The 244,514-nt window shown below is 42.8% G+C and overlaps 1 protein-coding gene and 1 non-coding gene across 17 annotated transcripts; one reads left to right on the top strand and one right to left on the bottom strand.

The window, feature by feature from the left end:
• Window positions 1-10,931: 10,931 nt before the first annotated feature.
• TRNAA-AGC (transfer RNA alanine (anticodon AGC)) lies at window positions 10,932-11,004 on the bottom strand. The gene has a single exon. It is a non-coding gene; the product is annotated as a tRNA-Ala (tRNA).
• A 539-nt stretch (window positions 11,005-11,543) lies between these two features.
• On the top strand, window positions 11,544-150,068 carry PPP6R3 (protein phosphatase 6 regulatory subunit 3). Of its 16 annotated transcripts, none has more exons than XM_073347066.1 (26): window positions 11,545-11,690; window positions 47,396-47,556; window positions 54,358-54,485; window positions 56,770-57,002; window positions 58,707-58,893; window positions 62,190-62,327; window positions 77,062-77,127; window positions 77,614-77,726; window positions 80,021-80,134; window positions 82,321-82,450; window positions 91,167-91,319; window positions 97,431-97,580; window positions 98,343-98,407; window positions 107,868-107,983; window positions 109,285-109,370; window positions 115,015-115,101; window positions 125,164-125,210; window positions 127,692-127,746; window positions 129,863-129,993; window positions 131,249-131,367; window positions 133,064-133,217; window positions 135,576-135,682; window positions 136,605-136,755; window positions 141,881-141,898; window positions 142,206-142,328; window positions 148,577-150,068. In XM_073347066.1, exons 3-26 carry the CDS (start codon window positions 54,474-54,476, stop codon window positions 148,626-148,628), a joined length of 2,607 nt encoding a protein of 868 aa, XP_073203167.1. In that variant the 5' UTR covers window positions 11,545-11,690; window positions 47,396-47,556; window positions 54,358-54,473; the 3' UTR covers window positions 148,629-150,068. The 16 variants fall into 16 exon arrangements, with proteins under 16 accessions (XP_073203172.1, XP_073203169.1, XP_073203174.1 ...); XM_073347064.1 differs by having other exon boundaries at window positions 125,131-125,210; XM_073347058.1 differs by having other exon boundaries at window positions 125,113-125,210.
• Window positions 150,069-244,514: the final 94,446 nt, after the last annotated feature.

Here is a 244,514-nt window from a genome sequence, read left to right as displayed (position 1 = left end):
TGCTACACAATGCAATGTGCCACAGGCTCTAGCACCTAGTTCGGCCTAACGCAAAAAAGCCAGGATTTCAGGACTGTGCAGACTACAGAAGAATGTTAAGTGGGTTTTATTTAAAGACATGTCTAGCTTTCTCATTATTGTAATATCTGAGCAAAAAAATTAAAATCAATGCAGTGCTCTGGTTCTATAATCTGTTTGGATGTGCTGTCTTTAGTATGTAATGTTTCCTTATTAAAGTATGATTAGGTGACCAGAGGTCTTTGGTCATCTGGTGTTGATAAATAACATATCTAAGTTTTGCTTTGTTAATAATTTGTCTAGGTTTCTAGAAAGTCACTAATTACCATGATATCTGATGATTTTTACTCTAATGGACAGTGTCTTGAATGGGCAGTGAAATTTTAACACTGTTTAACTTGGAGTCCAGTTTTCCATTCTCCAAGAACAAAAGCGTGTTTATCTCTACAGATAATTACACTTAGTATAATGTACCTAAAAAAAGAAGTTACCACTAACATTGTTTAGAAGGGATTTGCTGGGGATGCCTAATGATATTTTATGACTGAACGAACGAACACTTTTAGCTGGGAAATATGTTTGAGACCTGCTAGACTTTTCCTTTATTTTTTTTTTAATTGCTTTATTGGGATAAGGGCCAAATACTGTACCTGGTTTACACACTAATAAGGGACAAGCAAGCCTCAACATGCCACATGAACTGGCCATACGCTGCGTGAATCATCCTGAATGAGGACTAGCCCACAAAAAAAGGGGATTGTTACATCTTTTGCTCGTTACATGAAAATGACAAGAAGAAACTGCCACAGGGCCACACCTGGGTCCCAGATCATCATGTTTACTAAATATACACAAGTAAGGCCAGGTTAGATATATACAGTGTAACTCTGATTGGTGTCTGGTGGCTTCTAAAACAAAAGAACATGGTAAGTGCCACTAGAGGGTTCACAAGCTATTTAAAGGCATGGTAATAGGACCAACACCTATTCCACGCTTGTGAGCTGCTGTGGCAGGGGAATAACCCCTGTAAGTAAGACATACTCAAAGACTGAAATGAGGTGTCATAAAATACCCAGGGCTGGCCCATGTCAGCTGATTTGGACTCAGAGGCTCGGGCTGCGAGGCTATAAAATAGCAGCATATATGTCCAGGCTCAGACATCCAAGTTCGGATGTCTACGCTGCAATCTTGTAGCCACGCAGTGCGAACCTGAGTTAGCTGACGTGGGCCAGTCGTGGGTGTTTTGTTGCAGGGTAGACATACCCTTTTGTTATCTCAGTCCCATACCTCCAGCCCTAAGGCTTGTGAAGATGTAGCAGACCTCCCCTGGATAGTTCTGGATGCTGGTCCATTATGGTTCTCCTCAGACTGGCAAGGTGATCGGATGTTTTTGGCTCTCCAGCCAATTCAAAGCCTTCTCCTTCTCGGCAGGGAAAAAAAAAATAAAAATACAAGCATCCAAACAAACGGGCCTTCTGCAACTAAGTTCTTCAGCCCTCAATGTAGAGGTTTTTGTTCTCCCCAGTGCTGACCATAGTCCCCATTATAGGGTTCAATAGTCTTTTGGCCTCCTCAGGTTATCTGACCTTTTTTCTTCAGTGCAGAATCCACTGCACTACCTCTTCATGTGGCATCACAGGCTCCCCATAGGTGTGGCCTCTACTACAAGTATCAGCCCCAAGATCTGGAGTCATGGGGCAGTATTCTACCCTGAGCTCAAGATGGCCCTGCTCCAACTTTTTCCCAGGGGCACCGCCCACAACACCCGTGTCTGGTTAGGCCCTTTTTCTGTTAAGGCCACCTCCAACCTCCCTAAGACCTTTCCCTGGCTCCCTTTACACAGCAAACCCAACGTAGATTCTACCCAAATCCTGGCATCCTTGTCATTCAAGAGCCATTTAACACACTGCTCCTCTCTCCAGCTCTGCTATTCCACACTATATACTGTTATACCTCACTTCTCAAGCAGGCCTTGGTCCTTCCCAGCCACTTGCTCTCTGAAGGCCTGACCTTAAAGAAGCTGTTACCTTGTAACAATAGCACTAGCCAAGTCTTTTCTGTAAAAAGGCATTTTGTTAGCTGAAGGTAACAGGAAGATGGTGCTGGAGGGTTTACCACTGCCGTTGGGTTGGGGGTGCAGCTGTTCTGCTTTTGACTGTCTTAACTTACTTATTTCCCTTTCAACAGCAATCTCTTCCTACTGTAAAGCAGGTGCAGAATGGACCTCAAAGCTTATGGAGGGAGAAGACCTGCACCAGTAAGAAGGAGAACTTCAGCTCCCTCTTCAGCCTACTTCCCCCATCCACTAGAACTCCTCTTTTATTACTTCTCTGATACTGCCTGAAGCTCCAAGCTTAGCAAATCAGTTTTTTTCTCCTTGCACCACTCAGTATAATAAAACCCAACTGCTAGTCCTCCTGGACCATCAGCAGATTCCAGCCCCTCATTTGTCAAAACCTTCAGAGGAGGAGTAAATTCTGAATCACCTTTTTGCAAGCTTCAGCCTTGTCCAACTACCACCACCCTGGGCTGCTACATCTATCCATGCTCCCTGTAATCTTCCCCATCCCTTTCCAGGCTTACTTTTGATCCCCTCTGAAATTGCTCCCAACCACACATCTCAGATAACCTGAAAATTCACACTTCCTTTCCCCATTACTTCAGCTGCCCTGGCTTAGGTGGGACTCATGCATTGCATGATGACATCAGAGATGATGTACCGGAAGGGAGCCCATGCTAGTTTTGACATAAGCCATCTCAGTAATTAGTCACCATGGTAAGAAACGGAGGGGTAGCCATGTTAGTCTGTATCCGCAAAAGAGGGAAAATTGCTTTTGCAGTGAGCCAGCCACTCCCAGTCCCTATTCAAGCCCAAATTAATCATGTTAAGTTTGCAAATGAATTGTAGCTCTGCAGTTTCTCTTTGAAGTCTGGTTTTGAAGTTTTCTTTGTTGAAGGATGGCTACTTTTAAATTTTTTATTGAATGTCCACGGAGATTGAAGTGTTCTCCCACTGGCTTTTGTATGTTACCATTCCTGGTGTCTGATTTGTGTCCATTTATTTTTTTACGTAGAGACTGTCTGGTTTGGCCAATGTACATGGCAGAGGGGCATTGCTGGCACATGATGGCATATATCACATTGGTAGATGTGCAGGTGGATGAGCCCAGCTGATGTGGCTGGGTCCTCTGATGGTGTTGCTAGAGTAGATATGGGAACAGAGTAGGCAACGGGGTTTGTTACAGGGATTGGTTCCTGGGTTAGTATTTCTGGGTGTGGTGGGCAGTTGCTGGTGACTATTTGCTTCAGGTTGGAGGGCTGTCTATAAGCAAGGACTGGCCTGCCTCCCAGGGTCTGTGAGAGTGAGGGATTGTTTTCCAGGATAGGCTGTAGATAGTTGACAACATGCAGGAGAGGTTTTAGCTGGGGGCTGTACTCACTACAAGAAGTGGCTGGCTACAAAAGTGGCTGGCTCACTACAAAAGCAATTTTCCCTCTTGGTATTGACACTTCCTCATCAATTATTGGGAGCGGACCACATCCACCTGACTGAATTGGCCTTGTCAACACTAGTTCTCCAATTGTAAGGTAACTCCCTTCTGTAATTTTCATTCCATGCACCTGAAGAAGAGGGGTTTTTTAACTATGAGAGCTTACGCCCAAATAAATCTGTCAGTCTTTAAGGTGCCACAGGACTCCTCCTTGTTTTCATGGTAAGAAAGCATCTGAAAACCGGGCAATAATGAACTGGATTGGTCTGAAAGTTTCCTCAGGTTGATGTGTACCCTTGTTGGATGTGAGAGGAGTGCCTGTATGCACGTCCTGTCCCAGCCAACCCCACCAAGCCACTTTGCCTTAGACGTGATAATAGGATCAGTGTTAGAAATGAGATTAGAGAACTGAATTTGAACATTTTGTTATAACTAAATGGATTAACTGGTAGGTTTAGTGAAGCTAAGCAGCCATGTTTCCCCTGAAACATAACTGTAAAATCATTGTTTAGAAGCTCTCCTCCCATACCTTGCAAAGCTGCTTAGTTTACACATTTTTAATAAGACATTGGGCTAAATATTAATCATTAAAATTCTTTAAAGGGCTCTTTCCCCCCCTTAGTGGTTACAGGACAAAGCCTTCAGTAGGGGATTGAGGTTAAATTGAAGGTGCTGTGTCTCCAGCTAACCTTGCTGTACAGGTGGTTTTAACAGCTAATTTAGAGCAAACACCACTCAGCTGGTGGACTTTTTGTATGATGCAGCTAATTATAAGAACCCTTAGAGGCTGGTTCCTTTTATACCTGTGTTTACCAAGAGTAACTTTGATTTTGTCTACACATACAAAGTTCAATTTAAATCAGTTTAAAAGAAATTTAATTAACCAATTTAACCCCCTATATGGACACTCTTATATTGGTTTAATCCTGGGTTTAAAAAAGATATGGCTGGGTTTAACCAATATGAGTATGCAGTTGTGATGGCCACCCTCACAGGTAACACACTAAGGACTGAACCAGGGACATTCAGAGCTAAACACAAGCTGCTAACAGCTTGAACTAAAGTTTGCCACAGTTTGTACCCTCTATTGATAGGCATAAAATGAGACTTGTAACATATGCTGACCAGTGAGTTACACTTTCACAAAATTGCACCAGTTTAACTAAATTGGCTTAAAATCTTTAGTTAAATTGGGGCCGCTGACCAGACCTCTGTTAAAGTCAGAGCAGTTACATGAAGCCGAAATTGCCATAAGGCACACTTTTCAACCACAAGCAAAGGCGAGTGGAGTACTTACACCAACTAAACTAAATCTATTTCTAAATTAATACAACTTTCTTCTGTAGACAAGGCCTGTAAGGAGAATCTCTTTCTGTCTCAGGTACTTACATAGCCCCATCATGGTGGAATCTGAGCCTCGCACAATCTTTACTGTATTTATTCTCACAACACCTCCATGAGGTAGGGGAGTGGTATCCTCTCCATTTTACAGATGGGGAATTGAGGGACAGCGAGATTAAGGCCCAGAAACACAAAGGGACACTAAATCTCCAATTTATTCTCCACTACAATCCACAAAACTCCAGCTCAGCTGCCACATAACCATATAGGCACCTAATCTTACTCAGCCCCTAAATTTTCACTGTAAAAATTCCCTAAGTGCCTAATTTTCTGCCTCTGGTCGTGTGCACTACTTCCTCACTCTCATCTTCTGCAATCTCTTCAGCTGAAGCTGTTCCACTTTGGGTAAATACAATACTGAGAGGGTGAGAGGTGGGCAGAGGCAGGGTCCAGTCTCCCTTGCGCCAATGACTATTTAATTATTTATTCAAAGTGGAACAGCTTCAGTACGAGAAACTGAGGGAGCCCTACATCAAAAATATCCCATGCATAATGGTTAGAGCACTCCCTTGAGAGATGTGTGAGACCCTTGTTCAAATTTTTTCTCCCCAGCAGGCAGAGGGGTAATTGAATCCAGATCTCCCATATCCCAGATGAAGTGCTCTAATCACTGGGCTAAAACATATAGGGTGAGCAGTAACACCCCTTCCTCCAGCCTAAGTCCCTTTGTGGGCCAAGTATTAGTGATTTTTCCTAGATCAGACAGAAAGTCTGTGGTAGCGGAGGGAACTGAACCTCAGTTTCCTAAGTGTCCTAGGCTAGCACCCTAATAAATGGACCTCAGGCTCTTGGATAACTGCATGTCACAGTTTGGCCGTTCCAGACAATTATGTTGAAAGACAATCTTGTCTGTTTCACTATAAGAGTGGGGAACGTCCCCATGAGCAGCATACCAGTTAGCTTCAGCGCTGCTATGCTGTGTGAATTTGCAGCACTACCTCCCCTGACCAAAGACATGTTTCCATTCCTCAACACCGCTCATCACTGCTACACAAGTAGAGTGTGGAAATTACATCCACACACATGGGTAAGAACTGGAGTGAAACAAAATGAAGAGCCCTGCAAGGCAGTGCTCCCCTCACTCTCCAGAGGGGTTGAGCTGCAAATGGTGGTGGCCAAAATGGGGGTGGAGGAAGAGAAAGAAATTAAGCAACATATCTAAATAATAAGAATAACCCAGCATGGTTCTTGTTAGGGTAAATCCATGCTCCCGTTAAAACCTTGGTTAAGCCAATTAATAACTAGATATAACACTACACACGATATTGCTACTAAGGCTATACCTGATGATCCAGGGGTTCTTGGGAGCTTATAGCAAACTTACTGTGTATCCAGCCTTTTATGCAACAGGCATTACGAAATAAAGCACCCAATCTGCTGGCAAGAGTTCCTGCTGTGTGAGTATCTGCCATAACCACACAGGTCAGGACATGCTAGCCAATTTGCAGTTATTGAAATCATGATGACTACTTTTTCTTTTAAAATTCCACCCCCCACTGCCCAGGTTTAAGGTAAACCCTGAGGAGGCAAAAGGACCTTGAAGCCTATAGCCTTGTCTACATTAGCATCATTTTCAGGAACTTTAAAGTGGGTAAAATGTTTGTTTTTGAAGTGCAGATTTGATACAACACAATCAGAATTCAACTCCTACTCTAAGCGGTGGAGTGGCAGAGAAGTTATATGTATAGCCTTACCTCTCCCTCCTACCATTGTCTGTACAACAATCCATTGACATGTCAACAACCCCAGACATGGATACCCCCACAATACGCAGCTTGAGCTCATTTCTGTTTTTAGCTCATTATTTAATCCTCCACCATCCATCCCCTTCCAAAAATAAAATTCACTCAATTTTGCTTATCTACCTTTTTAAAAATATCAAGAACTTTTATAGCAAAGAAGTCGGACTTACACCATTACGGTGAGCATAATTAATATGCAGTCTGCTGTAATGTAAGACTAGAAATTCACAGGGTTGAATTTTATACATATAGGAGAAGCACACAAGGAAATACATTATTGAAAATATTCTTGCTTTATTCTATACAGATGGTTCATGACAAGATCCAGTCGTGTAGGACAACTGTTGATTCACCATCCTTTTGGTATAAATGAGCAGCACACAGATCCAGAATGTCCTGTTATAAGTGTGTCCCATATGATGAGTTCAACAGAACTATCCTATCACTGAGTAATGTCTTCTCAGATCTGTTTTTTCTATAACATAATTAAATGATCTCTGTCTTTTAAATCTAATTAACATGGTTTAACTTCTTAGAAATCTTCGGACTCATGCAATTATTATAATATAAACAAGAAAACAAAGAACCCAGCACCCCAATTCACAGTTGCATTGTAATCCACAGACCACATTGCCTCCATTCACTAACGTATAACAGAGCTACAAAAAGCCAAGACTTCCCTCATAATTTTAAGGGAAGGTAAATGCTAAAGTTACACAAAGTTAGGCTCACAATGCCTGGAATCCTCCACACAACATCCAAATATTTGATTATCCAACCTCGCAAAAAGCCTGCTGAGCACTAAGAATAAGTTATTACTGCATGCCACAACCTTGGGGGCACACACTCAAACGGTCCACCAACGAAAATGAAATGCCATGATATGCAGAAAGAAGATGATTTCACACAGTGAAATCACAAACTTGCTGCCAGTGTTAAGCTGTGCTAGAGAGAGATACTTGGAAAAAGGGGGGTGGGGGGAGAAAGATGATACAGCCCCAAGTTCTAGAATACGGGCCTGATTCTCCATTGCCTTGAACCTTGTGTTATTTACATCTATACAAAGTGTGTGTAAAATGCCATAGATCACAATGGCAGCATTTGACATGCTCACTTAGCACAGATGTAAACAGTATTGTCAAACCCAAGCATTAGGAAACTTTAGAAAACCAAAACATGTGGAGTTAAGCTGACTCATTCTGCCCAACACGGCTGCACATTCTTAACTCTGGCCCCATTAGGATGGCAATGGGAACTGGGAACAGTACCTAACTCCTCCCCAGCAAGACCATTTCTTTCTGTGCCCATCACAACTTCAAATCAGCACTTCAGTTATGGTTGACAGGCAGTCTCTCACACTTTTCAGAACATCAATTGCACCGATACGTAAGCCTCTGAACACCTAGAAATACAGATGATATAGAGCACTGTGGAGCTACAGTACATGCGTACAGTAGGAAAGACCCTCAGACCATATCCTCACTAAGGCAAAAGTTGCATATAAGGCAGGCTAACTGAACACTAGATGGCTATACCTCGTCTATACTTGACCATTTCTTCTACTCTGCACAAACCAACCCAGAGCTGCCTGAACTTTGTCCTAGGAAGCCTCTCGGAACATCATGCGCACTTACCTCAGTCCATTAGTGCAGTGTCATGAATGCTACCGGCCTCATACTGATTCCCCAAGGCAAGAATGAGTATACAGTAGCCTTACCTCTGCCCCCTACAGCTGACAAAAGCCACTGATATACTTGCCAATTTGGGGACTTCAAAAAGCAGCTTGTACAGAGAGCACAGAGGCAGAGAAACTTGCAGCCAGAAGCTGAAATTAAGACTCAGCTCCTGGCTGATATTTCCTATTCCCGTCACTACTCTTTTCTCATCCATTTTATCAAGGCCCTGAATCAGTAAGTATCCTACACACAGTGCTAGTAGAGCTCTCCCTGGCTTGATACTCCTCAAGCTGCTGTGTTTGGGGCCCACCTCACTGGGCCCCAAGTGGTTTAAGCCTTTTGAGTCTGAACTGCTTCCACTGGGATCTCTAGACACACTCTTGGGGTACAGATCCTCTGTCTTGCACTCCCTTCTGAAAGCTGGGGCCATGCAGTGCAGCTGCCTAGCCCATAGGACCAGTGCTGACCCCTCAGACTCTTCTGTAGCTTAAGCACACCTTCCCCCAGAACTCCAACTGCGTGTGCACTCTGGGTTTAGTTTGTCTCTTCAGAAGCATGTGATAATGAAGCAAACATGCACAGAATTCTAAAATGCCATTGCATTTTACTTAGATAAAATGAGAGATCACAGATCCAGGCAAAGTAATATACACAACTGTATGCATGTGCTTGCCTCAGGTTCCTCATCACTCTGCAGAGTTCTTTGGCCTTAGCAGAGCTATCTGAGGTGTCCAGGATCCTCCCTTCTGCACCTATTCTCTTGACAATCATGGAGTCTCTCCCTCTCTCTGCTCCAAGTCGGCTGCCTTCCTTTCACTTTGGCTGGTTCCACAGTTAACAGGGCCCCATACTATGAAACCATGCCTGCCTCATCCTGTTTTCTGCTAAAGCTTCCCGTGTCTCTCTGACTTCTGCTTTTCATCCCTATTTCTTTGTTCTGCCGCTAGGAATTGTCCACTCTCCACTTCCCCAGTACCCTACAGAAAAACTTGGTTGTATTAGTTTCCCTGGGCTTTCAGCCAAACCATTGTCCTAAAGTGTTTCCACCTGAACAAGCAACCAATGAAGGTCTAATGACCTACCATTGTCCCTGGTCTGTAGCTGGTTCTACAGCCTTGATAGGAGATGGTTGTCTCCACATCCAGTGATGTATGCAAGGATACAATAATTTCATAGCATCAACCAGAAAAAATAAATTGTACTGTTGCTTGATCTTGCAATCTCATTTTTGGGTTAGCATAAAAACAGATAGAATCTCTGTAATGATGACACAGGCATGAACTCAGTAACAGCAGAACATGTATTTATTACTGGAAGAGTAGACAGTAGGAGTTCGCCTCCTGCAGCTGGACTCCAAAAACCACATTCACTTTTCCCCAATCCCTAGGCAGAAGCACCCCCCGACCTCACTTCCTGAGTCAGGGGACCTTGTCCTTTAGATAGGCAGGAAACACACCCTTTAGGGGCTGTCTTGGATGTGCCCTTTTCCACCCCCACCTCTTGCCCAGCACGTGTCAACTGAATGTTTCATAGTACTATATTAGTTGACAAAACAAAATTAAATTTATTGCCAGAATTGAAAAACTGAGCTCAGTGACTGCACTCACAAAATACACACTCAGTATGCCAGCTTTCTTTGTACAAAGAAAAGGAGTACTTGTGGCACCTTAGAGACTAACCAATTTATTTGAGCATAAGCTTTCGTGAGCTACCTGAAGTAGTCTCTAAGGTGCCACAAGTACTCCTTTTCTTTTTGCAAATACAGACTAACACGGCTGCTACTCTGAAACCTTTATTTGTACAGTATGGCTAACATAGTACTGCCACATCAAGGGTTTACAAATCATGAATCAGGCTCCCCAAAATCATGAGTTAAAAATTTTTTTTTGTGCTCTTTTTATTTGCCTTCTGTTTACAAGCCTTAACATTTCATTTTTGTCAAGGTTTTCTCTGTAACCATGATGACTAGAACCTTTAAAAAAAAATGAAAACTAAGATTCTCATGTAATCACATATCTCCAGGAGTTGGGGCTTTAAGAAAAACCAAATATTGTTAAACTTGTAATAAAAATTGTGGGAGCTGGCAACAACGTGCTGCGTATGCCTGCACTTACCTGATCTTAGGTATGGAAATCTGGGGAGGTGCAGGTGCACCCACCAGGGTGTGTGTATTAGAGGGATCCATTCATTTTAGCTGGCGTGAACAGTCCTGTTACAACATGCAACTAGCCCAAGCCCATTTTTGCAGAACCCATTGAACCCAAGGGGCTTTTTTTTTTCCCAATAGGATGTAACTGATATGGGAAAATTATTTTCACTAGTAACCTGTGAGCTTTTTCTGAGGGCAAAATGTGCATGTGCAAATTGTTATTTTGCAGGATTCAATAGGGAACGTGTGTATTTGTAGGGTTTCAGTTCCCTTTGCTGGGGTTTGTCAAGGCATAGTCCGTTTACCAAAATATATGGGGAAATAATCAAATTCAACATTTGCAATCCATGGCTCATGCACTTTTAAACAAATAATTGAAATCATGTGTTTTTGTGTATTCATAAGCCAGAAAGGAACTTTTTGAAAGCCCCATGGTGAAAAACATACCGTCTTCTGGAGAATGCGGGCATCGATCCCGCTACCTCTCGCATGCTAAGCGAGCGCTCTACCATTTGAGCTAATTCCCCACACCGTGAGAAGCCTTCTCAGTCACTCACACATAAGCACCTTCCTGATCGCGAGACTTACTCTCGCCTCCCCGGTTCCTCGAGCGGCAAGCTGTTGTCAGGCAGTTTCGCTACCTCCCTTCTCCGCTGAGGGCACAGTTTCTTCCGTTGGCCAATGGGGAGGCGTGATGGGCGAGGCTAGTTTTGTGTTTGCGGCCCTCGGCTTCCATCCGCCTTCTATGTAACCCCATTGGTCGCACACCAGTCCGAGTCTTTTACCAACTGATTGGTCTAACCCGGTTTATTTTTAAATTGTACTCGCGGCTCTGATTGGGGAACTAACACGCCTGTCACTGTGACGTTAAGCTGTTGCTAAGGCGTGAAGGTGGGAAACTAGAGGGGCCCACCCGGACGCCCCGATTGGCCTTTGGGATCCCTTTCGGCCCGCCCTCAATCCCCGTTTAGTCCACTGGTGCTGTAGTTCACGTGTTATTGGCGGCTATGCTATTGTCCAATGGAAGTGGGCTCGGCGGGGACTGGGGCGTGTCAGGGAAGGGTGATTGGCAGGCGAGGAGGGGGAGCAAAGGAGAGCTCACAGGATCTGATATGTCCGCCATCTTGAAGTGTCGGTGATGGTGGCGAGCGCTCGTTTTCCCGTCTGAGCCGAGGCAGACCGGGACCCGTGACGGGGAGACGCGCTCGCCGAGGTAGGGAGGTGCGAGGGGCCACGGCCTGAGTCAACTACCGCTGGGGGGTTATTCCCCCTTCCTGACGCTCTGCCCCAATGCGCGGGCCCGGTGAGCGCTCTCCTCTCCCCCGCCCTGCGCAGGGGGCGGAGGGGGGGCGCGTCTTCCTGTTCCCCGGAGTCTGCAGGCTGGTCTTCGAGGCCTCCTCCTGCGATTGGGGGCCGCTCCCCGCCCCTGTCCCCGGTTTGCGCCTGAGCTGGCTGGGGGGCGGGGAGGGGGGGGGTCGGCGGCCTTGTTTGCGGCCTGGCTGAGTTGTTTTGCTTCCTGGGGAGTAGGGCTGTGTCGACCCCCCTCCCCATCTCCAAGTCCCAGGTCATCCCTTGCTCCCCTCTCCCCGTCAGCGAGTGTGGGGTGGCGGCTTCCCAGGGTTCCTTTTCCTCTGGGTCCCTCGCACGTCCCGCTGGAGGGGCACTGACTGTATCCCCAGATGGCGGCATGTGCGACCCCCCCCTCCCCACCGGCTTTCCAGCGATACTCAGCAGGAGGTACTGAATCACTAGGGACCCGGTGTTACTTTTACCGCCTGTTGCCTCTGTTAAAGGGATCCAGCTGTGTTCTCTCAGCTTGTCTTCTCACTACAGCTCTTCTCTCACATTACTAGTTAGAACTGGGCGTGTTAGTTTGAAGTGGGGTCTTTCTGCGAACACCTGAACAACCTTTGAGCTTTGTCTCGAGGAAGGTGTGGGATGGTCTGTCTACACAGCGTAGCCATCTCTCTGGGTCTGTCTGTCCCAAGCCTGCAGACGCATGTGTTTCCTCGCTGAGTTGCACAGGTCAGGTGTGGATTTCATCTCTGGGTCAGGGATGGCTAGATGTACAAGATAGATGTTGAAGTTGGGTATGAGGAGGTGTTACTCTGTTCCACTTAATGTAAATTATAATTATCTTATGTTGTTCGGGGTGTCACATAGGATTTTAATATCTGTTTTCGTTAGTACAAGTGGCAAGACTTTATTATTCAACCAGCAGAATCCCTGAGTAATAACTGTTTCTCAGTGGGCCCGTAAACATTCTTTTAAACCTCTCGAATAAGAAACGCTGATTTTGTATTGTCTTGGTTCTTAGAAATTGTTGGAAAACTAGATGAATTATCAAGGGGATGCTGTCAAGTTAAAGTGTTCTTTCTAAAAGCATCCAGCAAAAGCAGCACCACTACCAGGAAGCTTATACTCCTTAAATTGAAACTTGGTTTCCTCTTTGCTGTTATGTTCCTCAGTTTGGACAACGAAAACAGACGAGTTATTGCTCTTGTTCACACTCAGTTTTGCTCTTTGTGTTCTAAATTAGTGCCTTAGTGGTTCATGTGCTCATTCTTAAAACCGTGGCAACATTTTGGCTAGTTCTAACTTAAAAAAAAAAAAAAAAAAACCTCAAAAAACCTTGGGTGTTTTGTTCTTTTACAAAAAGTGAATTTTAGGCTGTACTGAACATGACAGTTTCCCTTTTAATTCTGATCTTTTCTTTAGTGCCTCAGAGTGCTTTCTAAGTAGAAAAGTGAATTGAAGCTCTAAGACTGTCCCATGATGTGCCTGGAGATCAGTATAGATGGGTATAAAATGTTAGAGCTAAACATTTTCAAAATACTTGATTCTTTGGTATTATGTTGGAACTGTTTGGGATGTGTAACCAGTGAAAGCTGTTATAGAACACTTAGATCTCTTCTGAGTAGATGTTAACTGAGTAGAAGAAACATGTCTCTATTCTTGTAACTTACTAGTTACAGAAAAGTTTCTGGATGCTGTTAGCTTAAAAATCAGAGGTTAAAACCTTTAACCATGTTACTAATGTGTTGAATCTTGAATGGAAGGAGTTCTGATTATTCTTTACTATTTATGCTCTTTATTTACTTGTATTTTTATCAATGAAAAATTAGTTTCACTTTCAAATTCTCTGTTGTGTTTGAATTGCAAACACTGCATGAGTGCCTGTTTCTACTGGAATGTTAAAGCTCGGGAAAGCTCTCTAGCTTTCTTTCCTAAAGGTATCAATTGGTTTTATTTTTCATAAAACATACTTTATAATGTCTGTGTATACATGATCATTGGCTGTACATAATTTATTTTCTACCAAATAAGATTTGGATTAGAGCTGCAGTTTTAAAATTGAAGGGAATCTTAAAATTGTTCATTGATGTCTAATTCTTTACTTGTAAGTACCAGATCCTTCAATACATAGTGCCCAGAATAACTTTACTGGGGCTCTTCTCAGGCACAGTAGGCCATCTGCATGTTACGCATTGTAGGATTGGGGTGTAAATCACAAAAGTGTCTTTAGAAATTCAAGGAAAAAATAAGGAATCTCTTTATACCAGTGATTTCTTTCCTGAATCTGTAAGGCTCCTTAACTTGTATGTTGGTTTTCTGCAAAAAAAAAACAAAAAAAACCCAATAATTTGTGTATGAAATAACAGGGTGGATTTGATTTACATCACTAGTCAGGAAGAGTCGATTTAATCATAGATTTCTACATAAAAAGTGCATTCTTGTTGGTTGTTTATAACCTTAATACATATTCTTCACAACTCAGATAGATGTAGGTTTCATTTGTAGAAGCTACACACTATACATTTTAAATGTGATTTATTTTGTAAACTTTTCAGATTAGTTTTACAGCTATATCAGAAAATGAATGAATGATTGGTTGGTTATTTCATTTACCAAAGGTAAATGAATCAGATATTTATGTAGACCTTGGAAAGTGTGCTATCTCCAGTGCAACAGGTTAGTCATTAATATTTGGAGGATTTTCTTGCCATGCTGTATTAGGAAGAGAACATCACCAGACAGACATTCAAATTGTTTTATTTAACTAAAACAACAACGTTATGTATTCTGGATTTTTTTTTCAACAGCAAACATATAATATTTTAACAAAACAAGCATATGAATTTTTGAATTTAGTTAACCATTCAAGTTTGTTTAAATCAAGTTTGTTTTTGTTAAAATTGTTTTTAACTGACATAGTTAAAAGAAATTTTTTTAAAAAAAACACCCAGAATTAAATCTTCTATGTCACCCAGGTCAACATGAGAAACTTAAAATATTGGCTTCTGCAGCTAACTCAGTCATCTTCACCTTCATTTTCCGATTCATAATCTGGAAAAGAAAAACAAGCTTTTCTAGATCCCAAATGATTTCTCAATTTTGGAATGAATTAGTGCAAAGGAAGAAAATATTCTTTCTACACCTGCAGAAGAAGCTACTGCTATTTAAAAGTGAGATTTTACTTCAACAGTCTCTGAATCCAAGTGCTTAAGTGACTTCCACCAGTTCACTGGTATGACTTTCTTTAAAACATAATCAGCAAACACATTTCTTGAATAGTTCTTATTCCCAAACTGGGTCTGTCTTATGGCCAGCTGCCATTATAGGTTGTCCCTTCTAGTGAGAAAATGGTCTGGTAGATCTCAGATCAATGAAGGCTACCCTCAGAAAGACCTCAAGACTTCTGGAATATGCTGCTCAAACAGTTTCACTTTTGTTTCTACTGCCTGTCCCTCCCTTCTCACATTTATCTCCAGACTTCTTCTCCTTGTCCAGATCTATGCTGCCAACAACTATCTTCTGTTCATTGAACTTCTTGAAACTTTGCACTTTTAGAGAGAGGTAAGGGATTGACTCTGTGTACACACATTTGCAGAGGGACAATAGGGTTGATTGAGATCTGTTGTTTCTCAAGTCTCTCTCTCCATTTATTTATTTATTAACTTTTTTGCTGTTAACAAGCATGTTACCTCTGGAAATACAAATCCACAGTTTGAGATCTGCAAAACTAAGCATCTCTGATGGTATCTTTTACAGTGAGCAATGAGTCTGATTAGGTAGATAGAAAGATTAACCTAAATAATCTATACGGAAGCCCCTGGAACTCCATAAGATTGGTTCCTTAATCCATGAATTATTGGAACTCATTTACGAAACTTTTCTTAAACATTACATGAATATATTGTCTTATGCTATAGAATTATAATGTATAATCCCTATTCCATGATGAGATATCTTTGAGCTATAATGTATCTTAATTAAAGCTATCTTTAGATAGGGTTTTTTCCTCAAAAGACATTTTATCAAAAATATCTGATTTTAAATCAAAACAGATTTAAAAAAAAATCATGATTTTTATCCACCCTGTGAAATAATGACTCTTGTGCTATCGGGGTGGTTAAGGTCATTTTTGTCTGTAACACTACAGTGAAATTTTATTTCAGCTAAAAATGACATTGTAGAGTTTAGGTTACAGAGATCCTTAAACTACAGGAAAACACCCAGTTAAACTAAAACATGTGAGATCAGGAATTTGGTGAAAGAGCTTTTTAGTCTCAAATGCTAATGTATTTAAGAAGACTTGTTAGAACTGATCATGCATAGTGTACTGTAGTTTGTGCAAAAGTTAGGTTTACACATAAATTAAGGCTAGCACATGTTATACTGTAATTTAGGCTATTCTTCATAAATTCAGTGCAAGACAAATTGAACACTTGGCAGATCATTTTCTGAAGTGTAACTAGACATGTTAATCTTTTTTTTTTCTAATTTCACTCAAACAACATCTCAAAACACTGAAACCTGAGCAACTGAAAGAAGGGATTGTCCCTGTAGTCTAAGCATTTAAAATACTTTTGGTTTAACACTTCTGACTTTAATGACCAATGAGTGCTTTGGCAAGATGACTTCTTTGTTAAAGGTTCAACATCTTTGCCTCTTCAGTTGAGAGCTCACAATATACAATGAGTAACTGGCTCAAACTCAACCTATAAAACATATGATTAACATTTCAAAGTGGGAAATGCTTTGAAGAACTACCTGGGTCACTCTTTCCCGAATTGAATCTTTCCTCGAAGTGGTGAGAAGTGTTCGGGCCCTGTTTAACTCTGCAGTTAACCTAGAGTACAGGGTAGCATCAGTACTGAAAAATGTCATCTTCTAACTCCATCTTTCCAGGAAACTTTACCATTCTTCCCAGATGAGGATTGGGCCATATGCAGATTGAATCCACTCTGTATCTGGAAGGGAAGGTGGAGGCAATAGAAGCAGCAGTATGCAGGAGCCCATCGCTTTAATTGGATGGGCTTCCTTAATGCATCCCCTGTGACCTGTTTCCTTCACTTGCTACTAGCCTGCTTCTGATCTTTAAGGCCATCAGTAGGTCAGGATCCAGGTCCATCAGTAGTTCTACCTTCATCTGCAATTCTCTCCCCCCCCCATTAGTGTGCTCCTCTGGAACAATGTGGTTTGCAAAACCTAGGATAAAGTGTATGAAAGCCGGAGATAAATTGTTCTTGAATGGTTTCAGAGTAACAGCCGTGTTAGTCTGTATTCGCAAAAAGAAAAGGAGGACTTGTGGCACCTTAGAGACTAACCAATTTATTAGAGCATAAGCTTTCGTGAGCTACAGCTCACTTCCTCAGATGCATATCGTGGAAACTGCAGCAGGCTTTATATATACACAGAGAATATGAAACAATACCTATTCCCACCCCACTGTCCTGCTGGTAATAGCTTATCTAAAGTGATTTCCAGCACAAATCCAGGTTTTCTCACCCTCCACCCCCCCACACAAATTCACTCTCCTGCTGGTGATAGCCCATCCAAAGTGACAACTCTTTACACAATGTGCATGACAATCAAGCTGGGCTATTTCCTGCATAAATCCAGGTTCTCACACCCCCCCCACCCCCATACACACACAAACTCACTCTCCTGCTGGTAATAGCTCATCCAAACTGACCACTCTTCAAGTTAAAATCCAAGTTAAACCAGAACATCTGGGGGGGGGGGTAGGAAAAAACAAGAGGAAACAGGCTACCTTGCATAATGACTTAGCCACTCCAAGTCTCTATTTAAGCCTAAATTAATAGTATCCAATTTGCAAATGAATTCCAATTCAGCAGTTTCTCGCTGGAGTCTGGATTTGAAGTTTTTTTGTTTTAAGATAGCGACCTTCATGTCTGTGATCGCGTGACCAGAGAGATTGAAGTGTTCTCCGACTGGTTTATGAATGTTATAATTCTTGACATCTGATTTGTGTCCATTTATTCTTTTACGTAGAGACTGTCCAGTTTGACCAATGTACATGGCAGAGGGGCATTGCTGGCACATGATGGCATATATCACATTGGTGGATGTGCAGGTGAACGAGCCTCTGATAGTGTGGCTGATGTTATTAGGCCCTGTGATGGTGTCCCCTGAATAGATATGTGGGCACAGTTGGCAACGGGCTTTGTTGCAAGGATAGGTTCCTGGGTTAGTGGTTCTGTTATGTGGTATGTGGTTGTTGGTGAGTATTTGCTTCAGGTTGCGGGGCTGTCTGTAGGCAAGGACTGGCCTGTCTCCCAAGATTTGTGAGAGTGTTGGGTCATCCTTTAGGATAGGTTGTAGATCCTTAATAATGCGTTGGAGGGGTTTTAGTTGGGGGCTGAAGGTGACGGCTAGTGGCGTTCTGTTATTTTCTTTGTTAGGCCTGTCCTGTAGTAGGTAACTTCTGGGAACTCTTCTGGCTCTATCAATCTGTTTCTTTACTTCTGCAGGTGGGTATTGTAGTTGTAAGAAAGCTTGACAGAGATCTTGTAGGTGTTTGTCTCTGTCTGAGGGGTTGGAGCAAATGCGGTTGTATCGCAGAGCTTGGCTGTAGACGATGGATCGTGTGGTGTGGTCAGGGTGAAAGCTGGAGGCATGCAGGTAGGAATAGCGGTCAGTAGGTTTCCGGTATAGGGTGGTGTTTATGTGACCATTGTTTATTAGCACTGTAGTGTCCAGGAAGTGGATCTCTTGTGTGGACTGGACCAGGCTGAGGTTGGTGGTGGGATGGAAATTGTTGAAATCATGGTGGAATTCCTCAAGGGCTTCTTTTCCATGGGTCCAGATGATGAAGATGTCATCAATATAGCGCAAGTAGAGTAGGGGCTTTAGGGGACGAGAGCTGAGGAAGCGTTGTTCTAAATCAGCCATAAAAATGTTGGCATACTGTGGGGCCATGCGGGTACCCATAGCAGTGCCGCTGATCTGAAGGTATACATTGTCCCCAAATGTGAAGTAGTTATGGGTAAGGACAAAGTCACAAAGTTCAGCCACCAGGTTAGCCGTGACATTATCGGGGATAGTGTTCTTGACGGCTTGTAGTCCATCTTTGTGTGGAATGTTAGGCTGTGGAATGAGCTTTCAGCGGAGGCCAGACTTATCTAGTTAGACCACCGTAAGGGCATGATGGAAAGCTTTGTCAGAAGGGATGGTTTTGCCACAATAGCAAGATTGGTAGGGGAATGGAACAAAGGAAACCGCACTTATATCCCAAACAGAGCCTCCTTTAGCAAAGGATGGAGAAAACCGAAGACTCTTAAAATCACTCAGTAATCTTGCTTGGTATTCCTGTTATTTCTAATGTGAGAGAACCTTTCAGACCTCTCTACATCAGAAAGAACCTTAAAGTATACAAGCACAATTTTCCTAACCAGTCAGCCTCCCTGTCCCTCTTTTTAAATTGCCTTCCCATCTGTTCCTCAATCTTTCCCCTGTCTCTTCCTTTTGAATACAAAAACTTATGCAGTGAGTGCTGTCTAAATTGTGCTGTTGCACATTAGCGATGCCAGAGAGAGGTTTACTCAATGGAAGGGAGTTACAGTAAAAGCTGTTATCTGACACTTAACCAACCAGAAAGCTCTATAAACCGGTATTTCTGATCTTCAATAGGGTTGCCAGATGTCCAGTTTTTGACTGGAATGCCTGGTCAAAAAGGGACCCTGGTGGCTCTGGTCAGCACTGCTGACCAGGCCATTAAAAGTCTGGTTGTCATGGGACTGGCAGGCTCCCTACCTGGCTCCGCGTGGCTCCCCAAAAGTGGTGATATATCCTTGCTGCTCCTCCGCAGAGGAACAGCCATGGGGCTCCATGCACTGCCCCTGCCCCAAACGCTGGCTCTGCAACCAGCGTTGGCTGGGAACTGTGCCCAATGGGAGGTGTGGGCGGAGACGGCGCATAGAGATGCCTGGCAGTGCTTCCGCCTAGGAGCAGCAGGGATATGTCACTGTTTATGGGGAGCCACCCGAGGTGAGCGCCCCCTGGATCTAGCACCCTAAACCCTGCCCATCCCAGAGTCTCCTACTGCACCCAAACTTCCTCCCAGAGCCCAGGTACCACACCTCTTCCTGCGTCACAGCCCCAAGTCCCCTCCTGCACCCAAACTACCTCTCTTTAAGTTAACCATAATTTTTGACTTACCGGCACCATCCATTTCCCCCAATACATTGGATAACAAAGCTTTTACTGTATTTGGGAATATGAGGTTGAAAAAGACCGAGAGATGGAACTGGACAGAACTAAGGAGGTGCAGTGCAATCTGTTGGCAAAATGGCAGTGCTATTTTGAGGTATCAAAATGCAGACGGATTAGTACCAAGGAGACTGAAATTCTTCATCTCAGTGCAGTTCAGCACTAGAAAACTATTGTTAAACAGTTATTAAGGAGAGAGAGAATCCTCATTGATTAAATTATAATTTCTCTAAACTTTTAGAGTTTAAAAATGCAAATTCGCAAAATGACCGTAAAGGAGTATATGGTCATAATCTACGGAAACTTGAAGTATGTTAGCACTAAAGAATGAGAAGACATATTAAGAGGTCCAAGGGGGAATATAACAGACTGAGATGGAATTGAGTAATGAAAATATATCCTAATGGGAGGAAGAATTTGCTAATAGGGATTAGTCTCCAAAGAAAGTATTGGAAATGCTGTTGCTTGAGTGACTTAAAAATTAGACTTGGCAAAGCTCTTGAACATTATCTAAAACAATCCTTTATTAGCAGGAAGATGCAATAGGTGACCTAATGACCTTTCATTTGTCATTATTCTGATTTTATGGACAGTGGTACTCTGCATGACCACAGTGCAGTGATGTTTATTGTGACTGCTGTAAGTTTCTTTTGTTGTGATCAAGAACATTCTGAAATCTCTTTTGAAGAGCAAGCAATTATTGAGTTTGGGGTAGTAAAAGTGATGATAGTAAGAACCAGTTGGCTGTCTGCTGTGGAAAAATGTATTGGGGTGAAGGACTGGACTTCTGTAACACTCTCCCAGTTTGTTTAATAAAGGTAAGTATCCTGAGGCGGTCTCGTCGAACCTGGCTGTCTAGTCTCATATCAGAATATAGCAATTTGTGTGCTGTTTGGCTTCAGAACCTTTAACTTTTCCTACGTTTGTTCTTTTTGAGTTACTAACTCTGTATTTTCAGAGGAGTCTCTAGATCCATCCTTCCCCCTTTTTGTAGGGTACTAATACAGTATCCAATCTCTGGCCTTCACATACTGCTTTTTCAGCCATATGTAAAACATCCATGAGGTAACAAAACTCCAGAGCTATGAAGGAGTAAGATTCCTTCGCATTCAGTTGAATTTCCTGCAGAGAGTTTGGAGTAAATGTTCATTATTCCTAAGAAGTTGAAATATACAGATGGATACTTTGCAACTTATGAATTAGTACTAGATCTGCTCTTCCATTTTTGAACACCTTGGAACCGACCTGGAGCTTTTAAAGTTTTGTTAGTCCTTATGAAATTTGATTGTGTTGCAATGTAAATATCTTCAAAATGAAGGGCCTGTTTTTTTGCTTTAAATATATTAGGTGAGTAGATTTTTAAATGAAAAAATTAAGTCTTTTTTCATTTGTGGCTTAATCAGCAACCAGGAAACATAAATTTAAATTTATTTTAATCTCATTTTGCAGTAGGACTTTAGTTATTTTCCTTGATTGGTAACCATTAAAACTTGTTGATTTGCATCCAAATAAAGCCTTTACTGTTAACTTGGTACTTTGTTAACCAGGAGGATACACTTTATTCACATTTATTTAAGCAATTCTATATAGCTCAACATACATTTATTCAGATTCTTAATCTTCACTTTGTTAACACATGGTGAAATACACACTTCTTATTTGCTGCATTTTTAACTTGTCAAGCTGCATTTGGATGGAAACTGAAATTCAATTGAAAATGCCCAAACAACATGTTAAAAGTTTTAGTTAAATAAAACTAGCTTAATTTTACATATTCTTATGTATCCAGCATATTTAACTGACTTATTTAATAAAAGTATTATCTGTAGTTAGTGCATTGAACTGATTATTTCTAGTAACTGTGTCCTTCAAGATTTTAGAATTAGTAGACTTTGTCCTCTGTCACCATTTCTTATTCATAGATTGGAAGATGAAAGTGTTCCTGCATTTTCAACTTCTAGTTGGTTTCTCAACTTAGAATGAACTAGTTACTGAACTGAATTAGTTGAATAAACAAATGAAGAATATATTCTCTCTGTACCTGCAGAAGATGTTACTGCTGTGAAAAGTTGGATTAGCACTTCAACAAACTCTGGTTCCAAGTGCTTAGTCAATGACTTCCATTGGTTCAATGGCTTGGCTTTCTTTACTATTTAAGCAGTAAACATGTACTGTTTTAATAATTTTAATTTTTAATTTAATTTTAATAGGTTATAGTAATCTCATGCCTTAATATAGATTGTAGTAATTTCGTATTTAGGTTGATTTAAATTAAATGTTCTTAAAAATAATTTAATTTTTTTTAATCCACCCTGAAATAAGTATGTTGCACACATTTTTTAAATCTTATAGCAATACCTCTCTCCCACCTACAGAAAAATGAGTCACATTGCTCCCTATGACTCTACCTAAGGGGGGGAGGAAATACAGTACCTTCCAATCCCAAGTAAATAATGAATGTTACACATCTGAAAATACTGTGCCCTAGTTAATCTTGAGTCACTGTACTAGTATCAGTTGTACTAGTACAAATGTTATTATACTAGTATATGACAATTATGTAAAAATAGCACAACTTCCTCATGCGTGTTGTCCCAGTATAAAAGTTTTTATACCACTATAGTTTTCCCATTAGGGAAGAGGAATAAGCTATACCAGTATCAAAGCATCTTTATAGTGGTATAACTGGGTCCACACTGGGGGCTGTACTGATACAACTCTTTTAGTTAGGGGGGTGCTTTTTTTAACCAAAATATTTATACCGGTACCAAAACTGTATGTGGCAAGGCCTTAGTTAAATGGCTGCATTGCAGTTTTAAATCTTATAGTCTAAGAAGGATCTCTTTAATATTCTTATGTACTTCTTGGCTTTATTAGGTCTCTCACTGCTGTACTGCTTTAAAATTTAATTGTCCAGTTAACTTGGAATCTTTAATGTCTTGTATTAATGGCTTGACAAACTTATTGGATATCTACACACCTTCAGAAGCAAATGCCTCAGGAAAATAGTAAGTATTTAATGGAAAGAGTGTATAACAAATGCCAAGATTCGTCAGTGTTCAACTCCTTATCTCCAAGGTTATCAGGAAACATGGACATATCTGGGACATGTTAAAATAGAGCCAGACCAACTTCTATGACAGGCATCCCATTGGGTAGCTGTAAAAATATGTCAAAGAAGCTGACCAAAAGAATCCCTTCATTGACCAAAACTTAAAGGGAAAACTCATGGAGCTTAACATCGAGGATGTGCAAAGAGCAGCCTAGGATAGATAGGCATGGTACAGATGTGTTTGTGCCCTAAGAAACACTAGATAGCTTGGGAAGGATTCAGATTAGATTACATTTCTAACCCAGGAGCAGAGACTAGATGCCTAATTCTGGGACATCCATCTAGGTGAGAAGACTGCATGCCGCCTCCAGCTGCTAGAAGTGTCTGCAGGCATGCATGCACGTGTGCTGGGCTTCTCACTGTGGTGCTATGCCTGTACTCTACAGAGGAGCGCCTGTCTTTCAGGTTACTTTAGTTAGTGCATGTCTGAAATTGGAGTCCTGTCACTTTTTGCAAAGTGACAAATCTATTCTTTCCTTCTGCAGCTGCTTTTTTGTACCATCCTCTCTTGAAGTTCCTTCCTGGCTGCTGGGAGCAGAGCTCCCTTTACTTCCTGTAATCTTTCTCCAACAAATGACTTAATTATCAGTGTCTATCCCTGCTTCCTGTGGGCAGCAGAAATCCTACTGATTCTAGGTAGTCTCACTCTACAATCAGTTTCATTCCTGCTATCAGCCATAGCAAGAAGTAGCATTACTGTCCTTCACCATATGTAGAGTGTGGAGTGTTATGGGGACCTGGTTTTGGTTGGTGCCTCAGGGAGCTGCTACATTAAATAAGAACTGTCTAGTAAGCTAACTGCTGGTGGTCAAGATTTGTCTGCTTCTGAGTAAAAGAAGGTGGTCAAGAAACTTGGCATGAGAACAGATGCAAATGCATATATTTTCTGAAACATGGTATAAAACTACTTTAAGCTGTACTTTTGCTTGGCTCAGCCTAAACCATGTACTTAATTGTTTCCTTTGTAACTATTGTATTTCAAGGTGGGAAACAGGAAGAACGGAAGAAGCAAAACCAAAATGTAGCTGAGGATTGAGGAGTACTATAAAGCTACTGCCTTTCTTGGAGAGCTGCATTAACTGGTTTGGCTCTACCATTTTAGTAGGATCATGGCAATAATAGTAATATTTAGCACTTAGGTTTTCTTCAGGGTCTCTCAAATGTCAACTAATTAAAACTTTACAGCTTCCCCTGCCATCTGGAGCCCTTCCTGTCTCCTTACATATGTTATTCTGAGAATCCTTTAAATGAGGAAGGCAGTTTATCCCAGACTGTAAAAGCTACATTGTTGCAAGTATAGTGCTCTGATTGTCCTTGCGGGAACAGGACACAATTCTAGAGTCCTTATTTATATTCCTACATCTCCTTGTCTTGTAACATCAGTGCCTTACAATCAGGGATAGAATTTGCAGTTTTACTCTGTCCATATAAACATTTGATAACTTTTATTTCTCAGAGGCTGTGGCGGGTGCAGTTGTGCTGCCACTTCAGACAGCTTGGTTCTGAGCTGCCTAATACTCCCTTAGAGGGCATAAATGCTATTTTTTTTTCTTCTCCATTATACTCCAGACTGTAATAATCTCCTTTTGTAGTGACAAGTTTCAGTTCCTTGTTTTGAAGAGAAGGTGATTCCCCTCGCTTCCTATTATTGGCTGGGAGAGAGTTAACATTTTACTAATCTACAAAGCAAATTGTCGTCTTCCCCATCTAAAGTTTTTCTTTATATTGTCTGCTGTGGATTATGCCAATGGTTAGTGAAATGCAGTCATCCTTTGGGATAGAAAATGCCTTTGTTTACCACTACCAGGAATACTCAGAGGTAAAAATACTTCCTTCTCTTCCCTGCCCCACAGTTTGGGGGGTCATGATAGATAATCAACTGAACATGAGCTCCCAGTACTACACTGTGACCAGAAGGACTAATGTGATCCAAATCCATAAATGGGGATCTCAAATAGGAGGTTATTTTACCTTTGTATTTGGCACTGGGCGACTGCTGCTGGAATACTTCATCCAGTTCTAATGTTCACAGTTCCAGAAGGATGTTGATTAATTGTAGGGGTTTAGAGAAGAGTCATGAAAATGATTAAAGGATTAGAGAACTTGTCTATAGTGATAGATGGAAGGAACTCAATTTACTTACTTTAACAGAGACAAAGTTTAGGGGTGACTAAATCACAGTCTGTAAGTACTCGCATGGGGAACAATCAAAGGAACTCAAGAGGTCATCTAGTCCAGTCCTCCGCACTCATGGCGGGCCTAACTATTATCTAGACCATCCCTGAGAGGTATTTGTCTAACCTGCTCTTAAAGATCTCCAATGATGGAGATCCCACAACCTCCCTAGGCAATTTATTTCAGGGAGATTGTGGAATGTCCCCTCTTGGTCTTTTCTTCTCCAGACTAAACAAACCCAGTTTTTTCAGTCTTCCCTCATAGGTCATGTTTTCTAGACCTTTAATCATTTTTGTTGCTCTGCTCTGGACTTTCTCCAGTTTGTCCACATCTTTCCTGAAATGTGACCTGAACTGGACACCATAGTCTAGCTGAGGCTGTAGCAGCATGTACTAGAACAGAAGAATTGCTGCTTGTCTTGCTGCTTGTGTCTTGTGAACCACTGATAACTCGTCTCTGGGAACAGTTTTCCAACCAGTTAGGCACCCGCCTTATAGGAGCTCCATCTAGGTTGTATTTCGCTAGTTTTGTTTATGAAGTTGAGACAGTATCAAAAGCCTTACTAAAGTCAAGATATACCACATCTACCACTTCCTCCGTATCCACGAAGCTTGTTATCCTGTTAAAGCTTTTAGATTGGTTTGACACATCCATGCTGACTCTTACTTATCACCTTATTATATCCTAGATGTTTTCAAATTGATTGCTTAATTATTTACTCCATTATTTTTCCAGATACTGAAGTTAAGCTGACTCATCTGTAATTCCCCAGGTTGTCCTTATTTCCCTTTTTATAGATTGGCACTATATTTTTTCCCTGTTCCAGTCCTTTGGAATGTCTTTGGTCTTCCATGACTTTTCAAAGATAATCGCTAATGGCTCAGATATCTCCTCAGTTGACTCCTTGAATATTCTAGAATGCATTTAATCAGGCCCTGGTGACTTGAAGCCATCTAACTTGTCTAAGTAATTTTTAACTCATTCTTTCCCTATTTTAGCCTCTGATCCTAATTCATTTTCATTGGCGTTCACTGTGTTAGACTTTCAGTTGGTGAAAACCTGAAACAAAGTCATTTTAGCACTTCTACCATTTTTCCCACTTTCTGTTCTCTTCACTCTCTCCCCCCCCCCCCCCCATTGAGTAACAGGATCACCCTGGCCTTGGTCTTCCTTTTGCTTCAATGTGTCTATGGAATGTTTTTTTTTTGTTACTCTTTCTCTCTGGCTAGTTTTGTATTGTTTTGTGCCTTGGCCTTTCTCATTTTGACTAGTTTGTTTATATTCATCCTTTGTAATTTGACCTAGTTTCTGCTTTTTGTAGGACTTTTTTTTGAGTTTCAAATCATGTAAGATCTTCTGGTTAAGTCAGGATGGCCTCTTGCCATACTTCCTATCTTTCCTATGAAGTGGGATAGTTTTCTCGTGTGCCCTTAATACAGTCTCTCTGAAAAACTGCCAATTCTTGAACTGTTTTTCCCCTTACATTAGCTTCCCATGGGATCTTACCTACAAACTTATATATGATGATTGGCTCTTCAGTCTAGCAGAGAAGAGTATAACACAATGCAGTGGCTGGAAGTTGAAGTTAGACAAATTCACACTGGAAATAGTGTAAACTTTTAACAGTGAGAGTAATTAACCACTGGAGCAATTTACCAAGAGCTGAAGTGGATTCTCAATGACTGGCCTCTTTTTTTTTTTTATTTTTTTAAATGTCCTCTAATTCCAACAGGAAACTATTCCAGGGAAGTTCTGCATCCTGCTTTGTACAGGAAGTCACACTAGATGATCACAACAGTCCCTTCTGGCCTTGGAGTCTATGAAGTCTTTTCAGGGAGAAATTTGCCACGGCTAGTTATGGGATCTGTACTATCAATGTCTGCATAACTTGAGTTTAAAAGCAAACAACTCCATAGTTTTCAGGGTTATAAAGATAATGTTCAAATATAACCAATGTGGTCTTAGACCTGGATCACTTCAGACAGCTCCTGTGTTTTTGACAGCTCACGGTTTCACACCGCTGCTTAAAAAAAGCTAACAAGACTGATCAATTTTATTGCTGCTATTTAAAGCAGTTGACAAAAAGCAAAAATCAAGACTATGATCACTTTTGTGCTGCTGGTCTGGGAAAACTGAACAGCAGCAAAAGTGAGCATTTTACGGAGGCAAGTTGTACTCTACAGAGATTTGCCAGCATAGCTATCTTGGTCAGGATTGTGGAAGATCACACCACTAACTGATATAACAATGCCAATGAAATCCCCTGTGTAGATGCAGCTCAGACTGGCAAGAATCCTTTTGAGAGTAGAGCTTATAAGGTTTGTGGAGGTGGCTAACTATGCCAACAAAAATTCCTTTCGCTGTAGCTGCATTAGGGGGCTTTGCTGGCATAGCTATTCTGGCAAAGACTCGAGTATATGCTAGCCCTGGTGGATAAGAGCAAAAGTGCTGGGGGAATAGTAGAAGAGAGAAGAAAAGAGATACAAAGTTTCCTCTTCCTGCAGCTGTAGGAAGAGTTTCAAACCTTTAAGCCTAAGTCTGATACAAAAGAGTGAACTCCTGAACAAATTCTAAGAACAAACTTTTGGTAGAAATCCTAGTAACCTGCCCCATTGTTGGCAGCTTGTGACAGTGGAGCTCTGGGCCCATTCAGTAGACTCTGGCTATTGGCTCTTGCTGGGGCCAGTCTCTGTTTTGGTTCTATTTATGGGTTTCTAGATGTCTGGTAAATTTTGTAAATAGGGCTTGTCTAGGCTACCATTTAAGTCAGTGTAACTTACGTCACTCAAGGGTGTGAAAATCCACTCCTCTGAGCAACGTGACTTAAAGCAGTGCCCATATGGCACTATTTCGGTGTGAGACACTCTCCCTCCAACATAGCTTCTGCCTCTTGTTTAAGTGTAGTAATTATGCTGATGGGAGAGTGCTGTCCTGTTAGCATAGTGCGTCTTCACCAGATGCACTACAGCGGTGCAGCTGTGCTGAAGTGGCATGATAGTGTAGACTTGCCCATAGTATATGGTTAACCCAATCTCTAATGGCTCTAACTACAGTTAGTGGTTTGGCAACCTTACTAGATACCTATGAGCCATACATTTTTTTTAAAAGGAATGTAAATGGTGTGGTGGAAGAGTACTTACTATTTCTCTAAACTTCTTAGGGGAATCAATTCTGTGAAGGCTACCAGTAGCAGAAATCAAAACTATCTGCCTAGAAAGCATTTGCTTTTTAAGACAGTTGACTCACAAAGCCCATCACTTGAAATTGATAAAACAAATCAGAGTTCTAAACCGGCTTCTCAAGATACAGCACAGGTTTTCCTTTAAAGCTGCAACCCTCTTCCAAATCCTGGACTAGTCGGATGGCTTGGTATCATACTCGTACTTCCAAGTGACTATTCCTCTGGCTTTTGGGATGGTAGTAATCTCATGTTGCTTCAGTAATGAACACGTGACCTAGGAGTAACACCTGTTTCTGCAGGCCGTTCAGTCCTGTTTCCAATGACTGAAGAAAGCTGGCAACCAATAAGGTGGAAACAGGAGGAAAGACTGTAGAAAGGAAAACTTAGTGGGGAGGGGTATAAAATAGGGCTTTCTAACCCTTTCTTGATGAGGCCTGTGAGGAGGAGTAGGTCACTGGGACTAGTCAAGGTGAATCTTCCTGAGGCTTTTTGGAGGACATGATGGCCCTAATTTAAGAAGAGAAACTCCTAGGTTCTGTCTTGTGAATGGCTTATATTCACTGAGCCTATATGAAAATTGTTGCCCCAATGATTCCTTCAGAATGGTTTTCCTCTGGAAACTATTTTTGTATACATAGGGATGTAAGTGCATACTATTTGTAAGCAAGTGGAATTTTTTGTGAACCAAGGTGTAACTTCAGTATAAAGATATAGAATGTTTAAGCAATGATAGATCCATTTTACTGTAACATCCAAACTAAAATACTTCAGGATTTGTGAGCAAAATTCGCCATCTGTAGCAGGATATTCAGTACATCTTACCATCTGTCGTGCTATAATCTTAAACTGTAGCACACAAACATGAAGGGAATGAGGATCCTTTTAAATGAAACTACAAACAGGCCTTTTCAAGAGACCACTAATTTCACTTGTGGAATAGTACCTTAGACTCTATTTTTTTGTATATTCATGGAACCTGTTTTCTCTTCTGGAGATGGTAGGCGTTATTTAGTAACATGCTTATTTTGGATTGGGTCTCAAGTATAGCTTTGTGTGGGTTGTAATGTTCATATTGATTCAGACTGCTGTAAGAAGTCTCTTTATATCAGGTAGTCAGCAGATTATCAGACCTCCTGGGGGATGCTGTGCTGTCTTAAATTTTATCTGTTAATTGCATATATAGATTTGTATCCCAAAAAGGGGTGTGTGCTTGACACTAGAGATGTGATCAGACTGTTTCCACCTAGGGAAATGCTTTCTAATACCCTAACAGTACTGTTGCCCATCATTGTTCTGGAGACCCCACGTACAGGCTTGTGAAACTGTACCTCTGATATCACAGAACTTTGGTAAAAGGTTTAATTACCCTCTCAGCAGGTATAAAATGGTGGTAGAAATCCTACTGGAGAAGTCTACAGACTTGTTTGGATTCCAGTGTTGTCAGTGCTGTATGCATTACTGTGGCTTCCTGCGCTCTTCACAATCTTTGTGAAGCCAAAGATGCGCCATTTCCCTCTGAATGGACCTGTGACAGTGATAGACTGTTGAACCAGTACACTAAGCTGAAAGGTGCACCTACCACAGCTAGAGCTGGATGTACCTGGGCAACAAAAGTCAGGGATGCTTTGTGCTCCCACAATATGGACTTGCATAGGCCAATAGAAGAACAGTACCTTTATGAATGTGCTTGTGGTAGGAAGGGGTTGACTGCTGTATAGTGTACTTATGGATGACCTGACTTATCAAGTGGGGGAGGGAGTTGAATCACAGTATAGATAGCTGCATCAATCCATACATTCCTTAAAGCAAACTGTATTGAGAAAGTGTTTGCATACAAATTTCCACTTGTCCCTGATCCCTTGTTACCTTCATTTGAAATACTTTGTATGATGTGATGTAGTGGTAAAGCTTTTTATTTTAAAAAGGTTTATAATCAACAAACACTTTAACCGGTTGCCAGGCAGGCCAGCTGCCATTACCACACCAAAACATCAGTAACAAACAACTTTTTTTTAAAAAAAGAACAAAGTGCAGGAATAAACACATGGTTTCACTGTTTGAACAAGACAGAAGCCATTTACTGTTGCATGTCCCTGGCCATTCTCCCTTTCTTCTTTTCCTTTGCTGTGCCCTTGGCACCAGGGGTTAGGGGGTAGAGATGCCCACAGGGGAGGAGGGTCGGTATGGAGGACTGCAAGGGGCACAGTTGCCTTGCCCAGCTGCTGATGGGGCCTGATTGCAGGGGTCATTCATCTATGGAGTTGTCCAAGCTGTTCCTGGGCTGCAGCAGAGGGTACTGCGCTAGGGACTTAGGCCATGGTGCAGGTACAGCAGGAACCAGTACTCTTGGAGCCATTAATGATAGCAGCTGCTAAGACAGCTTTCTGCTGAGATTTGTCATCCTCCTGTAACTGCTGTAACTGTTCTAGGAACTGTGAAGCAAAGGTCTGCTCTCATGCTGAAATCCTATCCTCAAGCTGTGCAATCTTTCTGCTTGCCTTTTGCCATGCCCGTCCTCTAGCCATAAGTCCCTCTGTCTTTGGTATTGGAGCTGCTTGTTAGCCCTTTCCAGTACTTCAACCATAAGTTCATCACAAATGCTCCTCTAGGAATGGTCTGAAGTTACGTTGACCCAGGCTTCTGCCGCACTGTGGGCATGCTGTGGAGTTACTGTAACTTGTAGAGGTCAAGGGGCTGGAATAGGACGAGACAGAGGGTCATTGTCTCAAATAGCTCAGTGCAGGAGCACAGAAAAAATACTTGTGGAATTTCAAGGGCACTAAACGTTACTTTCTAAAACCGGATTTCAGAATATTGTGAGAGGGATGTTTCAGACCACAGACACTCCCTGAACACAGTCGGGTTAGTTGCAGCAAAAAATGGCAAGTTAAAAATCACAGCTGCTTTTTTTCCCTACATGCTACAAAAGGCTTCTCTAGCATTTCAGGCATTCCTCATTTTGGAGGACATAAGTTCTCGTGGTTGGCAAAGAAGTTATTCCAAGCTGCTGGTGGGAAAACAGCAGTGCATGCCACAAAGTATTCAAATGTATAGAGAGTGAACAGCACATCTGTGTGTGGAGTAGGGTGGCTAGTTACTGAGGTGGCCCTGGAAAATATGCTTTTTCCCAGAATTGTGGCTACTTCTCTGGAGTTCCTGTTACAGGAAAAGCTTGAAGCTATTAGCCCACAGGATTGGGTTAGAATTTGAGGCAATCAACTGGATGCTGTTTGAGTCCATATGGCTTAGCCTGTTGCATGCAAACACTGTCTGCTGTGCTGTCATCCTGCTTAGCCCCCCTCCTCAGCATGTAGCTGGACAAAATTCAAACCTCCAGTTGTATTTGGGAGAAATTTAATGACCTATGGACTAGATTTGTAAAGATAACCCATTTCTACACCTCCACCCAGAGTTCACTGTTTTCAGATGGCTCATTACACAGTTGAGTGATTACAAACTGGCATGCTTATGGGGATAGCAATGTAAGGTTGCTGTTAAAATAATGTCCTAGTAAAAATGTGCCTTCCTTGTGAAAATTCACTTTTTGAGGAGTGTGTTTTTTTTGTTTACATTGCCCAGTTGCTATTTTGAATTCCGCAGGGCGAGAAGGGACAGTGGCGGAGGGATGCCACAGTGCTGGCATGTAATCCACCATTAGTGGAGAAACACTGCTATCTGGGGCTTGTAATATCTTTTGCAATGGTTCATAGAAAGGAGATCCCTCACATTTCTGTATTAATAAACATTAAAATGGAGCCAAAAACTTACCAAGCTCCAGGCAGCTGCTGCCTGTTTCATTTTTGCTGCCAGTTCCACAGCCGTTCTTTCCTCAGGGTGTGGGGGGAGGGGGATCAAAAAGCTCTTCCAAGTACAGCTCCAGAATGTACTGCAGCTCCTACAGCAAAATCTCCTTTGGGACCAGTGTCACAGAAGAGTCGCTTCACTAGTCTCAGCTGGTGACTGCTGCTGGTTCCCCACAGTTCCAATGCTAGATTCCAAGGGCACTAGATCGCCATCCCGCCTGATTAGGTCATCGTGCACTGCTGTTGACGCTGCACTCAGTGCAGTGCCCAGCACTTGGTCAAACACATCATAAAACGGGTATAATGTCAGCAGGTTGTCCAAGGTGTGCTTCTGGTTCCTGGTTTTCCAGTATTCTGTCTTGAGCTGTTTAATCTGCGCTCTGCACTGGTCACTGATGTGGTAAATTTCCAGTGTTGCTGGCTTCTTCGTTGCTTGCTGGTATGTGTGGTCATTAGTGGTAGTCTCGCTAAAATCTATTATTATTGCTTGCCTCGCATCAGAGATTAATCAATATCGGGCTGTGTTCCCATGACCATGAAGCAGCGTGCTTTGCAAAGGACTTTTCTGGTCAGTGTCCATTGCAGATTTAGAAGATTCTCCCAAAATGTGTTCGCAACTCGCTGGGCAGAATAAATGGAAGGGTTAAATACAGATTTGCTAAGCTGCTGTACTACAAAAAGGGGATTGCTTCTGTCCCCTGGGAGGGGGGAAGAGGACCAAGGAAGAGGGCCCATGCGATTATAGCATACTTCTGGTGGACTCCCAGGATCAAGTGGGGAGGTCTGCATCTACCCTGCAGAGTGATAGGGCTTGAACCCTGGGTCTCTGCTTGACTCAGGCTTGAACCCTCTAACCTTGTGGAGTCCTAGGACCCTGGATCTGAGTCAGAGATTTGTGTGTGGTTGGAAAGGGCATTTGTGCTCAAGCCTGAGCCTTATCCTGAGCCCAGGCTTACATTGCAACATAGCTATACTCCTGTAGGCTGCAACTCCAGCTGCTAACCTGAGTTAAAAGCAGATTTGCTGTCTCTTCACTGTTTTAACTCATTAGCTAACCTGAATTAAGAACACACTTCCCCTCCATGTAGCCATACTCTGATAAGAACCACAAGATGACACATTTATCCGATTTGGGTAAGAGGACTACCATCTGAGAGGGTAAACACAGATCAGAAAAGGGACAGGTATCTTCTCACAAACATGACAGCACCCTATATTTAAAATTTGTTTTCAAGGTGATATGCAAAGAATTTTTTTAAAATAGGCTTATCTGTTTAGTCTAAAGGTGACTTGTTAGAGTAATTTTTTGTTGTGTTACCTGGATCAGTCATTGAAGTTTATGTGTTAATATTCCTCCCTTCTCCCCCGCTAAATCTTCTCATCTCTCCATTGCTTAGTTTTCACTCAGGTTTTACGGTGGTAGCATTTCACTGGCTCTCCGTCATAGTCTTCTGGGCCAGACAAGATCTGCATCTTTAATGTAAAATAAGTAGTTAGGTTTTCACAAAAAAAAAAATCCTTTCAGGCCACCTTCATACAAAAGGACATAGGCTAACTCCTTTTTCCTTTAAGGGCTATTCCTGAATAATGCCATGTGTAGACAAACCTTAATAGATCTCAGTGTTTACTGAGTGTAAGTAAAGAAAAACTTGTATGAATTCAGGAAGACATAAGCTCATTTTCTTCCCCTGCCCTTCCCTCCGAACCTTTGTGCATCCACAGCTCCCATTAACTGCAATTGCATTTGTGTGTTCAAGGGTAGGAAAGATGGTTCAGTGGATAGAGCACTGACCTGAGACTCAGAGATTTAGGTTTAATTCCTAGCTCAGCCACAGACCTGTTACATGAGTTCAATAGATTTGCTTAATGTACCCGGTCTCTCAGTGTTCCATTTCACAAATGGGGATAATTGAGCAATTTATGTAGCTAAATGCTTTTTACTTTCTTTGCTTTGAGCATGCTTCTTTAGTGTAGCTCAGCATCATTGGAATGATGTTATAATCCAGTTTCACTAGCTTGTTACCATTGTGGAGTAAGTTAAAGATTAAAAAAACCTAGGAAATTAGTGCACAACTCTGAAAACAGGTAAGATTGCCACACATAATGTGACTGACATACAACCATAAAAACTAGGATATGAAAAATTAAACCACCTAATGGTACATGCCCTCCACAGGTATGTGCCATGCCATTACTGCAGTCAATACACTAATTGTCACTATAGGGATACCAGTCTTGCATATCTTTTATCATGCTACCCACTCCCCTCATAATAAATTACTACACAAAACAGTAACACCTAATAGTGTTGGGAAGGAGTAGTTTGGTTAAGGTGTATGCAAGAAGGTGGGTTGAGAGGGCAGAGAAAGGTGGTGGCTTATGGTACGATGGGTGGGGTAGTAGGTTGTGTTCTGTTAAGTGTCGGCTTTTTTGGTTTTTGTCATACTGGGTATGTGTTTCTACCTTACCCATTTCACAACAGCTTATTGGGTTTTAGTTAAAACAGGACTAAGAACTTGTCTGCAGGGGGGAATAGCTATTCTGTGCTAGCTCCCTATGCAGACACTCTTATCCTGCACTAAAGCCAGCATACTCCTATAATGTAGACACAGACTATGCCAACAGAACAGGTTTTTTCCATCTGTGGGAGTAGTGGCTCCTTGGACAAAGTTAGCTATGTCAATGGAAGCATTCCTTTGTCAACATAGCTAAATCTGTATTGGGGGTTATGTTGTCATAACTGTTAATCGCATGTAGCTTTTTTTTTGCATCCCTCACTGATGTCACTGCGTTAACGTAATTTAAGCATAGACCTAACCTAAGGGTCTTCTGTGTGGTTTAGCTTAATCAAGGAGGACTGGTTAAATAACATTTTAATTGCTTTAGTTAGGGAAGTGCTAAACAGGTTAAAATTTCAATAATGAATCTGATGTAGAACAGATGTAATGATACTCAATAAGATGAAAATGACTGAACTAAATAATAGCCACCCTTGCTGGATTCAGAACTAAATAAAAACCCATCCGACTTAGCTGTCCAGTTATAACCCTCTCAGATGTATGTGTACATGGATATTTGTGTCCATATAAAAATCCCCACAGTACAACAGTAACACCACGATGGCTATGCCCATGGTTTCAGTACAGGTAATGTTGACATTTTACATTTATATCTCAGATGGAAAGAAAAGAGATGACAGGGGAAGGAGTAATAGAGGTGTGCACAGAGCCCCTGTCAGGGAGGATGGGGGACCCTGTTTTGGCGGGGAAAGGAACAAGAGGGACAATAGAGCCCCTGGTCTGTGGTGGAGGAATTGTGAGGAGTACATAGTGCCCCTTGCATGGAGAGGATTTTGTGGGGGGAGGGAGGCACGCAAAGGACATTTGTGGGAAGGGTAATGGATAGGGCCCTACCATATTCACAGCTGTGAAAAATGCATCATGGACCATGAAATCTGGTCTTGTGTACTTTTATCCTATAATATGCAGATTTCACGGGAGACTAGCATTTCTCAAACTGGGGGGACCCAAAAAAGGATTTTTTTTCGTGGTGGTGGGGGGGAGGGTCGCACAGTTATTGTAGGAGGTTGTGGTATTGCCACCCTTACTTCTGCGCTGCCTTCAGAGCTGGGTGGCCAGAGAGCGGTGGCAGCTGGCTTCCAGCTCTGAAGTCGGTACCCCACCAGTAGCAGTGCAGCAATACCATACCATGCTGCCCTTACTTCTGCCCTGCTGCCTTCAGTTGGGTTAGGACCCCTACAGTTACAACACCATGAAATTTCATATTTAAATATCTGAAATAATGAAATTTTCTATTTTTAAAATTCTGTGACCCTGAAATTCACCAAAATGGACCATGAATTTGGTAAGGCCCTATGAATAAAGCTTGCTGCTAGGTAAGTGGCAAGGAGATGCTGGGTCTCCTTTTTGAGAGGCACTTCAGCATTGACTCATGTATTTCCAGCAATATAGAGTTGTGTGTGTTAGCTTAGATATTAGACAATTCTTAGGGCTTATCTACACATGAAAGTTAACTCTGATTAGGGTAGGGTGTGCATTTAAAGTGAAGTAGCTGTTTCTGGTAGTCTCCATGCATAGAGGCATTTAGTGTTCCCACAGAGGGCTTGTCTAAGCTTATGGTGGTGCAGCTGCAGTGCTTAGTGAAGACGCTACCTATGCCGATGGGAGAGCTTCTGCCATTGGCATAGGTACTCCACTTCCCTGTGAAGCGGTAGCTATGTCAACAGGAGAAGCCCTTCCCTCGACGTAGCACTGTCTACATGAGGAGTTGGGTTGGTATAACTGCATTTCTGAAGGGTGTGAATTTTTCACACCCCTTAGCATCATAATTATACCATCATAAGTTGGTAGCATAGACCAAGCCTCACTTTTAAACTGTTGTTGGTTCCTTTAAAGTGACCTGAAAAGGAAAAGAACATTTAGCTTGTGCTGCCTTTGCTGCTTCATGGGGTATAAAAACCTGAATGGTGTTTGGATCCCTGTTTTTCTTATCTTTTGGATTTCTTGGATGAATCATTGACCGGAAGCTTCCTCAGCTTTTAGGTGAATGGGTAGGGGTGTTTGAACCTTTTACAAAGAACTTTTCTCCCACAATTTGTCTATAACAATTTTTTGTTCAAGGCTGTCTGTCGGAATAAAAATCGCTTCTCTCAATCCTTGGTGCTTTAAAAAATTATAACCAAACTCAAAAACGACTAGTTCTCTAGTCACCTGTAGTCTTCTAGGGTAGAGAAGACTTGAATTTCTGATGTGAAATAAAGTAGAAAAACTTATTTTGGGGCTTTGTAAAACTTAATTTTTAAGCAAGAGTACAATTCCAGTTCCTTTTTCGTTATCTTCAAAATAAGCTTTTTAGGTTTTCCACTTTCTCACTGCATTAGTTGGACCACTGTCCATTTTGGATGAAATTTTTTTTTGATAAAAGGGTATTTGTAAAAGTACCTAGTCTGATTTGAAGACATCTGAATTAATACACAACAATATGCACACTGCAGCTGTGCCTCCCTGCCAGATTTCTGGCAAGGAGTGTGTGTTTTCAAAAGGGGGACACTTGGGTCAGATGGCACCTTATTATAAATCCTGTTTTAGAGAAAGTTTTTAGACTTAGCCATTAAGACTGTCTTTTAAAAAAACCCAAAAACCTCTGGATGCCATCTGACAAATATTTCTCTGCAGAGCTTGAAGCCCCAAAACTGCAGGCTTGTGCCTGTGCATGTGATCTGGAAAGTAGATGTACTATTAAAAGAACATCACTAGCCCTGTGACCTACTGAACACCCCAACCTGTGGCTCCAGAGCCACGTGTGGCTCTTCAGAAGTTAATATGCGGCTCCTTGTCTAGGTACTGACTCCAGGGCTGGAGCTACAGGCACCAACTTTCCAGTGTGCTAGGGGGTGCTGTCTGCTCAACCCTTGGCTCTGACACAAGCCTTGCCCCCACTCCACCCCTTTCTGCACCCTCCCCTGAGCCTGCCGTGCCCTCACTCCTCCCCCTCCCCACTAGAGCCTCCTGCACACCATGAAACAGCTGATTGGGAGGGATGGGGAGGCGCTGATAGGTGCGGCTGCTGGTGGGTGGGAGGCACTGGAAGCTGGAGTGGGGGGGGAAGAGAAGCTGTTGGGGGTGCTGCTGACTTATTACTGTGGCTCTTTTGGCAAATGTACACTGGTAAATTCTCAGGCTCAGGCTGGCCATCCCTGCCCTAAACTTCCATGGTAGTGGAGGGTGCTTATTGCTTTTGCAGGTGGCAGTCAATATCTTCCAAGGTCAGGTCCGTAAAGTAACATTTTACACATTTCATGTGTGTTTTTTTTTTAAAAAAAAAAAGGGGGGGGGAGGGTACAGGTGGGGGAACTAGCAAATTCTCTGAACTTCATTTGTCAACAAATCCAATTATCACTATTTTGTTGATTTGTGACAAAGTAATTGCAAGTCACACAGTTGCCACCTTAATTTTGATCAGTTTGCTTTTGATTTTTTTTCTCCTGCACTTTCCTTACATCATCTTCTGATACTTTGTTCTATGTAATCTGTCTTCAACATCTCTTTATTCCTTTTCCATTCTTATACTTGCTTTCCCTTCACTGCTTGCTCAAGACTATGGCTGTGCTGTTTATGCATCAATTTGAAATGCACTAGTCAGTTTCACTCTTTTTACTTCTGCTAGGCCACAGGAAAGTGACCTATTAGGGAATAGAATAGGTTCCAAACACTTCACTCTAATTATAAACTCATTGTGTGAGTTTTTAAACAATGCAGGATACCTGCAGTACCAAGCTCAAGTTAAACATTTTGTCGCCAAATAAATGTAAAACCAATACTTCCTCTTCAAACTAAATATTCTTTTAAATATCCGATTTAAAGCAAGCGTTTTAAAAACAAACAAAAAACCCTACTCTTTCCATTGCTTGTTTTCTCTCATTAGAGAGCATTATTATAATTCTTTGAGAGGTGTTAACAAACATGTGGACAAGGGTGGACCAGTGGATATAGTATACTTGGACTTTCAGAAAGCCTTTGACAAGGTCCCCCACCAAAGGCTCTTGAGCAAAGTTAAGCAGTCATGAGATTAGAGGAGGGTTCTCTCATGGATCAGTAAGTGGTTAAAAGATATGAAACAAAGGGTAGGAATAAATGGTCAGTTTTCACAATGGAGAGAGGTAAATAGAGGTGGCAAAGTTTGCAGATGATACAAAATTACTCAAGATAAGTCCAAAGCTGATTGCAAAGAGTTACAAATGGATCTCACTAAACTGGGTGGGTGGGCAACAAAATGGCAGATGAAATTCAGTGTTGATAAATGCGAAGTAATGCACATTGGAAAACATAATCCCAACTATACATACAAAATGATGGGTTTCAGAGTAGCAGCCGTGTTAGTCTGTATCCGCAAAAAGAAAATAAATGCTCAGATAAATTCGTTAGTCTCTAAGGTGCCACAAGTACTCCTTTTCTTTATACAAAATGATGGGGTCTAAATGAGCTGTTACCACTCAAGAACGAGATCTTGGAGACATGGTGGATAGTTCTCTGAAAACATCTGCTCAATTTGCAACAGCAGTCAAGAAAAAAAGCTAACAATGTTAGGAACCATTAGGAAAGGGATAGATAATAAGACAGAAATATCATAATGCCACTATATGAAGCCATGGTATGACTGCAACTTGAGTATTCCATGCAGTTCTGGTCACCCTGTCTCAAAAAAGAGATATAAGAATTGGGAAAAGTACACAGAAGGGCAACAAACATGAATAGGGGAATGGAATAACTTCCATATGAGGAGAGACTAAAAAGTGGAAAAGAGATGAACAAGGGAGGATATGGTAGAGGTCTATAAAGTGAATAGGGAAGTGTTACCCCTTCACATAACACACAGAACTGGGGGGAGGAGGGGTCACCCAATGAAACTGTCAGGCAGCATGTTTAAAACAAACATAAGGAAGTACTACTACACACAATACAATCAACCTGTGGAACTTGTTGCCAGGGGGTGGTGTTAAATCCAAAACTACAAATGGCTTCAGAAAAGAATTAGATGCTTATTAGCTAAGATGGTCAGGGACAACCCCATGCGCTGTATCCCTAAACCTCTGACTTCCAGAAGCTGGGACTGGACAACAGAATGAATCACTTGCTAAATTGCTCTATTCCGTTCATTCCCTCTGAAGCATGTGGCATTGGCTTCTGTTGGAAGACACAGTACTGGGCTAATGGACCATTGTTCTGACCCAGCATGGCCGTTCTTAATATGCATGGAGATGGTTCTGACTGTGCACACCATTATTAACTAAGGCTACCTTCACCTTTGAACTTGACCTATACAAGATCTAGTTAAGCCTTGTCTACATGGTGTGGTTTTTATCTGGGTATAGGCTGCTGGGGGCGGGAGAGCCAGATTTGCATTCTATCTATGCTAGGCATTTGCATTAGTGTAGCTATTCTGATGGGTAAAAACCCATTGTAGACCATGTCTTTGACTCCAGGAGACACTACTGAATACAGATGCTGTTACCACATAGTTCCTTTCCCTTCTCTTGGTCATCATTTGATTAAGTGATTGGAAAATGTATGACACTCAGAAATGAAGGTTTAAAGAGGGAGGAACAGATACTTAACCTTAGTGTAATATTTTGACAGTAGTTTTTTTGACTGCCTTCGGTATAAGTGCCTGTTCCATACCTTCAAGACTATTTTAGTAACTAATTGTTTTCATACTGTGAAGCCTTGGGTCTTTATGCTACATTTCTCAGTGTAAACGAATTGGAAATAGTGGATTTTAGTTCTAAAACTTGGTGCGTAAGATACAAAATATTTTGGCATTTAGAACTGGCTACCTTTTCTGATAAAATTTTGATATAACCTCTTGTACACCTTAACTTCTAAATATATTTAAAAGTCCTTGCTTGCTCACCAAGTTCAGAAGACGGAACTGTTAAAATGCTTTATGGGTTATTTTGTAGTATCTTTCTCTAGGCTGATATGCCTGTTGGCATTATTAAAGGGGGCCTACAAAAGATTTAAAGGTTTTCATAATGAAAATTCCAAAAAATCCTGCTCATACTTGACCAAAGAATATTAAGATTGTAAGGTCAGAATGTCTGTGTCTTTGCAGGAGGACTACTTAGGGCTCTTGTGAGAGTTCTCATTTTAATGAAAGGGACAGAAGTGGTTAAAACTTCAGTAATACCTCCTTTAACAAAGTTAGGCGTGAACATCAGTTTAAGAACACCAGTTTGCTTCTGTTTTAAAACATTCCTTTCCTCTCCACTTGGTGAGTTTTCAGCTTTTCTTTTTCTTAATTGCACTACTTCCCTAGTTACCATAAAAATCAGGTCTTATCTGACCTGGTAGTCGTAAATTAAAACACAACAAAACAGGGGAAACATCTTTGAGACTGCTATTATGTCATAAAGAAAAGTGGACAAGGTTATACTTTCCCTGTTGCATGTCAATTTTGACATTCCTTCACGTCTTGTCAAGATTGCTAAAAGCAAAAATGATTGATGGTTGTGATGTCATATCTGAAAGGGATAGGTCATCCTCAGATTTGCTTCTGTGAAAATGTAAGTTAGTTTCCCTAGCACTCTCACTAACAGCCCAGTGCTTCCAACAATTCTTGATATCTGGCTTGCTCTCTGTTCCCTACAGCTCATAGAAGCAGATCAAAGTCTTGGAGCTCTGTGCTCTGGCCATGCCCCCTCAAGCTTCTGCTTCTTGCTTCCAGTTTCTCTGCCTCTGTGGTAGCACGTGGACAGCAGTTTTTACAGATCTCACCTTGACATCTGTCAAAGGGTTTTTTGTCAAAATTTTGGACAGAGGTGAGCACTCTTCTCCTTCCCAGTCCTTCCTTCCCCGGACCAGTTTTTTAGCTGGGTGTTGAAAAAACCCTGGAGTCTCAGCTGTCATGCCTCCCTGCTGGCTCCTCTGCACCTTCTAGGTATGGTAGGGCAGCCAGAAAAGCACTGAATGAAATCCAAATGGTGCTCCATCTGGGAGACTGCCCTCCCAGGCTTGGCAGACAATAAGTTTTTTGCCCAGCTACCCAACATCCATAACAGCTGCAACTCCGTTTTGGGGAAAAATGGACCAGGAGTCTTTGGGCAGAGCAGGGGGAGACTCCAAGGACAAGGGGGACTCCAGTCAGCTGATGTAGGAGTTCCTATGGGCCCCTGGAGAATATAGGGCAGACTTGCGGAGTCACAAATTCCCCACTACTCAGTCCTAAAATGGGTCCTGAACATCCTGGGAAAAGAAGCAGAATTCATAAGAATGCTCACTCCTTTCCAATTTGGTCAGGACAGCTCTGAAAGCGTATTCCCCTAGGAAGGGGAAAGGGACTAGGAGGTGAGGCTCCAAAGAGATCTCGTAAGAGGACTTCAGGCCCTCAACAAGGCTAACTGCAAAAAACCTCACCCGAGCTGGTGGAGAGCTTGTATGCTCTAAGTGAGCTAAAAAAAAGCTAAAAAAACAGAGAGCAAAAAAAGGGAAGAAAGTGTAAAAGATCCAGAAGGTATGAGTCCTCTGACTCCTTTTTATCCTGTACAGAGGATGGTGAATTGTCAGGGTCTGACTCCAATCAGGACTGGAAAGACTCGGAAGTTTTTTTTCCCTCCACCCCCGCTGAGAAGTTCGAGGCTGTGTGCAACAAGGTTGTATCCATTGTTCAGATTCATCACTAGCCTGAACAAAATCCCAAGAGCAAGCCTGAGCAAGCTTCTCCCCTCAAAATCCTCCCCTGAGGTAATGGGGGATTCCCTTACACTCCTCCATTGAGGAAGTAATTAGGGATGAATGGGATAACAGACAAAGGCAAGCACATTGACACACATGATCCTAGCTTCTGTAGGATCCAGGACCACAAAGTCCTAATTACTGAGATACCCAGGGATAATGCTGCCATACGTAACCATATATTTAGCCAGGAAATCTCCTCAAAAGGGGAGTTTTGTCCTAAGAACCCCACAAATAAGAAAAGAGGCCAGTTTCAAAAAAGACTGAGGGCTCCTCAGCCTCCATCAGGGCACCCCTCGCAGCTACTTGCTTTGCCAGGGACATCTCTCTCCTGGCTGGAAATCTGAGTTCTCAGGGATCATGCTGACTTTGGCTATCTTTTTTAAAGAAAGTTTCCCTGCCAACAACATTTGTTGTGATGCCTCAATGGATGTGATGAGATTCTCAGCCAAAGCCATGACTTCTAGCTCAGTGACCAGGTGCCACCAGTAGCTTTGTCCCTGAAAGATGAATAGCCACTCTAGCAGGTGTTGTGCTCTGCCAAATTAAAGGGAGCCGTGCTTTTTTGGAGAGAGGCTAGCCAATGCTGCAAAATCTAGACTGTCCCTTCCACACCATGCCTTTGAGAATGTGCAGACTGGCCTTTAGACAAGTGTTCCTTTCAGCCTTCATCCTCGTACAAATACCAGTGAAGGGACAGCATGTTCTCCAGAGGAAAAAATGTAGTACTTTGGTTTGGGAGGAAACCCCCAAGGAAACTCTGCTCTCCCAAGCCTCTTTTATGTGAAAGGCCACAGTGGTCTCCACCTAGAGCTGAAGCTTGGGGGCAGGATTTCCCATTTCCTGGAGTAACGTGTTGCTTTGACCATGGACCAGTGGGTCAGGGAGGCAGTTAATCTGGTATAATCCCTTGAGTTACAGGTGCCAGCCCATACATTTTTTTCTCCAGTCCTGTATCTTGAATGACCCTATAAAGCACAATCTAATCAAGAAAGATTTCTCACTTGCTGGATATGGGAATAATCGCCTTCCCTCTGGAGAGAGATCCTTGTGGTTCTACTCCATCTTCAGAAGCATACAGGGGGAATTAGAACGGTTCTAGATCTCAAAAGACTCAAATGAAGAAAAGAGTTCTGGATGGGAGTCCTAACATCTATTGTGTCATCCCTGACCCAGGGGGATTTTGTGATTTTTACTGGATCTGGGGGATGCATACCTCCACATCCCTATCGGACTGTGCTATCACTGGTTCCTAAGGTTTGCCTATAGCAGGAAGCATTGTCAATATCAGATGCTTCCATTCAGCTTGTCCTTGGCCCTCAGGGTCTTTACAAAGATAATCTTGGTAATAATACCAAGACTCATGTCACAGGGGATTCATTTGTACTGCTTCCTGATATCTTAATCAGAGCTCCATCCCCAAAAACTGCACACAGAGCTACGTACCTGACTTTGAATCTCCTGTAGGTCCATGGCTTTATTGTCCACGTGAAGAAGAGCTCCTTGATTCATTCCACCCAAATAACTCTTGGGGAGTGGACATAGACCCCTCAATTGTATGGATAAATCCATCTCAAAAGAGGTTCCAGAAGATTAAAGATCTCCTCTTACCATTTTGGAATTGCAAGAGGCCTATTACTGCACTGATCTTCAACTGCTAGGCCTCCTAGTTTCATGCATACAGATGGCTCCATGGATGCAACCATACATCATACATACTTTTGCGGCTTCATCTTAAAGGTATGGGACTACTCTTTTTTGGAATGTGTGAAAGATAAGTGAGATTTCTGGTCCAGGTGATCAGTTCCTTAAAATGGTGGTCAGCCATGACATTTGTCAAGGGCCTGCCCATATGTGTTCCAGAATTTGTGATCCTCACAATTGACACTAGCCTGGAAGGCTGGAGAGCACACCTGGGGTCCCACACAGCTCAAGGCATCTGGAACCTGGAGAAAAGGATCCACAGCAGAAACCGCCTATAACCAAGAGCAGTCAGGCTGGTACTGCAAAGGCTGCAGTCCAGTCGGAAGGGGAGCCACATCCTGATTCAGTCCGATAACATGAGCTTTGTTGCATATGTAAACAACCAGGAAGGAACAAGAACCACAGGACTACACCATAAAGTAATGGCGTTCATACAATAGGTGGAGCATTCTCTCCTCACCTTCACATAACAGGAGACCTGAAGATGGTGGTGAAGAGCTCAACAGGCACAAGGTGAACTCTGAGGGGTGCCTGAATCAAGAAGGCTTTGAGTTGACCATCCAATCATTTGGCCTGTCCTCAACTGACCTATTTGCAAATCCCATAGCTGTTAGAGACCAAAGTACTTCTTCACTAAGGAAGTGGTTCCCCAGATCGATGCAAATAGATGCCCTATCACACAGATGGGCATAAGGCGACGTGTCTGTGTGTGTGCCATCCTTCCTGTTAGGGAAAGTGGTCCAGAAAATAAAACCATAACAGATTACAGTAACATTGATACCACATTGTCTGAAGAGACCCTGATTTTTGAACTTAGAGCTGAAATTGGGACTGCCATTACAGCCCCCAAAGATTCAGGACATCTCATAAGGTCTTCTGCTTCATCTGTATATGAACTGGCTGCATCGAATAGCATGCCTAACAAAAGGGAAATGCAGTATTGTTGGGTCTGTCCTCCAAAGTCATTAGAACACTTCTTTCTTCTAGAAGAAAATCTGCCTTGAAAGCATACTCCTTTTTCTGGTCCAAGTTTTGCAAATGGTGACAGGAACATAAAGCAAATCATAGAAATCCAGGAATTCCATCTATCTTGGATTTTCTCTCTTAAGGTTTCAACAGAGATCTCCAACCTAGCACCATTGGATGTCAGGTGTCTGCTTTTTTGTTCATCCAAACTTGCTTTCTAATAGCCATCACATCCTCCGGCTGAGTGTCAGAGCAGGCAATATGCTCTATTTAGTGTGTGTTTCATAAGAACAAAGTGGTGGTCAGCATCATTTATCCTGAAGATGAACTCTTGTTTCCACTATTCCCAAGAGATGGTTCTACCTTCATTCTGTCCAAGGCCACAGCATCTCACTGAGGAAAGATGGCACACCTTAGATGTTAAAGGGCTCTGAAAATTTACCTCAGAGTCCGTAAGGAAAGTGAGGTCCCTGTTTGTATCCTTCCATTCAAAATGCCAAGGAATCAGAATTTCCAAATCCTCTACTGCGAGATGGATTAGACAATGCACTGTGAAAGAGTAAAAGGCATTGGAGATTCCAGTTCCAGAATGTGTCAGGGCACACTCCATGTGATTCCTGGAGACCTCTTGAGCAGAAAGAGCTAATGCATCCATTGTGGGAAATTTTGTAAGGCAGCCACTTGGTCAAATGCTACCATTTTTGTCAAAGCACTACAAAGTGGACTTCCTGTGTTCTGCAGAGGTATCCTTTTGGTAGGAAGGTACTACATGTAAGTGACCTGGAAATTGTTTTGCCTTTGGAGCAAATATTATAGATGGGGAGGGATACTGTTTTTCCTTTCGTTTTCTGATCTTTTCTATAACCATCTCGACATCTGCTTGCTACTTACCAGTGGTCAAGAATTGTGGGAGATCCTGGGCTGCAGAATGGAAAATTTCTAACTGATTTCCTTTCTGCTAGCAGTCTCTCCCACAATTCTTCCCACCCCTGGATGGCTCATCAGTCAAGAGTCGAGTATTAAGTGAAATTGTTACCATAAGACCATCTTCCTTGGTCTACTGTACATTACTTTATCTCTAGAATATTTGGTAATGATAGGCAGGTTTTACAGTTTTTAGAATAACTCACCTGGAAGCAAGCAGGAGTTGAGGGGGCCAGCCAGACCATGCAGCTCCAAAATGTTGATCTGCCTGCAGGAGCTGCAGAGAGAGGAAAGCAGCCCAGATATCCAGAATTGTGGGTGATGCTGCTAACAAAGGAAATTATTGGTAAGAAATTTTCCATTTGTCACTTTGAGGCACAAGCAGGTGAGCCTTGTTCTGAGACCAGCTGCTGGTGCCTCAGTGTCTGTATTCCTTTGAGTGGCAAACTAAGAACTCTCCCAATTTTAAGGACTGGTCACTTAGGAGACCTAGCTTACACCAGTTTCACTAAATCTGTTTTAAAACCTGGTTTTTGTTCAGTGCAAGTCTGTGTGGCCACCCTTACTTCATAATAAGTGGCTAAAATTGATTTGTCCAACTTTAGGTGAACTAACTTTTGCCACTTTTGTTTTATTCTGAAGTGCCCATGCAGACTTGTGCCAAAATAACTAAATCTCTTAATGTGCATCTCTTTATTTTCATGTAAGTTTGTGTAGATCAGCACTTAGTATAATAGATTCTCAAACAGTCATGATAGAGCAAGACCATAAAAAAAGGGAGAAAATATTGCTCTGCTCCCTAAATCTGAGGGAGTGCAGGCAGGTGAGTATAAATTCAGTTAGATGAGATCCTCAAATACACATAACTGCAGGTATTGACCAAATTTTTCCCTTTTTGAAGGTAAACAGCAGTGTCTTAAATATATAGTCTTCAATCACAGAGGGTCAAAACTGTTTAAGATAGTTACATATACCCACAACGATATGAAGAATGCCCAAATTCTTGTTCAAAACCGGAGATGGCAGGGAAAAGGGGGAATGTTGAACAGACTAGAAACAGCCACAAAAGCTTTCTTCTAAAATTGTTCAAAAGACCATCTATGTAAAAAATATGACTTACGGGATCAGGTTCAGTTTCTTCCAAACAAGTCTCCTCCCTCCCTCTCTTCCTTCATATTCTCAATCCCCAGTAGCTCAGAACCTTTATGTTGTTACTGCTATTTGAGCTGTTTAATGGAAACCTGTTAACATTATGAAATTATAAAATGTCTTGTTTTTTTCTTATAGGAAGAAATCTACTTCATCTTAACCTAATTCAGTCCTGCTAATCTGCTAATATTGTAGATTGAAAGATTTTGCTGTTGCCAGGATATCCTGTAATGGGCAAGGAGCCACGGAGAATACAAATCGTTTTGTTTTCTTAACTTTTTTAAAACTTTTGTTAACAGGTAAGAAACATTGCTATTAAATTTCATCTGTAGGGACAACTTCTCTCCCTTCTCTCCCCTCCTGCCACCATAAGGCATCGGTTTAAACATTTGGTGGTTCCTAAGTGCTTTACTCTGTCATCTTCTCTCTCCCTGATACCTCTCCCCTTCAGAAAGGCTTGCTTACATTATTTTTGTAGGACTCAACTGTTTTCCTTTAGCTATTTTTCCCTTTTTGCAGTTTCTCGTCTGTAGCCAAGCCCTTCCTTCTTTCCTTTGCAGCTTTCTTCAAGTCATTTTTCTCTTTTTCTTCCTAGTTGGCTGTTTTCCTTTGTATCCTGTACCACTGTCACCACTACCACATCTGGATGACCCCTCTTCACGTTGTCACAAATGTAGCATTGTGATGATCTTACTATTGGTTTTACAATGGACATTTTAAACTATTTGGGTTTGTGCTAGGAAGTTTCACAGCTGCCACCGGTATCTGGCATGGGGTACTGAGACTGTTAATGCAGATCCAGTTTTTTTTTACTCTGTTTTGTTGTCCCCCTTCCTAATCATGAGGTATTTGTTTTAAACTAAGCTAGGGATAGTGCTCAAGTTTGGGGGAAATTTGGGGACTTCAGGAAGGTCATTTGAATCTCTTTCAAAGCAGGGGGAGCGGGACGGAATTACCATCTTCTGATCCAGTAGTGTAGGGAGCGCCAGTAAATCTATATTTTTAAAACAGCCCATCTTAAAAAGTCAGTTGTTCTTTGACTTCAGTTGAGAACACAAGGCCCACGTTTCAGTATTGTATAATCAAATCCTTTACTAGTGCTTTTGCTATTGGTTCTATCACAGAAGAAATGGTAGCAATCCAGCATTCACAGCATCCGTTCTCTCTGTGCTGGAAGGAATTGTTTCTGAACAAATGTGTTCATGGATTGATGCACATAATTGTGGACAACAGACTTTTTCCATCAGAGGGTCTTGCTCTCAACATTTGAAACAATAGTGATATTCCAGTCTACTTCTGCATCTGAATTCACTTTTTGCAGCAACCTGTACATACTCTAAACTGAGACTGACAAATTGTAAAATTATTTGTGCTTAGCTATACAGTCTCACACCTCTAAAACATAAATGAACAGTCTGCTTAGCAGAAGCCACTGTGATACAAACAATATAGTCTACTAATGGGATTAAAGTATTAGGTGGTGGGAAAGCAAAAATGTTCTAAACCTAGCAAACAGCATTTCTTAAACCAATAGATATAAGTTTTTTGTTGTTGTTGTTACTAGTGAACCAGCCATGTTCACATCTGGAGTGGGTGATTCAGTTTTTATTTACACTTGCGTTTAAATTAAGAGTCCTAACTAATCCAGCATCTTTACCAGTAGCTTGAAGATACAGGTGTGGAGTGGGGGAATTAACAAGGAGACATTTGATTCTTGTCTCAAAACTCATATTGTAATTTCATTGATAACTTTAATAGCGAAGACAAGCTAGATTATTACAGCTAGTTATATAATTTAGGTATCCACTACTTTTGTTAGTAAATATTAACTAGTTTGGACTGTTTGTATACTTACTAGGTCAGAGCAGTGTATATTTGGGGGCTTCAACAATAAGTCTTAATGTGGGTCTGTATACACTTATGCAAAGTTGTGATCTAGCTAGAACAGGGGTGGCCAACCTGAGCCTGAGAAGGAGCTAGAATTTACCAATGTACATTGCCAAAGAGCCACAGTAATACATCAGCAGCCCCCATCAGCTCCCCACTCCCAGCACCTCCCACCCACCGGCAGCCCTGCCCTCTACTCCGGGTTCCAGCCCAGGGCCCTGTGGATTACAGTCGTCTACAGTGGCTCCTGTAACAGCTGCGTGACAGCTACAACTCCCTGGGCTACTTCACCATGGCCTCCTCCCAACATCTTTATTCTCACCACAGGACCTTCCTCCTGATGTCTGATAACGCTTGTACTTCTCAGTCTTCCAGTAGTATGCCTTCTCACTCTCAGCTTCTTGCTCCCAGCTCCTCACATGCACCACAAACTGAAGTGAGCTCCTTTTTAAAACCCAGATGCCCTGATTAGCCTGCCTTAATTGATTCTAGCAGCTTCTTGATTGGCTGCAGGTGTTCTAATCAGCCTGTCTGCCTTAATTGTTTCCAGAAAGTTCCTGATTGTTCTGGAACCTTCCCTGTTACCTTACCCAGCGAAAAGGGACCTACTTAACCTGGGGCTAATATATCTGCCTTCTTATCACTCTCCTGTAGCCATCTAGCCCGACCCTGTCACATTACCCAGAAGCCTTAATATGATTTTTGAAACAACTTTTCCCTTTTTACATAAAAAACCAATGCTATGGTCAGTTTTTATATCACTTAAGAAATTTGGACTAAAAGCAAAGAAATGAATAGCTTCAGTAAACATGCTACACCGGGGTGGGCAAACTACAGCCTGTGGGCCGGATCTGGCCCACCAGTCATTTTAATCCAGCTCTCGAGCACCTGCTGGGGAGGAGGGTTGGGGGCTGCTCCACATGGCTCCCGGAAGCAGGGACATGGTGGTCCTCCAGCTCCTACGCATAGGGGCAGCCAGGGGGCTTCGCTCTGGACACTGCCCCCACCCCAGGCGCTGTCCCTGGAGCTCCCATTGGCAGGGAACCGCAGCCAATGGGAGCTGCAGGGGTGGAGCCTATGGGTGGGGCAGGGTGCAGAGCTGCTTGGCTGCTCCTCCTCATAGGAGCCCGAGAAGGGACAAGCTGCTGCTTTCGGGAGTCGCTTGAGGTAAGCGCTGCCCCAGTCCTGTTGCCCCAGTCCTGTCCTCCGAACCCCTCGGTCCCAGCCCAGAGCACCCTCCTTCACCGCAAACTCCTCATCCCCAGCCTCATCCCAGAGCCCTTCAGCCCCCCTGCACCCCACTCCCCAGCCCAGAGCACCGTCCCGCACCCTGAGCTCCTCATGTCTTGCCCCAACCTGGAGCCCCCACCTCCAACCAGACCTCCTCACCCTCTTCTGCACCCCAACCTCAATTTTGGGAGCATTCATTGCCAGCCATACAACTTCTATTCCCAGATGTGGCCCTTGGGCCAAAAAGTTTGCCTACCCCTGTGCTACACCTATCAAGTATAAAGAAGTGCATACTTCAGGGGGTCAGAATTGTGTTGTGATGGATTTGTAGGTGTATTGTTTTTACTTGGATTTTGGTTGTCGGTATTTCCATTTAAGGGATAGTTAACTGTGAAATTCAATTACTTAAGATAGAATTTTTGGTAAAGTAATTGTTGTTTCTTGAATGTAAAATAATCTCTATGTATGGACTTGAAAAGTTATGGAATTTTGAGTTTTGTAGTCAGTTGACATTCATGAAAGTAGCATTTATTTTTGGGTCATAGTTTAATTAGTGATGACTTGACAGAATATGCATTTCTAAATGCATTGTTAATGTTTGTGGGCGTTGTAACTCGTAATCAACAATTCAATTTCTTTGTTTTTTAAGTATGGTGGGTAAGGACATATGTCCTCTTATGGCCTTAGCTGGTAATTCAAATGAAGTTTCACTGGATTTTTTGGAAGCTTCTGGTGGCATTTGCATAGAACTTTTTTTGCATCTTGGGTGACTCATATTTAGTTTAAAGGCGTGATGGGCACTGGCCAAAAAACACTGAATGCTGGAAATCCGTATCCATATTACCCTGTAGACCTCAAAATTGCTGTAGGAGAGTGGGGAATCTGTCAGTGAAAATGTACTGATTATAGACAGCATTACCCCAGTGTCCTTACTGAAAAACTTGGTCATGAGTGGCAGTTGTAGAATGTATTCTCTGGCTTTTTCTTTTCAGTCAGCTTTACTAATAAGCATTTATCTAATTTTCAAATTATATCCATTGAAAATCTGATTATGCTTGCTCTTAAAAATTTTCTCACAAGCCGGTTCAAAACATATCATCTGCTTAATAAGCATTTATCACTGTGCTATCTAATTACTGTTAATGGATTTTAAATACAGTGAGGCTGCCCAGCATTAGGGAGTAAAATGTACTTATGGAGAATCTTGATGTGATACATCATTGGGCTGGCAAAGAGACATAAAGATGTAAAACTTTTTGAAAAGGAGCTGCTTTATACATCTCTCTAACTTAATATATTCAGAAATGTCAGTTCAAATTCTAGTTGATGAAAACCCATTCAGATTTTTGGGGGGTAATGAGAGAGGGGGACAACTTCCTTTACAATAGGACACAGATTGTAACCTTAACTCAGTAAAAGCTGCTGCATCTCCAGAATATCCTGCAACCTTCTTTAGGTATCCAGTAATGAAGTTCGTCTCCTCTCCACCTCTGTGGCCTCTTCTGTCCCACCTGTGGGCTGTTTGAAAGTTATCTGCACTCAGTTGTGCTAGCAGTCATGTTTTCCTCAGCTAGTTGGTCTGCAAGGAGGGTAAGAGCCTCCTGCCCTCAGCTAGAGGAGATGATTCTTTAGTCCATGAGGTGGGGTCTGTCAGTTAGTAGTAAGTTCCAGTGTCTAGCCTGACAGGTGGCAGGTTGTTTCATGCACACCTGTGAGTGTGTTGGGGGCGGGGAGGAATTTGTATGACATCTTGTACCATAAGATAAGTAGTTGTGTGATCATACAAGACTACTGTAATGCATATGTATTAGTGTTGAATGTGCAACCGTAGATTTCACACTTCCTGACTCATGAACTTGTAGCCATGCAACTTTTTAATATAGCTTTCTCTATGGTCAGCCCTACTCTTCTAAAAATTCCAGATTATGATATCTCTAGCTATACAGCTGAAATAGTTTCCTTCTCACCTTAGTCGATCTGAGATGGGGCCTTCTGTGGAGACCCACCTTGTTCAGTCCTCATGTGATAGGCTGTGTAGTTAACATGCACATCTTCTCTCCGTGTTAAATGCAGATTTTTACAAAGTAACTTAAAAAGAGATCCTATCATGCTAGCAGATGCAGGACATAGAGTAGTCTCTGGCTGTAGAACCCTTTTAGGCTGCAGTGTTTCCTATTCGAGAGAGAGAGAGAGTCTCTCCCTTCCCCACCCCCCTTTAGTTACTCAGAAAAATGCGGTGATTTAATAATGCTTTGCACTTGTATAGGAGATTTCATTGTACTTTCAAACGTAGGTAAGCATTACTGACTTTTACAGCAGACCTAATTAGAGATTTTTAATAAAATTGCATGAGAGGCACCAGTCTCGTACTTAAGACATGGGCCTACCACTTGAGATCAGGGTTCTGTTCCCAGTTCTGCCACAGATTTACTACCTTTGTCAAGACACTGCAAAACTTGAGAGGAGCCATTTTTGTCTTAAAATGCTCAGCTTATTCTAAGCTTTTGTTGAAAACTAGTGTTCTAAATCTTAAACATTTACAAATAGGATATTTTATTAAGAGGATCAAAATCAGCCAGCTGTGGGAAGGCTTGCATCTAACCTTAATAAACAGTGCACATCTGCCATGCCTGGTCCTGTAACTCCAAAAGATGTGTGGCTGTCTCTTTAAGTGAAAGAAATCTTTGGTTCTTGTGTCCTTTCTAAGCTTCTGCCACCCAGTGGAAGGTAACATACTGATACACAGAGTTTCCAATCTTGCTCTCACTGAAGACAATGGCAAACTCTCATTTGACCTCACATGGAGCAAGACAGAGCTCCAAACCACTCTCAGTAAAAAATTATGAACTTTGCCTGATTGCAATACGCTTTCTTTAGCTACAACAGGCATGTGAATTTTCAAGGAGTCTCTGCTGTGTGGAATGTTTGAATGGATAATTGCTTTGCTAAAGGGAAGCAAATAAACATCAGCAAATTAAAATTTCAAACCAGCCTAACTTCTTAATGATCTATAATTCAGATAGTGACACTTTCTTTATAGTTTGTATGTACTGTCTCTCTTCCCTTCAGAGTAAATTAGGCAATTTCCTGGCCAAACCAATTTTGGAAGATAAGTTGGTTGAAACTTTTACTAGTAGAGAAGCTGTAGCTTCTCCAAACATTTGATCCCAATTCATTTGGGATTTTGAACTACGTTATTTTGCACTAACTTTGTGTATTTTTTAAAGAAGTGAGTTAAGAGATCTTCTGAAATACACACAGTACATGTTTATGGTGACACACAGGCCTCTTATTGGGCTTGTGTAGTCTGTCTGAAAAAAGACAACAAAGCTAACTAGTGAAATACTATAAGCAATGTAATATCATGCTCATAGAGCCATTTTGTTAGCTGTTGACTACCATGGTTTTCTTTTTTAAAAGAACCCTTCTCAATTCTAAGAGTGACTCTTATAAAGTTATCCTGAAGCAGTTGCTTGTGTTGATACTTACTTACTTTTTTTGAGCATGCTTCATGTTTAAAGTCTCAAATTTTGCATCTTGTGTTGAAAGCAACAAACATGTTTTCAGGAGCTCACACCAATACTGAAACCTGATACTGAAAGCAACTTTGAGTCCAAATTGGGTTTTGGAGATGGTTGAAAATCTAAAGAGCAAGTTATAATGAATGTCTTTTTCTGGGTTATGGATTTATTGGGCCTAATTGTACTCCTGTTGTGGTCAATGGGAATAGGATTGTGTAATCATACATCAAAGTTCCCCTTTAAAGAATAGAAATCTTTGGTGTGGGGAGGAGGTAGAAGAAAACTAGCGGTAGAGATGAACTTGTCACTTGTCTGTTTTTCAAAGTTGCTGTGTGCATTAGGAACTGCTCTAAGTCGTCTTGGTAACTGCCAGTCATACTTTTAAGAAAGTTCTCTTTTCTTCAGGGTTCCTGGACTTCCCCTTTGGCACATTTTACGGTGTTTATTTTTCCTTATTCCAAGGGACCTGGGCTCCTGTTGGAAAGTGATGGAATAATCTCTGCTCGGCACCTGCCATGTTGAGGGAGCACCCCTAACACAGCTTGCCTGGGAGACAGTTTGTGAAATAACGCAGTAACATGTTTGCAGTAGTATGCCTTTTCTCTTATTATCCATTGTTAAATTGATTTTGAATGAAATTATTGAAACAGATTTTGAAAGGACGCTTGGGTGAGTGTCTCTTCCTCAGTCATTGCAGAGGGGTTTATGTCTGGAATTCTTAACACTAATAGCTGCTACTTCCAAAACTTCAACTTGTATTAATTGTGGGTGGACATGGTAGTTGATCCTATGTAATGGGATTGAAATATACATTTGCTGTTGGTCAACAATACACCTGTTATATTTGTCCATAGTAAATGGTTGCCGTGGCTGTAACAACAAATAAGCCAATGTTTTTGAAAACAATTATATAATAAACTTAAATCAAATTACAAGCTAACACATCTATTGTAAATAAAATCAAATGTATGGATTCTGACTACTCTTGTAAACTTACTAATTTAACTGGTAGGTAAGATTGTTCTGTCTGATTCTTAACATCTTCCTTTTTAATTCTTGCATGGGATCGCAGATGATTCAAAATGATAGTATATGTTAAATTAAAACTTTATTTACTCCTTTCCCGTATCAGTTTCAGTGACCCCAGTACGTTTTGTTTCCTGGTTTAAAAAAAAAAAAAATTGTTCGATGCGCTAAACAATATTAAGATTAATATGGGGTGTTTAAGAGATTTGCATGATACACTGGAAAACAATATTACCCTGGATAAATATATTTAAAATAGGCATGGTGTACACACAAAACCTTATTGTAATGTAATTTTAGTAGTAACAACACCTAATGACCCTGTCATGCTAGGTGTGGCAAAAATATATTTGCCTTGATATATACACTGTGATGCTGAACTCTGACACTTTGTGTCAGCTAGACCTGATCTACATGCTAAATTAACTTTTTTCCAGAAATTACTATATATACAGATTTTATTTGTAAGTAAATTGACTGCATTCTAGGTACTGTTGATGAAATGTTTAATTTAAATGAATTTTTGTAGGCTGTATTAGGCGCATGTCTGACATGCAAAACATACAGTTTGGGTTTGTTGCCTGTGCACTCTAAAACTGATTTTGAGTACCAAAAAGTACAGCTCACAGGACACTTCTGCTAAAGTATACATGTCTCTGTATATCCCCATAGCCCTTAAAAAAGCTGATTCTGTTGCCACTAATGTATTGCAGTAGCGAAGATTTGGTGCAAAGGCCTCTAATTGTAGAGGTACCTGTTACAAATTTTGTAACATTTCATACTGTTCTCCATAGACTGTTGTTTTTAAACCATGCTATTAAAGACTCAACTTGGCAGGAAAAAACCCTTTCTCTTAATTACTGGTTATAGCTTTAAAATCCCCTTGAGTCCACTTCCTTCATCGTATGTGAATGAAAAAAGATTTCCTTTAAGGCCAGACAATGTCCTATGGAAATAACTCTGTAGTAGTTTTAAATGCTATGGTCATAACTTGTTGGGGATGGAGTGCTTGTGGTGGTTTACTAAGGATATATGCTTAAAAGCAGGAGTGTTTTATCTGGTAAATCTGAAGTTGTAATTCTTTCTTTCATTATCACAATTGCCTTAACAGCATTTGTGTGCAAGATCACTTAAGACAAGAGTATGAACCAAGGGCAATATCTGTGCAACAAGCCTGAGTTCTGGCTGGAGTGCCTATGAAAAATTCTGACTGTCAACAAGAATTCCTTCTGTAGCCTCCTAAGGAGCATGTGTGTGTGCCAGAGCATTAGCTTTGCCAGTCTTAGGCAGTATTGGGGGAAGCTTCTGGCACCTTCCTTTGTCCAAAAAAGAGCCCTGTCAGCTGCTCAGCGGGCTATCTGAATCTGACCCTTACTGAAGATTGTGATTGAAGTGGAGCATAAGCAACTGGACCAGTGAACAAAACCCCTGTTTTTATACAAATATACCTAACAGAGTACAAGAGAAATAAAAAAAATTAGGAACAGAGTTAACTTTTTTTTTTCTTTCACACAGCATTAACATGTCATGTCTTTGTAGAATGTTCAAATTCTGGATCTAGCTAATTTTTTTTGAAGAGTTAAAACATTGGCTTATCATTCAGCACTCGTGAATTACAGTAAAATTCCCCAGCTATTGTCCATGCAGAACCTTTCAGCATCTGATAATGTGCGTCTTGTTCAAGCTTTAGTGGTGTCTGTATTATGCATTCAGGTTCCTTTTGGGTTTAGAGGCTATGAAATGGATATAATGGAGTTCATGGCTTTTTGTTGGGGAGAACTACAAGTTAACAACTGTTAAAATAAATTAGTAAATTAACACTCTACATATGCTTTTCTCCTTGTCCAGACCAGCATGTTTTGGAAATTTGATCTCCATTCGTCATCCCACATAGACACACTTCTAGAAAGAGAAGATGTAACGCTGAAGGAATTGATGGACGAGGAGGATGTTTTGCAGGAATGCAAAGCTCAGAATCGCAAACTTATAGAGTTTCTGTTGAAATCAGAATGTCTGGAAGATTTAGTTTCATTTATTATAGAAGAACCACCTCAAGACATGGATGAAAAGATCAGATACAAGTAGGAAAACACTACTTATCTGTGAGACTGGGGAGGTGTAGGGAGAGGAGAAATCAGTATTTAATTCCTGTAGGCCAGTCTGTAGTGGCACTGGTATGCACTTAAAAGTTCTGTCTTCTGCTTTATAGTAAGTCTTGGATTTTCTGAGTGTTTTGTGCTACTTAACATCATGACTCCTGTTAATGCTTATACATTTAGTGTGGTTAAGGCCCCCTCTTCCTCTGAAAACTCCCCCTAAATTGATTTGGTGCCCAAATGGTGAAAGGGTGCATTGAAGGGGGATTATCTCAAGTGATTGTCTAGAAAGCCTCACTCCTTGTTGTATCATTAGAAATAGTGATACTAATAGGGTTTTGATAGAGTGGTGTATTCCACACGAACACTTGTACCCATGTCGTTAATGGCTAGTGAAGATCATTGGGGATGAATGATAGTCTATTACTGCTGTAAGGGAATGTGCTTAATCTCTAATTATGAACCTTTAGTGTGGAGATATTATGATCAAACTGCAGATGTGGCCAAGAACTGTTTTTCATGAGTTTGGCAAAAAAGCGTTCAGACTTTTCATCATATACCTTGCAACAGTTATACAAGCACTTCTCTCATCTAGCTTAGGCTATTTCAGTGCACTCTACATGGAGCTGCACCTAATGATCACTTGAAAACTAAGTGCATAATGTGGCTGACATCATAATAAACAGTATTTCAGGCAAAGAGTATGTTACGTCGGGCTTCCATAGTTTGCTGTGGCTTCTAGTTAAGTTTTGGGTAGAGATCTAGGTATGTTTAACTAAAGTAACTGAGATGCTGCCCCGCAGCCCTTACTGTAATATATCTGTGCAGTTAAAATAAGTCCATATGCTAACTATTGGTTAGTTTAAATTTTGTTTTTAAAGCACTTGGAGGCATTTTTTAAAGAAATAAACTTAAGTGAATAAATTCACAGTACTGTGGGTCTGCATACCTTTGCTACTAAAATACTGGAAAATTCTTTTTTGCTATATAGCTACCCAATGTAAAGTGGATAAAGCCTTATGTTGTTTTGCATGTACATATTGTGTATGTTGTAGTAGTTTAGATTAAACTGTCCGAGTGCATGTGTTTCTAACTTGGCATGAAGCAATACTAGTCAACCTTGTAGGGTTTTGTGAGAGATGCTGCTGCCTGAATTAGGCAGATTTTTAACAAACATGTTAAAAATGTTTTTGATCCAGAAATGATCATGCTGACTTTGTGGTCTTCATATGAACTCTATGAATAAAACCGAGTATCAGGACTATCTGTTCTTCGCTTGCTGACACTTGAATCGCTCCCTCCTCTTTTTTTTTCCCCAGACAAAATGGGAAATGGTTTCTGAAGTGGGGAGGTTAGTGCTCAGACAGGAGGGCTAACCAGTAGATATTAAGCTAAAAGCTCACCATATACTATTTGTATTGCTTCTGACACTCAACTTATGTGATATCTGTAGTGCTGCAGTATAGTGGGAGACTGGAGTTTCCTGATCTCCGAATAAAAGCATAAAACCTTTTTACAGAACAGTACATTCATATTTAGACTAACTTACCCAACTCTCTGCAAATCAGCGGCCTTACGGTTTTCCATATCTGTCCAACAAGCCCACCAAATGGCTTTGTTTTGATTCCATATTTTACTGTGTAATATTTGTTTTATAAGCATGAGTGATGGAAGGTGTCCCTTTTCTAGGTATCCAAACATATCTTGTGAGCTTCTTACGTCCGATGTCTCGCAGATCAATGATAGACTGGGAGAAGAAGAGTCCTTACTTATGAAACTGTACAGCTTCCTATTAAATGAATCCCCTCTCAACCCTTTGTTGGCCAGTTTCTTCAGCAAGGTGTTAAGTATTCTTATCAGTAGAAAACCGGAACAGGTAAATATTTATAAGCTCTTCCGTTTGTAGTATGTGCATCAATAGCTGTAATATTGAGCTGCGCTCCTCTGTAGGGCTACCATTTTAAAAGGTTGTCGCTGAATCAAGCAACCAGATTCACTTTTTCCATGACAATAGAAAGTTTTCTAGTAGAGATGAACACTTTAAGAATATTAACAAAATCTGGGTAACTTGCACTGACTTATCCTCACTTTGTTTATCAGAACAGCTGTCTGGTCAGAAATGTGTTACTAAGGGGAAGTATTTTCTTCTGCCCACTCCTGAATTGACTGCTTGCTGTCACCATCCTTTAGTTAAAGAGGTTTAATAGATTTTTAAGGCCAGAAGGGACTATCGTGATCATCTAGTCGTCTTTTGAGGAAACTCTTCTCCTTTCTAAAATTCTTATATAGTGCAACCTTTACAAAATATTTGAAAATATCTTCAATTTGTCTCAGTTCAGTAAGATTTCTCTTTTGTATATACAAATTCGTTCTCTCCAATATAAGTAATGCCATTAGCACTGCTAGAAATCACCCATTCTGTGTCTTGTTACTAGTCTCTTGTGCTTACTAATCTGATGATAGCGGCAGAGTATCACTAGTAGTCTGTTTAGGCCTATTCACAGGCCAAAGATAGAGCCTACTTAAATTTTAGCATGGTTCTGATAATTGTAGCTAACTGTTTGCGGAGTATACAAAGCATTTTGCATTGTACAGTGGTGTGTGAAGAGCCATGGCCTGTCCATGCTTACCACACTGGTTATTCTTGTACATGTAGATTCTGGGTAGCTTTTCTATATTGCCTTAGCTGCTACTTCCAGAAACAGAATAGGTTTTTTGGTGGTGGTTTTTTTCCTCATAGTGCAACGCACTTCTTATCTTCCTCCCAGAAAGAGACCTGGAAAGTGGACTGACTGGATAACCCTATTGTACAAAATTGTGGGTGGCTCCAATTAAACAGTAAATCCTGTTAGATGGAGCTTAACTGGCTGTAGTTTGGCTCTCATTACAGTAGAGTGTTGGATCAGGGTACAGGAAGATTGTCCCTGATGTAGATAAAGTAGTTCTTTTTTAGTAGGTATGGACATTACTTGAAAGCTAAACCTGTAGATGGTCCATGACTCCAGCATGGTTCATGCTAAATGATGTGGCCTCCTCTAATGGAACCCTATCGTAAAAAAAAAAAAAAAAAAAAAAAATATCCCTGTAAGGTTCTACTTGTAGAGTAGATGTGCTTTTTCCCTTCTCTCTGGGCAAAATTTGGGGGTGTAATTCACCACCAGTATAGCTTGACTGGTGGAAGCTGTAATGTATAGACAGGGCTCTGAGCTCAGTCTTCACTACAGCTTCCTTTGTTGCTAACCAGTGGAGTTGGAGCAGTGATGAATTATGCAATTCAATTTTTGTCTGCATAGACACAGCCACAGTGTAGCTTTCTGACTGTTTTTTTTTTCAGCCTGGATGTTTGTGATTCCAATAGTACGTTAAAGTCAGGAGTGGTGGCGGAGGAAGAAGAGAATTGCTGCAGAAAATGTGAGGGCTGCAGTACCATCTTACAGCTCACTATTGCTATCCCCATTTGTTTAGCTTATCATTGCTTTGCAGACGTAAGATGGACAGACAGCTCTTACTGGGGCCTCCCTTCTTACTCATCTCCTTCTCCCCTCCATTTAAAAAAAAAAAAAAAGCTCTTTGTATGAAGAAATCTGTGCACAAGCAAGCACTTGGTCTAAAATGGAGCAGACCACAGAACTGTAACTGGTCCCAGTGGCTGGGATCCTCTACCTCTGACTCCTTAAATACAGCTACCATATATGCTTATCAAGAATAAGTGTCCTTTCTCTTGTGATGCCAGGACAATATCCTGTTCCATTGGGGTTCTATCCTCCTTCCCCTTGTAGTTCAGTACTGTCTGCTCTCCCAACACATACCACATCTACCTAGGAAAATTTGCTCTTTCCTGAAACTCTTCAAGAACAGTTTTGGGTAAAACGATTTGATTATTGTTGGCCTTATGGGTGAAGGAGCATCTTCCTTCTAAAAATAAAAAAAGCCTATTGATAAATCTGTGTTTCCACAGCTGTTCTAAACAATTTGTTTTAGCTAGTGGAACCATATTTTGTGAAGCAATTTTCAAGAACTTGAGTTTTGGGAAAAGGCAAATTTTGGGACTTAACTGAAATAAGTGCCAGAGAAATTGAATGACTTCTATGATACTGATCTAATGCATTGGATTTCAGTGGCTAGATAGCATGCATAGTGGTATCAGGTTACCTGTTAACAGGTTGAATTAGTGTCTGTTACAATGTACTCTCACAATGCAGTTCTGTTCATGCTGCTTCCCTTTATGTTTTAAATGCTTTGTTTCAATGCTTGCTTTAATTCTATGAATTGCTTTAGAAACCATCCTCAGAAGATTATGGGACAGAATAATTTATTCTAACAGCTGTGATAACTTAATTTGTGTCACGTTTCAGAGTAGCAGCCGTGTTCGTCTGTATTCGCAAAAAGAAAAGGAGGACTTGTGGCACCTTAGAGACTAACCAATTTATTTGAGCATGAGCTTTCGTGAGCTACAGCTCACTTCATCGGATGCATAAAGTGGAAAATGCAGTGAGGATGTTTTATACACACAGACCATGGAAAAAATGGGTGTTTATCACTTCAGAAGGTTTTTGTGTGTTTCCACTGAGTGTGCCAAGTGAGCGTTTACAGTATTCTTCAGATTTCTCTGGGAAGAATCTAAAGAAATCTACTTATATTTGACTCAGCACCTCCAAAAAAATCTCTTTGGCCCACATTTCTATTTGTCATACACAACTTAGACTTTGTAGATAAGCCAGAGAAAAATAAGAAATGTGTTCACACTTTGCAGTTCTAATGAAAAGTTTTTAAATAATCCCCATGCAGTGTTTAAAATCCAAATACTGCAGCACTAAGAATCTGAAAGTGTAATAGGCTTGGTTTTCATTGTTCAGGCTAAATGAAATGCAACAAGTAAATAGACTAAATAAAAAAAGGAGAAATAAGGTGTTAATAACACAACTAAAGATCTGCTTGAAGTGCTTTAAACTGTTTTTCAGGTTAAAAGGACAGTGTTATAAAGTCTGCCTAACTTTGGATTGCCCACTCTAGATGGCTGAACATGTTGTTCATAAGTCTCTTCTCCTGCCTTCACCACTCTCAAAACTTGTGAAACAGAACATATTTGAAATACTAATCTACCAGGGGAAATAAAGAAAAAGTACTTGCAGCAAAACGTAAACTTGTTTTTTTTATTATTATTTCTTCTAGATTGTGGATTTCTTAAAGAAAAAACAAGATTTTGTAGACCTCATTATAAAGCACATAGGGACCTCTGCTATTATGGACTTGTTGCTCAGGCTGCTGACTTGTATAGAACCTCCACAGCCCAGGCAAGAAGTATTAAATGTAAGTAAAACTATGACTTGTTATAGTGGTTGGCATGGGTGAACTCTTAAGGCCTGTCTGTTATGCTAGTCTAGTTTAACTTCAGGTGGTTTAAACGTATATGGTGGCACTGGTGTAAACTCCTGTGTTTCAATAGAAATTGCAAAAGTGACTAATCTCTCACAAGACCTCTCTTCTCCCAGTTTGTTTTTAACATCAGTTTAACTCAGACCCTTGTGTTTTAAACTGCCTTCTTAAGAGTTGGTCGAAACAGTTTTTGAACATTTTAATTGTTATTTTTAAACCAGTTAGGCCTTGTCTACATTTAAGTTCTGCTGCTTAACTATGCCAATATAGTTAAAGCAGCAAAAACCCTGTTGTAGATGCAGTTCTACTAGTACAGCTAGTGTAGATGAAGTTAAGTTGGTATAGCTTATTTCACTTTATTAAACTGAAATAAGATGTCAGTATAATTACATCTACACTTAGGGGAGTTCTGTTGGCGTAAAATATTTTAATAAAAAATAAATAAAGAACCACTATCAATATAGTTATGCCGGTAAAACAATGTCAGACCAGGTCATGGTTAAACTGCTGCAAACCCCAAGTGTGGTCACACTTATGTCAATTTAAAACTGTTACTGGTTTAGCTTGTCAATTTTAAACTGGTATGAGTTTGCACCAGTTTCATTAAGTCAGTCTTCCCTGACTAAAAATCTTTTCCTCTGTTAATTGGTCAGGTTCTACTTTTGTCTCTTGGTGGCCATGCTAAGCAAGGCCCTACACTCGATGGCATTTCTCTGATTGGTCAGGTCTGCACTACAAATGTATGCCAGCACAGTAGTTACCTTGCTCAGGAGTGCGATGAGGTGTGGTTTTTGTGACCTGGTATATCTACACTAGCAGCACTTTGCCACTATTCTATACCAGTACCAGCAAAGCACTTCTGAGACCTGGCCTCTCTTTTGGATGTAACACAATAACAAGGGGAACTTGTCTGGGAGAATGGAGGGATTCTGGGAGCCCCTCCTGTGTGCAAAGCATTGTTCCTACAGAAGCAATAAAATGTACAACCCTTTAGTAATGTTACTTGGCTAGTTCTGAGAAACTATCTATGCTTTTTTCCTGAAAGTTATTCATGTAAAGAAGGCTTTTTTTGAAAGCCTCGTGGTGGTGGTGGTTTCTTTATGACCTAATTGTTTCTTTGCATCTTTAAAGTTCAGCATTGGGCCTTGTTTTAAAATATAGTTCTGATCTCCATTGTAACTGGAACTATAGCTTTTTGTATTAGGAAGCCTAATGTTCCTAACATGTGCATGAGTTAGGATTGCACAACTATGAGATGCAGTGTGAGCTGTTTAAGGCCTCAATTAAATACATGGTATCTAGATGTAGTTCCATAATCTGTAAAACTCTAGGAATTCAGGAATACCATGAATTTTTTTACTATTATGCTGAGTAGTTCCCAACTGTTCATTTTAGAGTCTTGTTTTGAATTGCTGTGTATTTGTGGCAGGTTGCCACAAGTGTGGCTTTTTGGAAACTAACAAAACGTGTGTGTGATACTAGTGCTTGAAAGAGGTGGTAATAGCATGACCTGAATTAGATAATGTATAGGCAAGATATTGTACTATAAGTTTCTGGGTATTGTAGTACTTCAACTAAGTTGTGGGCTTTTTTTAAAGTGACTGACTATGAATTGATTGTACAGTAACTCCTCGCTTAACGTTGTAGCGGTGTTCTTGAAAAATGTGACTTAAAGAGAATCCAATATCCCCATAAGAATTAATGTAAATGGAGGGGTTAGGTTCCAGGGGAATTTTTTTTACCAGACAAAAGACATTAATACATATACAGTACAAGTTTTAAACAATTTAATACTGTATTAGGCAATGATGATTGTGAAACTTGGTTGAGGTGGTGGAGTCAGAGGGTGGATTGTCTGGCTGATCCTCTTGCTGAACTTTTCCCACTCAAAAAAGCACATCTAGAGATTGTTTTGCTTTCCTTTTTTTTATTTCCTTGGTAAATTTCTTTATAGCAATTCATTACATGACCAACTCCCCTAACCACTTTGGAGCTGCGTTCCCTGTTAGGATCATCATCGCTAAGGATTTGCAAACCAGCAGCTTCAGTCATTTGGAAAGCTTCAGAAGGACGTTTTGGCAGTCAAATTTCGATGGGTTTGTTCTTCTTTTACTTCTTGGCCCTCTTCTTCCATTGCTCTCATCACCTCTAGTTGCATCAGATCTTCATTGGTTAGCTCTTCTCCGTGTGATTGCAGAAGTTGTGTACTGTCGGCTGCTTCCACCTCATCAAAACCCACTTTCTTGGCAAAGCTGAGGATATTTTCATAGTGGGGACATCATCTTTAAATCATTTTAAGTCACTGACGCATTCAGGCCACAGATTTCCCAACACACCATTCATGCATGCCTGAGTAACTTCAGCCCAGGACTTACCGATGTTATCGATGCACTTGCGGATGTTGTAGTCATGCCAAAATTCCCAAATCGTAGGCTTGCCTTCCCCATAGGTGCCTCTGATGAGCTGGTCAAAAGTAAGGCATAGGGAATACCCCTTAAATGCAGCGATGGCTCCTTGGTCTGTGGGTTGGATGAGTGATGTGGTGTTAGGTGGCAGAAAGACAACTTTGACATTTTCACACAGGTTGTCCAGGTTAATTGGATGAGCCGGTGCATTATCAATAAGTAATAAAATCTTGAAATCAAGATTTTCCTTGGCATAGTATTCCTTCTATGCAGGGATGGCATAGAGAGTCAGCCATTCTGAAAAAATAGCTAGTTATCCATGCCTCCTTAATGGATCTTCAAATGACCAGTAGGTGTTCCTTTGAAAATCCCTTGAGAGCTCGTGGTGTTTCAGATTGGTACACTGTCATCTTCATGTCTCTGGCAGTTTTACCACCTAAAAGCAAGATTAGGGGGTCTTTAGCTGCTTTAAATCCGGGTGCTGTCTTCTCTTGGGAAATATAAGTCCGTTCAGGCAACCTCTTCCAGTAGAGGCCCATTTCATCAACATTGAAGACTTGCTTAGGTGTATAGCAGCCTTCCTCAATTATTTTCTTGAGATAGGGAATTTTTTAGCTGCTGCAGTATCTGCATTAGCCGCCTCACCAGACATCTTGATGTTATGGAGGTGGAAGCGCCTCTTGAAGCAATCAAACTATCCCCGACTTGCGGTGAAAGTCTCTGGCTTTGATCCTTCACCTTGATCTCTTTCTAAATTGTCATACAGATTTTTTGCCTTGCCTAGCAAATGTAGAGGTAAGTTCTGCTGGTTTTGATCCTCTATCCACACTGAGAGACGACACTCCGTTTTCCATCAAACTGCTTGATCGACTTATTTTAGTAACACTAAGTGGTGTTACACACTGAGCACTAGCCCTGATCTTGTCAGCATTACTCTGAATTGTTCTCACAGTGGTCGGAGTAAGACCAGAGCGATGCCAGTGTCTAGGGCACACTCGCCTGCATCAAAACGCCTTGAAGAGTCTGTTTTAGTACCCAAACTAATGGTTTTCCTGGTTTTCTTACTGCTAGTGGTACTGCTACTGCTGGGCACTCCACTATTACTTGCTGGGGGGGTTTGACTCTCAATGCTGGGTGATACTGTACAATCACAACAAGCTAGAAATGTTCAGGGAATACTGTACTTGTACAGACACAGTGTAGTCTAGTATAATGTCTGTTGCTATCGTAGTTTCCGCCCCAGTCTGCATGAAGAGTGTTACGTAGCCCTCCACCAGTACAATTAAAACAGACCTGCACAGGGCCACTGGAACAATGTCCTATCTCAGCTCCTTGAGCCCTTTCTGTTTCTTGCTCACACATGTTAGGAGTAGCTCCCCTTTTCCTAAATCTTCCTGCAGTCACTAATCAGAGGGTTGTCTGGGGTCCTGCTCACAAGCTCCCTGAGCTTCTCCTAAAGCAACCGTGTTGATATCAGGTGGGATATTTCCCAGCGAATGCCTTGCTGCTAAATGATGAACTAGCACTCAGGTGAGCCCTCCAGGGTAAACACATTGTTGTTTAATGTAGCCTCATACTCTATAAGGCAGCACTGAGGGAGGAGGCACAAGGCAGAGGCTGCAAAAACTTCCCTGGGGAAATTCAACGTGATGATGAACCCATGCTATCCCTCTGGAGCACACACAGTAGTGCAAGTATTGTGGTACCCTCCAGTATGCAGTACTGGCAAGAGATTTTTAGCAGGTACAGGGTAATGGAAAGAATTGGGGCTAGCCCCCACCTCTGGATAGATGAAACTGGGCTCTGCTCGTTAAAGGAGCTGAAGGTGGCTAGGGAGGGCATTCATTCTTTATATGGCTTTAACAGCACAATACATATGCTAACAAACAAAGGCTTTGTTTGTTTAGCATATATATTGTGCTGTTAAGTTAGTCAGGATCCTTGAGGGGAGGGGTAAGGGGAGACGGAAGTTGTTTAAACAGTGTTTTTGATTCTGTTTCTCCCCATTGGTCTGAATTATCCATGACATTCATACTGCATTACATCAAGTCCAAATCATTAGAGGAATGTTTCTGCTTTTACTGACCAGAGGATGTTTGAATTCTCATGTCAGCCCAGTTCTGTAGCCTGATGGGAATCAGGTGTTGTCCCCAGTGTACATAGAATTCTTCTTTGGAGTCAAACTAGTCTAATATGCATTTTGTTAAGTGGAACTGGAGCAGCAAAACAAAGAAAACATGTCTCATTTCCCAGCTTTGTGGGTAAGAGAACTATAAGTGAAGATTATAATTCTGAACACTGACGGCCTTAAATCAGCTGCCTCAGGAATCTGCCAAGAACTTTTCTGAAAATATGTTCCTTATCTTAGCAACAGAGCTAGTACTTATCATAATCTGCCCACCTTTATTCGAATGAAGCTCCTTCTGATCCAGCATTGTCAGTTTCATCCAGAACAATTTACTAACTTGGAACCTAATCATGTAAATGCTCAATCATTTGATCAGTCCCATTGAAGACAATGGGACTATCTGCATGACTATGGACCACTTTTGTGGTAAGAGTTTCAGGAGTCTGCTCTGTTCCTATAAAGGAAATTGAATCTCCCATTGAATGCAATGTTTGGGCACAGTATCATAATGCAGTTTGGGATACAGTTCTACTTAAAATGTCTTTTAATAAGTCATACATACGCTGAAATGGCTTCTCACCTAACTCCCATATTCCATGTTAAACAGACTAAAATACTACATATTTGGGGGGAAAGTGAGTAGTTAAGCATGTTGATGTTTGTGTATATAAGCACCCATTTCACCACTGTACTGGAAAATATAGTTGAACTTAAACTTTCTTCAAATTCCATAGAAAATTAACAGCCCCAGTTGTTTTCTGTGTTAATCAGTGTGTACCTGAAAAAATTACATGCTTTCTACAAGAAAAGAATCAGTCCACACTTACTGGGGAAAAAAAATTCCTTCCAGCTGGTGTTCAGAAGAGTGCTACAAGACACATACATAACCTCATGAGCAGAGGGTGGAGAGGATACCTTCCCACATTATGACCAGCAAAAATAAATAATAAAATCTCAGAGGTAGAGGTTCACAGATTTGAAAACCTAAAAACCTGTGCTATGCTTTAAACCACCTCAGTGTATACCAGGTTTATAAACATTAAAAAGTTAACTGCAAAGGAACACTGAAGCCCACTAACCTGAATGTGTGCCAGTACGCCCTCACTAACTAAAGGCTCAGTCACACCTGAACAGATAAAAATGAACCTTGCTCTTTTACGCTAAACAGAGTCATGTCACTGGCTCCATCTCTGTTCTCGCATAGCAGATAACAAAACTCCAGTGTGGCATGGTGCTGGCACATAGGATTTCAGGTACGTGGTGTGATTTTTTTTTTTTTTTTTTTTTTTTTTTCCCTTCAGAATCTCTTTTGGGAATAGTCATGTATGTGAAGTAGCTGGTACTTACGATTATGCTGAGGGTGGGAGGCACGGATTGTTGGAAGGTTTTTAGTTTTCAGAGCTTCGGGTCGTGCCTTAAGCCCATGGCCAAAGGGGACCCACACGATTCCTCTCTCAAGTGCCTGGGTGAAAGTTACCAGTCCAACAGGTTCAGAATCTGCAGGGGCTTTACCTCCAGAACTAAAAAGGAATGGGACTCTAGGCTGAAAGTCCTCCTCATGGAGTCAGCCCTTAGACCCGGCACAGAGAACTTCAGTGCAGAGTGCCCCGGCGTCTGTGCGGGAGGTTTTAGTGCTGAGGAAGGATTCATCTGAGGAGCCCCGGCACCGCCATTTCCCCACACCGAGAACCAGCTCCAGTGTGCGGCATCTCTGACTGTGAGTAGTGTCGTACAAGAACAAAAAGGCTGATAGGACACTTGGCCGTGGTCCTACCTATGCACCATTAACTCCTGCCTCACGGGGAAGTCCATCAGTTTGGTCCTGGTGGACTCCACAGTGCAGGAGGAACTGGAGGAGGATCTGGATCTTTCCTACATGCCGGACATGTTCTAGGCGGCAAGGGACCTGATTGCCATGACTGCACAGTCCCCTATCTCATCAACCCGTGTACAGCACCAACAGCTGTACTGACACTTTTCTGCCACCGGGGCAAGCCCACTATGATATGGCACTGTTCCCCCGCACCGTCTGGGTCTGCTCTGCCATGGTTGGGCTCGGATTTCTCTTCGGATTCGGAGGCAGACTCCTACATGTGCTGGAGCTGGTACTGCTCCTGGTGCTGCCCCAGGCAGGATGAAAGGCAACGGGTGCCCATAATGTCCTGGCCCTCTGTGGCAGGGGCCTACTCAGTGGCCCTTTTGGACACCATGAACCTATCACCAGGCCCAAGTGCTAGAGTATGGGGCCATGTCGGTGGCATCAGAGGTCCGTGCGCCTCCGTCAGCTTCCTTGGTCACCCAAGAACCCCCTTGTGGTTGGGGCGCTCAGGCTGATGAACCGGCAACATAGGGCACTGGCATGAGCGCCGGCACCGTAGCCACCATGGCACCAGGTACCACAGCAGCCACCTGCGCAACGCAAGGGACCGAGACCCAGGCAGACCCTGTGCCACCGAAGGGGTTGTCCTTATCCTCCCCTGATTAGGCAGTGGTGGGGACATCCACCACATTGCCTGTTATGGATATTAGGGCCCATTAGAACCTCCTTAGGAGAGCTGCCCAAAACTTTAATGTGCAGGCGGAGGAAGTCGTGAAGGACACTGACCCAGTGGTGGATATTTTGGCCCTTGAGGGTAGTGTTGGCTCACTAAAACTATCCAAAACACTACCAAGGTATTGTGGCACAATCCTGCCTCTATCCCGTCAACAGCCAAGGGGGTAGAGCAGGGATACTTGGTGCCATCCAAAGGGTACAAGCACCTCTTTACCCACCCCGTGCCTGGGACCCTAGTGTTGGAGGCAGCTAACCATAAGGAGTGGCAGGCCCACCGGGGCTCATGCCTAAATGCAAGGAAGCCAAGAAGCTGGACCTCTTAGGTCGAAAAGTATACTCCTGGGGAGCTCTAGCTCTGAATAGCTAACCAACATGCAGTCCTAAGACGCTATGCTTTCAATTCCTTTGGCAAAGTTCTAGGAATTGCACCTGGAGGACTCACAATCTGAATTCGCAGCAATCCTAGAGGAGGGCAAGGTGGCGGCCAGGACCTCTCTCCAGGCCACCGTGGACCCCGTTGACTCGACTACCTGCACTATGGCCACGGCAATGACTGAGGTGCAGCTCTTGGCTCCAAGTTTCTGGGTTCCCGCAAGAGGTCCAAAATACAATCCAGGATGTGCCCTTCGACTACCCAGGCCTGTTTGCAGAGCGGATGGACTCAAGGCTGCATAGCCTTAAGGACTTGCGGGTGGCCCTTAAATCCCTGAGGATTCACACACTGGCTCCTCAAAGCCGTTTAAACCCCTAAGCTGTTCTGCGATTCTATTCTGCCCCTCCTAGACGGGATTTTAGTAGAAAGCAGGGCAGGAGTAACAGGAGGCACCCATCACAATCCTTCTCGGGCCAGGGCCAGGGCTTGGCTAAACAGCAGTAGGGCTGTCATAAATCTAAAGGGAAGGGTAACCACCTTTTTGTCAAGGTTTCTTCCCCACTCTGAACTCTAGGGTACAGATGTGGGGACCTGCATGAAAGACTGCTAAGCTTATTCTTACCAGCTCAGGTTAAAAACTTCCTCAAGGTACAAACTTTGCCTTGTCCCTGAACCCTATGCTGCCACCACCAAGCGTATTAAACAAAGAACAGGGAAAGAGCCCACTTGGAGACGTCTTCCCCCAAAAAATATCCCCCCAAGCCCTACACCCGCTTTCCTGGGGAAGGCTTGATAAAAATCCTCACCAATTTGTACAGGTGGACACAGACCCAAACCCTTGGATCTTAAGAATAATGAAAAAGCAATCAGGATCTTTAAAAGAAGAATTTTAATTAAAGAAAAAGTAAAAGAATCACCACCTGTAAAATCAGGATGGTAACTACCTTACAGGGTAATCAGATTCAAAACATAGAGAATCCCTCTAGGCAAAACCTTCAGTTACAAAAAGACATCAAAACAGGAATATACATTCCATTCAGCACAGCTATTTTACCAGCCATTAAACAAAAGAAAATATAACGCATTTCTAGCTAGATTACTTACTAACTTAACAGAAGTTCTGAAGAGCATTCCTGACCTGGTCCCAGCAAAAGCATCACCCAGACAGACCCTTTGTCCCCCCTCCCCCTCCAGCTTTGAAAGTAACTTGTCTCCTCATTGGTCATTTTGGTCAGGTGCCAGTGAGGTTGTCTTAGCTTCTTAACCCTTTACAGGTGAAAGGGTTTTGCCTCTGGCCACAAGGGATTTTATAGTTCTGTATACAGAAAGGTGGTTACCCTTCCCTTTAGATTTATGACAGGGGCACAAAGCCAAACTTTTGAAGGTTTCAGAGTAACAGCCATGTTAGTCTGTATTCGCAAAAAGAAAAGGAGTAATTGTGGCACCTTAGAGACTAACCAATTTATTTGAGCATCAGCTTTCGTGAGCTACAGCTCACTTCATCGGATGCATACTGTGGAAAATACAGAAGATGTTCTTATACGTACAAACCATGAAAAAATGGGTGTTTACCACTACAAAAGGTTTTTTCTCCCCCCCACCCCACTCTTCTGCTGGTAATAGCTTTTTAATAGCAGGAGAGTGGGGTGGGGGGAGAGAATACCTTTTGTAGTGGTAAACACCCATTTTTTCATGGTTTGTACGTATAAGAACATCTTCTGTATTTTCCACAGTATGCATCCGATGAAGTGAGCTGTAGCTCACGAAAGCTGATGCTCAAATAAATTGGTTAGTCTCTAAGGTGCCACAAGTACTCCTTTTTCTTTCTGTGAAACTTTTGAAGGTACTCCTGAGGATGGAGCACCAGCTCAATCCCCGGATCTTTTCCCTCCCTTTATGAACAGTCTGTCCCATTTCTACCGTGACTGGTCTCAGATCACCTCAGATGGCTGGGTCCTGAGCACAATGGAATTGGGATACTCTCTACAATTTTGTTCACTCCCACTCACCTTCCTTGTCTCTCTTCAGGGACCTTTCTCACAAGCAACTCCTTATGCAGGAGATGCAATTGCTCCCTCTACTCAGGAGGTAGAGGAGGTTCATCTGGAGTTCAGGGGCAGGGGTTTCTACTCCTGTTGTTTTCTAATCCCCAAGGCCTAGGGTGGGCTCAGGTCTATTCTAGATTTGCGAAATATCAACAGATTCATGAAGAAATTGAAGTTCTGCATGGTATCCTTGGCTTCCATCATTTCCCTCCCTGGATGTGGAGCTACCCTCAACTTGAAAGATACATATACTTCCACATCCCACAGACATTTTCTGCAATTTGTGGTCAGAGGCCTGCACTATCAGTTCACAGTCCTCCCATTCGGACTATCGGCAACCCCTAGGGTGTTCACCATGTGCATGGCAGTTGTGGTGGCCTTTCTTTGCAGGCACCGGGTGCAAGTCTTCTCGTATCTGGACGACTGGCTCATCAAGGGCAGATCTCCAAGCCCAGGGGGAGGAACACGTGAATCTGGTGCGGGCAATGTTCTTCAGACTCGGTCTCGGCCTCAACATCGCAAAATTGACCCTGATCCCCACTCGGCCCCAATTAATTATGTTCTCTGTCTTGTTTCAGAGTAGTAGCCGTGTTAGTCTGTATTCGCAAAAAGAAAAGGAGTACCTGTGGCACCTTAGAGACTAGTACTCCTTTTCTTTTTGCGTTCTCTGTCTTGGACTCCACCCAAGCCAGGGCGTCTCTGCCCGAGTCTCGATTTCTGATCCTAAGTGCCATCATCGAAGGTCTCCATCGGTTCCCAAGCAGAACAGTCAGGAATTGCCTAAGATTGCTGGGTCATATGGTGGCTTGCACCTACATAGTGCAGCGAACAAGGCTGCGGCTCCGCCCTCTCCAGTCATGGCTGGCTTAGGTGTACAGGCCGAGTTGGCACCCTCTGGACAGGCTGGTCACACTGCCTCTTCGGATCCTCCAGTCCCTCTGATGGCTACAGCTGCAGGTAGTCTTTGCGGGAGTACCTTTCTCCAAGCCACAGCCATCGCTGTCACTAGTCACAGATGTATCGGTGGTGGGGTGGGGGGCATGCCTGGGCAATGTCAGGACTCAAGGTCTATGGTCCCAGGCAGAACTATTGTTACAGATCAGTGTCAGAGAGCTGCAAGTGGTGTGTCTAGCTTGTCAGACGTTTCAGGCCTGTCTTCAGGGCAAGTGTGTGTGTGTTGATGGACAGTACCACAGCAATGTGCTATATAAACAAACAGGATGGTGCTCACTCCTTTCCCCTGTCCCAGGAAGCTCTCAAACTGTGTGACTTTTGCATCTCCAACTTGATACAGTTAGAGGTGTCATACCTGCCGGGCTCACAAAACAAACTAGCTGATTGCCTCAGCAGGTCCTTTCATGGCCACGAATGGTCTCTCCACCAAGATGTTGCCAGCATTATCTTCCAGTGCCAGCAGATCTGCTCCTTCCTGAACCACAGCCCCGGCTCCATGTTGGACACTTTTCTCCTTTCGTGGATGAGAAAACTTCTGCATGTGTTCCAACCCTTCCTTCTCATCCACAAAGTCCTCCTCAAGGTCCGGTAAGACAAGACATCACTTATTCTCATAGCACCAGCAAGGCCCCACCAACACTGGTTCTCCACGCTGTTAGACCTCTTAGAGGATGCTCCCATGATTCCGAACCTCATCATGCAGGACCACGGCCGCCTCCAGCATCCCAATTTGGATTGTCTTCACCTCACAGCATGGAAACTCCATGACTGAACTCGTCAGAGCTTCAGTGCTCTGATTTGGTTAAGGAGGTTCTTCTGAGCAGTAGAAAACCCTCCACTCGCGCCACTTATCTGGCCAAGTGGAAACTGTTCTCTATTTGATCCTCCAGAAGGGTACCTCTCCACTCCAATCCTCAATCCACTTTATACTGGACTATTTACTCAAAGCAACAGGGGCTGGCAGTCTCGTCAATTAAGGTGCACCTGGCAGCTATTTCTGCTTTCCACCCAGGTGTGGTGGGGCAGTCAATATTTGCTAGCCCCATAGCTGGACACTTCCTTAAGGAGCTAGACAGACTATATCCACAGGTGTGGCAACGGATCCTCCACATGGGACCTCAGCCTGGTCCTCTCGAGGCTCATGGGACCCCCCCTTTGAGCCTCTAGCAACCTACTCTTTGCTCTACCTCTCTTGGAAAATGGCTTTCCTTGTGGCCATAACTTCAGCCAGAAGGGTGTTTGAGCCCAAAGCATTAACGTCTGAGCCCCCTTATAGAATTTTCTATAAGGACAAGGTGCAGTTGTGGACACACCCGGTCTTTGTCCCCAAAGTAGTTTTGCAGTTCCATACGAATCAGGACATTTTCCTGCCAGTGTTCTTCCCGAAACTGCATGCCAATGACAGAGCATATGCTCTGGTTGTTAGATATGTACTGGCTTTTTACATCAAGTGTGCAAAGCCGTTTAGAAAGTCGATGCAACTCTTCATCACTGTCTCTGAAAGGATGATAGGGCTTCCTATCTCATCCCAACAAATTTCTTCTTGGATCACGGTCTGCATCAGGATGTGCTATGACCTGGCAAAGATTCCAGCCCCAGCGTTCACGTCGCACTCCACCAGAGCACAGGCTTCATCTGCAGTGTTCTTGGCGCAGATCCCCATTCAGGATATCTGCAGGGCAGCAACCTGGTTGTCTATCCATACCTTTCCATCTCACTTTGCCATCACCACAGGATAGGGTTGATGCTGCATTTGGTAGAGTCTGCAACTTGATGAAGTCTGATCCCTCCTCTGGGGAACTGCTTGAGCATCACTTACTTGGGATTGACATGAGTGATCACTCGAAGAAAAAATGGTTACCTACCTTTCATAACTGTTCTTCAAGAGGTGTTGCTCATGGTCATTTCACGACCAACCTGCCTCCCCTCTGTTGGAGTATCTGGCAAGAAGGAACTGAAGAGTTCATAGGTCGTCAGGGAAGCTATATATACCTCCATGAAGGCGCCACTCCAGGTGGCTCCAGAGCTGACCCAATGGGTACCGCTAGGGGGAAAACCTGACAATCATGCATGCGGTTCACCCACACCTACTTGGAATGGACATGAGCAACATATCTCGAAGAATAACGGTTTCAGAAGTAGGTAACCGTTTTTATTAAAACTAATCACTTTAGATTAGGGATACTCTATATAAAGGTAGCCTTCCAAGGGTAGCTTCCTTCCAATGCACTTCAGATATTTTACAGTTGTTACATTGAATTTTTATTTATAAAAAAAGTATAGGAAAGCCTTTTTATAGTTATGAACAGAACTTTAAAAACTACTTTAATGTAAAAGTTTTGAAAAGCTCATCACTGATAGCTTCTTCCCTCTCAATTAACAATATTGTCTTCACTGGAGATAATGCAATCCAGATAAAGGAAACGTAGAAAATTACTGCAGATCTGGTATTTAATGGCACTGCATTTTTTTTATGAATTTATCACTTATGAAGCTCTGACTGGTTTGGTTGCGGGTAACCTGATATTGTCTTTTGCAAATGCGGCAAGTATGGTATGAGATCAGCAGAGCTACTTAAGCTCCCCTATTGTAAATGGCAGGGAGTTTTGGCAGAGTGTACTTGGGGAGGATTTCTTGCGATGAATCTTGCCTTGGTTTGCCAGCACCTAGATGCATTGACCACTTCAGCATGTTGTAAATGCAGTTTGAAGTCTCTCCCTCATCTTTAGAGGAGGGGCTTGGCTTGAGAGTTGTCGATTTTTAATATATTTGCTGATGAATCTGTTTAGGTGAGATGAAACCCACTTTTATATTACGTTTTATGTACTTAGGTTTATAAAAGCATCTGAGCCATCAATCCAGTGCCTCAGGAGTCTGTTCCAAAAGTTTAATTTTTTTTTATGTACGCAGATACAAATTAACTTGCCAACTGAGCTTTATTTTTTAATGCATTTTACTAACAGTTTGGTAACATGTTCCTCAGAGGGCTACATTGACTGTTTTAGCTATTTGCACTAATGCATTGGAGTTTGGGGATTTGTGTACACAGCAACTACGTGAAGATAAGCCTTCTGGGGTCCCAAGGCCTGTACATGGTGTTGCCGTTTTCTTCAGGTCCAGTATGGTAATGTATTTTTCCCAGAGAAGAGAGTTCTTTTCCTAAAAAGAAAAGGAGTACTTGTGGCACCTTAGAGACTAACCAATTTATTAGAGCATAAGCTTTCGTGAGCTACAGCTCACTTCCTCAGATGCATATCGTGGAAACTGCAGCAGACTTTATATATACACAGAGAATATGAAACAATACCTCCTCCCACCCCACTGTCCTGCTGGTAATAGCTTATCTAAAGTGATCATCAGGTGGGCCATTTCTAGCACAAATCCAGGTTTTCTCACCCTCCACCCCCCCACACACAAATTCACTCTCCTGCTGGTGATAGCCCATCCAAAGTGACAACTCTTTACACAATGTGCATGACAATCAATCACCAGCAGGAGAGTGAATTTGTGTGGGGGGGGTGGAGGGTGAGAGAACCTGGATTTGTGCTGGAAATGGCCCACCTGATGATCACTTTAGATAAGCTATTACCAGCAGGACAGTGGGGTGGGAGGAGGTATTGTTTCATATTCTCTGTGTATATATAAAGTCTGCTGCAGTTTCCACGATATGCATCTGAGGAAGTGAGCTGTAGCTCACGAAAGCTTATGCTCTAATAAATTGGTTAGTCTCTAAGGTGCCACAAGTACTCCTTTTCTTTTTGCGAATACAGACTAACACGGCTGTTACTCTGAAACCAGTTCTTTTCCTGTAAATTGAGAAAATAAGGAAGAAAACTTGGAAGATATGGAGCCAGTACGCCTCAACATTGTTGTTCATTATCTAGTTATAATGCAAAATGTCAAGTGTGATGTCACTTGTCTCAAAGCAAATAGAATGCCTTTTTCATAAATTGTATTTAATTGCTTTCCACGAAAGATTTATAGTAGGCCAGCAATAATCACTGGCACTACACATTTCTATCCTACTCTTGGTATCTACTCTGAAAATTTAGAATTTATTATACAAAAATATTAATTTGAAGAATAAGAATGCTACTAAAGAAGTTGTGATAGATGACCTTCAACATGCTCAGGTTATGCTTGGTATGTTTCTCTGATTTAATGGAAAAATACTGCCTTTTTATTCAATATCACTAAATTTTTTTACAGTGGTTAAATGAGGAGAGAATTATCCAGCGGCTTGTAGAAATTGTACATCCGTCTCAAGATGAAGATGTAAGTACTGTGTTGTGCTTGTCAAGATCTAGCTGTTTAACTTAGTAATTATTGCTGTTACAAGAAGTTATGATTCTAGTCGGCCTGTCTTAGGTAACAGAAAATCTTAAAGCAATATTGTAATCAGAAATAGGACTTTAATGTCAGTATTGACTTTGCTTATTTATGGAATTAGTACATATTATCAGATCTGCATCAGGGTCTGGCCCCTGAAATTCTTGAGGGGATGAGATAGGATGGCAGGAGTCCCCTAGCAGTGCTATTCTGCCATCTTGGTGGCAGTGGAATGGAGTCCTGTCTAAAGGCATTTGATGTTTAGAAATGTGTTTGAAAAAAACTTTACCTTCCCCTATAAAATAACACAGATTGCTTGGCATTTGGTCATGGTTTTTTGTGCACAGCTTCATAATTTCTGGGATGAGAAGTATTCTTTAGATAATGTGTAGTCCTATACTGCTCTTACAACAAAAACATTTTCTTTTTCAGAGGCATTCAAATGCATCACAGTCGCTCTGTGAAATTATTCGCCTGAGCAGAGACCAGATGTTACAAGTACAGAACAGTTCAGAACCAGACCCGCTGCTTGCAACTCTAGAAAAGTATGTTGGACAGTTTAACTTCTGATTTATTTGCTGTGTATCTCTGAATGGTGGCATTTATTTTTAGTTATTTGAAACCTTTTGGAAATAACAAGAATTACTTTCCCATTATGTGCAGCCAACAAAATGGATGGGTGTTTTGTGAAATAACTAAATTTATGAAAAAACGAGGAGTACTTGTGGCACCTTAGAGACTAACAAATTTACGTGGACATAAGCTTTCGTGGGCCAACACCCACTTTGTTCAGTGCATGCAGTGGAAAACAAGTAGGGAAGATCTCTCTCTCTCACACACACCCCCTCCCCCCCCAAAATGGGTGTTGCCATACCAACTGTAAAGAGACCAATTAATTAAGGTGGGCTATTATCAGCAGGAGAAAAAAAAACCTTTTATAGTGATAATCAGGATAGCCCATTTCAAACAGTTGACAAGAAGGTGTGACTAACGGGGGTGGGGGGTGGAATTATCATGGGGAAATAGTTTTTACTTTGTGTAATGACCCATCCGCTCCCAGTCTTTATTCAAGCCATTAAGCTTCCTCTCAGTGCTTCCTCAGCTCTCGTCCCCTAGCACCCCTACTTTACTTACGCTACATTGATGACATCTTCTTCATCTGGACCCATGGAAAAGAAGCCCTTGAGGAATTCCACCACCAACCTCAGCCTGGACCAGTCCACACAAGAGATCCACGTCCTGGATGCTACAGTGCTACTAAGCAATGGCCACATAAACACCATCCTATAGCAGAAACCTACTGACTGCTTTCATCCAGACCACATCAAACGATCCCTTGTCTACAGCCAAGCTCTACAATACAACCGCATTTGCTCCAATCCCTCAGAGACAAACACCTACAGGATCTCTATCAAGCGTTCTTAAAACTACAATACCCACCTGCTGAAGTGAAGAAACGGATTGACAGAGCCAGAACACCTAGAAGTCACCTACTCCAGGACAGGCCCAACAAAGAAAGGAACAGAACACCACTAGCCATCACCTTCAGCCCCCAACTAAAACCTCTCCAACGCATCATCAAGGATCTACAACCTATCCTGAAGGATGACCCATTGCTCTCACAAATCTTGGGAGACAGGCCAGTCCTCACTTACAGACAGCCCCCCAACCTGAAGCAAATACTCACCAGGAGCCACACAACAAAAACGCTAACCCAGGAATCTACCCTTGCAGCGAACCCCGTTGCCAACTCTGTCCACATATCTATTCAAGGGATACCATCATAGTACCTAATCACGTTAGCTGCACCATCAGAGGCTCGTTCACCTGCACATCTACCAATGTGATATATGCCATCATGTGCCAGCAATGCCCCTCTGCCATGTACATTGGTCAAACTGGACAGTCTCTACGTAAAAGAATAAATGGACACAAATCAGACGTCAAGAATTATAACATTCAAAAACCAGTCAGAGAAAACTTCAGCGTCCCTGGTCACTCAATTTCAGACCTAAAAGTCCCAATTTTCCAACAAAAAAAACTTCAAAAACAGACTCCAACAAGAAACTGCAGAACTGGAATTACTTTGCAAACTGGACACCATTAAATTAGGCTTGAATAAAGACTGGGAGTGGATGGGTCATTACACAAAGTAAAAACTATTTCCCCATGCTAATTTTTTTTCCCCCCTACTGTTACTCTTGCCTTCTTGTCAACTGTTTGAAATGGGCCATATTGATTATCACTACAAAAGGTTTTTTTTCTCCTGCTGATAATAGCCCACCTTAATTAATTGGTCTCTTTACAGTTGGTATGGCAACACCCATTTTTTTCATGTTCCCTGTCTATATATATCTTCCTACTGTATTTTCCACTACATGCATCCAACGAAGTGGGTTTTAGCCCACGAAAGCTTATGCCCAAATAAATTTGTTAATCTTTAGGGTGCCACAAGAACTCCTCGTTTTTTTTGCTGATCTCGACTAACACCGCTACCACTCTAAATTTATGAAAGTGAGTGAAGCTGAATTTAATTTCATATCACACACTTTTATGAATGGTGGGTCTTGTCTGATAGTTGTGCATTATGCTGGCACTTAACAGAAGCCTGGATTTAAAACATTTAAATCTGCCGCTGTGGGCTAATAACTGTCAGAAAAATGATGAAGGAAACCAGCTTGATATTGTAGGAGGAGGGGAAAAATGTGAAAATGGCTCTGAACCCCCACCCAATCTTGTCCAGCATTTTTACAAAGAAACACTGTAGCTATCTGTCTCTGTATAAATACAATTTTTTAAAATACAAAAGTATGTCTAACTGTTGATGTTTTCTCTCTAGGCAAGAAATTATAGAACAGCTACTATCAAATATTTTTCATAAAGAGAAAAATGAATCTGCAATAGTCAGTGCAATCCAAATATTACTGACCTTACTTGAGACAAGGCGACCAACGTAAGACTTTTCACCCCCTCTGTGATCACTTCCTTTGTGAGATTTGTGCTGCTGCTGAATTTACCTTTTGTAGAGGTGGCATGACTTGCATCTTTCCATGAACTGCAGGATATATTATACGCTCCCCACCTCCACACCCCAACAGGTGTCTGCCAGCTTCCCACCTGGAAGGGTTCTCTTGATCTAATGTAAAAATGTAGCCATATAAACTTTTTTAAATTGCATCCTTAAATACCAGCTTTATTTCTCGGTTTTTGAAATCCTTTATGCTGACTTTCATATTAGTCAGCTTCTGTTTATATACTACAGTGGTGGAATTATAAGTATCTGAGCACATCACTGTTCTCAGTTGTGGTTTGTCTCAAGAGTCTCAGATTCTATGAAAAGCATGATATTTAATGTTTGATGTGTTCCTACATTTCACAGCTTTGTCTTGATAGCTGGTGATGGCTCCCATCTGAGTGTCCCCTGCAACTGTTAGACCACAAGCCATTTCTGTCTGGTCTTGCTTTCCTTGTGTTTCAGCTTCTGCTCTTAAGTGATGCTAACAGTTGTGGTCCTTCATATCTGTCGGGGTCGGGTCCAGTCCATGGGCCTATTTTGACCCCCAAAGCATTATCTGCAACCTAGTTTTCAGGAGACTAGAACTTTTTCTTTCTTGTATCAGTCTGTTCCTTTTTTCTAGAACTGAAACAGGAGGAAGATGATGCACACTCCTTAATCACTTCCCTGTTTTTCTGCTCATACTTGCCTCTTTCAGTGTTTGAATTTTTTACTTGTTTAAGTGGATTCCTCTGCCAGAGGCACAGGGTTTAAGTTGGCAGCAGATCTGCTTTGAATTGGACTTGTGACATTACAATTTACAGCTGTCGTGCTGCAGGCATACATTGCGTCTCAAAACTTTAAGCTGTGAAGAAACACAAATGCTTCTAAATATTTTTAAAGTGACATAGGAGCATAAGTGACTGTCAGTGAAAGTCATTGGGGACTTAAGGCATATCTACACCACAATCTTAAATGGACCTAAGTTAAGAATTCTATCTCCTCATCGACCTAGCCCAGGGATGGGCGAACTACTGCCCTCGGGCCGCATCTGGCCTGTCAGACCTTTTTAATCTGCACGCTCCCGGCAATGCTTACCTCAAGCAGCTCCCGGAAGCTGCGGAATATCCCCCCTCTAGCTCCTACGCATAGGGGTAGCTGGGGGCTACTCATGCTGCCCCACCCCAAGCGCCAGCTTTGCAGGTCCGCATAGGAGCCGGAGGGGGAACATGCCGCTGCTTCTGGGAGTTGATTGAGGTAAGCGCTGCCTGGAGCCTGCACCCCTGACCTCCTCCCGCACCCCAATTCCCCCAGTGCTGATCCCTGTCCCACCCTCTGAACCCCTCAGTCCCAGCCTGGAGCACACTCCTGCACCCCAAATCCCTCATCCCCAGCCGCACCCCAGAGCCCACACCCCCGCCAGAGACCTCACCCTCTCGCACACCCCGACCTCCAGTTTCATGAGCATTCATGGCCCGCCATACAATTTCCATACCCAGATGTGTTTGTCCACCCCTGACCTAGCCACATCTGTCACACAGGGCATGAAATTTTTCACATCCCTGATCTGTGTCGCTAGGTTGATCTAATTTTTAAGTGTAGGCCAAGTGTTACATGCTTTTAAAACTTGTACTGTTTGGCACAAAGCATTTCCTAGGGATTAATGGCGACTTGCTATTTAATCAGTGTTGCCAACTCCATATAGCAGGAAGTGACCAGACAAACCCTCAGGAGGGGGGACCGAAGACTGAGCCTGCTTGAGCCCCATTGCCCCAGGTAGGAAAGCTGCAGCCCAAGAGCTTCAGCCACAGGCAGGGGGCCTGTAACCTTAGTCCCACTGCCCAGGACTGAAGCTCTCTGGCTTTGGCTTCAGCCCCAGGTGGTGGGGCTCGGGCTTCAGCTTTGGCCTCAGGCTCCAGCAAGTCTAAGCCTGCCCTGGCAACCCCATTAAAACGGGGTTGTGACCCCACTTTTGGGTCCTGACCCACAGTTTGAGAACCGCTACTCTAGATTTACCCCTTTGTGTATAGTCTTTTTCTAGTTGGGTTTACAGAGCTGGTGCTATGTTAAGATTGTGTCTAATTTGAGTTAATATTGTAACTAATCCTGCAATATAATCATCAAACTCTTCTTTGTATATTTAGATTTGAAGGTCATATAGAGATCTGTCCTCCAGGCATGAGCCATTCAACATATTCAGTCAACAAAAGTGTTTTAGAAGCCATAAAAGCACGACTTGCATCCTTCCATGAGCTACTACTTGAGCCCCCGAAAGTAAGTGGAATTTGTAACTCTACCAAATGAAAATGGAGACCAATTAGTCTGTCATTTAGTGATAAAGGCTTTAAAAATAATAGTTTTTCTTAGAGTTCTTGCTCATGTCCATTCCACATTAGGTGTGTGTGCACTGTCGCCAGAGATTTTTTCCCTTAGTGGTATCCATCAGGCTGGCTCTAACGTCCTCTGGTGTCACGCGCTCATGGACCACTATAAAGGGCCCAGTTCCCCACACCATCTCAGTTTCTTCTGAGAAGAAGATGGTCACTGGAACACCTTCTCTTGCTTCGGCAAGGCATTCATTCAGTGGTTTTTTTGTTCTCTAGTTTAGTTATCTTCCGTTTTAATTTCTAGTAGTAGTGTAGATAATATTACTGTATACAGTGAGGCCCCCCTCCCCTGCTTAGTGTAGAGGGGCTTCTGCTGCTGCTGGGCATGCCCTGGTCTCTGGGCTTCAAACTCTGTGCCTCCTGCGGCAAGCCTGTGCTTGTGGGCAACCCACACTCTAAATGTCTGGAAGAAGCTCACATATAAGAGCATTGCCAAATCTGCCGCCACTTCAAGTCTTATACAAAAAAAGACAGGGAGGCTAGACTAAGAGCTGTCCTAATGGAAGCCACACTTAGACCTGCATCAGAGACAAGCCAGTTGAACTCAGTGCCTCGGCTTCAATGTAAAGTACCCTCTGGCACCGCGTGTTTCTCAGCACCATTCCTCCTGTCCAGTACTGAGAGAGAAGCACAAGAAACTGGTCCGAGAGAGGATACTACCCAGTACTGAGGAAGGACAAATATGGGGAGTGTGACCCATGTCAGACCACTCCTCCACCCGTTCTGCTAGCAGCACCATCGACTCCACCCTGTTCGCAGGTGCCATAGAGTCCAGTGACGGGCCCCATCTGCCAATGCCAGGGGGACCTCATGGTGCCAGCGGGATCGCAGTGCCTTCCAACCTTGAGACCTTTGCAGTGGCCAGCTTCTGCTGACCCTGATGGGACAACTACTGGCTCTGATGAGCGTGTCGAACAGAATGGAGCATGTTGCCCCGAGCTCATATGCAGCACCAGGCCCTTCGGTACTGACCAGAGGAAAACTGGCCCTTCTGTTGTCGGCAAAGATGTCTCTGCTCCATTACTGGTTGATGGAAATGAAGGGTACTGCTCTCCCATGGTCTCCTGAAGAGTCCTCAGAGTTGGAGGTGTAATCCTGTGCAGAGCCAAAGGGCCACTGCCAATATCTCTCCTACATCCCACTGGATCTTGGTGTCTTCAAGCCAGCACCAATCCTCCTCCCTGGTTCTGACCAAGAAGCCAAAGAGAACCACGAGGGGAAGATTCCTCACTTCCCATAAGGGAAAGGACAGGGCTGGAGGAGAGCCAAGACCTGTGCCGGGCGACTTGACATCTCCATCACGGAGTCGGGCCCTAGCTCAAGTTGAGCAGTCCAGCCCATCCCGCACTATGCCTGCCACCCTGACAGTGACGAGGGCCTCTGTCATCTAGAAGTTCTGTCGACACCAGAGGCCCTGCAGGCAGCGAAGGAGATCCTGATGCTATCGGTGGTGCCCACACCAGCTCCGGCGGTACCCCGGTCAAAGGGTAAACCCGCTTTGGGGTCTTACTCTGTGTCGCCACCTCAGCAGCACCGCTCCCCATCGCGGGGGATGTCCTGCCAATGCTCGGCCACTCAGAGCCATCACATCAGCGAGGCAGACTCAACGAAGCCCTCTTCAGTCTCCGGGCCCTTGGTGTGCGCATGTGCGCACGCACACACTGGAAAGAGCATCATGACCAGCTGTTCGTATCTCCAAGGCTTTGGCACCGGTCACACGAACCATCATTTGAACACGGCCACCTGTAACAGACGCCCATTGCTGACACATGGATCCCATGGTTGGGGAAATCTTCCTGATAACCGGTCCTGCTCCAGGTCCCGGTACCGGTCGAGTGGCGTAGAGGCGTTGATTGCTGGTCTACCGATGCCAAACACCAACAGTCCCCAAGTTCCCTCATGAGGGACTGGTCTCGATCGGTCAGGTTGATGTTGAGGCATAGTGGCTAGCACCACATGGAGAAGGAATGCTGGTCCACTTAATCATGGTTGCCTGGCAGCAGCCACTCTGCCTCCGACTCCAGAACTGAACAGGAATCCTTGACAGCGGGACAAGCCCTGGCACCGGTGGCACCATCCACCTTGTCAGGAAGGCAACTGACTCTGTGGCCCCAAAGCCAGTGGCTGCCGTCTGCCTGGTATCTCTGGAACCTGTGGCGGTTTCCCCAGCCCTCGCAAACAGGCCACTTGGTTGCGGCAGTCTCAGATAAGCCATCAGCCTAAACATCCTGCCCTCCACGAGAGGTAGAGGCCCCGGAAGGCAGGACACGCCAGGCCCATGAGCAGATGGGAACAGTCTGCTGGACCACCAGCGGACGTGGTGGCTCCCACGGCACCGGCTTCATCCTCATCGTTGCCCAACAAAGCCATTGCGGGTCCCCCTCACCTAGTTCCACAAGATGATGATGCTAAGGCTCATCAGGAGCTTTTGAAGAGGGTTGCCTCCAACCTAGGGAGCCCTCAGACTCCCTATTTAGCATCCGCTGCTCCACAGCACCTGCTAGGGTGGCTTTGCCCCTACACAAAGGGGTATCAAAAATTAATGCCCTATGGCAAACCCCCTCCTCCCTGCCCTCCATTTCAAAAAGGGCTGAATGTAAATACTTGGTGTCAGCTAAAGGCCACAAGTATCTCTACACCACCCGGGTCAAAACTCTGTTGTAGTTGAGGCGGTTAATCAAAGGGAGAGGCAGGGGCAACCTGGACCCACACCCAAAAATAGAGACTGGATCTGTTTGGGCAAAAAGTTTGTCTTCCAGGCTCCCATTGGCTTGGTGGGTTGTCTACCCTCCTTCACCGCTGCTACGATTACAACGTGTGGCAGGCCATGGCCAAGTGTGAGGTTTTGCTTACTGAAGGGCCCAGGAAGAAATTCCGGGCAATCCTCCAGGAGGGCACAGCTCTGGCCAGGGTGGTCCTCCAGGCATCTTCGAATGCGGCGGGCTCTGCAGCTCGCACCATAGCCTCAGCCGTCTCCATGCGGCTGGCATCCTGGCTCCTCATCTTTGGCCTGTTGACAGAGGCTCAGCAGTCAATGCAGGACCTCCCCTTCAACAGCCAGGCCTTGTTTGCAGAACAGATGGACAGTAAGCTGCATGAGCTAAAGGACTCCCAACCCCCCCCCCCTTGAAAAGTCTAGGGCTGTATGTCCTCGGTCCAGCCCGTGAGTGGTTCAAACCGCACCCAGCCCAGGGCCAAGGGAGCCAACCCCAGTAGGAGCGCCCCCCCCCCCCCCCCCAAAGAGCAGGGGCTACAAATGCTGCCCAAGCCACCCACCTTCGCTCAATCGGGCTCGACCTGCAATAAGCAGGGTAGCAAGCGGGTGTTTTGAGGGTGCACCCAAGGGTGACCTACCAAACTATACCCTGGATCTATCTTTCCTGTATTTCTCCAACCCTTTCTTTTTTCCTCCCGGCATGGACTACTATAACTTTGGACCCCTGGGTCCTCAGTACAGTGGCGCAGGGTTATACCTTCCAGTTTCTGCTCCCACCCCCTTCTCTGTCCCTCTTCAGGGACCCCTCTCACGAGAATCTCCTCGTGCTGGAGGTAGAAGGGTTGGTGCAGCTAGGTACAGTGGAAGAGGTTCCTCACGACTACAGGAACAAGAGTTTCTATTCCCGGTACTTCTTAATCCCAAAGGCCAAAGGCGGTCTATGGCCCATCCTGGACCTGTGAGACCTCAACAAATAACTAAAGAACTTGAAGTTCCACATGGTCTCCCTAGCCTCCATCATCCCCTCCCTGGATCTGGGAGACTGGAATGCCGCCCACGATTTGAAGGACCTGTATTTTCATATAGCAATCATCCAAGCACACAGGCATTTTCTACGCTTCACGGTGGGATTGGCCCACGACCATTTTGCAGTCCTCCCTTTCGGCCTAGCAACAGCACCGGGGGTGTTTACCAAGAGCATGTCGGTAGTAGCGGCTTACCTCAGGTGTCGGGGTATCCAGATATACCTATACCTCAACCACTGGCTGGTCAAAGGTTGATCCAGGTCCCAAGTCCAAAGGGGTGCAGCAGGCCACATGCCGATCCCTGGGCCTTCTGGTAAACAACAAAAAGTCTACGTTAGTTCTGGTGCAGAGGATAGAGTTCATTGGAGCGGTGCTCAACTCCACCTGTGCCAGAGCGTTTCTGCCACAGGAAAGGTTCCAAGCGTTGGTGGACCTCATTGCGGGAGTCTCCACATTTCCCCTGACCAAGGCCAGGGTTTGCCTGTGCCTGCTGGACATTAGGCAGCATGTATGTACGTCGTCTACCATGCCAGGCTCTGGATGAGACCCTTACAGCAGTGGCTGGTGGTCTATTCCCAGTACAGAGATCACCTGGAAAAGGTTGTTACCATCTCACTGGCAATACTTACCTTGCTGCAATGGTGGACCGACCCCAAGGTGGTCCTGGAAGGAGTTCCATTCAACAGCCCTTGTCACTCCATTGAGCTGATATTGGACGCCTCGGACCTAGGTTGGGGAGTGCATCTCGGCAACCTCCAGACCCAGGGCATGTGGTTCCTGGAGGAGATAGTGTTGCATGTAAATATCAAGGAACTCAGAGTGGTACAGTTGGCCTGCAGGGTTTTTCTGCCGCACCTGGCAGGCAAGATGGTGAGAGTGTTGATGGACAATATGGCCTTGAAGTTCTACATCAACAGGCAATGCGGAGCACACTCACCTGCTTTCTGTCAAGAGGCCCTCCAACTGAGGCATTTCTGCATCGAGCATACAATCCACCTGGAGGCCTGTCACCTCCCCGGTGTTGGGAACACACTGGCAGATTGCCTAAGCAGGTCCTTTTCCTCTCACCACGAGTGGTCGCTCCATCCGGAGGTAGCCTGGACACTCTTCCAGAGGTGGGGAACTCCCCAAGTGGACCTGTTCGCCACCAGACAGAACAGGAAAAGCCATCACTTCTGTTCCCTGCAGGGTCTGGGCGAGGACTCCCTCTCAGACTCCTTCCTTCTGTCGTGGTCAGGAGGTGTGGTGTACACGTTCCCGCCAATCCCTCTCACCAATAGAGCCCTGTCAAAGATCCAAGAGGGACAAGGCCCAGATCATCATGATCACCCCAGTGTGGCTGCGTCAACATTAGTTCGGCACACTGATAGACTTGATGGTGACCACTCCCTGGCCCCTTCCCGACCAACCGGATTTGCTCTCAAAGGATCATAGGCCTCTCCTACACACCAACCTCGCCCCCCTCCACCTCACAGCATGGATGCTGTGTGGTTGAACTTGGAAGAGTAGGCCTGCTCTAACGAGGTCCAGCAAGTCCTCCTGGAGAGCAGGAAGCCTTCCACTAGAGCAACCTACCAGGCCAAGTGGATGAGGTTTTCCCACTGTGCGTCTAAGTGTAACATTTGCCCAACTTGCTCCTCCATACAATCTATCTTATATTACCGGCTCCATTTTAAGAACTAGGGGCTGGCCCTCTCTTCCATCAGAGTACACCTTGCAGCTATCTTTGCTTTCCACGCTCTGATCCAAGGTCAGACGGTGTTCTCGCACAACATGTCAGCTCGATTCCTGAGAGGCCTCGAGAGACTCTTCCCACCGGCCTGAACCCGTCCTACAGTGGGACCTTAACTTGGTTCTTTCTAGGCTTATAGGCCTGCCCTTTGAACCTATGGACTCCTGTTCCGTCTCTTACCTGTCATGGAAGGTCACTTTCCTTGTGGCCATAACATCTGCCAGATGAGTGTCGGAGCTTAAAGCCCTGACATCGGAGCTGCCATATATGGTGTTCCACAAGGACAAAGTTCAACTGCAACCTCATCTGGCCTTTCTGCCAAAGGTGGTGTCTTCCTCCTATGTTAACCAGGACATCTTCCTCATGGGGTTTCTCCCGAGCTGCACACCACTAGTGAGCAAATGAAGCTGTATGCCCTGGATATCAGACATGCCCTGGCGTTTTATCTGGAGTGTACCAAGCCCTTCTGCAGGTCGACCCAGCTCTTCTTTATGACAACGGACAGGATGAAGGGCCTTCTGGTGTCGTCGCAGAGGATTTCCAACTGGATCACTGCCGATTGTGGGGACCCACTCGACCAAAGTTCAGGCGTCCTCAGCGGCCGTCTTGGAGCACGTCCCTATTCAGGGCATTTGCAGAGCTGCAATGTGGTCTTCAGTTCACACGTTCATGGCACACTATGCCATCACCCAGAAGGCCAGAGATGACGCTGGGTTCAGCCGAGCTATGTTGCAATCTACATGTTCGTGAACTCCTACCCTCCTCCACGGGTACTGCTTGGGAGTCACCTCATATGGAATGGACATGAGCAAGCACTCCAAGAAGAAGAAAATTTGCCTTTTCCATAACTGGTGGTGGTCAAGATTTGTTGCTCATGTCCATTCCATAACCCTTCTTCCTTCCCCACTGTCAGAGTTTCGGCAATAAGGAACTGAGGGTGCCGGCAGTGCCCCTTATACCGCGGCATGTGCGCACCGTTCTAGGGGGCTCCAGAGCCAGTACCGTACGGATACCACTGAGGGAAAAAACTTTTGTCACTGGTGCATGTGGCGAGAGCACACACCTAATATGGAATGGACATGAACATCGCATCTCGAAAAACAACAGTTAAGGAAGAAGTAACTGTCTTTTCCTCACAGTCTCCCTGGCCTCCAGTATTCCCTCCCTGGATCCTGTGGTAGTCCAACCTCTTGCCATCTTGATCATCCGTTACACAAGGGCTCAGGCTTCATCAGCAGCGTTTCTGGCCCATGTCCTGGTCCAAGACCTCTGCAGTTCAGCGACCTGCTTGTCCGTTCATACCTTCTCCATCCACTTCGCTATCACCCAGCAGGCCACAGATGATGCCAGGTTTGGCAGAGCAGTGTTGCAATCCGCATGTCCATGAACTCCGAGCCCATCCCTTTAGGTACCACTTGTCACCTAACGTGAAATGGACATGAGGAAGCACTCGAAGAAAAAATAATTACTAAACTTTCCATAACTCTTGTTCTTCGAGATGTGTTCCTCATGTCCGTTCCACAACCTCCTGCCCCTCTGTCTGAGTTAGCTGGCAAGAAGGAACTAAGAGAGGGTGTGGGACTGTCCAGGCTCCTTTATACTGGCACATGAGCTCACGCCACCGGAGGGTGCTAGTTGACTTGACAAATGCCACCGAGGGAAAAATCTTCAGCAGTGGTGAACGTGGTGTGTGCACACCTAATGTGGAATGGACATGAGCCATGCATCTTGAACAGTGGTTATAAAAGGTTAGTAACTGTTTTTATTCAGAAACCAGTTTAATGAAAGCTAAAAAGTACATTTTAGTCTAACACACAGTCCATAAGCCTTTTTCTGAGCCACTTATAGTTTGGCTATTCATTATTGATATGGTGATCAAATATCCCTGTAATGTATTGGTGTTCATATTTTCAATTGTTTGACTTTGTTTAATTAAGCAAAATAGAGAAAAAGCAATTGCACTAAAATGCAACAAAATATCCTTTCCTTTCTTTGGAAAGGAGCATGCTTTGCCATGACGCACCAAAATAAAGCAGAAATAAGTGGTCCAGAAGAAGGATGTATCATGGGGGGGCGTGACAAAGCTTCCATATACACTGTGGAAAAGATTGGGAAAGCTCACTTTAGAGATATGCATAAGACGATATGAGGTCTATAAAAAGACAGGAGAGAAGGTAGATCAGTTGTAGATCACCAGGGACATCTGGTGAAATTGAAAGGCTACAGATACAAAAATGAAAAACTCACTTTAAGGAAACATGCAGAACTCATTGTACTAAGATATAATTGTGGTCAGGAGTGTAGAATTTGAAGGATAATGAGAATATCCATACTGTATTTGTAGTAGGTAGGGAGGATGCTTTCTTAGAAAGGATATAAAATCTCCATTCAGTGCACAACTGAACCACTAAAAGATGTGGACACTTCTTCCTAATCTCTGTTTGCTGTTTGTTGCATAACTGTCCACTATGAGCGTTTGCCTTCCTTGGAAGCAGCTGGTATTGACCACTGTCAGACAGGATGGAGTACACAAACCACTGGTCTGATCTGGTATCGAAATTCCTGTGTAAGTATGCTGGCATTTATATGGCAGCAGTAGGGACCATTAGGCTTTTACAACATTCTCTTCACTAAAGCAAACATCATTATTCTGAAGTCTGCACTAAAGTTTATTTCTCTCTTCTGACTTTAGAAAATTTACCACAATAATTACTAATTTTCTTGCCTGGATAAATGCAAAAACTGCTTAACTAGACACACCTGGACTTGAATAGTTAGTTAGAGCTTGATAAAGTGTGTCCTAAATCACTGTTCTCACCAGTAAATGTCCGTCGTGGGGCTGAATGCAGCTCCTTTAGGTGTCCATAATGCCACTAAGTTTGTATACTCCATATCTTTTTATTTCCCCCAGCCTCATTGTCTTCTCTGTTCCCAGTCCACAGTGCTGAAAATAAGTGTTAACGTATGGGACTAAAACTTGCTGTCCCAAAACATAATGTCATGCTACTGCTGCCAAACTGGCCATACAAGATTCTTATCAGATTTTTCTGTTTGTGGATAACACCGAACTGGTTTGAAAGAAATGTGTACTTTTAAAAAAAAATTATTCCCATGGACTCTTTTTGTCTAGAAAAGTGTTATGAAGACAACATGGGGTGTATTGGATCCACCTGTGGGAAACACTCGTTTAAATGTGATTAGGTTGATATCCAGCCTTCTACAGACTAACACAAACAATGTGAACTTGGAACTTATGGAGTTGAACAGCATAGGAGTTATATTGGTAAGAATAATTTACTTACACTGTTAAGAGCCTCACACTACCCTCTTCATTTTTATAAAACCACAGAAATTAGATGGCAAAGCCCTGTTAAGATACCACAATATCTGTTTGATTTGTCAGTGCAGATTGTGCCATAGAGTGTTTTACAGTGAGTCATGTGGTGAGGCTTTCACCACTTTCCTTGTGAGACTATTTCACCATCTGGATTTTGTTACTCTCTTCCTGACAGTAACCAAAAATTTTCCTCAGCTCTGCTTAATCTTTTACTCTTTCGACCTCTATAGACTCTTTAGACATGGTTTTTCTTGCTCCTTGGTGTTTATGTTCTACAGACAGATCTAGATTGCTACCTTATCTTTGCTGTCTCCCCACCCTCAAATTCTTTCAGCCAAACTACGTAAACTTACTTTGCTTTTATTCTTTCTTCCTGAGTCATTCCGTCCTGACCTTAATGTTTTTGTTTTTAATTCCTTTAAATGTGTCAGCTGTATATAGTGCATTATGTACAGTCCCATCAGTGACAAAAAGGCCTGGTTATCTCCCTGGTCTTAAGTGGTACCTCTCTGTATGCTGCCAAACCTGTGGTTGTTTCGCCACTGTATTGCACTTGAAAACCTGTATCGAGTTGACAGTCCTCTTGCCACATAGATTCTCCCACTGAATGTGTATTTTTGCCCTTATAGTCTAGCCTGCATTTTTTCCAGGTTTACTTTTATTTCCTACTTATGCTTCAACCATTTTATTAGTTGCCATTATTTCTGTCCTCCTTGGCTTTGCATATACCTCCGTTTTATATAATCTTAATTTGGTATACTGTTACTAGAATAAGTTGTACTAGTGTAGGATGTAAAATAAAACTAGACCTAAGCCATATAAATGTTCTTCATATTCTGCAGTGGATGCCATTTTAAAATGATTTTGCCACAATGCAAAGTTTACTATGGTATTCCCTATACTTGGAATGGGAAATACCATAAATCTCGTGGTAGGCTTAATTACTGTGCATAGTAACCATCCAGTTTTAATAACACCTCCTTAAGGAAGAGTGTTGCTATTTCCTAAAGACATTTTGAATGATATATTATGTCACAGTTTAGGGCAACTGCACCTGTATTCACTCTCCATGATCCCTTGAGGGCACCCACTCTAGGCGTCCTCTGCAGTCATATCTCTTGGGCAGAGACCCAGGTCTCCACTCCCTCCTGATTAGGGTTTTTCCAGGCTGCACAGTACACTGTGTGATATTCCTGGCAAGTGCAGATGAATAGTTTGGTCTTTCCTTTATTCAGCTTGGGTCTTTGATCTTCAGGTTCCAGGAACACGTAAACAATGATCATCTCCTCAGGAAGTAGCTTCAAAAGTCTGGGTTTTTTGCATAACTGGATGTGGGAAATTTACATTCATGTCCTCCTAGAGATTCCCAGGAGAACCACTTAACACTGTATGTCCTAAAAGTCCATTCTTACCTGGCACATTGTTTAATACAGTCGTTTTAAGTTCTTAACACTTCCCAGGGTTCACGTAACATTCTCTTCTCCCTTACCCCCTGCCCCAGGCTATAAAAAATCCTGACCCACAATAATATAAATAATTGGGGAGACTATAGTGGGGTCATATTGGAAGGTGAACTGTTAGGCTGGAGGGAGGTTACCAGTGGGGTTCCTCAGGGATCAGTCTTGGGACCAATCTTATTTAACATTTTTGGCACAAAAAGTGGGAGTGCGCTAATAAAATTTGCGGACGACACAGAGTTGGGAGGTATTGCCAGTACAGAGGAGGACCAGAATGTCCTACAAGAAGATCTGGATTTCCTTAAAAACTGGAGTAATAGAAATAAGATGAAATTTAATAGTGCAAGGTCATGCACTTAGGGACTAACAAGAACAGTTTTTGCTCTAAGCTGGGGACTTATCAGTTGAAGCGGCGGAGGAGAACGACCTGGATGTATAGGTTCATCACAGGATAAGGCTGGTAAGCCTCATTGGTTGAAACTGTATTACAGAACAGAATTATCAGACACGTAGATGAATACGATTTTGTTGGGGAAGAGTCAACATGGTTTTTGTAAAGGGAAATCATGCTTCACCCATCTACTAGAATTCTTTGAGGAGGTCAACAAGCATGTGGACAAGGGTGATCCAGTGAATATAGTGTACTTGGATTTTCAGAAAGCCTTTCACAAATCCCTTATCAAAGGCTCTTAAGCAAAGTAAGCTGTCATGGGATAAGAGGGAAGGTCCTCTGTGGATCAGTAACTGGTTAAAAGATAGCAAGCAAGTGGTGGGAATAAATGATCAGTTTTCAGAATGGAGAGAGGTAAATTGCGGTGTTCCCCAGGGATCTGTACTGGGACCAGTCCTGTTCAACATATTCATAAATGATCTGGAAAAAGGGGTAAACAGTGAGGTGGTAAAATTTGCAGATGATACCCATTACTCAAAATAGGTCCAATGCAGACTGTGAAGAGTTATAAAAGGATCTCACAAAGCTGGGTGACTGGGCAACAAAATGGCAGATGAAATTCAATGTTGATAAATGCAAAGTAATGCACATTGGAAAACATAATCCCACCTATACATATAAAATGATGCCGTCTAAATTAGCTGTTACCACTCAAAAAAGAGATCTTGGAGTCATTATGGATAGTTCACTGAAAACACCTATTCAGTGTGCAGTGGCAGTCAAAAAAGCTAGCAATGTTGGGAATCATTAGGAAAGGAATAGATAATAAGACAGAAAATAATATCATATTGCCTCTGTATTAATCCATGGTACACCCACTTCTTGAATACTGCATGTAGATTGGTTGCCCGATCTCAAAAAAGATCTATTGGAATTGGAAAAGGTACAGAAAGGGCAATAAAAATAAGGGATATGGAACAGCTTCCATATGAGGAGAGAGGAATAAGGCTGGGACTTTTCAGCTTGGAAAAGAGTTGACGAAGGGGGGATATGATAGAGGTCTGTGACTGGTATGAAGAAAGTAAATAAGGAAGTGTTATTTACTCCTTCTCATAATGCAAGAACTAGGGGTCACCAAATGAAATTAATAGGCAGCAGGTTTAAAACAAACAAAAGCAAGTATTTCTTCACGCAATGCAATGTCAGCCTGCGGAATCCTTTACCAGAGGCCTGTTGTGAAGGCAAAGACTATAACAGGGGTCAAAAAAGGACAAGGTAAATTCATGGAGGGTATGTCTATCAATGACAGGTTTCGTGTTAGTCTGTATCCGCAAAAAGAATAGGAGTACTTGTGGCACCTTAGAGCCTAACAAATTTGAGCATAAGCTTTTGTGGGCTACAGCCCACTTCATCGGATGCATGCAGTGGAAAATACAGTAGGACGGTTTTATATACACAGAGAACGTGAAACAATGGGTGTTACCATACACACTATAACGAGAGTGATCAGTTAAGGTAAGCTATTACCAGCAGGAGGGGGGGGGGGAGAAAAAAACAACCTTTTGTAGTGATGATCAAGCTGGAAATGGCCCATCTTGATTATCACTACAAAAGGTGATGGGTTTTTTCCCACTCTTCTGGTGGTAATAGGTTACCTTAACTGATCACTCTCGTTATAGTGTGTATGGTAACACCCATTGTTTCACGTTCTCTGTGTATATAAAACCGTCCTACTGTATTTTCCACTGCATGTATCCGATGAAGTGGGCTGTAGCCCACAAAAGCTTATGCTCAAATTTGTTAGGCTCTAAGGAGCCACAAGTACTCCTGTTCTTTGTCTATCAATGACTATTAGGCACAATGAGCAGGGATGGTGTCCCTAGCCTTCGTTTGCCAGAAGTTGGGAATGCGTGATGGGATGGATCACTTGATGATTACTTCCTTCTGTTCATTCCCTCTGAAGCATCTGGCATTGGCCACTGTTGGACGACAGGATACTGAGCTAGATAGACCATTGGTCTGACCCAATATGGCCGCTTTTATGTTCTTATGATGACTGTGAACCGCCAATGTGCTGCCGCCGTGAAAAGTCTAATGCAGTGTAGGATCCATCAGGCGAGGTATTTCCAGTAGACCCAGGGAAGTGTTAGTGCTATTATACAAAGCACTGGTGAGACCTCATCTGGAATACTGTTTACAATTTTGGTCTCCCATGTTTGAGAGATTAATTCAAACAAGTGCAAAGAAGGGCTACTAGGATGATCTGAGGAATGGAAAACCTACCTTATGAGACGGGACTCAAAGACTTTGGCTGAGGGGAGATATGATTGCTTTCTCTATATACTTCAGAGGGATAAACACCAGGGAGGGAGAGGAGTTATTTAAGCTAAGCGCCAATGTGGACCTGACAAAAATGGATATAAACTGGCCATCAACAAGCTTAGGCTTGAAATTAGACAAAGGTTTCTAATTTCTCATCTGGAGTACTGCGTCCAGTTTTGGGCCCCACACTACAAGAAGGATGTGGATAAATTGGAGAGAGTCCAGGGAAGGGCAACAAAAATGATTAGGGGTCTGGAACACATGACTTATGAGGAGAGGCTGAGGGAACTGGGATTGTTTAGTCTGCAGAAGAGAAGAATGAGGGGGGATTTGATAGCTGCTTTCAACTACCTGAGAGGTGGTTCCAGAGAGGATGGTTCTAGACTATTCTCAGTGGTAGAAGAGGACAGGACAAGGAGTAATTGTCTCAAGTTGCAGTGGGGGAGGTTTAGATTGGATATTAGGAAAAACTTTTTCACTAGGAGGGTGGTGAAACACTGGAATGCATTGCCTAGGGAGGTGGTGGAATCTCCTTCCTTAGAAGTTTTTAAGGTCAGGCTTGACAAAGCCCTGGCTGGGATGATTTAATTGGGGATTGGTCCTGCTTTTGAGCAGGGGTTTGGACTAGATGACCTCCTGAGGTCCCTTCCAACCCTGATATTCTATGATTCTAACTGTCAGAGGAGTAAAGTTCTGGAGCAGCCTTCCAAGGGAAGCAGTGGGGGGGCAACCAAAACCTGATGGTTATCCAGTCTGAGCTTGATACTTTTATGGAGGGGATGGTATGAGACTGCCTACAATGGCGTATAGCTGATCTGTGACTGCTAGTAGCAAACCTCTCCAATGGCTGGTGATGGGATATTAGACTGGGAGGGCTCTGAGTTACTATAGAGACTTCTTTCCCAGGTGGGTGTCTGGTGGGTTTTACCCACATACTCCGGGCCTAACTGATTTGCCATATTTGGGGTCGGGAAGGAATCTTGTCCTGGGTCAGATTGGTAGACCCTGGGGATGTGTTGTCTTCCTCTGCGTCATGGGGCACAGGTTGCTTGTACAATTAAAATAATGTAAATGGTGGATTCTCTGTAACTTCAAGTCTTTAAATCATGGTTTGAAGACTTCAGTAACTCAGCCAGAGGTTAGGGGTCTATTACCAGAGCGAGTGGGTGAGGTTCTGTGGTCTGCAGTATGCCGGAGGTCAGACTAGATGATCATGATGATCCCTTCTGGCCTTAAAGTCTGAGTATCTTTGGACTCAAGTTACTTAATTTTTATTAAATAACGTTTTTCAGGAATATTGCAGGAAGCTGCCATGTCTGTCTCACATTATAATTGCATAGCTAAATTTTATTAAAAAAATCTCAGGTCATTGAGTATTTTTAAGAACTCTCTCATAATTCTGGATGTTGCCAGTGACAGATGCCATTTTTCTTGTTTCCATATAAGAAACACAATCTGATCTAAATCAGAGACACAGAAAAATTAACATTTAAATGTATATTTTTTCACTATATGCCTTTTTGTGTAGCCAGTACTTGAACATAACAATATTACAGTATTATAGGGAATGAAGAGTAGGATTGGAAGTTTGGACATCTGAGTTGTCTTTCTGACTCAACTTTTGTCCCTCTATTTCCCTATTTATAAATTGAACAGTACTAATCTACATTATATGGCAACTGTCGGTTGTAAAATTGCTATTTAGGTGCCAAATGTGTGTTGATTGTCTTTCTAAAACAATAAATTATCTATGACATGTACAAAATTTTAAAGTATTTAAGAGATTGCCAGTTACTGTCTGACTTTCTAGATCTACACTGCTGCTTGTTGTGTCCAGTGAAAAGACCCCAGTGTGTGTAATCAAATCCTTTTGAATTTGTCTTGCAGGATATGTTCTTTAAATACACATGGAATAACTTCTTGCATACTCAAGTAGAAGTCTGTATTGCATTAATTCTTGCAAGTCCCCTTGAGAGCACAGAAAATGGCACAATTACAGATCAGGACTCCATTGGGGACAATCTCTTACTGAAACATGTAAGTTTTGCTTTTGTGTACATCTTTACATTGTAAGCCTTGTTCTTAACTATTGTAGCCCTTTCTCTTTCTAGTGGAAGTTAAACGTTGGCTTATTAAATAGAGGCATGGAATTAAAAAAAAAAAAAAAAAAAGGAAAAAAAAAAAGATTTAGTGACTACCCATGCTGAAGGCATAGTTTTGTTGATGCGTGGTAGATTGCTCTCCAGTCTGCTAGGGGCTGGGAGGGCTGCAGCAGTAGCTCATCCATCCCTAGGATGAGACTGATGGGTGGGATAGCTGGTGTCTTAGTTCTGTCTGAAGAGGAATCCCCTTATCTTAAGAGTGGATTTGAGTAGCTCTGAAGAGAATCCTTTCTGGTTTGGTGGGAGGCTTGTAAATGTATGATTAGGGTAATCTTGATGTTCCGGATTATTTATTTTGTCATACATGAAAATAGATTTTTCTGAATATAGTTCATAGTTCACTTAGGGACAGATTTTCAAAAATGTTCAGCACTCAGCAGATTGTGTTGAGAGCAAAGGGACCTGAACACTTATTTAGGTGCCTAAATAGGAGTTGTAGGGTGCTGATCTCAAGAATTTTGGTCTTTAATACAGTGAAAAAGGCTTAATGCACTTGGAGTATTGTTGTATGAATTTAAAAAAACATGTTGTGATCTAATCTTTTTCTGAAACTAATTGCTACTTCTATTTGAAATTATCTTAATATGTGCTACTTAATGCTTCTAGAAACACTAAGCAAACACTTTTTTTTTAATAGCTTTTTCTTAAGTGCCAATTAGTGGAACGAATACTTGAAGCATGGGAAGTGAATGAGAAGAAACAGTGAGTAACAAAGCCTTTACTCCTTTCCCAGAAATTGAAGTGCTACATTAGACTTGATGTAACATACAAGTGCGTGATCAGTTTAGAATTGAGCCTGCTACAGTAGAAGCTTTGTTATCCAGCATGTTGGGGAAAAGGGGGGTGTTGGTAAGTCAAAAATTCTGGTTAACTAAGAGGGAGGGAGTTTGGGTGCAGGAAGGGGCTCAGAGCTGGGGGTTAGGGTGTGGGTAGTGGTGTTTGTGAGGCTGGATCCGGGCGGCACTCACCTCTGGTAGCTTCCTGCAAGAGGTGACATCCCGGCCGGTCCTAGTCAGAGGCGCAGCCAGGTGACTCTACATACTGCCTACATCCGCAGGTGCTACCCCGCAGCTCCAGTTGGCTGCAGTTTCTGACCAATGGGACCTACGGAGCAAGCGCTCTGGGTGGGGCGGAGGCCGTGCGCAGAGCCGCCTAGCAGAGCCTCTGTCTAAGAGCAGCAGGGACATGTTGCTGCTTGCGGGGAGCTGCCAGAGGTGAGCGATGCCTGGATCCAGCAGCCTGCACCCCCTCCCGCACCCCAACCCCCTGTCCTGAGCCCCCTCCCGCACCCAAACTCCCTCCTAGAGCCTGTGCCCTTCAACCTCTCCCGCACTCCAAACCCCTTGTGGCCATTCCTCCGCCTAGGAACAGCAGGGACATGTTGCTGCTTCCAGGGAGCCACACGGAGCCAGGTAGGGAGTCTGCTGGCCTCGCACCAACTGGACTGTAAACCAGACTTTCAATGAAGATCACAAATGCTGGTTTATAGAGCTTTCCGGTTGGTAAAGTGATGGATAACACAGCTTTTACTGTAATGTGTTTCCCCCCTCACCTTAAAACAAAATTTACAAGAGGCATAAACAAACATGGAATATGTTGAACATGCTTTCCTCCTTTTGTCAGTAGGTGTGAGGTGTATATCTTTTGAACATAAATAAAAATACAAGTTAAGCAGATAAAATAACTTGGGCAAGGAAGCACACTGACATTTGGATTACAGCTTCTGTTGGTCTTTAATTTTCTGATTTCAATTCCTTACACTTCTCTTCCCATGGAAATGTCTTTGAAGTTTTTTTTTTCTTTTTCTTTTATGTGTGGCCATAATGTCCTCAGATGTCTAGTCACTGGGCTGAAAATTAAACTGGTGCTGTACTTATTGTTCTGTGCCAGGTATCTGGTATGGACCATACTTATAACTTAACTGGGCAACTGACTCTAGTCATCCTTAAGTTTAGCAGCATACTGTAAATTTGAGGGGAAAGTGAATCCTAGTTTAAATGCTTTTTAGCTGTTTGAGGGAGGGCATGTTATATACTTAATGTTTGACAGCTATCCTGTTGCAGCAAGTTAAAAAGAGGAAGCCTAACTCTGTCCTCCTCAGCAAAATAATATTGTATTCTGAAAGGACTTATTTTGGGTGAAATTAGCCAAAAGCTTTAGGTGCATAAGGCCCTATCCACAGCTGTTGGCTGCTATTGTTGCTAACAGGATTCTAGCACTCTTTCCTTGACCACTGTGGACCTCTGTTTTATTAGGTGCCTCTTCATTTTAAAAATCCAGCCTCAGAAATTGAGGCACGACTGTCAGTTATTTAAAAATACAATAAATCAACTCTCAGAATATACAGCAACCCCAAAACATATGCTGGATATGGTCTAAAATATCTCTGACATGTTCATGGTGCAGTTGTGCCCTCTCAGCATAGGCAAAATTAAATAATACATGTGAGTTTGTGTCAGATTCTGTTGTCAGGTAGCTGATGGAATATTCTCCAAGTGATGGTCCCTATATGTGTTCCACTGTGGGTGTGCATGTGCTCTGTGTACCTGAGACTGAAAGACTCTTGCTAGTACTGTTCATTGCTCTGAACCTGGGCCCTTCACCTCAATCTCCAAACTGAGGGCATAAGAGTCAGTGGGAACAAACCACCTCTCCAATTCCTTTCTGCTGCCTACCGTCTGAAATGGAACCTCTTTGGTGTCGGCAGTGCTAGCTAGCTTCTTCTGAGTCGAACTGTAATTACCTGTAAAAAGCTTTTAAATACATTTCAGATAGCTTTTATAGTTTTAGTAGTTAGTGCGTTGGGGGTCTCCCTTTACCCAGACCCGTCCTCCCATACAGGGTGACTAGTATGCCCAAGATCTTGGGATTCATGAATTGCCTTTGGGCTTTCCTAGTCAGTGACAACCACCTTAAGAGCCTCTATGGCCTTCAGGAAACCCCCATCCCCTCATAGTGCAGCATTTGTTGATCCTTCCCAGACTGAGCCTGTTGGTCCCATAAGTATAGGGTTTGGAAATTCCGAACAGATCATGGTGTGAGACCTTGGCCCAACTCTGGTCCATCAGACCCTCTTGTACATCAGAAAGAGGTACTGAGAAGTTCCCTTCCTGGCACTGTGACCTCCAGGTCTGGGCTTGATAGGAGTAGAGTGAAGGATTCCTCCAAACAGAGGCCCTCTCACAAGAAACGAGAGAGATCCCCTTCCAGGTCTTCATCCAAAAAGAGGGCCTCTTCAGCCACTTCCAAGTTGGGTGAGAGGCCATGCACTGGTACAAGAGTGTCAAGATCTCACAAGGAGAGTGGTACCATTCTCCTAGCTCTGGGCAAAAGCACCCTGAAACCAGCACTATGTGTAGGAGCGGGGCCATCCCTGGCATTGGCAAGAGAAAAACAAAAGTGGGTACCTCCTACACAGACAATACCATCACACAGTTATAATGAGTCATTGGTACCAAAGACTGCAATGAGACCGATGCTCTCAGTACCACAAAAAGAAGGGAGCCCATCCCACTCCCTTGAGTCTAGGGCTAGGTAAATGCTGCCCTGAGGACATGGCCATCTTCACTAACCTGGAATCCCTGTTCCTGTCAGAACAGATCCTGAGCAGTGAGATCTCCGCACCACTGGTCCAGGGCATGCGGAAAAGGGAGTGTCGCTCACTAATACCATCTACAAGATGGGGTGTAAGAGTCCCAGGATCAACAGCACCGCCCATGGATTTTGAATCTGCTACCTCATCTGATGAGTTGAATGTTAGGGGGACAGCGTCATCACTGAGACAAGGGGTCATTCCAGAAAGTGTATCCAGAGTCTCTTGGACATAGTCCAGATCTCATAAGAGATTGTGCACCTCAGAACCAATGGTACCCTACTCCATGGAGACCATCCCAATTCCCGTTTGTCTCCTCACATTGGCCTTACTGGGATCCATACACGTGACATCCTGAATTCTAACAGTACCACAGGGAATCCAGACAGCCCTCCCTTTGCAGAGACGTTTCTGAATCTCAAGAACTAATGGAGGGAAGAGGAGGAACCACCAGCTCAAATGGGGTTGGAATTTTCAAGTGCAGGCGAGGTGGTTCCTGTGACCACATCGTTACCACTTGACTACAGGCAATTTTAAAGACCAACTGAGGAGGACAACTGACAGACCTTTCCACATGTTCCACTTTTACCTCAGGTTTTGAGGAATATGAAGCAACAGGGAATATCAGTGATGTTGATTTGCTCCCAGATGGCCCAGGCAATTCTGGTTTCCCAGCATTCATCAGATATCAGGATACCCATGTATCCATATTCAACTCTTCCCAGACCTGTTGACCAAGGACAGAGGCAAGATCAGACATCCTACTTTAGCATCCCTCACCTGATTAGCCTGGTATTTGGATGGACAACAAACCTAGAAAAGGCATGTTCAGAAGCAGTACAATCTGTCCATAACAATAGTAGGAAGGATTCCATAAAAGTGCTACACAGCAAAGTGGGAAGGGGTTTTTCTGCTTGGCACCAACTTTGTCTAATAACCCCAGAGGATGCCAACATCTGTGTCATTTTGAACTACCTTTTCTCCTTAAAGACTTCGGAAGTATCTCTTAGCTCCATGTGGATGCACTTAGCACCTATCAACACCTGTCACCCTCTGGAGAAAACCAGAGGGGTGAAGAAGGTTTTCTAAAATATAGTGTTGGTGTTTGAACCTTTCCTCTGATAACAAAACTTACCCTGACTGGGACCTCAATCTAGTCCTGTCAGCATTAACAAAGACTGTTTGAACCCTTGGCATCATGTTCATCTGTCGATGAAGGTTGCTTTTCTGGTTGATATCACCTCCGCCAGAGGAGTAGATAAGCTGGGGGCTCTCATGGCTGATCTGCCTTACACTTTCTTCTACAGAGACAACATTTCACTGAGCTTACATCAAAAATTCACCTCCAAGGTAATCTGAGTTCCATCTAACTCAGAATATTCACTTATCTATTTTCTTTCCAAAGCCTCATGGCACCAGTGAAGGATAGGAGACTTCACTCTGGACATCTGTTGGACCTTGGCTTTCTACCTACAAAGGATAAAATGCTATTTAAATCCTTTGTGGAATGTAAGGGAGGGGAAGTAATCTCCTCTAACCCTTTCCAAATGGATTTTGGGCTGCGTCCTTCTTTGAGTTAATGATGCTCTTTCTCCACCATCGTGTGAGGACTCAGTCCGCTAAAGCTGAGGCTGCATCAGTAGGTTCATTTCAAGACATTCCTCAAAACCTGTAAACCGACTATGTAGGGCTCTGTTAGCACCTTTACAAGACATTACATCCTGGTGCAAGCTCCTTCATCCGATCCATCCTTCAGCAGAGCAGTCCTCTGATCGGTGGTGCAGCAGATCTCCTTCACCCCTCCTCAATCAGTAAAGCTTGTTAGTCATCCACAGGAATTGCACACACAGACCTTTACTTGAAGGAATGTTACCTACCTTGTGTATATATATTGGAGTTCTTCAAGGTGTGCGGTTCCTATCTGTGTTCCGCAACTGCCCTCCTTCCGCTCTGTGAAACCTTAGGGCTATTTGTGGTAGAAGTGGTTGGTCTGTACCACCACTTATGCTCTCAGTTCATGGCACGAGAAGGAAAAGGGCACAAGCACAGATCAATGGATGCAGCTGGCAAGAAACTTCTGGTGTTTGACTCATGGAGCGCATGCATACCAGCAGTGGAATACAGGTAGAGATCCATATTTTGAAGAACTGAGTTACTGTACAAGCTAAGGTTTCAGAGTAGCAGCCGTGTTAGTCTGTATTCGCAAAAAGAAAAGGAGTACTTGTGGCACCTTAGAGACTAACCAATTTATTTGAGCATAAGCTTTCGTGAGCTACAGCTCACTTCATCAGATGCATCCAATGAAGTGAGCTGTAGCTCACGAAACCTTATGCTCAAATAAATTGGTTAGTCTCTAAGGTGCCACAAGTACTCCTTTTCTTTGTACAAGCTAAGTAACTTTTCATTCTCTGTATAGCTTGACTAGTACAAACCTTGGGGGGGGGATCGCTGCTCACTCTACTGACCTAAGGAGATCCTGTTAGCAAAAGGGCCTTTGTGGTCTGTTTTTTAAACAGGTTGGGCCATGTGTGGACCTCCTATTACCTTCCATGTAATTGAAATGAAAAGAGCAATATTGAAACAAGAATTGGGTGTTGTGGGAAAAGGATCTTAAATTATTGACAGTAACTGCAGAAATTGTAAAAAGTCAGGTTAAATGGGAAGAGTAGCCCATAAAAATTCACATCTAAAACCAGAGCATGATACAGTTTAACAGTAATTCTGCAAAGATCTTGGTGTGCTTTGTTGGACAGTGTTGTTGACACTGAACTCTCATGAGGAAGAGGTATAGAAAATGACTCCCTACAGATCTACTAACCTCAAGCTCCCATTAAAAGATATGCAGACGTTCTCAAAGATGAACCAATGTTTAGAACACAGGCCAGTTCTCTGACTTTCATATAGCAGCTTGATAGCTGTGGCTGGTAACCTACTACAGTAAAGAACTTGGAACGCATGTTCCAAGTGACTCCTATTTGTAAGAAATATGCAGACCCATCTTTAACTCCTCTTGCACACTGTAGTAAATGTAACTAAAGAATCCAAGTTTGTTTGTTTTGTTCCTTAGTACATTTTTTCTAAGGATTATTAAAATTTGGGAGCCTAATGTGAGATTTACATTACTTGACAGGTCACAAACTAATATTACACAATATTTAAATAGCACAAAAATTATGCCTGACACTTTTTGGACAAGGACCTTCAAGAGCTTACAATCTAAACTTCACATGAGTTGTTTTGGGGGAGGGGATGTACTATAAAGCAAAATTACTGAGAGGCTGTTCTTGGCATGGTTCTTTAACTTTTACAATCTTTTTGTCTTTATAATAGAATATAGTCTCTCATTTTCTGATGTTGAATCCATATTTTTTTCTCCTTTCACTGTTTTTATTCCTGGTCAAATGCTCTGGTCCTGTGGAGTCTGCCTCTCTTCTTGGTATAGACAAAAATGAAAGAGACCAGCTATTACATAGGTTTTCATACCATGCCCATTTCTGTGATATCCAAATACTTCCAAAGCCACAATAGGAAGTAGTACCTCTAACTGCCAAAATAGACCATGATTTAAATGGGGAGAGAAACTGCTGGTCATTTCTCTGCCTCATATATAGACAGTTAAGGATAACAAGTCATCTGTTATGCTAACTTATAAATGTTTTAGGCTGACAGGTGTACTGTAGGAGTGAGGGAGAGGGAGGAAATGGTAATAAACAAAAAAGCAGTCACTCACTTCAGGCCTTCAGTCTTTTTAATTACTAACCCGCCCCCCCCCCCCCCCCCCAAAAAAAAACCAAAAAATTTTTCTAAACCCTGAGCAGACATCACAGAAGGAACAATCACTCATGTAGGATTTATAGAGCACCAGCTAGAAAGGGGGAGGTAAAACAATAAGCCAAACAATGTTTACTTGTGAGGGCATTCTGTGCCAAAATATTAAAAATTCTGCTCCAAAAAAAAAAAAATTATGTGCATGATATTTTAAAACACTGCAAAATTCTTCAAATTTTATTTGTCAAATAAATGTGGAGGCTCCAGCATGGCATTGGGGAGCACAGGTCACTGGCTGCACAGAGGTGGGAAATCACTGTGCAGCTCCCCCTCCACCCCATCCCAGACACGGACTCAGCGGTGAGGCTGCACCCAGTCCTGACACAATGCAAGGACGGTGCCTGCCCCAGAAACACCCCAGAGCCCTGCCCCTCTATGCTCAGTTGGGTGTCGGGGTGCGGAGGGGATCTGGATGCGTAGGGGGGGTTCTGGGTGCAATAGGTTCTGGCTTAGTGGGGTGGAGATCTGAGTGTGGGTGGCTCAGGGTGGTCCAGGTGCAGGGGGAGTGGGGCTCATCTGGAGGGTTCTGAGTGCAGGGGCTGGTGGGGTGAGGCTCGGCAGGAGGGTCTGGGTATGAGGGGGTCTGGATGCACAAGGGTAGGGCGGATGGGAAGCAGCTCTCTGTACAGAGTTCCTTCCCCCTGCAGCTGAGGAGCGATGGGTGCAGAAGTAGGGGGAAATAGGGCACAGGTTTGCAGAGCTCCCTGCAGCTGAGAAAGAAGTTTGAGGGGGGGTTGAGGGGGGTAGGCCTGACCTTGCCCCGGATGCCGTGCAGGGGAAGAGGAAGTCCCTTCCTCCCTAGCCTAGCCCGGACTAGCAGCTGAGCCTGCACATGTTAGGAGTCACCATCCGAGTCTTCCTCGGTTCCACGTCCTGCTCCACAGTGATTTACCTCTCTGCCGGCTGCCCTGGGCACCCAAAACGTACTGTTAGGAAGGGTTGCATGACCGCTCCTGTGGCTTCCCTTTGCTTCCCCATCAGAAAGTAATTGCTCAAGGAGGTTCTGCTTGATGGCTGTTTTTCTCCATTGATGGGCTTGTCTTGCCTCTCTAAATATAGTAACTGACAACACTCCATGTGGATCTCAGTGCTTTAATCAATTAACTTTAAAAGCAAGACCAAATTAGTTTTAAAATTGGATTGAATTGTAGCTAAAAGACTTATGAGAACATCTAGTCTTGGTTCTTATTGTGGGTTGGGAAGGTGAAATATTCACTATAATCAGGTTTGATTCATGATATCAAGGAAGGGCAACTATTAGAGACTTCGATAAAAGTAACTCTTAATAAGCTAATATTAAAATGGGGTTGCGACCCACTTTGGGGTCCCAACCCATAGTTTGAGAATCCCTGCATTAAGCTATTTTGAATTAAGGCCACTTCATTTCTGAATCTGTCTCCACACGAGTTTAATGCAGTCTTTCAAACAGGGCTATATTAATGTGAACTATGTATCTTTTAGTTTGTGCCAGCAGTGTCCATGTGGGGCAGTTAGAGCATAACATTTTGGTGTACTTTGCAGTTCACACACACCTCCATAGTGTGCATTGTGGCACAGTCCTTAATTCTTTAAACAAAACTGAATTAAGGTCACTTTAATTCTCCATGAGTTTCCACATGGGTTTAATGCATTTTAACTAATCCATTTTAATACCTTTAGTTAATTTGGATTAATTTTCCTTAGTGTCCCTGTGTAGACAAGCTCTTTGTGCAAGATATGGATGCTAAGTTTTCTTTCTCTTGAGCTGCCCATCTAGTTGCTTTTATAACTGAGAAGTTCATTTGAACAGCAGACTGTATGCCTGCCTGCCCGCCCACCCAACCAGGCAAGTGGTTCCTTAACCCAATCCTGCTTTTCCTCAACTTCAAGATTGACCAGGCTGAGGACAGATATTCCTGTCCTGCAACCAGCTGCTGGTGTTTGGCAGTGCAGCTCAGATCTAGATGTTTCTCTCACTTTCAGTTTCTCAAGGCTAGGTCAGCTCTAGCTAGTCTTAACTGTTGTCCTTCAGCCCTACAAGGTGCCATTCTGGGAGCTGCTATTTCCTGTTCCTTGTCAGGCATGTTAGCCTTGGTAGCAGAACACTTTGGACAAAGACCTAGGAATTCCTAGTAATGTCCTGAATGCCATTCTCAAACTACAGTCCCAAATAATCTGGTAGACGTTTGTTAGACTTTGTTTTAGACTAGCCCTGAGACAGATTTTACAAAATCCAGGAATATTTTATTGTAGCCTGAATTAATGAATTGTCTTACCACTGTTAGAGGCTCAAAACTCCCCTTCTGGAATATTTTGAAGTATTAAGTGAAAAGTGTTAGTTTTCAGGAAAGGTGTCTGAACGTCCTAAGTGAGGTAGGTTCTTCAAACCTGTTAGCAGATTGGATCTAATATTAAATTGATTTTCACTCTTATGCTGAGCATACTAACTTCCCTCAAAAGTATGTAGAAGCGGGAGACTGACTTGATGACGAAGCATGCTTTTCTTTCTTTATGGATAGCTTTATGCATTTTAAATACAGTTCAGAGAGGGAGTTGCTCTCAGTGTTTTAGCAGCCAAAAAAAAGTTTGGGTTTGAAACACCACTTATTCTCCTTACGAGTATTTAAAGTACTTTGCTTCCTCACTTATCTGGTATAACTTTGTGTTGCTTCCTTGGATTTATAGGCTTAGCATTCCATAACTACAAAATACTTCAACAGCCAGCTGTTTGGGAAGATGAACATCTGAACTTCTCTTTTTCAGGGCTGAAGGAGGAAGGCGGCATGGTTATATGGGTCATTTAACAAGGATAGCTAACTGTATTGTGCACAGTACTGATAAGGGGCCAAACAGCACACTAGTACAGCAGCTTATTAAAGGTAATATTAAACTTCCGCAGGTTTGTTTCACTTTTTCTGTTAGTTGGATTTGTAGAATTAAATCATGCTAGGAATTTAAACGGCAGCTTTTAATAGGGGCTTTCTTTCCAAAAGCTGTTTGTCCAAGGGAAAGAAGCAATTTCTTACTTTTTGTGTAAGTCCAGGTAACCTATTAAATTAGGATACTCTTAAATATGACTTGTTCTCCCCAAACTTAGTGAGGCAGTGCCATGGCTGCTTCAAATAAATGTGAGTGGGGGTTGCCTGCTAAATTCCCTGTAAGCTACGTGGCCTCGCAGCAGCCTATTAAGCACTGTGCAGGTGCTCAGGAAACCCAGCCCTGGCCCGGACCTGCTGCGGCCAGGGTTCAGGTGCCTCTCCCCAAACCTGGCCACAGCCGGGGAGAGGTGCCTGGCCCCCACCTAGCCTGGCCCCCCCCGACCTGCTATGGCCGGCGGACAGGTGCCTGGCCCCCCCCGACCTGCTGCCGAGAGAGCTGGGGGGAATCCTCTCTCCCTGCCGTAACTCCAGGGCAGCCTGCACCCCAAACCCCTCATCCCCTGCCCCACCCCAGAGCCCTCATACCCTGCCACCCCAACCCTGCCCCAGCCCTGAGCCCCTCATTTCCAGCCCCATCCCAAAGCCTGCACCCCCAGCTGGAGCCCTCACACCCTTTCACCCCAACCCACTGCCCCAGCCCTGAACCCCCTCCCACACTCCGAACCCCTCAGCCCCACCCCCACCATGTGAATTTTGTTATGTGCACCAATATGGAGGTGATGTGTCACATATCACCTCCATATTGGTGCATATAACAAAATTCATTCTGCATGTGTGGGAAAAATTAGAGGGAACATTGGTGGCCTGCCCTAATGAAAACTACGCAGAGTCAAGCATCTTCTTTCTGGAGAATGTCTTATTTACAGAGGTACTTCTAGAATAATCTCTCCAGCATAGGCCTTCTCAGTCTCAGCTGTCCCTTGTGTTGTTTCTTGCAGTGTTAATCTTCCCCAAGTCCTCACATGCTCGAGGTTACTCCCACATTCCTTATACTCATGTACAGTTACAGGTTTACTGCACCAGTGAGCCATTGAGATTGTCATCTAATAGACTGGCAATGTCTGCCTGAAAACCACACCTTGTTAGCATAACCAGTGCCTGAGAATTTGCAATTGTATGTGTAGCATAACATTTTCTGCAATGATTTTTGCAAGTTTAACTTTGGGAGCTGTGAAGAGAGTGAAAACTAACTGCCTTGAGTGACATTGGTACTAAAACTTTTTTCCTCCATTTTACTCTAGAGCTTCCAGATGATGTCAGGGAGCGATGGGAGACGTTCTGTACAAACTCCTTAGGAGAAACTAACAAAAGGAACACAGTGGATCTAGTAGGTTTTGTAAGATGAAGTTTGAAAAGTTACTGCTGTTATAAGGGCATCCTGTTCCTTTCCCATGTGTCAAGGATACAGTTGCACTGCAGCCTTTTCGGCCATCATGCTTCTAAGACAGAATGTCAACAAACCTCTCAAGTAGCTGCACTGTGGAATTGGCACCTCCCTGGCTTCCTTTGCAAATATGGCTGCCTTATTGGCAATTTAATATGGTTTTGCAAGGGTGTTTGCAGTTGGGCTCATATTGTATTGCACCTCACTCTTAAAGTACCACCCAACAGGAAGATGTCACTTTGGGGTCTTTGCAAGTCCAAAACTGCTTGAAAAGTTGAGACTATAAAATTGCTGAAGCTGGGGTTTTTCATATACAGTATGTAAGCAAACCTACGTACAGTTAAAGTGAAACTGCTTCCTGCATCATTGAATGATGCACACAAATACCTACCTCACTTTTAATGAAGAAATACAATTTTGTCTTGATTAGAGTCCTGTCATGACTATTCTGTTTTGCACGGAGTGATTCAGAGATTACATTGGCCTTCTAAAGGCTAAACACCTCTAATTGTGAGGTGCAGAAATAGTCTTACACAGAGGCAGCATTTTCTGTTTGTAATATTTAAAGTCAGTGTCGGTGTAATAGCAGTCAAGGCCCTCAATTCAAAATAGGACAAACTTCTTTTTTTTTTTTTTTTTTAAACTGAGGTGGTTGCCTACTTGGGCCTCATTATAATTGTTTTTAAAAATTTCTCCAAGAATCACTGGTTTATTTGTGGGTTCACTAAGTGGCAATGATACATCACGAATTTGGACCAAAAAATGAATAAAGATTGTTCTTAATTTATTAAAATTTTCAGGTGAGAGTACAACAATGCAAGATTCACAGCAGAAGGCAGTGTGTGAAATAAAAATAATACAGAACCCTAGAGTTGCCTAACAAAGGCATCAAAACAACGAATTCATGGTGTTTTCTGATATCTGTAATGGGTACTGGTCAGAACTGCATTGGATATTTATTCAAGAAAACAGTGCATCCTACTGGGGAAGAAACATGAATTTTTGGGGTCTAAACCCTTATTGGAAATGACCCACGGGTCTGCAGTGTGATTCTGATCCAAGTTATAATCTTCATAGCCTCCTGACATTTAGAAACGTTGCATGGTTTAGGTAAATGTGTGGAACAATTAAGTTTCTTTGTTTGAGAAAAGCTTTTTGTTGATCCTGGGGTAAAACAACCTGCCTCGATTAATAATAACCTAATCTGAGAAACAATAATCCAAAATATAGATTACTAGTGTTGTGCTGTCTGGGCCTCCAGTAGGTTTTCTTACAAGTTTTTTTTCTGTAGGTCATCCTAAATTTTTAGGCCAGGTAGACTACTGGATTATTAACTTTCTTTGCTATAGATATGCCCTATTCCTTTTAAAACTGTATACCCAACAAAATTCCAGCCAGAGTCATGCCAACAGAGTTTAATGCTGAACTGTCTCATGTTCAGTTCAAATAACTTGAATTAATTGCAGGACTCCTAGCTCTTCTGTAGTAGATCCCCTTGAGTCTGACAATGGCAAGTCTCACAAATTGGGGTCTGATCTCTCCAAGAACACTAACTGATCTGACATAAACTGTAATTAAAATAGCACTTTTAAGCAGGTTTGCTGTTAGATGTTCATTGAAATAACTAATCATCATAAAGATCTCCAGTTTTTCATGATTATGGTATCCCTTCCATCAAAAATAAAAAGCCTTTCTTACATTATTACTTTGGGGCCTTTTTAACGCAATTCTTATTTTGAAAATCTTAAATGGTTAAGGAAAGCAAACCCAGCCTCTGTCTTATACAGCATGAAGGGGTCTTTTTTTGTGTTTTATGTAGGTTTAAAAAAAAGTTGGAAATTGGCTAGTGAGTAACTTAGTTTCTGTAGTTGTACTGATTTACTCATGTCTTATTTACGCTTGGCAGAGTTCAGTTTTGATTTTTTTAAAAATAATTTTCGAATCATAGTATTGTAGAATCCTAGAAGATTAGGGTTGGAAGAGACCTCAAGAGGTCATCTAGTCCAACCCCCTGCTCAAAGCAGGACCAATCCCCAACTAAATCATCCCAGCCAGGGCTTTGTCAAGCCAGGCCTTGAAAACCTCTAAGGATGGAGATTCCACCACCTCCCTAGGTAACCCATTCCAGTGCTTCACCACCCTCCTAGTGAAATAGTTTTTCCTAATATCCAACCTAGACCTCCCCCACTGCAACTTGAAACCATTGCTCCTTGTTCTGTCATCTGCTACCACTGAGAGCAGCGTAGCTCCATCCTCTTTGGAACCCCCCTTCAGGTAGCTGAAGGCAGCTATCACATCTTCCCTCACTCTTTTCTTCTGCAGACTAAATAAGCCCAGTTCTTTCAGCCTCTCCTCATAAATCATATGCCCCAGTCCCCTAATCATTTTCGTTGCCCTCTGCTGGACTCTCTCCCATTTGTCCACACCCTTTCTGTAGTGGGGGGCCCAAAACTGGACGCAGTACTCCAGGTGTGGCCTCACCAGTGTCGAATAGCTGGGAATAATCACTTCCCTCGATCTGCTGTCAATGCTCCTAATAATACAGCCCAATATGCTGTTAACCTTCTTGGCAACAAGGGCACACTTTTGACTCACATCCAGCTTCTCATCTGCTGTAATCCCCAGGTCCTTTTCTGCAGAACTGCCGCTTAGCCAGTCGGTCGCCAGCCTATAGCAGTGTGCGGGATTCTTCCTTCCTAAGTGCAGGACTCTACACTTGTCCTTGTTTGAACCTCATCAGATTTCTTTTGGCCCAATCCTCCAATTTGTCTAGGTCACTCTGGACCCTATCCCTACCCTCCAGTGTGTGTACCTTTCCCGCCAGGGTAGTGGATAAGGTCTATATTTTTAAGCTTTTCTAATTTTTTTATCAATTTCAGTTTGCACAGTTGTGCAAAACGATGGGTTTTAAGCATTCTTTTCCAATATTCTCTTTAAATTTTCACAGTTTTGGTAAATTATGGAAGGGTTGGACAAAGGCGGGATCAGAGAATTTAATGACACATACTGAGCTCCAAAAAGGTGAAACTTGACCATTAGAACACAAATATCACCATCACATCTAAATATTAAAAATAAATGTCCTTTAATTCAGCTCCAATTTGCCTATCTGTACATTTTGATGGATAGAAATATTTGTTCATCGGTTTGTTTGTGTTGTGAAATTGCAGTTTACTGACATTTACTGATTTAAAAAAAACAAATCTAATCCTTCCAAACCTAGTCTTACGATGATAGTGATTGTTAGTAGGACATACTGACTTTTTTAGCTCAATGAATTGGTTGTTAATACTAGATTTCTATGGAGAAAAGGTATGCATTTAAAGATTAACTCATGTATCCTAATGGTAAATTGCTCCACTAATGAGACATGAAAAATCTCAAGAAGACAGACATTAGAACCGGTAGTGAATACACAGTGGGTACTTGTAAACAACACTAACAAGTTCTTAATTTTTCTTCTTAAACTGTAAAAACTGTTTTGCGATTGTCTTTGATAACTACTAGAGAAAGAGTTCAGATACTGGTCTTTTAATATAGTACTTACTTGAGCCTATTGTCTGTGTTAAATGAAGAGCTTGATAAGAATCCTGAAGTGTTTGTTTCTTGCAGGTATGCCTAAAATTGGTTTCAAGCTCATTCGGTTAGCTGGAATTTTGACTTGAGGATTTAAGTGTTTACTTTGGTTTGACTTTATTTCTATGTTTTAGTTACCTGTTTACAGATTTACTGGTTCGAATTTAAGAAACTTGAAGTTGAAACAAAAGTGATTGGGATTGTGTTTAATCCTGAACATACGGTTTTGGTAGACTAGAAAGCAAGATCAGATGACACGATTTACTCCGTTCCGTATTATAATGTCTAATTGAGGCTTAAAACTATTTTTCAAGTGAAAAATATACTGTATGCACAATCCACACTATAATTTATAAGTAATTTTCAGTTTACTGTTGAATTGTTCCAAGGATTCATTTGGTTACTTAAGTAAGTTGTTTAAAATAAGTAGTATTTCATTCCCCTGCGGTGCCCTGAATTCAAAAACATTGAATAGAAAAATCTTGCTGTTTTACTTTTACACTTCTAGAATTCTTCCTTTGATCTCAGATTATGGATAGTTTTTAGGGGGTGAAACTGATTTTTTGCTATGCATGAATTGAATGTTAAAGGTATTCGTTGTATAGGCTGTCATATTTATTTTAGAAAGTGGATAATTTGTTTCAAAATAACAAATAAAAGAATTGGTCACTTTCCTCTATGCCAGTGGTTTTCAACCTTTTTTCATTTGCTGACCCCTAAAAAATTTTGAATGAAGGTGCCAGACCCCTTTGGAAATTCAACCTGTGGTCTGTTGGCTCCTGCCGTAAAAATCAGACTGAAAACTGATTGAACAAAATTCAACTATAAACATTACATGTTCTCGGCACAGCGTTTGACAGTGTGACACAGGGCGCTAAACTGTGGGTTTCTACAGTAATGACAACACTTCTGTGTTTGGACCTGTAGGTGGGGGTATTCACATACCTTTGATCAGATAAATGGAATACTTTTTCTTGGATCTGAAACTTTATTTTCATAGTCACCTTTCTCTGACCCCTTAGCAGGGCCTTAACCAGAGCGGGGTAGCCACCCATGGTGCAAAATCACAGGGGTGGAAAAATGATGAAAAACTGCAGGGGGCGCAAATCTGCTTGCTCACCCCAGGCACTAAAATGCCTAGTTTTGGCTCTGCCCCTTAGACACAGTCTGTGAACTGCCAAGGGTCCGCAGACCACAGGTTGAAAACAACTGCTCTATACAGTGTTTGTTTTTATAAAAAGCATTTATAAGCCTGATCTTAGTAAAGTTACTAGGTGCTGAGAATTAATTAGGAGTTGTGGGCATTCAGCACTTTTGAGACTCAAGACCCTGATGTGTAACTGTAAAAATGTGGGGTTTTTTATTTTGGGTTTTTTTAATCTGTTTTTCCCCTTGTTAAATCATCTCCAGATTTACGGGCACATAACAATTGCTATATTGGACACTGGGGAGTCAAGTCACTGGTTGACTCCAGCAATGGCCAATGCTTCAGTGGAAAGCAAATTCAGCTTCCACCCTCAAAAACAGTGTTCTTATTCAACTGTGTAGTGCTGTAACTGGGTAAAAGGTGTTTTGATTCACAGTGGATGATTACTGCACCCAATTGGTAGAATTGTTAATAAGCGCACCTTCATGGCAGAACTTCCTAATTAATCGGAATAATTTCATATTGTATCTAAATGGTAAGATATAGTTTTGCTCCAGTGTTGTCCTATTTGGCCAGTTTGGACCTATTAAGTAGCATTAACTGAAGTAACTCTAGGGTTAGTTTTGCTAGATGTTGAAGATGGAATTATTCCCCAAAGGTGTCAACCACTAATGTAATGGCTGGTGACAGGGAGATATTTTAGTGGCTGAAATATATGCCCTTACAGTTGAAATAGTGTGTTTGCTGGGATAAAAATATTCTAGTTCATCTTTTTGTGATGAAATTAATGACCTTGCATAATAATTCTAATTTACACAAAGCCTTTTGTTTAATTAAATAGGTGTCTAAACTTTTTTTGTCTAGGTTACTACCTGCCACATTCATTCGTCCAGCGATGACGAAATTGACTTTAAAGAAACTGGTTTTTCACAGGATTCTTCTTTGCAGCAAGTGAGTTAAATTCATTTAACAGTGTTGCGCACAGGTGTGCCTTCTTTGTAAAAGTAGCTTTCCTGAGAGGATTTTTGTCTTTGGAGATGGGTGGTTGCATTTGATGCAAAACACAATTTGGAGAATTCAGTGGCGAAACTGGAAAGTGTATAAAAAAAATCTAGGCAGTGTGCAGTTTAAATTTGTATACGTATTTATAGTTTAATTGACAGTGTTACAGGATTTAATATGGTGATGCCACATGAGTGTTGTTTTTGAGAGCACCAACTAACTGTACAGGGGTCTGCTTGGTCAGCACTTTCATTTAGAAAATAGTTTTTGGAAGCATTTCTGCTACTTGCCATTTTTGATGGGTGAAGGGTGACAGCTATTCTGTACTAGCATTATTCCATTTGCAATGTAAGTCGTCTTTATTCCTCTGTTGGCCCTGGAGGAAAGTAAAAGCTGTCAAAATCTGAATACAGTGTACATTGATTTAAATCTCCAATCCTAAAGGTTCTGTAGATTCAAGTTACAAAACAAGTTTTTTAAATTGCTGCTTGTACCATTAGATGTTTGTAACTGCTTCAACCCAAGCACTATGGTCTGTAGTACTTAAAGTTTATATACCTTTATCATTTATATAAAGTACAGTTGTTCCAAAAGCTTGGTTTAGACTTTTGTTAATTATAGAAACTATAGTTAACTTTTTCATGTCTGATATTTCAGTGATTTGAATTTTAATTGCACCAATCTAGATTTGATGGGGTCAGTGTCTTCAGCAAGGCAGCAGCTTCTGTAGGAATGTGGAATCTTTTAGGAAACCCTTCATAGTCTTCAAGCACCATCTTCTGACTGTGTACTCCAGTGTGAACTCTGCCTAGACTGTCACAGCAACTGCATGTGTTTAGGTAGTTAATCCAACAGAGATGCAGATGGACCACTGCTGTTGCATCCTATTTGGGGTAATGTGTGACACAATCTTTTCAGTGTCTTAGCAGAGTTTGTCACGAGGCTTGTCCTTTTTAAGCCTAGAATAGGGAAGTGTGTACCTTGATACTGTCTCTTCTGTAGAAAACTGAGTATGACGTGAAAGACAGTAGACTGGACACACCATTGTAAGGTAGAGCAGATCAGTTTTCCAGAATAAGTGGAGGCACTGTAATGTCTAGCACCCTGGTAGTCTTTTCCTTCCACTCTTCTTCGAGAGCTGTCCCTGTAGGTGCTCCACCCTAGGTGTTGGTGCGTCCCTGTGCCTTCGCTCAGAGATTTTTACAGCAGTATTCGTACTGGTCGCGCATGTGCAGAGCTTACCACTCAGCTCTGAGTACCTTAATAGTACACGTGCGCGACCGGTCCCTTCAGTTCCTTCCTTCTCTACCGTCCCCGGCCTGAGACGGAGCTCAGCAGACTCGTTAGAAAACTTTTTCTCCCTTGTTACTCTTACCCTTTTAGATAGTTTACCGATAGTGTTAGTTATTAGTGTTACCAGTAGTGTGGTTTTTTTAAAAAGAAACATACTCTTCGTTCCTGTCAGGCCAGCTGCTTCTGACATGTCTGGCTCCCCAGGCTTTAAGCGCTGCTCTAATTGTAAGGATGCCATCCCTCTGTCTGATGGCCATTCAAAATGCATAAAATGTTTGGGGGGTCCCACATCCTCCCAAAATGTGCCCATTGCAGCAAACTTAAGTCTAGGGCACGAAAGGACAGGGAGTTGAGGCTAAAGCTGCTCCTACTGCAAAAATCCTTAGGGTCAGCTTCAGACCCAGGCGCTGATTCCGGCTCTGCTCCACACCACAGCCTCTCCGCCTCTAAGAAGATGAAGAAAACTTCAAAAAAACCCATCACTTTGCAGGTGACAGAAGGCGAACTTCGCGGGAGAAGGCTTCTTCTGGCAGATCTACCACCTCCCTCCCAGCGCTCCCTTGGCTGAGCAGTTTTGATGCGCTGGGCTCCTCTGGTGTTGCTCGAAACCTGTCTGTGGCTGCAGCGGTAGCGCAAAGCTCCAGTACCGAGGCTTCGGGCTTCCAGTTGCCTGCCTCTCAGATGGCACCTTTCAGCACCACGGTGGAAGTGGTGCCAACACGTGCGGACCTGCCTGACCCCCCCGCAGGCTATGGCACCGACACCTGCTGAGCTGGCCGGCAGCCAAATGACTTTAAAGACACCGTTGCAGAGGAACTTTTTGTTGCAGCAGATTCCTCTCACAGAGCCCTCATCACACAGAGGAGCTTCAGCACCCCAATTTACGCAGTCAAGTGACCTGCTTGTGTCACCTATTCTGCAGTCACCCTTACTAAATGCCTACTTTTCGCCAAATGCTCAGCCAGGGTCCGAACAGCCTTCCTCCAGTGAGGAGGAAGCTGGTCTCCAGGAGGTTTTTTCACCATATGAAATCTCTCCTCCTCAGACCCCAATTAGTAGAGGTCATAGACACATCACCTCGTCCTACTCTCTGGATCCTGCCCCGTGGTGTGTAAACCCGTGGATGGTACCGCCTATGCCCTTCCCACCACAGTGGCAATATTGGGCCCCGTGGGCATCCTATCCTCGAGACCGCACTCACTATGCCACCTCAACCAGGCCCGACACCGGCCCAGCACCACAAGCTCATGAACCTGCCACGATGCCAGTCACCAGACAGCACCATCACAAGTGCAGAATCAGGCACGACCTGTCTCTAACCCAGTAGACCCAGTTGTTACGCCTGACGAAGCCCTGCTTCCTCCTCCCCCGTCAACTTCAGATGACTTTTTTTCAAAATTTCAAGACTTTTCAGAAGAGTGGCAAGTGAATTAAGAATTAATCTGGAGGAGGTTCCTTAAATAGCAGCATGAGTTAACGGACATCCTGCAGCTGCCACCTTCTTCCAGGATTGCATTGCCGATCAATCCAGCCCTTCTGGAACCTGCCAAAGCCATCTGGCAGACTCCTGCTGCAAGCTTACCTACCTGCAAAAAAGTGGACTGCAAGTACTTCATCCCTTCCAAGGGCTCTGAATTTCTTTTCACTCATCCAACACCTAATTCACTGGTGGTGGACGCAATCAACCAAAAGAACAAACACCAGTATCCCCGCTCCATCCCAGCCAATAAAGACAATAAGCGTTTAGATCTGCTTGGACATAAAGTATACGCATCCTCCACTCTACAATTTTGAATTGCTAATTATACAGCCATTCTGGCAAAATATGATCACAAAAATTACAACAAATTCTTGAACTTGATTGAGGACATTCCAGAAGCAAAGAAACAACAATTCACTGCTTTAGTCTGAGGGACAAATCATATCACGTACTGCTCTTCAAGCGGCCCTTGATGCTGCCAATACTGCAGCAAGATCCACCACTACGGCAGTAGTCATGCACTGAGGTTCGTGGCTCTCTTCTTCGTTTCCTCAAGAGGTCCAGACTACTGTTGAAGACCTTCCATTCGATGGCAACAAACTCTTTGCCTCTACAACAAACGACGTCCTTCGCTCAGTGAAGGATTCAAGGGCAACTCTCTCTGGTCCTTAGGAATAAAAACCCCTATGACCAGAAGGCAACAATATAGATACCAAACTTACTGCTGTCCACACTACCCCACAAATGCCCAGCACTTCCAGAGATCACACAACCAACAGCAGCAGCAACGCCAGATACCAGCATTGCTGCTCCAATTCCGCATCAGTGTCTCAACCCCCGCTGACTAACAAGCAGATTTGAAGCCTTGGTTGAGGGTTTAGAAAACAATGTTCCCACTTCAGCACTTACACCACCTGTCCCTACTTTTGGACATCGCCTACGACTGTTCTTCCATCAATGGCACAACATTACTGCTGACAAGTGGGTTTTAGAGGTCATCACACTTGGCTATTCCATACCCTTCCTATCCATGCCTCCTACCACCCACCCTTCCCGTCCCTCCTCAGGGACCCGTCTCACGAGCAACTGCTTATGCAAGAAGTACAACATCTCCTTCTATTGGGAGCAGTGGAGTTTGTGCCCGAAAGGCCCAGAGGGAAGGGGTTTTACTCCCATTATTTCTTAACAGAAAAGAAAACCGGGGGATGGCAACCGATCCTTGACCTCAAGTGGCTCAACAATTTTATCAAGAAACAAAAGTTCAAAATGGTGAACCTCGCCACCATAATCCCAGCGCTGGAGCAGGGTGATTGGTTTTCAGCCCTCGACTTACAGGACGCCTGTTTTCATGTGACAGTACAACCAGCCCATAGACGCTTCCTTCATTTCACCCTTGGCTCGACACATTTTCAGTACAGAGTACTACCCTTCAGCCTATCCACTGCCCGCCTCCCCCCACCCCCCCATTTTTTCCAAGCTCCTGGCTTTAGTCACTGCCCACCTCAGGAAGCAAGGAGTCATAATATTTCCTTACCTAGACAACTGCCTCCTCAAAGCCTCAACGCTCGACGAAGCGCTTTGATTCACACAACTCACCGTCAATTGTTTCCTATCCCTCGGCCTACAAATAAACAACAACCAATCCACATTAATTCCTACCCAGCACCTGGAGTTCATCAGAGCACACCTCGATTCCCGGATGGGAGTAGCATCTCTCCCGTCTGATTGCTTCAACACCACAAAGCAGCTGGCAACAAAACTTTGCAACAGTCCTCAAGTTACCGCTCAAGACTGTCTACGACTACTAGGTCACATGGCCTCATGCACTTTCGTGGTCCAAAATGCATGACTCTTCATGAGGTGCTTCCAAGCTTGGTTGGCCACAGTTTACGGACCCAACCCTAAACAAACCCCTAAACATGCCCTAAACAAACCCCTATCCATACCTTTCCCAGTCAAAGACTGTCTCCTATGGTGGACTGTTCCCTCCAACCTCTGCTCTGGAGTCCCCTTTCTCCAGGAAGCTCCATCCATCATGAGTACCGATGCATCCCTCACAGGGTAGGGTGCTCACATGTTGGCCCATATCGAAAACCTCCCTGCACATAAACGTCCTGGAACTTCGAGCTATAAGCAATGCCTGCCGTCACTGCCTCCCCTTTTTAATCCAGAACCAACATGTACGGATAATGACAGACAACATCGCCTGCATGTTCTGTGTAAGCAGGCAGGGAGGAGTTCGCTCTCATTCGCTTTGCACAGAAGCTATGAAACTCTGGAACTAGTGCCTTGCGAACAATATCCGGATATTAGCCGCCTACCTTCCCGGGGCTATGAATACCACAGCGGACGAATTAAGCAGATGCTTTCCTTGCGACTACGAATGGGAGATAAATGAAACAATCACCACCAACATATTCCACATTTGGGGCCACCCAGCCATAGACTTCTTTGCAACTGCGAAAAACACGAAATGCCCCAAATTTTGCTCCAGAGCAGGACCGGGCAAACACTCCCTGGGAGATGCATTTATGATTCCATGGCACCGGAACTTACTCTATGCTTTCCCCCATCCCAATTTTCCACAGAGTTCTGACAAAAATACGAACAGATCATGTCAAAGTGATCCTGATTGCCCCAGCATGGCCCAGACAACCGTGGTTCCCATTCCTCACAAGGATGTCAGCTCGACCACCAATCTCGTTGCCTCTCATTCTGAACCTCCTATTGCAGCAACATGGCCAATTTCTCCATCCCAACCTGTCCATGCTTCACCTCAAAGCTTGGTTCCTACATGGTTCTCCCAAAACAAACTAGCATGCTCTGACGAAGTCCAAAGAGTGCTCCTACATAGCAGAACACAATCTACTTGCACCACCTATCTCCAGAAGTGGAAGCGATTTACACAATGGTGCTCAACTAAACAACTGCCTCCTATGTCTGCACCTCTTCCTCTTATACTCGACTACCTGTTGGACCTCAAACAATCTGGCCTTTCTTTTAGCTCCATCAGAGTCTGCCTAGCTGCTATTACAACCTTCCACGATAAAATTGACAGTACCTCTGTTTGTTCATCCAGTCACTAAACGTTTTCTCAAAGGACTTCAATCCCTATACCCAGACGTTAGACCTTCTACCCCTCCATGGGACCTTCACTTAGTGTTATCTTGCTTAACTCAACCATTTGAACCCCTAGCCACTTGCTCCCTCTTACACCTTTCTATGAAAACAGCATTCTTAGTGGCAATCACTTCTGCCAGGCAGGCAGGAGAAATAGCAGCTCTCATGGCAGACCCACCGTATACCCTATTTTTTAAGGACAAAGTTACCCTTCAGTTACACCCCAAATTTCTTCCATAGGTCCATTCGCCATTCCACATGAATGAACCGATACACCTGCCGACCTTTCCTAAACCACATGCGAACTCGTTTGAATCCACAATGCATGCTCTAGATGTACGCAGGGCTTTGTCCTTCTATTTGGAGAGAACCCAAGCCCTTTAGAAATTCTTCTAGACTCTGTCTCCATCATGGAGTGATCCAGAGGAACACGTTTCCACCCAGAGACTTTCAAAATGGATTTCTGGCTGTATCCGATTCTGTTATCAGATATGGAAAGTTACGCCTCCAGCAGACATCAGAACTCACTCCACTAGATGGATGGCTACCTCCATGGCTTTTCTACACATAGTTCCCCTGACTGACATCTGTAAAGCAGCCACTTGGTCTTCTGAACACACTTTTGTTAAGCGCTGTGCCCTTACTCAGGGCCCCCTCTCGGATACACGATTAGGCAGAGCTGTTTTATCCACTGCATTTCTACCCAGTCCGAAGTCCCTACCTCCTTGAGATACGCTGCTTTTAAGTCACCTAGAGTGGAGCACCCACAGGGACAGCTCTCGAAGAAGAGGAGCGTACTCGCCCTGTGCAGAAACGGACGCTCTTCGAGATGAGTGTCCCTGTGGGTGCTGCACTATCCACCCTCCTCCCCTCTACTTCGGAGTTGGGGGAGCCTCCGTTGTAGAGAAGGAACTGAGGGGACCGGTCGCACACGCGTACTATTAAGGTCCACTCAGAGCGGGGGGGGGCAAGCCCTGCACGTGCACGACTGGTACGAGTACTGCTGTAAAAATCTCCGAGCGAAGGCGCAGGGACGCACCAACACCTGGAGTGGAGCACCCACATGGACACGCATCTCGAAGAATGTCAGTTACTGCACAGGGTGAGGAACCTCCTCTTCTGAGCTTCTGGGAACCTGTTAACCTTTCTTAGGTGGGTTTACTTTGTTTGCCAGATTGACTGAGGCCCAGACCAAAACAGGCAGCCTCCACCTTTTCTTTTTTTTTTCTCTTCAGCTTCCTGACTAAATTCCATTCTATTGTTTGATTTCTCTCTACTGAAGACTCTTCAGTCTAGAAGTGTCTTCATTCTGGCTGGCTGTCTGATCAGTGGAATGCCTTAGTCAGTTCAGTCATCAGAAATAATTTTAAAACTCTATCATTTTGAAAGGAACTTTTGTTAATTCATTCTCAGGGCAGTTTTTTTTTGAAAGACCTTCCTTACTTTAAATATTAGGGGGAGTCTGCTGCCTCATAACTGGAAATTTGTTCTCCAATTTGCAAAGCACACATCAGGAAAGACTTTGTAATGCACACACAAGTAATCCCAAACATTGAGCTCTGCGGGCAAAATTTAAGATTCCATCTAGTCTAGTGCTGGTAAGAGTGGGAGTGATAGTGTAGACCAGCTGCTGGCATTTTCACTACTGTGTTGTTTGGATCTGCTGTGAGCAAAGTTAGATGACGTAGTGGTAAAAATTCTGACAACCAACCAGTGTACACTAATGCTCCTACAGTTGCTAGCACCAGAGGAGCTGTGCTGATGCTTGTGCAGTATCATGAGATTTCCAGAAAGTTGCTGATAATAGGCACAGGTAAGGAATAAATGCAAGTCTGCATAACTGAATATGAAAAGTGGTGTTTTCCTTTTAATGGAAATCTCTCCAAATTTATCTTCCAAGACCTAAGTAAAAGCTCAGGCTGCCCTAGATGATAACACCTAAAGTAGATTTGATCATGATGACTTGGGCAGAAGGGATCTTTTGGAAATTTTCTTTAGGGGCCCTGGATAAGAAATTAATATTTATAATCCCTTAGGTGATTTTTTTATTACTTGCCAACTGTTTTTAACTGTATTTACACAACCTGTACAGGCAAAATGTTTTTCTTTCTTTGGATGGAGAAATCCATTCCTTTTTATAAAGTAAATTTTCAGACATGTTTCATAACTTTTCACGCCTGACTTCTAACTTAATTTATGATGCCATAAAGATGTTAGGCTTGCTCTGCTACCTTTTTTTTTAAGCAGCATTTTTAAAGGTAAAATTGACTCCCCCTCTTGCTTGGTGAGCTTTGTTTAGGGAAGTTCATGACAAACCCCAAAGAAGCGTCTCGTGCTGTAAATCTGACTGCAGATTCCTTTATTTTAAGGGCAACAAGCAGAAGTATATCAGCAATTCTATTCATTTTCCACTTTGCAAAGCTTGTATCTGCTTTTGGCCTGTCAAAATATCAGTAGATTCTTGGCTGACTATCTCTAAGAATGCTTCTCTGGGGGTGCTCTTTCCCACTATTAGGCTTTAAAAGATACTGCCACTAGGATAAGTAAATATTTGATAAAACAGAAGTTGCTACCTGCACGTATTTCACTTGAAAACTGATAGAATTGATTAACTTTTCACCATTAATTTGGTTGTTCTTTCATCGTTCCATTTATCATTAACATAACGCCTTTATGAATGTCTTCTCATCCACATGCATTCAGTAATAAGTTCTCTTCATCCATAGCTATCAAAGTACTTCACAGGAAGTGTTTAGTGCCTTTCTAAAACACAGTAATGCTTTATATGGACAGTCAGCGCAGGAAGAACAAAGGCCTAATATTACTAGGCCAGCCATATGTTGTGCCCAGTGTAGTGCTGTCTACTCTAAAAGACTTGAGGGATTGATTGGCACTTGTGAATGTTTCAGGTCAAAATTCTACCTGAAACATGTAAAAGGGCAGGTTTCTCCAGTGGCTGCTTGGATGGAGGTTCCCCTTATCCACTCCCAACTCCAGGAGTGTGGAAAGCTGCCATAGTATCCCTCTCCAGTCTTTCCTTCCTCATCACTTCCCTGTTTCATCTTCCTCCAAGCTCCTCCATAATTTCCTGTCCCCAATCCAACCCTGTGTTTTTCCTTCTGCCATCACCTATTCCTCTACACCTTACCTTCTCAGTCTCTCTCCTTAGCACCTTGCTCACCTGGTCCTTTTCAGGCCATCTCTGGCTTCCCATATTCCCACATCCTGTCTAACTGATTAACCATACAGTCTAGAGAGTGGCTATCTTCCCTGAGGGTAACCTGGCTTCAGTTTCATCTAAAACGGTGAAGTGGCAGTCTCCCTTCAACATGCAAAGTCTGTAGAGAATGGTGACTGTTTTGGCAGAGCGCAGTTTGGCTTCATCCCCACTGAAAATAATAGTTACTTCAAATAAGGGAAATTTCACAAGTTTTAAAGCCAGTAATCTAAGGTCTGTTGAGACTATTTAAAAACAAAAAGAATCTTAAACCCCCCCAAATCTCATGAGATTTGTGACAAAATTGTGAGAGTTGGCAACATTAAATTTAGATGTGTGGTGTGTCTGTATTAACTCTTTTGGTTTCCACTTGTGTTTTCTTTGGGGTAATCGAGAAATACTGTTAGATCGTATAGTTGAGATTGATAACTTCTTACCCACACATTTTTTTCTATTTATAACAATGCCCTGCTCTCCCCTCTTCCATGAGTTATATGGTTTAAAAGTTTCATGTTGACAAGATTGAAGGCAGCTTTTCTCCTCTACCTAATAAGCTGTCCTGTCACACAGAGTCCTGGGAAATGAATTTGGAAAGGTAGTATTTAAAACCACATGTAGAGTGAAGATTAACTTTCCTATTAGAGCTGCTACCAAGCTGGCATCAAAGCCATCAAATGTGGGTCAGTGTGTATTCAGTGCCTGAGATAATTTATAGATTTAAAACAAATTAACTTTTTATAATCCCCTGTGTTTAGATTAACAAAATTTATTTCTGGAGCAAAATGGGCAAATAGTATTCAGAGTATTATTAGAATCTTTATATCACTGTCGTTGGTCCTGGGATTGCCAGGCCTTTTCTGATTATCAGATGCAACAAATGACGTCCAATTTTATTGACCAGTTTGGCTTCAACGATGAGAAGTTTGCTGATCAAGATGACATTGGGAAGTAAGTATGACTTTATGCTGGTTTTAACTTGGGATTTTCTTCTTTATTGCATCATTTGACTATGTCCCAGTGATTAATTGCAGCCTTGACTGATGCTGAGCTGTCTGCATTTGGCCTTGTTTATCAGTACCAGTGTGGTCAGTTCTTATACTGAGTGCTCCGGGAAGAGCAGATTAGCTCCTCTGAGCAATTTTTCAAAGCAACACTATTTCTTTCCTCCCCCATCTCACGGTAGCTATATAAGAGAACACATTGCTTGTGACTATATAAATAGACTTCCTAATAGCAGACTTAACCTATGGATCTGTTCTCTTAAATCACAAGACCATTGGCACATGGCTCTGGTGTGGGCAGAATTCATAGGTGGGATAATTTTTAGGCATAGTAGATAGACATGGGGTATATTCTACATCATGGTGCATAGCATAAATTAACTTTTCCTGGCAAAGTTGGCAGGAGCAACACATCCATGAGTGTTCTTTTCTGTAGGGGACAGTAAGGAAAGGCTTCATAAATCTATCTGTTCGAGAGCAAAGCAGTTCAGACATACATTTCTACAGTTAGGGTAAGTGAAGAACCTAAAAATGGGAATAGTTTTGGTCCAGGTAAAACACAACCCAAGAATCTTTAGGATGATCCCTATTTCTTAGAATAAAGTAAAATGGACCATGCTTTTGAGAATCCCTCTTGGAAAATGGAGTGAATTGGAGCTGGTGATAAGTGTGGTAGTTTCTATCTAATCCCCAAATTTTATTAAATTGAATTAAGTGTGCATGGCACAAAATAAAGCGAAGTATCCTTTTAAAACAAATTTGAAGAGAGTCCAAGACAGCCAGTTAAATATTAAAGGCAGATTAGTGTTGTCATACTGATTGATACCTTACTGTAGCTTGTCTTGCAAAATAGTATAGGAAACTAATTGAGGTTGACTCCTGCCTTCTCAACAGGGAAGGGAATTATATATGATGCCTCTGAGTGTAGAGATGAAGATTCACTTTCACGAGATGGGAGTCTATAGAAAAGAGGTCAATTTAAATTAGTTAAATACACTTGGGTAGCAGTATTTTTGGTATATACCTGTCATAGGAGCTAGCACACTATACTGCTAGGGTGAGTCTGTCAAGAAGATGACACATAATTAACAAAATGCTTATATAAATATAATGCAGATCTCTTGAGGCGTACACGCTGCCTAGATGTTATGCCTCTAGCTACCACTATGAATTTGATCCCTATATTGCCCATCAGAAACCACATGAGACTCATAAAAATAATTATATATGGGAGTAACTGTATTGCTTGGAATCTTATCTACTTTCTAGCTGTAAACGCTGGTTATTCTTTAGTTATGTGCATGTGGATCAATTATGTGATTCTAGTCCTTTATGTAAAAGGAATATTGTTAAAATTGTTGGGCCGAAAAATTGATCTGCTTTGACATTGAAGGTCATAATCCAACGAAAGTAAATGCTGTTTCTCTTCTACCCCCTCCTCCAACAGATCTTTAATGCAGTGAGGATTTAGGGGAAGATTAACAAATGCACAGCTAACTTTAAACTCACTCATATACGTGCTTAAAGAGAGAATACCTGTGAATTGTCCTGAAAGGCTGGCAGACTTTTCCCCCTATTTCACACCTGCAGGAAGGGTATTTTAGACATGAGGAGTACTGAATGTTTGCAGTCCTTAAGATGAAACTCTGCAGGTGGGCTCACTGTGGAGAGGTCAGTTTTTAGGCCTAAAGGGACAATAAATGTTAGTTTTTGAACTTAGTATTTCACGTGTGAAATTGTTTTCCTTGCTGTTCACTAGTCAGTAAGAAAAGGGTCATCAGGTTTATTTGTTTAGGAAATAAGTTTACAATTAATTTTGACACTTTACTATTAGGGTCCAGTCTTGCAAAAGAATCTGCCTTGTTGGACCATTATGTCTTCATAGTCTCCCTGACGACAGTGGGCAGGTGTAAAATCTGCCTGCATGGATCTCTTTGATGGAGTTAGGGCCTTAGTTGACAACTCATTTTTTAAAATGTATTCTGTCAGTTTGGTAGACATTCCTTGGAACTGTGTATTCACTATTTTTCTATTTTAAAACGAAAAAGAAATAGAGATGCGTGGTCGTTGACCACATTATATGCGTTTAGTTATTTTATTTTGATTTATTTTGTCCATGTATCTGATCAAAGGTAGCCATTTTTTATATTATTGGCTTAACTGTCTTGTAAGGTTTTGTGCATGGAAAACATCCCATGATTTGATAAATTGTTTAACTGTATGATAGTAGGAGGCATGTTTCTCCTAAACACAAAAGTTAAAACTATTTTCTTGCTGTGTCGGAAATTGCTACTTAAGTTTTGTAGTTTCAGGTCATCTTAGTATTCTTGCGCAGTAACGAGTTCGGAGTATCAAATGTCTGTCTTCGTTGTGTAAATTGCAGCATCTTTTTTGCTTTTAGTGCATAAATCTGTACTTTTTTTTGCAGTGTGTCTTTTGATCGCGTGTCAGACATCAACTTTACCCTCAATACGAATGAAAGTGTGAGTATATGTTCCTGCTGCTATCATGACTTCTGTGCTTGAGAGTGTGGACTGCAAAACAAATAATAAAACTTCTACGTGTCTTCAACACGTAGGGTGGGTCAAATGATTCTTTTCAGTATTATACTTGAGGAGTAGCTCATTCACCCACTTTCTTGTAATGATGTAAAGCCTCTGTGTCATTGGGAAACTCATCACTGCTTTCTATACCAGCTTCTGAGGAGAGCCACTTTCACTTTAAGGTATGACCAGATACAAGTGCTTCTGTTAGCCGGCTCTAAAGGAAATGCAGTCAAAAGCTGCCTGTTTGCTGTGGTAGAGGTACCTCAGAGCTTGTCTGCACAGTACAGCATAGCATATTAGAGGAGGGTACATCGACGTTACTTGCTAACTGGCCTGTGTAGACCCATGCTGGTATGCTCTAGGACAGTGGTGCTCAAACTTTTTCAGATGTGCCCCCCCTCCCCAAAGGAATCTGTCTGCGCCCCCCACCCCCATTATTGCACAGTCCCTCAGCAGCAGAGCTTGGACTGAAGGCAGAGCTGAGGGAGGAGCTGGGGCTAGAGGCGGAGCAGGTCTGGGGGCAGAGCTGGGTTGGGGCCGGAGCAGGGTGTGGAGGGCAGAGCTGGGCCTGGAGGTGGAGCAGGACTGTGGTCTGAATGGGGTTGGAGGCAGGGCTGGAAGCATGGCACTCCCTTTTCGTCCCCTGTGAGGGATGGTCCTGCCGTTCCCGCCCCCTCTTCTCCCCAAACATTTCTCTGTGCCCCCCAAGACATGCCCCACACTTTGAGAACCACTGCTTTGAGTTCCCTAGCTCACGGTAATGTTGTATTTGCTGACACAGTACTAAGTTAGTACACACTAGGGAACTTCTAGAGCTGGGGTGGGCAAACTTTTTGGCCTGAGGGCCATATCAGGGTATGGGGAATGTATGGCTGGCCATGAATGCTCACGAAATTGGGGGTAGGGGTGCGGGAGAGGGTGAGGGCTCCAGCTGGGGGTACAGCCTCTGGTGTGGGACCAGAAATGAGGAGTTCAGGGTGCGGGAGGCGGATCCGGGTTGGGGTATGAGGGCTCCAGCTGGGGGTGCAGGAGGGTGCTCTGGGCTGGGATTGAGAGGTTCGGAGGGGGATCACGACTGTGGCAGGGGATTGGGGCGTGTGGTGGGGGCTCGGGGGATGCAGGCTCCGGATGGTACTTACTGCAAGCAGCTCCTGGAAGCATGTCCCCCCTCGGTCCGCAGGTGCAACCCTTGCAGCTCCCATTGCGGCCAATGGGACCTGTGGGAGTGGCGCGCAGAGCCACCTGGCCACGCCTCCGCGTACTACGTAGGAGCCGGAGTGGGGGTCATACCAGCTGCTTCCTGGGAGCTGAGGGCCGGATTAAATGGTCTGTTGGGCCAGATGTGGCTCATGGGCCGTAGTTTACCTACCCGTGTGTGGGACAGTTACTGCGCAACATGTTGGTATATCTTAGAAATCACACTGCTCTAGTGCAGATTGCTGCACTGGGTAGACAAGCCCTCAGATTCATGGACAGACTTGGGTATCGTTCTCTGGGCCTGTGCTGTTCGCTTAAGCAGTTTATAGTGTGCGGGTAGTAGCTTCTCACTCTTCCACCAAAATGCAAATTATGGTCTTAACCAGCAATGTAAAAGGAGTAAGGGGACAGAAGTGTAAAGATCTTTTCCCCAGAAAATGTTTCTCTGGTGTGCTAACCTCCTCCCTCCTTGAGTGTATGTGCCTGTCCCTTCTACCTCCCACCACTCCCCAAAAAAAATCTGGAGAGAGAATTCACAGTGGGGAAAAATGTCACCAAAACTTTGAAATGTTCTTTAGCTATGCCCAGGGAGTGAGCAGGAAATTGTAAAACAGGCACCACTGTAAAGGCAGAGTTTCCTGAACTGCTCTCATAGAAAACTTAGTCAAAGCTTGATTAATCCAAATCTGGGTGCATATCTCATTCATGGGATATAGTGTGGGTTCCTTATATGCACCTTTATTCTTTTCTGAGACTATATTAAAAATTGTTTAACCATAGAAATAAGGTGGAGTAGTGTACAGTTTGTGAATGGTCTTTACTCCTGTTCATATTTTTGCTTTGTGTTCTGCTGTAGGGGAATATTGCATTGTTTGAGGCATGCTGTAAGGAGAGAATACAGCAGTTTGATGATGGTGGTTCTGATGAAGAAGATATATGGGAAGAAAAACACATTGCATTTACACCAGAATCTCAGAGACGATCCAGGTGAGCAGTGTTTGTTTTCCATCCAATTTGTACCACCGAAGAACCTCACTGTTTTCATTGAGTACGTCTGTTGGTACAAATTCTTGACTGCTTGGAAGGCCTGTCGAACAGAGAGAAATCAGAGACAAATTGAGTAGTTGCTGCTGTTCTGGGATAACCTATTAGAGGATGGGCCCCAGCACCTGTCCCTTCCAGTCTTTTGCCTCTGTAAGAGGTTTAGGCAGCAGGCCTCTCTGCTACTCAGCACTTCTTCAGCTTTCCTTTTTTCTTCCATTCTTGCTCCTTTCCTCCACTGCCACTTGGGCCAAACTTCCTCCTTGGTTATGATTTCCAGAGGCTCCGAGCTGTCCAGCCCAAGCAGCCTGCCTTCCCTTTAGCATGCTACACCAGCAGGAGGCCAGTGTACTCAGGCTGTATAGTGCCAGGGTCCCCCTCCTTGTGCTGCAGTAATAGAGATTTTTTTCTTTTTCTTTCAAAGAGCAGGTTGAGGAGAATCTGTCCCCAGTGCTTTCACTGACCCTTCAGCTCTCCACTCAAACATCCAGAGTTTCCTGTCAGGGATCCCTTTGGTATGTCTCCTCTGACCTTTGCACAGTAGCACCATATACACTGTTGTCTGTTCCCCCTCCACTTGCAAATACCTGTGACCAGGAATTTGTGCTAGACCATTATGTTGCTGCTGCATTTAGGAATATGTATAGGTCCAGGTTACCAGTGCACTGATATCTGTGCAGAAGTGAGGGAAAAACCTGGATGTCAGTCTGGAAGGGAGGAAGAGTGGAGAAGCTGTTGCCCTGCTCTCCTTAGGACTACTTCTGTTCATCCTCTGGCATTTGCAGCAGCCCATGTGGACCAAATGAAGTCTCTCTCTGCTTTATTGCCTGGTGCTATTTGACCTGGCCCCTAGCTATATTCCCTCCCCTTTCCTATTTCCCCTTGGCATGAGGGCAGTGGCAGCCATCTTTCCTTTCCCTTGTTGCTGTGGGAGAGATGGGTCAATTAACTTTGTCAAGTCAAAAAACACCCTAAAATCTTGATCCATTCTGGCAGCGCTGAAGAGTAAGTTTAACAGCTAATGCTGCAGTGTGGTTCCAGCTGATGATCCCTCAGTGTTTATGGTCAGACTTGCCTCATTCCTACCTGCTGACTTGATTTGCAGTTCTGTTTTAGCCCGGGAAAACTCCACTAGCCCAATGCTAGCCTGGGAATTCCTTCTAAATATTGAATATAAACAATCCCTTTATATTTTGTGAAGCTCGGGCAGTACGGACAGTGAAGAAAGTACAGACTCTGAAGAAGAGGATGGAACAAAACAAGACTTGTTTGAATCAAATACCAATGCAGAGGACAAAATGGAAGTGGACTTAAGTGAACGTAGGTGGTTTTTTATCCTACTGCCTCGATCTGCTTAGATTACCTGATGGAGGAATTAGATTGCAAGTTATCAGTGTAGGAAAATGTAACGGTCATTCAGTTAAGTGGTAGCTCATAGTGCAATTTTGTCTTCCTTACCACTTTATTGAGGCCCCTGCAGTTTAATATCTCACCTTTGCACCAAGAGGTTTTCTGCGTAAAATCCTCATAGCAGGATGCGAGTGTTGTCAAGTATGAGCACTTCAGATGCCTGGCTGAGTCAGACACATGATAATGTAGTATTCTGTTTATAAAATGGATTTTGGGTTTTTTTTTAAAAGAAATTGGGTTTTTTCCCCAAAAGGGATGTGTAGTTTAAACAAGCACACCTGTTTGAATCTGTTTAAAGCTGATGGAAGCTTTGGAGACCCATCAGTCTAAACCATTTGATATCTTTACTGAAACTAGTGAAAGTAAAATTTTGGAAGTGACAGAAAATCTGTACCTGTTTCAGACAAACTTTTACTCCATGCTGGTTCTTTTTTAGTAGTTTTACACAGGAGCCAAGAAGTGACTTGGACTGTAGGTACAGACTGTTAATGTTTTAAGGCATTAGACTTCTAGGGGCTCTTAAGCCTGGTCTGAACACACAGTTGTACCTGTTTTACTGAAGGCATAACTTTTATACTGATTTAGTTAAACTGGTGCAATTTTGTTTGTAGACAATCTTACCAGTTTAAACATGGCTTATGTCAGTTAGGGTCGCATCAGTAAATTCACAGGTGCAAGCTAAACTGATATAACCTCTCTTAAATTAGCAGTCCACACATACGAGTTGCACTGGTTTAATAGAACTGATTTAAATTAAACTAGTGCAACGTCCATGTATAGAAGAATGCTTAGTTTTTTTTATATTGATTATAAGGAATTATAAAAACAAAACAAAAGGAATTTGTTTTTTTCCTCTTCCTTTAGTCAGATTGGTGTCCCTGGCATCTGTGTGTCCAACAAGTTTTTATCCTTGTGGATCCCTCCCCTATCTGTCTGGATTGGAATTTCCTGTTACAATTGTAGTTAGTCACAGGGCTTCCTTTTCAGCCTGACTTTTTTGTACGTAACTGCTAATGAAAACAAGTATTTGCCTATGGGACGATGAAGCACCTTGAATGAGTACTCTGAGTTAGAGGCCTATTTTCAAAATAAACTTGCTACAAAATTTAAAATTCTAGTGGGAAGAATTTTAAAATAAAATGTTAAATCCTCATTTGTTTTTTGCAACAAAATTTTGCAGCACTTTGCTAGTGAACTGATTACTTACTTTCTTTGTTGCAGTTAACAAACACACATAGTAAACAGAAGCTAAACAGTGAGAAGAACACTTAGTTTTAGAAACAGGTGTTGACAGTAACAAATTAATACATATTTTTTCTATAAAATGTTGGACTATATTCATCCCTAGTGTAACTCAGTTAAATTATTTTTAATGTGTCATCTGTTAGATTGGATTGATTGCAGAATGCCATGAGTTATAGTGGTATTTTCCTCTAGTTTCATAGACCAAATTAATTTTGCGTTTGTGAATTGCATTCAGTTTCTAACTCTAGTGTACGCAGTGTTTCAGGTTAGCTATATGTGCATGTATAGAGTCATAATGTATTAAGAAGTGAATTATATCAATTTCGAAATACGTTATAATTGAAATTGTCAATGTTTCTAGCACCAAACTGGTCGGCTAACTTTGACGTACCCATGGAAACTGCACATGGTGCCAATTTGGATTCTGTTGGGTCTGATGTATGGAGCACAGAAGAACCTATGCCAGGAAAAGAAACTGGCTGGGCTTCTTTTTCAGAGTTTACATCTTCTCTAAGGTAGGAGAATTTTATTATGCTTTACCCCAGGCTACCAGCTGCCAAGGATAATGGCAGTCGGTACTAGTCCCTTTAGTGGGCATATGCATGTCTTTTGCAGAAGTGTTTGTATAATCCATTATGGAGTTCTGCCTGAAACAGAACTAGTGTTACTTGTCGTTTGCTGTACCATGTTGTTGGGGATTTTTTGTGGAGTTAAAAGGTATATTGTACGTAAGGGCGTCATCTACTCTACAACTATCATCTACTCAGGAGACTCAGATCCAGTCCGTTTCTGGTGTAGATGGTGTATCTAATTATATCTTGCTAATCAATTTGGTTGATTGGTAGGATGTTTAGGTCCTAGCCACACTCTTTTTTTTTTTTTATAAGTGGACTGTAGCGGTAGTGTCAATTGGGCCTAAGTGACAAATGCATCTTTGAATATGGAATAAATTGAAAGAGTATGATGGCTCTGTTTTGTGATGTAAAGAAAATAGTTTTGTATATGTCTGAAAATCCATCCACTCCATGAAGCCCATGATGACTTGCTTAGACAGTCCCATAGTACTTTGAAGTGCTTGACCCTTTTCTGCTGTGTATTGGTTTGCATCAGAAATAGTCAGATTCCTAGGTATAATGAGATTGTAGCCACGTAAATATCCCCAGAAATGTGAATCTTTTAAAAATTGCCCAATTATTGTGCTCCAGAATGTACTTTTTCATTTAGGGCTGGTCTACACTTTAAACACTATAGCAGCACAGCTGCAGCACAACAGCTGCCCTGCTTTAGCACTTCAGCATAGACACTGCCGACAGCAGTTGGGGGGTTCTCCTGTCTGCATAGGTAATCCACTTCCCTGAGAGGCCGCAGCTAGGTCGACTGAAGCCTTATTCCATTGACAGAATGTTAGCTACACTGGGGGTTAGGTCAGCTTAACTGTGTTGCTCAGGGTTAGCTGGGTTGACCTAACTTCGTAGTGTAGACCTCGCCTTCGTCTCTTGCCTGCATGGGTGGTGAAGATCATATTCAGAATATAAATCAATTAAACAGATGTAGTGATTGATGTCTGCCAGAGTGTGCAGCTGCCCCGAAGCAACTGGTCCAAGAGATGTGAACTGCACCATTCCTCTCCATTGGGTTGTTATAATGAACTCTGATTTCATTTCAAATGTCACCATTACAGCTCTTCAATGCAATGCCTGAAATGGGGGCAGGGTGCAGTTGGTCGTCACACCAGTAAATCTTGACAACCACAAACTAGCTGCCAAGTAATTCAAACTGCCCTCCTAAACTTAAAATGACCTCTGCTCAAAGATGATGGGAAAGAGATGTATTCCCTCTCTGTAACAAGCGTCCAACTATTTAATAGGTAACAAAAACCAAAACTGTTCCTTACCTACATGTCAGTAGCTGTATTTTTTCCTGTAGCTTCTGCAGTGCAATTAAACACCTACAGCACATTTCAAAATTGAAAATTTGGGGGCAGTGTACAATAAATTGAATTTAATATCAAATTAAATAAGACAAGGGATATTGTCTGACCTGGACTGCTTGAAGTAAAGGTGAACAGTGCTGCATAATTTCAAGGTTTCTGCTGCAGTTTTGGGGTCCAAGTCCCTACTGTGTAAATTGCATCTTGTGCCCTTGGAATAGTAAAGGAACTGTTTCAAATTCACTTCAAAATGAGACCCTAATTCTGCAGTTAACCGCTTGTGGGTGGACTGCTATCCAGCACGGAGCCATTGCCTTTTATGGGACTTAAATGCATGCTTTCATGAATAGGGATATTTTTGCTGAATCGGGGCAAAAAGTCATTTACAATTATTTAAGATTGGAAGTGGCAGAAATGTGGTGTCTGTTTGGGGTCCTGTGGGATGTATAAATTTTGAGATCTTAATCCAGATACCAGTGGACAAACATCTATGTTATAAAGACCACCTCTGTGGTTGGTGGTGGTCTACTTCGTGGGCAGAGATGGCATTGATTTGATTTGGATATAGAGATTGAGCAACCCAGATACCATTTCCATGAAAGGGACAGTCTAGCTGAGAATATATTTAAAAGGAAACTGCAAGGGACAAAAAAAAAATTAGACTTGTCCTTTTTATCCTGTTTCTGTGTCTCCCTCTCTCTCGATAGTAAACCAGAAAATCTTAATTCTGGCTTTTCCTAACTTTGTAGTGCTTGACTTTGCATCCTTAAAATTCTTTTAACATTTCTTAGATGAGTTGTAGCATAGTTGATTTCAGTGGGATTCTGGAGTTGATAGTAATCACAGAAATAGAAACGTTATTTTAGAAGTTCTGGTTGTAAATTGCATTTTAATGTTGAGAAATCTTTTTCCAAAACGTAATTCACTTTCATTTGTATTTAAGTTCGAAAGAGTCTTTAAGAAGTAATTCTCCTGTGGAAATGGAAACAAACACAGAACCAATGGATCCCCTGAGTGCAAATATATCTGCACTTGCAACACAGCCAGAGGGTAAGTGCACTGAAATTATTCAAATGATGTGTAAATGAATAGCTTAGAAGCAGAGTGGCTTAAATGAGTAGAGCATTAGACTTCCTGATTCTACCACTAGCTTCCTGGGAGATCTTGAGCAAGTCATTTCCCCTCTCAGCACCTCTGTTTCCCCATCTGCAAACTGAGGGTAAGGATACTGACCTCTTCTGAAACGAGTTTTGAGATTGACAGAAGAAAAGCACTGTATAAAAACAAGCTATTAGTGTTAATATTAACTTTACTTTTTTTTTATTAGTCAGTGGGACTTGGGCACAGCTTTAGTTAAGATGGCCTTTAGCCTCTTGAGTCTTTGGATGCAGCAGTGAACAGTCTGTGTGTCCGTCTCTCCCTCCTGTCGTCTAGCTTTTCCAGCGCATGCTCAAAGTGGATTAAAAATGAGCAGGTTACCCCTCTTCCCAATTAATGAACATAACAAGTGCTGGAAGCCCGGGATCTTCAGACCGAACTATGGGCTTGTCTACATAGGGAAACTTACCGGGAGACCTGTACCAGTATGATAACACCAGTATAACTTCCTATGTGAATACTCTTGTTCCAGAATAAGTGTCCAAACAAGGAGTTATAGCAGTAAATTTCCCTGTGTGGACAAGCCCTAACTAAGTGTCGCAGCTTCTGCAAATATCTACATTGCTAACTGATTTGGAAAATGTATGTTTTCTTCAGTAGCTGTTAAAATATTTCTGCCCATATTTGTGCCCATATTTAAAGTATATGTGCCCATGCATATTTTACCTGCCATGTGGGATTTGCAAAGTAAACAAAACTGCAGGAAGCTTGTGATTACAATAGACGTTCTCCTCCTACACATCTCAACTGATTTTTACTTGTTCATTACCTATAAAAATCATTAGCAATATCCTGATTTATTTCACTGTATCAGCCCAAGGAAGTGTTGCTATGGAGGCCAGTTCAGATGGAGAAGATGATGTGGAAAATGCAGACAAGGTAACTGAGACAGTAATGAATGGCAGCATGAAGGAAACCCTGAGCCTTACTGTAGATGCTAAAACTGAAACAGCTGTCTTCAAAAGGTGAGGAAACCTAGTTCATTTCTCTTATTCACTCAGGGTGTACAAATTTTTTTTCCCTCCTTTAAAAATGTTTTTAATAAATGTTGACTGAGCATTTTATTCAGTCCATTTGGAAGTATTTCACAGAACTAATGATTTCCAAGACTCTAGACACCTGCATGCAGAGATTTTAAACTTAACAGTCTAACTCCAGTTTTCCGTTACCTGAGCTTTCATTCATATGTAAATTTGAGTAGAGGTTATGGAGCTAGGTTTTGTTCTGCACTGGAACCGAAACAAAACCTTCTGAACTATTAACTGAATTGTGTTGCGATGTCAATTTTTGGATTGAGAGCTGAGTTTTTTGATTAGGGAAGGTTTTGTGTGTCCAGGGTTTTTGGGTGAGTGAGATGCTTCTTCGAGTATTGGTCCCTAGGTGTCTTCCACTGTGGGTGAATTCTTTCAAGCAGTGTCTTTTGTCGATACATGCACCCTTGCCTTCTGTGTGCTTTCAACCAAAGGAATTAAAGGGTGGAGCGGAGAGGACTGGACTAACGGTCTTTCCAGTTCCTTCTTACTGCCATATGGCCTGGATCAGAATGTCCAGTGTCTGGAGCTTTCCTTGGAGTTCTCTGATCTGTAAATATTCCAAAATTTGCTTTTGCCTATAGTTCTTTATATCACAGGTGTTTTCTCAGTTTCATTGTAAGCCCCAACCACTTTCAATGTGAAGTGCTTTCTTTTGGCCTTGCCACTGCCTTTATAATTAGTTTTTAATAGTTTTATAGCTTTTAGTAGAGTTTTCTAGTTAGATTCCGTACCTCAGAGGACTTCCCTCTTCACCTCAGCCTCTCGTATCCCTTCCAGTACTATGATAATTGTTGCTGCTCTTCTGAGTTTCCTCTGATTTGATAGTGTATTTCTGATCATGAGGTGTCTAAAACTGAATGCAAAATTGCTGGTGCAATAGCAGCAGAACTGTTTAGAGCATATATCCCTTCACTGCTACATGATCATGATGCTTCTCTATATATAACAAAATTGCAATGACTCTTTCTGGCCAGTGTTTGAGTAAATCACACATCTAACTATTCTCCTAGTCTATCCCTGTCTCTTTGAATTTTATGGTCCATTTTTTGATCCATGCTGCGTGAAGTCAGTTTCTACTGTTGTGGTTCTTTTACCTCCAGCCTATGCTGCTTCCATTCACAATACTTTGATATAGAATTGTGAATTCTGAGATCCCTCGAAGAGTGAAAAAAAAAAAACTAATTGTAGAAAGATACTTTGACTTCTAACCCTCTAAAGGGGACTATATAGGTAGACCTGAGCTTCAGATGAAAGTCCCAAAATACCTTCAATTTGAAAGGAAAGCCCCCTAGACTAATAGCATGCCTAGTAAGACAGAGATCAGGTCAATGGTAAAGACGGGAGACTAGCTTGGAATAGGAAAACATGTAACTTGCAATCTCACATACAGGGGAAATGTTCCAGAATGCTGTATGGCGAGTTTTGATCAAATCCCCTCTGTGACAATTGTAATCATGTGCCTTTTCATTCCTTGTAATCCTAATCTGTAAATATTTCAAAGTAGTGCACAGAACTTTGTGGGATCAGTAGAACTCCCATTAGAGTCAGTATTTGTATGGCTAAAACCCCATTTGTTGCTTTGGGATGTGAGGATGTCCAGAAGTAGTGAGGATACAGAAATTTTGCATCAGTCCTTCTGGCTTGCTCCTCCCTGAGTTAAGCACTGTATACAAATTCTTACCATATTCTCTCATTTGAATTCTTTAGGCTGCTGCTGATAGAAAATTGGTATAATGAAACTGACAGGGTCCCAGAGAGACTTGGGTGTTCAGAGTAGTCTCCCTCTTTTTCCCTGAACTTGAGATTGCACAAGGGGTTTTCAGTTAATGTATTTAGGGCTTACTTTAGGTCAGCTAATTTATTATTACTGCTTACTGTTTGAATTGAGGTAGCACCTGGAGGCTGTAATCAGAATTGGGGCCCTTTTGTGCTAAATTACGTACAAACATGGAGGTGGACATAGTTCCTGCCCCCAAAGAATTTTAAAGGAGGTATCTCAAACATTTGGGAGAGAAGATGGGGAAAGTAGTTATAGGCATGTTTGTTTGCAAAGACACAACAAATATCAGAAGTCCCTCTTGGGCATCTGTCATCAGTTGGGTTTTTTTGGTAGGCATCTTGGGGAAAAGTTGCTCTTGAGGAAGGATTTAAAGGAGAACTGAGTAATAGCTTTATGTACTAGTTAGGAAGGATGTTTCATGCGTTCTTTAGTGTTGCTCTTTGTGGAAGTAACTGGTAAATGGAAGCTGACACAGTAGAGGTACTTAAGTTGTGAAGGTTTGTAAAGACCGGAAGCTTGTATTTCAAGCAATGAAAAAAGGAGAGCAAGTGGAGAGACCCAGAAGTGGAAGAAAATTCTGGCCACGTCACAACCTATCTGAGAGGAGGAGATTCTAGTAGTCAGGACAGGAGATCCAGACAAGGATTTTAGTGGTATGAATAGAAAAGGGGTTAGCTATGTTAGGGGGTCAGTATTAGGAAGATTTTGACATGGCCTGGATGTTGTGAAGGTCTTGAACAAAGGTGCAGTCAAAGCTGACATCCGTATTATGGACCAGAATGGCAGGAAAGATAGCAGAGGTGTCGGGTATGACGGAGAATGGGTGGAGTGGGGAGGGCTTTGGAGGAAACAGACTGAGTTTAGTTTTGGTTATATCACATTTAAGTTAATGGCAAAACATCTAAAAAGAGATGTCCATTTGGATGAATGAGCTCTTAAGTGCTACCGTAATGCAAACAAATAGTAATGGAGGGAGATGGGTCAGTGGTAGAGAGATGTCCGTATCATTGGCGCAGAGGTGATAGCTGGATCTGAAAGTGTCAGTGAGGTTGTCTGTAGATGGGAACTTTAGGAGGAAAGGAAGTGGGCCAAGGACAGAGCCTAGTGGGACAGGATGCCTGTGTAAAGTGAGATATGGGACCAGGAAGATCCACTGAAAGAACAACCAAAGTAATAGGACAACTGGGAGAGGAGAATCTCTCTCAAATCTTAAGGGAGAAAAAAGACTCACATCATATGGTGGCAGGTTTACAGTTTGAGAGGTGTGTAAGGTTTGCACTTGAAATCAATGAAAGGTGGTTGGCTGACATAGAATCCTAGAAAATCAGGGTTGGAAGGGACCCCGAGTCATCTAGTCCAACCGCTGCTCAAAGCAGGACCAATCCCCAACTAAATCATCCAAGCCAGGGCTTTGTCAAGCCTGACCTTGAAAACCTCTAAGGAAGGAGATTCCACCACCTCCCTAGGTAAACCATTCAACTGCTTCACCACCCTCCTAGTGAAAAAGCTTTTCCTAACATCCAGTCTAAACCTCCCCCACTGCAACTTGAGACAATTACTCCTTGTTCTGTCATCTGGTACCACTGAGAACGGTCTAGATCCATCCTCTTTGGAACCCCCTTTCAGGTAGTTGAAAGCAGCTATCAAATCCCCCCCCCCCTTCTCTTCTGCAGACTAAATAATCCCACTTCCCTCAGCCTCTCCTCATGAGTCGTGCTCCAGCCCCCTAATCATTTTTGTTGCCCTCCACTGGACTCTTTCCAATTTTTCCACATCCTTCTTGTAGTGTGGGGCCCAAAACTGGACACAGTACTCCAGATGAGGCCTCACCAATGTCGAATAGAGGGGAACGATCACGTCCCTCGATCTGCTGGCAATGCCCCTACTTATACAGCCCAAAATGCCATTGGCCTTCTTGGCAACAAGGGCACACTGTTGACTCATACCCAGCTTTTCGTCCACTGTAACCCCTAGGTTCTTTTCTGCAGAACTGCTGCCTAGCCATTCGGTCCCTAGTCTATAGCGGTGCATGGGATTCTTCTGTCCTAAGTGCAGGACTCTGCATTTGTCCTTGTTGAACCTCATCAGATTTTTTTTGGCCCAATCCTCTAGTTTGTCTAGGTCCTTCTGTATCCTATCCCTACCCTCCAGCATATCTACCACTCCTCCCAGTTTAGTGTCATCCGCAAACTTGCTGAGGGTGCAATCCACACCATCCTCCAGATCATTAATGAAGATATTGAACAAAACTGGCCCCAGGACCGACCTTTGGGGCACTCCACTTGATACTGGCTGCCAACTAGACATGGAGCCATTGGTCACTACCAGTTGAGCCTGATGATCTAGCCAGCTGTCCATCCACCTTATAGTCCATTCATCCAATCTGTACTACTTTAACTTGCTTTAACAAGAATGCTGTGGGAGACCATATCAAAAGCTTTGCTAAAGTCAAGGAACAACGTCCACTGCTTTCCCCCTCATCCACAGAGCCAGTTATCTCATGGTAGAAGGCAATTCGGTTAGTCAGGCTTGACATCTTCTGGGTATGAACATACCCATAACAAAGTAGCTAGAAAAAAAGAACATGTAGCATTGGAGTGCAAATGAGAAGGGAGAAATTTTTTAAACATAGATCTGTATTTACCAACCCCCCCTTTTCTCTTCTCTTTTCTCTTCTCTTTTCTCTTCTCTTTTCTCTTCTCTTTTCTCTTCTCTTTTCTCTTTTCTCTTCTCTTTCTTCTCTCTTCTCTCTTCTCTCTTCTCTCTTCTCTCTTCTCTCTTTCTTCTCTCTTCTCTCTTCTCTCTTCTCTCTTCTCTCTTCTCTCTTCTCTCTTCTCTCTTCTCTCTTCTCTCTTCTCTCTTCTCTCTTCTCTCTTCTCTCTTCTCTCTTCTCTCTTCTCTTCTCTTCCCCTCCCCTATAGGCTTCACAACTGTAAGGGAATTCTCATGTGTAGTTCTAGCTGAATAGAAACCCTAACCAACTACATAAATGATCCCTTTTTCTCAAATGTGTGCTGCCCATTGTCTGCCTGTTTTAGTGCTATGCAACATATGCCAGGTGTACTTTAGCCCCCAAATGAAAAGATGACTTCCTTTAGGAATTTTGAATGAGTAGAGTGTAGTACAAATAAGTGGCTTTAAAAAAAGAGAAATATAAGGCTGGGTTTCCTGATGTGCTTTTCCATGGACAAGTTTAGTCAAAGTGCTAATTTTTGAAAGGAACCTCAAGTCTTTTATACTTTTCTCTTTCTATTTTTTGCATACTTTTGGCTTCAGGGTGTTGAAATCCTATCGGTATGTATGGTAAAGGCTGTGATTGTTCTCACTTCAGGCACCAAGTACATTCTTTATTCCCTCCTTGCACTTGTATGTAATCATTGTATTTCATGCATTTTTTTTTTCAATCCAGTTTAAGTGGGCGTAACACTAATGTATTAATGGATGTCTACAGAGTCCAGATTCCTGTGCTTGATTTCCATGCTTCAATCATAATTCAGAAACCATTTGCATATAGTCTGGACCCTTCCCTCCGTCTCCTACTATTGCATGAAATTCCCTACATCCATAACTGAAGTTAAATTGTAACCTGCTTTTTATTTAGTGAGGAAGGAAAATTGTCTACCTCGCAAGATGTTTCTTGTAAATATGTGGTGGAGGAGAATACAGAAGCTGTAGAAGAAAATCCTGCTACTCCACAGCCTGATAGCAGCAGTGCAGAACAGAGGTAACCTTATTAAAGGCTGCTTTCAAGCCTATTACCAGCTGTTTATAGCATGTTTTTCTAATAGAACTAATCTATATATCTACAATTTCTGGTTCCAGAATCCATTTATCAGCTCTTGGTGTTAAGTGTCTTTTCTGCACACATTAATCTATTGTTTGTACCTGTTCTATGTGTATTCTTTTGAGTTGTATTTTTCCATTAATGTCTGGAGTTCGGAGGAAATAGCTTTTTTTCAGAAGTATTTCATTCAAATCCCTTTTACCCAGTATACTGTAGCTAAAATGAGTTGGTGTTTCCATTCTTTTGCAAGAAAAGGTGGGTAAGGTAGTCTTTTACTGGACCATCTTCCGTTGGTGAAAGACAAGCTTTTGAACTACACAGAGCTCTTAAGCCTGAGACCTGTACAGCAATTCTGTGTAGCTTGAAAGCTTGCCTCTTTCACCAACAGAAGTTGGTCCAGTTGGACCCCAGGTCGGTGCTGCAGGAGATTCCCTTCGTGGCCCCATCCCCGTGGCTGATTTTGGGCTCTGACACCTCAGATCTGGGCTGGGGAGCCCACCTGAGCGAGCTCAGCATCCAGAGCCACTGGATGCGGGACAACTTGGCCCTCCATATCAATGTCAGGGAACTCAGAGCAGTTCGCCTGGCCTGCTAGGGCATTCTTACCTCACTTGAAAGGCAAGGTGGTGCAGGTACTGACAGACAATACTGGAGCGATGTACTATATCAACAGGCAGGGAGGGGCCAGGTCCTCAGCCCTTTGTCAGGAGGCCCTCAGCTTATAGGACTTCTGTGTGCGTCATGCCATTCATCTGATCACCACCCATCTGCCTGGCTCCAGGAATGTCTTTGCCGATCACCTCTGCAGGACCTTCTCATTTCGCCGCGAGTGGTCCCTCCATCCGAAGGTGGTCAGCGTACTTTTCCGATGGTGGGGAATTCCCCAGGTGGACCTTATCATGTCCAGGCAAAACAGGAAGTGCCACCAGTTCTGCTTCTTCCAGGGTCTGGACCGGGGTTCCCTCTCAGATGCCTTCCTCATTCCGTGAATGGGGTGCTCATGTATGCCTTTCCACCACTGCCATTAATCCACAGGGTTCTGGTGAAGGTCAGGGAAGACGGCGCGAAAGTCATCCTTGTGGCTCCGGCGTGGCTCCGTCAGCACTCGTTCGGCATGCTGTTGGACCTGTCGGCAGCCACCCCCCTCCCACTGCCTCTTCGACCAGATCTGCTGTCGCAGAACCATGGCAACCTGCTGCACTCGAACCTGGCACTGCATCTGACGGCATGGCTGAATGCAGATGAAAGAGCATGTTCAGCCCGTGTTCAGCATGTGTTGCTTGGCAGCAGAAAACCCTCAACCAGGGAGACCTACCTGGCAAAGTGAAAAAGGTTTGAGTGCTGGGCTGCAGAGAGATGTCTTTGGGTCCTCACTGTAGGACGTACTGGATTACTTGTTGTGTCTGAGATTTCAGGGGTTGTCCTTTCCCTCTGTCAAGGTCCACCTGGCGGCCATCTCAGTGCAGCACCCCCCCAGTCTACGGTGGGTCCCTCTTCTCCGATCCCATGATACTGCGTTTCTTGAAAGGGCTGGAGTGCCTCTACCCGCAGGTCCGGCAGCCGGTCCCCCCCTTGGGACCTGAACGTAGTGTTGTCCAGACTCATGGGTCCTCCTTTTGAACCCTTGGCTTCCTGCTCCCTCCTCCTCCTGTTGTGGACGGTCTCCTTTTTGATCGCTATAATATCGGCCAGTAGGATGTTGGAGATCAGGGTGCTCACTTCAGAGCTGCCCTATATGGTTTTCTTCAAGGACAAGGTGCAGCTGCAGCCTCTCCCGAAGTTCCTGCCCAAGGTGGTGGTCCAGTTACATACTGGTCAGAATATATGTTTACTGGTCTTCTGCCCGAAGCTCCATGCATCGGATGAGGAAGGGAGGCGTCAACACCCTGAATGCCAGGCAGGTGCTGGCTTTCTACATGGTCAGAACGAAGCCGTTCTGTACGTCATCGCAGCTGTTCGTTGCAGTGGCAAATAGGATAAGTCACCCTGCGTCTGCACAGAAAATCTTGTCCTGCATCACGGCCTGCATCCGTTACTGCTACGGGCTGGCAAAGATATCCCCACCGGCAATTGTAATGACTCACTCAACTCGAGCACAGGCGTCATCGGCAGCCGTCATGGCCCAGGTGCCGATTCAAGAAATCTGTTGGGCTGCAACCTGGTCATCCGGCCACACACTTGCGTCGCATTATGCTTTGACCCAGGAAGCACAGGATAATGCCGGCTTTGGCAGAGCTATGCTGCAGTCTGCAAGCCCGTGAACTCCGAGCCCACCTCCGAAGATGCTGCTTGTGAGTCCCCTACAATGGAATTGATATGAGCAAGCACTTGAACTAAAAATGGTTACCCACCTTTCGTAACTGTTCCTAGAGATGTTGCTCTTGTCCATTCCATTACCACCCCCACCCCCTCGTTGGATTGTCGGCAAGAAAGAACCGAGAGGGCATAGGGCTGGCTGGGCCTCATATACCAGCGCATGAGCACAGCGCTCAAGGGGGCGACACAGCCGGCCCTACTGATACCGCTAAGGCAAAGATCTCGGATGAATGGAATGGACATGAGCAACACATCTCAAAGAACAGCAGTTACGAAAGGTGGGTAACCATGTTTTTTATTGAGTTGAGATTCTTTACTTTTAAAAATATTTTATGTATAAGAAGAGTAAATAACACGTTAGGGTTCTCTTTTACACTCCACTGTGGGATTTTTTTAAAAAACACCTCAACTATTTGACCTTTACATGCACTCCTAGTAGATTAAAAATTTTGCACATTTCAGGAAATCAAAGAAATGTAAAAGCTGGAAATGCTGTAATACGGCACCATTTTAAAAATAGCTTTGCAAAGCTTGTCAGATGTTTGCCAAGACACACAGCATTAGCCTGTGAATAAAGAATTACGAGCATAAACCAGAAGAGGGCTCTCAAAGCTAGCAATTCCTCGCATTGTTCCTGATTTGAGTAAATGTTTTTTGTTTTGTTTTGAAATCCCTTTTTGGCCTCTAATGACAAATTTTAGAATGGACAAGGTATTTTAAAACTCTCTCTAAAGGTGGCTGTCACAGTAGATTTAATCAGATTCATCACAAGTGCAATATAAATATGTAGATAGACCTATCCCTGCTTTTGGGGCTCCATGCATGTATGCTTGGTGGGAGTCTCCTAGGTAAGTCATGGTCCCCCCAATCAAAAATAGAGAGGTCTGTGCTAGGAGTCCCAGAGTGCCCCAGAATTTCCCAGTGGTTGGTTTATTTCAAACAATTAGTGAAGGTCACTGCTACTGCTGTGGTGATTGTGTAGAATAGACTCTTGACCATCTAGTTTTTCTATTTTACCTCCCAGATTTTTCCTGAAAAGTTGATAATTTTTTGTCTAGTGCGGTCTGTCTCTTTTCTAATGTATATATTTTTTTAAAAAGTGTTTTTAGTGAGTGATTGACAGCCAAAGACTTAGCTAGGGGACTCCTGCTGGTCATGTGCATATAGAGCACAGACCCAAGAGTGTGGCTTCTCTATGATTGTACACCATCAGAGAACAAGCGTTACAGGTAACTTTTCTTTGTGTGCAGTACAGAATGGTATATTTTTTTCTTTAAAAAAAAAAATTCGTGACATGGTTTCAGTGGATTAGTTTATTGCAGTGGATGAAAGTGGAGTGGATTTTTTGGGGTTTTTTTTAAAGTGCATGTTGTTTAACCTAGAAACAAGTGGTGTTGGTTTGAACCACATGAGTTTCATATCATTTGTATTGCCTGAATTAGCAGGGAGAGCGTTTACACTAAAACTGTTCTTGCCATAATAGGGCTTTTTTTGCTTTTCACTTTCTTCACTCCTTGCCCCCGAACTGTTCTTTATCCTTTAACAGTAATGGAGTGAATGAAATTCAGAATGCTCCTGAAACAGCAGCTCCTAGGTCAGATTAGCACACAAGACAATTTTTAAAAACAATTACATTTATTTACTTTGTATTTTTGACTCTGCAAATATTACTTCTATATGAAAAATAATTGATATGAGATGTACTTAAGTAATAATTTGGCAAGCTGAAGCACTAGTACACCTAGTACAAGATAGGAAGCAGAGGCACTCTTTAAAGGAAATAGAAACATACTTAGTGAGAAGACACTGTACCTTACAATATCACTATTATGATGTGCCTTCCATCACTGACTGAAGCCAGTTGCATTTTGTTGAAGACCAAATGGAACTTCGATTAGTTGTACGTACTTCATTAGTCATCTTCATTAAAGTGCTGAATATAATGATAGTGGGAGTAATTAAATGGCAAAAACTCTGTTAATGGGGATTTAAGGTTGCTCAGTGATAGCCTGTGTTCCAGAATGTTAGCCTTAGGTTTTGTCTACTCCAGAGTTTGTCAGCATAACTTACTTTGCTTGGGTGTGAATAAACCACCCCCCTGAGCGACCTAAATTACATCGACATAAGCACTCGTGCAATATGTCGGCAGGAGAGCTTCTCCCAACAACATAGCTTCGGCTGTTCGTGGAGGTAATTTTATTTTTGCTTCTTCACCAGATGTCTTGCAGCGGCACAGCTGCACTGGTACAACGGTGCTGCCGCAGTGCTGTACATGTGGACATGTCCTTAGTGGGTTTCAGACTTCAGAGTTGCAGGCTCAGAGGGTTGTTAAGTGACCCGTTCATCTCAATGAGATGTTCTCAACTGAAAGGGAATATTCATGGGAGATTAATACAATCTGAAACACTAGCTCTGAGATGTGTGAACTGCTCCATTCATGTCAGTGGGTGTTCCCAACCTACACCCCCCGGTTGGAGAATTTCTCATGTGTTGGTCTTAGCTCCTCATCCCCGTGTCAACAGTATGTTCTTGGTGCATGCTCAGGGCATGCCTGTTCTTAGCTTCCTAGCCAGATGGGGGCAGGACTTCCCCAGATTCTGGCTCAGATTGGGGTGGGGGAAGAGGAATGGGGGTGAGAACCCCATTGGTGGGCAGGAGCCTCCAGATTCTGCCACACACATGGAGGCACAGGGGCTCAGACATTACCAGAACAGACCTGAATCCCAGCTCACGGTGGGCAGGGCTCAAACCCCCAGAAGATCAAGCACCCCAAACCTGGCTCACTTGAGGGGGCCAGGGAAGGAGGGGTCCCCAGAGTGTGGTGAACAAACATGCCGCTGCCCCATTCTCCTGTCCCCGTCTTCCTGTCACTCCCATGTTTCCTTTCCCAGTGTCTCACCTATCTTCTCCTTGCTCCCTGTTCCCATCTATTCCCCACCCCCTAATCACTTCCCTTCCTGGTGAGCATTAGCTTGTGTGGTTTCTTTTCAGAAACTAACTTCAGCACCTCCTGAATGATCTGTTGTGCTCAGATTACATCCCCCCCAAAATAAAATTTCCCTTTTGATAGAGGCAGATTGGAACAATGTACCTGCTTTGTTTTGGGTCGGTGTTCAGATTTTATGACCGTAACACATTGCCAGAGCCACCCAGATATTAGTTGTAGAGGCCGTTTTCCAGACAGTTAGTGTCACGCTGCACATGCTCAGTATAATACACAAGGCACACGAATAGGTGTGCAAGCCTTCTCATGTACATAACCAGAGAAACAATGTTTTTTGTCATGTTTTAATTTGATTTCCCCCAAAGGGTTGGTGGGTGTCATGCACTCTTTTGGGGGTAACCCTCAAACATTGAACACCCTCATGCGATGATCTAAGCCCTGGCTTGATCTCTATCTATGAGCAAAACTAGGTTGCCAGAATGTGTCAATTTCAAGTAAAGCTGTTTTCTTCCGAGTGTTCTATCTTGGGAACCCCTTTGATCAGATGGCCCCAAATTTGGATCATTAACAGAACCCTACAGCCCCACTAGACTTACCAAATGTCAAGGCAATCCCAGTAACCATGTAGATTTTAGAGCAGTTAGAAAAGGAACCTTTAAACAGAAAGCTGGTCTTAACCTTAACTAGAGTAGAGCTGTCAATCTACTTCTGTGATTAATAAGAAAATGAAAATAGGACATAGCAGGGTGTGTTACATTTTGTTATGGATGCATTGTCTCTTTTCCATGACCCCAATTCTAAATTAATATATTTTGACAAGTCTTTGGAAGTTCATGTTCTTGCCTTTACCCCGAAACTTGATTGTAGTGATTATTATAAGAGTGCATTGGTTTCTTATACACTTACCATCCTCCTTTTGACTTCTTAGGACTGATCAACAAACCCTTTTAGGAGAGGCAGCTGTTAATGGCCCTGTATGATATGTGTCGTCTGCTGCTGTTGGCTGAAGAACACGAACTGATATCCAGGGGTTTTAGTGTTTCTCAAGGATTTCATCGAGAGCCTGTCAAAGCCAGTCACTGCTGCACTAATTTCGCAAGGGATCAGGACCAGCAACATTTATATTCTAGATTTTAAGACATTGTACAGAAATTCATAAGTGTAAAAAAATATTGCACATGGAGAAATACCAATACTTTTTGCGTATGTTTATATTGTATTGTTCTAAATAATGGGTGGCCTGTGAAATAAGATCTTGCCACCCGGGTAATGATGATAGTGATACTATAGTTAAAATGGCTGTAAGAATAGTTTTATAAAAAAGTGAATACACAAATCTAATGTATTTGAGACATAACTATTTGACAATTAGTGTGACCAAAGTATTTAGCAGTTTTCATACATTTTTTCACCTTGTAAAAATAAAATAAAATTCATGTTTCTTCCAGGTTGGCGAAGAATTGTAGAACTGAAATGCCCTATAAATGTTATTTTGGTTGTTTTAGCTTACAAAAGTGATTTAAATAAGAATTTTTGGTGTTCAGCATTTTACAACAGGTTTTTAATTGGTAATTGTTTTCTGTATTGTTTAAATCAGATCAAAAATGTAAGTCTATTGGTAGAGATTTTAAGTATTTATTACTACAACTTAGGTGACAAATTGATGTTACTGTAAAGCCATATGTTCTGTTAGTCTTGTTTGCTTGAAACAATACCTTACAGGTGAAACACTAGAATATTTGAAGTGCACATGGCTTGTTGTGTTTTTTAAAGTGATTCACCTACCTTTGAACCCATTCACCAAGATTTACTTTAATACCAAGCATTATACAATTGAACATTTTAGAACAATCTGCATATTTAAAACACCATAATCCTGTTAGACAAATCAACTAAGTGAAATGCCTGTGCTGCTAATGTAATTACAGTACGTGCATTTTAAAAATATAGTATTTTTAAAGTACAAATCAAAATTTGGCACCTGAGCATGTTAATTGTTACTTTCACTGTATTGATCTGTGTGAGGCTTTCGTTTGTAAGTTCTAAACCATTTTTTTCACAGCTGGTTTGTATATATATATAGTGATTATGGAAACTAATTCTGCGTAATTTATAATTTTCTATGTCAGTATGAAATTCCAACCGCCTTCTCAAACAAACAGAAGCAATATACTGTATATTGCCACATTGTCTGGTGAAAGGATTAAAGTACTTCACCTCTTGCACTTTTAGATGCAAATCCATTTTTGTTTCTGTAATAGGAAGTTAGTCATTTATTTTTACATTGTTTGTTTTCCTGACCAGTATTTAAAGCCAAAAGGATACTCTAAACAATGGCCAATGATTTATTTTAGAAAGTGTCCCAAGCAACGTGCCTAAACATTACATTGCATACAGAAATAAAAAAAACAAATGTATAATGGTATTTCTTTTAATTCTTCCTGTCTTGCATTTCATACAATATAACGCCAGAATATCTCCAGAGAGATTCCAAGTGGTAAACCCCCAAGAAATTACTTGATCCATCTGGTGAAAACGGAGGCAAATAATAATTTTCAGGGTAAAAAAGAACCACTGGTGTTACTTGGTGGTGCATAAATGATGCAGGAACCCACTCACTTTAATAAATAAAAGTGTCCCTTTCTATAAAATGGAATATTCCTACTTTTGTCTTACTTCCAAGTGAGCACTCCTGAATATATTTCAAATGTTGGTTTCAGAGTATTTTTAATGCACTACTGCTAACTTTATCTGCTATCTGGAGGATGTTCTATGTTTTTTTGTGATTGTTACTGAACCAGTTCTCAGTACCAAAAACACCAACTTTGGCTCCACATGTCTGGGTTCCAGGCATGGTCCTTGGGGGAAGTAACACTGCTTGCTTGTTTCCTCTGGTGACCTCCTGTTCCCTAACAAGCAAGGAGATACCTGCTGAAGAGTTTTGCAGTAAGGTGGGGGTGTTTACAGGGATTACGAAGATCTGATGAGGTTTGAAGCATTTCTATGTTGCGTTCAAATTTCAAAAGGTGATGGTTCTAATTTTCTGTTGTATATTACCTACACCAGAAATGCTGAATCATGGAATGGAATGAAATGGAAGTTATAGAAAATAACTGAATTTATAATACCCAGATTATGCTAAGTTTCCAGAAATATTTTTCTTGTTCCCTCCCTCCCTCTTGTATTAGGAGATAGTGAGGTTTAAAGGTATAGTTGGACAATCCCAGTGCCCATTTGTAATATTTGAATCTGCTCCATCTTAATCATCCTATATGTACTGATTGAGATTTTAACTTTTTATGGTAAAAATTTGTAAATATGCCCCTTTTCCATTTTTTTCTGCATCACCTGTATTGAGAGTTTAGTTCTTAGCGGCAAACTTTTCTTTCATCTATCTCTCAGTTTCAGTGGAGTATTGTCCAACAGTGCTGCTTTTATGAGAGAGTGCCAAAGGTTCAACACTTGGTAGTGTACACCACTGTGAAGGACAGTAGTGATGTTGAGTTTAATTAAAGGATGACTCAGCCAAACTGTGGTCTTTCTCTGGTATAAGGTATTTACTCTATAACAGCAAATTTCCTTACTTGTCTCTTTCTGAAATCCAGATGCATGTTCAGAGCTTCAACTCAGAGTTTTCTAGCAATGAGGACAAGCCCATCCTCTTGGCAGGCTGCAGCCTTCCAAAACTCAGTGTATAGACATGAGCTGTATAATTAATTTTCATAGTAACAGCCGTGTTAGTCTGTATTCGCAAAAAGAAAAGGAGTACTTGTGGCACCTTAGAGACTAACCAATTTATTAGAGCATACGCTTTCGTGAGCTACAGCTCACTTCCTCAGATGCATCTGAGGAAGTGAGCTGTAGCTCACGAAAGCGTATGCTCTAATAAATTGGTTAGTCTCTAAGGTGCCACAAGTACTCCTTTTCTTTTTATAATTAATTTTGTATAACAACTATAGGGCTAGGAGTTTTAAGCTCACATAGATACCTGGAATCATACTGTATTTCTGATTACTGGTCCGGGACTACTATTTGAAAGCTTCCTGGTCCAATTAAGTGTTCTTAGCCTTGGTTGCAGGATCAAGCCTCAGGCCCTTGCTTCAGTAGAACTAAATTGCATGCTAAAGTACCTTGCTGAATTAGGGTCTTAAAGATCAGATCATTCAGATTCTCTCTCTGAAGGTAGGAGGTAGTTATAGGTGGAAATTGCTGGAAAAGTACCCCATTGCATTCCTACCCTAGAACATTGTCTTCTGGTCAGTGCAGAGCAGCAAGGGCGTACCTTTTTTTACCTGCATAATTTATTCTGCGCTTTTTTTATTACAAATATTAAATTTCCTGTCATTTTCTTTCCATTTTTCTCCTTGTTCTCCACTGAGTTATACATATAGAAAGAAGGAAGTGCCTCTTTTATTACCTGGTCAGAGTATCTCTTGGAGCCCTTTCAGATATAGAGGTTAAAACCGGGGTATCTCTAAATCCTCCCTAGTGGATCTTCAGAAGTGTTCAGAGCAGTCTCAGCACAGTTAAAACCAGTGCAGCCCATCCTTCAGTGTGTATGATGATGGGCCAGTATAAGAGGAGGGTAAGCAAAGCCATGCAGCTCTCTTCTGCCCTCACAGAATTGTGGCCTCTGCAAACGGATTGATTGAGACCGAACAGCCCCAGTCGTAATGGCTTACACTTTCTTTCCTCGGGCTGCTCCCAGTGTGGCTACACCAGGGGCCTCTTCTCTGACACATTTCTCATCATCTCTCCTGTAACCCCCCCCCCCCCCCTTATTTGCCCCAGAGACCCTACCTCATCCCATCCCCTCTCTCACTCACACACATCCCCCTCCCTTACTCTTCTGACTCTCCCCTCAGATACAAGCATTCTTTAGTCTCTCCTGTCTTTAAAAAAAAACAACCAAAATTTCATTTGCTTCTCACACTAGTGCCAACCATATTCTTCTTTTTGAAATCTTGTCCTTAGTGATGCTATCCTCCCCTGGTTCTCCTTCTACTATCTCTCTAGTTTCAGAGTAACAGTTGTGTTAGTCTGTTTTCGCAAAAAGAAAAGGAGGACTTGTGGCACCTTAGAGACTAACATTTGAGCATAAGCTTTCGTGAGCTACAGCTCACTTCATCTCTTGTTAGTCTCTAAGGTGCCACAAGTCCTCCTTTTCTTTTTATCTCTCTAGTCACATCATTTTGTCCTTGGGAGGTTCCTCTTCATGACCCCTCCAACTTCCCAGGACAATTGCACAGTATTCTGTTTGGTCCCCTTCTCTGTTCCCTCTACATCTTATCTCAGGGGTAGTCTCCTCTGGAAACACAAATTCAGCTACCATTTCTGCCTTGTCATAACGCAAATTTACATGTTTAATGGCTAATACAAGTTTAACTAACTTTTTTTATTGTCACATAAGTATGTAGCTTTTGAAATTTTGCTTTCATTGTTCTCCTATTGAGTGAAAGTGTCCTGTAACAACTAGGGAAGGACTTTCAGTGGGTCTGTGTAACCTCCATTGCTACAGAAACGGCTTCTTGATGGTAAAAGGATTGTTTTTTATTACTAACTGCCACTAAGTCATGGTATGGGTTTGGGTGACTGTAGATAAGTGCTTTGTGCAAATGAGGTGCAGTGCTCAAACTTGTTTCATAAGAATTTTAATAACACTGTCAGTTTACTTATGTATTGTAAAGACAAACATGAAACAAACATTTTAATTGATAGCTTTGAAAGGTTTACTAAAAAGTACAAATACTGTTTTGTAAACTCTGTACTGCTAATGCTACTCTCTATTCTAAGGGAAATTCAGTTCTGTAATGAAACTTGTGTAGAACAACACTAACGGAGATAAACCTGAACAAACTAGATTTCACAATAAAAGTGGAAATCAATTATACAAAAAAAAAATGCCGTTAGGGTATGTGGGTATAGTAGACTCTCTAACCTCGTCTCCTTCAAAGACTTCCTCCTGGATTTCTTGTGTAGTAGCTGATGGTGCTGGAGCACTTTAACCCTTCATAAGACTGACACACCAATGGATTGTCCTTGAGCTGCCAAAGACGTATCCTGTTTGAAGAGGAAACATTTTTAAAAATACATTTCACATGAGTTGAATTTAATTGATATGAATTATTACATTTCCATACTTTGAAACAAAAATATGGTGGTTTGGATGTCTTCCTCCGCTTCCCCCCTCCTCCCCCCCCCCCCAAAAAAGTGCAGTCCGACAAGTTGAAAGACTGCAAAACCAATACCATCCCACACTTACCACAGATCAATTCCTCACATTTCTACATCCAAGCCTCCAGGAAACCATGTATCATCTGCCACACCCACACCAAAAAAATTGAGAAAAGGTGTGTGTTGAACCATGTTTGGAAGGTCATCAAACAATGCAATTCTTCAGTCTCATTTATTTATGAGGAATGATACTCAGTTGTCATAGCCTGAGGTGAAGAACCCAGCAAATTGAAGAAATAAGTGTTTTTTCAGGAACATGAGAGATTCTGATGCCCTTTAAATGACGAGCTATGGCACTGATATTCATGTGCCAGGGAACGGGGTGAGGCGCACCATCCGTTGTGATAGGCGTATGTTGGACTCATGAATCTTGAAAGACACTCCAGGATGGCTGTAGGGGTACATTCTTAGCCAATATCTCTTGTGACCTACATCACATTCAGAAGCTGGCACATCTTCTGTCATAAGTTATGTTGGTGCTGCTGGCAGCTGCTGCTTTATGAAGTACTAGAGTTAGAGTGTAAGGCTCACTGTCATAAATATCTTTTTCCTCCTTTTTTAAGGAGGTTCCTGTCATGAGCCAAGCACTGCAAGAATGGGGTAGAATAAGGACACCCTGAAGGTCTGCATGGGTAAGAGACTGACACTACCAGAATCATAAAGGCACTTTGGAACAATTAGGATCATCAGGAACAATTGGAAGAGAAGGGTTGATTTCACCAATAGCCTTAATATGTAGCTTCTTATTTGTTGTGGCTGTTGACAGCAGTGCTATTATCAAAATATGATAAACTGAGGGACAGAAGTGGAAAATTTGCAGGCTTGGCATTTGGACAGCTATCTGAGGTTATAATTGGACTTTATATTAAAATATAGTTTATTCCTATTTTTAAATAAAAACCTCAGGTTATTTTGTGGGGGGAAGAAATAGTATGTTTAAATAAGCACAATACCACATGTTGGAGTTCATAACAGAGAAAGTATGTGCCATTCTATTACTTTTAAGATTCAACTAAAGGACTATTAAAAGGTTCGGTGCAGGTATAATTCAAATTTTTTACTACAGAATTAGTGTTACTTCTCTTAATCTGTCCATATATACAATGGCAGATGAAGACAACTTGGACACTGGTTAAAAAAATCTCTACATCTGGAATGTCTGGAGCTGGGGAATTCCTACTAGAGGACCTTCAGTTTGGATATTTACTGACAGAGCTAGAGCTTACTGACTCTTAGGGCATGATGCAAAGCACATCCATTTTCTCAGCCTTTTGCCTGGATGAAGGGATGGAGAAATGTGACTATTACATATATCGTTAAAGAGGGCAACAATCTTTTTGTTTTCTTGGTCACTATGTTATCTTATTCCTCTACATTCACTCAAATATTTGTGATGACCGCTTTTAGAAATGTAAAAATGAGTATAAACTCCTTACAATGAACATTCTTGTCTTTTGTCTTGTACAGTATTTTTAAGGTTAAATTGAAGGTGCTCACTTACACAGATTTATATTTGGTACGTTTTAAACTTACAGCAACTGAGTGTAGTGAATGCCAACTGCTACCATCTGTTTTCACGATATTTCCAAGGGTAGGTGTACGTGCAAAAAGAAAATATTGTATTAGCTATATTATATAAACAATCTAACCAAATTCAATTGTTGTAAAATGGAGGGGGGTTATAGAGGGCAGTGTGCCCCATATGTCCCTTGCTGGCAACAGATGGGAGGGGAGGATACATAGTTATGAGTCTATACCAAGGGGCTAGCCTACACCTGGGCATGAGTCCCTTGTGATTGTCATCTTCATGTTTTCCATGTGTGGTTTGTATAGTTTGTTTTTCACTTCCTGCCAAAACCCGCAACATCGTGCACTGGTCTCTGATGTGTCACTTCAGTACAGAGACAAGCAAGAGAATGAATAAGGGCTCATCCCCCATTGAGAGGTTATACAAGCTGGGAGTAGAACACAGATCTCTAATATAGCAGACAAGTCTAGACCACTTAACCACACTGTCTGACAATTTTTTTGTCCTTGGTTAGACTTTCTAAAATGGGGCTACTCCTACACATGTAACCCACTATTTGTGTATTACACTTCCTGTTCTGTTAGCTACTTCCCAGAGCAGAACCCTGCTGATGACACATTATGGAGGGAGGGGTTTGTTACAGATGCACATAGTAGAATTTGTGTGGTTCTTTTTAAAAACCTAGAACATTACCATGTTAAAAAGAGTACAATTAAGATTGAAAAGTCATTCTCTCAAAAGTTAAGAATTGCCAGAATGCCTCTTCATAGATGGCAGAAATGGAAGGGTGGCTAGGAGGCAGATGCATAGATTAATGCCAGAAGGGACCATTAGGTCATCAGTCTGTCCCCCTGTTCAAAGCAGGCCATAGAATTTCACTGAGTAAGTCTACACTACATTGTACCTCAGTGTACATTGCACTGTAGTGCATTTGGTGAAGACACGCTATGCCAATGTGAGAGCACTCTCCTGTTGGCATAATTATTCCACCTTGGTGAGATGCGTCACTTGGGGTTGGGGGGGAGGAGAAAGAGGCTTTTTCACACCCCTGAATGACATAAGTTAGATCGACTTAAGCGTAACGTCAACCTGCCCTCAGTTACCTCTGTGTTCAGATCAATAACTTGTGTTTGACTGAAGCAGGTGGGGAAAGAGGGAGTTATAATTAGTTACTTAATTTTAATAGTTTTTCCATCTAGATGCCTCTTGAAAATGCTTAGTTTTGGTATATCACCAGTAGTATTCTACTTCCAATTCCTAATGTTGCTACAACTATTATAGATAATTAAGTGCTGAATACCATGCAGTTTTACATATTTTTTTTAAAGAATTACGTGAATGTGAGACACACTCTTCCTCACCCTGTCTCCGAGCAGATGAATGGTAGTGACACACACTACTGCATCTTCTACTACTCTTCATACTGGTAGTAGTTCGTACAATGAGCAGTTTTGTTACTGCAGCAGTGCCTTGTACCTAAAATATTGCCAGAACCAAAACTTAGCATAGGAAACCACACCACTACAATCTCCTTACAAAACCAATTCAATGCACCTCACTTCTGTCTTGCAGCAAGCTGTCCTCATCCTTTCTGTAGTACATACCGCTTATTGTACTGCATTTTGTCAAATTATATGTTGGCCTTCACATGTGTGAGGCATAAAGAGCTAGATTCAGACTACCTGATTCATTTTTGCTAGTGACCCAATCAATGTTTGAAACCATCTGAAATTCACCCCTTCTTCTATCCAGAAAGAACGCTTTGTATCAGATCTCATTTTAAACCATAAATTATAATATAACCATTAAACCTTTAAATATCTCATGCACACAGACTCATCAAAAGTATAGTTAACTCTTAAACACTGATTGCTCCAGCAGCTTCAAACCCAGAGCTAAACAGTTAAGTTTGTACATTTCATGTAAATCAACAGGTATCTAAAGTTCCTCAGGATTTCTTCCCTGGCCTTAGCTCAGCATGCCTGCTGAGCTCCTAAATTCTGCAAATTTTTCTTGGTTTCACTGCATCCTGCAGCCCTCCTGGGCGTACAGTTTTCTTGCCTGAGTCACCTGCCACCTACTTCATAGCTCTTCTAGGTTTTATACCTCAATTCTTCCTCCTAGGTTCATGGAGACTTTAAAGGCTGTAGGAGCTGTTTGTTGACTCACTAAGGTCTGCCTATAGGTCCTGTGGACATTAAAAGTCCAGAAGGAGCAGGAATCAAGGCATGGCGTGTGGGGAAGAAAGGGAGGCTGGGGAGTAGTGGGAAGCTAACTTGGAAAGATTTCCTGTCTGGGGAGCCAAGCATCCAGTGTTATGCAGAGCTCTTCAGTGCCACAATGTTCCTTGGGTTTCAATGCCCTGCAAAGTGTTTTGGCTCACATGCCCCCCTCTAAAGATTTTGGGTTCTACAGTGTGTCCTACTGTGTATGCAATCAGCAATTTTAAAAAATCCCATACAAAAACTTCCTCAAAGTGAAGTTAAGGTTGAGAGCACATCCCAAAGAAATATGATCCACACAATTAAATTGACAAAAAGCCCAAAACAAGAACAAGATTTTAAAATCTTCAAAGTAAGAAGGCGGCAATTTTATATGTAGTCATGACCAGATTTTATATCGCAATCTATTTTACAAAACAAAAAATGTTAAATATTCAAATGAGAAGAAAACATAAACCACTGGTGTTAAACGTTATGATGGTTAAAAACACAGCGAAAGAATTAATCAGAATGAACAAACAATCCTAGACCATTGTATAGTAGTCACTTTAGAAACAGAAATTATTTTTCAAAATTGATACTTGTGACATCTAAATATTAGCATTTAAAGGCAAGTATTTAAAAATATATATGTTGTATAGTTTAAAATATTTTTATAAAAATATAAAATATATTAATTATACAGTTTTATAAACTTAAAATATTTTCTAAGTGAATTTTTAAATTAAACTTTAATGTAACTTGATGGATGCATCTTTATATTCATAATTGTGTAGTGTAGCACTTCAAAAAAGAAAAAAATCCAGTGGGATCCCAGTGCAACACTTACATTGTGCTCAAATACAACCAATTATATCACAGACTACATCATAGCTGATTAACAATTTATAAAAAGCACAATCTTCACGTACATAATCAATTACACTTATAAACAAGCACCCAGCCAAAACTACTTTAACTACTGCCCCCTGTAGTCATGCAAGAGTAATATATGAAAAGCCAAACAATTTTCTTCCTTTGCAGCAACAAGTTTGAAATTATCAGTGATCAAACAAACTGGAATATTTTACTCTTGGTGGTTCTGATATTCTTCAAATTCTAGCCTTGCGAAAAGACAAACTTTAATTAAAGTGGAAAAAGCTAATGTACTCAATGCTTTTTTTGCCTCTGTCTTCACTAACAAGGTCAGCTCCCAGACTGCTGCGCTGGGCATCACAAAATGGGGAAGAGATGGCCAGCCCTCTGTGGAGATAGAGGTGGTTAGGGACTATTTAGAAAAGCTGGACGTGCACAAGTCCATGGGGCCGGACGAGTTGCATCCGAGAGTGCTGAAGGAATTGGCGGCTGTGATTGCAGAGCCATTGGCCATTATCTTTGAAAACTCGTGGCGAACCGGGGAAGTCCCGGATGACTGGAAAAAGGCTAATGTAGTGCCAATCTTTAAAAAAGGGAAGGAGGATGATCCTGGGAACTACAGGCCAGTCAGCCTCACCTCAGTCCCTGGAAAAATCATGGAGCAGGTCCTCAAAGAATCAATCCTGAAGCACTTGCATGAGAGGAAAGTGATCAGGAACAGCCAGCATGGATTCACCAAGGAAAGGTCATGCCTGACTAATCTAATCGCCTTTTATGATGAGATTACTGGTTCTGTGGATGAAGGGAAAGCACTGGATGTACTGTTTCTTGACTTTAGCAAAGCTTTTGACACGGTCTCCCACAGTATTCTTGTCAGCAAGTTAAGGAAGTATGGGCTGGATGAATGCACTATAAGGTGGGTAGAAAGCTGGCTAGATTGTCGGGCTCAATGGGTAGTGATCAATGGCTCCATGTCTAGTTGGCAGCCGGTATCAAGTGGAGTGCCCCAAGGGTCGGTCCTGGGGCCGGTTTTGTTCAATATCTTCATAAATGATCTGGAGGATGGTGTGGATTGCACTCTCAGCAAATTTGCGGATGATACTAAACTGGGAGGAGTGGTAGATACGCTGGAGGGGAGGGATAGGATACAGAAGGACCTAGACAAATTGGAGGATTGGGCCAAAAGAAATCTGATGAGGTTCAATAAGGATAAGTGCAGGGTCCTGCACTTAGGACGGAAGAACCCAATGCACAGCTACAGACTAGGGACCGAATGGCTAGGCAGCAGTTCTGCGGAAAAGGACCTAGGGGTGACAGTGGACGAGAAGCTGGATATGAGTCAGCAGTGTGCCCTTGTTGCCAAGAAGGCCAATGGCATTTTGGGATGTATAAGTAGGGGCATAGCCAGCAGATCGAGGGATGTGATCGTTCCCCTCTATTCGACATTGGTGAGGCCTCATCTGGAGTACTGTGTCCAGTTTTGGGCCCCACACTTCAAGAAGGATGTGGATAAATTGGAGAGAGTCCAGCGAAGGGCAACAAAAATGATTAGGGGTCTGGAACACATGAGTTATGAGGAGAGGCTGAGGGAGCTGGGATTGTTTAGCCTGCAGAAGAGAAGAATGAGGGGGGATTTGATAGCTGCTTTCAACTACCTGAAAGGGGGTTCCAAAGAGGATGGCTCTAGACTGTTCTCAATGGTAGCAGATGACAGAACGAGGAGTAATGGTCTCAAGTTGCAGTGGGGGAGGTTTAGATTGGATATTAGGAAAAACTTTTTCACTAAGAGGGTGGTGAAACACTGGAATGCGTTACCTAGGGAGGTGGTAGAATCTCCTTCCTTAGAGGTTTTTAAGGTCAGGCTTGACAAAGCCCTGGCTGGGATGATTTAACTGGGAATTGGTCCTGCTTCGAGCAGGGGGTTGGACTAGATGACCTTCTGGGGTCCCTTCCAACCCTGATATTCTATGATTCTAATGAATAAATAGCATGCTGAAAGCCATAATTAAAAGACAAAATTAAAGGTAACTTCAGCGATAGTATAGTATATCCCTTAGAACTCTTATTAAAAATAGAGATGTGATCATGAAAATCCTGAATTGTGTGAATCAGTGGTTTTTAAAACAAGGTTGTGGCTGTAGATAACGGGTAAAAATTAAAATTGTAAGGTAACAGTCTAGAGCCAGAGTTAATGACATTTTGGTGGACCATTTGCTGTGGATGATATATATGCATACTGAATGGGACCGATGAAGACCTGCACTAGCTGTATAGTGTGTTTGATATCACTCTGGATTTCATAGGGGTTTTTATGTTTGGGTTGGTTGTACCTGCCAGCTATCTTAACAGTTACAAAATGTAGTGTGTTTGTTTGGAATTTTACATATGACATCACAATTATTAAGTAAGTATGGTGGAGCAGGAGCATTAAAGTTAAAGAGTTAAAGTTTCATTAGTGTTTTCATTGTGGCATGGGCATTAGTTTCCCCAATTTTGTGTTTTGATTAGCCAGATTAATTTGATATAATTTTAGTTTGGAAATTACTCATATAAAAAGAGTTGGTCTCCAAACAAAAGCTAATCTGAATGTCTTGTATTGCCATAGCTAAGATCCTGATTAAATATCTATGCTTTACATTATGGTCTCTACTTGAAAGAAGGAGTATCTCCCATCATTTTCTAAGAATCTGAAAGCATCTTGTAACACTCGTGTTATTTTTGGTGCTCTGATTATTTTGTACAGGAGAGAGATTTCTGAGGGTGTTGTCATCCTTCAGTAAGCAAATGGTTTTTTTCCATATTGTAGACTTTTTGTAACAATAATTCTTCTTACCTGATGGCAAGTTTTAGGTAAAATACAGGGTGCAAAATAAGGTTGCAGTTGTTGACAATCTTGTACACTTCCATGTACAAGGATAACATCATCCATGGTTCCATCATAAATATCCCATTTGCTGTGGGTTGGTACATCCATCACATAAACATTAGGCAACTTTGTACACATCTTGTATGACCAATCCTGCAATTAGAAGCCATGTAAGATGTATTATTTTTTCCATAAATAAGAACATAACAAAAAGTCTTGTACTGTACATTTTTGAAACATTTGATTTGTCCAAAATAAATTATATTCCATAAAACAAAAATCAAAATATGTAATGTATTTTACCTATGTAGATATATATTTTGAGAAAGGAATCTTATCTGATCAGTTTGTGTGTCAGTGAAACCAGGTAAGGAAGAGCTGGCAACAGTGACACAATTTTCCTGTGTTTCAGTTTGAAAGTTTTACTTTTTCTTTTACTCCACATCTGAAACTTGCAAAGTTGATCTGGAAGGAGCACGTAACTTTTACCTAGAGCTAAAAAGTTTGATTCTAGTCAGTCTTGCTGCAGGCGATCAGGCACAGAACCTCAAAGGTATTTAGTCTTCTAATTTCCATCTGGGCGTCAGTGCTAGCTTTACCAGATGCAGTGGGACCAGGGTTATAAAAAAAAACGCACACAGCAGCATGCAGAGGAAGCTAGCCTCTCCATGCACTTTTTTTTTTTTAATACAAGCAGATAGTGTACTGTTCCCAACATAGCAAAAATAGTCCCAACATGGCTGGATAAATTTTGAGAAGTTCACATTGCTACCTGAACTATCCAAATTTAGGGCTATTCCCCCCAACCTTCATTGTTCTTCATCCCTACATAGTCCAATCCTCCTCTTAGTCCAATCCCCTTCAAACAGAAAAGCCAGGAAATAGCCTCCCTTGGTAACTCCCCTTTCAAATCTATCTGGTGGTGTCTTTTTTGGAGGAAAGATCTACAGGCTTTTTAACCCCCTGAGGCTTCTGTGCAGGCATGTGCACTCACCCAAAAAACCGCCAACCTTCTGGCCGGATAGAGGAGAGGATAGTATACTACAGAGCAGGCTTATTCCATTCATTCTACAAACAGTACAGAAAAGTAGGAAATCATAATTTTCAAGAGTTTAATGCCAGAAGGAACCATTACAGAAGGTCAGATGAGATGATTTAATAACAGAGGCTAGTAATTTTCATTCAGAGCCCCCCTAGTATGCCCAAAGACTTCTAGTTAGACTAGAATATTTCAGTCCGCTGGAGATTAAATTGTGTCCGCAGGCAGAGAACAACACAGACACCAATCTGTCATCAATGCCAGAGGCTTGTGCAATGGCAGGGAACTGATTAGGCAGGATGAACCCAGCTACTCCCAGTGAACCAAATCACATGCTCTAGAGTAATGGTACCTCCCTGCCTCAAGCTCTCAGCCAATCTGACTAAGGGAAATTCTGCCGCAGCCCCAAATCTAGCAATCAATATGACTCTGAGCATATGAAGGAGACACACCAGCCAGGCATCTAGAAAAAGGATTCTCTGTATCACCTCATAGTACAGGTCCACCCTTATCTGGTCGTCCATCTCCAGCTGTAGCCAATCTCTGATGTTTCAGAAGAAGGTGGAAAATAGCCTGCCCACCCTGACTCCCTGCTCTGCAATATAATTTCTTCCTGACCCCTGTAGGCAATAGCTGAAGCCCTGAAGAACGAGATTTTAATATATTAATGACCTTAATGCAGACCTGCAATCATTATGAGCATACTGAGGGCAATGCAGGCAAACCTATTCTCCCCATGGCCCACAAAGAACATGAATGAACAAGGGGATTTTCAGATTCACAGAGTCCAAAGCCAGACAGTAGATTATTTACCTGGTAAGCAAGGTTTTCCTTGAAAGTTTTGATAGTGATATCAAGAGCAAGTTTTAACCATATTTTATATTCCAAGGATGGGCATTCCAAAAACTTATCAAAAGCTTCGAACAAGTGTTCCATAGAAATAAAACACGTCTGAAATAAAACCGTAATAAAATTAATTTCTACAACAGCACATCTCTTCCCCTCCACTTTTTAAATGAAATTATATTTTTAATTAGTCAAACTAATTATTCAAACTATGCACTTTTTAAGGCAGGTTCCTGGTGATCTGTACCTGTCTTTAGAGCACTAGAATACTAGTAGTGCTATAAAACTAATGAATAATAAATTTACATAATTATAAGTTAATACAATCATGTATAATAATATGTTAATGCAATCCATTTGAATGAAAATCATGCTTTTCATTATTATATAGGGCATTACAGCAATGGATGCCTTACAAATGTATAATAATAACAAAGAGAGGAACCTTTTCAGATAAGAACTCTAAGACAGTTCCTGGTTTACTTTGATGGATGATGATGAGAAATTTCAGCAAAAAAGTGACACCACACCATTTTTATTGCTGTTAGCTATAGATGAGGTCATAAATGTTTTCAATTGCTTAGGTTTCAAAGACTTTTTAATGTTAAGCTTAAACTGAATGTCTTTGCAAAATTTAAAGTACTAGCCAGTGTTTGTATAGTGCCTAGAACAATTGTACTTTAGTGGCTAGAAGGGCTGGCTAAGGAATTCTACAACATTCATCAGATGAGACCTGGACTCCCTTTCCATGGCTGATAATTTGCCAAGGCTATAGTCAGCCTGATAGAGGAAGACTTATTGCTAAATGACCAACATACAGGAAGGCACACTCCTTTCTTACCAAGAACAATGAGGCTACCTCAGATGCTTTATGGGCTTCAGCAGCTCTTATCTTTCACTTGAGCAATCACAACCAAAATTTGCCTCTTTATCTGAAATAACCTTTCCAATCAAAAAATGGTACAGTCTGGAGGCACTGCAAGTATATATCACCGTGCTGTTTTATTTCACTCATTCAGTAGACAATATAAGAATTGGGAAATCATAACAATGTAAAAAGAAAAGGAGGACTTGTGGCACCTTAGAGACTAACACATTTATTTGAGCATAAGCTTTCATGAGCTACAGCTCACTTCATTGGATGAAGTAGCGCACGAAAGCTTACACTCAAATAAATGTGAGAGTCTCTAAGGTGCCACAAGTCCACCTTTTCTTTTTGCGGATACAGACTAACATGGCTGCTACTCTGAAACATAACAATGTAGTCTACCCTAGCAGTTATCTCAAAAGTGGACTTCATATCATTAATCCATCTCAAGAAGGCATACTCTGAATATACCACTAGTATCTGCACGTAGGAAATGGGTTCATTTTGACTACAATGGATACCACTTCCAATACAAGTCGATACTCTTTGACCTGGTGTCCATTTGGGGGTATTCACAAACTGTGTTAACGACTGCAGATTACCTCAGACAGGAAGGAACACAAAATCAACAATGCCAAAAGACCCCAGATAAAGCCTTAGATGTCCATGATGGAAATTATAGTACCCTCCATAGAAACCATTCTGTGGACAAGATTTCACAGGGCCCTTTCTGAAACTTTCCCCTAACTTTGACCTATCCATGCCAGCAATTTTCACTATCACTTCATGTTGTATACTTAATCTGTATAGTGATTTAAGAATGGTTTAATAATTATACACATAACTTAAATGATCATATCAATTACTCTGCCATATGCAGCTTGGTTCACAGTACTGCAAGATGCTACATGTATGTATCTAAAGTTTTAAAAAGTTGTATTATTTGAGAAATAAAGCAGAGTTAAGGTTGTATGTACAAAATGCTGAATGCTTAATGGTTTAATTTTGACCTTCTCTTAATATATTAAATTTAATTTCCTAAGTTGTTTTGTAAGAAAAGAGAGAGAAAAAAAGAAAGTCCATTATGTGGAATTACTTGGCTAGACACTATGAGACTGCCTAATTCTACACACACCCCCCAAGGTCCATAGGAGGAGACCCCACCTCTCCTGTGTACATTAACAAGTCTGCAAGAGATCCCTTTTCAACACCACTGGCTCAGCGCTTCGGAAAATTGGGCCACTTTTGTTTAAGAGACTAATTTTAAGCAACCAGGTTTGAACATTTTGGCCTTTAATTCTTAAAGTTAGGGCCAAAATTTTCCAAGTTGGAAGTCAATGGGAGCTATGGGCTACTTTGGTCTAAATCATTTTATTATAAATAGCAATGTAAAAATGTCTGATTTATTAGATAGAAGAACATTCTGACACAGATAAAGCTTAAAGCCATATTCACTGACCTGAACAGCGGTTTCACAGGTAACGGTATATTCCATTTCTTGCTTAGTTAGGCAGTTCAACTCTCCTATTATTGCTCCACTGACCAGGTAATCAGTATATGGCATCCGTGTAGGATATCTGTGTTCATATACATCTTTATCAACTCCATAATAGGGACTGGAACCATAAAGCTGTTACATAATAAAAAAAAAAGAGACAAAAAAAACATAGCTCAAAATGAAAAAAGAAATACAACGAAACAAAAGGAAGTGAGAGGGGCCAGAAATTAAATATTAATTATAGCCTTTCACCAATAGTGAAATCCAAACATAAGTCAATATGACCGACACCTACATTGGTCCATAAATCCAGAAAAATATGACCTGCAAGGTCTGCTTAAATTTTTATGTTTCTCTGGAGTTATTAGAATGCAGATCAGCTTTTTAACACTGCAATTTGCAGAGGCATTCTCTAGGAGGCAATGCCCATTGGAGCACTCAGCTCCCCTCCAAGTGCTCAGAAAGTGAAGGTATAACCATGGGTGCAGTGCACCAACCTCCTTCCACTACCTCCGCAAAATCAGTTAATGTACTAGACTTCTAAGGAAGAAGAGAAAGTGGGTGGAGGAGTGTGGATGTTCAAAGCCCATCTCAAAGAACTCCAGTTACTGGTGAATAATCTCCATTACTTCTTCAAGTCGCCTCTGCACATTCCCACTCATAGAAGTTTAGCAAGAAGTACCCTCTCCTAGAAAGGTGAGATGAGGAATAATTAAACATTGATTCCAGAGAACATATGGAATATTTTCTCATGGGCTTGAAAGGAGTCCCTATTAATTGGGTGAGTACTAGAATATGATCTCAAATTGGAATCTGTTCACTGATGGAAGGTCAAGTATTGATGTGATCTTTCAAAATCCTTTTGACCACAGAGTGGCTAAATAGGCTTTTGCTCTACTGGAGTATGCTGGGCAGAAATTGCTGCCAGCTGTACTCTGACTGAAGAGACAGAGAAGCCTTGAGAGTTTAGGTATAATATATATTCAGTTGTGGATGGCGTAATATTGTCATCTGCTCAAGAGGAGAACCTTCTCCTTTTACGTGAATAACAGGAATAGGTGGATTGTCTCCGGGAGTTCAGGAGTATTGCTGCACACCTTTTGAACAGTCCAACTCTACTGAAGACAAGGTCTGAAGGGCCAGGCTGTGAGATGGAACAAATGTGAGTCTGGGTGCTGGATGTGACCTTTTTTTTTTTTTTGCATGAGGAGTTCTGAGTGATCAGGACAGTCACATAAGTTCCCTTTGACATTTGAAGTAGATCTGAGAACCATTGTTTCTAGGTTCATATGTAGGCTATTAATATTACTTATGATTTGGGCCTGTTGAATCTTTTTTAGGACTCTGGAATTTAGATGAACTGGGGGGGAAAGCATAAAGAAGTCTTTTTTACCCATTCAAGAAGAAATGTATTTGATATGGGTGTACTGTCCATCCCTGCCCTTGAGAAATACCTTTGGCATTTGGTGATGTGCTTCATGGCAAACATGTCTAGCTTTGGATGACCTTATGGGAAGAAAATCCAGTCTACTAATGCATTTCAGAGACTACTCATGTTGGTCTTACTGATTCCTGCTCAGTGGGTCTGGTAATATGTTGTCTTTGTTCTCTAGGTGAATAGCTATGGGATAGATTTTGTGAAGTTTGCAACATTCCCAGAGTTTCATGGCTTTCTTATATAATTGGCTTGAGTGGATATCCTCTGTTTGTTCAAATAAAACATTGGTGTCAGCACCTGCTCTACTCAGTATTTTAGGAGAAGAAAAACCTCAGTGGCCCATCTCACTAGTCTCAGTTCCAAAAAATTTACATGAAGCTTCTGTTCCCGGAAGTTCCAATGGCTATTAATCCCTGGCATCATGCTCCCCAGCCAAGGCTGGAAGTGTCTGAGGTTAACGTAGCAGATAGAGCTGGATGGTTTGAATGACATTTTCTTCTTTTTGTCCACCAGTAAAAGGCATGAGTATCTCTTTAGGCAGTAGAATCTCATGTGTATGCTGTCCACACTGAGTTTGTAATGGCTTGCCAACCAAAGTTGAAGTGGTCTAATTCTCAACATTGTAAATTGGGGTTACATAGGTTGTTGATGGTGTGAGTCCCATCAGACTGAGGAAGAATAGAACTTGCTGAGACAAGTATTCTCTTTTATTAGGAAAAACCTTTCCTTAAATATATTCTAGAACTACCCAAATAAGTTATATTTTGGGTGGAGGTGGAGTGCAACTTTTCTCAGCTGCTCAGTCCCCAGCTTTGGAACAGCCTACATGTTACTTCCATGGCCTCTGAGAGAGTTGCCATTAACAATACTCTTTTCAGGTGATTGTGTAAGTACAGATAGACATGGATGCCCTGCCTCCTTAGATGAGCTGCTTCTTCAGAGTGGCATTTTGCGTATCCAAGGTGCCATGGAAAAGCCTAATGAGAGAACTTTGTATTGGCAGTGATCTTGTCCAATCATTAATTGCAAATACTTTCTGTAGGAATATCTGATACCAAAATGAAAATAAGTATCCCTTAGCTCAAGTGCCCCAAACCAGCCATGAAAGGAAAGGTAAGGCACCACAGATGGTAGAGTGGTGATCATGCAGAAATTGAATTTTCTGAGATTCAGAACTGGACAAAGCCCTCTATTTTGGAGGTGGGTGAGAAATGAGGAAATATCTAGAAACATTTTTCCCTGAAATTCCACAGAAGCTTTTTCTATTGCCCCCCAGCTGGAGGAGTGATTTAACTTCAACTCTTAACAAATTCTCATGAGAAAGGTCCCTGAAAAGGGAAGGAGGCAGATGAATTGAGCAGAGAGCATGAAGAAAATTAAATGGCACATAGTCTAGAGAAATTATCTCTAAGAACCACAGATCAGATGTTATGCTGATCCATGTATCTCCAATATTTGCTAAGTCATCTCCGACCTTAAGGGAAGGGTACACAGTAGGTACAATTGGATGTGGACTCCTGAACATTCCAACAAATCTGTGGCTTCAAGTGGTCTGTGTGTGGATTATGGCCTAAAAGCCTTTCTCTTCTGTTGGTTTGTGACTGTTATTGAAATTGCCTATTCTGTGAAGGGTAAGTGGGTTGAGTATTGTTGTCTCAAACCTGAAGGTTGAAACACTGTAGCTCCTTCTGGGAAACTGTGAAATATACAAAGACCCGGCTGTTGAGCTAGTGTCCTTGAATTTCTCCTTAAACAGATTTCAGAGGGGAGGTCAAAAGATCTTAGCCAGGAGTGGTGCCTCAGAGAGAGAGAGAGCTGAGGATACTATTCTGGATGCTGGAAGCATCAAATATGCTCTGAGTAACTACATTGCCTCGTGTGAGAGTTCTCTAGCCAAATGTCTTTGATACTCTGCCTGCACCTCAAGTCCCTCATCCCTGGCCCCACCCCAAAGCCCACACCCCCAGCCAGAGCCTTCATCTCCCCCCCCACCAAACCCTCTGCCCCAGTCCTGACCCCCCCCCCCACATTCCAAACCCCTCAGCCCTACCCCTACCACAAATCACCTCCATATTGATGCACATAATATTTATTTCACACATCAGTGTAAAAAATTAGAGGGAACATTGTCAGGAGGCATTTGGTTTGTTGTTCTATCTGCCTTCTAGGAGAGCCAGAAGGATTCATCTGGTTGCTTTTAGATAGCTAAAGTAAACTGCCAGTACTAAAATATCTGTGGAATTTCTAAACATTGTAGATGACAATTTCCTAACTCAAAAAGTGCTGTAGCCAACATAGGGGAATTCTTTATTAGTCCTTCTAACAGATAAAGAGGAATAATCATAGAACTAAACATTAAAGGTAGGTTAGGTACAAGTGATCATGACTTGGTCACATTTATCATATTCAGGCAGAATAAAGTCCAGACCAGTAATATATATACTTGGTGCTTTAATACAGTAAATTTCACAAAGCTGAAAACAATTATGAGTTAAATCATGTGGGAGGAAGAATGTAATCAGAAAAATTTGAATGATATTTAGGAATAATTTAAGAACACCTTACTAGATTCCCAAAAAGCCACAATTCCACAACTGCGGAAGAAGGCTGTGCTGGTTAAAAAATTGACCAGGTTTAGTGGAGAAGTGAAGACAGCTGTTAAAAATAAGCTAACAAATGCAAGAAAGGTGAAGTTGATAATGAACATAAATCAGAAGTTAGGAATTGTAGAACACTAATCCGTGAAGAAAAGGGACAAAAGGAGAAATCTATGGCCAGCAGAGTCAAGGACAATATGGCCTTTTAAAAATATATTAGGAACAAAAAGAATCCTGACAATGATATTGGTCCATTACTAAGTGGAAATGGTAGAATTATCAATAATAATGGAGAAAAGGCAGAAGTGTTCAATAAATATTGTCTCAAACCTGAAGCATGTTCAGAATTTGGGGAAAAACAGATGATATAGTCTCATCATGTTATGATAACACTTTTTTCATTCCACTAGTATCTCAGGAGGATGTTAATCAGGAAGTTACTAAAAGTTGGACATATTTAAATCAGCTGGTCCAGCTAACTTGCATCGAAGAGTTTTAAAAGAGCTGGCTCATGAGCTCATTGGACCTTAATGTAGATTTTCAATAAGTCTTGGAGCACTGAAGTTCTAGAAGGCTGGAAGAAAGCTAATGTTGTGTTAATTTTTAAAAAGGGTAAACAGGATGACCCACATTATCATTGGTCTGTCAGCCTGACATAATTCTTGGGCAAGATAATGGAGTGGCTGATACGGGACTTTATTAATAAAGAATTAAAGGAAGGTAATGTAATTAATACAAATCAACATGGGTTTATGGAAAATAGATCCTGTCAAACTAACTATCTTTTTTGATGAGATTACAGGTTTCGTTGATGAAGATAATAGTGTTGATATAATATACTTAGACTTTTGCAAGATATTTGACTTAGTGGAGTGCCCCAGGGGTCGATCCTGGGGCCGGTTTTGTTCAATATCTTCATAAATGATCTGGAGGATGGTGTGGTTTGCACTCTCAGCAAATTTGCGGATGATACTAAACTGGGAGGAGTGGTAGATACGCTGGAGGGCAGGGATAGGATACAGAGGGACCTAGACAAATTGGAGGATTGGGCCAAAAGAAATCTGATGAGGTTCAATAAGGATAAGTGCAGGGTCCTGCACTTAGGACGGAAGAACCCAATGCACAGCTACAGACTAGGGACCGAATGGCTAGGCAGCAGTTCTGTGGAAAAGGACCTAGGGGTCACAGTGGACGAGAAGCTGGATATGAGTCAGCAATGTGCCCTTGTTGCCAAGAAGGCCAATGGCATTTTGGGATGTATAAGTAGGGGCATAGTGAGCAGATCGAGGGATGTGATCGTCCCCCTCTATTCGTCATTGGTGAGGCCTCATCTGGAGTACTGTGTCCAGTTTTGGGCCCCACACTACAAGAAGGATGTGGATAAATTGGAGAAAGTCCAGCGAAGGGCAACAAAAATGATTAGGGGTCTGAAACACATGACTTATGAGGAGAGGCTGAGGGAACTGGGATTGTTTAGTCGGCACAAGAGAAGAATGAGGGGGGATTTGATAGCTGCTTTCAACTTCCAAAGAGGATGGTTCTAGACTATTCTCAGTGGTAGAAGAGGACAGGACAAGGAGTAATGGTCTCAAGTTGCAGAGGGGGAGGTTTAGGTTGGATATTAGGAAAAACTTTTTCACTAGGAGGGTGGTGAAACACTGGAATGTGTTACCTAGGGAGGTGGTAGAATCTCCTTCCTTAGAAGTTTGTAAGGTCAGGCTTGACAAAGCCCTGGCTGGGATGATTTAATTGGGGATTGGTCCTGCTTTGAGCAGGGGTTTGGACTAGATGACCTCCTGAGGTCCCTTCCAACCCTGATATTCTATGATTCGATGATTCTATGATTCTAGTAGCACATGACTTTTTGATTAAAAATGACAATGAAATAAAAGTAACAGGGCACAAGTTAATTGACTTTAAAAAATGACTTAAAAATAGGTCTCGAAATGTAACTGTAAATGGGGAATCATCATCAAGCGGGTGTGTTTCCAATAGGGTTCCACAGGGATAGGTTCTTGATCCTATGCTATTTAATATTTTTAATCAATGACCTGGAAGAAAACATAAAATCATCACTGATAAAGTTTGCAGATGACACAATAATTGTGGGACTGGTAGATAATAAAGAGGACTAGTTACTGATTATGAGCAATCTTGACCACTTGGGAAACTGGGCACAAGCAAACAATGTGAGTTTTAATATAGTTAAATGTAACATATACACCCAGGAACAAAGAATGTAGGCCATTCTTACAGGGTGGGGGACTTTATCCTGGGAAGCAGTGACTCTGAAAAAGATTTGGGGCTCATGGTGGATAATCAACTGAACATGAGATCCAATGTGATGCTGTGGCTAAAAGAGCTAATGCAAATCTGGGCTGCATAAACAGGGGAATTTTGAGTAGGAATAGAGAGGTTATTTTACCTATGTATTTGGCACCAGTGCCACCACTGCTGAAATATTGTGCCCAGATGCCCACAGCTGTGCTCTGATGCCCACAATTCAAGAATGACGTTGAAAAACTGGAGAGGATTCAGAGATGAGCCACGAGAATGATTAAAAGATTAGAAAAAATGCCTTATAGTGATTCAAAGAGCTCAATCTATTTAACAAAGGAAAGCTTAAGGATGACTTGATTACAGTCTCTATACATATATAGATAGGGAACAAATATTTAATAATGGGCTCTTAGATATAGGAGATAAAGGTATAAAACAATTAAATGGATGGAATTTGAAGCGAGACAAATTCAGATGGAAAAAAAGATGTAAATTACTGACAGCGAAAGTAATTAATCAATGGAACAATTTACTAAGGGTCATGGTGGATTCTCCATCACTGACAATTTTTAAATCAAGATTAGATGTTTTTCTAAAAGACATGCTTTAGGAATTATTTTGGAGAAGATGTGTGGCCTGTGTTATACAGGAGGTCAGACTAGATGATCACACTGGTCCCTTCTCACCTTGTAACCTATGAATATGGACTTGATTTTTGGCAAGTGCTCTTCTGCAAGGTAAGCCAGATGCTTACTTAGTATGGACATCCAAAGCAAAACATGCTGTGGGGAAGGAGGAACAGCTTTAGAATCCTGATTTCTTAGGATTCTGCAGCAGATCCATGAACTGGCATCAGAATGAGGGGAGCCCAAAAGGCTCCAGAATTGTAACTAGCTGAAAAATTAAATTAAAAATGAACTAAAACTAATTAAAAAGTAAAGAAATTACGAAACACTAAGGCACTGGGAACAATCATTCAGAAAAACCAGGGTCAAGCAACTTGAATAAGGTTCTTTGTACACAAACAACTGTAGCTGGAAGGAATTGAGGCATTTGGCATGCTCCATCCCCTTTTATAACCTTTGTCTCTGAGGGTCTGTCTACAGTGTAATTAAAAACCCACAGCTGGCCCATGCTAGCTGACTTGGGCTCATGGGGCTTGGGCTGTGGGGCTGTTTAATTGCAGTGTAGATGTCCAGGCTGGGGCTGGAGCGAGGGTGACCAGACAGCAAATGTGAAAAACTGGGACAAGGGGTGGAAAGTAATAGGAGCTTATATAAGAAAAAGTCCCAAAAATTGGGACTGTCCCTATAAAATCGGGACATCTGGCCATCCTAGCTGGAGCCCAGACTCTAGGACCAAGGTGGGAGAGTCCCAGAGCTTGTGCTGCAACTAGGGTGCCAATGCCCTGGGATTGTTCTGGAGTCTCCAGGATTAAAGATTATGTCCTGATGAAACCTACAGGAATACATCCAACCAAAACTGGCAACCCTAGCCAGAACATCTACACTGCAATTAGTCCCACAACCCAAGCCCTGTGAGCCTGAGTCAGCTGGCATGGGCCAGCCACGGGTGCCTAATTGCAATATATACATACCCTTAGTGTTTGGGGACTCAAGGAGCAGACACGAGTGCTCCAAAAAGCACTGCTTTCTAGATGTTTCCACTGCTCCAAACTGCACTGTTGGTAGATCCTGGTGAATGGGAAAGTAAAGAGCCACTTAGAGAACCACCATGGGTCAAAAGCATTGTGCCTGCTTCCTCACAGTGTTTCCTGCCAAAACCAACCTATGGTTTTTAAATATCAACTTAAAATTTACGTGTCTGAAAATGTTTTACCTATTATTGTTATACGTAACACCCAAGATTAATAAAAGTGAAGGTTCTAATACATCCAAAATACTCATTCATGCCCTGGTTCTTTCAAGGCTACTTTATTGTAAAGGCCTCCTCTATCAAAGTTACAAATAAACACCTGGTTTCCTTGATATTTTAGAGTTTTAACTTTTCTATATGACCCCCCCATTATATAAATGTCTTCATTGACTACCTTCTTTGCTACAAATTCAATTAAAAATATTCACACTGGTATTCAAACCTCTATCTTTTGGAATGGCCTCTTATTTATGTTGGTGGTGATTGGACGTCTAAAATAGTGAATGCCAGTTAAAATGAGGTAGGATCAGAGGCTAAAATAGGGAAAGAACAAGTTAAAAATTATTTAGACAAGTTAGATGTTTTAAATCATAAACAAACTAGGGAAATGCAACCTAGATGGAGCTACTATAAGGTGGGTGCATAACTGGTTGGAAAACTGTTCCCAGAGAGTAGTTAGTGGTTCAGTCATGCTGGAAAGGCATATCGAGTGGGATCAAGCAGGGATCAGTTCTGGGTCCAGTTCTGTTCAATATCTTCATCAGTGATTTAGATAATGGCATAGAGAGTACAGTTATAAAGTTTGTGGACGATACCAAGCTGGGAGGGGTTGCAAGTGCTTTTGAGGGTAGGATTAAAATCCAAAATGATCTGAATAAACTGAAGAAATGGTCTGAAGTAAATAGGATGAAATTCAATAAGGAAAATGCAAAGTACTTCACTTAGGAAGGAACAATCAGTTGCACACATACAAAATGGGAAATGACTGCCTAGGAAGGAGTACTGTGGAAAGGGTTCTGGGGGTCATACTGGACCACAAGCTAAATGTGAGTCAACAGCATAGCACTGTTGCAAAAAAAAAAAAAAAAGCACACATCATTCTGGGATGTATTAGCAGGAGTGTTGTAAGCAAGACGTGAGAAGCAGTTCCTTCCCTCTACTCCACGCTGATTAGGCCTCAACTGGAGTACAGTAACTCCTCACTTAAAGTCGTCCCGGTTAATGTTGCTTCGTTGTTACATTGCTGATCAATTAGAGAACATGCTCGTTTAAAGTGTGCAATGCTCCCTTATAATGTCGTTTGGCAGCCGCCTGCTTTTTTCTGACATTTGCTTCTACTCTAAAATGAATATTGTACCACTTACAGAAAAAAAAGTTTACTAACAATGGGTATCATGTAAAACCTTAGAACATATGTCCCCCTGAGAAGTATTTCTTTCTGGATTTCAAAAAGAAATACCTATCAAATTCCTACAAAACCGAACTTTTTGGCCCATCTGTTTTTCCATGAAATACCTCCTGTTGATTAATTCCATCAGTGGACTGTTCTGTTGTAAATAATCTACATCCTGTAGAATAGGGAACTGGCATAAAGAGATTTTGATGAATGCAATATGGTGGAAACTCAAATTTATTAATTAAATATAAACACAGATATTTAAGAATAACGTAGGTGGTATGCTATTCCCCAACATCTAGCACTTCACATGTTTGAAAAAGACCAACTTTTATGTACAGCAGATGATTAGAAGAATCTTTTATAGAATATTATAAGAAAGAACACCAATGCAGACAGCAGACAAATGATTTTAAACAGATGTGAAATTCCCTCTATGTAGAAAATTATAGGCACTGGTGATGACATTAGATGCATATGACTAATCACAGTTAATGCTTGCTGTTGTCAATTAGCCGTATTAGCACAAGCAATTTGAGCACAGGATGACATTACTTTAATTACTGTAAGCAGCTTGTTCATTTATTGAGTAGGGTGCATTTGGAAAAAGGTTACTCTATCCGCAAATTAATCATAAGCCTCTTTATTATTAGCATTCAGAAAAACTGAGAAAAAAAGACTCCAGCAAGCTAAAGGAAAATTTAGGTGATGAAAGTCTGACAGCAATTTTAGCATTATTTTACTACTATTTTATTTTCTCTACTAAAGTGAACAAAAGCTATTGTGTGCTTTTTATCTGAAATCTGTGTAGAGTGGGAGACAAAATTACCAGCATTAGAGTTAAAGCCAAGACATCATGACCATTAGGGGGTAGCAATGCAAAAAAAATCCTGTGACAATGTACAGCAAAAATGAGACTAAGGGTCTCTAGAGCAAAAATATAAAAGCAGTTAGAACTTATTTGTTGCTCTCTCATTAAGTACAGATCTGTTTGTTTATGTCATAGGTATTTATTTTTAACATAAATTTGCACGAGGAGGGGGTGGACATTTCTGAACACAGCTGAATGACTTTCAAAGACTTCATAAATTAATTTCCAAAGTGCAAAAAGTCATTGTTCAATTATCATTACTCAAAAATATGACAGCACATGAAAAAGAGCTGATGTTTTGAGGCAGTTTCATGATCACCATCACATTGACTCAATCAAATTACTACATGAGTGTTAAAATTAATTTTTAAATTTCAGAAATTCTTACTCTTTTTTTTTTTTTAAAAGAGTGGGCCTTAATTTGACTGGGTTTTCCACCAACTGTTTATTTTACATGAGGAATTTTAGAAATACTAAAATGAAGGAAAAAGAAAAGGAGTACTTGTGGCACCTTAGAGACTAACCAATTTATTTGAGCATGAGCTTTCGTGAGCTACAGCTCACTTCATCGGATGCATACCGTGGAAACTGCAGCAGACTTTATATATACACAGAGAATATGAAACAATACCTCCTCCCACCCCACTGTCCTGCTGGTAATAGCTTATCTAAAGTGATCATCAGGTGGGCCATTTCCAGCACAAATCCAGGTTTTCTCACCCTCTACCCTACAACTACAGAGGTGAAGTTGACAAACATGATCCCTTGGTTTATGTAGGCTGAAATTTGTTTTCTATGTTTATTTTCATGATGAATATGTTACTGTTTTGACTGACAACAGTATCCGGGCACTACATTAGTCAATGTCAACCTAATGCCAGTCCTTTGAATAGGTCTCTCTATAATGCCAGTTTTTCTCTGATGCTCATGTAACCCACACATCTCCTAGGTGTGGTGTTCTGTCCCATCTAGTGGCACTGAGACCACTTAGCGAAAGAGATAAAATAAGTCTGCTCTACAGCCTTGGCTAACAGCCAGGTGGCTTTAGCTCATGCTGTAGAACAGGGGCAGGCAAACTTTTTGGCCTGAGGGCCGAATTGGGTTTCGAAAATTATATGGAGGGCCGCTTAAGGGAGGGGGGGGGCGTGATCTGGCCCCTGCCCCCTATCTCCCCCCCCCCCACTTCTCCCCCCCTGACAGCCCCCATTCCGGGATTCATGCCCCATCCAACCCCCCCGTTCCCTGACGGCCCCCCTGGGACTCCTGCCCCATCCAACCCCCCCTCCTTCCTGACTGCCTCCCTGGGATCCCCTGCTCCCATTCAACCCCCCTCTTCCCCACCCTCTGACCGCCCCAACCCCTATCCATCCCCCCACCCCCTGACCACCCCCCCAAACTCCCCTGCCCTCTATCCAACCCACCCTGCTCCCTGCCCCCTTACTGCGCAGCACAGAGCACTGGGTCAGGCTGGGCTCTGCAGCTGTGCTGCCCCAAGAGCTTCCAGCCCCACTGCGCCGCCCAGAGCATTGCGCCAGTTGTGCAGTGAGCTGAGGCTGCAGGGGAGGAGAGACAGTGCGAGAGGGGCTGCGGGCTAGCCTCCCGGGCCAGGGGCTCAGGGGCCAGGCAGGAGGGTCCTGCGGGCCGTAGTTTGCCCACCCTGCTGTAGAGGCTCATGTACTAAGCTCCAGATGCCCCAGGTTCAATCCTGCCCACCAACAACCAGGGTCTGTCGGCGTTACACTCAATCACCCATTATGCCGACATGGATGATCACAGCTACTTGGTTTCTACACTCACTACCATTGTTTAGGAAACATGCAGCATGATCATATTATCTTAATTCTGAATCTTCCCTCTATTTAATTAATGCTATTTTCCTTGACAACTTCTAAAGTAAAATTTGAGTATGTATATGGTTTTGAGAGCACTTTGAAATATCAACTCTTAAATCAGAAGTTTTGTGCTCATGACAAAACTTCCAGAAAGAGCCCCTGCAGAAGCAGGAAGAGAGAACAAATGTGCCCAAGATACATTCTCAGAAAGCTACCAAGGGCAAGACGTAAATTCACAGTACATAGATGTTTGTATATTAATCACAGACTTAGTGGCACTGAAGATGACATTTTAAAATATGAAATTTTCTATCAGTAAGTGTCAAATGTGTTAGATGAGAGATTAATAGCACTCCAGCTGGTACTCCTGCTAAGGGGAATAAGTCCCATAGCTATCTGCTTTATTGTTCCTCTGCTTTTCATATAGTGCACATCTGCTGGGAAAAGAATTGTTTTGAAAGAGAAGCTTGATTATTTTTAGAGTCATTTGGTTCTTCACAAAGGTATAGATAGTACTTTTGAGGCAATTAGTTGCTTTTGCAGGCTGCAGTTTAAATAACCATTTTAGTTTGAAGATTATATCTTACTAGAACTTCATATATGTATTTTATTAGTCTAATAATTGCTGAAGATATGCATATTGTTGCTGGCAGTTAGTGTACACTTTTTGAGCTGAAATTTGGGTAAGGCTGGAAGAAAAGAAGTTACTCATCTTGTGCAGCAACAGTGGTTCTTCAAGATGCGTCTCCTTAGGGGTGCTCCACTATAGGTTGTCTGTGTCTCTGCACTGCTGATCGGAGATTGGGCCCACACATGCATGGTCTCCTCATTCTGTGCCAGGAGGCTAGCCAGCGCGTGTGGACTAACCATCCTCAGTTCCTTCTCTACCACAGAGTCATAACAAGAACTCTAAAGTAGAGGGGAGGAGGGTGGGTTGTAGAGCACCCATGGGGGGGGGGCACATCTCGAAGAACCATCGTTACTACTCAAGGTGAGAACTACTTCTTTTTTGAGTAGTGTCCCTATGGGTGCTCCACTGTAGATGACTCCCAAGCAGTACCCCTTTTGGAGGGCTGGGACTTCGGAGTTGGGTCACTTAAGATAACAGTACTGTGGAGCCAAAGATGACATCAGAGGCAAAGTCTCTAGTGATGGTATAGTGCTCTGCGAAAGTGTGGACTGATGCCCATTGTAGTGGGGCAGCTGCCTCATTCCTGGAGAAGAGGGGTTAAAAGCAGCCCTGGAGAGGGCTGTAGCTGGGAAAAGCTAGGCTGATTGGGGAAGCAGCCACAGCTGTGGCCAGCTCAATCAGGGCCCAGCTGGCCCTGATAAGAGGGCTTGGGGGCCAGGAGCTGAAGAAGTCTTCCTCCAGCCCTGGAGGTGACGGGCTAGCTGCCTGGGAACAAGGTACCGAAGCAGAGAAGTGCTGGGGAAAAGGACAAGAGGAGCTGGGGAGCTCCAGCCCGGTAAACCCGCAGGCTGCAGGTCTTGGTGAAGGCCTACAAAGGTACTGGGGCTGCAGAGATACAACCTGGGAATAGGCAAAGGCAGCAGGTTCTACCTCCTTGCCAATGATGAGTGGTTTACAAACTGCACTCTGCCCTAGTGAGCAGGGGCTAGATGATGACTGGCAGTAGCCACTGAGGTAAGGTGGGGATAGAGGGTTGGGGGTTTCCCTGGAAGGGGAGACCCAGATTGTGGGGTACTGCTGGGGTAGCACCCCAAGGTAAAGGGCTTCGGGGTCCAGGAGGGACATGGGGCCAGTGGCAGGTGAGACACTGGCCAGTAGGAGGTGCTCTGTATGCTGAAGAGCTAATTCCTGAGATGACCAGCAGGAGGTGCTATACCGGTGAATCTCAACCTCGCTACACCCATGTCACCAGTCTACAGTGCCAGGGGTGTGCTACACACCGAGGCTGAGATATTAGGGGTAGAGTTCGGCTGGGACGGCTCAGAAGCCGGTTGGAGGACAGCCTCCATGAGGAGACCCCTCAAACGGATATTGCACTCTTTCTGGGTCCTAGGTTTTTACAGAGAAAACACTTGTCCTTCACATGTGATTCTGCCAAACACTTGAGGCAACTGCTGCGCGGTTCACTAACAGGCATAGGCCTGTTGCAGTCCAAGCAGGGTTTAACCCCTGGAGACCAGAGCATGCCCCACCTGGGGTGAAGTTCCCGATGGGACTCTAACTTCTAACTGCACTTAACACCTACTTGGGCACGCAAGGGGTATGCACACCTAGAATGGAATCAACATGAACAAGCTCTCAAAGAAGACCCTCAGTTACTGCACAAGGTGAGTAACCTTCTCCTCTTCTTCGAGTGCTGTCCCTGGGGTGCTCCACTTCAGGTGAATGTAGAGCAGTGCCCTCATGAGGGTGGAAGGGACTTTGGAGTTGAGTTTGTTGCTGAGGCTAGTGGAGTGAGGCCTAATCTTGTGTCTGACCTTGAACCAAGAGTAATTGCATTGTGGTTTGTGAATGTGTGCTAAGAGGCCCAGGTGGTCGCCCTGCAGATGTCTAGAATGGGCACATTGTGTAGGAATGCCATGGAGGTAGATAAAGCTCTTGTTGATTGCATTCTGATGTCCACAGGGGCTTCAGTGTTCTACAGTGAATAGCACATATGGATACTGCTGGATATCCCTTTAGATAATCTTTGTGTAGATATGGCAGAGCCCTTTGATCATTCTGTTGTTGACACAAAAAGTCAAGGTGATTTTCAGAAGGCCTTCACTCTGTCCAGATAAAATGCAAAGGTGCACTGCACGTCCAATGTGTGCAGGACTGCTTCTTGAGCGTTAATGTATGGTTTCGGATGAAATGTAGGTAAGTGAATTGGTTGGTTGAGGTGGAACGAGGACGATATTTTTGGGAATAAATTTAGGATGTGTTCTAAGTGTCACTTTATCCTTGAAGAATATTATGTATGGGGGTAAGTCATGAGAGCCCCTATCTCGCTGACTCTTCACGCCGATATAATGGTGACCAGGAATGCCACTTTCATAGATAAGTAAAATAATGAGCATGGGGTTGGTTAGACTTCTGAGCACCAGATTTAAGTCCCATGCTGGCATGGGTTCTTGGACATCTGGGTATATGTTTTGTGAAATCATTTAGTAATAGGGTGAGTGAATATAGATGTCCCATCTACCTGCTGATGGAAGGCCATGATGGTGGCGAGATGAACTCTAAGCAAGCTCGTAGCAAGCCCTGAGTTCTTTAGAGATAATAAATATTTCAGGATTAGTGGAAGTGGTGCCTGGCTTGCAGATATGTATTTGTTCTGGCACCATAGGAAGAATCTTTTCCATTTTTGGACGTAAGTGTTGTGTGTGGTTCCCGCTGTTTATTAACACTTGTTTTACTTGTTCTGAGCAGGTTAGTTTGTCATGGTGGAGCCATGAAGGAGCCATGCCGTCGGGTGAAGTTTCTCCAGGTCCAGATGGAGGACTTGACCATTGTCCTGAGAGAGAAGATTCTGTAGGTGCGGGAGAGTGAATGGTGTGCAGATAAGAGAACCATGTCTGTCTGGGCCATGTCAGTATTATGAGTATTATTTTGGCCCTGTCGGTTTGTATTTTGTGTATTACTCTGGAGATTGGAGGTATCAGTGGGAATGTATATAGGAGAAGAGCATTCCATTTGATAAGAAAAGCATCCCTTAGGGATTGTCCCCTAGTCCTGCTCGTGAATAAAACTTTGGGCATTTCTTGTTTACTAACGTCGCGAACCAATCTGTGTGGGGATCCCCACATGTGAAAAATGTGTTATTTCATCATCAAGTTCCCATTCGTGCTCTTGGGAAAGCTATCTGCTTAACGTGTCCGCCATCATGTTCAGTCGACCTGGGAGGTATGCTGCTGCAATAGTGATGTTGTTGTGTTTTATGCACTAGTTCATAGTTTTAAGGCCTCTGTGCATAAGGAGTGGGAACGTGCTCCACCCTATCTGTTTATATAGAACATGCTCACAATGTTGTCTGTTGGGACCCTTATCGTTTTGCCTCGTATAAGAGGGAGGAAATGTAGGCATGTAGGACCGAGTGTAATTCAAGTAGGTTGATGTGTAAATGTGTTTCTGTGGGGGACCACTTGCCTTGGATTGTATGTTGGTTTAGGTGAGTTCCCCGTCCAATCAGTGAGGCATCTGTTGTGATTTGTATGGATGGTGGATCCTGATGAAACAGGATGCCCGAGCAAATATTTATTGGGTTTGTCCACCATCTTAGTGAATGTAGAACTCTGGGGTTGGTGTTTGGGGTTTGTTTAGGCTGTGCTTTCGTGGAATATACACCAAGCTCGGCCATCCTTGAAGGCAGCATATATGTACTCTGGCACATTTTTACAATGAAAGTGGTGTCCGTCATATGTCCCAAAAATTGTAGGCAGGTGTATGAAGACACCCATGCGCTGTCTGCGACCACTGATATGAGGGAGATCATTGCTGTGAATCGGGGCATCCGCATGGGCAGCGGGTGACCTGCTAGCTTGAGGAGGCTAGCCCCGGCCCAAGGTGCCACCCCTCCTACCCAAGGCCCTGCCAGAGCCCCTTCTCCCTGCAACCACCAGCCCCCTCCTCCAGCATGCCAGGAGGGCAGGTGGTGCACAGCCCCCAGCCCCAGAGTGCTGGATAGGTGAGCAGCACGCGGCTCTCAGTGCCCCCAAGCACAGGGTGGACACTGCAGCACCAGCAGCCTCCTGAGCCCCAGGCAGCACAGCCTCCAGTTCTGGGCAGCCCCAGCCACCCCAAGTCCCCCCCATCCCTAGCCCACTTCCATGAAAATGAGCAAGCAGTTTGCCTGGGCTGGGGATAAGGGGGAAAGGCAAGCAGGAGGGGACCTTCTGGGCAGAGCATGGGTGGGGCCATGCCAGGCAGTTTGGGGAGGCATAGCCTCCCCCAGTCTATGATACACGCCACCCATGGGCATTGGCAGTGATGCTTTGGCCTCCACTGAGTCCAGGTGCACTCCTATGAAGTCCAATTGATGTACTGGAATTAGGATGGATTTGTGTTGATTTGTAGTCTTAGGAAGTGAAAGGGAGAGATGTTTCTGTCAGGGTAGGGCAATTGTCTAAGTATGGGAATATCAATATTCCCTGTCTGCACAAATGAGCAGCTCCCACCACTAGGGTTTTGGTAAAGACACTTGGAGCTGTCAACAGTCTGAATGGCAGTACTCTGTACTGGAAGTGATCTTGTCCCACTGTGAATCGTAGGAATCGTCTATGAGAGAGATGGATGGTAATGTGAAAATACGCATCTTGTAGGTTGAGGGCTGAGAACCAGTCACGCTTTTCCAGCGAAGGGATAACAGAGTTCAGTGTAACCATTTTGAATCTGTGGCTACGGACAAATTTTTTGAGTTTTCTGAGATCTAGTATTGGTCAGCAACCTCCGTTTTTCTTTTGAGTCAGGAAATAATGGGAATAAAATCTGTTCCCTCTGTGTTGTGGAACTTGTTCCACAGCCTCTACTTGTAGAAGGTGATGTAGTTCTTGTCCTAATAGATCCTTGTGAGAAGGATCCGTAAGAGGGACGGGGGAAGGTGGGATGGAGCTAAAAGGGATGGCATAACCCGTTCGAAGGATCTCTAAAATCCAGTGGTCCATGGTGATAGAGGCCCACGTATGGTAAAATGGTTGAAGCCGATGACACAAGATTTGGATTGTTTGTTCAGTTGGCGCTGGGGAAGGTTGGTCAGACCCTTGACCAATGTTTCAAAATAGTGTTTTGTTTAGTGGTGCTTGGGATGTTGCAGCATGAGATTGGGTAGGGCAATGTTTCTGTGGTCTGTGCCTTTGTCTTTGATTGTTGTATTGTCTCTGCTTGCGCTGAGACGTGCTGTCTCTGTTATAATTATAAGGCTGGTATCTGTGTCTCCTCGTAGGGGGTGTGTAGATCCTGAGGGTCCTCAGTGTGGCTCTAGAGTCCTTCATAGAATGGAGGATCTCATCCGTCTTAGTGGAGAAGAACTTCTTCCTATTGAGGGAAGATCCTCCATCTTGGTCTGGAGTTCTCTTGGCATACCAGATGAGTGAAATCAGGATGCTCTGTGCATGACAATGGTTGTCACCGTTGTGCATGCTGCTGTGTCTGCCACATCAAGGGATGCCTGGAGCGTTGTTCTAGCAATAAGTTGTCCCTCATTGATGACAGCACAGAATTGGTCTCTTTTTTTTTCCTCCAGAATTTCTTGGACAAAATCATTCAGTTTTGTATAATTGTCGTGATTGCAGTTAGTGAGTAACACTGTGTAACTGGCTGTGAGGAATTGAAGAGTTGCGGAAGAGTAAATTTTTCGCCCCAAGAGGTCTAGTCTCTTGTGGCATGGATTTGAATTGAGGATATTTGCGCTGTTGGTTGACCATATCCACCACTAAGGAGTTACATTGTGGGTGTGCAAAAAGGAAGTCCATGCCTTTATTTGGCACATAGTATTTCCTGTCCGTATACTTATTGATTGGAGAGATGGTGGCAGTTGTTTGCCATGCAATTTCCGCAGATTCCATCAGAGCGTCATTTATGGGCAAAGCTATTTTTGTCGTAGACGAAGTGTATAAGAACTTGAGGAGTTGGTGTTGTGTCTCTGGTACCTCCTCAAGAGGAATATTTTGGATCTGTGCCACATGCCGGAATAACTCCTGAAAGTCATCTGTAGTAGTGGGAGGCAGAGGCATTACTGCCTCGTCAGGGGAAGAAGAGGGGTTGTGATCAGGGGATATTTCGTGTTCATGTGGTCTCACCCCTGTCTTTCTCCACCTCCTCTGTCACCTCAGAGGGCTCATGTACTGATGTCTTTGCAGAGCATATAGGTTTACTGTGAGAATTGGGAGGTCTGTGGAATTGAGACCTGTAGGCTGCCCATAGGTCCCACTGTGGCCATTGACTGGGAAATGGAAAGGGAGGGCACATCTATGGGTTAGTGAGCCATGGGGGCAGGTCCCTGGGTCTATAATGAGGTTCCATGCCTGCTGGAGAGGACTGTCCAGATGAGAACTGCCTCCTCCACATTGTCCTCGCCTCATCATTCAAAAATGGTGGTGCATTGGGAGATTCTGGTTTGTCTGGTGCCATCGGTTCAGGCAAGCAGGAGGTGCCAACCAGTGGAGATCTGGGAGCAGAGGATGCTTCCATATCTGACGAGTGCATAAGGGGGATCAGTGCTGTCGTATGCGGTGCTGTATTCTTCTGCGCTGCCGCCTTGGGTGGAAGTGAGGCTGGTGCTGACTCTTTGTGTGTTGCCTTCTTCGGTGCCATGGGCACCAGTCTTAGCAGTTCCATGGTTGGCGCCGATAAGCTCGGTGCTGGAGGAGGAGCCATCACAGGAGGTTGAGGTTGCAGTACCGTGCCCTTCATAGGGGTAGTCAGTGCCATGGAGGAGGAGGCCACTTTATGCCTGCTACTTGACTCCTTTCTCCTGCCGGCAGAGGTCCCAGAGTGGATGGTGTCAGAGGTGTCTGGTGTGTCAGAGGTGCTCACTCTTGAGGATGCTGGCACCACGGGCAGTGAGATCACCAGAGACCATTTCTTTTTTATGTTTCTCAGCTTGGTGGAGACCTAGCCCTTTTCCTCAATTTTGTAGAGGAGTTGGCACTTAGTCTGTCCGTGGAGGATGCGCCTGGGGAGTCCCTTGTTGCGGGCTGTCTGGGGTCTAATGTAAGAGTGAGGGATTTCTCCATTAGAATAAGCTTAAGGAGAATATCCCTCTCTCTCCTTGCTCTAGCTATGAGACTGTCGCAGTAAACATACTTCTGCGGTATGTGCGACTCACCTAAGCATTGGCTGCATAAGGAGTGGCCATCAGAAATTGGTATTGCATCCTTACACAAAGTACTACTTTTAAAGCCTGGAGAGCCAGGCATATTTAAGGCATTCCTTTTTTGTGAAAAATAGGGGATGGGAAAACAAAAGGTTTATTTTAAACAGCTAACAAAGTTTAACTAATGCTAACTATAACTATACTAATTAAAGTAACAAATTACTAATAAACAAAGGTAATAACTAGGCTATCTAATTTTTAGATTCTTAGTGACACTGCTAATGGACTCCATCTCAAGCCAAGGACAGTTGAGAAGGAACTGAAGGGGTGGGGAGTGCGTGTGCTAGATGAGGCACCAGCAGTGTTGGAAAAACTGCTACTGTGCATGCGTACCCCAACCAGACACTGCTACAGAAAATCTCGGATCGACGGTACTGGGACTCACCGTCACCTGAAGTGGAGTGCCCACAGGGACAGCACTCAAAGAGGAAGTGTAGACATATCTCCAAAAGTGACCATTTGCTTTGCGTTGTGAGGCTGTTTAAATGTGTGTCCCACCCTATGAATGATGCGCCAGTGGTAAGGAGTGACAATGGTGACGTCTGCAAAACGAGGATCCCTTTGCACACATTGGCTGGGTCCTTCCACCAGACGAAGGAGTTTTTGATCCTGGTAAGGAGTGACAGTCCCCGGAAAAATCATGGAGCAGGTCCTCAAGGAATCAATCCTGAAGCACTTACATGAGAGGAAAGTGATCAGGAACAGTCAGCATGGATTCACGAAGGGAAGGTCATGCCTGACTAATCTAATCGCCTTCTGTGATATTACTGGTTCTGTGGATGAAGGGAAAGCAGAGGATGTATTTGTTTCTTGACTTTAGCAAAGCTTTCGACATGGTCTCCCACAGTATTCTTGTCAGCAAGTTAAAGAAGTATGGGCTGGATGAATGGACTATAAGGTGGGTAGAAAGTTGGCTAGATTGTTGGGCTCAACAGGCTCCATGTCTAGTTGGCAGCCGGTATCAAGTGGAGTACCCCAAGGATCGGTCCTGGGGCCGGTTTTGTTCAATATCTTCATAAATGATCTGGAGGATGGTGTGGATTGCACTCTCAGCAAATTTGCGGATGATACTAAACTAGGAGGAGTGGTAGATACGCTGGAGGGCAGGAATAGGATACAGAGGGACCTGGAGGGCAGGGATAGGATACAGAGGGACCTAGACAAATTAGAGGATTGGGCCAAAAGAAATCTGAGGTTCAACAAGGATAAGTGCAGGGTCCTGCACTTAGGACGGAAGAACCCAATGCACAGCTACAGACTAGGGACTGAATGGCTAGGCAGCAGTTCTGCAGAAAAGGACCTAGGGGTCACAGTGGACGAGAAGCTGGATATGAGTCAATAGTGTGCCCTTGTTGCCAAGAAGGCCAATGGCATTTTGGGATGTATAAGTAGGGGCATAGCCAGCAGATCGAGGGACTTGATCGTTCCCCTCTATTCGACATTGGTGAGGCCTCATCTGGAGTACTGTGTCCAGTTTTGGGCCCCGCACAACAAGAAGGATGTGGATAAATTGGAGAGTGTCCAGCGAAGGGCAACAAAAATGATTAGGGGTCTGAAACACATGACTTATGAGGAGAGGCTGAGGGAACTGGGATTGTTTAGTCTGCAGAAGAGAAGAATGAGGGGGAATTTGATGGCTGCTTTCAACTACCTGGGAGGTGGTTCCAAAGCGGATGGTTCTAGACTATTCTCAGTGGTAGAAGAGGACAGAACAAGGAGTAATTGTCTCAAGTTGCAGTGGGGGAGGTTTAGGTTGGATATTAGGAAAAACTTTTTCACTAGGAGGGTGGTGAAACACTGGAATGCGTTACCTAGGGAGGTGGTAGAATCTCCTTCCTTAGAAGTTTTTAAGGTCAGGCTTGACAAAGCCCTGGCTGGGATGATTTAATTGGGGATTGGTCCTGCTTTGAGCAGGGGGTTGGACTAGATGACCTCCTGAGGTCCCCTCCAACCCTGATATTCTATGATTCTATGACAGGGGTTTGTCCAGCCTGTCCCTGTTTGGTCTGTAAAACAAACTAAACCATAACGGTAGGTATTGCATTGGAAGTCTGGCGTGTGGTGTCACTGCTGTGCCCGCCTCTATATGCCCCAACAGTTGGAGGCAGAGTCCGGCTGGTATTTGTTGAGTCACATCAATGAGTGAAATCAGAGGGAGGAACCTGTGTTGAAGTAGGAAGGCTTTGGCCTTAGAGCATCCAGGTCAGTCCCTGTGATTTCCAGGCACTGCACTGGCATGAGGGTTGACTTCTGGGTGTTGATCTGTAAGCCCAGTTCTGTAAACATGTGTATCATGGTGTTGATGACTCAACAAGCTCCCTAGAGTGATCGGGCTCTGAGGAGACAATCAACCAGGTATGGGTAGGCCATTATCCCTTGCAAGCATAAATGAGCAGCTACTATTCAGAGAACTTTGGAAAATACTGTTGGGGCCAATGAGAATCCAAAGAGGAGGACTCTGTACTGGTCATGATCATGTCCCAGAGTGAATCTGAGAAATCACTTGTAAGCCAGTAGGATTGAAATGTGAAAGTAGGCGTCCTGTAGGTTGAGGGCCAAAAACCAGTTTCCCTGTTCCAGTGATGGAACTGCTAAACAATCAGTGGGGCCAGTGGACAATCGAGGTGCTAAAGGAGCACTCAAGGACGATAAGGCCATTGCAGAAAAACTAAATGAATTCTTTGCATTGGTCTTCATGGCTGAGGATGTGAGAGAGATTCCCAAACATGAGCCATTCTTTTTAGGTGACAGATCCTAGGAACTTTCCCAGATTGAGGTATCATTAGAGGAAGTTTTGGAACAAACTGATAAATTAAACAGCAGTAAGTCACCAGGACCAGATGGTATTCACCAAGAGTTCTGAAGGAACTCAAATGTGAAATTGCAGAACTATTAACTGTAGTCTGTAACCTATAATTTAAATCAGCTTCTGTACCAGATGATTTTAAGTGAGTTTTGAGTGTGGTGGCTGGAGAACAGACAAAGTGGTTACTGGTTGTTTTCTGTTTGTTTATTTGGGGCAAGGGAAGAAAGCAGGGAAATAACTACCAGTGAAGCAGCTACAAAACTAGAGCTGGCCAGATGGAAGCAGAAGAGAAGGCAAAGGACCGCGAGTTTCAAATGAGGCTCAAAGAAGCAGAGGCAGCCAGGCAAGAGGCTGCACAGAGAAGGACTATGTAGGCAGAGGCAGCCAGGGAGGAAGCTGCTCACAAAAGAGCTATGGAGTTAAAAGACAATGAAATGGAGGCACAAAAAGCTGGTCTGAAATTAAAAGACAGAGAAATACAGGCTTAAATTGAGACACAGAAGCATGAACTGGCTGTAATGGAGTGGAAGAGACAAAATCCTTCAGCAGCTGGCTCTACTTCCACAAAAATCCACACATGGGAACGACTATGCCCGCAGTATGATGAATCCAGTGATATTGCCGAATATTTCATCACCTTTGAGATTCCTGTGCACTCTCAATGAGATTCCTGAAGACCAAAAAGTGACCACTTTAGTTGCAAAATTGACTGGGAGAGCTCTGGACATATTCAATAAGATGCCTATTGATGATGCTTCAAACTCTGGTAAATTTAAGGAACTGGTTTGGAAACAGTTTCAGATTACACCTGAAACCTACAGGGTTAAATTTAGGAGTAAAGCAGAGGAGCCCAGAAGGTGCTATCATTGTAAGTCCACTGAGCACCTGAGGAATAAGTGTCGTTGACTGAGTGGAAACAGGCAGCAGGTAACACATGAAGCTGCTGTCTCTCAGAGCACAGGGGTATCCCAGGCTGCTGCCTCTTTTCACACAGGATTTGTAAAGGTTTCTTCTACACAACCCAGCTGTGAGCATATGCATGCTGTTAAGCTTAATGGCAAAGTGCTCCGAGGATGGAGAGATACCGGTGCAGAAATTTCTGTGGTCAGGAAGGACCTGATCCCGGAGAAGGATTTGTTACCAGGAAAAATGGCAGAATTAGAATTGGTGGGAGGTTACAAAGTCCTTGCACCTTTAGCTAAGGTACATATGGAAACTGGTGATTTGCAGGCTGAACTGACTGTTGCAGCAGTGACACACAATTTTGCACCGTTTCTACTGAGGAATGATTTTTTTTGATGTGGCAGAATCTGTCCCAGGGTTTGTTAGGAGCAAGAAGGAATCTTGTGCTAAAAGCCGGGGGGGGGGGGTGAGGTTGAAGTCACATGTGCTGCTGGGGGAATACAAGAGTGTCTCTTTAATTCCTCTGTAGCAGTGGAGAATGTGGCTTTGGGGGCAGGGGTGGTCGAAACCAGTTCCTGCAGCCCTGGGGCTCAAGGCAGGTCCCTGAGCGAAGGGCTGGATAGAGCCAGCTCCTGTCCTGTGATCATCTCTGTGATGTTGCACTCTATATGATTTTATGAAAATATGCTAATGAGTGTAAATATAATTTAACTAGAATATGCTTCATGCAAAAGGTCTCTTGTAAAGTATCATAACAAAGCTTATAATCTACTGAGTGTGGTCATCCTATTTGTATGTATCCTTCTTGTAGCGGAAACTGGAAATATGAACTATAACTCTGAGGTCCTATTGTAATTATGCAAAGTGTGGACCATTAATGGTGGTTTGTAATCTTGATGGCTCCCATCAACTAGGACAATTGACTGTAGATGGCTATGTTTATTTGAAAGTCTTCCTGTACATCTGTGTGCTGGCAAGTGGGTAATGAAGTCTTGCAGTGACATGTGATCGTGTCAAGGGGAACTGGAATCCATCTTTAACCTGGTGCTTTTCCATTGAAAAGGAGGGGTGGGAACCCAGAGAGGGACAAAGGTTTCCTGCCTTGTGCAAAAGATATATATATATATAAGGGGGTTGAACAGAACAAAGGTAGCTGCAGTCATGAGAAATCCCCTAGCTACCACCTGAGCTGGAACAAGGACTGTACCGGGGAAAGGATTGTGCCCAGACTAGGAAGGTGTCCAGTCTGTGATAGAAGCTTACTGAAACACCTCTGAGGGTGAGATTTTAGCTGTATTCAGTTTTCTTATTGTACTAGGCTTAGCCTTGCATGGTTTTGTTTTGTTTTGCTTGGTAATTCACTTTGTTCTGTCTGTTATTACTTGGAACCACTTAAATCCTATTTTTTGTATTTAATAAAATCACTTTTTACTTATTAATTAACCCATAGTATGCATTAATACCGGGGGAGGGGGACAAACAGCTGTGTATATCTCTCTATCAGTATTATAAAGGGTGAACAATTTATGAGTTTACTCTTTATTAAGCTTTATACAGGGTAAACCAGATTTATTTGGGGTTTGGACCCCACTGGGAGCTGGGCATCTGAGCATTGGAGACAGGAACACTTCTTAAGCTGTTTTCAGTTAAGCCTGCAGTTTTTGGGGGACGTTGTTCAGACCTGAGTGTGTGTGTTTGTAGCAGGCTAGCGTGTCTGGCTCAAACCAGGCAGGGCATTCAAGTTCCAAGCTGCCAGGGAAAACAGACTCTGAGGTAGTCTCGGCACATCAGGTGGCGGTTCCCAAGGGGCTTTCTATGACCCAACCCCTCACAATCTCCCTGGGGGAGGGGGATGTTCCACCTTGTAACAGGGAGGCCTTCCCAGGTGCTGATTGCCAGGAAACTGCAGGTCAGCAGGGGACAGGGTCCTGCCCTGGGGTGCACAGAGACCTGTATCCCGGAGATGGAAGTTGGGATCCTGGTGACTGCTGCAGTGGGAACCGACTCCAAGGGCTATGTAGCTGAAAGCAAGCCCAACCTGAGTGAAGGGTGGGGGGGGATTTTGCTGGCCAGTGAAGGGTCTGTTATAGCTGGCAGCTGTGAGCCCACAGCTGGATCAAGGTAACCTTCCCTTTTAGGGGACACAGGAGTGTCTGCTTCAGAGGGGAGCCCAGAGAGGGAAGTCCAGACGGAAGTGAGGGGGGACAGGGTCTGTCCACCTTTTGTAGGAGGGCTTTTCCCCAGCAGGAGGGTGAAGGATCTGCATCTAAAATGCCAGACCCTTCACCTATGGATCAGGTTTTAAGGGAAGACTGCGGGTCAGATCTCCTGGAGGGGCGAGTCCACCCAGCTGACCTGTTGGGAACAGGAAGTGGGGGGACCGAGGGGAACTTACCAATCCAAAGCACTCCAATAAAGAATGTTGTTCCTGCTACCCTGGTAAAGATAACAGTTTCTTCAAGGCTGGGAGAAGAAAAACTTTGCATTTGGGAAGCTTCACAAGGGGGTGGGGTCCAACCCAAAGAAATTCAAGCAGGAGGGGCCAAGGGCAGGCGTGGCTGCAGTGTACTCTTTCCTTGCCAGAACCCCAAACCGATACCTGAATTAAGAGCCTTCTCCAAAGAGACAGGAGAATCTGTGTCTGAACACCTACCATGGTAAACTAAGGTATTGGGAAATAAAGTGGACACTGGGCCAGCCAGGCTGTGTGAATGGAGTCTGTCATAAATTGGCTGTTAATCTTGTATCTTTTGCTACTTCATCTAGGGGTCAAAACAAAGGAGTTAATACTAATGGTAAACCCTTTGAAGATGTGTGACATACCTGATTTTTGGCAAAAACTTTTATACATGCTAGGGATGGTGACAAAACAGTCCCATAAACTTGTTGCTTTTCAGCTTATACCTGTAAACAGGCAGGCAGCTTGGCACAGCAGCAAAAGCATAACTTGCCTACGCTGCTGTGTGAAAGGGGAAACTGAGGCACACTGCCTCATGGCATTGGTGGCTAAATGCCAAGACAACTACACTTTAACAGATATTGCTATCTGCATTCTGTTAATGATACTATACCCCACCATGTTTTCAGGCACCTGGAACCCAGAACTTTGGTAGAACAGCTATGAATTACATCATAAGGTTTAAAGGTACTGGAAGAGTATGTAACCAGAGACAAACAGGGATTTTACATGTACTGCCTCTACCATGGACAGCATCCAAGACTCTGGCAGTAAGTTCAGGAGCAGTATGTGACATTGCACTCTGCTTGTATTTGAAGTGTTTGTTTACTGTAGGAAACACACAAGGGAGATTTGGCCAACATATTGTGAAAGGTCGATTCAGGTAATTGGGTGTACTTAACTAATAATAGAAGATGCCAGTCCACATCTGAGCTTTCCTGGGATCGTTCAAACTAACATGTAAACAATGGTGTCAGCCTGCAAAAAGCTGAATCATTCATGGCTATGTGACTTGCCCAGGAGGCTACAAACTCCATCTTTTTGGGGTTTGGATCCCATTGGGAGCTGGGTGTCTGGGTGCACTTCTTAAGCTGTTTTCAGTTAAGCCTGCAGCTTTGGGGGCGTGGAATTCCCAGCTGATTGGATCTGTCAGGTTTAAAGATCCTTGGAACCAGTGGACCTGTGAAAAGGGCTGCAGTGTGATGGAAAATTGGTTCATTGTGTATATTGGGGAAAATCCTGGCCCCAGTGAAGTTAGGGGCAAAACTCCACTTACTTCAATGGAGCCAAGATTTCAGCCAATATGTCTAAGCAAATTTGGAATTAATAAAGCTTGTAATTTACTATTTCTTTTCCAATCCAAAGAATCAAGTTAAAAACACAGTATGGCTAAAAACAATGAGCTGATATTAGCTCACTTTAATAGGTTCTATTCTTGGATGAAATGTCCTCATGACTTGTGGTCATTAAGGTACCATGATCCTTTTTGCAAGAGTGGGCTGTGAACCTTTGCATCATATTCAAATTCCAACTTGAATAACTACATTCTGCCTTCTTAAACTCCCCTTTCAGTTTCCATTGTATATGGTATTCTGTGCTTTATCATAAAAAATGGTATATGCCATCATGTGGTTTTAGACAGTTACTGTGTTTCAAACCATCAATGGCTGAATTTCAGTAGTGGAAAAAGTAAAAGTAATTTGGATTAAAGGAGCTATATAATGTAAGATTTCAGTATTAACACACATTTAATTGCATGCAGATAGTAATGAAATTACTCTTCCACGTAGTATTTACTGACTTTTTTAAAAGCAGGAAGCTATGGAAGTTATTCCACTTTTTTTATTTACACAAATCCAAATTCCTACCCCATTGCTCTTCTTCCCTCCTCCATTGATAGGTAGCTAGAATAAAAGATGGAAAGTTCTCCATCTCATGAAAAATGTCCCATCCATAGATAACATACATACATTTACACATCTATTTTGTCAGAAAGAAGCTAATAATAGGTAGCAACATTTCTGGAGCTTTTAATCCAAGTCTCACATGAACATGGACCAGAGGGATGACAATGCTGTTAGCCACTCCAACAATCAAAAACCAAAAGAATGATCCTTTTTAGAGGCCGTGGTGTAACTAAAAGTAATTTAAAAGGATGTAGAAAGACCATAGCTCTATTTAACATTACAATGGTTTTCTCTTCAGCTGCAGAAAGTTTTGTTCATATTCATGCAAGAGAACAAATAAGCATTTTTAAAAGAATTTGGTGAGGAATCCAGATGAAAACAAAGACTATCATGTCAATCAATCAACCATTTAAAAATGTGAACATCTGCATAACTATTCAACCTAAAAAAAATAAATTTATTACAATCAATGCAAATACTTCATGAATATTCTGAGACTAATGGCCAAAGGGAAATAACAATGAAAATAATTCTGGCTTAAGAACAGACAAACTAGGGCTCACCCAATGAAAAAACAAACAAACAGCAGGTTTAAAACAAACAAAAGAAAGTACTTCTTCATACAATGCACAGTCAACCTATGAAACTCATTGCCATGGAATGTTGTGAAGGCCAAAAGCATAACTGGATTCAAGAAAGAACTAGTTAAATTCCTAGTTTTAGCCATAATGGCTAGGAATGGAACTCCATGCTGCAGCTGCCCCAGATAGCCAATAGTCATCAGCTGGGACTGGATGACAGGGATGGATCACTTGAGGAGTACCTGTTCTTTTCATTCCCTTTGAAATATCTGGCACTCGCTACTGTCAGAAGACATGATACTGGGCTAAAGGGACCATTGGTCTGACCCATTATGGATGCTCTTAAGTTCTCACCCTTATCCTCTACCTATTTCCTTTGTTTTTGTCTTTCTCATTATGTCATGTTATATAGAGTGCTCTTCAGGGTACAACTCTGCCTTACTACATATCTATAAATCACCACTCTAACTTTTGGGTGCTGTATAAATAATAAAGACATTTAATATATATAAATTAGCCAGTAAGGATGACTTGCCTCTTAAGCCAAGAGCTAATTTTTTTAACCAAATTTACTGAACCACCGATATCTATTTTTAAAAAATCATTAACAAAAGGAGAAGTACTGGAAGACTTACCAATTTTCCAAAGCAGAGAGGAGAGTGAGCCTGGCAATTGTCCTGTAAATCTAACTTGCCCTTTTAGTAAAATAACGAATTTTAAGAGAAAAATAGAACACCACTAATCATCTAGGCCTCAGGACAGTACCCCTATTCAGGAAAAAACTTTGAGCATGTATATAAGTGCCATTGAAGTCAATGTTAATTTAAAGTCAAAGTATTTGAGTAGTTTCATGAATAGGGATGGACTTAAGCATATGTTTACATGTTTTCATCAATTGGGTCCCTACTTGGCTATAAAACCACAAATAATACACAGCATGAGTGCATAAAGAAAAAATCTTGCCAGCCATACTTGATTGTTTTTTATTGGATAGAATTACAAGTCAGTGAACAAGGGGAGTTTAATCACAGCTGATGGGTGTTCTACACTTTTCATGATCAGGACACTGATTTGGGTACTTAAATATGGAGTTAGGAGCCTAGATTTAGGCACCCATTTTTAAAAAATCTTGTCCTTTTCAATGTAAAACATTTCAAATATAAATAATCCAACCAGATTTGATTATATTTATTTAAAAAGAAATAAAGTCTATGTAAAGGTGGAGTGCAGTCCTGGGTGCCCTCTTGCAGCCTGTTGTTGCACTGTAGGTGTGCCCCACCATACTTTCCCCTGAAAGTAAAAGATATGTCCAATCCACAGATGTACCATTTTAGCTCAAGGCCAGGGCCAGCCATCACGCAGGACACCATGGTTGGGGGATGCACCATCCCCCTCTCTATTCTCCTGGCAGCATGACATCTGCAGCACCGCTGCCACTCCACCTGTTGCTGCTCTTCCTGCTGAGCAGCCGCCCACTGCTCAGGGAGCCCCAGGCAGAGAGCAGGCTCCTGGGCTCGCTTTGCCCACCTGCCCTACCCAGAGAAAGAGCACCAAAATACAAGTTTGCTCTGTCGCCTCCTTGTCCGGTGCAGTGCCTGCGGCAGTCTGGTCGCTGCCATCGCCACTGGGAGAGGAATTTATGTAAGGGGTGAAGGAGAAGGAGCAAAATGGTTGCTGCCGCTGTGCAGACACAGGAAGAAGCTGCGGCCACCACCCACCCAGCTCTCAGGAGACTTGCTGCAGCAGACACCAGAGGGGCCGGCCTGGGATGCGCAAGACCTGAGAGCACAAGCAGCTAGGAGCCGCATGTGTGAAGTTAGGACTCACCCTGCACCTACCGGGGACAGAGGCAAGAATTGGGGTTGCAGGCTGTGGGTGCCGCAGTGGACAAGTGCCGAGACATGGAATGAGTGTCCCTGGGAGCCTGCTTCCCACAGGTACCCTACCTTCCCTCCTGCACCCTGGGCTGAGGTCGGGTTTTTCCCATCTGCCATTGCTTCCTTGTGGGGTCTCTAGCAAGATGGTTGGGGCTCAGCAGGGACCCCGTCTCCCAGATGCTGTAGGTTGCTTTATTGTGTGGGTCAGTTTGTATGCAGTGCTCCTGTGCCTGACTCTGAACCCCGCACTGCCCAGGGAACCAGGGGCAATGCTGTTCCAAGCTCTTCTCCTGAAGGGGGGACTGCGTCACTCCTCCCAGGGCACCATTTTTCCTAAGGCTGGCCCTGATCAAGGCAGCCCATTTTAACAATTCCTTTTGTAATTCTTCTGCCAGGTGGAGCCAGCAGCAAACCAGGGCCAGCATAGGCGCTGCTGCAGCACCCACGGGGAAAAATTAGTGGCTGCTCCGCCCCCACCAGCAGCCAAGCTTCCCCCGCCCCCACCCCCTCCTTCCCTGAGCATGCCACGTTCCCGCTCCTCCCAATCCCAGAGCTTCCCATCTGCCACCTAACAGCTGTTTGGTGGCACTTAAGACTTTCCTGGAGGGAGGGGGAGGTGTGGGGATGCAGCGCGCTCAGGGGAGGAGACGGTAAAGAGGCGGGGCAGGGGCGGAGACTTGGGGAAGGGGGTGGAATTGGGGCGGACAAGGGTGGTGCAGGGGTGGGTGGGCGGTCGAGCACCCATGGGGCAGAGGGGAAGTCGGTGTCTATGAGGGCCGGGTTCAATATCTAGGGGTTCCTTTTCAACAATACAACACAAAACCAGCTCAAGCCCCCACCCAATAACCTGGGAAAATTACACGCAATCCCTGGGTGCCTCTGAGAGGCAATACTTCCCCACTTGCAAGCACAGAGTCTGAGTGTAGAAAAGAAACTTCTAATGAAAGGAGAGAAGTCACCCGATATTAATTAGGGAAAAGGCCAAAAGCAGGATTCATAAACATAAAACTGTGAATAGGACACTCACCCCAGAGTGTGTGGGGCAGTGCCTTCTGCCTCATGTTCTTGAGTTCTACAATCAAAAGTTCCTTTACTGTACCCCCTTCTGCTCTCTCACCATACCCCACTCACAGTGGTTGTCCTTGGTCAGTGAGGATCCAGGGTTCAGAGGTACATCAGTGTGAGTTCACTGCCCGCCCAGGGAAGAAGGCACCTTGCTTGCTTGCTTGCTCCGCCTTCTGCTCACTGCTCCCAACATCTGAGCTCCCACCAGCCACCTGCTCAGCGCTCCCACCAGCTGATCCTGCCGGCCAGCCATCGATCACCTTCTGCTGCCACCTGCCCCTCTGCAGGTCAGCCTCTTAGTGATTTTTAGCTCTTAGCAGGCTGGGCAGAAACAAGGTCCCAGCACAAGAGATTTCAGCTCTGATTGAGCATTTAAAATAACAGAGGCTCCTAATGAAGCCTATTTAGCTCTTTCTTTGAACAGTGGGGAGGCACAGGTTAAACCAAACTGAGGACCCTTAGGGGGAGTCCACACCTCCTGGCTGGGACATCTGTCCCCACCCCTCTTACTTCACAGGGCTCGGGCATTCGAGCCCCTGGCGTAAAGAGGTCCTTTCAGCTGAGGGTGACCCCCTCATTTGGGATAGGTTAAGCACTGTTCTGCTCCCCTTTATACATACAATAATGACAACAATATTGATAACAGTATTTCATTACCTCTGCATTCAGTACTAAAGTGATTTATAACCAACACCAACCAAAGTTGATTACTTTGAGCAACTCTGCTCTATCTGCTGATATCTGAGCAGAGTAGGTATGTTCACGTAAATACAGTTTGCTCCTGAAGTCTCTCCCCCTCCCAGCTAGCTGTCAGGGGAGAATTCATTCAGACTCTGCTTACATTCTCCCCCCAGCCGAGAATTTCTTGTCCCGGCAAATCACGCTCCAGATTATACCAACTGCATGAGTTCTCCTCAAAGGGTCTGAGGAAACCTACTATGGCTGCCACAAGCCTATTAGCTAAGTGTATCACTTCTTCATTAACTACTCCAGGTGCATCATAAGTTAGCATGTTTACTGGCCTTATAACTCTGTCACACCTATTGAGAGTAGGCATGGCAGGGGCAAGGTGGACTTCTTCTTGAGCTAGGGATAGAGAGGATTCCCTTGAGGGTACTCGTGCTACTGGCACAGCCCCTGCATCTCTTGCTCTGGTACTGGCATATCCAGGGCACCAGGGACACCTTCCACTTGCATGTCCCCTATGTCCAACAACCTAGGTGTGTCGTCATAGGTCTGTTTTTCTTCCAGGAGGTCTGGAAAGGTTGGTGGGACAAGTTCATTGTCCCAGGCTGGTCTCATTGTTGATCGGGGGTTGCCAGCAACAGGCCTAAATGCTTTTGCCCTGGGCTTTAGAGCTGAAGAAGTGGGGCTCTCATTGGGTTCAGCTGATGGAGGTCGGAATCTGGTCTCCATTCTAGGACACTCCATGATAGTGTCCTCCTCTTCAGACTCACTCTCAGATGTGCTAGCCAAGGATGGATTAGCCCCCCAGGCCCCACTGCACGTGTTGGGTGATGGATTTGGTCCAGTACCCTTTTTTCATTCACGTCCCATGTCATGGCCCATTCCATAAGGGGCGCCTACCAACTCCCCCATAGGCAGTAGGAGGTTTCTATGTACTGTCTTTATTTGCCCTGGCTCTGTCTCAGATTTAATCTTGTAGACTGGCAGATCTTCCAGCTTTTCCACCACCAGGTAAGGTATTGCCTTCCATCTGTCAGCAATCTTGTGCTTGCCAACAACACCCAAATTCCACAGCAAAACCCTGTCCCTTGGCTGAGCTCCTGAAAATGCACCCTAGCATCATACTTGTTACCCAACCTAGCTTGTTACTGTCAGAGTTCTGGTGGGCAGCAGCTGTAGCCAAGCAATAAGCATCCTGCAGTTTTTCTTTTAGTTGGGAAACATACTGCTGATGTGTCTCATAGCTTTCTTCATGCTCTGATATCCCGAAGCACAGCTCTATGGGTAATCTTGGCTCTCGCCCAAACATCAAGAAATATGGGGTGATGCCTGTATTATCGTTCTTCATGGCATTGTAGGCATGCACCAAAAACACAACATGCTGGCTCCAGGTACCTTTCTGCTCTGGACGTAAAGTCCCCAGCATATCCAACAGAGTTTGATTAAATCGCTCTAGCTGAGGGTCACCTTGTGCGTTATAAGGTGTTGTTCTGGACTTCTTAATTCCTGCCATCCTTCGCACCTTCTTCAGAAGGTGACTCTCAAAGTCCCATCTCTGGTCTTTTTCATACACTGAAAAATATTTCTCCCACAATACTCAAGCAACGGTGGTGGCCTTCTGGTCACAGGTGGGATATGCCTGTGCATACCATGTAAAATGGTCAGTCACTACTAAAATGTTCCCAACATTCCTTCTATTTACTTCTGAAGACAAGAAATCAATACATACCAGCTCCAAAGGTTGGCTGCTGGTGATATCCTTCAGATATGCAGCTCTAGTGGACAGAGTTTTCCTATGAACACACTGAGCATGTCTCACATTTCTTGTGTACATCCTCAGCCATCCGGGGCCAGTAGAACCTACTATAAATAAGTTCCAGGGTTCTCTCCATTCCCAAATGTCCAAAGTCATCATGCAGGGCCCTCATGGCCAGGTCTCTGTACTCTTTTGGTAGCACTAGTTGTGTTAGTTGATTTTGGATCTACTGTGATCCAGTGCAGAACTCCCTGTATCAGTTTTAGTTTGCTCCATTCCCTCAATAGTAGTCTACCCTCGGGGGTAGATGGAATAATTGCAGCAAGGTTTTGTTCTTCTCTTTTTGCAAGTAGAGTGTTATGAATGTCAGTGTCTTGCAGGGGGCAGGCCCAGAGTTTCTGCAACACAACCATGAAGACTCTCATAGGCCTCTGACTCTTGACACCTCCCATTGCAAACAGCTCTCCCTCCCTCCATAGGAATCACAGCAATTTCCAATGGCTGAGGACTCCGGGACAATGCATCCACATCTACATTGCTTCTCTTTGATCGGTACTGAATGCTGAACTCATAGCTAGCCAAGGTGGCCACCCATCTCTGCCCTGTAGCATCCAGCTTAGCACTTGTTAACATGTAAGTCAGCAGATTGTTGTCTGTACACACTTGAAACCTAGCACCATACAAGTAGTTATGAAACTTCTCAGTGAGGGCCCATTTCAAGGCTAAGAACTCCAGCTTGTGGATGGGGTTGCGAGTATCATGATCAGACCTATGTACATATGTAATCTGGCATACTTCACCACAACTGAACAGGTTAACTCATGTAAATGGAACCAGGGAGGAGCCACGCTTTCAGATGGCGTTTCTCTAAATTCAGGTGTAGGATGCCTTTGCAGAGGTTTTTTGGGGCTTGCCCATCACTGTAGGGATGCTAGAACCTTTGGATGGGGGTGTTACCATCATGCTGAGGCTGTGTTTGGTTGGGCTTGTATACTGAATTCAGCCAGCCCTGTAGACACAGCATATGTAATCTGGCATACTTCACCACAACTGTGGTTGTGGCCATGTGTCCCAGTAGTTCAGACAGGTCATTGCTGCAGTTTGTGGGCAAATGGAGAGACAGTGTCTATGAGATGTTTTATGGCCTGAAATCTGGCCTGAGGTAGAAATGCTTTGGCTTGAACTGATTCGAAGTGTGCTCCGATGAAGTCTAATTGTTGTGTGGGTACCAATGTTGACTTCTGGATGTTCAGTTGCAGCCCCAGTTTTTGGAAGAGGGCAATGGTCAGTTGTGTGAGTGTTTCTATCTCTGGGTACGTGCATCCTTTGAGAAGGAAATTGTCTAGGTATGGGAAAAATATGACCCCTTGTTTGTACAGGTGAGCTGCGACTACTGCGAGAGTTTTAAACCTGCTGTCTATTAATTTCACTTGGTGACCCCTAGTTCTTGTGTTATGAGGAGTAAATAACGCGTCCTTATTTACTTTCTCCACACCAGTCATGATTTATAGATCTCTGTCATATCCCCCCTTAGTCGTCTCTTGTCCAAGCTGAAAAGTCCCAGTCTTATTAATCTCTCCTCATACGGAAGCTGTTCCATACCATTTTTGTTGCCCTTTTCTGAACCTTTTCCAATTTCATCTTTTTTGAGATGGGGCAACCACATCTGCAGGCAGTATTCAAAATGTATTCAAGATAAAACAGAAAAATACAGAGATGAACCCTCCTCACATTGCCTATAGCAGAACTAGTTTGCAGACAAATGAAACATTTCAGTATTTAGTAGTTTCAAATATTCTATGAATTAATACTTAGTTTAACAAATACTGTTTTGAAAAAGGATCCATGTGTTTATTGATACCCTCAAACAGCCCACAAAACTTCTTAGTTGGCACAAACCACATTTCTTAAAGGTTTCAATTTACAGAAGTATAATAAAAATATATTTTAAATACCTCTAAATATTTAAATGGTTTGGAGCCCATGAAAATTTCCCTACATATCACATACATTATTCAAATAGGAACTAACAAGGAAATAAAAATGCAAATAAAAAAAGCAAGCTAACCATAAATATACATAAAATGAGTAAACTTCATTTTTCTAACTATGAATGTCATTTTCTAACTGTGTGCTAAATAGATAAGTGACAGAAAAATACAATGCTCTTGTAAGATATGCTAACAATTTCTGAAAGATTTCAGACACAAATCATGGAAAAGAAAATGATCTGGCTATTTCTAGCATTTAAGCTGAATATCAGAAAAAGCAAAAATGCCACTTCAAAGAACAAATTTTTATTCGGTGTTCAGATACAACAGTAATTACTGTTATGGGTTGCAATGTGCTAAAATTACTAAAAATTTTAACGTGAATATGGATGTTCTATAAAGCACTATGAAGTAGTTAATCAAAAACAATTTACATGCATTATTAGGTAAAATAGCAGTGTTTTGATCTGGTCAGTCTTCCCATTAGTACAGATTTCTGATGTACTTATTCCTAACATCTCTTTAAAAAAATCTTTATTAGTAGTCGTACAAATATAGCCCCCCCCTAAAAACACTACAAATTCATCTGACATTTTTAAATCAAAATTATGCCTGGATCTAGTAAAAAAAACTCAAACATTAAAGAGGTTCATTTGTCACACGTATGAAATACATTTTAATAATAAGATGTAACTGCACAAACTTCCTCAAAACAGTCATCAGTGCAGAAAATTATCAGCCAAATGGGGTCCTCAGTTTTTCAACCCTCATCATTCTACAGGGTTGCCATTTCTTCTATAAAAGCCCTAATATTCTCTTTCACTCCATTGCCCTAGGTATAGCTACAGCATGGTTCCAGTGATTGTCAGGCAGTGCTCTGAAGACTTGATCCAAACCCTAAATTAGTTAATAGGAGTCTTTCCATTGACTTCACTGGGCTTGGGATCAGGCCCTGAGAGAAGAACATGCTCTTTCTTTGCCTTGGAGACCAAAAGAGTTATCTTCATGATGTTCATAGCTCCTGCTGAATAATGGAGCAAAAGTACTAAAGTTACTTCTGAACCTCCTTCCCCTACCATGCTGGGAAATGATTTAGCTATCTGTGAACAGGTCCTGGAGAGTCTCTGTTAAGTATCACACTCTCCTGGTCAAGCAAAAGATAAGATCCTAAGGGGATTAGAGAACTGAAAAACAACTTCAAATACACTTGGTAATAATCAGCAAACCATTACTAGCCAGTTTACAAACACTACAGATATCTTGACGTATTTCACTTCCAGCACACTAAACCTGAATCAATATAAACTAATTTGTAACAATTTTTTGAGACTTGCATTTTTTTTCCTCACAATTCACCCTGCTTCTCAGGTCTCTCTGCATCCCAGCTTCACCTCAGTTCTGAACTTCTGTGCAAGGACAAGGACATCCCATCATCTGTTTGGTCCCATAATGGGTTAGCCAATCATAGCCCCCACTCACAGATGAACAACCCCAAGCTCCTTGTTTTGCCGTCCTGATGAATTTTACTATCTGCTCCTCTACTGTTATTTCTGCTTATCTATGCGTCCCAACAGCAACAGAATATTTCCGAGATGAACAAATGCAGACTAATTCTTCCATTACTAGGAGGAACTTTTGGGCTCTGTCTACATTTATGGTGGTGTGTAGAGTACATACACTGCATGCCAACCTAGCGTGGGTATAAACAACAGCATAAACAATGAGGCACTACTTAGGCGAGTAGAGTAAAGACACATTAGAACCTTAGGATATATACCCTACATAATTCTCTACACAACCAGTGTTCACACTATTGATGTTCCCACTACTGTTGTTCCCACTACTATTTTTAGTAGGAGTAGTGTACCACTGAATCCCTGCTGCTAGAGCATCTCTATGCCACAGGGAAAGACTCCAGCAGGGAAAGGCAGCAAGGAAAGGCTCTGGCAGTCCCCACTGTCTCCCCCCTGCTAGAACCTTTCAGTGTCATGGGTAGCTATACACCGTTGTGTGAACAAGCCTGCTTTTTTTCCCACTGTGGCATATAGCTACATGTACCTTACACACCATCACCAGTTTAGACAAAACCTTTGAAAGAGGCCATTTTCCATGTAAAAACTACAAGGATCTTTTAGAGGAGCTACTGCTGATTTGTCTTCCCCACAAACAAAATCGTACAGAGTAATTGCTGGTGGGCCCCCTCCCACACCAGGGAGTTCTTCAGAGCATCCAATAGGGAGAATCCAAATCTTTGTACTTCTATTTTAAGCCATATTTTAAGCACTAATCATGTTTCTCTCTCTCACACACACATATACACTTTAGATAGGATTAAAAAACCCAATCAAGTAGAACATTAAAAAAATGCAGAAGAATGTTACATTTAATGATGAAAAAAGTGTCATAGGCAGATGAGAGTTGAAGGGGGTCAACAGCAATTTAAACTTTTCCAGACTTTTCTCTAACTCTTGTGGTCCACAAATTTACTTTCAGGTTACCTCCTAAGTTTCCTTCCTAGTAAAAGTCTCATTTGATAGTCCTCACACATAGGCACTGACTCTGTGGGTGCTCCGGGGCTGAAGCACCCACAGAGAAAAATTGGTGGGTGCTCCACACCCACCAACAACCAAGATCCCCTCCCCACCTCACCTCTGCCTCCACCTCCTGTCCTGAGCACACCATGTCCCCACTTCTCCACCTACCTCCCAGCACTTGCCGCTGCAAAACAGCTGTTTTGCAGCGTAACGAGCTCCAGGAGGGAGGGGGGAGGAGCAGGAACGTGGCGCGCTGCGGGGAGGAGGCAAGGAAGAGTCAGGGCCGGGGTGGGGATTTGGGGAAGGGGTTGGAATGGGGGCGGGGCAGGGGCAGGAGAGGGGTGGAGTTGGGACAGGGACAGGGGCGGCAGGGGGGGGTCAAGCACCCACCGGCGCCAGCAGAAGTAGGCACCTATGCACGTAAAGGGTCATCTTTCTGTAACACAGTGGAAACAGCTGCAGTCCTCTGACTGAGCCCTGTAGGGCCTAAATCAGTCCTATGTCTAGAGTCCTAACAGAATGATTTTTCCCAGAGCTGCAGAAATATTAAACTAAACTTTAAATTGAATATAAAAAGAATGAACCATTTTTGCCAAACTTGACTCTTTTCCCAAAGATTAAACACTATTATCAGGATCAGGAATAAGTTTCAGTGCTTTCCCCAGACCAGAGATTGGGACATTCGTGAGTATGGTAATTAGAAATTTGTGTTTTAATTTATCTGCTATTCTCAGACAGTCTGGTCTGCTAATCCTCACAATTGGGTTTTTGCAAGCATTGAGTAAAAAATACATACACACTCTCTCTCTAAGACCGGGAACATAAAATCTTCAGGAATAACTTTACAGAACAAATTTGAATGAGTGAGTGGTGAGCTATTAATGTCTGGGGAAATCCTACTTGTGAAGGCAATGTCACAGAACATCATGAAGTCAACTTTGCATTATTTTGTGAAAGTGTGAATGTTTGATCAAGTAGTTGCTTTATGTATTTCTTTGCATGGGATATGAAACCTGTACTTTGAGAGTTTTCCTGCAGGAAATCAGAATATGAGGCATTTTAGCATACTGAGGTTTGATGTCATTTTCTTTATACAATAAATAAATAAAAATACAACCCACAATTTTTTTCATATTTTGGTGGGGGTGAATTTCATAGATACTTTCCTTGAGTCTGCAGAGGTGTCTATAACTATGAAGGCAAAAACTTTTTACTGCAATTATCTGTGCTCAGATACCCAATTACTTCTAAGTACAATTCAAGACATCAGATATGACCTTCAAAGCCCTAAATGAGAGATCATTTGGGGCATTTTTGCTATCAGTTCTCAGAATAGAAATTTCTAGAATCAGCAGCTGTGTGTTCTCTGTATCCTTGATTATGGCACTTTCTTCCTCTAACTATCCACCAGAACCCAAATTTCATAATTTTCAGGGAATGGTGTTAGCATAGCTGACTACTGACATAAATGCAAGGCTCTGTAAGAGGTGGCCGACGTTTTGGCCACACACACTAAGTACTTTATGTATTTATTTAATTTTAAGTAGTGTATGGTGGCAGATGCCATAGCAATTGCCAATGAAAATAATAAAATAAAATAAAAATCTGAGGAGATATAGATCAAAAATGGAGTGGGAATAAAATAATAATAATTATTCCTAATTTTTCCCAGTGTTATCCAAATATATAATTGAGACAAGTGTTTACACCATGTCATTCCTACTGAGACATTTACAGAAGTGGTTATTTGAAATTAGAGAATACTGATTAGAAATCTGAATTCTTCCAAGAGCACTTTACAACAAATGCACTGTTCTAACAGAATCTTTTGAAGTGCTAATATACACCATTTACCTTTTCAAGACAGAAGATATCTAATACACAACAGATATAAGTATTTTAATACTCCATAATGTTTCTTGCTTTTTCAGTACAAACAAGGTTCATTTGATAATTGTTATTCAATTATAAAAGAAAACTAGTAAGCTAGCTGTCTGCCAGGCATATTTCTGCTTTTTTCTAGTTTATTTAATTTGCCTTATTAAATTATTTAGGGTAAATGGATCCTGCAAATTTTCAGTAATAACTGAACTGTTAAACTCTCATGAAATTAGAAGAAAATAAACAAAACACCCAGGGATGAGTATCCAAACAACAGGATCAGTCACACTGAAAAATATAACATTCCATTTGCTTTATTTCTCCTTTTAACAATTTTAGAGCATTTATAACTTTTGCTGAAGAATGAATGTACTTTGTAAATTCCAGGCTAAGGCAAGAATTAAAACAATGTTGGAAATTAAGAAGTTAGATGCTCAGAAGTCAGACAATACTGGCTTAAGGGTGAAAGTCAATGGCATTTAGACTCCTAAATCACTTAGGCACTTAATTTTTTTTTCACTAAATCTCCATCCCAATTATTGTTAAGGTAGCCATCAAAATATGAGCCACATGCAAATCAGTGTAGTAATGACTCCTGAATCTGCAAGCAGCCTGAAACAATAGCTCTGAGGTATGAGCCAATCTTAGTCCTGTCAGTTCTGAAACCACATGATTATAATTTTAAATGCCAAGATTGGTAACTATTTTATTGCCAGTCAAAAAAATGCAAGAAAGCAAAAGGTTGGTCATAGCATGGAATTCTGTGGTGGTGATTAGCAAAATAGTACTTTTTTTTGTTTGACAATTGAGAAATTCAAAGCTATAGTTCTAGATAAAGACAAGCAGAAACGTACGACTTCTGCAAACCTGCTGATGGTATTTCTACTGTACTAGTAAACAGATTAACAAAGGCTGATAAAAGTATCTACTAGACTGGTAGTTCTAAACTCTCCAGTTACATATCCTGTCCCTGAACTGTACAAACAAAACAAACAAAAACACTCCCCACAAATAAACCATTTGGCTGAAGATTCTCAAGTGCTGCACAGAGGAAGAAAACAGATTAACATTAGCATAACTAATATGCTATGCTATTAAGATTAACATTAGCATAACTTTTGCTGTGATTGATAGAATAAGATTTAAGACATTTCTTACTGATAATTTCCCCTTCCATTAGCAGCATCTCTTCTCATTCATAACAAATGGCTAATACCTCTCAGCTTTGGAATTCAGAGGCCGTTCAGCATAGTTCCAGAACTAAGCCCGTGCCCTTTACCTCAGGATACCAGAAGCATTCTCTCAAAGCTGCAGAAACATTCCAGCATCCGATAATCAGCATTAAGACAACAAGTTGAAATTATATTAACTAATCTTGAGTCTTTTATGTGTCCAAGTCTCCCTTTAGAGAAAAATTTCTATTTGTTACAAATAGTATTCCAGTCATTTACCAAACTACTAGTGTGGGTTGAATGAGAAGAGAAGCTGCTAACAGAAGGAAAATTATTAGGTACAAAATTTCTCATTCATTGCTGCACAGGGTCTCTCCTAATTCATAATAAACGGGAAGTAGCGAGCAGTGAATCACAGACATAAGGGGGAAGGGATAAGCAGAATTTTAAATTATTATTTTTACACTAGAATAGGCAGAAGTACTAGTACATAGCAAACAAAAGCTTTGTAATGTAAGGAATAATTTGGGAACCAACCCAGTACAGCTTCTTATCAAAGTATGCCTCTGTAGAGGAATGGAAATCTACTTTGCAAATCTTCTTCAGACGAAGCTCTGAGACTTTCTTCCCCCGTAACTAGGAACCTGAGACCCTTGTTTCCATCGATGAATGGCTTCCCAGATGCCTAGCATGCCAACTGGTGCTGGATTTTAACATCTTGCCTGTAGCAACTTTGAGGCCCTTAGGCTCTTGCATTTTGAAGTGAATGAGATGAACAGGAGGCTCTTAGGATACAGATATTCAGGCCTGTCTGTAAAGGCCTATACTCTAAGAATTTAGGTGTATTCTTATCACTTGACTAGTTAGAGGTATAAAAGAAAGAATCAAAATCACTCTCTGCCAGTGTAAGGTCCTTCTCTTACTGTGACAGTCTGAGGCCCTGTTCTTAGGCTAAAGTCTTTGGCTAAGCAACAGAGGCAGCCATAAGCTGGGAAGCGACCGGTCACCTCCTCACATTCCAAACTAGTCACATTGAAATAAGGTGCTATTGGGCTGTTAGAAATACACTCCTGTCCTGATAGTGCCTATCACCTCCAGAGAAAGGGAAGTGCCTAGAAAATGTAAAAGGAAACTTAGTTTGATAGCATCCTATCTGGCAAGAACTCACTTATCAATAGCTGGGATGTGAAATCCTCACTTCTGTATTGTTTTGTCATTATAGTTCCCACTTTGCTATTGTTTGTCTCTATAATCTCTGTCTGGTTCTGTGATTGTTTCTGTCTGCTGTATAATTAATTTTGTTGGGTGTAAACTAATTAAGGTGGTGGGATATAATTGGTTACATAATCATGTTACAATATGTTAGGATTGGTTAGTTAAATTTCAGGAAATGATTGGTTAAGGTATAGCTAAGCAGAACTCAAGTTCTACTATATAGTCTGCAGTCAATCAGGAAGTGGGTGTGTGGGTGGGAAATGGGAACAGGGAATGGGGGTGGGGAAGTTGGCATCATGTTTGGCTAAGGGCAGGAATGAGAACAGGGACACAGGTGTAAGGCTCTGTGGTGTCAGAGCTGGGAAGGTTTCAGCGTAACAGCCGTGTTAGTCTGTATTCGCAAAAAGAAAAGGAGTACTTGTGGCACCTTAGAGACTAACCAATTTATTTGAGCATAAGCTTTTGTGAGCTACAGCTCACTTCATCGGATGCATACTGTGGAAAGTTTAGAAGATCTTATTATATACACACAAAGCATGAAAAAATACCTCCTCCCACCCCACTCTCCTGCTGGTAATAGCTTATCTAAAGTGATCACTCTCCTTACAATGTGTATGATAATCAAGTTGTGCCATTTCCAGCACAAATCCAGGTTTTCTCACCCCCCACACAAACTCACTCTCCTGCCGGTAATAGCTTATCTAAAGTGACCACTCTCCTTACAATGACAGGTTTCAGAGGAACAGCCGTGTTAGTCTGTATTCGCAAAAAGAAAAGGAGGACTTGTGGCACCTTAGAGACTAACCAATTTATTTGAGCATGAGCTTTCGTGAGCTACAGCTCACTTCATCAGATGTTTACCGTGGAAACTGCAGCAGACTTTATATACACACAGAAATCATGAAACAATACCTCCTCCCACCCCACTGTCCTGCTGGTAATAGCTTATCTAAAGTGATCAACAGGTGGGCCATTTCCAGCACAAATCCAGGTTTTCTCACCCTCCACCCCCCCACACAAATTCACTCTCCTGCTGGTGCTAGCCCATCCAAAGTGACAACTCTTTACATAATCAAGTCGGGCTATTTCCTGCATAGATCAAGGTTTTCTCACATCCCCCCCACCCCCATACACACACAAACTCACTCTCCTGCTGGTAATAGCTCATCTAAACTGACCATTCTCCAGGTTTAAATCCAAGTTAAACCAGAACATCTGGGGGGGGGGGGGTAGGAAAAAACAAGAGGAAACAGGCTACCTTGCATAATGACTTAGCCACTCCCAGTCTCTATTTAAGCCTAAATTAATAGTATCCAATTTGCAAATGAATTCCAATTCAGCAGTTTCTCGCTGGAGTCTGGATTTGAAGTTTTTTTGTTTTAAGATAGCGACCTTCATGTCTGTGATTGCGTGACCAGAGAGATTGAAGTGTTCTCCGACTGGTTTATGAATGTTATAATTCTTGACATCTGATTTGTGTCCATTTATTCTTTTACGTAGAGACTGTCCAGTTTGACCAATGTACATGGCAGAGGGGCATTGCTGGCACATGATGGCATAGATCACATTGGTGGATGTGCAGGTGAACGAGCCTCTGATAGTGTGGCTGATGTTATTAGGCCCTGTGATGGTGTCCCCTGAATAGATATGTGGGCACAATTGGCAACGGGCTTTGTTGCAAGGATAAGTTCCTGGGTTAGTGGTTCTGTTGTGTGGTATGTGGTTGTTGGTGAGTATTTGCTTCAGGTTGCGGGGCTGTCTGTAGGCAAGGACTGGCCTGTCTCCCAAGACTTGTGAGAGTGTTGGGTCATCCTTTAGGATAGGTTGTAGATCCTTAATAATGCGTTGGAGGGGTTTTAGTTGGGGGCTGAAGGTGACGGCTAGTGGCGTTCTGTTATTTTCTTTGTTAGGCCTGTCCTGTAGTAGGTAACTTCTGGGAACTCTTCTGGCTCTATCAATCTGTTTCTTTACTTCTGTAGGTGGGTATTGTAGTTGTAAGAAAGCTTGACAGAGATCTTGTAGGTGTTTGTCTCTGTCTGAGGGGTTGGAGCAAATGCGGTTGTATCGCAGAGCTTGGCTGTAGACGATGGATCGTGTGGTGTGGTCAGGGTGAAAGCTGGAGGCATGCAGGTAGGAATAGCGGTCAGTAGGTTTACGGTATAGGGTGGTGTTTATGTGGCCATTGTTTATTAGCACTGGACAGTCTCTACGTAAAAGAATAAATGGACACAAATCAGATGTCAAGAATTATAACATTCATAAACCAGTCGGAGAACACTTCAATCTCTCTGGTCACGCAATCACAGACATGAAGGTCGCTATCTTAAAACAAAAAAACTTCAAATCCAGACTCCAGCGAGAAACTGCTGAATTGGAATTCATTTGCAAATTGGATACTATTAATTTAGGCTTAAATAGAGACTGGGAGTGGCTAAGTCATTATGCAAGGTAGCCTGTTTCCTCTTGTTTTTTCCTACCCCCCCCCCCCCAGATGTTCTGGTTTAACTTGGATTTAAACCTGGAGAATGGTCAGTTTAGATGAGCTATTACCAGCAGGAGAGTGAGTTTGTGTGTGTATGGGGGTGGGGGGGATGTGAGAAAACCTTGATCTATGCAGGAAATAGCCCGACTTGATTATGTAAAGAGTTGTCACTTTGGATGGGCTAGCACCAGCAGGAGAGTGAATTTGTGTGGGGGGGTGGAGGGTGAGAAAACCTGGATTTGTGCTGGAAATGGCCCACCTGTTGATCACTTTAGATAAGCTATTACCAGCAGGACAGTGGGGTGGGAGGAGGTATTGTTTCATGATTTCTGTGTGTATATAAAGTCTGCTGCAGTTTCCACGGTAAACATCTGATGAAGTGAGCTGTAGCTCACGAAAGCTCATGCTCAAATAAATTGGTTAGTCTCTAAGGTGCCACAAGTCCTCCTTTTCTTTCTCCTTACAATGTGTATGATAATCAAGGTGGGCCATTTCCAACACAAATCCAGGGTTTAACAAGAACGTCTGGGGGGGGGGGGGTAGGAAAAAACAAGGGGAAATAGGCTACCTTGAATAATGACTAAGCCACTCCCAGTCTCTATTCAAGCTTAAGTTAATTGTACCCAATTTGCAAATCAAATCCAGACTCCAGCGAGAAACTGCTGAATTGGAATTCATTTGCAAATTGGATACAATTAACTTAGGCTTGAATAGAGACTGGGAGTGGCTTAGTCATTATTCAAGGTAGCCTATTTCCCCTTGTTTTTTCCTCCCCCTCCCCCCCGATGTTCTTGTTAAACCCTGGATTTGTGCTGGAAATGGCGCAACTTGATTATCATACACATTGTATGGAGAGTGATCACCTTAGATAAGCTATTACCAGCAGGAGAGTGGGGTGGGAGGAGGTATTTTTTCATGCTTTGTGTGTATATAATAAGATCTTCTAAACTTTCCACAGTATGCATCCGATGAAGTGAGCTGTAGCTCACAAAAGCTTATGCTCAAATAAATTGGTTAGTCTCTAAGGTGCCACAAGAGCTGGGAAGGGGTCACTAAGGAAGGAAACTGGAATCATGCTTGCTGGAAGTTCACCCCAAAAAACATTGAATTGTTTGCACCTCTGGACTTCGGGTATTGTTGCTCTCTGTTCATGCGAGAAGGACCAGGGAAGTAAGCGGGTGAAGGAATAAGCCCCCTAACAGATGCGACTGGCATATGTACACCATATGCCTGAAATCAGAGCTGAGTGAAATCTAAGTGAGGATCATACCCCTAGATGATGCACCATTTGCTTGCCACCAAGTAGGTTTCCTTTCTTTGTTTAGGGAATGTTTTTGATCTGAGTGGCCACAGCTGAGGCTTTGAAATTTCTCCGAAAAGTTTCTTCATTCTTATGCTCTCTAGGATCTTTTGCTATAAAGTCCCCTTTTAAAGGTGTGACTACATCTTTCACTAATTTAGCTACTACTGCACGCATTTTAGGTTTCCAAAACTTATGACATTTCCTTATACTTTTAGTTATAACATTTTAGTTTAACAATGAGATTTAACCAGAAGTTTTGATTCAAACTTATGAAGGCTTCAAAAGCTGAAAAATATGGGAAATCTAATATTTCATTTTCCTGGAAGGGAAGATAAATTAATCATTTGTCAAGGTTCCTTCCCCACTCTGAACTCTAGGGTACAGACATGGGGACCTGCATGAAAGACCCCCTAAGCTTATTCTTACCAGCTTAGGTTAAAAACTTCCTCAAGGTACAAACTTTGCCTTGTCCTTGAACCCTATGCTGCCACCACCAAGCGTATTAAACAAAGAACAGGGAAAGAGCCCACTTGGAGACGTCTTCCCCCCAAGCCCTACACCCCCTTTCCTGGGGAAGGCTTGATAAAAATCCTCACCAATTTGCACAGGTGAATACAGACCCAAACCCTTGGATCTTAAGAACAATGAAAAAGCAATCAGGGTCTTAAAAGAAGAATTTTAATTAAAGAAAAAGTAAAAGAATCACCTCTGTAAAATCAGGATGGTAACTACCTTACAGGATAATCAGATTAAAAACATAGAGAATCCCTCTAGGCAAAACCTTAAGTTACAAAAAGACACCAAAACAGGAATATACATTCTATTCAGAACAGCTTATTTACCAGCCATTTAAACAAAAGGAAATCTAATGCATTTCTAGCTAGATTACTAACTAACTTAACAGAAGTTCTGAAGAGCATTCCTGATCTGGTCCCAGCCAAAGCATCACACAGACAGACAGAGTCTTTGTTTCCCCCGCCCCAGCTTTGAAAGTAACTTGTCTCCTCATTGGTCATTATGGTCAGGTGCCAGCGAGGTTATCTTAGCTTCTTAACCCTTTACAGGTGAAAGGGTTTTGCCTCTGGCCAGGAGGGATTTTATAGTTCTGTATACAGAAAGGTGGTTACCCTTCCCTTTATATTTATGACATCATTATTATGGTTAATGAGTTCCATTCAATCCACTGGCTTCCTGTCATAGGAGAGTTGTGCAGATTTGGGGGTTTTTTGGTGGTGTGTACCTATAGCCCCTTAAAGGAGGTAACATGCTATTCATCCTAGTCTGGGGACCATTCAGCTGAAGTAGGATACTGGGACAAATAACCAGATTGTGAGAATAGCCTGATAGCCCCAAGAGCTTGAAAGAACTCCTGTCTGCCATTCTGGTCCAGGCTGGCTAGAACCATATCTGCGTACTTTAAGAGAGACCTGTCACCACTCAAGGCTTTGCTCACTAAATCAGGAGAAAATTAGAACATGGAAAGTGATTTCTTTCTTTCACCCCTGTAATCTGATGCTGGTGCAGCTGTGTGGTGAATGGAGTCCTTATGTGCCTCTGTTCTGGACAAAGACTGCCTGTAGTGTTCCTTATGTTCTAATGTGGAGCCAGGATATGGAGTGGGGGAGGAGCAGAAAGAATCATCTTCCAACTTTCAGATGCTGAGTCTATTTCCCTGGCAAAGTGAGGGGGTCCATGAACAGAAACCAGACAGGCAGAATTCCCATTACACTGCTGCTGGAGTGGGGCTTCACAGGAGTAAGAGGCTCCTCTGCATGTCCAGACATGCTGCAAGGTTGAGGAGGGGCAGTGAGCCTGATACAGAGCACTGTGAGATAATCCCTGTATAGGAGAAAAGACCCAACAAATACACTCTGAGGATGCAACAGGGAAAAGGTTTAAATGCTGAGATTTACAATGCTTGCTCATTAATTATATAAGTTATTTTCTTCTGCAGGAGAAATTTACTTTTGATTGTTTTTTGTTGTTATTTTTGTTTCCTGAGCTTCTGGAGTCTTCAAGACTTCCCCTGGGCGGGCTGCAAGAGGTTCTCATCTCCTTGGAAACATCTATGTTCTGGATTGATCCTTCCCATGGCAGAATTATGGCATTGGGTGGGGGCAAGACCCTGCTATGCCAGTCTGATGCAAAGCCCCATGCTCTGATTGAGCGAGGGATGATGGCTTATGGCAGCAGGGTTTAGTTTGCCCTTTCAGACTCTGAAAAAACTACCTATAACACCTCTTGCATTTGGCTTTATGCTTGCATGACTTCTCTGATGCTGTTGTTGGGGGCAGAAGGAGCCAGCTAGAGCAATGCTGCATGGCAGGAGCCAGTGGATTAACAAATATTGTGACAATTGGACCTATAAATTTACTCTACATGTGAGTTTAACTGCAAAAAGGGAGTATCACAATAATGTATAATAACAAATGTGGATGGGAACAGGTGCAAGAAAACCAGATAGATAAACTGGATTAATCTAAACCGAAAGGCCACATTGATATAATCTAAGGACTGTTGAAATTATGCTTCTTAAAAACAGAAGATGTGGAACCAGAAATCAATGAACCAAAATTGGTGTGTCAGAGATTAGGCCAAATTGGCGAACAAAATAATGAGAGGATAGGCTACTCCCTTTTTGCGTCCTTTTCTAGGACAAGTTTTCAAAAGAATAAAAAGAAGAACAAAGGGGAAGAACTGATGGAGGATACCGAAGCAAGCTTCGACATCATCGCTGCCATCTGCAACATTTCCTGGTACCCCCAGCCTTCATTATTCTGATCCTGAGAAATATCCTGACCAGACTGGGCTAGAGAGAGGGAGACAGATGACTCTGCCACTCCTATCAGCTACAGCTGAATCCCAAACACCACCTGGAATTAAAAGACTTTAACAACTGTAGCAAGAACAGCAGCTCCAGCTCATCTCAACTAATTCTTTTCCCAAAACAACAATTATTACCACCTTTAATACCATCTAAGAGACTGTCAAATAAAGCGGTTTTTCCTTCTAAAACCCTCTCTAGCTAAAGGGAAGGGGAACCAGGGATGTTGTTAAAATGAAAGCCTTATTTAATACTTTACATTTCAAATATTTTAACTGCTTTTCCTCCTTTTCTGTACCTTTAACAAAAAGTTTAAAAGATTTTTAATGTTGCATTTGCCATGGTACTAAGCATGCTGTCTCCATATACAAAGTCCTGGATGTTGTTTAACACTGTTTAATGTTGGACAATGACTGGATTATAGTGACACCTTTGGCTGTATTTTATGTTCTAAATTAATAGAACATGCCTCAGTATTCTGGTAATTCCACAGCAAGAGAGGGAGAGTGGAGCTAGAAGTTTAAATGGAGTAACTACTGCACAAAAATGAATAAAAATTAAAGTCATAATACAATACCACCTAGGTCTTACACAGTGCTCTTCATCCATAGATCCTTTACAAAGGAGGTAAGTATCATTATCCCCATTTTACAGAAGGGAACACTGAGACACAGACCGGAAATGACTTGCCAGTGGTGACCCTCTTGGTCGGTGGCAGAGCCACTTTATAAAACAAAAGTGATTGGGAGAAAATAAAATGCCAACTTGTTCTGTCATTGGAAACACAATTTCTGGTAACCTGAGGTGCAGGCTTAGTCCTGAAGCCTCCAGCAACAGCACTAGACTGACTGCCTCTGAATTCCACACATGACAATACTACCCATTTGTTATCACTTAGCAGAGAAGCTGTGGGGATGAATGGGTTTCAGTACTTCTTAATTAAAAACATGTTCAAAATCTATATAATTTGAACCTACTACTTAAAATGTTAAGGCAAATATATGTTCTCATGGGGTTTTTTTTTGCACTAAATTAAATTTATAATGGTTAAATAAAACATGAACATAATACAACATATGGCCAGGATTCTGTGAACAGCTTCATGCCTTCAACGCACGCTGAAGTCAATGGAAATTAAGGGTATTCAACATCTTATGAGATGAGGCTCATAAAGATAATTTCAAATAACCAAACATTTTTCATAAAAGCAATAGCAAAGTATATCCCCTTTGGTTCCATAAAACAACCCTTCTGCAAAAAAATCAGAGAAAATCCAAATATAATACTGTATTTTACACTGTAGATAGATAGATATTTTATGACTTGGTTCAAAAGCGTATTTACGAGTTCAACTGAGAAAAAAAATATTTCTGAAATCTAGGCTTTTATATTCTGAACGTTCAAAAGTAAAATACATTCTTGTTTCTATATATTTTGAAACTATCTAAACATAATCTTTTTTCAGTTTATAGTGTACTTAAAACTGCATGCATGACCAATCTATAGTTAAAATCACATATTATGATAAAAGTTTGAGAGATCAGTTTGTTAATTTAAGGTACAGCTACACTGCAATTGGAGATGTGATTGCAGCTTGTGTAGGCATACCCACATTACCTTTAATCTAGTGCAGCTAGAAATATTATCAAAGATGTAGCGGCATAAATCCGGGCACAAGGTGTACAAACCTGCCCAGACCCTTGAGTACATATTCACATAATTAGCCTGTGCAGGGGTACAGCTTGTGTATCCCTTCATAAGCTGCAATCTTATCTCTGCTTGCAGTGTAGACATGTCCTCGTAGCTGGCTGCATTAGAGCCTGTGTGGAAGCTCAAGTACTGACAATGCCAAAGAGTCTGTGCGCTCCATTTCCAAATGTGGGTGAGAAACATTTAAAACAAGGTATGATTTAGGGCTGTCAATTAATTGCAGTTAACTCCTGCAATTAACTTAAAAAATTAATTGTGATTAATCAAAGTTTTAATCGCACTGTAAAACCACAGAATACCAATTGAAATTTATTAAATATTTTGGATGTTTTTCTACATTTTCATATATATTGTATTCTGTGTTGTTCCTGAAATCGAAGTGTATATTATTTTTTATTACAAATATTTGCACTGTAAAAATGATAAATAAAAGAAATAGTATTTTTAAGTTCACCTCATACAGGTACTGTAGTGCAATCTCTTTGTCGTAAAAGTGCCATTTACAAATCTAGATTTTTTTTGTTACATAACTGCACTCAGAAACAAAACAATGTAAAACTTCAGAGCCTAAAAGTCCACTCAGTCCTATTTCTTGTTTAGCCAATCGCTAAGACAAACAAATTTGTTTACATTTACAGGAGATAATGCTGCCCTCTTCTTATTTACAATGTCACTTGAATGTGAGAACAGGCATTTGCTTGGCACTTTTACAGCCGGCACTGCAGGGTACTTACATGCCAGATATGTTAAACATTTGTATACCCTTCATGCTTCGGCCACCATTTCAGAGGACATGCTTCCATGCTGATGACGCTCATTAAAAAAATGTGTTAATTAAATTTGTGCCTGAACTCCTTGGTGGAGAATTGTATGTCCCCTGCTCTGTTTTACATGCATTCTGCCATATATTTCATGTTACAGCAGTCTCAGCTGTCCAGTGAGGAATTAATTTTGTTATGTGCACCAATATGGAGGTGATATGTGACACATCACCTCCATATTGGTGAACATAACAGAATTTATGTGGAGGGAGTGGGGCCAAGGGGTTTGGAGCGTGGGAGGGGGCTCAGGGCTGGGGCAGAGGGCTGGAGTGCAGACTCCGGCTGGGGATACGGGCTCTGGGATGGGGCTGAGGATGAGGGGTTCAGAGCTGGGGCAGAGGTTTGGGATGCGCAGGGGGTGAGGGCTCTGGCTGGGGTTGCAGACTCAGGGGTGGGGCTGGGGATGAGGGGTTTGGGCTGCAGGATGCCCTGGGACTACAGCGGGGAGAGAGGACTCCCCCCAGCTCTCTTTCCCTGCAGCAGCACCTGGGCTGCGGGGAAGAGGTGCCTGTCCCCGCTACAGCAGCTCCGGGGCTGGTACTGCGGGATAGGTGCCTCTGCCCTGTCCATGGCAGGTCCGGACTGAGACTGGGTTGAGGCTAGGGGAGGGGCACCTCTCCTCTGGCCACAGCAGGTCCAGACCACGGCTGGGTTGGGGCTGTGGGATAGGCGCCTCTCCCTCAGCTGCAGCAGGTCCAGGCAGGGGCTGGGTTAGGGCCGGGGGGGGGCACCTCTCCTTTGGCTGCAGCAGGACTGTGTTGGGGCCAGGGGAGGGACACCTCTCCCCCAGCCGTGGCAGGTCTGGGCAGGGGGTGGGTTGGGGTGCCTTCCCCCTGGGTGCTGCAGGTCCAGGTAGGGGCTGGGTTGGGGCGCCTCTCTCCTGGACGTGGCAGGTCCAGCCCCAGGCTGGGACCGGGGAAGAGACACCTCTCCCCCAAGCCGCAGCAGGTGCGGGGCTGGGCTGGGGTCAGCGGGGAGAGGCAGCAGGTCCAGGGCTGGGGGAGAGGCATCTCTCCGCTGCAGCGCTCCGAGCCTGTGCAGTGCTTAATAGGCTGCTGCACCACTTGTTACCTAGCAGCTCTGTGTTCTTGGGGAACCAGGGCACAGTGTCCAGCCTGCCTGACTCATGAAAGACCTTCCACCCCCCAGCCTTTGCTTGAACCAAAACCGATCAGAAGAAAGACTTACAAAAGGCAGTGGGAGACACACCTAAACCCCTGGGATAAGGGTGACAGGATTAAGGAACCCCCCCAAGCTCCATTTGCATCAAAGATGAGACAAGCATACAGAATGGAGAACAGAGATTCCAAGGCAAGAACTGCACGGAACTCTGGGACCAGAAAAGCAGGGAAGCACTGCATGATGTGGGATCTCTGCTCCAGATGTTAATGAACCCATGCTTGCACACACCCTGCTCAGTAATTGTCAGACCAATTCTAGTAATAAATCTTTTATTGGTATCCAAAATAGTGAAGCTCCCTAATTGCATTGTGAGTTCCCTCAAAAGAACACCACCCATAGCCAGAAATGATCATCTCCCATTGTCTAGCCTGAATAAAACAACTTTGGTATATTCCCTTGAGCCATCAGTTTACACATAAACAAATCTAGTGTTCTCCCTTGAACCATTGTTGTTTCCATACAAAACCCCCTACCCATACTCAAGAAAGGGTTCTGATGCCTGGATCCAAAATCTGCATCAGTTCCATTAGGAATTCATCTTCTCCTGCCTGATCATGCTGGGGGCTCTGTCTGTCTCCAGCACTCCAGACCCTCAGCTGTCATCACCATGTGGGACCCCTGATTGATTCAAGCTTCACGGAGTGGTGAGAATCCATCTCTCTCTCTCTCTCTCAAAATATAACCTTAACCTGACTTGTGTGATCAGTTATAGTTTTCTAAACCTGACTTTTATAATTGAATTTAAGTTAGATTTAATATTATAACTGTTTTGTTTGTTTGGCTCCCCTATGGTTATTACCTGAGAATAAATAACTTTCATGATTAAGCAGGTTGCTTCTCTCTCTCTCTCTCCTCCTCATGGGTGTTTTTTTGGTTTCCTCATTCACTCTGCAGCAACGCTCCTCATACCTAAGCTAAAAGATCCCTGCAGTGCCCAAAAATCCTGTGGGGTTTGCTCATCAAACTACCAGAACAACTGCAATATGAAACTGGGGATAGGGATGTGCTGAATCTGGGACACCTGAGGGTGACAGCCGGGAGGTGCTGTTCGACCCGGCCTGCTGTGTCCAAGGGCCTATGAGGGTGACAGCTTGGAAATGCTGTTCAACCCAGCCTACTGCGTCCAGAGACATATAAGGGGTCAGCTTGGGAGGGCTGATTAACCCGGTCCTCTCAGACACGCTCTGTTGATGTGTGTGTGTGTGTGTGTGTTCGTGTTCATCTGATTCTGGGGCTTGAAGAACCCAGCCCCGGGGAACCTAGGTCCTGAAGAATAGCTCCACTGGGAGGGAACTTGCAGCAGGGAGAAGTACAGCTCCATATGAGAACACAAGTGACACAAGCAGTACATTGATAGAAGTACAGACACCTCCCCCGAAGAGTAACCCTAATAAACGAGCATACCGCAAAGTAACAGGCAAAGCTGGTAACATGCCGCACGGCCATGCAGCTTAGTGGGAACTTAGATGATGACCCAGCACATGTTGTTCATTTTAAGAACACTTTTACTGCAAATTTCAAAAAACGCAAAGAAGGTACCAATGTGAGCTTTCTAAAGATAGCTAGAGCACTCGACCCAAGATTTAAGAATCTGAAGTGCCTTCCAAAATCGGAGAGGGACGAGGTATGAAGCATGCTTTCAGAAGTGTTGAAAGAGCAACTCTCCGATTCGGAAACTTCAGAACCTGAACCACCAAAAAAGAAAATCAGTCTTCTGCTGGTGGCATCTGACTCAAATAATGAAAATGAACATTCATCATTCTGCACTGCTTTGGATTGTTATCGAGCAGAACCCATCACCAGCATGTCCCCTGGAATGTTGGTTGAAGCATGAAGGACCATGAATCTTCACTGCATCTGGCATGTAAATATCTTGCAACGCCAGCTACAACAGTGCCATGCAAATGCCTGTTCTCACTTTCAGGTGAAATAAACAAGAAGCGGGCAGCGTTATCTCCTGAAAATGTAAACAAACTGGTTTGTCTGAGCAATTGGCTGACCAAGAAGTAGGACTGAGTGGACTTGCAGGCTCTAAAATTTTCCATTGTTTCATTTTTGAATGTAGTTTGTTTTGTACATAATTCTACATTTGTAAGTTCAACTTTCATGATAAAGAGATTGCACTAAGTCCTTGTATTAGGTGAACTGAAAAATACTATTTCTTTTGTTTTTTTACAATGCAAATACTTGTAATCAAAAATAAATATAAAGTGAGCACCGTACACTTTGTATTCAAAACCAATATATTTGAAAATGTAGAAAACATCCAAAATATTTAAATAAATGGTATTCTATTATTGTTTAACAGTGCGATTAATCATGATTAATTTTTTTAATTGCGCAATTAATTGTGATTATTTTTTAATTGATTGACAGCCCTAGTATAATGCAATGATAATTCATCATTTATTTATTAATCTGATAACCTAGAACGGTGTGTAGGAAAAAGTAAATTCAGTACAATACAACAAAACCTACTTTAGGTCACAGTGCCCTTCTGAATTTTTGACTGAGACTAGAGATTTATCATAAAAGCCATTGACTACAATACGAAGGATAATAATCAATGCAAAGTGAAGGATGAAGATGTCTAAGTAAGATTACAGTTAGTTCCCCAAATTGATTGGTAGCAATCAATTTTTTACTGGCCTTATGCAATTTAAATATAATCATGATACAATTTCTGGAGAAAGCTTTGACAAGTGCATTTTTCTTTTTCTAAAGTTGATGCTTTTTTTTTGTTTTGCATTTGAAGGGAATTTTAAACAATACACATTTATTTTCCCCCCAGTTATCCCTAAGTATGACAGTGATCTTATAATGCACATACAGTCTGACTTTACCTTACTGTTGAGTATTCCCATTTTTGAGGTCACTGCTATACAAGATAGGTTTCACAGTAGCAGCTGTGTTAGTCTGTATTCGCAAAAAGAAAAGGAGTACTTGTGGCACCTTAGAGACTAACCAATTTATTTGAGCATAAGCTTTCATGCTCTGTGCGTATAAAAACATCCTCACTGTATTTTCCACTTTATGCATCCGATGAAGTGAGCTGTAGCTCACGAAAGCTTATGCTCAAATAAATTGGTTAGTCTCTAAGGTGCCACAAGTACTCCTTTTCTTTTTGATATACAAGAGATATTTGGAAGAAAGAAAGTTATTTGGGGCACTTGTTCACAACAGATCAGATGTTGTTCCCATTTGGAACATGATCTTATACAAAGACTGGGGAGACCTGCTCTTTGGTATGGCTAATAAAATAGCTCAGTGGTTTGAGCATTGGCCTGCTAAACCCAGGGTTGTGAGTTCAATCCTTGAGGGGGCCATTTAGGGATCTGGGGCAAAAATTGGGGATTGGTCCTGCTTTGAGCAGGGGGTTGGACTAGATGACCTCTGAGGTCCCTTCCAACCCTGATATTCTATGAAAACAAGATCTTCTATTTTCAGTCAAAGTCCAAACTAGTAGCAACAAATAGGGTCCATGCCATAAAAGAACCATGCAAAGAATTCTATATGAACAACAATGGCTTGCAATGAGTACAACTTGTAGGCTCTGAATCATTTAAACTTATCATTTTAAGAATTCTCCATCAAACCTTACCTCCCTCCCCCTTTACTTGCTTAGAATTGTCTGTTCCATTTCCTAAACCTACCCTTGGAAAAAAATTACCTGGGTTTGCTCTATATTATTTTTATATTTATTTGTTGTCTCTCCTTCCCCCTTTTATACAGACTACCCTCAAACCACCTCTTTACCTAACAGCATTACCTAACATCTTTCAGATGATGTCCCTAACCCACAAACTCCCACACACATGTGCTGCCCAGAGGATAGGGCTGGGACTCAGATAAAATTCCACTGATCAGTTATGGAGCATATCTTTTCATACTACTGCTGTCGAGGGCTGTAAAAATGCTGTCAAGAGTCTACCCAATTACTTAACTCCCTCTTCCACATCACCAATACCCATTAGTTAATTTCCTAATTCCACAAAACAGCTCCTGTTACCCATGATATCATTGTGGCTCCTGAGGCTATAATGGCTAATTACCCTCAACACTTCTGCTGCAGTATCTTTGCTTACTAGAAGATTAATAAAAATATATTTAGACAGAAAAGCCTGGTAACTAGCCACTCTCATCTGAAGAGTGGCAGTGGAATAAGCCTTTTGGTCATGTAAGTCTAGTCTCTAAAATTCCTTATCCTTTGAGGTGGCTTCAGGATAGGATTGATGAGACTGCTTGTTAGCAGGTGTGACCACCAAGGAATCCGGAACTGGGTAGGATAGCTGAGATCTTGATGAGGGACTTGATATTGTCTGTCCTCTCACTTGGCTGTAGGAGGTAACGGCCAGGATCTCCGTGAGGGTTTTCACCGGTTCTAGTAAACCTTTGTTGATAGAAGGGCAACCCTTTCCAGGGCAGGAGTCTGCAAAATATCAAAGAAGGTGTGCAGGTTTTCTTGCATGATTTCTGCCTGTACTCCTAGGGAAGAAGCTACCCTCCTCACAGGGTCCTGAAAGAGCTTGAAGTCCTCTGAAAGTGGGGGAGGGGGAAGATGCTGATTCTGGAGTGACAGCTTCATCTGGAAATGATGATGAAATATGAGACAGTGGATTATGGGTTCCTCCATTAATTCTCTGTCCTCCAGAGGATCCAACACAATAGGTGCAGAGATGGCAGCAGGATCTTGGAAAGAGGTTTGCTACACTGGAGGAGGAGGAGAATTTCTCCTAGAGTGTGACTATGATGGAGGTCTAGACTCTCTCAGAACAACCCAAGACCAGTAAAGCCATGGAGGATACTACATAGTCTGAACCATCCATGGTGGGGAACACCACTCTGGAGCTTCCCTATAGGAAAACCAGTCCTGGTTTTTAGGTCTTGTAACCCTGGTACAAAACTGTAAGGTGGTCTAAAAGATCCTGAAGGTGATACAGGTTCCTTTATTTCAGAGGCTGAAGAATAAATGTAGGTTTCTTCAGAACAGGAAGGAGCAGTCCCCATTGGAGTTCCCGGTGGTCTGGAAGATACACTGGGCTCCAATCAAACCGAGGGTCGGGGTAGTCAGAACATCAATGATGTGATTGGTGCTGGTGGTGCTGACATAATGGATCAGAGAGATGGAGCTGTCTGTAATGAGTTGACACACTGGAACAGATAAGTGTATTGGTGTCAAAGGGGCAACGGAGCCAAGTCAGCCTGGATCAGCTGGAAAGCAGGAGGAGGACCTTGTAAGGGTGAAGACATCAGTTTAGACAGCCCGCAAGGAGCCGGAGTTAACCGTACTGCCTCAGATGGAAATGGTGAGTATTTCAATTTGTGATGTCTTGAACAAGCATCAGAGAACTTACTAGAAGACTTTCTAGGAGAAATCCGAGACTTTGTGTTTGTCAGCATTGGAATGCCTGGAGCACTCCAAAGAGGCTGATAGTGAGGAGTGACATTGCTTACCACACTTGTGCCTTGAATCAGAAGAAACTGGAGGAGTGCTCCTCATTGACTCCAAGTCCGCTGCCTTGTGGTCAGGGCTTGGTTCCAAAGAGGGACGCATTGCCTCTTTCATAAGGAGAACTTTGAGACAGAAATCACTCTGTTTTTTAGTCCTGGTAGGGAAGGAGTTACAAATATGGCATCTGTCCCTCACATGGCCCTCACCAAGACAAATCAAGTACTCTTATCTGTAACAGAGATAACTGCCCTGTACATGGTACACTGCTTAAAACCTGGCTATTTTTCATAATAAGATTCTGCAGGTAACTACTAAAAGTATAACTAACTAGCTTACTGACTACTACTAAATACAACTATAACAATATATACAAAATTTTAAAGATGCTGACTAACCGAAGCAAATGCTACAGGGCGCTCCAGCTCGGGGCACAGACAGTGAGAAGGAACTGAGCGGGAGGCAACAGATGCACTCCTTTTATGCCCACACCTGAGAGCATGAACTGCCTAATGGTACTGCTGGCAAAAGTCTCTGACTCGAGTGCATTGGGCACACATACGCCTACAGTGGAATGTATATGTGTACAATCACTTGAAGGAAAACATCTCAATGTACAGTATCCAAAACCCATTTGTCTGTAGTGACTGAAGACCACGAGCAGCAGAAAAGGGCTAAGCAATTCCCCAAAAGGGGAGAATGAGAGTCTTGGGTCAGTTTCAACCTCTCAAAAGTCCCGTCAAAAGGGATGATTCTGAGAAGAAAACAGCTACGTGAAGTCAGATGGAGCTGAAAGTTACCTGCCACCTCTGGAACCAGTGTCTCTTTTTGGGAGGCTCAAAAGGCTGTTGGTGGAAGAAGAGCTAATTGCTGTGGTACATATGGCTGTTTCACGTGCTTCCTTTTAGGGGTCAGTGTGTAGATCCCAAGAGAATGCAGGGTAGCTCATGAATCTTTCAAAGTAAGAAGGGTCTCTTCAGACTTTAAGCAGACTAGCTCTGCCCCTACAAAAGGGAAGTCTTCCACTGGCACCAATATCTCATGGGAAAAGTCTGCCCCTCGCTCCCCGAAACAACAATGACTTATTGTGACTGCTGTTGCCATCAATCTGGTGGTGGTGTCTGCTGCATTCACAACTGTCTGGAGGCTTGCTTTAGGCACTAGTTCACCTTCAGAACAAAGACCCAAGCTCTTCTTTCAAGTCTGTCAGAAGCTTGTCCATACAAGACTAGATTTTCTTGTAGTTCCTGAAAATCATTTCGGGCTGTCAAGGCCTGGTAATTGGTGACTCTGAATTGTAAGCTTGCCGATGAGTAAACTTTTCAACACAATAAATCTAGTCTCTTTAAATCTTTGTATCATGGTGTTTATGTATTCTGGCAGGATTTCTTATTGGCTGCCTGTTAAGGTGCAGGAAATCCCTCTATGCTCCCATGTGGCCCAATGTGGTGCTACAGATGTGCCCCACCTTATTTTCCCTGAATGGAGTGGATATAGGTTAATTTAAACAGCCTGAGGAAGAAGAGGAAGAAGCCCACACATGCTAACAAAACAGTATGTCCTCTTTTAGTAAGACTTCAGGGGAGGAGTAATTTAAATTAGCAGTTCATAAAGTCCTCACCTCAGAACCCTGGTTCAGCTCCCATACTTAAAGTTCACAAACAAAGCCTCTGATTAGGCTGTTCTCTGTTAACCTGAGGGGAAAAAAACAACCACTCACAGCAGTTTGCAAAGCTTCTACTTCCTTCTCTCTTGCTCAGCTTCCTCTTCCTGTTTATATCGCCCAGCCCTAAGGTGAGACATGGTCTTCTTGGTTACCCCCCATGCTGTTCTAGCTGTAGGCTCCAGACTGTTCCTTAAAGAGGTAGTACACTCCTTCACACCACCATCACCGCCAGTGAGGAGGGCATCAGATGGGAATAGAAGAATTCAGCCCTTTTAGGTGGGACTTCGTATTTTTGTCCACTTTATGGGAAGTGGGGGATCATTGAGGCTGGTGTTTACCACAATTCTTTTTCTGGATCCATAAACACTTCATTCACTGGTAAGGCAATGTTTCCCAGTGAGAAAGACTGGAGTATGTCCACTAAACCAATACACAACATGAGATTAAATTAGCTAGGAACATAAAGGGTAACAAGAAAACATTTTACAAATACATTAGGAGCATGAGAAAGGCCAAGGACAGAGTAGGCACATTACTCAGTGAGAAGGGAAACGCAATAACAAAAAATGCAGCAATGGCTGAAGTGGTAAATGCCTTATTTGTTTCAGTTTTCACCAAAAAGGTTAGCAGTGATTGGAAAACTAACATAGTGAACATCAGTGTAATTGTGGTAGGATCTGAGGCTAAAATAGGGAAAGAACAATTTAAGAATTACTTAGACCAGGTCTACACTACAGACCTATATTGGTATAACTATGTCACTCAGGGGGGTGAAAAATCAACATCTCTGAGCAACATTGTTATACAGGCCTAACCCGCCCAGGTAGACTGCTCTATGTCGATGGGAGAGCTTCTCCTGCTGACTTAGCTACTGCCTCTCAGGGAAGTTGATTAATTATGCCAATGGGAGAAGCTCTCCCATCGGCGTATTAGTGTCTTCACTAAAGCACTACAGCGGTGCAGCTGCTCCACTATAGTTGTACTTGAAGACACGCCTTTAGACAAGTTAGATGTCTTCAAATTGGCAGGGCCTGACAAAATACATCCTAAAATACTCAAGGAACTGCCTGAAGAGATCTCTGAGCCATTCGCGATTATCTTTGAGAACTCGTGGAGAATGGGAGAGATTTAGCTGGAGTTGGTCCTGCTTTGAGCAGAGGGTTGGACTAGATGATCTCCTGAGGTTTCTTCCAACTCTAATCTTCTATGATTCTATCTCAGAGGACTGGAAAAGGGCAAATATAATATCTATCTATCTATAAAATGGAGAATAAGGACAACCCAGGGAATTATAGACCCATCAGCTTAACTTCAGTACCTGGAAAGATAATAGAGTAACTAATCAAATTGTAAGGACCTACAGTAACAGTCAACAGCCAACAGCCAACAGTAACAGTCAATATGGATTTGTCAAGAACAAATCATGTCAAACCAACCTAATATTCTTCTTTGACAGGGTAACAAGCCTTGTGGATAGGGGAGAAACAGTAGATGTGATATATCTAAAATTTAGTAAGGTTTTTGAAACTATCTCTCTGTGACAAAATGGGGATTTTCCCTTGTTATGTTGTACGTGAGTCTTACTGTTGAACCTATGTGAGTTTTACTGTTTTGCATGAATACTGTGTGTGCCTCCATTTCCCTGTGCGCTGCACCAATACCTCGGTGGTGGGAATGGCGGTGTGTGACTTTGGCTGAGACCTCTGGGGCAGGTGAGGCTGCTCCAGTTGCCTGCACCTATGCTATGACCGGTGCCCTTCGTAACCTGAGACCCAGGAGAGGGATGCAACCAGGTGACTCTTTGTCCGGGAAGTGAAACAAAGACAAGGAGGAGGAGCAACGGGGGTGTCAGAGGTTGGGTCACTGGAAGCTGGCAGTCTGCTTCGGGGGACTGGAAGAGGGGGAGTCCAGGACTTCTGGCCCAGCACTTCCCAAGATGGACTTGGCTGAAAGTCACTGATTTCTGTGCTAACAAGATCTGTTCTACGCTGTGTTCCTGTCGACTAATAAAACCTTCTGTTCTACATGCTGGCTGAGAGTCACTGCTGACTGTGGAGCTGGGGTGCAGGGCCCTCTGTCTTCCCCACGAGCCCCGCCCAGGCAGACTCGCTGCGAGAAGCGCACGGTGTGGAAGGGGATGCTGAATGCTCCGAGGTCAAACCCAGGAAGGTTGAAGCTGTGTAAGCTTCTTGCCCTGGCGACAGTATGCTCAGGGAGAGGAGGCATGCTCCCACAGAGTCCTGGCTGGCTTCATACAGAGTAGTTCCAGAGCATCGCCCTGGTGACTCCGTAATAACCACATGACTTTCTCATAAGCAAACTAGGGAAATACAATCTAGATGAACCTACTATAACACAACTGGTTGGAAAAGCATACTCAGAGAGCAGTTATCAATGGTTCATGGTCAAGCTGGAAGGGCATATTGAGTGGGGTCCCACGGGGATCTCTCCAGGGTCTGACTCTATTCACTATCTTCATCATTGATTTGGATAATGGCATAGAGGGTATACTTATGAAGTTTTAGGATGATACCAAACTGGTAGGGATTACAAGCACTTTGGAGGACAGGGTTAGAATTCAAAATGATCTTGACAAACTAGAGAAATGATTTGAAATAAATATGATGAAATTCAATAAGGACAAATACAAAGTACCACTCTTAGGAAGGAATAATCAACTGCATACATACAAAATGGGAAATGACTGCCTAGGAAGCAGTACTGCAGAAGAAGATCTAGGGGTTATAGTGGATCACCAACTAAATATGAGTCAACAATGTAATACTACTGTAAAAAAAAAAGTGAACATCATTATGGAATATATTAGCAGAAGTGCTGCAAGCAAGACAAGAGAAGTAATTCTTCCACTCTACTCATCACTGATCAGGCCTCAGCTAGAGCACTGTGCAGTGCTGGGCACCACATTTTGGGAAAGATGTAGACAAACTGCAGAAAATCCAGAGGAGAGTAACAAAAACGATTAAAGGTCTAGAAAATATGACCTGTGAGAAAAAATTGGATTTGTTTCACCCAAAGAAGCAAAGACTGAAGGGGGACATGGCAAGAGTCTTCAAGTCCTTAAAAAATTGTTATAAAGAGGACGATGATAAATTGTTCTCCTTAACTGCTGAGAAGAGGACAAGAAGTAATAGGCTTAAATTGCAGCAAGGGAGTTTTAGGTTAGACAGGTTTCAGAGTAACAGCCCTGTTAGTCTGTATTCGCAAAAAGAAAAGGAGTACTTGTGGCACCTTAGAGACTAACCAATTTATTTGTGCATGAGCTTTCGTGAGCTACAGCTCACTTCATCGGATGCATACCGTGGAAACTGCAGCAGACTTTATATACACACAGAGATCATAAAACAATACCTCCTCCCACCCCACTGTCCTGCTGGTAATAGCTTATCTAAAGTGATCATCAAGTTGGGCCATTTCCAGCACAAATCCAGATTTTCTCACCCTCCACCCCCCCCCACACACACAAACTCACTCTCCTGCTGGTAATAGCCCATCCAAAGTGACAACTCTCTACACAATGTGCATGATAATCAAGGTGGGCCATTTCCTGCACAAATCCAGGTTCTCTCACCCCCTCACCCCCATACACACACAAACTCACTCTCCTGCTGGAATAGCTCATCCAAAGTGACCACTCTCCCTACAATGTGCATGGTAATCAAGGTGGGCCTTCTCACCCCACCCCCCCTTTTTTTTTCCCGGGGACACACACACACACACAAACTCACTCTCCTGCTGGCAATAGCTCATCCAAACTGACCACTCTCCAAGTTTAAATCCAAGTTTAACCAGAACGTCTGGGGGGGGGGTAGGAAAAAACAAGGGGAAATAGGCTACCTTGCATAATGACTTAGCCACTCCCAGTCTCTATTTAAGCCTAAATTAATAGTATCCAATTTGCAAATGAATTCCAATTCAGCAGTTTCTCGCTGGAGTCTGGATTTGAAGTTTTTTTGTTGTAAGATAGTGACCTTCATGTCTGTGATTGCGTGACCAGAGAGATTGAAGTGTTCTCCGACTGGTTTATGAATGTTATAATTCTTGACATCTGATTTGTGTCCATTTATTCTTTTACGTAGAGACTGTCCAGTTTGACCAATGTAAATGGCAGAGGGGCATTGCTGGCACATGATGGCATATATCACATAGGTGGATGTGCAGGTGAACGAGCCTCTGATAGTGTGGCTGATATTATTAGGCCCTGTGATGGTGTCCCCTGAATAGATATGTGGGCACAGTTGGCAACGGGCTTTGTTGCAAGGATAAGTTCCTGGGTTAGTGGTTCTGTTGTGTGGTATGTGGTTGTTGGTGAGTATTTGGTTCAGGTTGCGGGGCTGTCTGTAGGCAAGGACTGGCCTGTCTCCCAAGATTTGTGAGAGTGTTGGGTCATCCTTTAGGATAGGTTGTAGATCCTTAATAATGCGTTGGGGGCTGAAGGTGACGGCTAGTGGCGTTCTGTTATTTTCTTTGTTAGGCCTGTCCTGTAGTAGGTAACTTCTGGGAACTCTTCTGGCTCTATCAATCTGTTTCTTCACTTCCGCAGGTGGGTACTGTAGTTGTAAGAAAGCTTGACAGAGATCTTGTAGGTGTTTGTCTCTGTCTGAGGGGTTGGAGCAAATGCGGTTGTATCGCAGAGCTTGGCTGTAGACGACGGATCATGTGGTGTGGTCAGGGTGAAAGCTGGAGGCATGTAGGTAGGAATAGCGGTCAGTAGGTTTCCGGTATAGGGTGGTGTTTATGTGACCATTGTTTATTAGCACTGTAGTGTCCAGGAAGTGGATCTCTTGTGTGGACTGGACCAGGCTGAGGTTGATGGTGGGATGGAAGTTGTTGAAATCATGGTGGAATTCCTCAAGGGCTTCTTTTCCATGGGTCCAGATGATGAAGATGTCATCAATATAGTGCAAGTAGAGTAGGGGCTTTAGGGGACGAGAGCTGAGGAAGCGTTGTTCTAAATCAGCCATAAAAATGTTGGCATACTGTGGGGCCATGCGGGTACCCATAGCAGTGCCGCTGATCTGAAGGTATACATTGTCCCCAAATGTAAAATAGTTATGGGTAAGGACAAAGTCACAAAGTTCAGCCACCAAGTTAGCCGTGACATTATCGGGGATAGTGTTCTTGACGGCTTGTAGTCCCTCTTTGTGTGGAATGTTGGTGTAGAGGGCTTCTACATCCATAGTGGCCAGGATGGTGTTATCAGGAAGATCACCGATTATCATGCACATTGTGTAGAGAGTTGTCACTTTGGATGGGCTATTACCAGCAGGAGAGTGAGTTTGTGTGTGGGAGGGTGGAGGGTGAGAAAACCTGGATTTGTGCTGGAAATGGCCCAACTTGATGATCACTTTAGATAAGCTATTACCAGCAGGACAGTGGGGTGGGAGGAGGTATTGTTTTATGATCTCTGTGTGTATATAAAGTCTGCTGCAGTTTCCACGGTATGCATCCGATGAAGTGAGCTGTAGCTCACGAAAGCTCATGCTCAAATAAATTGGTTAGTCTCTAAGGTGCCACAAGTACTCCTTTTCTTTTTAGGTTAGACACTGTAAGGGTAGCTAAGCACTGGAACAAATTATCTAAGGATGTTGTGGATTCGCTGTCATTAGAGGTTTTTAAGAACAGGTCATACAAAAACCTGTCAGGGATGGTCTAGATAAAACTTAGTCCTGCCTTAGTGCAGGGGACTGGACTTCATGATCTATTAAGGTCCCTTCCAGTCCTACATTTCTATGATTCTAAAACTAAAGAGCAATTGCACTGATCATTACACTAATAAAATCTAAAATACTTCCTGTGAGATTCCTTTATTAGGTTCAGAGAAAAGGTATCCTGAAAGTGAATCCCGAGGAAGCTTATAGGCTTGATACTAAGGGTTACTACTGTATATAGGAATAATTTTTATGTATTTATTTATTTTTTAAGGAATCTGCTGAGACTTCTTAGATCAGGGGTGGGCAAACTTTTTGGCCCAAGAGCCACATCTAGGTATAGAAATTGTATGGCAGGCCGTGAATGCTCACAAAACTGGGGTTGGGAAGTGGGAGGGGGTGAGGGCTCTGGTTGGGGGGTGCGGGCTCCGGGGTGGGGCCAGAAATGAGTTCAGGGTGCAGGAGGGGGCTCTGAGCTAGGTGGTAGCGTGCGGGGTGAAGGCTCCGGCTGCGGGTTCAGACTCTGGGGTATAGAAGGGTGCTCCGGGCTGGGACCGAGGGGTTCAGAGTGTTGGAGGGGGATCAGGGTTGGGACAGGGGTTTGGGGGTTAGGGGGGGTGGCTCGGGGGTGCGGCTCGGGGGTGCAGGCTTGGGGCAGCGCTTACCTCAAGCAGTTCCCGGAAGCAGCGGCATGTCCCCCCTCTGGCTCCTATGTGGAGGCATGGCTAGGCGCCTCTGCTGCGGGCTGCCCCGTCTGCAGGCACCGCCCCTGCAGCTCCCATTGGCTGCCAGTTCCAGCCAATGGGAGCTGTGGGGGCTGCACTTGGGGTTGGGGCAGCATGCAGAGCAGAGCCCCCTGGCTGCCCCTATGTGTAGGAGCTGGAGGGGGAACATGCTGCTGCTTCCAGGAGCCATGCAGAGCAGCCCCTGATCCTGGTTTCCAGCTGGAGCACCGGAGCAGGGAAAGTCCCAGACCCTGCTCCCCAGCAGGAGCTCAAGGGCCGGATTAAAATGGCTGGCAGCCTGGATCTGGCCCGTGGGCCATAGTTTGGCTACCCAGTCTTAGATCAAGAATCTGCAAAAGTTCCCAACATTTCTTTGCATGAGAAAATACCTAAGACAAAACTCCCTGACCTTATGAGAGGATGGAACATGTTCTTTTATTTGCAAAACCCTGTGGAGGCAACTTCTGCCTCAGTAAATTCTCATGAGAAGATTTCCCTGAAAAAGGAAGTGGCGATGAGAGGACATACATAAAGGATGTAGCCCTTCTCTATAATTTTAAGGACACAGTGTTATAAGTTGATTAAAAAAACACGTTATGATTTTTACATACAATGTTTAGAGGCTAAGGAAATTCTAGAGAGCATTTTAAGATTGCTCATTTGGTCAGATTTGAAGACCTCAGCAGTAGAGGAGCTCCTCAACCCTCAGGTGGAAAGGTGGCACAAGCTATATACCCCTTAGAAGAGTACTCCTTACCCAAGAACAGTTAGTATTAACTTCTAAGTAAGCAGAAAACCCCTGACTTCTAAAAGGGAATAATATCAAGACCAGCAGTTGTAAGATGTGTTGGCAGATGGAAAAAATAGGAATTTAGCATGTAGAACCTCTTGCCTCTTTATAACCTCCACATCAGTGAGCATGTATTGAAGTGCACAGTCTCAATAAGACAAACAGCTATTAATTATTCCACAGTTCACGTGGCGGGTTGTTGCGGTTCAGTGATGAGACAGAACACAGCTTTATGCAAGCAAACAGGCTGGTCAGCGGAGATGGGCTGTTCTGCCCCCCCTGCCTTCCACCTTCTCCTTTTATTATATTTCTCCCCCTAAGCATTACACACTGCTACACAAAGGAATGTATGACGTTGATTCATATGCTTAGTTACCATCCTCTATCTACTACAATCCTGGTTCTCAGGCCTTGAGCCCAGGCTAAAGAAACCTCCCACAGTTGCTGTCCAAACAATCAAGTTCTCAGGGTTCATATCTAGCCCTTGTCCTTGGATAGAGCAATGTGTGCATTGCTCCTAGGAAACAGTCAGGGTGTGCCCCGCCTGCTTCCAGGTGGAATAGCTAGACATTAACCCTTCAGCGGGTAAACAATTCCAAGATCTAGGAAGACAATATAATTAAGGTGAACTTTGAACATTTTCAAATAGAGTTTAAAAGGATAACTCCAGCATTTTACTTCCCTTGAGACTACCAACTGTAAATTTCACAATACATTTTGAGCAGTAAACATAACTTACCTTTGTCATTCCGGAAATAATTAGGTGGATTCCTTGTGGCATTTCATGTTCCTCACATATAACGTCTCCATAGTCATAAGAAAGGAGCCTTGCTTTTTTCTAAAAATCACAAGAAGTAGATTCATTTTAAGTTTAAACAAAACAGTACAGAATGTATGGCATCTACCACACTTCTGAGCATTCAATGACTAAACAACAAACATAATAGTAATGATGGATTTTTAGATTTTATTAGAATGTTTCAGAGTACAGTTGTTTTTTTTTTCCAAACAATCACAAAACAAATAATGCAGGCCAACACTGTGGTAACATTTATTGTCATTACATTGCTACTTCCCTTCAGGAAAGTAATGACAGAGGCCAAAACATGACAAATATTGGTCGTGATTATTTAAAGGAAGATGGTAGTTATATTCCAAAATAATTTTATCTTAATCATAGAAAGCACCAAAAAATCAACACATCTTTTTTATTATGTTTTTATGTTGCTAGGGGGTTATATAAGGCATAAGGGGAACACTTGAAGCGTAACAAATCTCTCATTAAGAACCCTATTTTCAAAGCAAAAAATCAAGTTACTTTTATACGTTTATTTTTTAGGGTCACAGGATACTCATACCAAAGAAAAAAGTACATTTTTGTTTAAAATGCATGATGGTATTGCTATTGCCAGTTTCCAGTGCAATAGTTTTTCAGAGTGGAGGATTTTTTCCAAGCAAATTAGAGTTCTGAATGAGTTTATTCTGAAACATTGAACAAAGGTCACTGACAAAAAATAGCTTCGATAGCATCTACATTCATTCAACTTTTCACTCCAAATCCTGTTCTTTATACTGAACAGACATTATTCCACTAAACTAAGTTCTTGGTAAACACAGATCAAATTGTATTTGGTATAACATTTGAACATTTTGAAGTTATAAATAAACAAACAAATGGTTTGCTTGATGAAATGAAAAACTGGAACACTTCAGGTGCCCTGATAGAAATTCTTGGGACACTGGGGCTTCATGACTGTCCTGGTTAACTCAGGTTGTATGATCACCCTATCTTTTACATTTTCATCAGAGTTTATAATTTTTAGACAATCCTTATGAATGCTGAATGGGTGTTGATGGTAGTATGGGGGAACATTTTGTTTGGAACTTTTCTGGCATACTCAGCTCAGAAGCAGTCGCTGTAATCTGCACTCTTTACAAGTAAAAATAAAAAAAATGAGCACCAAAAGAAACTGACTGTCATATAAAAGTTTCCATTTTAACCCTGAGAAGTGTTTTGTCCCAAGAGTTCTAAGTTGGGAACTGCCATATCCTTGAAAGGGTTCTAAATTGTGAGAACTCAAATATAACTAGATTCCATCCCCCTCCTTTAATAGCAAGAGCATTCCTTCCCTATCCTCTCTATACTATGTCTCTTCCAACTTCCTCATCCTCTCCTGACCCTCCAATGAGCACTGGACAATCCTGCCCCCTTTTCAGTAAGCCAGCAACCCCATGCTGCTGACACATCTCCTTGTTACCTTCCTGGATGCTCTCTGAACACCATATCAGTTTCTCCAAATCCTGTCTTTCCCCTGTATTGGTTCTCAACACAAGGAAGAGGCGAGGCATAGGCAGAAGTGGGAAACAGGGCACAATAGGAGGGTTGACCTTGGAGAATCACTCTACGATAGGGGTTCTGAAAATTTTCAGTGTGGACACACCTTAATAGAGGGATTGTCTCATGGACACATTTCCCACTTATTCACAATCATATAAAACCCCTGTGGCAACTAAAGCATTTGTTTATATAGAAAAGTAAAAAGAAAAGGAGTACTTGTGGCACCTTAGAGACTAACCAATTTATTTGAGCATAAGCTTTCGTGAGCTACAGATCACTTCATCGGATTCATCATTGCATCCGATGAAGTGAGCTGTAGCTCACGAAAGCTTATGCTCAAATAAATTGGTTAGTCTCTAAGGTGCCACAAGTACTCCTTTTCTTTTTGCGAATACAGATTAACACGGCTACTACTCTGAAACCATGGAAAAGTAAGTTAAAGTAAGACAGTATTTAGGTATTTTAGCTGTCTTTAATACAATATGTGGACATCTGTAGGAGTAGCTGGAAATAAGGAGAAGCGCCACCTTGTGACTTGCCAGCTTCCCATAGACTTCCAACAAATTTAAGAGCTGCTGCACTAGACAAGAATATAATGCCATTGTTCTTTGAGTTAAAATTAGAGCTGTTTATTTTCAGTGCACGTGTTTAGCAAAAAATGGTTCTTTATCTTACAGTAACTATGGTTCTTCAAGATGTGTTGGCCATGTGAATTCCTTTCTTGGTGTACATGCATCCTATGTGTGCAAGATTGGATTCTTTTGGCCAGTAGTATCGGGCTGGGGCCATGCCTGCTAGATGTCCTTTCACCCCATACTCAAGGGCATAACGTGCTCCACTCACTTCCTTCAACAATAAAGTATACCAGAAGAGGAGGACTCTGTAGTAGTGGGGGAGGAAGAGGATGGGTTGTGGAATCCATGTGTACAACACATTTCAAAGAGCCACAGCTACTATAAGGTAGGTAACCATTATTTCTTCTGTGAGTGATTATCACAAATTGAGACAGTTTATACCAATTCAGGTAATTGTGTTTGGAGAGGAGGTTTTAGTAGTTAGCCATGTACATTTGGAGGCTGGCAAATGAAAATAATTTCCACCTGAATAGATAAGCATTGTTCAGGTCTTTCTCCATGGGTGTAGATTTGGGAGGTTCCTGCCACTTCAACTTCTCCTGGTCCATGGCTACTACAAATGACCCGGATACTGGGTGAAGAGACTTGGTACCTTGTATCAGTTCTCCTGGAGGTGCTGAGTACTGAAGTCAGTGCTGAGAGAAAGTGGTCAGCAGATTTAGTGGGTACCACTGGTGTTCTCTTGATAGCTAATACTGGGCACCAGAGGAAATCTTTTTAGGCCGTTGGCACTTTGATATTGGAGTCCAAGATAAGTCGGATGTTTGATGATTTGTGTCTTGACTTGGCAGGTACCAGAGAAGGTGTCCTATACCTCTGCTCAAGGCTGGAGCACTGCTCCTTTCTACCTCTATTAGAGGTAACTGAGGCCAAAATGAAGGCAGATGACTGGGGCCTCTTGGTGAGTATAGCCCAAGAGCTCAGGTGGAATATCAGCTCACCAGGGCGCTCATGGAGAGGGACTGACTGGAAGCCTGAGGTTTAGCTATGTCCTTCCTTCCAGTGTCTGAGGAAGCTTGCATTGAGTGCTCCAGGAGAATAATTTTAGGTGGGCTTCTCTAGCTTTCTGAGTTCACTTAGAGAAGGAGCAATATATGGAATATTGCTCAGGAATCTATCCCTCTCCTAGGCAAAAAAGGGGGGGCCAACAGGGTGTCTCTCATTAAGTGACATTTACTAAAGCTTCACAAGAGAGCAGGCTTTGAATACAGGGGATTTCAGTTCTGCAATTTTGCTAAAGCCCCTGAATGGGGAAGGAAAGGTGTGGGGGTCTAGTCTAAATCTAAATATCTGACTATAATTTTTTTGGGGGGAGCAGTTGTGCCAATGGGTAAAAACACTAATATACACTACTATCTAACTAGCAACTAACTAGCTATTCTAAAGACTAAGTAACACTAATTGTAGCACAGTGCACAAAGGTGCACATGGACAATACTGAGGTTCAGTTTTCCTGCCATGGGTGGTAAGAAGGAAATAAGGTACAACTGGGCTTGCTTTCCACTTTATGGTTAGGGGACACAAAGGCACTTAGGATGCAATCGCAGGCCAATGGACACTACTGGCCAAAAGAATCTGATTTTGCAGATTGGGTGTACGAGTACCAAGAGTTGAGTCCAAATGGCCAATCACTCTAAGAACAATAATTATTTCTCCTATGCACCGCTGAGGGCAGGATATAATAGTTTCTTTTTCTATAGCATCAGTTTGAAAAGTTTCATTCTTGTATTCATTACAATATATTGAATATAACTGCCTACAAGACTGATTTGAGAGACCACATTTTCAAACGTACATGCAGTAAGTGTGCCTGGTGCAAGCACACCACAATTTCCTGCAATTTCAATAGACTGGATAATTGCCATAGTAACATGCAGTTGAACATACAACTACCTATTTTTATAAGTTAGTTCTCATTCATATGTGCAAATACAATAGACTGGTGGTGCAAATTCCATACATTCATGTTTGAAAATTTTTCCCAAGAAAAGGTGAAGCAAAGCAAGACAAAAGAGAGTTAGTGTATGGATATAAAAGGTGCTTGATGCCTTTTGCCACCTCAGTTCCTTCCAACCACAGCAGTGAAAGCAAACGAACCTCTCCAGATCTCCTAGCAGTCTTCCTGGCATCTGATGCACATGTTCATTGTCTGAAGTGAATAGTGGAGGAATCAATCCCCAGTGTGACGTTATTGACATAAACTGTGACTGTATAGATCATTGTTGCAACCAGGGTCCTATGGTTGCACCAGTTCTTGTACAGAGTAGGCCAAGTGGGATGTCTATGGAAAGGTTGTAGTTTGATGGTTAAGATTATGCTGTCTGTATGTATATCATTTTTGTATTTGAAGTTATGAATATTGGCTTCGTATTTGTTTGATTCTAAGTAGCCTCAGTGAAGCATTTGATCAGCTTCTTGAGAAAGGACTATTCTCAGTAAGTGCCCAATCAAGAAACAGTTAACTGACAATGGACTTTGGGAGACGTCAGTCCACATCTGAGCTTTCCTGGGAACGTTCAAACTAACATGTAAACAATGGCATTGGCCTGCAAAAAGCTGAATCATCCATAGACATGTGACTTGCCCAGGTGGCTACAGACTCCATCTTGTTGTTCTGATTTTGCACAGGAGAACAAAGGGGTTTGGTTTCCGCCCACAAGAGAGAGGATATAAAAGGCGCTGGAAGCCCCTCCATTTTGTCTTCAGCTGGCTCAAAAGATAGCCTCTCCACCCTAAAGAGATGCCTGAAAGAAACTGGAACAAAGAACAGTAACTACAGGGGTGTGAGTGATTGCTGGACCCAGACTAGGAAGGAGTCTAGTCTGTGAAAGAAGTTTATTGGAACATCTCTGAGGGTGAGATTTACCTGCATTTAGTTTCTGCTGTATTAGGTTTAGATTTGTGTGTTTTTGTTTTATTTTGCTTGGTAAATTACTTTGTTCTGTCTGTTACTACTTGGAACCACTTAAATTTTACTTTTTATATTTAATAAAATCACTTTTTGCTTATTATTTACCCCAAAGTAATTAATTAACCAAGTAATTAATACCTGGGGGAGCAAACATATCTATCAGTGTTATAGAGGGTGAACAATTTATGAGTTTACCCTGTATAAGCTTTATACAGAGTAAAACAGATTTATTTGGGGTTTGGATCCCATTGGGAACTGGGTATCTGGGTGCTAGAGACAGGAGCACTTCCTAGGCCATCTTCAGCTAAGTCTGCAGTGTTTGGGGAACGTGGTTGAGAGCTGGGTCTGTGTTTGTAGCAGGCTAGCATGTCTGGCTCAACAAGACAGGGTACTGAAGTCCCAAGCTGCCAGGGGAAAAGGGCTCAGAGGTAGTCTCAGCACATCAGGTGGCAGTCCCAAGGGGATTTCTTTGACCGAACCTGTCACACCCTGCACATTGTGCTATCTGTAGAATTCACACCTCGGGTCCGCAAAGAGAGACAAAATGGACCTCAGGCCCTTCGATTACAAGAGGTCTTGTTAGTCAAGCCTCTTTGATCTGATAGTTCTAAAGGATGCTGCTGCACTGGTCAGTGCAAGTTCCAAGAGTGGGAATATGCAGGGGACACTCAAAGAACATTTTTGTAATTTTTTTTACACTTAAACTGAGGCAGGAGTGCAGGGTCATTCCTTACAGAGTAGAGATATTGGCTCTCCCCAGGCCAAACCTTCACCTTATATTATTATTACATAGCACAAGTCTCCCTAACATCTGCCTTTGACACCACCTGTACTAGAAAGGAGCACCATGTGGAGCCAAAGGAAAGGGGAACCAGCTATGTCTTTGGAGAGGCAGTGAGAAGAGATGCGAAGGGGCTGGGAAAGTCAGCAGGGATGTGTGTCAAATTGGAGGGGAAAGTGGTGATGTGCTAGGCATGGTAGGAGCCATCCATATGCCCCATATGATGTCCCCATGTTCCACAGAAGGTGTTCAACTTTCCCAACAGAGGATAAAACAAAGGAACTAATATGTGACTTTGGAACTTTTAAGAGCAGTGAGAGCAGGAGGCAATATACGTGCGACGTCATCTTCTAGTGAGATCTCCTGACACAAGTGCACAGTTCTTTTCATGCCACTTACTCATTTCAACCAATAGAACTGCAGCATGCAAATTGGCCAGAGAGGGAGTGTTATGATTGGTTACCTCTGAAGTCACAATGTCTCAATTTAAGAATGAGCTGAACTATTGAGCTGGCCCTGTCTATAATCATAACAATTCAATACACTGATTATTAATAATTTAGTTGAATTAGAACCTAATTTCTTCAGATATACATGAAATTGCAATGGCATTAAATATAAGAAAAGTTCAAAGACTCTGTTTTATTCCATTATTAACATCATTTGGGCCAAAAGAAAGATCTGACAAGTGCTAAATTTCTTAAAAGGGCCCATTTTAAAATTATGTTTTAAGTCAAACTAATTAAGAGATTTACTTGTAAATTCTCAGAAAATTAATTTAATATTCAAAGAATAAGTGTGGTAAATTTGGGGAGGATATGCTCCATCCTTCATACATAACAGAGGTTGAATCCCTTCTTTAAGTGCTGAAACCAAGACAGCCATAACTATACAGTCAATATAAGCACCTCCATGTTATTTGCTTTTTGAAAACAGAACATTATAAAGGATCTGGAACCATGTGAGAAAGCTAAACATTACCTGGATGAACTCAATTTGGTTCTTTTCATTTTCTAACCAACTGATATTGTGTAAAAGCTCCTCTGCAGTAGGTGGTGCAATAGTAGTTGGAAGAGTTCCAAGGTTTTTTTTTTTTTTCAGAATCATCTAAACAAGGGAAAAAGGAACCCGTATGTAATCTACATGCATTAATTTCTCTTTGTTCTGAAGATACACTCTTTAAGCATGGATTATTCCTTACTGAACCTCTTCATTTCGAAACATTTTTCCCCCCGTATAAGCCTCCATGTTATTCTGCCTTTTCTTAAATAGCTTTTATTATAGTACCAATACTTAGACCCCAAAACTTCAAAGATTTGCACACGTGCTTAACTTTCCACACTATGAGTAGTCCCATTGAATTAAGTCTTTTCAGGACTGGGGCCCTACTTTGGCCTGGGGGGTTAACAACTGATATTTTCTACCAGTTCATCATTTAAGTGGACTGGCTGATGGAGTGGGAAAGGACAGGTTAAGGTCAAAGGCTCAAATCATCCAAGCATATCATAATACAGCTCTGCCACTGTTCTGCTGAATGACCTGGACAAGTCATTTCACCGATCTATGCCTCTGTTTCCCCATTTATAAAATGGAGATAATGACAAGTTACTTACTGTGTACAGTAACGGGAGTTCTTTAAGATATATCGCCCACATGCACATTCTACTATTAGTGTGCATATGCCTCTCTGCACTCGAGTTTGGAGTCTTTTGGCCAGAAATGTCTGCATGGTATGCATGGGCCCTGCAGCTCTTTGTGCTCCTCAGCAAGTGCATAGAAGAGCAGAGTGAGCCAGCTGTCTTCAATTTCCTCTCAACCACAGAATCCCAGGTTTGTTTGTTTTTCCTCCCCAGGGAACTTTGAGGCAGAAGGGATGGAGGGCAGGTCGTGGAGTGTGCAGTTGGACAACACATCTCAAAGAATTACAGTTACTGTGCAAGGTTAGTAATTTCTCTTTCTCCTTTGAATTATTCTCCATATGAACATTCCAGTGTTGGTGACTCCCAAGCAGTTGACCTGTACATTGGAGGTGGGAGCTTGGAGTTAAAAATTAATGACCAATGCACAGCCTTGCCAAATGCGGCATCTGACCTGGAGGCTTTGGTAAGTGCACAATGCTTAGTGAATGTATGAATAGATCTCCAGGTCACTGTCTTGCATATAACTGGGATAGATATATTCTTTAGTGCGGCTATGGAGGCTACTTAAGCTCTCAGTAGAATCTGCTTTAATGACAGTAGATGGGTCCTTTTTTGTAGTCGCATACCAAGTCTTCACACAGTCGGATCCAATTCAATAAATGTTGGGAGGATATGGCTTTGCCTTTCATCCTCTCTACAATAGCCACAAACAATATGTTTACACTGTACACTAAGCCCGGGCTCTGATTCAAGTTTGAGCCCAAGCCCTCCATCCATCCACACACAAGTCCATTAGATTTGGGTCAGCAAACCTTTAGGATCTGGGTCTTTGGATCCTGTTAGGGGACTGCATCAGAGCCTAATCCCACTCTGACTCAGGTGCAAGCCTTGTCATTTTTCAGTGTAGATATAGCTCAAGCTGCAGACTCAAGTCAGGTAGTTGTGTAATGCAGTATGCATACAGCTGAGACCCAGGTCCAGCAACTGTAAACCTAGGTTTACAATATAGTGTGGATGCTCAAATGGAGGCTTGGAAATACTGAGTCCACAAGCTCAGGTCTGGCAGATGCGGGGTTTACAATGCAGTGTAGATGTACTCAAAGAGTTTTGGTGAAGATCTGCAGGTTTGTTCTTTGGAGGTAGAATGCCAGGGTTCTTCTGAAATCCAAAGTATGAACAGCTTCCTCTGTTTTATTAGAGAGATCTATGGAAGAACACAGGTAAGTGGATTTGTTGATTCAGATGGAATTCCGTGACCTTTGATAAAAACTTGAGGTATGTTCTTAACAAAAACTTGTCTGGGTAGAAAAATATACAGGGAGGATCAGCCATCAGTGCTTACATCTCTCCTACCCTCCTTGCTGAGATAATTGCTACCAAGAAGGATGTTTTCAGTGACAAGTATGGAAAAGAACTTTTAGCCATCAGTTAAAAGCTAGGGCCCATGAGCACTGAGAGAACCAGGCTGAGATTGTATGGAGGGATAGGGTCCTTGATAAATGGAAACACTCTTATTAGGCCTTTAGAAATGTTATGACTCTTGGGTGAGAAAAAGATAGATTGACCCTCTATGCATAGATGGCGTGCTGAGATTGCTGTCATGTGTACGTTTACTTAGCTCAATGATAGGATAGAGTGTTTCAGTTCTAACAAGTAGTCTAGAATTGTCAGTATTGATTTCCTGAGGGTTCAGGGATTTCTGATGACACCAGTGAGAAAACCTTGTCCATTTTGCCTGGTAAGGTTATTTCAGAGTCCTTTCCACTGTTAACTAGGTGGTCTAGAACAGGAGAGGAACAGTCATTTTACATTCAACATCCATCCAAGAGCCAGGCTGTATGATGAAGGGAATTCAGGGCTGGGTGTAGGATCTTCCCCTTGACAGATGATAATAGGTCTGTTACCGCAGGTAGAGCCCTGGGTTGGGAAGCTGGGAACCTCAGGATGTTGGGTGTCACGACCGGGGCTTGAGTGGTCAGACCTACTGGTCAGAGCAGTGACAGTCATGCCTAGTGGTCAGAGAGTGATGGTCAGAAGCCAGGAATAGCACTGAAGATCAGAGCCAGAGTCAGGAAACAGTAGTCACAGCCATGGGTCAGAAGTCCAAGAGCAAGCTGAGGGGCAGGTTTGTCACAACAACTGGCAGGGATATTCATCTTGTTGTATGGACAGTTCCTGGAACTCCTCCTGGGCCTACATAGGGTGCCTTAACTCATGAGGACTTCTCTGGACTTCTCTGGGGGAAGCTGGATCCTTGTAGCCATGATAACCTGCGCATCACCAAAGCCATGGGAACAAGAGGCAGTATCTGCTGAATCTAATGCAGCTTACAGTCCAGTTTTAGCTAACAAATGCCTGCAGCAACCAAGGATGAGAACTCATCGCTGGAGCCTGACAGCAACTTGTCATTGAAGACCAAGAGTTATCCAAAGATATGGAAATTACATCTTGCCATCAGAGGTTGATAATTAGCTAGCAGAAATTGGAGGCTTGCAGAAAAATAGTATTTTCTGCAGAATAAATCTCATCTCTTCAGCTTCTTTTCTTTTGGTGGTGTTCTCTTCTGTCTCACTTCTGGGTGGAGCTTGGTATTTTCTGTCCACCTTTCTAGACATGGATATACTTGTAACTGGGGTCTCTCATAGCAACTGGAACAGATCCATCAATTATAGGCAAGCTTAGCCTATCTAGAGAGGTAGACAGCAAAAATCCATAAGTTTGTGGGTGGATTATTGGACCTCTTCCAAGGGTTGGAGTGCTGCTGCTATTCTTTTCAGGTTGTCTTAAAAATCCTTTAAATCATCCAGTTGTGGGGCCATGGGAGGCACCACTTACTCATCTGAAAGTGATAAGATGGCTGGTCCTGCAGGGTCTACTGGGAGAAGTGCGGTTTCCTCTTCCTCATGATTACGGGAGACCTGAGCTGGTAGACATTTAGTTGCCACCTGAGTAGCTGTAGCCATGGCTGAAGGAGTTTTAGGCATGTGTGGGGAATCTTGTCTCCCTTGCAATGACCAAGGTCCCCAATAAGGCCACACAGGCATAGAGGTGTATAGAGCTTGAGACCACACTGTAGGGAACCATGGTACTGGGAACCTCATCGTTCCCATTCATCTATCCCTTGAATAGTTCCTGAGGCTTCTATGGGAGGTAGAGGATGGACCCCAAGGGAAGTGGTACCAGGGGGGGGTCACAGCTGGGCCGATAAGGGTGCCTCCGCTGCCTGTCTGGGCTCCTGAGAGGCAATGTTTGCTAGGG

This window comes from Lepidochelys kempii, chromosome 6 (genome assembly GCF_965140265.1).
Source record: "Lepidochelys kempii isolate rLepKem1 chromosome 6, rLepKem1.hap2, whole genome shotgun sequence".
Taxonomy (NCBI): Eukaryota; Metazoa; Chordata; order Testudines; family Cheloniidae; genus Lepidochelys; species Lepidochelys kempii.
Note: the sequence above shows the minus strand (reverse complement) of the source record. Positions and strands in the feature narration are given on the sequence as shown.

What these genes read in the sequence shown, in the direction of transcription:
- PPP6R3 (XM_073347058.1), top strand. An exon ending in CTTGAGACAAGGCGACCAAC is followed by an intron (nt 80,135 to 82,320) that starts GTAAGACTTTTC and finishes TTGTATATTTAG; the next exon opens with ATTTGAAGGTCATATAGAGA. An exon ending in AAAGGAACACAGTGGATCTA is followed by an intron (nt 109,371 to 115,014) that starts GTAGGTTTTGTA and finishes TTTTTTGTCTAG; the next exon opens with GTTACTACCTGCCACATTCA.